Below are 288,358 nucleotides of genomic sequence, written 5' to 3' on the forward strand. Positions count from 1 at the left end.
CTCCTCCAAAAGTGCTCCATAAACCTAGGTGTGCTGTAATCTGTTAGGGCACATGAGCTTTAGATCAGCTCTAAACTGCAATCCCCATCCTAGTTGACCTGAGCATCTTGATTAAAACATGACTTGTCTGCAATATAATTTATATAAAAATAGAATTCAAATTAATGTAAGTTAGCACTAAACCTTAAAGCAGATAATATTTTAAGTTGCATTTAAAATCCACAAATGTCATTAAAATCAGAAATCTTTTGTCAGTCAGTCAGAATGTTTCTCTCAGGATCATCTACGTGGGTCCTGATGAGAATACTCCCCTCCATTCCTGGGCAACATGGTGACAAAACAACTTCAAAAATGTGAAACCTAGACCACTGTGGGAAAAGCTTGATATAAAACTTCCTGCAGCCTGTTCTCCAGGGCACATCTCACCTGGGGATTGAAGTACTTTAGTCGGTTCCTTTTGCATTCAGACCCTTGCTTCAAGCTACTTTAGTCAGCTGCATTCTTTTAAAGTCTTCTTTAGAAGTAATCAATTGTCTGACAGATTTTAGCATCACCCTTAATCCAGAACCCCAAATCCTAGGTGATAAGAGATCTTTCAACTAAACAATGGTTGGTTTTTCCAAGAGCAATGATTTCCTCCTTCTATGTGAGCAGATTAACTTGCTTACATGGTCTATAAAGTCAGAATAAAGACACATCAAGGTCTTGCTTGACTTGCCTAAATGCATAATGTAAAACAGACCTCATTATAAAAAGCAAATCTCCCCAAAATATGCTAGTTTTGCTGGAGGCCACAATTTTATCACAGATTCTCCCTGGTCCTTGTGGATGGGCTTAGTCTTACTTATTTTATTTTAAGTTATAAGTACCTTTATTTTATTTATTTATTATTATGTCATGCTGAGGCTCAAACTCAGTGCCTCACACATACTAGGCAAGTGCTTCTCCATGGAGCTACAATCCCAACACCTATTCTTACTTTTTTTTTCCATTTATTTATTTTTGCAGTACTGAGGATTGAACCTAGGGCCTTACACATGCTAGGAAAGCACTCTAACAGTGATTTATACCCCCAGCCCTCATTTGTTTTTATTTTCCTAGTCCTTGAATTGACTTGCTAAAATCAGGATTATCTCACAGGGCAGTAACCGCCTGATAAGCCATGTTCTGAAAGTAAATGAAGCTAATTTACAGGTCCCTGTGTTTTCCTTAGAGCTTTGGTATCTGACACTCATCTGGACAAAGCCCAGAATTGTTTTCTGAGGAAGATCTTGCCCAAGAATGTTCCCACCACTAATCTGCATGCAGAGAGGAGTAGCCTTTTGAATGAGCACACATGCTGGTCTGTTTCCTTCATGTTCATAAAAGGATGAAATCTTAGTCACATGTCAAATATTCAAGATTAGATTTATGAGGACATTATCTTGAACTTTCTGCTCTAAAATTCTTATAAGAAACTCATTGTAAGAAATTATATTCACAAAAAGTTGATTTAAAAAGTGTAAAGTCTAGTTACTCTGGAGGTTGAGATAGAAAGATCCCAAGTTTAAGGCCAGCCTGGGCAACATGGTGACAAAACAACTTCAAAAATGTGAAACCTAGACCTGACTGTGGGGAAAAGCCATATGTGGCCATTATTCTGTATGTAAGTCCTGGAATTGGTGCTATTAGAGTAAAGCCAATTGGTGCTATTGGAGATATCACAAAGATGGTAACACAATAATGTTACTTAATGTACATGTAAGAACGTATGAATGAATGTACTTCATACATCATGAAGACTAAGAGAAGAACATTTTTATCAGGACTCCTTACCAGGACATTGTTTGTGTTTGTCTTGTGGATATGTGGAATAGGCCTGTGTCTAGTAACTGTTGTTGGGATGTCAGAAACTAAGAGACAAGTTGGTGACCTGTATCTAGTGTCTGAGCACAAGTGAATGGCCTGAGTTCTGAGTATAAACTTCGCCTGTGGCTTTCTTATTTTTCCTGGCAGTCCTCCTTGGCATTTTTCATTTTGTTGAATATAATACTGGACTTTTCCATGCATCTTTTTAACAAATAAATAAAATCTGGTGAATTTAAATTTTCACTAAGTTTAAATAATTATGTCCCTTTAAATTTTATGGGCAATAGAATTTTTAAATTTTTAGGAAGATGGAAGTCTTTCTATTAATTTCTTGGTTCTTTTTAAATTAGTTGAACAAATTTGGATATACCTAAGGAGATAGAATCAGTTATTTGGTCTTTCTTGGAGCTTTATATAGATATTACCTAATGAATTCTTAGGTCAGCAGTTTGCAAGTTTCAGCTTTCATCAGCCTCAGCTGGGGAACATGTTAAAAATATGATGTTTGGGCTCTGCTCCATGGGTGGGTTATGATTAGTGGATTTGGATTGGAATCTAGACAATAGTAATTTAACATGTTCTGTGTTGTCATATTCCTCTTCCATTTTCCTTCTTCCTCACCCTAATCTCCTAGGGTGGGGAACAATGCTGTCCATACCTTGTCCCCACAGTTTTTTCTTCTATCTTTCTTCCTCTGTCCCTCTCTGGCTAAGCACCATGTATTATAGGTCAACTCAAATTCTTCCCTTCTTATTTCACTCCTTATCTCAGTTTTGTGTACGAGGCCTTTGGACTTATCTAGTGTATTACGGAAGATTCTTTAAGACTGTGACACGAACCTAACCCAAACCTTCCCTGTGCAAAGAGAGCCAAGTGTTGGAAGAGCCTAGGGTGGGCCTTGACCCAGGTACACTGGGTTGAGGCTGGAGGGATGCTCACAGCATCTCTCTGGTCTTCTGCCTGGCTGTTTCCCAAGGCCCTCATACCTCTGGGCGGCAGGGAATACTTTCCTCTTAGAAGAGAAGAGGAGTGCTAAAACTTATGAGTCCAACTCTCTTCTTAATCCCAGTCACCCATGCTTTATGACAGAAGGACTCGCCATTACAGAGGGTAGGTTCTGGTCTTATGCTGCAATCCTTTAAACGAAAACATGGATTAATGAGGTAATGGTTAAATGCATAGTTTTTGAAAACTTCTCCCTCATTACAAACAGTTAAATCTTGTTTGCAACTTAATGAGATTTTAATTTGTTTGGAATGACTATTAAGATCATGATATTTTTCTAATTTTAATAGTGCAGCTTTCTAAGCAAAAATAAATATTTAATTTCATTTATAAACTCAATGAATTTCTTCCTTTGAATACATTTTGATTTATTAATAATTAAAATGCAAGTTCTTATAGTACATTGAATTTGGGAGCAGGAATCCAATTTCTGTACATTTAATAATTTAAAATATAATTTAATTCATTGAAACAAATGGAATCTTTTCAGCCTCTTTAAAAAGAAATTACCAATTTTACTTATAGTCATATAGCTTTGTCTGAAATATAATCCAATTAAAATACTTTTATCATGACTCTGCAAGGATTTTCTATTCTATATTTATCATTCATTTGACTTCAAAACTTGCTTCATCCATGTGTTCTCATTTGTTCCACATTCAATGAACAGTTACAGATTTCTGCTGCTGCAGTAGGCACTGGACCAAACTGGTGGGAAGGGGGAGAGGTGGAGATTGACCACGTTGCTTTGTATAAGAACATATTACCTGTAGTTCTGTAGTCAGCTGGAGAACTATTAAGATACCTGAAGGTTAGTTGTGTGCATCAGAATAATTGGGGGAGGAGGAAGCTTTAGGCAGGAAGCACCAGTTTCCTGTTCTTCTTGGCCAAATCTTTAGGCTAAGGGGCCATCACTGTTTTCCTTTAACCCATACTGGAGTGCCACGGAAACCTACATGGAAGGCAGACCTTCACTTATCAGGTCACTGCAGGATTTATCTGCATGAAGTCGTAAAAGAAAACTTCTGAGATATCCTAAATTTAATGACAAGAGCTGGAGAAGGGGATAGGAAGAGATAAAGGAAGTTAATCAGTTAACAGCTGAGGGTGAAACCAAGAAAAATAGTTTTTTTTGTGTGTGTGTTTCTGAATGTATGTTGAATCCCTGACTGAATCCCATCATAGCCCCACTACCCCAGGGTCACTGAACCCTGGTTACATGTAAACTTTCTGAGCTGTCAACCCCAAACCCATTTAGAAGCAACCATTACTTTTCCTGTGGACCACCCTTCTATTCCAAAGCTCTTTCTGTTTTCCATAATTGCACCTCTCTTATCTACAACCAATGTGGATTCCATAGAAACAATCCGTTTTCCTTCCCCAAATTTTCATGGTAGAATAAATGCCCTAAACTCTGCTCCAGCAGATGTTTTCCAGCTCCTATCTAACCCTGATGCTGGTAGTTGCAGGAATTTGATCCAAGGATTAAGCATTGGGCTACATGTAGGCCAGCTCAATAAACCCATTTATTTCAGAAAATTTTTGGTCGCAAGAGTTTTGCTTTAACAAAGTGTTCAAGTATTTGGCATACTTGACTCAAAGAGTCATTATTCTTATTAAAAATGGGTAGATAAAAAGGAAAGGGCAGGGAGAAGATGATTTTTATGGAGTGCTTCTGGAAGGACTCCCATCTGCAAAGCCTGCTCTGGGTCCCTTTTTTATGCTTGCTCATCAATCAGTCGCCAGGTCTATCAAGATTGTCTTGAGGGTGGGAAATTGCTATTATGGGCTTATAAAGTTGATTTAAGATAAATCTATGACTCACAACAAGTAGATAAATATTTACTGTCTATGTCTGCAAAACTCCCAGTAGGTAGACCAACAATGGGAATGAGAAAGTGTGGAAATGCAACAGAGCAAATCAGGAGTTGAGGAACTTTATGTTGGCAGTGGGAAGCTCCTTGACTCCTATATTTAAGATACTGACTTTAAAAATCTCTAAATAGTCTATTATGCTTTATCCCCAAAGTTTGGGAAACTAGGTTAAACCAAGGTGACATGATATTATAATTTGCATATGTCCCCCAAAGTTCATGTATTGGAAACTTAATCCCAATTGTTGGTGGTATGGGGAGATATGAGGGCTTTGGGAGGTAATTAGGATTAAATGATATCATGAGGATGGGACACCAATGATGAAATTAGTGACTTTGTAATAAGAGGAAGAGAGATCTGAGCTAGCACGCTTGCTGTATCTCATCATGTGAGTCTCTCTGCCGTGTTATTATTATGTAGCAAGAAGGCCCTCTCTAGCAGCCAGGCACATGCTGGCGCCTTGCTTTTGGGTTTCCTAGTTTCTAGAACCATGAGTCAAATAAATGACTATTTTTAAAATTAATTTCCAAGTCTCAGGTATTTTGTTATAGCAACAGAAAACAGACTAAGACATATACGATGTAGCTTTGGTAACCTAGTCAAATCCTGGGACCTATGGAAACCACAAGAAGCCATGGCATCTGGGAAATGCAGTGAAATTTAATGACCTAAAAATTGGTCTCAGCTAAGGCCCACTAGCTTCATCTGGAAATCAAATCTTAGCTTAGTAGCACCATGTGGAGATAACACGGAGGTAGAAGATGGGAGACAGAGGATAGGTAGGAGATACCAGAAAAGCAGATCTCTCAAAGAGAATACATTGACATTGTGAAGCCAAATTTTATAAGTAAATAGGGGGGAAAGGGTTTGATTTTGACCAGCTAAAAATTCAAACGATTGTTCAATAAAATTTAGATTATAATCATAAATGACCTAATTATTAGAAGAAATAAACATCAAGCGAAGTGTAGAAATTTTTGGAGAGTTGAAGGAGTTAATTGTTTTCAAGGAAATTGTATGATAACACAATAGGATATTTGGCTTTCTCATCACAATCATAAAGAAAGTCACATTTCAAAAACAACTCCAGGGCTCTATTGACTTTCTCATTGCTTCATTTCAGTCCTATGGTATTTAAATTATTGTTATTTTCTTCCTCCTTTGGTTGTCAGTTATTCTGACTTTGCCAGGTCCTTGTTTCTTGGTGTTTTTGCCTGTGATTTAAATTCTTATTATTGATTTTTATAAATTTCTGAATCTTTTAGCAGCTGATGCAGTTTCTCTTTGCAATCAATTTATTGTTGGGACATTTGACAGAGATGTGACTGGCAAGAAAGGACTCTGTTATGGTGTGGGAGAAAGGTTAAACGGGAATTAATTTTAAATCTTCAGTTTGTTATTTCCTGATATTCTTTGGTTTTGTCTTTAGCCCCCAGTGTAGTGGAACTGGCAATGAATACTTAGGTAAAAAGGGCTTTTTAAATAAATAAATAAATAAAACTATACTATTATGTTGGTAGTCAATAAGCAGGATCATAATACTGAAAAGAACCATTTTTTCCATCCAATTGATGATTCATGTTTGTTTGTTTGTTTATTTATTTATTTTTAGTTCTTCCAGATGTCCTCTTTGTCATTGGGAGTCTCATGAACTGGGAATTTATTTATCATTAATTAACAGCATTCATTCTTTTTCTAGTCTAGTAACTTCCTTGAGAATGGGCTCTGGTTGTTGTATTCCTGGAGTAGGACAGTGCATCACATGTGTTCGGCATTGGGTAACTATTATTTATATTAACAGTTAGGCAGGTATGGCTCTCAGATTTTGTGACATACATGTGACTTCCTTCCCTCATGTGATCATTCCTTATTGTTTGATTCCAGTGCTGTCCCTCCCTGCCCTGCTTAATAAACCTTTTGTTAACCTCTGTCCTAATGGTGAGCATAGGTTGGGAATCTCAGACTTTTGAATTTTAACCTCTATGTTTCTAACCTGTACTCAAAATCACTCCACTCCACTAGTGAAATCAATAATGAATCTTACTATTGTGTCAAATCATTTGTAAAGTTAAAAAAAATTTATGACTTAATTGAATGGAACAGTGTTCTAGTTATTCTAATGAGGAAACCACGTAGGTAGTAGCTGTCTTAGAGGTGATGTCTGTCTGTCATTTCCACTTCTTCATGAAGCATACATTCCAGTGGGGAGAGACAGTAAACAAACTAATATGTTATGCTATACATTAGAATATGAAAAGTTCTATGGAGGAAAGCTAAAACGGACAAAGGGGGTTGGCAGGGTTGAAGCAATTAGATTTTCCATAGGGTGGTCAGAGAAGGTCCCACTGAGAGGGTGCCATATAGTGAAATCCTGAAGTAACACAGCGAACCATGTGGATTCTGAAGAGGTGAGCAGAGGGAATGGCACATGTAAAAACCCTGAGGTAGAGTGTGGCTAGAGCAATCTGGGAACAGCAAAGGAGATCAGAGAAGACTTGGGGCCAGATCATGTGGGGCTTTGAAGACCATTGAGAGGATGTGAGGATTTTGACTTTTTTTTTTTTTTTTTTTTGAGTGAGTGAGATGGGAGGGCACTGGAGGATTTTGGATAGAGAACAACAGTTCTGACTTACATTTGAACAAGATCACTGTCCATGCTTTGTTGAGACTAGAGAGCAAGAAATACAATATGGAAGTAGGAAGGAGGCAATTGTTAATTCAGAGGAAATGATAGTGGCTTGGACCAGACTGAAGGCAGAGAAAGCTAATTTCTGCCTTTTGACACTTTTTAGTTGAATTCCTTCTTTGGCATGCCATATGTTCCTGGCTTCTTCATATTTCTCTAGGACCAGCTTAAGTTTTCTCAGTAGGCTTTTCTTAGCTACTCCAGCCCCTGCTGATCATTTTCTGTAATTAACTTTTGCTGACTTTTGCACTTTGACCTTGTAGTATCAAGGGCAGTTTCTTTCCATGTAACTTGATTTTTATTTCTTTCTCTGGTGCAGTAGGGGCCTTTTCAAAACACAGTAGGTATTTAATTTAAAAAAATATTTTTCAGATGTCAAATGTGACTAATGCTAAGAAAAAGTGAGCATTTATTTAAACTCTTGAATTGGTTCTTTTGCACTATTTTCTAGTAGAAATTAGCCCCATCCACTCACTGATTTGAAAAAAAAAAAAACTATTTGCAGAGGATATAATATGTAAGAGAAATATGTAACAGTAATTTGTCCTCAAAGAGCTTATCATCTGGCAAGAGAAGACATGATGATTCATGATGAGACTATAAGACATAGAGTATGGCTAGAGCAATCTGGGAGCAGCAAAGATCAGAGAAGATTTGGGGCCAGATCATGTGGGGCTTGGTAGACCATTGTGAGGATGTTTGTAGACCATTGTGGATCATTGTGTCATTGGGAGTCTCATGAACTGGGAATTTACTAATCATTAATTAACAGCATTCATTCTTTTTCTAGTCTAGTAACTAGACTAATTGGAAATTGCAGATGAGTTGAATGAAAGGGCTATTGGTGACTTATAAGTAAGAATGTTAAATTCTGACTGAATGTTCTTCAGAGCATAGTTCCTTAGGTCTTAGAGTTGGAGTAGGAGGAAAGAATGGCCTGGCTACTGCTCAGTGTGCTAAGTATTTTCAAGGGCAGCAGAAGAGAGAAGGTTGCATGGAGACAATTTGTATGGTACCACTGGAAAATCTCCACCCTGCTCTCTCTTCCAGCCCCAGAGCCACCACTCGAATGTGTGTCATCTTCGCCCTTACCTGGACTATTCAACAGCTTGTTAACTCCAGGGAGCAGCTGAGTCAGGTCATGCCTGTGAGAATCCTACCCTGCTTACCCTACCTGAATTTGGTCCCCGCCTCACTCCTTTGTTTACATACATCATGGTCCTTTAATTGTGTTATTTCCTAGATTGGGTAGGTTGTCATTGAAAAAGTGCTGTCAGGAGGGAGTAGATGGATTGATTGGCGTAAATATTAGGGTCAGAACAACCTGTTGAGATAATCTAGAAGTGATGCAAATTTAATTAGTCTATTGTGGCCATGGGAATGGAAATAGAGAATTATATTTTTAAAAATGTGTTCTCTGCACTTTAGAGTACATGATAGAATTGCTAGTGTTTAAAGCTATGACCTCTAGTATTTTATGGAATAAACAATTGCATTTAAATACAGTTGTTTTTTTGTAGTAGTTTTTAACAAGCAGTACTAGGAGCTTATGTTTTGTGTGAAGAATAAGCATTTAATATCTTTCAAAAGGACTGAGTTTAAGATGAATTGATTTTGCTTCTCCCACACAAACCACCAGTAATTTTTAATAAACAAGCAGACCACGAGAAGTTGTAGATATTAAGCAAAATCTCTTCTGTCCTTCTTTCCTCCCTCCCTCCCTCTCTTCCTCCCTTTTATATAGCACAAAACTCCATGTGTATTTACTGAAAAGTAGGTTTGAATTTTTAAAAGATAATGAAAGTATGTGACATTTTGGTTTTCATTTTCCTAATCTAGCATGACATTTAAAAATATTTCTTGAAGTCTTCTTAATTTAATGCCATATTAATGGTATAGATTAATGCTAAAAATGACACCTATGTTATTTGATATCATTTCAGGATGGGTCATAACAGTCTGTCCTTAACCATTGAGGTTAAGGAGATAGAGATGCTGCCTTTCTTCTTCCCATCCTGATGTTCTCTCTTCTCCTGTTACGTATTTAAGGACATGTAATTTTGGAGTTGGCGTTTTGTAGGTTCTTTTTATTTTTTTTTTTTAATTTTTGTTCTGTATTAATTTTCTATTCATCTAAACAACTGACTTCCTCCATTTTTACTAGCTTACTTCACTTTGAGGAATCTCTTTTCTCCAGCTACCTTCAATTTGGCCATTGTCCATCTGGATCCCTTCTCCTTTTCCCCACAGGTCCTTGGATTCAGTCTCCCAGGAGTCTGTACTAAGTAACATGAGGGAGAGGGTAAATGTGTAGGTGGATTGATGCTGGGGACTCCTGTGACCCAAGAGCTGCTTTGGCTCATTTTTTCCCTAGCTATTTTGATTCTGTAAGTGACCCAATATCCTTCTAGTAAATTCCCTTTCTTTAGTTTATCAGGGTGGGGGGTTTCTTTTTTCTTTTTTCTTTTTTTACATAAACTAATAATTCCTGAAGGATAACTGTTTGTTGCGATGAATAATTTGAATCATCCTTTCCTATTAAAGGTGTGTTTTAATAACTTTTCTGGTTTTTAACAAGCAGTACTAGGAGCTTATGTTTTCTGGTTATATACATATAATTTGTTGAAAATTTCAAAAAAGGAGTATCAGGAGAAAAACATATTTTCAGTTTCCTCATCTAAGACTACTGAAAAAGTGTCCTCTTAAGACAATTTAATTCTATTGTGCATATAACAGTATTTGTTGATACTTAACATTATGTCCTGGTGAACAAGTTCCCATGTCACATGTTAAGAAATATAATATACTTCACATGGCTTCATGATAGCAATAGTGTAGATATGCCATAATCTAGCTGTTCTTCCATTGTTTGAAAGTTGTTTTCTTTTGACGTATTGTCTGTTTGAAATAATGTTGTGATGAACATTGCTGCTTTTTGCCCTGGAAGCAAATCACTGGCTCCGAGGGCATGAGCATATCCAAGACTCCAGAGAGTTTTGTAAAATTGTCCTCTCAACACTATATGAGTTCCTATTTCCTGCATTTTCACTTGCATTCAATTATTTTTTGATTTTTATTTATTTATTTATTTTTGCATTCCATTATTATTTAAAGTTCTAAGGCACAAAAATTATGTCTCATTTTTGTTTTGGTTTTGGTATACAATTATTGATGTACATTTTTTCTTTTGTGAATGATTTATTGCTGTTCACAAAAATGTTGAATTGAATTAAAAACCTTATTGAATTTAAAAAGCTGAAGAGTTCAATTAAATACTAATTATTTTCCTTGTTACTGTAATTTGTATATTCAGTGATTTCATGCTAAATCAACATCCTAAAAGTACTGTGAAACTTAGTCTTTAAAATTAACAATTTTTGGAATTTAAGATTATGTGTCTATATCCCTTTTCCAAGTGTTTTTAAAAAAATTTTTTTAGTTGTAGATGGACACAATATCTTTATTTTTATCTATTTATTTATTTTTAATGTTTTGCTGAGGATCGAACTGAGAGCCTCATGTGTGCGAGGCAAGAACTCTACCACTGAGCTAAAACCCCAGCCCCACAATATCTTTATTTTATTTTTATGTGGTGCTGAGGATCAAACCCAGTACCTTCTATATGTGAGGCAAGCACTCTACCACTGAGCTAAAACCCCAGCCCACGTGGTTTATTTTTATGTTTCGGATCAAAATATATTATTTGGTAAAACTATGAGGAGAAAGGGCTTTTCCTTACTGGTGGCAGCTTGGAGGACCTCTCTATTTATAGATCTTTTTCTATGTAAGAAGAGGAAGTGAGGGGCTGACAGCTACCCGGATCTCTTGTCAATTCTCATTCTGGTGGCAGATTGTATAGAAGGAATTTTTCTGGTCTTCTCAGTCATTTTACTAGCATACTTTTGCCAGTTAATCCAAGCAGTTGGATGGGATTATCTATGATAAACACTGTAGTGTAAATGCTTTCTCTTAATAGACACCAGGGAACTCCCTTGGGGAGGGTCTTTCATGGAGAATTTGGTGATGACTTTCCTTATCTCAGATGCCAACTGGCCTTGCTGGAGACAGGTCTCTGTATATGTGTGTGTGTGTGTGTGTGTGTGTGTGTGTGCGCGCGCGCGTGTGTGTGTGTTTTAGAGTAATTAAGCATTTTTCTTTAATTTATTTTTTTTAGTTCTTTTTAATTATATGTAACAGTAGAGTCAATTGTGACATGTTTATATCATGGAGTATATCGTATTCTAACTAGGGTCCCAGTCTTGTGGATGTACATGATGTAGGATTTATTGTGGTATATTCATGTAAGTACATGGGAAAGTTATGTCTGATTCATTCCACTGTTTTTCCTATTCCTAGCCTCTCTCCCAAGATTCTCACATCTTTGCTATGGCAAGTAAATTATGTTTTCTTTAGTGTCTCTGACTGTAAATATAGTTTCTCCCACTTCGTTCATCTCATTTATATTGAAAGAAGCACTTTGAGTTTGAGCAGGGGTGTGTGTGTGTGTGTGTGTGTGTGTGTGTGTGTGTGTCTGTATGTGTGTGTGTGTGTCTGTATGTGTGTATTCTATATTATATTTGAGGGGAATTCAAAGGGATAAAAGATATGCTAATTACTATTATTAGTATTATTTATGTATCTGGTCTGGCATGCATTTCTTGGTATACAAAAATGCTCTGACATTGTTTTTTAGTCTTGTCCTTCAGGTGAGGTTTAGTAAATTGACATTCACCTCCAGATTCTTTAGCAAACATATTTTAAATAAAAACATACTGCTTAGAGTATTTGTCATCTGCTCCTGCCTGTATCTTCTGAACAAAACCCGCTGGTTTTAGATATGAAGTTGTCCACTGTGGCATTTTACAATTTGCTTAGTAATTAAATCTCTCTTGACCTCGGGAAGAAAAGTGATTTTGTTTTTGGTTTTGTATAAGCAGACGTCTGTTATCAGAGAGAGCACATAGTGCAAACCTAATCATAATTAGAAGAACAAGGTTTTGGGGGGCTATTTTGTTTAAAAGCAGTGCGACATCACGTTAAATAGCATCTATTGAGAATGGGAGAGAGAACCACAGCGAAGATTTACTGTGGAAGGGCTGGAGTTTCTAAGGAACTTTGAAGGACCAGTTTTAGTTTATTTAATAGAGTATACACTAGTCAGTTTCTGTTACCATCATCTTTACTTCTAAAGCAGTTCAGAGGACACGGGTAATTTTCTGAAGAAAAACTGCCTTTAGTATTGCAGAAGGCATAGGTATGAAACCAAAGAGCAAATCAAGCATTCATAGGTTTCATTAGGAGAAAATGTACAGCTGCTCTTTTCCTGTTTGAGTAGCATTGATTTTCACACAGGAGAGCACTGCATTCAATTAAGGTCCCTATAAACTACAATGTTAACTATAAAATTTAGAGTGCTTTGATTTTTCCCCCCTTACTTTTGCATAACTTTGCAGATTACTTTTTGCATGGAGTTTGATCTTATTTACTGTGGAAACGTGAACTCTAAAAAATTACATTTTCTATAAGGGAAAAATTAAAGTTTCCAAAGCAGTTTTGATAGAAGTCCCTCCTGGTCATCTATTCATTCTAGTGGTATATTTCTTTTCAGGTTGACACAACTTACGTAAAAGTAAAACATCTGAAAGAAGTTTTTAATCCATGAACTGCACCTTTTAGGGACACATTGGCATATTTTAATCAACTTTAAGGTTTCTATTGAATAGAAACTTGCATTTGAATATTTGTTTATCCCTGGTCCCATATGAATCAGCTGTGCTCTGATGATTCTTCAAGACATATTTACTTGGATCAATTACATTAACTTAAAACTCCCCCCAAATTGTTTTTCAGTTCTGTTGATGTTGCTGGGATTCTCTTATCACCTAGATTGAAAATCCAAAAGTTAATCCTAATTTCTCTCTCACTTTCATCCTTTATATCCAATCTGTCACCAAGTCTTTGGGTTCTTTCTTTGAATGATTCCTGATGGATATGGTCTCTTCCTATCACTAAAATCCATTCTTCTCGATCTACAACTGAAGGGGCTGTGAAACATAACATAGTTGATTTCTGGACTTTGGAGGCAGGGGCCTTGGAGAGTAGGAGCAGCAAGGAAAGAATATACTGTATTCCCTCTCAAGTACAGGGTCATCTGGCCCTAGGGAGGACTTGTAGTGATTTTAATATATAACATTGGTCTTTGGCATTTGTTTTCTTTACCTATCTTCCACATCCAAGGGTCCCTCTCTCCAGCCTTTTAGAGCTACCCTAAATGAAATAATGTATTAATTTAACAATTACATCATTCCGCCTACTAAAATGACAATAGTTATTTTTTACTGGATACCTTTACCCATGATACTTCTAGTCCTTAAAACAATTTGACATGATACGTTCAGGTCACCTCCATTTAGTAGATGAATATATTGAGTCAGGGTGGAGTTTAAGTGTGTACCACTATTGATTTGTGGACACAGGACTTGCAAATAACCTGGGTTCTCTCTATATTTTGTATATAAAGATGGTCTAACTGGGTTATTTATACATCTAAGTAATATATTTGTAAATCATTTAGAGTAAGTGCCATGTGAGTGTTAAAGAAGCATTCAGGTAGCCCCTGTCTTTTCATCCCTTTATCTCATTGGCCCTGACACACACACACAACACCAAGCCCCACAACACCACAGTTTTTGCTTTTGAAGACTACACAGATTGAAAGTAGAAGGAAAGAAGCTGTAAGAGACCATGAGAGTTTCTGGGACATTTCAATCCTCCTGCCCTCTGGTGTTTATCTAGAAAACCCTTCCCCTCAGATGAGTGCTTTTTTTCTAACAGGATTATACAGTTCCTTCAGTGAGAGATTTGGCTAAAGAAGCATCTTTATGCTGAAATGGAAAAACAGAATCCTCTGAAGGATTCAGGGCTTCTCGGTTATTCACACATCATTGACGGCTAGTTCAGTGATTATTTTCTTCTTAGTCACACTGAGGGGCTTCCTGATGGCAGTGAGTTCAAAGGGAATCAGCCATTTTGAAAGCCGGGGGCATGTCCATCATTTGGATCTGTCTGCATAGTGTAGAAGCCGCCAGCCGCATGTGGTTAAAATAAGCTATCAACCATCAGAGTGAATTACTAACAGAGACCTGACCAAAATCTAGAAATTGAGCTTTGAACTTATTCTCTTATCCACTATGCTAAGGTCATTCTAAAAGAACACTTTTGCTGTACATATATGTGTTTTTCACTTTTTTCTAGAGCAGAATAATTGTCTATAGTTCATTTATCGTGGTTTTGAGGTATCAAGGTGCTGGCCTATTTCTTTCTCTCAGGAAAGTAGTCTAGTTATGTACAGCCTGCATTTTTTATTAGACTGCAATGTGTGAGCAGTTAATTATTTATAGTTCTTGCTGAAGCTGATGTGGTACTTGACTCACTGAGTTTATAAAGAAATAATGGCTTGCTGGAATACTCTAAAATGAAAGTAGATTAGAAGTTGACCTGTATTTTAAGGCTTCACAGGTTGGAGACTGTCTAACAGTTATGGAGTATGTTGTCATAAGACAACAGTTACAGGGTAGGTTGTCATAAAAAAAGAGAAGCGTAACTTCATGAAGAGGGATACTGGATTTAGTACCATTAAACTGGGTAAATTGGCCTGTCCATTCATTTTTATTTCCTTTTTACATAGGACAGCTTGCCTATCAATCCAAGTTATTTTTAATTCATGAGAGAGTAATAAAAGTATGAAATCAACTTGATGGCAGAATTGTTCAAATAAATAGATTTGCAAGTATAGTAACCCTATCGATGGAAATAGGTCCTCTTCACCGACAGTGTTTGTAAAATGGGTGGGGAAATGGGTCACATAGGGAAACCTGCTGTCCCTTTTCCTCTTCTTAGACTCAGCATCCAAGATTGTTAGTTGTAATGTAAATATTGCACCCAAAGGCTAACTGTTAAATGGGAGCTCCTGCTAATTCCCAAGACTCAATTAAGTTTGGCTTTAAATGAAGTAAATATACATCAAAGATGTCAACACATACTAAGGATACTGAATAAATGTTAGTCCACAAATGCATTAGTGGATTACATGGTTCTAAAAGGGATAGAGAAAAGAGAACCATATGCCTTCTATGTAAAGCCAGTAGGCTTTGGGTGACATGGTGTGAGTTTATTGACATATAGGGAAAGCACCGGGAGCCAGAATTTTGAATGTGCTGGATGAAAGTACATGTCTTGGACAGTGACAACAAGAGTATCTAAGTCCCAACAAGAATGCCTAACAGGGAGGTCTCTGTTCCTTTAGAGGCAGGCCAAATGGAAACAAATGGAAACAGTTTATCATATTTAGGTGGTGGAAATGTATAACCCAGTCAAAGAATCAAGATAGCAAGAGGCAGCCTCAAAAAGGAGACTCGAGATATAAGTTAAGGCCATGGAATGTCTAGGAGAAAGATGCTCACCATTCCATCATTTGTTCATTTAACAGATGTTTTTCAGCACCTACTGTGTGCCAAGCATCATAGTGTACACATACATACACAAATAAATTGCTCCTTTCCTGAAGTTTACATTCTTGTTGGGGGAAGGAGATAATAGTCAACTAAGTCAGTTATGTGATGCATTGGGTCATAATAATTTGCTACTGAGAAAAATCGAGAGGGTTAAGTCTGGGATGTTATAGGTTTAAATATCATGCTTCTGGTTTTAAGTGAAGAGGTGGCATCTGAGCAAGCTCCTAAAAACAATTTCAGTGGGTTACACTCATGCTAAGGAAACTGAGCAAGTGCACTTGTACTCAGTGGTATGTCAACTGTATTTAGCATGTGTCAGAAATTTCTGCCTTGCTGTTTTAAAATTTAATTGCAGCAGAAAATAAATATCGTGCGTGTGGGAGCTGGAAAATGAGAAAAGGATGCCATTCTGCAGGTGGAGTGTTCGAGAAAGGATAGAACTAAAAGAAGTGGTAGAGAAATCCCTTCCTCCTTAACTGCTGGGAGGAAGCTGTGCTAAGTGAAATCCAGGGCCACAGGTGTGTGGTAGCCTTTGCTGCCATGTGACCTCAGTCTATGAAAGTTATTTCTGACATCATCAGTCGACAGTAGAATAATAGGTTTTATTTTGACAGCAGAAGATTATTCCATGCTCAGATTTTAGTAAATATTCTTCAAGGCTTTTATGTCTGGGAAGCTTAAACCTAATTCCTTACATTGTAGCACTAATGTTCTATGCTTGTCTATTGCAGCTTTATAGGGAGCCAACCTCAGAGAGACAGACGGGATGGCTAGCTCAGCCCGGGAGCATCTGCTTTTTGTGCGGCGTCGAAATCCCCAGATGCGGTACACACTGAGCCCAGAGAACCTGCAGAGCCTTGCTGCGCAGAGCTCCATGCCCGAGAACATGACCCTACAACGAGCCAATAGCGACACGGACCTGGTGACTTCTGAGAGCCGCTCCAGCTTGACTGCCAGCATGTACGAGTACACACTGGGGCAAGCCCAGAACCTCATTATCTTCTGGGACATTAAAGAGGAGGTGGACCCCAGCGATTGGATTGGCCTTTATCATATAGGTGAGTACAAGGAAATGGACATGTGTGTGGTTCTGAGCATGGGTTTTTTTTTTTCTCTGTCATTATACCATTCTGTATTTTCTCCTGGAAGAAAATTCACACACACAAATAGACACAGCACATTCTGGGAACATTCCTTCTTCAGGAGGAGAGTCAATAGTACTTTTGCTTCTATAAATTTTGTGGTTACATTTCTACCAAATTAAATGCCAGAACCTGCAGATGTTATAGAATTTTCCTTTTAAAACTTCCCATTGCCCTTGATCAGTAGTCCTAGTAAAGAGGTGATTATTAATATTTATTAACACTTTTAAACTGACAGATGCCTACATTTAGATAACTGATATGAAAAATGTCTTGCATTTTCTAAAGGTTGGATTTCATTAAGAACAATCTGTGGTCTAAGGTGTCTATGTATTTCAAAATTCCTTGAATGTATCTCAGATCAATTAGATGAAAAAAATATCCTAATGAATGACTGAGAAATAAATAGTTGCTATTTGTTTTAATAATAGCAGTCACAGCTCTGTGTAGCTAATTTGTACCTGTTATTCATAGATGAATGACTGATGAATGAAGCATCCCAGTAAGCAAAAAGTCTGCTTTGTTCGGAAGCAAAAATCAAAACCTCCCAACTAACCAGAAAGAAAATCTAAATTCAACCCAATAATAAAATCTATATTCCTCAAAGTTGGAGAACTTGTTCTATAAATGAAGGAAATTCATTTCAAAGTTAACATCAGATCATTTATTAGAAAGAGATTGTTGCTTTTAATGTAAATTATAAGCCAGTCATCTTTCCTTTATTTTCTTAAAAAATTCTTTTTTAGCTGTAGATAGACACAATACCCTCATTTTATCTATTTTTATGTGGTGCTGAGGATCCAACCCAGTGCCTAACACATGCTGGGTGAGCACTCCATCACTGAGCCACAACCCCAGCCCCTCCTTTTTCTTTTAATGAATATATTAGGGGGAAAAACTGTTTCTTACACATCGAAGTTCTTCTCAGACAGGGCCAATTTTGCCCCCTAGAGGACATTGGCAGTATCCAGAGACATTTTTGGTTGCCACAGCTGGGTAGGGGGATGCAAGACCCCAGGTGCTGCTAAACATCCTTTAATGTACAGGAGAGTCCCTTACAACAAAGATTTATCTGGCCTCAAATAGCAGAAACTCTGGTGTGATGAAAAATAACCTTGCTAAAAAGTTTTTAAAATGTTATATGCACTAAAATTTGTTTTTCTGAATTGAGAATTTTTATGTTGGTTAAAATAAAAAAAGGGTTATATTTACTTATATAACTCTTAATGATTAACCATGCTGAATAATATGAATTCTAAATGGTAAAAAATTGGTGAATTATCATTGTTTTTTTCTCTTTTGACAATAAGAAAGGGGAAAAAAAATCTTCACTGTTCAGTATTTTCCACAGTTGCATTTAACAATATATCCAAAGTGTGGAAGATACATGACTTAAAAATTATATTTGTATTATTATGATCACAAAAAGTTTACAGTTCTTCTGGGATTTTGAAGTAATTCCTTTAGTTTTGATGTCATTGTACTCTTTGGGCTTCATAAAACTTATTTTTTTCACGTAGTTTTTTGTTTGCTTTTTAAAAATTTTTCCCATTTTATATTTTATGAATAAAAGTTTTAATATAAGACTACAAATAGTGTTGTATTTTTAAAAATACATTATATATATTTCTTTGGGAAATAATCAATTTTAACTTTTCTTTCATAATTTCTTTTCTGTGTTAATAACTTTATCTGTAAATGCTAGAATCAATTAAGATATTGGCTCACATTACTTCATATTTTTTCCTGTGTCTTCTTTTTAATTCCCTACCCAACTTGTTGTATTTTCCAGTCTGAATTAATCAGGGAAGAGCTAAGGCATCCAAAGTACAATTTGTCTTATCTCTAAGTAACCATGGCCACAAAATCTTAGAGTTCATGTATTTTACTTCGTAGAGGAAGACGTATAGGTCAGAGTTGTAAGTCTCAAATTAACCCAAAGATATAGACAAGAAAACAGAATTAAGAAATAAATCTCTGGGTTGGGATGTAGCTCAGTGGCAAAGCATCTGCCTTGCATTCGCAAAGCCCTGGGTTCAACCCCCAGTTCCAAAAAAAGGCAAAAAAAAAAAAAAAAAAAAAAGAAATCTCCAAGTACTAACTCTTCCTCAGTTTATTTCAAGAGACTTCTGCATTTCACATAAATCATCACTATATGTGCCCCTGTATGTAACATGTCCTTGCCCTTGGCTACATTCAAGATTTTCTCTTTATCTCCATTTTCAGTATTTTGAAGATATACTTAGGCATGGTTTTCTTTTTATTTACCTTGGTTGGATTTCTCTGAGCTTATTATAAGTTAATGCTTTTGTTGAGTTTTGGGAACATTTGGTCATTATTTCTTCAATTTTTTTCCTATCCATTTTCACATTTCTGAGACTACAATTATAACTATATTCCATCATTTTATATTTTTCTACAAGGACCTGAGGCTCTACTTCATTATCCTTCAATTAATTTTTGCTTTGATATTCAAATTTCATATTTTCTGATAATCTCTCTTCAAGTTTGTTTTTCCTTTTTCATCTTCATTCTGTTATCAGTCTCATGGGTTTTTAAATTTTAGTTATTTAGCTTTTCATTTGTAGAATTTACATTTTTGTATAGTTTTTAATTCTTTTACATGCTAAATCATCCAGTTCATATTTTTGTTCAGTTCTTTGAATTCAATTGGATATAGCTGCTTTAAAGTCTCTGTTTTCTAAATTTCAAAATCTGGGCCATCTCAGGGTCAGATTCTGTTGATATTTCCCCCATTTCTGTCTTTGTTTGCACATCTAACTGTCTCTAATTTTACACTGGACATCTATCTTTAATTTTTCACTGTGTTGTAAAAATTCTGAGTCCTGTGGAATTATTAGTAGGCAGGTTTATTTCCTTGTGCTTGAGTAGGTGTGTGTTTACACCTTGTTGGGATGCATCTGTGGAAAGTCTAGTGTAGTTTCCCAGCATTTCCAGCTTGGTGGAAGGCAGCCTCCAAATTTGTTGTACTCTATGGATTTTGTTAGGTCTTGATTTGGTGCTTTGTTAAGACAGGTTTAGAATAAGCCTTACCAAGACTTTCTACAAAGCCTCAGTAGTTTCTTTTTGAGTGTGTGCAGTCCACACCATAGCCAAAGATCTATAGGGGATCCCCATGTAGATTTTTTGAAATTTACCACTTCATAACTCTTTCCTTTCTAGTATTGAGGCCTGGAGATTCTAGTCTCTTTAGTTGACTCAAACTCTGATCTCTGCCTCCACACTTTGAAGAATTGCCGTGGACCCTAGCTACCTGAAATGCACTCAGGAAATTGTCTGCTGGCTGAGATATGGGTGATCAGGAAGTCACCTCATCCGTTTCTCTTTCTTGTGGATTGCAGTCTTACGCCACCAGATATCCAGTTCCTGGTATTTGGGGGACTACATTGGGAAGGCTGATTTGTTGCTGATCACTTCCTTATGACTTGAAGCAAAAGTTCTTTCCATAGTTTTGATTTAGATGGAAAGAGTTAAGAGATCCCACTTCATTTTCCTATCTAGCTATTTCTGGAGAACTGTTTGAGTTCTCTATTTTTGTCAGTTCTTCTCACCGTATTTTCTTAAATACTTAGATCCCTAGCCAGGAGAGTGAGGAGCTGGCATCCCAGATGTCTCAAGGTTCTAGGACTGACATAAGAGACCAGCATTTGCAGATAAAAGTAGTATGTTGGTAGTCTCAGGCGCATGAATTCTTGAGTAAGCCATTGGTCTTAATAGATCTTTTACAATGAATGGCTTTAAAAGGTGCAGGTCCTTGTATAACATTAAATATAACTTGTTTCTGTAATTATAGGGTCAGAGTAGTGTATAAAAGAAAGACTTATTAATCTGGGTCTTCAACTGAGTGAATGCCTATCTGTTCTTAATAGAGACATCCATGTTCTTTCTGGAGCTAGAATGAATGGATGGGCTCTTTTAACAACTGGATTGGAGAGAGAGAGCCTTATTTCAATTGGAACTTCATCATCCCTTGTGGAGAGGAATGTGGCAGAACTGTGGTCTCTAACTGACAGCCATTTCCTGTTCTTATCTCCCTGCAGTCAGAACTTTGATTTCAGGGTAGCCCCTACCCCAGGCTCAGGAAAGGTCTAAATCTGAATGTTAATCCTGCTAGCAGTGGACATGTGACTCAGTCCTGGCCAGTGAGATATAAGGGGAAGACACTGGCCCAACTTCTCTTCCCAATGGAAATCCAGAGCTTTGGGAAGGGTTTTTTAAAGTTTTGCTTATCTTGAACTTGGGACTCTAATGAAAAGATATGATATCCTGTGTTGCTGCATCCATAGGGCAACAACGAGGTATCAGTATGGAAGATAATAAGCTAAGGATGGTATGTTAATCAGCTTTTCATTGCTGTGACCAAAATACTTGACAAGGACAACTTAGAGGAGGAAAAGTTTATTTTGGCTTATGGTTTCAGAGGTTTAGTCCATGGTGGGCTGACTCCATTGCTCTGGGCCTAAGATAAGGCAGAACATCATGTCGGAAGGGTATGGCAGAGGAGTGCTGCTCTGGTCATATCAGTTTGGAAACAGTGAGAGAAGGGGCCTTAGAGAAGATGAACCCTTCCAGGGCACGTCCCCAATGACCACCTCCTCTAGCCATGCTCACTTGCTTAGAGTTACTTCCCAGTTAGTCCATTCAAACTGGGGTGGTCTGATTAGGTTATTACCCAGTTAGTCCATTCAAACTGAGATGGTCTGATTTGGTTACAGCTTTCATAATGTAATCACTTCATGTCCCACATTAACACAGGAGCTTTTGGGGAACACCTCACTTCAAACCATAACAGAGGGTAGAGCAGAAAGATAGAGCTTGGCCTGGAACTCTGAAGTTCATGTTATATATGGAAGAAATATTCCTCTCATTGTTTCAATCACTGTTAGTAAGACTTTATGTGCCATTATTTATTCCCAACTGAGTCTCTAGCACAGCCAGACAAAGGAAAAAGGATGACAACTGCTTCGAAAGGCAGAATGTGTGGGCTGCCACTTCTGTAGTTCCTCGTTCATGGAGAGCGCTTAGGGCTGTCTTAATACAGGTCAAACCCACTAGATTGTTTTGTTAAAAGAAGTAGCAGGGGGAAAAAAAAAGGAAAACGATAACCCCAAGCCATGTGGAAATTTTCAGAGGTTTAACAGGACCAACAATGTGATGGGAAGGCTCTTTGAGTGAGTGATTCATAACTTAAAAAATATTCAAAACATTTGTTTGGGCGCTGTTAGATAGAGTCTAGTGAGGTGGCTCATTTGGAGAGGGGGTGAAAGAAAAGAAGAGACCCAAGGTGAGGATGGAAAAAGATTTTGGGGGTCCAGATTCAATCATACGATTTAGGGTTTATATGGCTAAATAGGTATATGTATGATAAATCCCCCCTTTTTTTCTTTTTGTGAAATGGGGTCTCACTGTTGCTCAGGCTGTCCTTGAACTCCTGTGCTCAGTGATCCACCCACCTCAGCCTCCTGAACAGTACCAGCAAGCCTCACTCCGTAATAGATTCCTTCTAGAGCTCTGTGACATACACGTGCTGAGAATCTAGGTTTCATAACAATAGCATGTATGTCAGAAATAGCTTCAGATTTCTATACCTCTTGGTAGGAAGCAGCCGCTCCCCTTGAGTTGTGTCCTGAGAAGCTAGACTGTCTCCTAGCAACTTCTGGGTTTATTTATGGAACAGGGATATGGTCTCTATAGAAATAAATCCCAAAGGAAAAGCAATTTAGTGGGACACTGAGCTGGTGAGGCATGGCTCATTGGCACAGTGTACATTTTGATTGTTTCTCTTGGCTTACGTTCTCTTCTAAAGTGTGACTTTTGTTTTTGTGGGTCTAATTGTTAATAATGTTTTGCATTGTATAACTAAATCCAGATGACCTTCAGCCCTACAGATCTAGAGGGCAAACATATCCACCTGAATCAGAACAATAAGCATTTTAGTCATTAAGTAAGTATTTATAATATGGAAATACAAAGAAAAAACAGTGAAAATATGAAAGTACCATTTGCGGAAACTTTGAGTGTGAATGCAGCTCTCAAAACATATGCTGATTATGTTCTCCCTCTGGTAAGATACAAATCCCGAGATTTCTAGAGATGATCATGTTGTAGGTGTTTTTCAGAAATCACTAGGTTTATAATTTATTGCTGGTCTCTGAAATTAGAATTGACCCTTTACAAATTTAACAGAGCTACTCATTACCTCCTCCTACACTGACTAAATAAAAAGACCTAAATACATACCTCATGCAAAACATGCAGGGTACCTAACACAAATAGCTTTTCATGAAAAATCAAATGGAACAGTTTAAAGAGGAAACAGAACATATTCATTTCATTTCAGGTTCACTAGCTGGTTCCCCTTAACCTTTGGTCTTGTGCTCATTTTATCTGTCTATTCAAAAAGAAAAATAAACACTTCAGAAGGCTTAATTTGCCCCTCTTCATTTTCAGGCAACTTCAGGTACCCAACAGAACTAGGAAAATGGGTACTATAAACATTCCAGAGTATCTCCTGTGTTGTAGTGCTACCCATAGTGCTGGTCTGCAAATTGTTATTGATCTGAACTAGAAAAGATGCTTTCTCCCACTTGTAAATCAATGTACCACTTCCTTCATTGAGAAACTTGTTGTGGGGGGAAAAACATCTGATCTAAGTAATGAAGTGATTGATATTGGTATTTCATATTCTGGCTCAAGCTTCTTATATTGTCATGGACCCAAAACAAGTCATTACCAGCATTTGTCTGGACTGCACTTAATGTATATCTCTTTGTGTCTGTGCATTGATTATATATTCAGAGATGAATGGTACATGGCTCTATTTTGAATGTTGGCCTTTTAAAATACCATGGCTAATATATTAGGACACTCTTCATATTTCTTTGCATTTGGATGACAAAAATGAAATAGGATTGCTATAGTGAGCCAAGGTATTAAAGATTGTTTATTTTATAGCTTTAAGACCCTAAAGTGTAAGCTGATGTTCTATAAATAGAAATGTTCAGAGTGGTGAGATTTTAAAGTTTCTTGAGGGCAATTAACTGAAATTTAAGTGTTCTGTGTCCCAATTTTCATTTTTTCCCTGTGCTTATAAATGTAGTACAGCGTTTCTCAATACTTAGTTATTTGCTTACAACCTTCTTGAGTTTTGCAAATTTGGATTATCAGTTGCATTGATAATATTTTTTTAAATCATCTGATCAACAAAGTACCTGTATATGGCCAGGTGAGGTGGTGCATGCCTATAATTCCAGCAATTTAGGAGGCTGAGGCAGGAGGATCACAAGTTCGAGGCCAGTGTTAGCAACTTAGTGATAAAGCAGCCCAGGGTTCAATCCCTAGTATGCTATTGATACTATTACTAGTGTCAATACGCAGTATCAAAAAGAGAATCAGACGTAACTTTCGTATGTTCATATGTGGATACATAAGCAGTGAAAGTCTTTGTCATGTATAACCACAAGAATGGGATCCTAATTAGAATAAGTTGTACTCCGTGTATGCATAATATGTCAAAATACAAAATACACTCCACTGTCATGTTTATACACTGTCATGCATATTGTCACTCCATGACAATAAAATAACAAATAAAAATAATTTTAAAAGCACCTGTATATAGACACTTCTTAAAAAGAGACATATAAGCAGCCAACATTTATATGAATAAATGCTTAACATCACTAATTATTAGGAAGTACAAATCAAAACGACAGTGAGATATTATCTCACACTTGTTAGGATGGCTTTTATCAAAAAGATAAAAAATGTTAATGAGGTCAGGGAGCAATGGGAACACTGTTTTGATTGGAATGTAAATTCATACAGTCATTATGGAAAACAGTATGTAGAGTCCTCAACAAATTAAAAAATATAGCTAACATATGATCTAGAAATTCTACTTCTGGGCATATATCCACAGGAAGTGAAATCCATATGTTGAAAAAAGTATGCATTTCCATATTCATTGCAGCATTATTCACAATAGCAAAGCAATGGAAACAACCTAAGTGCCCATCAACTGATGGATAAAGAAAATAAGATATGTATACATAATGGAATACTATTGAGCCATAAAAAGGCATTAAATTTTGTCATCCATAGCAACATCAATGAATTGGAGGGCATTATATTAAACAATATGAACTATTTTTACATACCCTGACCTTGTTCTAAGCAGGAGTGTTAGGGAAAGGTTTGCCTCATTATGTTTTTTTCTTTCTGATGTGCATTGACTGTGAAGAAATTACTTTTGTCAATGAACTGCACAGAACCATCAGAAGCAGCATACTTGAAGAAGATGTGGAGTTGTCAGTGGTTGATAGCACCAGCTCTACAATCAGATAGATTTGTAAACTCAGTGAGTGAAGGCTAAATGACTTTGAGCAAATTATGTAACCTTTTAATTCCTCATATTCTTCTCCAATTAAAAAAATGACTAGAAAAGGAGCAATATCATGTATTTGTATGAGATACTGTGTATAAAACTCTCAGAAAGGTGCCTAGATTCATTCTCAGCTCCTGTTGATTGTAAACTATCATTATTTTGGCTACTATTACTATTAGTAATATAAAAGCATTTTACTGGTGTCTGAAGCTGCAGTACAGACTTACCCACTGAATGAATACACAAGAGGGGATTTTCAGATTAAAGTAACACACTGGACCATTTCTGCTTACAGAAAACAAAATCTGCTTTTTTGAAATAGAGCTCTGGAAATTATATAAGCACTTAAAATATGAATGCTAAACAATAAGGTATATTGATTTAAGTATTATATAGGCTTTAAATCAACATGCTTTCCAGGGTGATGGGAAAGCTTCTATTAATCTGAAATTCAATTAAATGGAACACAGAATTAATCTCCTAGGTATTCATTTCCAGAATAACTATCAAATGCAGTTTAATGCCCATTTTAATCTCTTTTGATACTTTCACATGAATATTTGTAGAGAAAAATTATGTCATTTCACAACTTTAAAATATGCTCTTAGAAAATAAGAGCTTTGAATATGAGATTGCTTTTTGGAAGAACTTAACTCTAAATTTCTTTGCTACCTTGTTGTATTAGTCAAGATAGATAAGATTATATTACACTAATAATATAACCCTGCATCCTCAGTTACTCAATATAAAAGATAATTTATTAGTGTTGCTATATGCCTAATGTGGGTTGGCAGGGACCTTGAATCCTGTTGTCACTTGGGAACGCAGGCTTACAACCTTCTGTATTTTTGTCATATTGGCTTATAAAGCCTTAACCATCTTGTCATTATGCTACCTGGAACACATGGTCTCCTTTAGCAGGTGTCAAGAGAAGAGCGAGCTGGAGACTCCTATACCAACTCTTCGATGCCTTGGCACTTAGGTGATATGTTTTGGTTCTGCTCAGAGCCCACCATTCAGCATTGTTATCATGTTCTGCCTAACTGCAAGGAGACAGGGAAATGTGGAGGAGTCCTTGGTTATTCAGCCAAGTACTCAGTGTTTTTACCATATATATATATACCTTGCTAATAATGTATTTGATCCTTTGGTCAGTTTCAAAGTCTAAGACATCCTTACATGGTCACTGCAAGAAAAGACAATCCTGGGGTTGGAAATTACCATACTTTGGTACATACTTTGCAAAGGTGTTCAGAGACTGAGTGGACCTGCCTTGGCCAGTACCAAGGACAGTACCAGTGTAGAGGCAAAATAATAATTAGTGGAATCTGAATTCACAGCATCATATTGGTGTCATGAGTCTTCTTTGTAATATACATGTTGTTTCAAAAAAGTATCCGTGTTCAGAATGATTATGAGAGACTTCCATAGACATCTGATAGGTCTTTAAAAATGGCATAGGTCAATGTTCTCGCATCCAAAGAAGCTTTAATCTATTATTTTCCTTTAACACATCGAATGCAAGCCTTACTGAAACAAGCATTCTTCTATTAAGATAATTTTTTACTTTCTACCCAGTTATTTTAGAAACATTACCTGAGTTTTTTTTCTCCCATGCTGATTTGTACCATTTCTCCTGAAAGAAGGCTTTTATAGTCATAATTAGTAAATGTTAAATAATATTTGTAAATATTTTATGATAGAGTTAAAATAGCATTGGCATGAGGTTTAGAAATTCTTTGTTCTGATAAGATTCATTACTAATCCACAAAATAATTGTTTACTAATTTTATAGTATGTCATATTTTCCTAAGGACCAAATATGTTATATACTCTGTGTGAAAAACCTCCATGAAACAATGACTTAAGAAGTAAAGTAAATTAAAAAATTTAAAGATTACAAAGACCTCAAAACAAAAGTAAATTTATCTGAATCAGCATCAGTAACGTACACTGAATTGGGTTTTCTTACAAAACAGTACGCACAGCAGAAGTTGCAAGACATGAATTGGCGTGAACATACTTTATATACAAAGACATGAAAAAGTGTGCTCTATATGTGTAATAAAAATTGTAATGCATCTGTTGTCATGTATTTAAAAAAATAAAATCAATTAAAAAATAAAATAAAATAAATGGAAGCACATAGGAAGAATCTAAAATTTAACTCCAAATCCTTGTTGATTTACTGAACCAAAGAATATCTCTTTTTTCTCTAGTTAAGGTGGGTTATGAGAAAAGGTAAGTAATATGTCCAGAATCATCTCTTCATTTTCTCCGGTGGGTTTTCCCAACTTAATGGACCCTCGTGGGTTCTCCATTTAATTTTGTACCACCTATTTTTATTATTGTTTTTAAAGTCAAGACTTTAAACCTGCTTTATGTTAGCAATCCTTCAGTTATAGTAGAACTGTGATAACTATCAAAGACATTATATTTATTTCCGTCCATTGTTTCCACAATCTGGCTGACATTATTGTTGAATTGTTGAATAAATATGGTCTCACTTCACAATAGTGTGCCCTTCTTATGGACTTCAGAGGGACTATAGAGAGCAGCTCAGAGTTTTCAGTCTTTTTTTAAGTTGTGGAGATCAGAGTGTTTAACTCAGATGTAATAGTGACATTAAGGGATTCTTCAAGACTTTGTAATTATATCTTTTGTGATTATTTAAAAATTGTGAATTATAAAACTCCCAATGTTTACACATTGAGAGAGCCTGATTTTTCTCTTCCTACATCAAAATTTATAAAACAACGAATACTACAAGTGGTCACCTTTTCTCATTTTACTGTAGCTCATAAACTCATCACCAGAACAACATAAATGCCTTGAACTGAGTGTACAAAGAGCTTGAACTGGGTAGAGCCCACTAGATCCACCAACCTTAGCACTGAGTGGCTAAGAGACTGGTTTGGTTGCAGCAGAGTGCAGACCTGGATTCAACTCCCGGCTCTGTCACATTCTGGGCCTCATTTCTTCATGTACAAAATGAGAATAATACCATCTTCTTAAAATTGCAAGGAAGATAAGACAAGATCACATCTATAATTGTGTGTTCACAGAAACTGCTACAGAGGAGGTAGCACCACCTGCACCCCAGAAAATACTTGTTGAGATCCACTGGGCAGTAGGATAGAAACATGAATTAGCCCAGTTTAATAGGGTGAGACACAGGCAGGAATGAATTGTGGTAATCACAATGCAGTGTGTGCAGAACAATATTGAAAACCACAGGAGCATAAAGAAGGAGCGTTTAATGCCTGAGATGAGTTCAGAGATGGGAAGGGTAGAGAATGGACTTCTTCACTGAGAATATTATATTTGGATTTAGCATGAAATATGGAGTGTGTGTGTGTGTGTGTGTGTGTGTGTGTGTGTTTTCACGTAAAAACAGTTTATTCTGGGAGGTGGGAATTTCATCTGCGTATGCTAGTTCTTTCTCCTAATGGAGATGCATAAAAATTTTCCTGAGGACCGTAATTCCTGTCCTGCCCCCTTCTTCATGGCCAGAGTCTGTTTTTTGATAGAATATCTTTAGGTTCTGTATGTTCTTTTAGATAGGACTCAGAAGTCACTTTGATGCACTCCCTAACCCTCCCAGCAATCTCTGAATTTTCTTGCTCCCCAGGAATTCTTTCCTCTTGGCTTCAGTGCTGATGGTGCTGTGTTGTGATTTGTCTTTTTCCGTGTTGGTTTCTTCCATTGAGCTCTTAACTATGTCCTGTCTACATGCTGAGCACCTTCCCCTGCTCTCTGGGCTGTGTTATCCATGCAGACTAATTAATTTTGCTAAAGAGTGGGTTTTAGGCTAAGGAAATTATGATGTAAAAATACTTTTGATTGAAGTATCATTCCAAAATTTATTCCCCATTATGCAGTTTTTCTGCTAGTCATCTTTTTTTTTTTTTTGCACAGGATATTTTTGGTATTTATTTATTTATTCACTTGTTCAACTATTTTAGGAGTTTACTATATACTAGGTATCTGAAAAAAAATTAAAATATTCTCTATATTTAAGATCATAGCAATGAACTGTCATTCTAGTTTTTTTTTCTAGTTATATCATTTAACTAATTATTATGTGATAGACTGACTTTTTACCTCCTGTTTCCATACATATGGAATCTGTCTTTAATATTGAAAACAGTGGGTGTTTATTTATTTATTTAAAAATAGTTTTAGTTGCAGATGGACACAATACCTTTATTGTATTTATTTATTTTTAAGTGATGCTGAGGAACCCAGTGCTTCACATGTGTGAGGCAAGCATTCTACCACTGAGCCATAACCCCAGACCAACAGCGGATATTTAAATAGTAATAAAGTTTTTCCTGAATTTAGTTTGAATACTACCTTATAGTCTATTTTTTTTTTGGTTCTTTATCATTCTCTTTTAAGCAGTTGTTGATGTTTTTCTGAAAGTTGTGTCTTGTTTGGCATGAAGAATATTTGTGGTGTTTTGACTGTTCTGAAGTATATACCTGAATTACACAATATAGCTATTATACTTCTAGTACAAGAAAGTGTTATTATGAAATTACTGATGGATCAAGAAATGATCATCCTTTCACTCTGCAAAAATAACTACTTCTTTTTTGGGGATTGTAATTATGGCACTGAGCTACAATATTAGAAGCTAATATATTATGGAATGACTCATCTGGGGGGAAAAAACCTTCCAAATTTCCAACTGGGAATTTACATTGACTAGTGGAATTCTAAATATTTATTATGTGTCTTTGCAAGGCACTCAAATATATTTTTTTTCTATTTAAGTGTAAGTCTGTGGCATAGTTTGGATATGATAAAACATTCCATGTGAAAAGGAAAGCCTTAAGAATCCAGTGAACATCTGGAGAAGGTTAAATTGTCAGTTTGGGGCTCTGTGACAGCCTTTTTTTCTCTCTGCACTTTACTGCCAAAACCTGTCACTTCTGAGACATTTCAAGGAGGTAAACAAGGTGAATGGCGCTGTGCACATGACCTACTGCAACTGCTGATTTGAGCAAGGTTACAGGTCAGTGTATGCATTTTTTTGGCTCATCATGTGATTCATTTGCCTGAGTAGGGTGTTATAAAACTAACAACATTGGCTCAGTGGTTGAGCACTTGCCTCACATGCCTGAGTCACTGAGTTCCATCCTCAGCACCACATAAAAATAAATAAAACAAAGATTAAAAAAAACCTAACAACATTTCTTATTAAAAAATAGTATTATTACTTTTAAGATGCTTTCTGACTGCATCAGTACTCAAGCTGTAATATTATCTTAGTATTTATTATGTGATGGCATTTTTTGGAGTCTTCAGACTCCAGGATTCGTCATTCTAAATAAATTTCATTCAACAGCTGGCCATGGTGGTGCATACCTATGATCCCGGAGATTCGGGAGGCTGAGGCAGGAGGAAGAGCACAAATTTGAGGCCAGGCTCAGCAATTTAACAAGAACCTGTCTAAATAAGAGAGGGGGAGATGGGAGGGAGGGAGAGAGAGGAAAAAAGAAAGAAATCACACTATTAATACAAAGTATATAAGTATAAAATAACAAGACTATAGAAGTTTCATTCAAATGCAAGTAAGCTGTACTATTTAAGAAATTTGAATGCTGATAATTCTTTCTTATCATATGGAATCATTAAAATTCTTTATAGTACTCATCTGTTGAAGTTTATTTTAAAACTTAATAGTTACAGAGATTTTAGGTTAAGAAAGAAAATTAACAGTTGTTTACTAGTCTTATTTTGCAAATGAGAAGCTGAGGGCCTAGATGGGTTAAGTAATAATGCTTGTGATTGTTCACTAAAATAGTGGCAAAATATGCTGACCTGTAACTAGCAATTTCCTTCACAATGAAATTGCTCCTTAAAGGGAGATAGTTTGCTCAAGTCACTTCTTGGAGGTGATTTTTTGTCAAAGTAAAACTTTGCCTTGAACACCCCTTGGGAAGACAGCAAGACTTACACCAAATCCACCAGTCAGACTTTCTTCCCACATTGCAACAGACGCTGCCTTAGCTGGAGTGCCAGAGAAGAAGTTGGGTTGGGTTCAGGATCTGTTTTTTATAAAAAGCAACAACAACAAGAGAACCTAAACCCTATCTTTAAAAAGCTAAACCGAAACTAGTGGGGTGCTTGGGAGAACTGCATATTTCATGTTCCCTCTCAGAGTGTGCACTCCAGATTTGGAATGGTTCCCATGCAGCCTCGGTTCTTCTTTCCCAATCTCTCTTCTCATATCCTGTGAGTTTGCATGGTTACGCTGAAATATGTTAAATGGGCATTTGCTGGACTTCTCCTGACCATCATTTCATACTGAAAATTTCAGTAGAGCAAGAGGATTCAGATATTTTAATTGATACTCATAGAGAATTAATTTATAATTTTTTTAAGAGAGAGAGAAATAATTTTTTAATATTTTATTTTTTAGTTTTCTATGGACACAACATCTTTATTTTATTTTTATGTGGTGTTGAGGATGGAACCCTGTGCCCCGCGCATGCCAGGCAAGCACGCTACCACTTGAGCCACATCCCCATCCCAATTCATAAGTTTTTAAAATTAGTTTTTAGAGCACCATCTAAAATCCCCCCCCCCCAATACTTATTGTCAGTGAAAGAGGATTATTTTTTTTAAGTACTATTTTTTTTTTCAGGTACCTTTTGTTACCAAATACATAGAAATACTTTTTGTTCTCTCTCTCTCCCTTTGTTTCTTTGCTCTGCATTTCTTTTTCTTTATTATTTTTATTAGTTCTAATCAGTTATATACGACAGTAGAAAGCTATTCAATTCATCATACACAAATGGAGCAGAAATTTTTGCTTATCTAGTTGTGCATGAAGTCGAGTCACACCATTTGTGCAATCATACATGTACTTAGGGTGATGATGTCCATCTCATTCCACCATCTTTCCTACTGGCTTGCCCCCATCCCCGCTCCACCCCGTCCAAAGTTCCTCCACTCATCCCATGCCCCCCCCATTATGGATTAGCATCTGCTTATCAGAGAAAACATTTGGCCCTGTTTTTTTTTGGGGGTGGGGGATTGGCTTATTTCACTTAGCATGATATTCTCCAACTTCATCTATTTACCTGCAAATGCCACAATTTTATTGTTTTTTAATGCTGAGTAATATTCCATTGTATGTGTGTGTGTGTATGTATATATGTGTGTGTGTGTATGTATATATGTGTCTCTCTCTCTCTCTCTCTCTCTCTCTCTCTATATATATATATATATATATATATATATATATATATATATATATCAAGTTTCTTTATCCATTCATCTATTGAAGGGCATCTAGGTTGGTTCTACATTTTAGCAATTGTGAATTGTGCTGCTATAAACATTAAAGTGGCTACGTCACTGTAGTATGCTGTTTTTAAGTCCTTTGGGTATAGACTGAGGAGTGGGATAACTGGGTCAAATGGTGGTTCCATTCCCAATTTTTCAAGGAATCTCTATACTGCTTTGTATATTGGTTGCATCAATTTGCAGTCCCACCAGCAATGTATGAGTGTACTGTTCCCCCCACCCCTCACATCCTTGCTGATACTTCTCACTGCTTATATTCTTGATAATTGCCATTCTGACTGTTGTGAGATGAAATCTTAGAGTAGTTTTAATTTACGTTCCTCTAATTACTAGAGATGTTGAACTGTCTCTAATGTTCCTTTTTTTATGCAGTGCCCTTTCCTTGGGCTTTTAAATGCACAGGGCTGAGTTCCTGTTTATATAAGCTCTAGGCAGAGGGAAGACTGAGATGATCTAATAGATTATATATAGTGCACAAACTTCTTTTCATAAAAATTTAAACCTACTCATCTTTTTCTCAACTATAACTAATGTGATTTATTGTTTTCTAAAGGTGGAGCTCTTATTTATTATAGGTAATAAGTGGAACCCCCCTGTCCATGCTGTTTACCAAAACCGAGAATAACTCTGGAAATTCAGATACTAGGTCTTTTGCACCTTTTCACCCTCTTCTGCATCCCTGGTCTTTGATGCTATTCACTTCCCTCTCCTTTTAAGGCTGGTTTCTTTGCTGGCTGTGATGCGACTTGGCTCCCCAGTTTTTTGGTCATTATTTTTCTCTTTGATGAAACTTTTTCTTTTTCCTTCTTCATTAAATATTTAGACTTTAGTGTGCTTTTCTTCTTTTTTATACCACTCTCCTTGTGTGATTTCATTCACTCCCTGTCTTCAGCCAGTGTAAGCAGGTGGTCTCATTCTCACCAGGACTGGCTGGGACCATCTCTTTCTAGTTCACAAATGCGAATTCTGCACTTAGTGCACCTGGAGCACAGCCCTGAATTCCATACCTCCAAGTTGGTAGCAGGAAGTCAGCTGTGATGGGAGTGACAAACACTTCAAATCAGGGCTTTCACCTGCCCCCTGGAGAGCCAGGCATCAGTGTCTAGTCCCAGACTCTGCCTAAAGCTCCTAAGACATTTCCCTCTCAATGTCTGACTCGCTTCTTAGACTCATTTGGTTCCAAACAAACTGAATAACATGCCAACCAAGTTCTTTCTGATTTCCTTTTATTTTTAAAATTGGAAATGGTATCTTTTGGTCTCTTAGTCTTGAAAATCTTGTAAAAAGTTTGATTCTGAGTCCACTTTTAACCTGCACGACCAATCTACTACTAAGTGATGTAGATTTTAAGTAAATAGTATTTTCCAACACTGTTAACTCTTTGAATTAACAAATTTCTTTGTTTACATGCTTACTGTTAGCTTCCTATGTAATCTCCTCAGGCTAACATCCTCCTGTCCAATCATGATCCCTTCACATCTTACTTACATAATCCTTAAAATAACCTTATGGGGTAGTATATCATCAGGTAGGATTTGTCAGTGTGAAATTATCCACTAAGCCAACTAGGGCTCACCTGGAGATAGGGATGGCGTTAAAGCTATAGAAGCTGTATTGCTGAGACTGGGGCAGGAGATGAATGCTATCTACTGTGACAGATGTCTACTTAAGGTAGTTATTGGTCTCCCCATTTTATTGCTGAATAAATAGACCCAGAATTCAATTAACTTCTCCAAGCTTTCCAGTTAGGACAATGGAGTGGAACATTTCCCTGTCAATCATCCTTTGTCATAAACTTCCAAACTTATATTGTAGAGGATGTGGTCAAGTGCTCATACTCTGAAGTGGAATAGACCTGTGTTTAAGTCTGTGTTTTGCCACTTGCTTCCTGTGTTGATGCTGGATAACAATATCAAACTTGTAGGGGGGAAAATATCTTTAGTAGGATTTTTCTGCATATGTATAATGTGTTTGGAATAGGACTTGGTTTAATAAGAGTACAGATGCTACTTGATTTACAGTTGGATTATGTCCTGATACATCTATGATGAGTTGAAATTGTAAGTAAAAAATGTGTTGACTATACCTAACCTATTGAAAACATCATAATTTAGCCTAGCCTCCCTTAAATGTGCTCATAACACTTAGATTAGTTGAGCATCTTCTAATAGATGATTTTTATAATAAAGAACTGAACATTTTATGAAATTTACTGAATACTATGCTAAATGTGAAAAGGTCAATAGTTATATGTGTATATATATACAGAAGAAACTGTATATTGTTCAAGACTAGAGAAATTTCTCTGTTTCTATGTACTGTACAGTGGCTCATTTACTTTTGGAGAAATTGTTTGTTGAGTTAAAAAGAAGTGAACAGTTTATGTAGGAAAGTATGATGGTGGAAATTGTATTTTGAGGACTAATAGCATCAATAATGTGCAAGAACATCAAAATGGAATTGTCCTGGGTCAATTTCAGCTGAGGTCCCAAGGTGTAGGATAACAACCACTTGTATATTCCAAAATGAGAGGTTTGATGGCCCAGGCAAGACTTAGGATGAAGATGGACCACATCATTCCCATGGTTCTGACCTGGCCACCAGGTGAGAGAGTAGTTGTTGATTTGATGGAGGATCTCCTTGAGGTCAGTGTCAGTGTTCTGGAGAATCTGTTTTCTTTGTCAAGTATATGCATACTGGAGAGAAGGAAGGGATGTCAAGTGAGGGGCCATCAAGGGAATTGCTCCAAGAGCTTCATAAACATCCTCTTCATCTGCAAGACACAGTAGACTAGTGTCTGACCCATACCTGTGGACTCCAAATGTGAGAGATTGTGGTTGGAATCTGGAGTAAGGAAGGCTGCACCGACAGTGATCTATAGTGCTTGTGTTGCAGCAAGAACGCATGTTAGTGGGAGACCATTCATGTGGGGTCCACCCACAATAGGGTTATGTGGGGTCATCACTCCAGCAACCAGAGGGCACCTGGAAGAGCTGATGTCACTGAAGAGCAGGATGGGAGACTTAGGACAAATGAGACGGAGTGTCTCCCAGAGGCTAGTGTCCGGCACAGAGGAGTGTCTGGGCTAAGGAGACTGCAGGTGTGAATCTTCAGAAATGGGGTTTCTCTCCACTACTCAGAGAATGCCTGGCTGCAGACTGTGGCCGAACCTCAACCGGAGCTTCTTTGTCTCTCACCTCTCTTCCTTCCACCTTGCTACTACCCTGAGGATCAGAAACTGACAGGAGGTAGAGAACCAGCCATTCTCCCTTTTTCTCCAAAAGCTTTCTGCCTGAAGCTAGCATGAGCTAAGAGAGAGATGATTTTAGCTGAAGCTCAAGGTTTTTGACCATTGCACCAAACTAGACATTTTCTTTATAGACACGAATATTTTTGTGTGAGCAGAGCTCTTTCATTATCTCAGGATGATCAGAAAAGTCAAGGGGTCTGGTGTTTTATCCAATGATAAGTAAAGAACCTGTTCCATAGAGCACTTTAGAATAAGCGGCAGGGCAAGGGAAGAAAATAGTTTTTTAAGTGGTATTTTAAAACTCCTGATCATTCAGTATAATAGATCACTAAATATCCAGGTATAAAATTCATGTTGGAAAACATGAGGTTGGTTGTTGTCTTTGGCGTTTGAAGTAGAGAAGATCCTAATATGTGTTGAGATTTGTTTGACTTACTTTTTCAAACTGGAAATTGAGATATTACAGGGCATGGATTCAGAAGTGAAAAGTTGAGCTGAATGTTGGTGGGTAAATTTGGATGTGAATGGTACTGTTGGGGAAAATGTGGACTTTCTCTGGTCTGTTGCTTCTAAGTCAAGCTGGCCGACAGCTGTGCTCAAGTCCCCCGGAGAGAACCACTTTTGAAAAAAAAAAAATTCATGTGGCATCAGGCTCTGAACTATTTGTGGAAAACCAAAGCATTTTACTCAAGTGCAGCAACGAAAAGAAAATCAGGGACTATCTTCTCGGTGCTTTTTGATGACTTTTCATTAGTGGAAGATAGCTGAGCATGGAGGGGACCTGCAGAGAAGTGATCATCAATAACAAACAGCAAGGGTAGGACCTGCCTTAGTCCTTGAGGCTTGAAGTGCTGGTTGATGGAAATCAGGTCACCTGTCCCTAAGAATGACGTCAAGCATTCCTATAGAGACCAAACACTAAGACAGGCCAAGAGAAGGGAGGACAGGCTGAGCGGCCTGGGTCACTGTGGTAAACCTCAAAGAATGAAGGGAACGAATGCTTCAAATTAGAGAGTGGGAAAAAAGGCAGGGTAAAAGGTTACGGGTTTTAGTCTTCCTTTCAATTTATCCATGATAATATTTTTATAATGCTTTTATTTTTGGAGAAAGCTTTCAATAATATTATTTCATGTCATTTTTATGGCATCCATCCACTGTGCCACCTGATGGTGGAAACAAGAGGAGGAAATTAAATAGGTGAAGTTGCTTATCCAAGGTCAGACAGATGGGGACAGAATTTAGACCAAACTGGTTTTAGAGTTTTTGAATTTGGAGGGCTGTCTCTAGCGTACCAACATTTAGCATTACCAAGTGCTTTATTAAAGCAGATGAAAGGGTTTTAGATGATTTACAAACAATATTTTAAAATTTGTTAGTAAAGTGTTCATTTTTAAAGATTTTTAAATGCTTTATTTTTAAGATTGCCTTCTATTTTTGGCAAGGATACTGGTTTCAATTAATGAACTAAAAAAACCTTGTCTAAGTGAAAAGAGTAAAAATTAAAAGTGTCAAATAAATAATGGTCTTGAAGTGTGGCAATCATCCGAGACTTACTGGTCAAAGCATGGCACTTAGAATATGATTATATCCTCTAAATGTTGTTCTTCATATGTCATGTGACTGTCTTGACCTCAGCTGGATTATAAACTGTGGACAAGGACCATGTCTTAGATACTCCAAATGTAATGGGTTGAACTGTCTCTCCCCCAAAATTCATGAATTTGAAGTCCTAACTCCAGTCCAGTACCTCCACATGGGGCTTTAATTGGAGATAGGGTCTTTACAGAGATAATCAAAAGGAAGTCATTAGGATGGTCTTAATCCAATATGGTGGGTGTCTGTATGAAAAGAGAAACCCCATGTACACATGAAGAGAGTCCATTGTAAGCCTCAAAGAGAGGCCCCAAACAGATTCTCTCTCAAGTTCTTAGAAGAAAGTAACCCCACCAACCCCTTGATGTTGGATTTCCAGGCTATAGAACTATAAAACCATAGATACCCAGAGTATGGGACTTTGTTACCGAAGCAACCCATCAACCAACTCATCAGGTTTTTGCTTAAATACCTTTAATCATTCTCAGACTGAATACTGTGATCTTCTTCCAGTGTAATTTTGATCAAATTACACTCCAAGATTCAAATTAAAGATGCCTCCTCGTGGGCTGTAAGACTCTCACTGGCTGCCCCTTCCTTGCTCTCTACTTCAGCTATGTTTCCTTCACCCCTGCACCATCGGCTCAGCTGAGGTACCTTCTAGTGTCTCTTTTTAGGAACTCTGCCCCAGATGTCTCAACTTTTGTCACCTGAATCATGTGGAGAGTCATTCCCCTTTTCCACAAGCCTTTTTTTTTTTTTTTTTTTTAATTGAACCATGATGGCTTTTTAAAACTTCTGCTTTGTGGGATTTATTTTTCTTCTTCTGACACACACACAAAAATACATATATTGTTACCTTTGGAAGTAGCAGCACCCATTGAAAAGGAAGGGCACTGTTTGAACTCCCCACAGAGCCTGGCCCTTTTAATTTTTTTTTTTTTTAAGAGAGAGAGAGAGAGAGAGAGAGAGAGAGAGAGAGAGAGAGAGAGAGAGAATTTCCAATATTTATTTTTTAGTTTTCGGCGGACACAACATCTTTGTATGTGGTGCTGAGGATCAAACCCGGGCCGCACGCATGCCAGGCGAGCGCGCTACTGCTTGAGCCACATCCCCAGCCCTGGCCCTTTTAATTTGATTTAATTAAAAGATCCTCCTGCTGAGCTGTTGCCTGGTGTGACATTTGGAGGTCAGAATCTGTGTCTGGGTGGGCCATGTTCTCTCCGCACACGGTGTTGGCAACATTTGTGGGTGTATTAGCTGCCCACCGTACACCGTGGACTCCTTGCCTGCTGACTGGCCATATCTTGATCACGTTTAGATCGCCAGTATCTGATGTCCAGTACAGACCCAATAAACATTTGTAGAATGCATGAGTATTTTAAAAGGAGAGCCGAGATTCCCAGTCTTCTGGGTTTAAGTTCCTTTTGATATACGATTGAATTCTGTGCTATTATGCACCTAGAACATTCTCCTAGCCTTTAGGTTCAGAGTCTTGTTAATTTGGAGAATGCTTTTCCAAGACTTTGTGGATTCTGTTTTAAATGGTTTTCGGTACCAATCTGATCAGACACAACAGGCTGACCTCAATAATTCCCTCTTTTTGCCATAATCTCTTACGGATCTATTTTGTGAGCTAAATTAGATACATATAATCATTTTCTAGAATTCATTCTGTTTAAATCATTTTGCCTATTTTTCCATTCTGCTCTCCACGACTGCCTTTTTTCTTTTTAAATCTGGCTGCCAACACCTTGACAAATAGATCCTGCTGGGTGATGATTTTCACTTCTCCTGATTACTATGTTCACATGTACTGTTGCCATTTACTAATGAAATACTTCAGCCCCAAATGTGTTACCTTCCTTTTTCCTCTGAAGAGCAACAGGATGGAGCAAGGGTAGCCATACACCTGAGTCCAGCAGTGAGAAGACATGGAGGAGCCAGAGCTGCTTTTTTCCCATGGTCAGACCTTGGCTATCCATGCTGCCTTGCTACATGTGGGATAGAACCTGGCTTGTTGGAGCAGCTATTCAGAAGAGTTCTTTGCTGCTCTGCGAGAAACTTTAACTAAAAGTTATTGGTTGCCCCTACAGCAATCTCAGGTTGATGAACCCCAAACCACCAAACCAGGGAACTGACTTTAGCAAATCTCTTATAATTACTGTGCCAGGTTTTATAGGTGATACACAAATCCCTTCCTTCCAATCTTACTGGGTATTGTGCTCACAATGATGGCTCAGGATGAAGGCGGGAACTTCTTTTTAAATCTTCTTCTTGCAGCATGGCCTTTTTCATTCTTTCCTTCATACCCAGAGGGCTCCTGTGGGACCTACCACTGCAATAGTCAGAAAGAGAGCAGTGCAGAGATTTGCTCCCAGATTTCATGGCCAATTAGTGGAAATATCAGTACTCAGGTCTCTGCGTTTATGAATCTTCTCTTTGTTCTCTGTTGGTGCTGCACTATCTGTTTCCCCCAGTCTTTCTAGCCAAGTACTTTGTTTGATAGTGTTTTGATTAACTTACTATTTTTAAAACCAAACAAAACAAAAACCTTGGTTTGTATGTTCATATATTTCCATGGTATAAATACTTCTAAGATGGCCAATTGTAAGTTAGCAACTTCTAATAATCAGTTGGAAAATTCTCGAGTTAACAATAGGCCCCAGCATACCACTGACTATGCTATTTTTTTCTCCCTACCTATTCTTTTTTGGAAATATTGGTAGCATATCAGTGACCAATGCCTTGTGAAATAGGTCCCTGGTGTGGATAAGAGATAAAATGGTATGAATCAGAGAAGGCTTATTTTATTGATTAATTCAGTTCAGATGAGTCTAGCATCCCTGAATTCTGATCTCTCTATAAGACTTTTAGTTTCCTTGAGTTAACATGTGGTAGTAAATGATGGATTCTAAGGGAAGGTATTTTGTTTGATTCTAAAACATTTTGTAATTGCTGTGTTGTGGTATTTATTCCTATTTATGAATAGGCCTCCTATGCATAAATATTTTGCCTGTATTCTGAATCTTGAGAGAAAAGCCAGTGGAGGGTGTAAGACATTTCCCATGCATCCAATTGTCTGTCTGTCTGCCCGTCCATCCATCCATCCATTTGCTTATTCATTTATTTATATTTGATATTATTCTGGTCCAAAATCTATTTATGGCACTCTTCTATCTAGCTATTCTGGTTTTAGAGACTGGAGGAGATAAGATACTGGGAGAATAGAGAACAACAGATTGAAAAGTTGGGAAGCACCCTTAGGATGGTCATTGCTCTTCTACTATAGATGATGACACAGAGAAACGGATGGATCTGCACATGATCACACAGCTGTTGGAGTCATTGCTGGGATTGTCACCTGTTATTCTTGACACTCCATTTAGTGTACTTTCCATGACACCATTATGACTAATTGTTTTTCTCCTCACATTCACATTCAGAGCATGGGAAAAAAATACAGCATGTTACTAGACTGTGACTTCAGATTGAATAAACCTTAGAGTCTCTATGTGCTCTTTAAAGGTAAAAAGGAATTGGAGCATTGATGTAGGGGACTGCATAGTACTCTCATAGCCTCCTGCATCATGAGGCGTGCAGGTTGACTCAAGGTGCTAGGTGATGTGAAATGTGGGGCTTTTCAAAAAGAATCATTAAGACAGGGTACAGTGGTGCATGCCTGTCATCCCAGCTGCTCAGGAGGCTAAGATAGGAGGATCTCAAGTTCAAAGCAAGCCTCAGCCAAAGCGAGGCACTAAGCAACTCAGTGAGACCCTGTCTCTGAATAAAATACAAAATAGGGCTGGGGATGTGGTTCAGTGTTTGAGTGCCCCTGAGTTCAATCTCTGGCAACCACCTCCCACCAAAAAAAAAAAAAAAAAATCATTAGGGATTTTTTATATTCAGAGTGAAGTCTTTGGTTTTAAGATAGAACAGCTCATTTGTTTTGCATTGTGAGGAAGACTTGGCTCTGATGTGAGTATTTGGTTAAATTCAATAAGAATTTAAGCACCTCCAGTGCACCAGGCAGTGAGCTAGGCATTGGGAACATGCAGATAACTAAATCAGCAACTTGATTTTATAGGAACATATGATCTATGGGAGAAGAGACATGCAAACAAGTAACTTCAGCAGACAGTAGCACACTCAGAGCACAGGATGGAAGGAAGGGCCTAGTTGATACATAATTTTCATTTGTTAGGGTAAGGTGGCTAGGAAGGACATTGGGTAAAGAATCCAGCCATTTAGGTTTTAGTTTCAGTATTGCTCCTGCCTGATGATGCAACCTGGTGTGAATCATCCAGCATCTCTTTCTCTATTTTGAGGAAAGTCAGTATCATGAAAATCATTAAAAAGTTTATTGGGAGAATTAAACAGATGTCTGTAAAAATGTTTTCAAAGTATTACCTGTCATAAATGAAAATGTTATTTTTAATTTGCAAACATATTTTTTGTATGTCTGAAAGCTCATATTTTTTGACTAAGCTTTACCTAAATTTATTATCAAATATTTATTGAGCACCTACTTGGCTCTAGACATACTTCTGGATGCTGGGATACAGCAGTGAATAGATCAAAGAGGCTCCCTACTCTTGGGGCTTACATTTTAAAGGGGACAGACAGGAAATAAACAATTAAACAACAACAAAAGATCAGATAGTGTTCTGGGTAGAATGCGTATAACAATAACAGGGTCATGTGATAGCAATGATTGGGTAGTCTTTGGATTTGGGGTTCAGAAAAATCTCTCTGAAATGTGATGTTTAGGCTGAGTGGACCGGAAGGCATAAGCTTTGCAAACATCAGTGATAGGAGTGTCTTAGACAGAGGGAATGGTTCTAGCATAGGCCTACACTGGAGCAACCTTGGCAGGTTTTAGGAACAGAAAGAGGGTCAGAGTGGCTGAAGCCTACTGGGCATAAAGGTGAAATAGGACAACATGACATCAGAGAAATAGGCAGGGTTCTGGTTACAGAGAACTTTGTGAGCCAGCATAAAGAATTTGGGTGTTATTCCAAGTACAGTGGAGACCAGTGAAAAGTTTCAAACGAGAGTAATAAGGTTTGTCCTTTCAGAAGATTATTCTAGTTGCTTTTGGAGAAGAGATTATAGGTCAGACTGTCAACAGTGCAAATCAGAGGGAAGATGGGTTTATACTGGGCTAACAGCAGAAGAGTTGATTGAAGTAGCATGTGTGTAGGATATTATGGAAGATGGTATCAGCAGAGATTCCTCATGGCTCAGTTATGAGTTTCTATGGGAAATGGAAGAATCAGGAATGGTTCCTTGATTTTTAGCCAGAGTAATTCAGTACTCTGAAACGAAAGTAATTATGGGGAATGAGAAGGAAGAGGAGAGTCAGTCAAGAATTATTTTGGCCATGCCAAATTTGACATGCCTATTGACCTGGTAGATATGCCAAGTGGGAGGAAGTTGTGTCCATGAATCTAGAGTCTGGGAATTATTGGCAAATAGATGGTGCTGGAGGAGTTTTCCCTGAGAGAGTGTGTCCAAAGAGGAAAGAGTCTAGCATGGAGGCTGAATGGAGGGAGGAGTCGCAGAAGTCTAAGAAAGAGTAGTTAGGGAAGAAAACTATGAGAATGAGAAGTTATGTAGTTATGAGGAGAAAGAAGAAGATAATCAAGTAGGATAGAGGTTCAGTCATATGAGAATAGAGAAGTTACCAAGGGAATCCAGCCATTTAGGTTTTAGTTTCAGTATTGCTCCTGCCTGATGATGCAACCTGGTGTGAATCATCCAGCATCTCCACAGGTTTGGTGGAGACAGGAGTTGGAATGAAATGGGTTGGGGAGAAAACGGGAGAGGAGGAAGTAGCTACTTTGGCTGTAGATAATTCTCTCAAGTTTGCTGTGCAGGGAGATTAAAGCAAGGAGTAGTGGCTGGAGGAGCATTTGGAATAAAGTGACAGTATCTTTACAAGTGAGTACTGGATATGATCTAGTAGACATCATCTAAGCGACACTGATGATGCAGGAAAGGGGATCATCATTGCAGGGTATAAATCCTTGAGAAGGTGATAACTGATGGAATTTAGAGAACAAGTCAGGGACTTGAACCTCCACTGGAACAGAGACATTTCATCCAGAATATCAAAAGGGAATATAGAGAAGATATACCTAGAGGCAGATGAGTGATAGATTAATCTGTTTCCTTCTGTTTTTAATGCACTTGGAGGCGATGAGGAGGTCATGGAGACAGGCAAATGTTTAACCTAGCTGTCTAGAGAAAACCAGTATATATATTAGAACAATGTAGCAAGGTTGCCTGACAAAGTTGAGATTGGTCATCATGAGTCTGAAATAAGACCCCTGAGCGTTTTGTGCTTGGTTTTGTTTTTATTTTTCTACAAGCTGGATTTCAAATATAGTCTAAATAGTAGCTAGTTTAATCACTGTTAGGTTTTGCTGTGGGAATACAGAGGGAGCAGAAAATGGAGTTAAAGGAATTGCCAAGAAGATGATTACAAGGATGAATCAAGGAATCCAGCAAGATTAGGAGAAAATTAATGACTTGGGGTGATTGATAAGAGAAAAAGTAGATTGGAGGACTTGGGATGCACTGGTTTCTAGAGTAGTATTACTAGAGCTAGATGACCAGGTGTTTGAATATAGAAATGTGCTGAAAGAAAGAAAATAAGTTCTAACATGATAGAATGAAAATCACAGGAGTGAAAAATCCCTTCAGGGTTAATGTGAATATTTTGGGGGTTTTGACATAGTTAAAAGAAATAAAAAAGTGTCATCAATTCTCAACTTATAGACCTTTGGCTAGGATTGGCATTAGAAGACTGAGCCTGGACGTTGAGGATAGTATTATTGGGTATTGGGAAATAAGAACATCATTTTCTTTTACCAAAAGATCTAGAAAGAGACTTGTAGAATCTCTTTATTCTTACATAATCTTAGCAGATATGGCGCAAAGAAGCATAACTAATGCTTTGGACAAGTAAGTAAATGTCCATGGGGAGGGCCATAGAGAGAACTGTGCTTTTTAGCTACTAAGTTCACAGAATGGGACTCCAGTCCTGGCTCCACTTCCTTGTTTCTCCTCACCTACCTGCAGGGATGAAGAAGATTCAGAGTATCTGATGTGAATCCAAGTTGCTACAGACACTCCGATTACAAGAAAGCTCTTTACTGATGGATTCAAAAGGATGACTTTCCCTTGGAACTTAATTGCATGTAGGAAAAACCCAATATAATATGGCTAGCCAACTGTGTTAGTCAATTTTTTTTTCTGCTGTGACCAAAGGGCCTGACAAGAATAATTAGAGGAGGAAAAGTTTATTTTGGGGCTCATGGTTTCAGAGATTTCAGTCCATAGATGGCCTAACTCCATTCTTTGGGACTCTGGGTGAGGCTAAATATCATGGTAGAAGAGTGTGGTGGAGGGAAGTGGCTCAAGATGTCACACCAGAAAGGAGAAGGAGAGAAGGAGAGAGAGAGAGAAAGAGAAAGAAGGAAGGAAAGGAGGGAGGGAGGAAGGGGAAGAGAGAGAGAGAGAAAGAGAAAGAGAGAGAGAAAGAGGGGCAGGCACTCCATTCACCAAAGACAAAATATATATCCCCAAAGGCCCACCCCCAATGATCTATGTCTTCTAGCCACACCCTACCTGCTTTCATTTACCACTCAGTTAATCCCTATGGGGGTATTAATTCACTGATTAGGTTAAGGCTCTCATAACCCAATCATTTAATCTCTAAACCTTCTTGCATTGTCTCACACATGAGCTTTTGGGGGTTACCTAATCAAACTACAACACCAACCACAGCCAATAAGTGGTTCCACTGTATATTACTAAAGTTGGTCTTAGATGGATATGAGGCCTTAAACACATTGTGGATGCTCTAGAGGTCAGCAGTGTGATGTTGAAGTAGGACAACATGCCTAGTATATAATCTGTGTAAAAGTCTGAAGAGTGTCTTGTTTACAATCAGTTACATAATTAAGCTGGGAGACAAACATGTTATTTTTTTTTCCTTCAAAAGATCTGAGGCCCTATTACATTCTGTCATTCATCTTCCCTGTGTACTTCCTCAAGCTGACAGGTCTTAGAGCTGTGGTTATCTTATCTGCCCTGAAGAGAATGAATTTTCCAGAATGTTTTGGTTCATTTCCTTGAGAGCTTTTAAGTTTTAGACTTTTTTTTTTTCTGACAAGAGATAGCCATAAAACTTAAAGGAAGTGACTCAATGTCCTAAAATAAATCATGGAAGTTGCTGAGAGCTTTGTAATCAAGTCACATTTTGCAGAAATGAGCTGCATAGTATAAATGTCTTTTTATAAAGATATTTTAAAATTATGGCATCTTGAAGAGCTGAAGGTTTGAACTTAACGAATCTCTTTCATATTAGGAGATGAATTTTTAATGACAGTCTACCTTTCCCTGGAAGTCTTTTTTTTTTTTTTTTTTTTTGTTCCCAGATGCTGGGACCCAGGGCCTCATGTATGCTGGGCAAGCTGTCTACCACTGAGCTACAACCCCAGCTCCCTAGAAGTCTTTTTAATAGTCTTTATGCATATCCAGAAATAGAGACATTTTATGTGAAATACAGAGAAATTTAATGATCTGTTCCTGTATTAATATTATTAGGGTTCTTTACACATATCTAGTCAACACTTTCTTATACTTCATGAACATTGAAGTATCAAAACACAGCATTTAATTGTCATTGTGGCCTGTGGGTATTCAGTACTTCCTAGCACTTTCTTTGCTTGAAATTCTGTTTAGTCCAGCACAGTTAAAATTGGTCATAAATGGTGAGAGCCATAGAAGAATTAAAAACCCCAAAGTAAGGAAGTTCACTTGTTCATTAATTCTAACTTCATTTGGTTTGAAAATATTTAACTTTACTTCCACGTATGTATTTGACCTCCTGAATTAAATTGTTGGCTGTAGAAATTTTGTTTGTTCTCATGCAGTTTGTTTTTGGGGAGTTTCAGGATTATTGTCAAAGGTATACTGTTGTAATTTATATTAGGTGCCACAAAATATATCATTAAAGATGCTGCTTTATTTGCTCTGAAAAAAAAAGCGATTAAGTGAATAAAAGAGAAACATAATGGAGCATAGTATCTCTCAGTAAACTGAATATGTGATGAAAAAGTAGTGAGAATAACCTGTGGGGTGGAGATCACCATGCACAATGTTTCCAGCTGAAAGTCTTTCACTTTGATTCCCATATTGGACAAATAGTTCCAAAGTTTCTTTGACTATGAATAAAAAAATATACCATCTTTCAAATAATCCTCCCAAAATGCTAAACTTCAGGTCTGTTAAGAGGATAGCAACTATATTAGCTGCATGGGTATTGAATTTCCGAGCAACAGTTGCCATCTTTTTCCTTTAGTAACCCGTGTTTATTATAAGCTTTTCTTCTTTTGATGCCTGGTTATTGCTGTTACTCTCTCCATTTGATGGTCCTATAAACAGTAGCCATCCCTTGAATCTGTGTTTAAATTTTCTGGGGAATTTTGTTTTCCTTTGAGAGCATATTGGTAAAGAGAGTATTCTCATTAATAAAGCCTTTTCTCTAGGATTCCAGATGGAAGCTCTTTAAATGTTCATAGTTCATTTCAAAACATCTGTGAATATATTTTCACATCTGAGTGTGTAAAACATCTATGAAGGGTGTATATTTCAAAATACCCAGCCTGGTATTTTGAAATATTTGATAAGAGGAGTGCCTGATCTATGAATTTAGGGATAGTTTTAAAAGAAGTATTTTATTCATAATTTGGTGCCAGAGTATTTTTTGTAAAATGCCTAATAATACAAGTTGTTTTCCTTTCTCTATTAAAGGAAAAAAGTATGACAGATTATATATAATATACTTCCGCACGCACATACTTTTAAACAAAAATGTATCACGCTGTACATACTCTTTAAATTGCTTTTTTTTTCACTTTGTAATATGTCTTGGCCATCTCTCAATATTCATTGTTTTTAATTTCTTTAAAGTACTCCCTAATATGATTATACCATAATTTATTTAACCATTACCCTATTAATAGTTTTTTGAGTTGGTTCCAAAAGTTGGTATTACAAATATAGTAGTCCCAGCCCTACTATCCACAGTTTTGATTTCAGAGTCTGAAAATATTAAATGGGGAATTCCCCAAATTGACAATTCTTAAGTTTTAAATTGCTCACTTTTCTGAGTGACATGATAAAATCTCATGCCGTACTGTCCTGTTCTGCCTGGTCCGGCAGTGACTCATTCGTTTGTTTAGTTTGTACACAGTGTATGTGTATTACGCATCTGTTACTCATGCAGCAGCCCTTTGGGTTATCACCTTGACAGCTGCAAATCACAGCGCTGTGTTCAGGTGGCCCTCATTTTTTTTCCTTTAACAGTCAAAATTTTTTTTCTTTTGTTGTTGTTGTTCTTTTTAGTTACACATGACAGTATAACGTATTTTGACATATCACACTGCATGGAGTATGACTTCCCATTTTTGTGGTTGTACATGATGTGGAGTTACACTGGTTGTGTATTTATACATGAACCTAAGAAAATTATGTCTGAGTCATTCTACTGTCGTTCCCATTCCCATCCCTTCTCCCTCTCTCCTACTAACTGTCCCATAAGGTGAACTTCCATTCACTCCCACCACATTGTGAGTCAGCATTCACATATCAGAGATAACAGAGTGGGCATTATTTTACTTAATAGTGGCTGCAAAGTAAAAGAGTAGCGAGGCTGGCCATTCATGTGGGCAGTGATGCTAAAGAGAAGCTGTAAAACTTCCTTTAAGTCAAAATGTACAAGTACAATAAGGTATTGAGGGAGAGAGAGCGAGGCTGGCCATTCATGTGGGCAGTGATGCTAAAGAGAAGCTGTAAAACTTCCTTTAAGTCAAAATACAAGTACAATAAGGTATTGAGGGAGAGAGAGCAAGAGCACACACTCACACAACTTTTATTATAGCATATTGTTAAGATTGTTCTATTTTATTATGAGTTAATGTTGTCAAGCTTTTACTGTGCTTAATTTATAAACTTAATTTTTAAACTTCATCATTTTGTATTTATATGTAGGAAAAAACAGTATATACAAGATTCAGTACAGTTGGTCGTCTCTAATATGCACTGGGGGTCTTGGAACATAGCCCCCACCAATAAGAGGGGTTCCCACTATTGTGTTGCAATTATATTCCTACACTTATATTTTTGAGCATTTGTATCAGTGTTCCCCGACCCCCCAAAAAAAGTTATTTCTAAACTTGGAACGGCTAAGGGAAAGAGTGTGAACATTTAATTTGAGGGTTATTACTAAATATCCCTCCAGAAACATCAATTCACTAAAGCCCATTGTTAGGCATGAAATGAAATAATTTAGAAATTTCTCAAATGATAGGAATTACAAGTCTGCTGAAAGATGAAGACAAGTATCACAAATGAATTTGTATAACTAGGTTTTATGGCAAAGGCAATTCAAAATTCATATTTTAAAGTAAATACTATATATAAGAAATGGGAATTACTTTAGACTTTGTATTTTGCATTTGGTGAGAATGTAGGTTAGTGGCTCAGAGAGAGGACGAAAGAGTCACCACCAGATCTTGAAAACAAAGGAGTGGAGTTGAGTGAAAGATATCTTTAAAGGAAGATGCTGTTTGGAACAAGATGATATTTAGTAAAGTTTTCATGATTTTTAAGTAAACCAACTGACTGGGATTCAGTCCAAGAAGGTCTTTGTGTTAGGACAATGCAGATCTTTAGGCTCTGGAATAACAAAATTTCCTGTGCATATTTGGTTTTTTAAAAATAACCTCTTTGAAAGCACATTTTCAAGTTTCAAGTATCCCGTGCTTCTGAACTATTTCTAGGCTATCCTGTTTCAGTCACAGGGCTTGATTTTAATACAATGCACAGCCTTATCTTTTCACTCAGGAGTAAAAATGCTATATCTTTTCCAAGGTATGCAGGCATTAGTCATATACTCTACTCTCCTTCCCCCAACACGAAAATCCTTCCTCTGTCTGTCCCATTTCCTTGCTGATGTATATAACAGGAGTGATGCAATTGCTCTGCAATGTGGGCAGTTATAATTAGGCTATCTCTTTGGAAAGGTCTCAAAACTCATAGAGTGAAGTTTACAGAGGTACCAAATACTATTCACTGTGTGATTAGAAAAATTTTTGAAATTTAAGAGATTTGTTTCTTAGATCTATGAAGATGCTCTTGCAAAACTGGCCTGAGGAAAGGAGCAGGTTCATTTCTAATAAGACATATTCTCCATGCTTCCAGATTCTAGCATATTTTATTTTAGGGGTACCCAGTTATTAATTAATTGAGCATATGATTCAATTATATATCATATAATTATTGACTACCTACCATTTAGGACTTTCTCCTAGAATTTGTTGGAATCCAGATGACAATGGCTGATGCTGAAAACTGATCTTGGCAGCATCTAGTGCAATATTCTCCTGCCTAGAAAATGTCAGTAGGCATGGCAGTAAAAAGCTAATGAACAGTTCATTAAAATGTATGAATATTTGCTAGTAATTTGACGTTTTTCTCTTGAAAACTAGTAAAGCGTGTAAGTCCAAACACTTATCATTCCTACTTTGAAGACTTGGTTAGAAAGAAAAAAACATTGATGTTTAATTAGGCTTGAATTTGAATCCCATCATTGCCACTACTAGCTGCTTGAACTTGGGCAAGTTATGTATATTTACAATTTTGTCTTTTGTTACAAGGACACTATAACACCCATGGAACTGGAGAAAGAAATGAACAGTGTTTGTAAAATGTCTTGAACCATATTTAACTTGGAGGAAGATCTTGATTGATAGTCATTATTCTCATAGGTGCAATTCATTTCCATTTTGGGGGAATCCTTCAAATAGTGCTTCTCAGAGTTTTCCATCAGAGTATTCCTACTGCAGAAGATAGTGGATAAATAATAATGGTCTAAGAAAGTTTTCTCCAAATTAGTCTGTTACCAGGGTGAAATTATTTGGTGTCTTGTGTTAATTTAACCTCTTCATAATATATGTATGTTTTTAAAATTTTTTTTATTTTTTAGTTGTGGTTGGACACAATACCTTTATTCCACTTATTTATTTTTATGTGGTGCTGAGGATCGAACCTAGGGCCTCACACATGAGAGGCAAGCGCTCTACCGCAACCCCAGCCTCAGTATGTTTTTTTAATGTAGGAAGGATGTTTTGAAATTACCAAATACTTAATTTTACTTGGTGTCTCCCCTCCTTCAAACCTTTGGAAAAAAATATATAATCCCAAAATACATACCACTTTTCTAATGGAGTTAAGTCTGGAGGACACCATACCAGTGTGTGCTTCTGGATTATACATACCCCCACTTCAGATAACCATAGCCTGAAGAAACTCTAGAACTATTAAGGCTTGCATGTAGTTGGCATTTCCAGATTAAGAATGGATTTGGGGGGTCAAAATCATGCAATGACATTGGATTGTAAATACATGTTGGTTTGCAAACCATAGTTTCATCTCTCTTTTTAGATTTTTGCTCATCCTTAAGAATTATTGGGCCCCTCTATCTATATAATAGTGTGAACCTTTTACTTTTTGGCGGGGGTTACAAGATTTGGGGATACATGGTATCCAGAGATTCATAGCTGCATAGTGGTGTATGACTGGGTGAGAAATGAGCTGCTATAGATAGTAAAGGATATGTTTAAGAGGGAAAGATGCCACCTTAGACTGAAAGTAGAATTACTTTTGTAGGGATTTCACAAACATTAACTATAGAGGACTTGATTAGAGCTTGAGTCACATTTTATTGGTTGAAAAAGAAGGCATAATAGGATATGTCTTTTTTTCCCTTCTTCACAGTTGTTATTAAGTCATGCCATTCCCAGAAACACCCAATTTATTCAAACCCATGGCAATATCTCTTGGTTTTACAAAGACCTACAGTGATTAGGAAAAGTGATAGAAAGTTTTCCCTGGTTGAAGTTGTTAAACTGTCACTTCATCATTACCTTTCCTTAGTGGCTGCACCGTTTTATATTCCTATGGGAAATGCACAAGTATTTCAGTATCTCTACATCCTCACCATTACTGTTTTTTTTTCTCCTTCCTTACCCCTCCCCCCTCCTCTTTCCTCCCTCTCTACCTCCTTCTCTTTCCTACCATTCTAGTAAGTGTGAAGTGATATCTCATTGTGATTTTTTAAAATATTTTTTTAGTTGTAGATAAACATACAGCATGGTTATTTATTTTTATATGGTGCTGAGGATTGAACCCAGGGCCTTACACATACGAGACAGGCACTTTACCACTGAGCTACAGCCCCAGCCCTGTCGTTGTGATTTTGATTTGCACATTTCTAACGATTAGCAATGTTGAACATCTTTTTTTTTAAATATATATTTTTAGTTGTAGTTGGCCACAATACCTTGATTTTATTTATTTATTTTTTTATGCCATGCTAGGCAAGCGCTCTACTGCTGAGCCACAACCCCAGTCCTATTGAACATCTTTTCATGTATTTATTGGTTACTTATATATCTTTTTTGAAGAAATATCTATTCAAATCCTTTGCTCATTTTTTCAACCAGGTTATTTGTTTTGTTGTTGAGTTGTGGGAGTTCTTTACATATTCTGTGAATCCCTTATTACATATGTTTTACCTTTAAATCTGATATGATAGGTGGGAATATTTGTGTCCCCTAAAATTCATGTATTGAAATTCTAACTCCCAAAGTAGATGGGGCCTTTGGAAAGTGAGTAGGTCATGAGAGCAGAACCTTCTTGAGTGGGATTAGGGACATTATAAAAGAGCACCCGGAGAGCTGCTGGGCTCCTTCCACCACATGAGGACACAATGAGAAGCCACTGTCCTTGAGAAAGCAGGCTCTCACTAGATGCTGAATCTGCTACCACCATGGTCTTGGACTTCCCAGCTTCCAGAGCTATGAGAAGTACATGTTTGTGATTTATAAGCCACCATTTATGATATGTTATAGCAGCTTGAGTAGACTGAGATAAGGTCTAGCTTCATTTTTTTTTTGCAGGTAGACATCCAGAGTTCCCAGCAGTACTTGTTCAAAAGTTTTTCTTTCCCATCGAATGGCACACATTTTCAAAAATACTATTTTCAAGCCCATTTTTATTTATCTCTATGGCATTGTGGTATATTGGGCTTTGGAATCATACAAACCTGGGTTTACATCCAGCTCTTCTGCTAACTAACTGTATGGCCTGGAATAAGTTAATTACCTTTCTCATGCATACATGATACATCTTTCCAGCTCCAGTATCTACCTCTAGATGGTCTAAATACGGTGGTAGTGTTTACTGTCTTTGCTGAAATATGACATGGGCCCCCAAGTTCAGAAAAGGAGATGAAGTATTTTATTCTAAAATTGAGCACTCAGCAGGTTTTAGTTTCCCTTTATCTAATTGATTCATCTTATACCTTAGGTAATGAAAGAAATCCAAAACAATTTCTGCTTTATCTTCACTTGTTATCTGTAATATTTTATGGGGTCATTTTCTAGGTGTGTAAGAGGTTTTGTAGGCAGAGAGTGAAGTTTTCATGTTTTTTCTTTTCTCCATTTATTTATTAACTTGTTTTAGTGTTGATTTGCATTGTTTTCGTATTTCTTTAATGTGAGTCAGTAATGTTTCTGAAGCATAGTGGTGGTGTTTGGCATTTTTTTATTTTATATTTTTTAAGGGAAATGACTCAGGCTTTTCCATTAACTTCTCCTACTTCTAATGTTTATGGAGTATTATTTTGATGTTTTAGACAATGAAATACACATTGCTGACTAAACACTAACAAATACATCTTCTTTTCCTAAGTCTTTGCCTTAGACATTTACTATTACAAAAATGAGGGTTTTTTTTCCCTTACACTTCTGTGCATAGCATTTTAATTCATGAGCATAAAACTTTAAATCAAAGAATTGGAGGGATCCTTAGAGATCACACTGTCCTGACACAGAAAATAAGTTTCATCTTAACATGCATATCTGAAACACCTAGAGTGCTGTGTTTAGAATATCAGAAGGTTCATTCTGGAAAGAGTTGTATAATCAATTAGAAATGTTTGGAATAGGCAAGAGGTAGAGAAAAGTATACTCAGTTTTGTTCACAAATAAAAACATTACTGCCTGGTGAAATCTTAAACTACTGTTCTCCAAGTATCTTGTTCTTTATGATGACAGGCTTTGTAGAGAAGTGTGTTTGTTTCCAGGTCCATGAATGTATGGGCCCCAGCAGACATTGAGGATGCCTTAGCAAAAAAACAAGCAGGTTGTAGATAGTGTTACCTCCCTCAGGAAGCTATAAGCATAGTTCTTTCTCTGCCACATAAGGAATTAGTGATGTGTAATTTCTGTTTTCTAGATGAAAAGAGTAAGACACAGAATAGGCCAGTAACCTACCCAAGGTCATGTGGTGTGTTCAGTCCTCCCTTTGTGACTTTGCTTTTTAGTTTCAGAGGCAATCAAGTAGGTGGCTGCTGTTGAGTCATGATATGCGGTAATTTGGGCAAATACATGAAATGCTGGCAAGAATGTAAAAGTAATTCCACTCCTAGATCTGTATTCGAAGGACTTAAAAGCAGCACAGTACAGCGATACAGCCACCTCAATGTTTAGAGCAGCTCAATTCATAATAGCTAAACTGTGGAAGCAGTCTAGATGCCCTTCAACAGATGAATGGATGAAGAAACTGTGATATAATATATACACAGTGGAATATTACTCATCTTTAAAGAAGAATGAAATTATGGCATTTACAGGTAAATGGACAGAGTTGGAGAATATTATGCTAAGCTATATAAGCCAATCCCCCCAAAACAAAGGCTAAATGTTTTCTTTAATAAATGGCTACTGATCCATAATGGGTGGGGGTGAGGGAAGAATGGAGGAACTTTGGATGGAGCAGAAGGGTGTGGGAGGGGAGGGAGGAGGGAGAGTATATGGTGGGGGGGAAGATGGTAGAATGAGATGGACATTATTACCCCTGTGTAAGGGTATGATTGCAGGAATGGTGTGACTCTACATCACGTATAACCAGAGAAATGAAAAGTTGTGCTCCATTTGTGTAAAAAAAAAATTAAATTAATAATAAAAAACAAAGATAATAATTCCCTTTGAGAATTAAGATGACATATTGATCTTTCCAAGTAGCCTTGGGGAACTCAAAAGATTCTTGGGTCTTTAAATCAGAAGGGAGCTGGTAAGAGGTGTGAACTCCACAGACCAGTGGCCTGGATCCAAATTTAAAGTTGGCCCTTTTATTTTCTTCTGACTTTGGCCTTGCTACTTTTTCAAGCCCTGAGGTTCAAAGTACTTGAGGAGTTCATATGTAGATATTGTAATAGGATCTACTTCATGGAGTCATAGGAAAAATTATAAGAGATAATGAATATAATATCTGAGTATAATTTTAGCACTTCATGTAACATGTGACAACAAGAAAATATTTAATAAATGTTATTTATTATTGTTCCAAGCCCTGACTATAAGAGACCTAAAGTTTTGAAACATCTAAAAAGATCATGAAAGAACAGAAAGGATCCCAGAGAGCTATAGAAGCATGGCATGAACCATGTAGTCCTTGGAAGAGTCTAGCCTAGTCACTGTCCAGAAGCAAGATGTGATGATCCAAGTGTGAGGTCTGTTTGATTCATGTAAGAAGTGCATGAATCAGATGGTATTAACAAGAAACCTTTAAGCATCTGAACTTATTCCCTTACTTCTGATTTCTTGCTGCCCAGAAAACTTGTGAGGATAAATTGTTTTGTCTGTAGTTTTCCAAGAAGGCCAGTAGATGCAAGATTAGGCACTTTTAAAATTACCTTTCCAGTAAACATATTCTACATGTATGATTCTGATCAGGGCTGGGAGCCTGATAAAATCAAGATTCTTAGGGAAACAGGAGGCAGATGCAAAACAGTGGGGAATTCATCAAGTCACAGTCTCTCCAGTTACATTCCCCAGGCTGTTTGTTGGTGTTCTGCTATAGAGAGTTCCCTGGCCAAATCATGCACAAATTTTCATGAATGAAATATTCTTCACTTAGTGATGTGCGATGGCTGTGCCTTATGGAGTCAGAAGGCTTCTGGAACTTTTATATTTGCTAATGCATGGTGTGGGCCTCTAAGAAGGCATGGAATATTCACCATGTCCTACTCTTATTTGACCAGGACTCTCTTCTTAATAACTTCTCAGAGCATGACTGATTCTCAAAATGTACTTTAAAAAATGCTGCATAAGGAAATGTCTCTCTGTAGGACTTCTTGGTAGCACATTCTTTTGCTGGCAAAAGACAGTTTTGCAATATAACAGTTACTTTTGTGCATGAAATTTTTTTCACTTAGTGTGTGTGGTGGGTGTGCCTAATGGACAGAGAAACTAGATGTGGGTGAAAATTTTGTCCTGCATGTTCCATAAAATGACTAAACCACAACAGATTGTACTTCAACCACAATTTATTATTTACAGTATATTTATGCATCAAATTCTGGGAATTTAATAGCTTTCCTCTTGCTTGTAAAGGTTATCCTGTAGAGAGGCTTATATTTTTTTTTTCAGGTTTTCAAAGAATTTTTCTCATAGTGGCAGTTGCATACTCCTAATGGCTGGTTTTCTGCCAACAAAATAACTTACACAATAATGAAAAGGCAGCTCTGTGGGCCAGTGATTCCTGTATCTGAGAAGTAAATACATCTAGAAATCCTAATATTTTGATTTCTGTAAAATTGCAAAACTTGTACCTAACTGCCCCAATATTTTGCTACCAAAAATCACCTGCTTCTTTATTTTTCTAGATTTCCATTCTTATATGTTGCAAAAATATACATATGATTAGATACTATATAAATGACATGGAAAAAAATAGTTGTATGTTGAAGGCCCACAGGTAACTCCAGGGTAGCATAATGTAACAGTGTGTAAAACACACATACTCCCTGAATTCTGGCTCTGCTATTAACTAGCTGGGAAGCCATGGGCATATTATATAATCATCCCATGCCATGGGAATACTAATAACATTTAACTTGTGGATTATTGTTAATGTTAAATGAATTGATACCTATAAAGTACTTTAAACAACACATGGCAGAGTAAGCACTGTATGAAATATCAAATCTATGTACTTAAAAATGAGAAAAAACAAATTAGTGTTCAAAAATGAAATTTTTTGTATAATTATGAGAAAATTATATTTTAAGAATTGTTTGTTAATAACTCAGGTCTTATAAAACTTATTTAGCTTATTTGAATGAATGACAGCTTTGAATTTGATAAAACTTACTTATTGCTGCTACTTTATTCAATGAAATAAGATCTTTGCTAAATGATCGTCTCAAAATAATAGTAAGGAAGAAGAATGCTCTAAATTGGTATGTTATCACACTGCCCAGACCCCAGGGGTCTCTTCCCTACTATTGATTTCATGCTGATAATAGGGCATTAAGATTCTAATCACTGGAGATATCTATATCTACATCTATATCTGTATCTATATCTATACATATATATTATAAATGTAAATATATTTTCTTATAGATGTGATTCTGTGTTTTAGTTCACAAAAACCAGATTTTTTTTTCACAAAAATCTAGATATCCATTCTTATATGTTGCAAAAATATACATATGATTAGATACTATATAAATATCAAGAAAAAAATCGTTGTAAATTGTGGGCCTCTAAGGCATGGAATATTCACCATGTCCTTGGGTTTTTGGTTTTTTTGGCTATTATAATACAATAATTTAGACTGGGTAATGTATAAACAACACACATTGATTGTTCACAGTTCTGGGGGCTGGGAAGTCCAAGGCTCCAGCAGATTTAGTACCTGGTGAAGGCCCATTCCTCATAAATAGCACTTTCTATGTGTCCTCATGTGGCAGAAGAATGGAAGGGCAACAAGGGATGAGCAGGCTTCCTCTTTTATAAGGATCCTAATCCTGTGAGTGTGAGCTCCACCCTCATGGCCAATTCACCTCCTACAGACTCATCTCTCGTTTTCTGGCAGATTGGTGGCGGGGTGGTGGGGGCACAAACATTCAAACCATAGCATTCCACAAAGTATTTAATCATATTTTTATAAATTGAGATTATCAGTTTTACCATGTGTTCTGATAATATTTCTGTCTATTTTAATTATCAGAGCTCATGAAAAAAGATGAGGTAGGTTTAGTACATAAAAGATGTGTTTGTATCAAGAAAGAGTCCCAAAGATCTGACAGTAGATTTCACAGAGAAAAAGGAGAGTAATTGAGTCATCGGCCAGCACCATTCATTAATATGATGATGAACTCAAAATAACCTTTGCTGCTAGCAGTGTTAGTCTCTTTACAAGCATGATTTATTTTCAGCAAGTCAACATCGTCAATCACAGTAAATGAGTGTTGTTAGTCAGAATTTTCTTTTCTTTTTTGTTTACATTTAATGCATACATTTTCTTGTTTTATAAATTTGTTTAGTACTATTGATATTTTATTATATAATTTCATACATTTGATATATTAAAAAGAACTTATCAACATTGGGGATCATGACAGAGAATTTTCCCCCTTTATATAAGAAATTTATTTATTGTTCATATTCAAAAATTGCTGCTGAAGAAGGAGATGTTCTCTGTCCTGAGGACTTCATTTTGCTTGAAAAGAGACCCAGAGTACAGAAAGCCAAGATTTTCCCCATCTTGTCCTGATTTGTAGTGCTGGGGTGCCCAGCTTATTGACTCAGACAACTCAAAAACATACATAGTCGTTACCTGTACAAGGATAGTTCAGACGGGTGGTCTGTTCTTGTCCTGTTCTTAATGTCTCTGTTCCTTTGAGCCTCCTTGCTGCTTCTCAAATATGTCTCGAGAGCTCTGGGACTTTGCTTCAGTTGTTTCCTCTGCCTAGAATGTAAGATCACTCCCAGACCTCCCTCAAATCATGGCTCAAATATCCACTTCTGAGTGAGGCCCTGCTTTCCGGTTCTGGAGACCCTGTCCAGTTCTACAAACCCTCATCACCTTCACGTCCACTACATGATTCACTTTATTGTGTTTGGTGTTTGTGGTCTGTTTTTCCCTTCCATCTCCTGCTAGAGTGTAAGTGTCAGGAGAACAGGCGGTTCATGTAACCCAAGGATGTAGAATTGTTTCTGGCACAAAATAGTACTCAATAAATAAATGCTGAATAATTTTGTCATTCTACTTTCTCCTTAGTTCAATTATTCATGAAGTTTTATAACCTAAGTTTCTCCTTTCCAAACAGTTTTGGGAGAAGGAACAGAGGTGGCACCTTTGTATATATACTAGTGAGAACTTCAGGAACACTTAGCTCAGCACTGTTCAGACACATTTCACATTAAATGAAACATATTTAATAGATACTTATAGATAGGTTTCCAATCAGTTTAGTTTCCTTTGGACTAACTTAAAATAAGTAATTAATAAAACATAACAAAATTCATCTACTATCACAGTTATTTTAATGCAGGTGAGTTATTTCAAGATAGTGTTTTGGATTGCATGAACTAGCCTAAATCAGAGCAAGGTAGGTGAAAATTTCCTTGGGTGGTCTCTTCAACAACCTTGTTTTAAATACTTTGTTATTTATTTTAATTTTTTTTTTAGTTGTAGTTGGTATAATGTCTTTATTTATTTATTTATTTTTATGTGGTGCTGAGGATCGAACCCAGTACCTCACACATGTAAGGCAAGTGCTCTACTACTGAACTATAGTCCCAGCCCCTCAAATGCTTTAATAAGTATCTTCAGTCCCCATGCACACAAGAGAATTTTAATTTCCAGAGAAGTTAAAGGACAGGCTCCAGATCACAAAAGGACTCTCTAAGACCTATAACCAAGGTCTTTAGAGCCCTACTGAGGTAAGTGGAGCTCTCTTTTTTAGAGGGTTATGGTATTAGATTATGGGGCTCTAAAAGCAGAGGATAGGCTAGTAATCCATGATCCCAGGAAGAAGTTTGGCAGGGTACAAGGTATTTCTTTACTCAGATGACATTGAAAATTTTGCTTTAATATTCCCATTTTCGGTGATTTATTGAATATTTTTCATTAGGTAACTAGGGCTTTTATATTCTGATTAAATAAATGAGCTGGTGTTTGTAAGGCAGAGACGGCTTCTACAGTCTTAATTAGATTACATTGTGATTTATTGCATATGGGATACAGAAGAGAAATCATCAGACAGGTGACTCAGGAGATTTACTGTTAATGTCAGTGAAGTTACTGAGAAATGCAGAGAAGAGTAAAATAGATTGTAAAATAGTAAGTAATTAGAACAAGTGATGAATATGTTATAAAATGTGCAAAATAAATTAACTCACGAACAAGTCTTTACAGTTCTGTTTATTTTATTTGCTTCCTTGTGATGCCTCGCTCTCCCCTGGTGTAGCTGTTGCTTATTGTAGTTCTCTTGGGCTGTGAGAACTGGGACCAAACCTAATCATTGTGTTTCCACAAGATCCAGCACACATTTGGCCCATGCAGAGGGCTCAATGTATGTACATTAAGCGAAGGAACAGGCTTAACCAGCAGTCCTGAACGATATCATTTTAAACATTCAGACCTTTACTTAGGAGATCCAGATTTAACTTCTCTTTGGTTTTGCACAGATAGAAATATTAAGAACTACAACATCTGAATCCTGAACAAGTAGATAAGACGCCAGTTGCTTTGAATGAATTACTTCATCCAGCTCAATGACCTGTTGAGGTTGTACAATTCCCAGCCCCATTTTCTACAAAAAGAATACAAAAAACAGAAATGTTAAACTTTTGGCCCAAAGTCATACAAGAAATAGAAACAGGATTTAAATAAAGGGAATACATTTAACCACTAAACTGCTTAATCTTTTTTTTTTTTTCTTTTGATACCAGGGATTGAAGCCAGGGGCATTTAACCACTGAGGTACAGCCACAGCCCTTTTTTTCTTTTTAATTTTGAGACAGAGTCACTGTCACTAAGTTGCTTAGGGTCTTGCTAAATTGCTGAGGTTTCTTTAAACTTGGTATGTTCCTGCCTCAGCCTCTTGAGTGTCTAGGATTACAGGCATGTATCACCATGCCTGGTTTGTTTAGCCTTTTTTCCATGAAATAAATGAGAATATAATTTCCATGTTCATTTATTGGAGATTTGAAATGCACAATATCTATATACAGTGTGTAAGTTCACAATTGAATGATTTTATTTTCTTGATTGAAATATTCACCTTCCATTTTAACCCCTTGACCCATGTCAACTTAGTTTCCAGTGCCAACTTTTTGACTGTCACCATCCCCACTAAGGTCACTGAGGACCTTATCTTTGATAAATGCAGTAGGGCTTTATTTTCTTTAATCATAGCAGTATTTCATACAGTTGATCTAACTTATTCCTTCTTGAGAAGGTATATTCTTTGGCTTTCAAAAGACTACTCTCTCCTAGCTGCTGCCTGCAATCATTTCTACCTTGTCTTTACTTCTTCTACTGTAAGTATTGGTGTTCTCTATGCTCTCCTCCTGGACTGTTTTGTTCTCATTTTGCCCTTGGCCCTCTCTGCAAGGTCATTCCATTCCCACAGGTTTAAAGCTTTAACCCTCCTTCTTTTCCTGAGTGCCATTATTAGCTGTTGACTGGACATCTTTACCTTTAGGGCCTTAGCATCCTCCAACTCACTGTAGCTGAACTGAACTTGATCACATCCTCTGTGACCAGCCCATCTTTTCTTTTTTTTCTAACGATGCTGGTTGTAATTGCCCAAATCAGAAATTTAAGGCTTATTCTGAATTTTTTTCTTCATCACTCCCATCTAATCGGTCAGCTGACCTCTTCAGCTTATCTATTTCTAGCCCCTCTGCTACTGCTTTCATTTAGATCCTCATCATCTTTTGGCCGACTCCAGGCCTCTCTTCTGACTGATGTTCCTGCTGCCAACTTCTTCCTACTGCAGTTCATCCTCTATACTGCCATTGGAGTCATGGGACTTATAAAAATATAGTTTTATCCCTGATCATGAAAATTAAGCTCAATGAAAAGCATGGAATATGCAGAAAATTAAAAGGATGAAATAAAAATTACTTATAATCTTGCTACCATCTGTAACATAATACTTACTAATATTGAAGTCAATTACTTTCTAAAGTACAGTTGTGATTATGTCAGTAACCTTGGTTTTCTCCCCACCCCCGTGTGTGTGTGTGTGTGTGTGTACACAAATACACATAGAGTCAGTCTGCCTGCAGTTTCATAGAATTCAGGGTTCTCAAAAGGATCTAAGATTCTGAGGTAAAGGCCTTATTCAAAGTTATAAAGCAAGTTTGCTCCCAGAAAGAAAAAGAGAATATTGTGATTTATCTTTTTTGGTACTAACTTCTAAAGACTTTTGTTTTGTTTAATAGTATGTCTAATTTTATTTTAATTTAATTAATGAACCAATGTCAGCTATACTCTGCATTAGATGGTCCACTCCTAACAGTTTAGGGAAATTCATGCCTTTGTATCGCACCGAACCTCCAAATCCCAGTCCAAGAGAGCTTTACATGGGGATGTTGCTTCTTCAGTGACCTTTCCAACCTCAGCTGCTCTGGCTTCTGGGAAACTCTTGCCCTCCTGGTAGGAGGTAAGTGTCTGCTTCCTGACTTCCCAGAACTTCTTTTCTGCTTTTATTTATTATGATATCAGGAACATTTTTTGGCTATTAATAGACTAGAACCTGCTTCTTTATAATCTCTGACACTGTGAGAGACCAGTGTCAATCTTGAGGGAGTCATTGTTGACTTTTATGTTTTGTGAGAATTTTATATGGACAGTGATTTTGCTTTATTTTGCTATACCAATTTACAACTTTACTAATAATGAAGGCACTGAAGCATTATGAAATGAAGATGAGACCTTTATGAAAACTGCTGTCATAGGTCACTCATGGTCAGTAGGGCATGCTGTACTTAATTGTTCTTCCAGTAGGAGGGATAACCTTGTGCTGAAATGACCCTTAAAAGTGACATGGTAGCAGTATGGGATTATCAGTGAAGTGTGTGTCTAAACAAAGTGTCTCCATACAGGAGTTTTGACTTTCTGAGTCAAATAGCAACTGTGCTTATTGTAAATGGCAGCTGGTAGAACTGAAAAGTCCAGTAGAAAAATCTCTTGATCTTCAAGGAATGACTTGAAGGAGATGCACTTATGGAATGATCAGGGTACAGAGCTCCAAAAGTCTCTAGAAAGCAATGAGAATACTGATGAAAATTGTCAAAATCACCTTTTCTGGAACTCTGGAAATCAACTGAAGGTCTTCAAGTACATAAGGTAACAATATCTGGATCAAGAAACATTTGGGGGGTGGGGTACTCAATGGTAAAATACTTGCCTATCATGCACAAGGCCCTGGCTTCAACCCCCAGTATTACAAAAACAAAACAAAAAGAAATAACATTTCCAGTGTTCCAGGGGTTCATCTTGTCTCCTTCCTTACCTAGTCACACTGCTTCTGAAAGGCAACTGTTATCCCAACAAACACACCATAGATGAGCTATGCCTCTTTTATTGTTTCCAATGAGGAATAGCACATATTTAGGGAAGTGCTTAAGGTGCCTTACCTTTAAGTGATAAAAAATTTTACATATGCGTGCATCGCTCTAACTACCACTCAGATCAAGGTTTAGACATTCTCAGCATCCTGAAAATCCTTCCGTTTCTGTCTTCCACTTAGAGTTTTCCTAAGAGTTGGCTTCCTAAAGCCACAGACTAGTTTTGCCTGTTTGGGAACTCTAAAAATGGAAAAAGTAATTGTGTGGAGTGAATCACTTTTGTCTATCTGATTTCACTATCTTTGCTCTTTTTTATTTTTTCTGGATGACACTGACAACCATATCAGGTATCCTATAGATTGTTCTGCATTTTGGATTTGTCTTTTAGTGGTAGTTTCTTTTAACCTGCTTCACTGTCCTCCATTTTTCTTGTAAATTGGAGGTGAACACAAAGGTCTTGAATAGGATAGGGTCATCCCCCCCACTCCCCGAGCGCTCCAAAGGTGCTGTGTATTTCACATTTGTATTCCATTAAAAAATAGGAGGGCTGAGATGTGACTAAGTGGTAGAGCACTTGCTTAGCTATGCATGAGACTCTGGGTTTGATCCACAGTGTTGGGGAAAACAAAACAAAAATAAGATCAAACAAATCCTTATGAGATAGATACTTAATGTCCTCATTATAAAGTCATCAATTTTTTATCCAATAATTTTAAATGTCACTTATTAGGTGTTAAAATTGTGAATTTTCTAATTCTTGAATTTTTTCTATGTGTATTTCCTAGAATTCTTGCATAGAAAGCACTTTTCATTATCTGTGTCTTCCTAGTTCCTCTGAAGTACAATTCATACCAAAAAGGAAAGGCAAATGCTTAATTGTTTAATTCTTTTTTAAAAAAATATTTATTTTTTTAGTTGGACACAATATCTTTATTTATTTATTTTTATGTGGTGCTGAGGATCGAATCCAGGGCCTCGCATGTGCTAGGTGAGCACTCTACCGCTGAGCCACAACCCCAGCCCAATTCTTTAATTCTTATTGACACAGTTCAGAGAACACAGGCCTTGGTTTCCTGCTTATTGCCAATTTTGAGTAGAGAAGTCTGCCTTTTTTTTTTTTTTTTTGGTTAGTGGCTATATTTATTTTGATATCATTATGAATTTATGTTTTTTAAAAAATATTTCACGTGTTTTGATGAGTTGAAGGGTTTTTTGGGACCAATGGAAAAAACTATAAAAAATATTTTAAGAATAGTTTCATGTTTTATCTTCAATATCTCCACTTTGATCACTCATTCTTTCTGTATGTAAACATTTATGGTGGTGGATTTTTTGTCATTTCCATGTTCTTTCAGAAATAAAAGCAAATTGTGTGTGTGTGGGTGGGGGGCATAGTATCTGTGCTATTTTAGCTTCAGGCAAAGGGTGTAAGTGACTTGGCCAGTGATGACAGGAAGATGACCTGGCAGGGTTGGGAGTTAAACTCAGCAGTTTGACTTTTGAACTTGGATTCTTAATCAACCCTGCTGTAATTTTGGCTATCCCATTGACCCACAGCCTAAAGAAAAGAGAAAGAGGAGGCAGTTGTAACTTTGCTACTCAGAGTAGTAAGTGCAGGGAAGTGATCTGAACAGAGAATGAGCAAAAGAAGTTACTTTTAAAAGAATTGCAAAATTGCTTCGTGAGAATGCATCAAACTTGTGCCAAGAAAAAATATACTTCTTGGTTTTCTTTCCTTTTTTCTTTTTTGCATTTTGCTTTTTGTTTGAGCCAAATTTTCTACTTTTAATTTTAGTGTGTTTGTTTTCAATAGCCATTAGAGAGTCCCTTGAGATAGCCTGAATTCTTTGGGTGCTTGTGTTTGATTTAAATTGATGTCATAATTTCATTTCAGATGGGTCTCTTTGGGTTGATGACTATTGAGTACCTGGAAGTTTTGAATACAATTTTAAACAATTACAGACTGAAAACAGTTCTCATGTGATGTCTGTGATACATATAAACTTTTTGCTGTTCCTTTACTAGATGTGACTTCAGTCTGTTTTGTCCCCTAGAGATGTCTTGATGATGGATGATACTTGTGTTTTTCAGAATCTTAAAACAGGGTTGTTGATAATATGTAGTTAGCTACCAGGTCATTTTTAAAAAAACTATTTGATGAATGAAAACTCCTTTTGAAGGAGCACTTCATAAATCTATAGTATAAGGATGATTTTCAAAAGTCAAAATAGTTGATGATTAAAGATAAATTTACAAAGGAAACACAAAGACAGGAGAAAGACACAAACCCTCATTTTTTTTTTCTGTTTTACTGTTCTGAATTTCTCTGTTGTGATGCTAAGCCATGTTGAATAAGTAATGTAAGTTCACTGGAGGCCACTTGGAAAATATGGAAGACGGCAAGGAATTTAAATTTTCTTGCCAAGCTGTAATTATTGTAAACGTTTTGGCATATCCGTTTTGCAACGTGTGTGTGTGTGTGTGTGTGTGTGTGTGTGTGTATAATGTGTTTTCAAACCCAGTCTGTTCATATTGTGCATATAGTTCTGCAGTATGTTTTCCCACTTGGTGTACCAGGAACATTTTCCATGTTGGTCAAAAATTATTTTGGAGCATCATGTGATAGCTACATAATATCCTCTGGCTTTCTATAATTGATCTTTTCTCTGATTTCTGGACACTTACTTAGTGTTTCTGATCATTATGAATCATGATACAATCACCACTGACTCTAAGTAATCTTTGGCACTTATTTCTTGAGCATGTATCTTATTTTGCTTATTAAGCCATGGAAAGTAATATATTTTTTTTCATGTGTAAAGGAATCATTAGTTTTCTTGGCACTCCATTTTCCCCCTTGTACTCTTATCCTTTACTGAAGGAAGTTTTTAAATTTCAAAACAATGGGTGTTTTTTTTTTTTAACATTTGATTGAGATGTTTATATATAAACTCTGAAACAGGTTAGAATATAAAATTACAAATCCTGATGATAGCAGTTTATAATGGAAATGCTTACAGACCCTTAAATATAGCTTGGTAGGGAAGGGCGGGAGTGAATCCAGTTGTTACAGTTTGTTCCAGGAAAGGCATCTTGGATGAACGCCATCTACTTTTACAAAGATTCCTGTGATTTTAGTTTTATCTGCTGCACTTAACCTTTTGCAAAGCGATTGCTGAAACAATCGTATGTAATACCCTAATAGAAATTAGCATAATTCTTTTAGTTAATTGAAAACTGGCAGTTCTGTTTTCCCTAAATATGTTACTTGAATTTTAATGGAAGTACTCAGCATGGTTTAATCATGTCAGATAACCTAGATAGGGTGACTCCAGAGGTCAATTCATCTAACCAATTGCCTTTCTGGTGGACTAATCTACTTAGTGTATTTGTCACAATGAGAAAATTCTAGAAGCTTCTCCAGATTTTATTTATATGATTTATAAGCTTCTCCAGATTTTATTTATATGGTTTATAATCTTTTCTTCCTGAGACTTTACTGAAAAGGAATATATGCTCGGCAACAGATACTGTTCCTTGCCTTATGTAGTTTTATAGTCCTCTCCAAACTCTACTGGCTGTACACTGTTATTATCCCCATTTTACTGATGAGGAAACTGAAGTTTAGGAAGGTCAGTCATTTGCCTAAAGTCACACAATAAGTGTCCATTTTGGTGGCAGAACTAGTGCTCTCCAGACAACCTCTCAGAGCATTCTTAGTCATATAATTACTGGTTATAGGAGAACATATCTTAAAGTGGATTTTAAACAAATGTTAAGAAAATGTAATGAACAAATTTAGTGTGTGATTTAACTTTCAACTTATAAGCATCACAGAACAGATTTGGATACTTAAAAGATACTTTAAAAAAACTCTTATTCTTTTTTTTTTGAAAGGAGACCAAAAAATGGGGGAAATCCCTCATTTTCCTTCTTCCTGGTTAGAGCTCTTGGCATCCACTAGCATGTGGTTGCTATTATTGCGACTTCACTTATTGTAAGTTCAGATTTAAACTCCCAGGTTCTCCATCCACACCTTTTATAAACACCATGTTTAACTTGGAAGGAAGAAAAGTTATTCTTGGCAACACTCACATAGCAAAAGTGGAAACTGCAGAGGACTCCAAGGGATATATTGACCGGAAGCAGGAACTGTAAAGAATATGTCTAGCTTTTAATGTTAATACTGTTTAGAATGCAGATGTTCAGCAATGGAAGCAGTTACCATTCAAAGTTTGTTAAGAGAGAGAAAACCTGCAAAATGAGGTCTGTGTCCTATATATTGTTAACTGAAATAATGTAGTGATACTTTGTGCTTCTATTACTATTGTCATTTCCAAATGTCAAGAAAACCAATAGATAGCTAATGAGGATTTGACACTAAGATGACCAAATCACCTAAAAGATCTGCTTTGTTAAAAAAAAAAAAATTTTTTTAACAAGGGATTGACCAGTGGTACTTAACCACTGAACATCATCAGCCCTTTTTATTTTTTAGTTTGAGATAGGGTCTTGCTAAGTTGCTTAGCATCTTGCTAAGTTGCTGAGGCTGGCCTCTAACTTGTGATCATTCTCCCTCAAGTGTCCTGAGTTGCTGGGATTACAGATGTATACTACCACATACAGTTATGAAAATATTTGCTTTTGAGAACAGCCTGAAATTATAATTTGATGTCAGCAAAGATATAGATAGGATGTAGATAAGATTCTATCAGGACTCTTTGAAAATTGAAGGAAATACATTTATAAAAAGTGGGATTATTGCTTTTCGCTATTGAAAACAGACTTTTTGGAAATGTTACTAAAACATTATTCTTAAAGGTGGTAGGTTAACAAAAACAGAGTTCAGTTCATGGCTGACAGATTCAGTGAATTATATAAGTTAAGAATATTTCTTTAGATGTTGATTCCATAAATCCCTTCTGCCCATAACCTTTTGAGATGATATCACAAAAAGCAACTTTAGTATCAAAATCCTGATCTAGGAGACAGACTGGGCTGACCCAGGATGGCCATATTCTTCTACCTGGGTTCACTGATGCTCCTCAGACTTTGTATGATCATTCAAATCCATCATGGACATTAATCTTTTCCAAAATAGGATAAATATAAACTAGTAGAAAAGTGAAATAAAAATAGGATCTACAAAATGTGAGCTTTCAATTTTATTATTAGATGAAAGAGACATAAAGTCACTGACAAATTTCCATAAATATTTCTAAAGACTTACATTCAATTTCTGTACCTACCTCATTAACAGACAATTTATGAGGCAGTGTTCACCCATGGTTCATATCTTAGGAGGACTGTAGACTTAAATATAGACTAAAACTTTTGTTCTCATGTTGGTGTGCCCCTCTGCCTTCATTTTTCCTGTACATGTCTTCCTACTATGCTCTTTTTTTTCCTTCTTCTTTTAAAAGTGGGTTGAACATAATCATCATGAGAATTGTTAGGTAGGGGTCACTGTGTGGGAAGAAAGATACATGTCTCCTTTTAGTTTTCAAATAAAATGAATGTATAAAATCAAATATGACATTCATATACACATGTCCATGAATATATGGTCTATTAGATTTTGAGGCTTTAGACTATTGTCTCCTAAAGTGTGGTTCAAGAACCACTTGTTTTTTTTTTTTTTTTTAACTTTTTTTTTTTTTTTTTTTTTTTTTTTAGTTATACACGACAGTGTTAGGGACCACTTGTAACAGAATGGGCTGGGATAATTATTGGATTTAGATTCTGAGGCCTATCCTGTACCTATTGAGTTAGAATTTCTGTGGTCTACTCTATGGAGTGTGAATTTTGAACATGAAATTCAAGTGATTTAATACACAATAAAATTTGAGAATTATTCTTTCAGGGGTTATATTATAAAAGAGCATATCTGATCCCTCCAGGCTTCTTATTGCTTCTTATGATCCCTCCTTCTCAATGTAATCCTGTCATGATGCCATCTGCCATGAGGGAGCCCTAAACAAAGCCAGCACAATGCTCTTGAACCTCCAAACTGTGAGCTAAATAAACCTCTATAAAGAACCCAGACTCAGCTTTATTGTTATACCACAGGAAACACACTAATGCATTTGTCTTCAGATTAATATGGAGTTAGTACAAAGTTCATCATTGAGGAAAAATATTACACTCTTGGATGTTAGTTAATGCAAAATTCACCAATAAGAAAAAATATTATATTCTAAGAACGTCAAGAAATATGGCAATCCAATAAATCAGACACATTATAGCTGGATCTTTCTTTAATTCTGTAGTAGAAATAATGGAAAGAAAACCAACAAGGTGTATTATTATTTGTGTATACCTTTCAGTTTTGGGCATATTACATCTGCTTGTATTTATTAATCTATAAAACAGAAAAATGAGGCTCATTGATTTTTGTTTATGAAATCATGGATCACAATCCTGACATTTTAGCCTGAGTGGACACTGGCAAAGGGAATTCCTCATCTACCTAAGATGAGAAAATCAGTCCTTTGGGGACTTTCCTCTCTTCCAAAGCATATTGGTAATTTCCCAGATAAAACTGCAAATTCCTAAAAAAATGATATGCCCATAATTACTTTTACTGAACTGAGCACCACATCGTATTGCTGTTGTGGAATTGTGCAAGCTCCTATAAAACTCCCCTCTGCACCTTTCAGCCTTGCCTGTGTGCAAACTACTGGAACTCTCTGGAGCTGAGTCTCTTTATCTTGGGAATAATAATCCCTCTCAGAACTGCTGGGAGGTTTCAGCAACTGAGTGATTCTGAAATATCAAGTGCAGCATTTTGCCAATTGGTGAATGGCAGTTAGTCATTGTTGGAGGAAGTCATTGTTGGAAGCTGTATAACAGTGGCCAACGTGTGGGTAAGCTTGTTGTTGTAGATTTAAAATACAGCTAGTTTCTAGTTATGTGGTCTTATGTGAGGAAGCCATTCAATCTCACTGTCTCCAAATTTTCTGAATTTGTGAGATGGGAACTGTAATGACTATTCCAGAAGGTTGTGTCGAAGATCAAATGAGGGAGTGTGTATAAACACTTACAGTGCCTGGCATTTGCCAAGTTCTTAATAGATCACATACAGTATCCATTATTAGTTTTATTGACTTTGATTGCCTACTACTTTCTAAGCTAAATTTTTAAAAAGCACATATTTCAAATATGTTTATCTACTTGGGTTTAGGGTTATGTCCTTGATTTTTTTTTTAGTAACTATCTCACTTTTGCATATATTTTCTCAAAAGCTCTCTGATTTATACACCAACTGCTATGTATTTCCATTGGAAGATTTTGGGAATCTGAAAACAGAATGATGATGAGAAGAGCATTAATCTGGCTGCTTTTTTAGCACAAGGTCAGAAGAAGAAGCTTCTAATGAAAATTGCAACAGATAGGCAGACACATGCTGTGAGGCTTCAATAATGTATGCAGTGATGTCAGACTCAGAGGCATGCAAGATGCATAAACACAGAAGAGATTTATAATGGCTTTTAAGGAAAAGGGTTGTTCCTTCCTGATGCTGTAATCCTGATTCTGGTTTGTGTTTTTGGTGCCAGCATAAAGGTAGATGGAGGAGACACTGTTGACTATTTCCCATTATTAAGTCCTTTTGTAATCTAGAGTCTTTGCTCATTCCTACTTAATTTCAGTAGCTATTCTCTGCGCTTTGGGGAATAAGCTACTTTGGTTAAGTGATGTCTTTAAGTTTCTATGATTAATCCATTCAGCAGCCCCAAATCACAGTTCCCCCCACAGCCATCCTTGTTAGATCAATGATTTTGAATGATAAGAACTGTGATAATCAGATGGATTTTCAGAAGGTGCTATGAAGGAGCCAGGGAAAAGGAAATACTTACTTGCATTCCATTATAGCTAAGGGTTTCTTTACCTCCATGTACATTAATGCTTAAAATTTCTGGAGTGGGTTCTCCTCCAGCAGCCTCTTCTCTGCTCCCTTTCTGTCCTCTGACCTCATTGATCTTCCTTCAGTCTCTGAAAGTGCTGTGCTACTTCTCACTGCAGAGCCTCTGCTGAGCACTTCCACCTGGAATTACCTCGGGCTCCTCTCCTCTCCCTTCCAGAACAATTCCTTCAGATGGCATCCTTCAGATGGCAGTTGTTCATGCACTGATTCCTCGAGTTGGCTTTTTCTTATTCTCTGGACCATGTCATTCTGTAGCAGATCATCAGATCCCTTAGGATTCTCTTTTTTCCTTTGTAGCATGTATCATAATTGTAATTCAATGGTTTTTTTTTTTTTTTTTTTAGGTATAGGGAGATAATTAGGTATGGGGAGGGATTGAACCCAGGGCTGCTTAACCACTGAGTCACACCCCCAGCCCTTTTTATATTTTATTTAGAGATAGGGTCTCATTGAATGCTCAGTGCCTCAGCGTTGCTGAGGCTGGCTTTGAACTTGCAATCCTCCTGCCTCAGATTCCCAAGCTGCTGGGATTACAGTTGTGCACCATGGTGCCCAGCTCAATCCCATTTTATGTTTGTTTTTCATTGCTTTTTTTTCCCCCTGTCTCTCTCAAATGTAAGCTTTATAAGGGTAGGGGCTATGTTTGTTTTGTACATAATTATCTCCCCATACCTAACACCATATGATGTCATAGTAAGTGAAAACAATTGTGTTATATGCATGCAAAATTGTTATGTTAATCTTTTCCCCATTTTATTTGTTGTTAGTGATTTTGCTGGCTTTTCTTCACAGAGGAGTATGGTTTGGAGAAAGAATTAGCTTGTATGCATTCTAAGGTCTGACACTATGATCCTCTGGATGTAAAGTTCTTAATACAGTTGTTTACTATGACTGCAGAGATGCTGGATAAACTACCTGTGTTTAAAAATATACCACATATACGAAGGAGCACATGTATGCGGGGATATTTTTTTTTAAATGTCTGACTTCATAAAGTATTTTTTTATTCTTTATTTTTATGTAGTTGTAGATGGACAGAATGCCTTGGATTTTTTTATTTTTATGTGGTACTAAAGATTGAACCCATTGCCTCACACACGCTAGGCAGACGCTCTTCCACTGAGCTACAGCCCCAGCCCATATTGGGGGGTCTTAAATCTAAGTTCTAAACTCTATCTAATCTCCCATCCTCTGCACTTTAAGATTCTTTCTTGTTTATTGGGAAATCTAGTTTAATTATAACAGTGGCTTGTGCTGGGAGAAAGTAGGTTGCCTTTATATGGGAATAGCCTGTTTGTCACATGTGGACATTGATAACACCAGATTCTAGGGTGCAGCTGAAGTGATATATCTGACAATGTCACCACATTTGGAAAGCAAAGGATCATGGCCTGGAGGATGAGTGGAGCATCAGGCTGGTCTAGAGACCTGGAAGCCAGTGGCAGTAAGAGTTGTACCATGAGCAGAGAGGGTAAGCCTCTTTATAGCCCAAGGAGACTTTGTTGGTCCATAACTGGAGAATAGTGAAATATCCAAGATTATCACTACTTTTGATTAGGCATGAAAGCAGAGATGCTCATATTTTAAGTCCATTTATTTTCCATAGGCTATGGTCACCTTTGATGCTAGTAAGAGGAAATGAATTTGTCCTTTCTAGACTTACATTTTGAATCTCCTAATGGTAACTGAGGCCACAGTGGACCCATTGGCCTCCTGCAAGTGAGTGAGGTTGCTGGCATTTTCAGGAATGTTATTTGAGGGGTTTGGGTATCATTCAGATCTGACTTCAAATCCTGGCTATTGTCATTCTTCTCCATGAGCCTCAGTTTCCTCATCTGTAATACGGATCCAATCACAGTGTTGACCTCATTCTTAGAGCATAATGGTGCTCATTAGAGACTATTTTTAAAGGTCTACTCTGTGTCCCTAGCACATAGAAGGCATTCTGTACATACTTGTTATTATTGTTATTTGATAAGACACACCGTAAAGTCATGATGATTTGTCCTAAGAGAGAGCCAAGTTTATAGTTAAGAAGAGGTTTGTACAGGCCTCTTCCAATTTCAGACTCAGCCCAGAGCTCTGTGGCCCTCTCAGTTTCAGGGCAAATTCTGGGTTAAGGGAACAGGACAGAGAAAAATGCAGCCACCAGATGCATTGTGAAGCTTAAAACCAGCCTGCCTCACTTTACAACAAATGCACCGGGCAATTGAGGACATTTGGTCTTGTTTTCCTGGAGGTTTGCTGGAAAAAGATGGTCTTGTAGGCTTTGATTGCATTCAGCTAGCCCTTAATGGCAGTGGCTCACACAGGTGAGCTAACGGCATCAAGAGGCTGCCTTGCCATTAAAGACCAGTGGATCTGAACTGGGGAGTCCCACACCCCAACTCTTTCCAGTGAAAGACAAGAGCACTAGCTAGATTGATGATTGTGTCCTTTTTTTGCACTTTTGAAAATGAGGTCTGCAAATAACTTCTGGATCAATAACCACATTTTAGGGTTTTCATTAAAGCCATGTAATGTTTGAAAAGGTTTTAATCTCTTTTACAATTTGAAATCATAAATTCACAAAGTCCACTCTGGATTGATGAGGTGACTCCAAGCCTGTTTTAATAACCTAAAGGAAGGCAAGAGCTGATTAATGGAAATGATACATTGAAGCTCCCACATACATAGTGACTGCTCTGTTCTGAGTAAATCAGACAGCAGCTCCCCTCTGTGAGAGCAATCAGCTTGTTTGACATCAGCCTACTGTGTGTGAGTGTGTGTGTGTACACATAACTCATTCTTTGGAATTCTCCCATGGAAAAGCAAAGGAAGGAAGCTGAGGGAGGATGGGGCGATTGCATCCTGTACCCTTTATAGGGGTGTGGCCACTGCTGCCTTTGCCGAAGGGACACAATACGATGTGTTTTTTCACTTAGGATGTCTGAACAGTGATAAGTCTTGATGAGAGGCAGCAGGGGCTCTTGGTGTTGTTCTTAGCTGGACAGGAGTCTCCTGGTGGAGGTCTGCTCCAGTCCGCCTAGTATTCCATTTCTAGAACATTGGGAAGAGAAGGAGACACAGGAGCATCAGTGAGGTGGACCCACTGGACTCAGAGCCACCTTAGACTCCAGGCTGGTTGTGACTTCAGCTCCGGCTGCTGTTATGAATGAAACTGCCGAGGTGCAAGGCCAGGCACAGGGTTTTAAGGAGAGTGCAACATGTGTCTTCCTGCTGTTCTCCAAACCTGGTTCGAGGTGATGGATTCTTCCCTGGCAAAGGCAGAGGGGAATTTTGGGGGATTGTATGAGGTAAGATACTGGAAAGTTCTATGGAATGAATTTGACCCTCATCTGATTTCCTTATCTAAACTTTTGGATTTGTAGTCATCTCTGCCTTTTACTTTGAAAAGTTCCTAAATGTGGTCCTCTTCTTGCTTGGTTAGGGACAGTTATTAACAAACTGTATGGTATGTTTAATCACATTTAGTCACTTGAAAACTCAATATAAAGTTTATGAAGCTTTACAAGTAAATATGCAGTCCCCCTACTGTGAATTTCTAGTCCCACTGGCTTTAAAGGAATTACTTCACTGGGATGTTCAGTACAGTTTCTATCTACAAGAATGCTTTTGAAAATGGCATTAGATTGAGTCTAAATAGATTTCATGGCAGGTTATCTACCCCTGCAAAAATTGTTTTCATATGATGAAATTTAAAACTGTGCTTTTAGGGAATGAGTTGTTAAAACATTTATTTTTAAGGTAAAATATCTATGGGCGAGTATTCGTAGACTTTCATGTTCTAGAAACTGTTGTTGTAAACTATAGACTTACAATAAAACTTAAACTTGAGCCTAAGACCGTAGTCTTTAGATATATTCTGTGGTAACTGTAGGAAACTGACCAAGTTTTCTGTAAACCTTCTAAAATTTAGAAGCAGAATTTCAGTTCTATCCTAATCTCTTATACAATAGTTTAATGCCATGAAGAATTTTATTTTGGCAATAAAATGCCAATCAGTAGCTCTCATGGAGGAGGTGGGTGTTATTTTTGTTCCCATATAGGAACAGTTGGCATTTAGTGTCTGGGAACAAGGAATGCTGATGTTCCTGCAGTACACTGGATAGGCCCTCACTGAGAATTATGGGCTAGATCTCCAGCAGTGCCCTTGTTAAACTCAGGTTAGTGAAAAGTAAGTTAATGATTTAACAGAAATTCAGATGGGCCGTTTAATTTCTGGAAAGTTTATTTTCTGATCAAGTAGTTTTGGGAAGGGGCCTACAAGAAACAGCTACTTCTGAAAAATTATTCTTTAGAATCAGTAGCAATGAATGTTTCAGAAATATTGCCCCCATGTACTTCTAATTAATATTTTCGGACTGAATTTAGATTAGCTCCAACAAGTATTTGGTTCAGTTCAATGAAAGTAACTTCCTTCTTTGAATATAGTTATTACAGTTTCTGATCCATACTGTAAAGCTTATTAAGATTAAAGGAATAATTTACTCCTAACTAATGGATGCTTTTGTGATGAACATTGTGTTTTATGTTGATTGTTTAATTCTCAGATCTTTCAGCACTAGGTGCCATGTAAAAGTAACATCTTGAAGGATCTAAAATTTGCTTGTAAATGTCAGTTGGTACTAAAAAGGATTATCTAGAGGAAAGGGATGGGTGTTGCGGGGGGGGGGGGGGAAGAGAGGGACAGGGGAAGTAAATGGGAACAATATGGATCAAATTATATTGTTATAGCATGTGCATGTATGAATGTGTAATAATGAATCTCACCAGTATGTATAATTTTAGTGTACCAATAAAAATATGGAAAAAATAAAAGGGATATCCTTTGAGTGACAGCTTAGTGCATATTTTATTTTTTTAATAATTAGAGGAAAAAAGTAGAATACATAATTAAAATGCTATTATCATTCCTTGCAACTTTTTATATACATGGTTCTGAGACAGATTCTCAAGGTGAATGCTGTACTGAAAATCTTGGTTTCATCATGTAAGGAAATGAGGGTGCCCTCATTTGGGTCTCTCTCAAGACAGATTTTTAAGCTTCGAGTGACTTCCTTTTAGGAACCGGGCAGTATTGAGCTACTGTGTGTCAGCTACTGTGCTGTGTATTTAGTGGCACAGTTTGTAATTACTGTATAGTAGGGAATTTCACCTTGGCCCTGGTCTTTTGGCAGCCGTTGATTAAGAAAGCAGCATTTCAAGAGACATAAATGAACATACTTTTGTTTTAATTTATATATATTTATGAGAACTTAGAATAAAGAAAATTTTAAAAGTAAAAACTAATGAAATGAGGTTGAAGAATTGTGCTTTGAAGCATGAAAATAAAAACATATCTCCCTTCCAAAGAAGGAAGACACGGGTTTAAAAATTATAAGAACTTGAACATTTAGCTCCTATTATGTCCGGTTCACATGTGATGCTCATGTACTTCTCACAGCATTCTGAGCCAGGTGCTTTCATCTGTTTATAGATTAAAGAAATGGGATCTATGGGGCTGGGGTTGTGGCTCAGTGGTAGAGTACTTGCCTGGAATGTGTGAGGTACTGGGTTCGATTCTCAGCACCACATATAAATAAATAAAATAAAGGTCCATCAACAACTCATAAAAATATTTAAAAAAAGAAATGGGATCTATATATAGCTTTAAGACTTGCCCAAGGTTATAAATTAAGTGAATGGGATTTAAACTTATAATTGTTGTCATCCCACAGCTAACACCTGGCAATAGCAGTATTAAGTAGCATGTTACTCTCATTGTATGTCTGTTGTATGATATGTACCTAAAAGCAGAAAACCTACTTCTCTTGGCAAATAGAGACTATGTGGAGTCAGTGCCATTGATACAGTAAAAATGTTGCATTAAGAGTTTTACTGAGCTACTAAAGTATGGGTAATTGGAGCTTTATATTTTGGCTAATTAAAGATGAGTGTGGAGAAAGTGGGATTTGAGGAGTTGTTTGCATGAGAAGAGGGAGGGGAAGAACATGGTGGATGTAGAGAGTGAAATTACAGGAAGGTGGTTTGATGTGGAGGGGGTGAGAGGTGGATGAGTCACCTAGGGTTGCTGAACCAAAGAGTCAGAGATTGGTTCATGGCCTTTTTCTCTAAGAGTGGAAATTTATGTCTGCTATAGCTTTAACTACACAGGAAGGATGGTGATGGGAGGAGGGTCATGTTCAGGTTATGACTCTGGTGCTTGCCTGGGCATGAAGCATCAGGAACTGTATTCTTGCTGCTCTAAAGTCTACTTTGCACACAGCAGAAGATTTTTTTTTTAAATGCAAATTGTGTCACTTCCTTGCTTTAAGTCCTCCAGTAATTCAGTGATCCTTAAAGTGGAATCTAAACCTTCACTGTGGTCTGGGTAGATGGCATCATGTAGTTTTGCGGAATATGGTATCTGGAGCGAGAGCCTGGGTTCACTCTGCACAGACTAGCTTCGTAATCTTGGACACATTTCTTAACGTGTCTGTGCTCTAGTATCCTCATCATTAAAAATCAGATATTATGAATTCTTATTTTTCCCACGTTTACAGATTGCAGGATCACATTGGTTATACAGTCACGTTTATACATACTGCCATACTAGTGTTGAATTAATACCCCATTTGAATCAAATGTATACTATATGATATGTCAAGATCATTGTAATGTTTTGAGCAGCTAATAAAAAAAATCAGATATTAGTTTCTACTTCAAAGAGTTGTTAAAGGTTTAAAAGAGTTAATGTAGGTAAAATGCTAGAGTAGTGTCTAGCACATAGGTTGTTCTTGAGAGAGTTTATTATTATTATTTTTACTACTGTTATAGTTATTACTACTACAGTTGCCTGCAAACTGGCTCCTGCTAACTCTGATCTCCTCCCACTCTCTGCCTTCTTCTTGCTACTCTAACTGCATCATTTGATGTTCTTTAGAACAGGGTTGGCTGGCTCCTGCTTCAGGGTTTTTGCATTTTTTGTTTGTTTGTTTCATTTTTTGCAGTGCTGGGGATTGAGCCCAGATTTTGTGCAAGCTAGAAAAGCACTCTACCTGAGTTACTTACGCCTTCAGCCTGCATCTTATATGTATGTGTTTTCCTTCAAATCTCTTTTCAATAATTGCTATTTTACTTCTGCCTTTGGGGTTTGAAATTTTCTTTCTAACTATCTTTAGCCTATTATCACTTTGGTCCAAATTATAACCTTTAGGAAAAAAATCATTTACTCCACTGTTTATCATGGAATTTCTTCAGCAAAAAGAAGCCTTGTTCTGCCCCATCAGTTCTGCTACACAGACTAGGAATGAGGCATTTTATTGTCATCATCAGAGAATATTCTAGTAGAGCCTAATATTGAATGATGTGCTAAGATGTTTACCAAGCTACTGAATGCCAGTCACACTTGACCCTTTAGTTGAGCTTGAGTGTACACTCTTGTTATATAAGTGTGACTGCTGGAAGGAAATAGCTCTGTACAGTATGATGGGAAAATGATGTACTGATAGCAACATGTGCTCGAGAAAGAACTGGAAATTTTTAAGTCTCAAATTTTTACAAAGAACACCTAGTTCCTTCTGATATTTTATCATAAAATTGGATACAGCCAAATGCAAATAACTTGTTTTCACTATGATATTTATTATAAATGTCTGCAATAAGCAAATTAAACATAGTTTTCTTGATTGATAGGAGAAAGGTATTAGTCATTTTCCATCTGAAGTATTATCAAAGAGTGAGTTCTCATAAATCCTCTATAAGAAATTGTTCAGTTGTGAAAAACAAATAAAACTTAAGTTATAAATGCTGTGTAAGTTCTTGTCAAGAAGGAGCTTATTTAAAATGTGTCAAAGGCCTTTACCTGAAACTAGGCCTGTGATCTTAGGTAAGGCTCTACATCTTTTAGTGCACTGATGTGTGCAATTGTATAAGTTTATTAAGGAAAGTTGAATGTCAGCTCAGAAGTACACTTGAATTAAGTGTGAATGTTAATTAGAAATTCTTGCTCTAAAGTTTGAGTTTAAACTTATCTTATTGAGAAATCTAATAAGGCTTCCATGGAATTTTGAATATTGTTCTTGTCTTCTCTCTGAACAAGACAGAGATCTTTTTAAAAAGCCTTTATGTATTCGTTGGTGAGGATTTTATTTCTCTTTTGTATTTTTAACAATAGAACACTAATATTTGGTTTTTATCATATAATCAAAAGAATATATCAAGACACCTTGCATTCAACCAGATCTGAGGACTATGTGCCAGATACCTTGCAGAATACTTGAGATCCGTCAGTGGATGGAATAGACAAGAATTCTTGAGTTCTTGGATTTACATTCTAGACAGATAATATGTGTATAAGTAGATTAAGTATGTAAGTATGTGTAAGTAGATGTAAGTATGTTAGAAGGTGATAGGGTTATATAAATAGAGTAAGAGAGTCCAGGAGTGCTAGAGGATGAGTTGCAGTTTTAAATGGGACAATCCAAACCTCATTGCAGTTTTAAATGCCATCCAAGTGGACCTCGTTGAAAAGGCGATTTGTGAGGGGGAAAAAAAAATGAAGGGAGGAATTGAGCCATCAGTGTGTCTAGTGGAAAGTTCTAGACAAATGAATCAGCCAGAGCAAAAGCCCTAAGGCAGAATCCTGACCACACTCTTGAGGACGTCTAAGAGGCCAGTGTGGTTAAAGTGGAATGAGGTGGGAGGAAAGATGAAGTCAGGGCCATAATTGGAAGGAGGGGGGCAGCCATGTTCTGTAGCATACTAGACAGTTTACTGTGAAAGAAATAGGGAGCCACTGAGCAGAGTAGGGACATGTTTCAACATTACCTGTGTTTGAAAGTGATTTTTAAATTTTTTTTTTTTAATTTGTAAGTAATTTCTGAACTGTCTATTATCTGCTATTCTGGGTCCTACTAAAACTCTTGGGAGGTATTTGCTGAAGTTAGTCCAAGTGTTTTTTCTCACTGGTGTGCCAGCAATTTCTGCCTTCGTTAAAATGAGTGTTTAATCCAATAATTTTTGATCAGTTTTCCACATATGACAGAAAACATGATACTTATTTTTCTGAGTCAGGCTTATTTCACTTAACATGATGATCTCTGGTTCCATCCATTTTCCAGTAAATGCATGATTATGATTTTTTTAAATTCTTTATAACTGAATAATACTCCCATTGCGTATATATACCACACTTTCTTTGTCCACTTATCTATTGACAGGCTGCTTCCATAACTTAGCTCTTATGAATAGTTTCTTGGGTTTGCAGGTATCTCTATAATATGCTGACTTTGATCCTTTTGAATATACGTCCAGGAGTGATAGAGCTAGGTCCTATGGTAGTTCTATTTTTAGTGTTTTTAGGAACCTTGGTACTGTTTTCTTTAGTGGCTGTACTAATTTACATTCCTACCAATTGTATGAGAATAGGATCAGGTATTTGTATAGGAAGTTGCTGAGCAGAGCCTACTTCCCCTGCTCAGTGTGTCTGAAGGGGTCAGTGTCTGGCCCCTCAGGAGAATGGTTAGTAACTGGCTATACATCACCTATCACTCACATTCTCTGAGTACTCCCCCTCCCTTGTGAATCACCTCCTATAGAGATAGCATTAAAACATCTCTTCCAAACCTGTAGATGCACAGTGTTGAATTCAGCAGGTGAATTCTGCTCCTTACTATCCTGTTGTCAGTGTTCTCTTCTGTGAGAAGCATGATCCTCCTTAGGTAGCATTGGACAGTCCTTTGAATGTACAATTTTCCCCAAAGCCAAAGCTTGAAGATTGTTATTAGCTCTTCTTAGCCTCTGTTGCTTTTTTTTTTCTTCTTCTAATGTTCTGGTGTCCTTTTCTTCCATCTTTGGGACATTTTTTTTTCTCAGAAAATCTTCCTTCTGGTGACTATAAGAAAACAGCCATGCAAACAGCTCCAAAGCCACACTTGCCAGTGAGAGTGCTTTTAGTGGTGTCCTGGTACGACTGTAATCTCTGAGCTGTCTTATGTGCTCTTCTTTCCATCCAGAGGGCTTCAATGTAAGGAACCTGGAATCTAGGAAGGCTGGCATAAAAAGGAGTGATAAGTTTGCAAATTCACGATGGAGTTTGTTAGTAAATTCTCATAACACTTAATAAAACTGATGCTCAGTTTGTCATATTCAGTGGTGAAGCATCCTCCCCTCTAGTGTAGTCAGATCTCAAAGTCACTGTGGGAGTTTTCCTCTCAACATGAAGGGGTGTTCCAGAAGCCTGCCTAGCACATGCTGGTCAGTTTGCTCTGTTACAGTCATACAGTCCCTGTGAATGTGCCATCTTTGCCCAGTTCTAGAATAATTATTTTTATTTAAATTGTAGCTTAATATTACTTTCCAAATCTCCAATCTCAGAGAGGTTGTCTAATTCCCCAGTGAAGCCAGAATTGAGTCGGGCCCCTTTATGATCAATGTCAAGGCATTGTTATGTTCAGTTCAAAAGGCAATTCAGTATTCAAAAAGTGACTGAAAGTCAACTGAGATGAAAATTGAAAATCAACTGAGCCTTTTTTTCTTATTGAAAAATCATACAACAGATATAGAATTATTTTAAAGCAAAAAGAAAAAGAAAAGAAAAATTGTAGTTATTGTTTTTCATTTATCTGGCATAATCTGTCACATAATATCTTACAAAATTTCTCACGTCTGTTTTTGACCCCTCTGGGTTGACTGGTAGGAAAGTAAGGGCTTTGAAATGGGTTTTTGTTTGTTTGTTTCTGTTTTATCTCCAGTATTATATAGAGGTCTTGTGGATATTCATTTGGCAGAGAAACAATTCCAAACCCAAAATGTTTGGATATGTTTGATATGTCTGGTCATGTTTCCTGTATATGCCCTTATTGGCATAAAAACCTAGTTACAGGATATTTTCTGGAAACCCAACAATTATGCACAGGAAAAATTAGTTATTTAAAAATAATTCTGATACTCATTTCTGTGTTTGAAATATTATGGGGAGAGAAGAGTTTGAAAACTGTTAAAAGTATGTTTACATTATTTTAGCATTTTGCAGCATTTTTAAAAAGAATTAATTTAGTTGAAAAAGAATTACTCTCTACGGTCACACTGTAGGTTAATATAATTAATCCAACTTTTCCAAGAAAGAAAAGGATGCTGTCCTGGGACCTGGGCAATAATAGTAACTTTTGCCACAAAATTCAGCTTAAAATACAGCCACTTATTTGTTGCTTCTGATGACTAGTCATAGAACCAAAAATATGAATCCTGGTGCAGATATACGGTGTGTGTGTGTGTGTGTGTGTGTCTATAGGGAATGAATGGGATAACTGAATGACTGGCTTAGACTTGTGGATCTCCCAAAGGATATCTCCAGACACATCTCCCAAAGATACTGTACACTTAACAGACCCAGAGCCATATTAATCAACATAGTCACAGGAAGCATCAATCATTCCTCTCCATCTTCCTTTAACAAAGTATGCACACCTCTATCATGGCATTTTGTTATATCTATATCTATGTGTCAGTCTTCTCCCACTATTCTGTCAACTCCCATGGCAGGAAATAGGTGTTCTTAGTCTTCACAGTAGGAAATTCACATCTCTTTCACTATCATTTCTCTCATTTGTTAGCTTGTTTATTCATTCATTTGTTCATTCATTCATTCTTTCAATAGGCAGTTATTGACTTACACTGTGATTGCTTGATTTCCTTAGATATAACCATGGAGTAGAGGTTTTCAATACATGGTCCTTATAGTACTTGTATCAAAATTAACAAGTCAGAGTCCTTGCTAAACTCAGATTTCTGGGCCTAGACTGAAACTTGCTGAATGGGGATCTCTAGAGGAGTAGCATAGGAATTAACATTTAAAAGAAATGCCCAGGAATCCATTGTGTATCATGGAGTGGGCAGTCATTGACCAGGAAGATAAATTAGCTAAAGGGAAGGTAGCCGATGATGATTTGTGTTAGTGAAAGTGAAGATGTTGATAAGTCTGCTTAGATAGAATTTTTTTCCCCAATGGACCTTTATTTTATTTATTTATATGTGGTGCTGAGAATCGAACCCAGTGCCTTATACATGCTAGGGAGGCACTCTACCACTGAGCCACCACTCCAGCACCCTTAGAAATTTTATTTAAGACCCCTGGGTGTTTCTACTAAAAAATATATATGATTTAAGGCATAGGAGCCTATTTCTCATCTAATTAACAAGTTCTGGGAAAATTCCCTAAGCCCCTAAATAGTTAACCAAAAAGTTGTATAAGGGTAATCTTATATCTTACACCTTTTTCTCCTGGGTGCACACTTTGTTTCTTTCTTAGAAATGCAGACTTAACATAAATATTTTTAGTATCAGTTACAGGATTAATTGGAGTAGCGCCACAGAGTAGTTAAAACAAAAAACCTAAATGAAATTGCTTTGGAAAAGTATCATGGTTTGCTAAAATAAGGCAAGTGTGAAGATTATCAGAAATTTTCTTGATCATGTTCCCACAGTATTCACAAACATATAGGTATGAAAATTTTTTTAGAAGGATTTTAGAGCTCTCTGGGTGTGTTTTTAGAGAAAGAGTGCAACCAATCAGACTTAGAGGTGAATACCGACTTTACCTACATTGACAGATGCCCAAGTCCCTATATAAAATGTGCAGTGTTTGCATGTCACCTATGCACAATATTTTTAAAACTCTTACTCACCTCTAGATTACTTACAATGCCTAATACATTGTGAATATTATGTACCTAGTTATCAAACTGTATTGCTTAGTCAATAATGAGAAGGAAAATAAAAGTCTATACACGTTCAGATGCCTAAATATTTTCCATCTGCAGTTGGTAGGACCCATGGATGTGTTACCCGTGTTTAAGGAGGGCCAACTCTAAGGAAGACATATGAGACATTAAGGGACATGCTTTGTATAAATCCTACCAAATATAATAAGACTTCAAGAAGGCATTTGTGTATGTCTTAAACATCTTCAACATCCCTTTTATTGTAATTTTGTTCCAGCTAGGAAATTACTCAGGTATTTTGAATATATGCCCTTGTATTATAGACTCTATTGTAACTGAAAAACAGATACTTTAATCCTAGTGGGAAGGGAACTAGGAGTGAGAAGGGAAAGGGGCAAAGAAGGTAATGCTCAAAGAAGACAAAACCATGAAGCTGATGTGTTTCTAGTGAAGCGGAGGTCCCTTATACAGGGACAGGTTAAAGATTAAGGTGAGTGAAGGTGACTGATGGAGCGAATTGTGTCAAAGGCAATTTGGGGAATAGAAAAAACCCTGGGCAAGAAGGTAAGAAGTACAGATGAGTAAGGAACAAATAGTAGTAGGGAGACCAAAAGCCATGAGAGGTCAGGCCAAATGTCCTCCATCAAGTGGGTACTTTAGGATGTACACAGCCTGCTGCAAGTTTGAGGGTAATTAGGAAGGAGTCTGCTTAGATAGAATAGTTATTAATAATTATTAAGAGAAATGAGGAAGAAAAGTGGCCAGATATAGATGGAATGATGGGTAATTGGGTTTAGAGGCCAATGATATTTCTTTAATGTTTCAGAACCTTTACCCAAGTGATTGGAAGAAATAGATTGATAATTACTTCTACATTACACTTGTAGGGGTCTTAGAATTCTTTCCTCGGTGTAACATTTTATACTCAGTTATTCTTTAGGTAGAGACATTTTTTAAAAATACAATCACCTAATATGGGTGTTAAGTGAGGTAAAAGAAGAACACTTCATACACAATCTAGAAAACATACTTTGTCCTCAAAAATCTCTGAAAAAAAGATCTGAGCAGAGAAATGTTATCACTGTAAATATATTCTCAGGCTAGACTAACTGACTGCAACTTAAATAACGGAGTTAACCTACCAAGAGGAAGAAGTTGTAACCTGAAGTAGCAATTCAGATTGATCTTCTTGAAACAAAGCAAAGGAAGGAGTCATACTAGGCACACTTTTGCATGGCATGCCCACGGTGGCCACGGTTCTGCTAGCTAGCAGTCCTACGAGTGATAGTAATAGCTGAGGTTGTTCTACTCATATGCAAAGAATTAAAACTCATTGTTCTTAACTGGTTTATTTCTAGTGACTTTATATTTGCAATTAAGATTAGCAGCCACTTGATGGAAAAAATGTTTATATTTGTCAAGAATAATGAATTTTTGGAAACATAACTCATCAAAGTGAAATGTATATAGATTAACCAGAATATTAATCTTCATGGTTGTTTTCTACTTGATAAGCATTGTGCTTGGCAGGGAATAACCCTGAAGCTTCCTTCTGCATGAAGGCTGAAGGATGATCTCTTGCTGTGGCACTTGGACTTGTTTTTTTAATCATACCCATAAGCTGTGCTCCATGTCAGCTCATCCTAATTCTAACCTGTGTCTCATCATATATGGAACTTTTGTGTTCTGGATGAACCTGAATACTCATGCTACATCATAGACATTTGATTTTAAGGGTTCAGCCTCTCTTTCCTTAACTCATTAATTTAATCAAATGGGCTATAAACCAAGTAGGGCGATTGAAGTCCGAGCTTTATGGTTTATCCTAATATTCTTGAGCTGGTAGATAAATTGAACACTGAACTCTAGACTTGTTTCTTGGGGAAGTGTCTGGGAAGGAAGGAAGCATCACATCATTCATTCTCCCTAATTTCCTCCGTGAGACTAAGCAGGGATATCCAGGTAATGCAGCATTTCTACCTTGGAGTGAGGATGACTAGCAAAGAAAATGTTAGTGTCCCTCTGGGACAACAGGTGCCAATGGTGGTTTTCTGTCTCAGCTCCCTTTCTGGAATCTTAAAGGATCTGTTAACCTTGGGGGATCTCCTCTGTCCTAGCCTCTCCTCTGTCCTGGCCTCAGACCTCCTAGAATAATTCTTCTCATCAATTACTACTGCCCTTACATTTTGTCCTCAGTGACCCAAATTTATTATATCAGAAGTGAGTACTTAGTTTGGCTTAATTGACTGGGGAGAAAACACTTCTACAGAAGGACTCTTCAACAAGTGTCATATTCTTATGGGTGCTTTTAGTCATAGTGATCCTCATGCTTGGTACTCAAAACAGATTGAAGCTGCCTCATCTTTCTTGAGGTCTCAAGAGGAAACTGGCAAAACAATATTTTTAGAAAATTTTTGCCCATATGCATCACTGCTTTATTTTTTAAAAGAAGGCTTTTGAACAGGTAGATACTTTGTACTTGCTGCCTCTGTGTTCTGTTCCCTTCAGGGTCTAACATCTTGTGCTTTTCCAAATGACTTTGTGAACATATGAGAGGCCCTCTCCTTATCAGACCATTAAAGTATCCTTCAGAAGGAGAAGCAATCATTTTGTTTCTGGCCTGGAGCTGTATGACAGCTATACTACTGGATCCAGATGATCCAGCTATACTACTCCTCAGTATTTATCCAAAAGAATTAAAGTTAGCATACTGCAGGGACAGTTTAAGCCATGTGTACCATAGCACAATTCACAGTAGCCAAGTCATGAAACCAACACTGATGTATGTCAGCAGACAAGTGGAGAAAGAATATGTGGTATCTGCACACAGTAGAGTTTTACTCAGTCATAAAGAAGAACAAAATTATGTTATTTGCAGGAAAACAGATGGAACTGGAGAATATTGTGCTAAGTGAGATAGGCCAAACTCAGAAAGTCAAGGATTGTATGTTTTCTCTCATATGTGGAAACTAGAGAGGAAAAAAAGGAAAAAAGAGGACCTCCTAAAAGAGAAGGGAGACCAGTAGAGTAGAGGTTGGAGATGTGGAGGCAGGAAGGTAGGTTACAGGGGAATAAAAGAGACTAAATTATTGTACATATACAAATATATCACAGTGAATCCCACTATCATATATAATTGTATCAATGAAAAGGGAATAAAATCATTATTTTTTATTATCCCTCACCAAAAACAAAATTCTCAGGAATTCCAGGTCAGGCCAAGAATGATGAGCCTAAATTGTTAAGCAGTTTTTAGGATGGTGGGTTTATCTGTTAGGAGTTTTGTTCATCTGCACATAACAGAAACACAGCTGCAGTGGCTTAGCCAGATAGGAATTTCTTTGTTCCTAGGTTGCAGGAAGTGTAAAGGCAGGTAGTTTCAGGCATCAGCTAATTATCACTGCTCCCAGTTTCTTCCCTGACATCCCCAATGTATGGCTGTCATTCCACAAGGGCAGGGGAGGAGCAAAAGGATGCTGGGACTGTCCTTTATTTTCTTGGAAAGTAATATTTTCCTTAATATTTTCCAACTGGTGGACTTCCACTGACATCTCACTGGTCAGAACCAGGTGACATGCACCCTAACTGCTAGGGATTCTGAAGAGGTGATTATTTTTAACTGCGCTCATTGTTGCCTTGAACAGAATTGGAGTTTTTGTCATGGAAGATGTTGAATGATTGTGCTGTGAGCAGTCTGCCCATAAGAGCTACCTGCCATCTTTTAAAGCCAGCATTAAACATTTGCCTGAGTGCTATCTAAATAGCGGCATCTCGGTTATACATCTGTTTGGGATGGAGTGTTTGCTTACCTAGGAGAGGAGATGATACTGTAAGTGGGCTGTGCCTTTCCTTTCTTAAGAATAGTGGCTGTGTCTTGGCCTTTCACAGTAAAGACTCTTTGACTTATAACAGGCTAAATGCAAATGGCATGAAAAGACCATTCCTCCCAAAGTTCTCGAGCTTATCAATATGGTGAAACCCAAAGGCCCAAGGACAACCACAGACAGAAATCCCTCTGACCCCCTTAATTTGGCCCACTTTCCATTTCTTTCATGCTCAGAAGGGCAAAGATTTTCTTCTTATGACCATCCCTTTGGGCTCGGGATCTGTTTTCCCTTTCCTATTTTAGTGTAGCTCTTAATTTATCCTGCTTTATTCCAACCCTGGCTTAAAGTATATTTCTAATCTTTTTTCCTAGGAAAACAAATGAAGTACATGCAATTTGAAGAACTAGTGTCACTATACACTTTTGATGTACCTATAAAATTTCAAATGCTCTCCTTTTCACACTTTCTAGTTTTATTTCTTCCTCTAGGTCCTTGATACAGAGCTGTAACCCAATATGTTGTGAATAAGTTATAGAATATGAACCCCTTCAGCCTTCAGGGTGCTAGGGCAGAGCCCAAGGCAGGCATATCTTTGGCAGGCATCTTAAGTGAAAATATATCTCCCACTGACTACCTCAGTGTGTTGAATATATTACCATTTCCTGTATGCCACAAGGACAGAAAGCTTGGGAAATCCTGTCTCCAGACCTATTCTTTGGGTCCCTGTCCTTTCTATCATTCTTCCACATAGAAGCATACACAATTTCTGTTGTGTCTTAGAAGATAACTTCATAACTTCACATCCTTTTGGTTCATTCCTCCTCCTCCTCCTCCTCCTCCTCCTCCTCCTCCTCCTCCTCCTCCTCCTCCTCCTCCTTCTTCTTCTTCTTCGGATTGAATCCAGGACCTTGCACATATTGGGCAAGCACTTTACCACTGAGCTATGTACCCAGCCCCCTCATTTCATTCTGAATTCTGTTCTATTATCCCAGTTTGCTCTTCTTTTCCTTTTGATAAGGGATTTCATAGAAGGAAGCTCACCCTAACCTCTTTCTTATAAATTAGCTCCTGCTGAAGCTGCAGCAAGTATACCCATTGTTCTTTGCAGTATTGTCTTTTGGTAACATTGAACTTGGCCAAGCCCCCAAATGCCATCTTCTTTCCAACCTCTCACCCTGACCCCTTGTCCCAATAAATGCAACTATAGAAATTCAGAATAATAATATGCTGGAAGGTAGTCATTAAGAATAGTGTTCATTAATATTCCCTTTTATTTTTTTTTCTATTTATTTCAGAGCATGAATTAGTCTTGGAGCTAAGAAAAGACAGGTTATAATTAAATTAAAAGTGTTTTTTAAAATTTTTTCCAGATGAGAATTCTCCAGCCAACTTCTGGGATTCTAAAAACAGGGGTGTGACTGGAACACAAAAAGGACAAATTGTGTGGAGAATTGAGCCTGGGCCGTACTTCATGGAACGTAAGTAACTGAGTGTGAAGCACAAGTTTAGTATTGAGTATTGCACAAATATATGCATAGGTCTATAGAATCTTTACTGAATTTTTAAAAATATTTTTGGTTCTTATGTATATATTTCTGTCATAAAGCTCCACAGCGAAAAATACATGGTTTTTCAGAACATGCTCATTAGAGAATGTTCACATATTTTGAAATAAAAAAGGGTTAGACATTTGTACATATACAAACACACACAAATATGGGAATATAAATATATACAATACATGTATATTTGTGTACCTTATGGAATATATGGTATATAAATTATGTGTTATTTTAATACTTTACAAATTTATATATATCCTTGTATCTACATTTGTAATTAATGTTTAAGTATATTAATTCTGGATGCAGAAAGGATAATTAAGATTTTTGTCAATTTAAGAATTTTATTTATTTTTAGAATACTTCATTATTATTTTTGCTAGCAGCAGAATAATCTGGATTCTGGTCTTTTCAAAGTGTTGATAAGATAGTCTGGGGGCACTGCGATTGAGGAAATCACTAATGCAGCTAACATGGAATCAGAAAGAGGCTGCAGATAATGTAACCATTGCCCAATTAATATCTCTCCCCTTTTTATTTTGGGTAAAATGGAGGTAGTTTATATTTGCCACTAGTGTTACTAAGAACATCCTAAATATTCTATAAAAATTTATAAAATAGAAAGAATGAATAATAGATGATTTACTAGTTGGCCCAGATTTAACATCTATGTCTAGAGAATTTACTTTTCTTTAATGTACGAAAAATGGGCTTTTTAAAATTTTTTCTGAGTTATAGAGCCCTGTGTAAGAATTAAGATTTCTCTATGCAAGATATTTAATATACAACAGAGTAATTAAGGATAGAACTTATTAAGACTTAATATAAGGTATAATTTGATTAAATGGAAATTTGTTGCAAGTATGTCTTTATTGATGCATCTAAATGTAATATAAAAGTTATTTTAAAAGTTTGATGTCTACGGGCTAGGATTGTGGCTCAGTAGCAAAGTGCTTGCCGTGCATGTGTCAGGCACTGGGTTCAATCCTCAGTACCACATGGAGGTGAATAAATAAAAAATGAAGGTATTTTTTCATCTACAACTGAAAAAATATTTTTTAAAAAGTTTAATATCTATTACTTTGAATTGGTATTAAAGGTATAAGATAATATCTTCAATCATCCTTGCTGGTTGATTAGCATTTCAGAACTTTCTCTAATCCTGCTTCTGCCCCTTAAGGAATGTCTTCATAGTCCAGTGTTCTGGCTAGCTTTCTCTTAAAATGGAGTGTATTTTTTAAGGGAGACTGTTCATGATATAAGAAGAAGAGGAGGTGGGGAGTAGGTGGGTGGGGGAGCAGATATGCACACCATAATCCCAGCTAGTAGAAGAGTGTCTAGGAAAGTATGGGAACATTGGATAAGGTTGTTTCTGGGAGGTGGAGTTATGGATGATTTGTTATTCTTGTCTATTTCTACTTTACTTTCCAACATTGGCTTAATTGGTGCCACTAAGTGGTAAGGAAAATAAGTCAGAATGTGGGAAAAATGGAACAGGAAATAGCTGGTTTTACTTGTAATGTGATTCCTTTTTTGAAAGGATCCCCAGGGTTTAAGAGGCTGATTAAGTGAGAAATATTACCAGCTGAATGCCAGGAGAAAGGCAAAACCACCTTTCTGTTTGCTTCGAAATGTTGAAGACTGCATGCCAAGATTGCCTGTCCACAGAGGGGGCAGATTTATATTGCAGAGTCCAGGAACACCTTGGACAAGGCCAGTGTCACACACTGCTGTAATCTGGAACATTATGTGAAGGAAAAAAATCTATTTACAGAGTATTCCACTTACTGTGATTGATTTTTTTTCTCTCTCCCAAAATGTTAGAGATTCATAATGTCCTGGCTGATTAAGCTATACCAAACAGTAAACAAAACAAATATAAGTTTACTATATAGTAAATACTATAAACAGTAAATATAGTAAATATTTGTCTTGGCAAATGTTTTTTGTACATCTCATTCTGTTATTTAATAGAAATGGGCTTGATGTTGAAGCTAGGAATTAGGAATGAAAAGAAGAGTAGGGTTCCCCTGCCTATTTTGTTTTCTCTTCTGATTTAGCATTCCATACCTCCATTCTTCACACATAAAATTAGAAGCATTGAATAACAGATTATAAGCCTGGAAATATTCAGTAATATTTTGAAGGACTGAGAAAGATAGTTTAAGTCTAAGACAGTGAGTAGGAATTTCAGAAAGATTCTGCATTCAAATAACCCTATCTTCATAGGATCAAAATGAATTCTCCCCTGACATACCCCTTTATCTTTACAGTGGAAAAAAATCATGTAGTGTTTCTACCCATGCTTAGCAGTGAAGTCTGTGTCTTTTAGATGTCAGTTTTTAAACTCAAATTCTGGAAAGAGGAATCCTAAGGGAGCTTCATAGCATAATGAAATTTTGGAGCTGATGGTGTGGAACTTAAAAAAAAAAAGAGGGGGGAGGAGAGATGTTCACACAGCTTCTAGAATTATAGATATTGTCAGCCTCTGACCTTCAAAACTTATGGTATTTTAAAACTTTTACTTTCATCTTCAGAAATGAAATTAGTTATCTTTAGCTCATTGGAAGTCCAAGAAAAGTAAAGCCCTCTGAAAACTGATCTGTCCAGATTCCTGAACAAGCTTGGATTTGAGCTGTTTAGAGTACTTCTTAATGTCAGATGGCTTGGTTTGTTTAATCAACCCCCACAGGAGGTAGGTGGCCCAGGCTATATTATTAGGTTATTATTAGGCTCTACTTAAGTGAATTAAGGAAAAAGTCCAGTTTAATTTTGGGAAGACGACCATCCTAAGCATTAGAGAGGGGAGTTGGCTTCCTCCAAAGAGTGTCAAATAATCCTCCAGTGAGTTTATGCTCACAGCAAGAATGGATCATCTGTGCAGTATGCTTTCTTGAGTTCAGAAGTTTAAGAAGTTTCAAAAGTTGTCTTGGCAAGTCAAATTGTCTCTATTATCTCATGTATTCTTTCATAAACTGTGGCCATTCATTCAATCATACCTGCTTTTTCTCTTGCCCTCTTTCTTCTATTCCTCCATCCATTATCTCTTCATCCATCATGAAATATTTATTGAGTGCCAACTTTATGCCAGGCACTATTTTAGCTCTTCAGCAATCCTGGATCGATGAGCAAGTTTAGAAGTAATAAACTTGATTTACATTACTTGGTGATTATTAAGGATAAAAACACAACCGTGGTATTTGTAGAAGCTATATAGTGTTTTCCCACATTTATTTGCATCAGCCTTGAGAAATGAATATAGGGTTAGGAAGCAGCAGTAGAAATCCAAACAACTTATGTGAGGGTCTCTTCTCCAAGTGGCAGTGCTCATGTTGGCATCGTCTCAAAATAGACTGTCACAGGATGGCTCTTTTTGGGAGAGAGGGTATGACCTCAGCCTCTTGTTTTTACTTTCAGAGCCCCAACTCTAAATGCCACCATCTCTAAATACTTTCCCACTGATGTCAGAGGGCCTTCTTGCCCCTTGGATTGAGATTTGGTGCTTTTCATTCTCCATCCTCAAATTTAATATTTTGGAATAGTTAGTTCTCAATCCTATGGATTTCTGCCACATCTACAATGATTTTCCTGAGCTTTAGCTGAGGAAATCCTCTCCATTTCAGGCTGGGCTGCAGGTGTGTTTATTAAAGAGAGGACAACTTACAGAAATGCAATAATGACAAGTGCACATACCACCAGGAATGTGGGCAAATTTCCTCAAAAGTGTGAATTAAGATGTGTTTACTTTCTCTCAGATTGTGGCTCCTGAATAAAAGGGTTTTGAATAGGAACTAAAATCTTAAGCATTTCATAAAATCATCCAGGACAGAGATTAAAACCATGTTTTAGAATAAATCGCAATTAGCCTGATTTTTTTTAGATTATTTTAGTAAAACAGAGAGGATTGAAGGAATAAGGGTGTTTTCATCCCATCTGTCTTTATGGTTCAACTTTACAGTCAGCTTCTAGAAACTTAGGGCAAATCCAGACTTTCTAAATAAGGATGAGCTACCTAAGCAAATCTTGTAGCTAAGGCTATGGACCTAATTCCAGTCTTTGAGGCAAAATGATTTTGTGAAGGGAGTGAATGACCTGTAGACCATGTTTTTGGAGAGGGCTTGAGATGTAATCATGAATAAATGCCACTGGTTAACGTAACTGAGTTGGATTGTTTTTTTAAAAAAAAATTTTTGAAGAGGTAATATATAAGAAGAGTATACTATTAAAAAGATATAATAAGTGAAAGTAAATCTCTTCCCAGTTTGTGTCCCAGTAACTAGTTTCCCCACCCTAAAGGCAACTAGTTACTAGTTTCATGTTGTCTATCTGGAAATACATTATTTATATATAAGACCAGAAATACAGCCTTCATTTAAACAGGATGGTGGCTTTAAAATGCAATATCAGAATCACAGTTACAGAAACCCTTTACTTCAGAACACATTTAACACTGTCCACAGTCCTTTCTTCCTCCCTATCCTCCCCTTCACTCCCCATACCTGCTCTGCCTGCTCTGGTGGGGATAGGGTTGTTGTGCTTTTGCCCTGGGGATGTTTTATTTGTATTTATGAAAAGGGACATTTAAATTGAGAGAACTGAATATTTATTTTAGTGACACTATTGCTAAAATATCCTGAAGTTTACTGAAAGAAGCCAGACTATATTTCCATGATTCATGATTGTGTGCAGCATTCAGAAGGTACCTAAGAGGAGAAGATGTCTCTTGGACCACAATCTCTTAGATTACCATCTCCCCTGCTTGGGGACATGCTGGCTCTTTGGGCACTGGGTTCCTCCCTAACTGGATGCTCAGTCACTGTGCCTGAATTCACTTCTATTTGCCCTGGAATGTATTTCTCTGGAATAGCTTTTTATTTTATTTTTTTAAATATTCCTCTTGCAGTTAAAGGTTACGTATTGTTGCTGGAAGCCTGGAATCCAACTTCTCTTTTTCACCCTTTTACATATTACCTTTTCTCCTCACTAACATGTTCAAATACATTAATCAAAATGTCACTCTCTCCCTTACTCAGAGGGGAAGTAGTTTAGGAAACCATTTAAAAAGTTTTTGAGTGATCTCTTAAAATGCTAAGTAACATTTGAAGATAAAAAGTCTCACTCAATATGGAACATTCCTATGCACCAAAGGGCAGAGAGCCTCACCCATGTCCTGCTGAGGGAGACTGCTGACTTCTATCCAGGAGCAGACAACTCGTTCTGTTCAGAACTGTGGTGATCAACCTGTGTGTGTGGCTTTGACTGATGATCTGTGGAAATTCCTCAGCTTTGCACTTCTGTAACACCACTCTGCAGAGTTTTGGTGATCATATTCATAAAAATCTACTTTTGTGCAATTCATAAGAAGTTTTATCTTGTAGTTCCATGTATTCTGAATTGTTGTGTATGATGGAGATTTTTTGTTACTCTAAGAAATAAAATAATGCCTCACATGGATTGGTTAGCAAAACTGTCCTGGTCATTAATATCCTCCAAGAGAAGTAAGCAATTGATTTTCCTTGGTCTCAGAGTCTGTTGCCTAGCTGACTATTAAAACCTTAGAAAAAGAGCAGATAGCATCCTCTAACCTGAGAGAGAGTTAGGAGAAGATATACTATAAAAATGCACTTCTCTCTATTAAAAAATGTCATGTTCATGCACTAACCATCTATTTGATTTATGAGGTGCTGCTGTAGGCAGATTCACAGACTGCAGGTTCTCTGGCATTTAGAGTGCGATACTAATGAGCAGAATCCAATTGCGGATATCACACACTCTATGGAGCTCTGTGCTGCTTTGACAGTCTTTGTGCATGTGGCTTCACTTTGTTCTCATAGAACATGTGCTGTTGGGTCATGGAAGAAAGCCAGTGGAGAGTGAGGTTTGCTCAGCTTCAAGCAGTTATGAACTGTCCCCATACTCAAGATCTTGTGTTAGTGTTCAGGAAAGTCATTTGAAGGAATGTTCTCTGGAAGCAAAATCACAGTGAAGCTAGAATTCTTGCTGTTCCTTACCCTCAGCCTGATCACGCTGCCTCCCTGCTCTCTCCTGCCTCTCTGAGCTTACTTTTCTCATTTGTGGGACCTCTTTGTTCCATGACACCTTCTGACTCCACCGTGGCCTCCTAATCTCCCAGGTCTCTGTTTTCTTCCTCCTGCTGCTCTTTGTCTGCTGTGTTTTGTCATGCCCAGGACTGTCATCTCAGCAGCTGCGCTGTAAACACCTGCTGGACCAGAGTCCTTTCCTGGATTAGTCTGGCACAGTGCTGGGCATGTATTTTGGTGGGAAAATAGTAAAATATCTTTTGGTTGATGATACTAACTGAAATATGAATTAATTATTGGATTGTGGTTAATGTACTTAATAGACTGAATATTTTACCTCTTGATGGAACTTTTCTTATTATTTTATCTATTTCTTAAACAAGCTAACCAAGTCCTGTGTAAGAAGCTTTTGGATACTGTCTGGAAAGTCAGTGAAAATTAACTTCCTAGGGAAAATATAGAGAGTAGCTCCACTTTCATGATCCTGGTAATTCATTTGAAAAAGGGATTCCCTGTTGTAGCTCAGGACTCTCTCTGGGGTCTGGCCACTGGCATCATTGCCAATATAGAATGACACCTTGGAAAAAATGCATCTGGCCGTGGCACTTCCGAGACTCAGATGCTCTGTATATTGAAAAATTCTAGTGATTGTAGATTTTATATTATCATATTTTGTCTTCTTGCTCACTGATATTGTAATTACTTTCCAAAGACCATAATTGGTATTTGTAGTGCTTTTTGTCAAGCTTAAATTAACAGAACAATGCCATGAAGTATATGTGTGTATATGTACATACATACACACACACACACACACACACACATATACATATGTACATATGCCTACGTGTACGTATGTATGTATGTATGCAGTTCTCAAATTTGATCTCTAATGTCAGCACTAAAATCATTTGGAAAATTAAAATAATACAGATTCCCATAGAGTCTACTGTGGTATACTTTTGTAACTTTTTTTTTTTTTTTACTTTTTTCTTTATTTCTATTGACAGTAACAGTCTGTCTGTATTGTAGAGGTTAGGACCTTGGACAGATTGGGTTTTAGTCCCCACTGTCATTTCTTGTTTGACCTACAGCAAACCTCAATGCCTCATCTCTAACACATTGACAGGAATTTCTGCCTCCCAAGCATAATGGGATGGTTAAATAATAGCATGAACATGAGACATAACACTGTTTGGCAAATTGTGGAGTCTCTTAATAAATGTAGCTAGTTTTATTCTTATCTCCACCCTGTTTGGGTATATGATTTTTATGCATCATTTTTTTCTGATATGCTTGAGCTATTCTTCAGATGTTTCAGAAGAGCATACAAAATCAAACAGGGATTGGAATAACCTGGTATAATCTGTTGTCTCTGATTGGAAAAGAAGGGATTGTTCACAGAGTCAAGAGTGACATTGCCTGAGAGGAGAATGATGGGTTTCCTCAGTGGATTCCTACATGACTTCTTTCATTGTTTAAATTACTGTCCCTTCCCCTTTACTTTCCAGCGGAGATAAAGATCTGTTTTAAATACTACCATGGCATTAGTGGAGCCCTGCGAGCCACGACCCCCTGCATCACCGTGAAGAACCCAGCTGTGATGGTGAGTGCCCCCTCTACCAGCTTCCTCATGAGGTGCATGCAGGGATACGATTTCTATTTTTGCCTCTGCATCCCTGACAGGGTTACTATGAACAATGAAAAAGGAAATGCATAACAGCGTGGGCACTGTTTTAGAAAAGGAAATAGCTTACAAGGTTGGCATACCTGAATCTGTAATAGAAATCAGTGGGAAAACCTGCTGTGTATTGGCAGCTCCTCAGGGAACCCTCTCTTGAGGCACAGTGGCCAGTGTCCCATCACAAAAAGGTTTTAAACTTGGTTTGGGTGGCTGATTGGTAGGAAATGTTGGTATTGCATCTTAGGTGAATTTAATTTACATGAATTCAGGGAGTAAAAGAGAAAATGTAACCATTTAAATAGTGGGTGATTTTACTTGCCAACCCAAAGATCAAAGTGCTGGATTCCATTCAATGCTGAGTTGGGGTGTAGTGCCTAAAGATACTGTTTGTACTTTTTTTAGGAAAATGTGGCCACTTCTTCTTTATCAGACCCTCAACTGAAGAAACAGATAATCTAATTTACTTTTGGAGGAAACTGATTGTGTTGGACATTTAAAAGAAACATGTCTGTTCTTGGAATGAAACTTTCCTAAAGATTACTTTTCACAACTTCGTGATTTTTTCGTTCAGTACACCAACTTTAAAACTCTAGCATTCTTGTAATGAATGGGTCCATTGTATATGGATGATTGGATTATGGTTTGGGGGTGATTCTTAGGGCCCAAGATATGTAAAACCTTGCAGTTTTTGTTAGTCATTAATAAAAACTAGGTCATGAATATAACAAAAAATGTTGACTTTTGCACGGTAGGATCTTACAAAATTGTGTGTGTGGGTGTCCATGAGTACATACATTTATAGATGGTTGCACTTTTGGAAATAGACAAGTGACCAGGTGGAGTTCCTATAATTCAGAAAGCAATCCCTGAAGATGGCATTCTGAAATCTTCCAGACCTGCCATGCACTGTCTCAGGTAGTGTCTGTGCCTCTGAATTGAGTAGTCTTTTCTTTTTATTTATATCCACTGGGTGCCTGCTAAGTGCCAGATTCTAGGGATGAAATGATAAGAACAACACAGCTGTGACTCTTATTGGTCTGGTGAAGGACAGCAATATCAATCAAATTACATTGTATTTATTTGAGTGATACTTCTTTAAGGAGAATCATATTAGTAGGAAGGCTTCTCTGAAGAAGATGTGATGAGAGACAATCTGAAGGGTGAATAGAAGTTATTTAGGATGAAGAGCATTTCAGGCTGAGGGGACAGTGTGTGAAAATACTTCAACACTCAGAGGATGGGGGATAGGAAAAGGAAAGAAAGTGGTGAAATGAATCCAAAATAATTTTTCTATGTACTTATATTAATACACCATAGTGAATCCCACCATCATGTATATCTATAAGAATGGGGTGCTAACTAGAATAAGATATATTCCATGCTTATATAATTATATCAAAATGAGTTTTATTATCATTATAACTGAAAAGATCCAAGAAAAAATAACACAATAGAAAATGAACAAATAAATAAATAAGACCATCTTTGAGTCCCCATTGTAGAAAACCTAGTGCAGAATATAAAAGAATAACCCACATTACTATTTAAGACTGCAGAGGTCACAAAAGAATAGCAATTGTTGACTAACAGAATCTGCCATGTCACAGAGTAAGCTCTGGAATGGACTTTGCTCCAGTTAATATTCTAAAAAGAAAAGGTTCAAAACTAGAAGAGTGGGCAGGTTATAATAAAACCTTTGACCATTTATTGCTTATGAAATTAGACAATGACTAGTAATGCTAATAAACATTTTCTGGAGTCAGAGTTTTTAGACTTGAGCAATTTTAATGCCCAGATATCACTGGAGGCAGTGGGAGTTTATAGCTGACTGAACATTGATTTCATTCCATCGATTTTGCATTTAGATCACTTTGTTAAAGCCTATAGATAGTTTGGAGATAATTAATTTGCTGCAAACAGATTTTAGAGCACTTTAAGAGCATCGTAGATGCAGCACTGTCAATCATAAGACAGACTAAGAATTGTTGGTCAATAGATTTCTGATTAAGCTTGAAACACTTGGGTCTGTATCCAAAATTTAAGTGTTGTCTCATAGAGAAACATTTGGGGAATCAATGGCGTGCTTCTATAGCAGCATGATGGTCCCCTAAGTATATGATGTGTATTTATTATTATGACTGATTAACAACATTGATATTCAAAAAATTTACCTTGTATGATTACACCATGTCCAGATGCAAAGGCTAGACCTGGAAGAAATAACTCTCTAGGGATGGAAATGTGTTACCATCCTAATCATATGGTCTCTTTTTTCAAATGTCCTTTTGCAATGAATCAGGATTTAAAAAAAAATTGTCTTCACTGTCATTTGTATTTTGATGCTATTGTTTTTGAGAATACTCATTGGTATGTGTTTCAGTCACTTGGAACAGGAAATCCTTTGGCTGAAGGGGCAGATTAAAGCCACCATCACTCACTACCACATATTGTCTCAACACTTGATTGACAGTGTGGCTTCTGGTTTTCCTGGAATGAATCTGTGTAATGAGTTTATTTTAAAACCTCTCTAAACGCCGAGTACAAATGTGTTTATTACCACTAATGTCCCTGTATTAATGGCAATGTTTGGTCTTTCCTGGCTTTCTTAGAATGAATAATAAAATTGAATTCTTTGAGTATTATTTCAGATGAGCATTTTAAAATCCAAGAAAGGTCAGGTGGGACACTATTTTTCTATGAATTCTTTAAGAATTGTTTCAGAGTAGTGTATTGCCAGCTGGTGAATAACTTTTTTAAATGAGAATTAAAGGACATTTTTATTTTGTTCCTGTTAGCTTTTTATAATATTTAATTGGTTTTAAATGAAGATAGGCTATGAATCTTTTCAAGTAACTCACTTAGCATGAGTACCTATAGCAGATAGAGGTGTCATGTTCCTGGAGTTGACACATTTGACTGAACAGTGTGGTCCATTTGAAGTGAGGCCCTGGTTTTTCAGGTCTGCCTGCACCCAGGCATAGAACAAGGGGAAGGTTGCTGCATATCTTGTCTTTCGGGTGGTCTGCACTACTTCCCAGCAGTCTAGAATCATGATAGCAGGATGCAATAGTCACAGTGGTCAGTTGTCTGGCTAGCTTACTCTGCCTCTGCCCCAGTTAACCTGGGAATGATGACTGAAATGGACACAAACAATATAAGAAACCACACATATTTGCTGAGCACCAAATCTATGATCATCAAGGATTTGGTTCTATAGACGGAATGAAATAAAGATACCTGGATGGTACCCTGGTATGTTGCAGATGACATGTGAAACAACCAGGAAACAATTAAGAATCACACAACATAGTCCTAACTAATCTATAGGAATTACAGAGAAGACAGTAGAAATTTGTATTTTGAAATTTGAAATATATTTGGAATTTCTTTTGGAATTTCTCAACTTTGCTTGGATTAGTGCAGGTTTTTAATCTCCTGATGATGTCTGATTTCTTTAAAGAAATATGGGAAATTCAGCAAAAATAAGACAAAATGTTAAAACCAGCCCTAGACAGTAGTTAAAATGGTAAAAGCAGATTTTAATCAGGAACTAGTACAATAGGGAAAAGAGACCTTAATATAGAATTGGCACAATTACAAATATAACAAAAGAAAGTGAGGGGAGCAGAGTGGGGGATGTGAGGTCAGTGGATGAAAAGTTACTAAACTGGTAAATAAAAGATAAATAAAGGATAAGGTGATTCTTGCTAAACCGAATAACAAAATTCTTACTGAAGGCAGACCAGGGTGGTCAGATATCCACCTGGGAAGGGGAGGATGAAGAATTTGGTCTGATATTAAAAGTGATCAGATATGGAGAATGGGGATTCTCTGTATACTGAAAGCATCATTTTTGTTAAAAATCAGCTCTACAAAGATGGAAATGGGAGCCTAAGATCAGCACCAGTTTAAGCAGAGGGCTCAAGGGAGCTTGATTAAAGTTTGGTCAAGAAAAGAATCATGGTCAGAGGGTTTAATCCAAACTTCAGAATTGAAGTGTAATTTCCACTCTCCAATGATTCAGAATATATTCTGCCTTCAATTCTGTCTCTTCCAGTGTTATGAACTTCTTTATCAGAGTATCATGAAGGTCTTCCAGTGTACCAGAATTGCGCATAAATTGAGAAAGGCCTAAATTTTCAATGTGATCTATAAATGATTGGTTTCATGTGAAATATAATTTACTTGGAAGATTTTAGGAAAAATATATCAGTACAATAGCACCACAAGTTCCTATTATTGTTCATTATAACAGCATGTGCCATGTACTTACAGCACAATAGAATAGAAGCTTAGAAAGGAGGTAGGACACCCCTGTGGAAACTCAGATATTTTTCAAGAGAGGATGACTGTATGTGTGGATGAGTCTGATATAAATCAACTATTTAGTTTCTTCTAGGTTTTCATAATAAGTCTGAAGGAATTTGATGTTTAGTGTTTAACTTAAGGAAGTGTTAAATAATAAGGTTGTTAGTAATTTAAGTGCATTTACTACATGTCAACTATATTCTCATTAAAGGAGAAAAGGATATAAGATAGGCTGATTCATATTCATTAAGGATTTCAAAACTCGTTATTTGAATTTGGGAGTAAGATCAAATTTGAATATGAACCTTTGTTTGGCTTCAAGAATCTAAATTTCTTTGTTCCAAGGTTTGGAAATTTACAGACAAGCTACAATGTGTTTTGATACAAAAATCATTGTATTTGCAAACATATGCAGTTCCTGGGGAAGATAAGGTAGCATAATACCTGTGTGACACTTCAAATACTTTTTTTTTCCTCCTCAGATGGGGGCAGAGGGCATGGAAGGAGGTGCTTCAGGAAATCTGCATTCTAGGAAGCTGGTCAGCTTTACCTTGTCAGGTAAGAATGTCTTTAATTGTGGCATCTAGTTTGAAAGTCTCTGACTTCAAGGTAGGGATAGTTCAAAGGTAGGGATAGTTCCTTCTTTCTGTATAATCCCATAAATAACATGTGAATTTATTGTTTTGGAATTTTTTGGTCATACTTTTAGGAATTCAAGTATACCTTTTTCCCTGATGAAATTACATCATTAATATAAATTCAGAAATGATTTCTTCTACAAAGTTTTCTTATGATTAAAGGACTATGTGTGTAGTTACTAAAACTGAACACAACGTGCTAATTCCACTGAGGAGTTTTGATTATTTTGAACAATTATGCTTACTTCAGTTAGAGAAAGGAAAATTTTAAAGACTTGGTATACTTTTTTGTTTTTAAAAAGTCAAGGTATACTTCTTTCTATGCAGGAATATACATAAAAATTGGAAAGTGAATAAAACAAGCTTTTGTTTGTTTTCTTGTTAGTTAAATATTCTGGCTGCTTGTGTGTTTCTCATACAGTTGATGTACTGCTCTTCTCTCTGAGTCATGAATTTGGACCCTTTTTCAGTCTGTGCCTTTGATTTGGCTGAAGCCAGTGATTAAAAAAAAAAAGAATAATATAAGTTTACTACCAAAAGGATTGTTTTTTGCCAAAACATCATTTTATATAAACTGAAAATTTTTGCATGAAAAATGTACATATCTATCTATGTATGTACTGCAATGTAGAAAAGGTGAGATGTATTTCATGTATAGGTCATTGTCAGAGAAGTTTGAAAGCCACTGATTTAAAAAAAAAAAAAATGAACTGGTAGCTTTAAAGTCAAGGATACGCCAAGATCAGTATTTGAATTGGACTTCTAAAACAGACGACTGTATGACAACAAAGTCTAACTGATGTCTGTCACAGTAAGATGTTTTGTTTCATTGCTCTGTGGTCTAGTGCTTCTGAAATTTAAATTAGACCCACTTTTCCTGACTGCAGAAAAAATGTTGTGAGTGAAAACAGACGTTCTCAAAAGTGAGATCTTAAAATCAGACTCTTCCACAAGGCATAATTGTCACAAATGACTGAAGCATGCACATCTGTTCATTGCTGGTTCACGTCCCTCCCAGCAGCTACATTTGCTTTTTCATAGTCCTTCTCCCTTCCTTTGAGGCTGTTGCATGTGAAAACCTTTTTTGCTTTGCTTCTCTGGTGAATATCATAAGTTTATACTTCAAATATAATGTAATACAACATGCTAATTGTACTGGCAGGTTATAGTCCAAATTTGGCCACTAATTATAGTTTTCTTTTTTTTAACTGAAAATTAAACCCAGGGGCTATTTATTACTGCATTATATACCCAGTCCTTTTTGGTTTTAATTTTTCCATTTTGTGACAGAGCCTTGCTAAGTTGCTGAGGCTGGACTTGAACTTGTAATCCTCCTGCCTCAGCCTATTAAATAATTTTGTTTGGAATCCTTAGGATTTAAACAACATCTAGGTTTTTAGAAGGACAGCTAAAATCCTGTTGTACTACTCTCCTACCCCTATCTCTCTGTTTTCTGAAAACATCTTGGTTGTTTAGACCTTTGAAGTCCTGAGAAGCTGCAGGTACTAAAATTCCTTGTTATAGTAGTGAACAATTATCTAACCCCAATAGCTCAGAAAATTTAAAGTTCAAACATACCATAGTTTCTTTTGTACAACATGAAATTTGCTCTATACCCATGGGTTTCTTAGTTTACAGTTATTGCCTCATGCTTTCAATTGATACCATTCTAAATATAACACTCACATAGTGATTTTAACTCCAGAGGGGATGCTATTAACTCACCATGGGAGAATGACCATCTGGAAGGTTAAAATTCCTAGAGCATTTCCTGAAAAGTAGAAAAATAGATTTCAGGGCACAGCCAAATGCTTCTTTTAATACTTCTTCTATCATCCCACCTCTCTTCACATGGAGGCTGGTTACCTAACATATGTTTTTATTTCCTACCATATAGTCAGACATTTGCAGATACAAAGAAGTGGCTAAAAATCATAGGAGATGAAAGCAATTCCATAAGGTTAATTCTAGAAGCTTAATCTAGTTGTAACATATTGACTGTGGATGCTAATTTTTATCTGAGAGCATTGAAAGCACTGTACAATGGTTGCCTACAAATATTCTACTCGTAATTATCTAAGGATAAGTAAGAATACAAATAATTGAACTCTACAACTAAAATAAAAATTGTGCTTGAATTAATATTTTAAATCTCTTCCAAATAAGGCTGTAACTAGGGTATTTAACATGTCATACCTTTGTGACTTTAAGTCCTTCTTTGGCCCATCATGTGGTGTGGATATGAACAACAAAACATACAAGAAAAAAGCAAGAAGCAAGAGTACAAGTGAAATGGATAAAGGGAACTAAATTATCAGATTAAAAATGATTGGTATTGTATTTATTAATGAAGATGTGTTTGTACTATGTCTTGTTTCTCATTGTGGAAGATTTTAATATCAGGGTTATCTAACAGTGACATCTTTCATCCCAGTGACTTAATCTTCTGGTGAAATGCTTCTCGTTTGAAGGAACACTTTTTGCAAATGGCTTAGCTCTGCCAGACTTTGCAGCAGCCACTTCTGTCCACATTCCTCTTCATTTATTGCAAAGAAATTCCTTGTCTGGAAGTAGATTTGAATGTCTAAAGTATATCATTCTGCCTCTGAGTCCAAGGCAAGCCTACTCAAAGGCAAGAAAATGAATGTGTAAATTGCATTTCCCTCTCAAAGCGACTTTATGCTAAGTAAAATCCAGTGAAAACGCGTGGCACTATTAAACTGACAGTACAGTGCAAACGCTGCATTTAATAGTGACTGCTTAGTTTATGAAACATCAGCAATAGGGACTATGAGGACAATGAGATTACAGCAGCTTTTCTGAGTGTCTGTCTAGTCCTTTCTTTGTCTCTTCCCTTTCTTGCTGGTTGTCAGGATAAAGGTTGTATTATATTTCATGCAGTGTCATTAACACAAGGTCCTTTGGTTGAATACTTCAGTATTTGCTGATGTATTAAGCTTCCTCCTTCTCCTGCCAGTTATGTGTCACTGGGCAGTCCTCACCTGCTTTCTTCACATATGTCCGGGTCATGAGTTCCTGTGAGTCATTAGAAGCCCTCTCCAGTTTGACCTGGAGGATTCTATGGTCAGCCAGCTCCAGGCCAATTTTCTTCTCCTAAGAAAGACCTTCTATTTCAGAAATGGGTTTGCATGAGATGACCCTGGAGATCCTTTGAAAAGCCAAAGGTTTTGATGCTGTCTGAACCAGAGTGTTTAGGACCTCCCCAGACTGATTCACATAAAGTTACTTACATTCTTTTCTTCCAGATGTTTTCATGATTGCTTAGCTCCCAGATCTACATTAATCCACTGATAATCTCAGAACTGGAGAACCAGGAGGGCCATCTTTTGTTCCTATCATTTTTGTATCTCTTAGCCTGACTATTTTTTTTTTTTTTTTTTAAGTATCAGTTTCCTCACTGAACAGACTTCAGCTAGGACTTTTATGCACATGACAATTTGTGAAACTAAGGTGAGTTCTAGGACATTCATCAAATATTTAAATTACAGACTATAGGAAAAGTGTCTGTAGAACTATTTAAAATAGCAGGCAAGACCCACATCTATGAATCATTTCTGGTCCACTCTTTCCACCTAATATTCTTCACATTTAGGAAACATATATAGCATTTTAAACATGGCACCCATGAATGTGTACTCTGTAGCTTCCTCTCTAATTAAACTTAATTCAAACTCATTTCCATATGTATATAAAAGATTCATTTTTTTTTCATGAAGGAAGTTGCTGTCCAAAAAACTATTTACTAAGGATTTTTCTCAAGACACTGTCTAAAACTCTGGTTGTCAAATTACTACTCTGGGAAAGGTGGTAAAGATGCACCTGCTGACGTCTAAAGGTTCTCAGGATAGGGAGCACAGGGGTGAGAAGTGGTGGTAAAGGTTTGGCTTCAGTTTTACAACCTGTGAGGAAAACCATCTTTGAAATTGCAGCCATAACCCACTTGTTCTCATTTGTCCAAGCAATTATAGCGTGAATAACTTTTGTTGTTGTTTTACCGAATTGTTGTGTTTAGAACCTCTTGTGTGATTAAGAGTGAATTATCTTTGAGCTATTGTTCTAATCAGGATATGTGGATCCTTCCTTCTGCCTTTTTCCATCCCTCCCTCCTCCCTCCTCCGCCTTCTTTGTCTCTCCCTCCTTCTCTCTCTTTCTTTAAAGATCTTAGGGCAGTTGGGCTAAAGAAAGGGATGTTCTTCAATCCTGACCCTTATCTTAAGATGTCCATTCAGCCAGGGAAGAAGAGCAGTTTCCCCACCTGTGCTCACCATGGGCAGGAGAGAAGGTCTACTATCATCAGTAACACCACTAATCCTATTTGGCACCGAGAGGTAAGACGACCCTTAGGGGTCTTCTACTTGACAGAATGTCAACCAGGCTCATTGTTTTCCCTCTGAGCTCTATGCACTTTGAACTATTCATGCCTGTGGGCAATATGGCTAAGCTGTCTAGGGTTCTGCTGGAAAGAGGGTACAATTAGACTGAATTTTTCTATCTCATCAAAGTTGGGTCCAAGACAGCTGAGGTATTTACTTCAGGGACACAATTTAAGGGTCTGCCAAAAGATTCAGTAATCAAAATAAATATCTTAATGAAATAAATATGTATATATTTATTTTATTTTATTTTTATGCAGTATTTAGGATTCAACCAAGAGGGGCTCTACCACTGAGCTACATTCCTACCCCTTTGTTAATTTTTTATTTTGCAACAGTGTCTTGCTAAGTTACTGAGGCTGGCCTTGAACTGGCAATATTCCTGCCTCAGCCTCCTGAGTCATTGGGATTACAGGCACATGACACCATGCCTGACTTAATAAATTATTTTTTTTTTTACAAAATTAAAATCAATGCCAGAAATTTGCTATGAACAAAATTCCAAAATTTTAAATAAGAACAGGATCAGTAATTATTACTTTGAAGAACCTGAGTTAAAGTTTTATTTAAAATTTTGATATTTTTGTCCTAACATGAATTCTTTTCAAATTGAAGGAACTTCTCTGTAGGCTTTGGCAAATCTTTTGTAGATTTCTAGATTTTTGTTGCATGAGCCATTCTAAGAGTTGTCACCCTGAGTGATGGCAGATTGTGTTGATGGTATTTTAGACTTCCTCACAGCTACAGTATGCTATCCGTCATCCTAGTGCCCATATCAAGCAAAGGATTTTCTCATTAGAAATACGGAGAGTCAGAGAATGAACAAAAAGACACCATGTGGTTACTTACAGCTTGAACAAGGCATAAACTCTTCCACCATTTCTCAGGGATCCAAGGCTTTAGAATTTTCTGAATAAACCTTTACTAGCATAGAAGTTACACAGTTTAATTAGATTGTACTCTAAATGGTTAATAATAGCAATATGTTCTAACAATATTGTAGAGGTATTTAACTGGAGAGAGATAATGCAGTAGATCTAAAACCAATTTGAGAAGAGGTGTGGCAAAATGTGTCTCCTGGGCAGTTGCTCTGGTTATCTGAACAGGCAAACATCACTTGCATTCTTATACATGGTTTAAAAAACTACACATAGGATCTCTTAATAAGAAATAATACTTAGAGGCATACCCCTTAATCTAACATATTCCAAAGCCTAGAAGACAGAATTAATCTCAATATAATCTCTAGAAGGCACATAGTGAATATGGTATTGTAATAAGCAATAACTTTATTTCTAACATTTTGTATTTGCACGTTCTTGAGCAGTCATCAGTGCAAGCCTGATAGGGAAGGCTATGGGATGAGATAATCATCTCTCTGTTTTGGATTAAGTAACCAAAGCTTGCTGGGTGTGGTGGTGCATACCTGAAATCACAGCAGTTTGGGAAGCTGAGGCAGGGGGATTCAGAGTTCAAAGCCAGCCTCAGCAAAAATGAATAGCTACTCAGTGAGACCCTGTCTCTAAATAAAATACAAAATAGAGCTGGGGAGGTGGCTCAGTGGTTGAGTGCCCCTGAGTTCAATCCCTGGTACTAAAAATAAATAATCAAGCAAGCAATCAAATAAACCAAAGGTTAAAGTGTTTATGTGACTAACTACTCAAGAGGCAGAAATGGGGCTTGCGTTCAGCTTTCTCATTCTAAGTAAGTGCTTTTTTCCATAAAGCAGACGCCAAATTGCCTGGCCCTTGGAGAACTTTCATTGTTATGACTAAATAAACATTGTGGTGCCTAAGCACCAAGCTGGTTGGCACTATTCACATCACTGCAGTTGTGTGGATTCCGTCAGGGAAAGAGTGACATTATTTTGGTTAGTTTTCTGGCCCTATCTTTTATTTATTCTGATATCAGCTTTAAAAAGGAAATTTTATCTTTTTTATTAATTTATTTATATTAATTAGGTATATGTGACAGCAGAATGCATTTTGATTCATTGTACACAATTGCAGCACAACTTTTCATTTCTCTGATTGTACACAATATAGCATCACACCATATGTGTAGTCATACGTGTACCAAGGGTAATGATGTCCATCGCATTCCACCATCTTTCCTAACCCCCAACCCTCCCTCTCCTTTGCCCGATCAAAGTTTCTCCATTTTTCCCATGCCTCCTCCCTCCCATCTTAGTGATAAAATGAGTAAAGCTTTTTATATTTATTTTATATACTTATCAACTCTAATTTAGATTTCCCCAATGACATTCTTAAATAAAAACGAAGCCTATCTTAACTTCTTGCTTTTGTTTTCTGTCCCAGAAAAAATGACCCCATGAATAATGACAAGAAACAAATGTTTGTTCATATTTGTTGCAGTTGCAACCGTTGTAGACCTACTTATGTTTTCAAACTGAGGTAGGCGGAATCCTTATATGAGGAATCTAAAGATGGGAAAGGCCAACTGTATGAAGGCATAAATTATGTAAATAAAATGCATCTGTTAAAAGAAAAAAATGACCCCATGTGTCTTTTAAACTTGGGTAATAATTCCATTTAAAAACTGTTTTATTTTAATACTTTTTAGGGATACCACAGTACTCTATAGATGTTCCTACTTTAACCACTGAATGAAGGAATATTATAAACGATGTTTTGCAACTTCAAAAATCCCATGAGATTAGGAGTTTAAATGGCTTTTAATAAAATATTTCAATTCATTCTAATCCAGCACATATCAAAATACAGGATTCACAATACCCATAGATTTTTCTAGTAATATGGACCCTGTATATCATTACAATTTAAGAGAGATCATTTCCTATACTGTAAAGTGTTATATTTGTCCTTGTTTTGAACCAACATGTTCCCTGCTTTTGCTTTCAGAAATATTCCTTTTTTGCACTTCTAACTGATGTCCTGGAAATTGAAATTAAAGACAAGTTTGCCAAGAGCCGTCCTATTATCAAACGTTTCCTGGGGAAACTAACCATTCCAGTCCAGAGGCTGCTGGAGCGACAAGCCATTGGGTAATCAGCTCTGACTTCAAGGGATCTTGTTGAGATAAGTTTGTACAGAAATGACTTGGTAGCCCTAGGACTTTTCTTACTGACAAGAAGTAATAACATAATTCTTTTAAAAATAAAAGTGGCCTTACATTTATTAAAAGTATATGGGGTCAATAGCACTTCATTATAATTATGTATCTTTTTTCTAGGCATCTATATCTTTTTCAAGATGTACGTACCATTTGTATTTCAGAATTATATTTCAGTGTTCGATTGTGTTTTTAATGTATTGAAATCTGTCTATAAATCTCTCCCTAGAGAAGAATTTAGTATCAGAGGATACTTACTTTATCCTAATTAAGCCCATCTGGAGAAGCTATTATTTCTGAAAAATAAAAGCAACCTTGTTTGTGGCCTTTCAAAACAAGACCTAGATAAGAAGGTATAATAGTAAGCTCCTAGACATATGCATTCATTCAGGCATCAACAGAATCTTAACATGTGATCCATGCTTTTCTTTGTATGAGTTTTTAGTAAGTTGTGAGTAAAGAAATCATAGCATGTTTCTATTCTATATTATATTGAACATGATTTTACTTGGTAAGTACCAGCAGACTCTAACACATGTGCTCTGAGATGGCACTAAGAGGCATCTGGTTGTGTACTTCTTTTACTGTAGGAGAACATTTTGAACATGTGGTGGTGGTGGTTATGGTAGCAGCAGAAGTAACAGTAGTAATTAGGAGTAACAATAATCACCTAAGATGCTGGGAGTCCACTGTATGTCAGGGGTTAAGTATATCACACTCATTTGCTCATGTAATCTCAACAGCAATGAGAGGTAGATAATGTAATAATACCAATTTTAGGGAAGACTCCTAGGCTAATAAGCAGATGGTGGAGCTGAGATTTGAGTTCGGATCCATCTGCTATCGAAAGAACCTGGTGTCTCTGAAATGTCTCAAGGACTGGCTGTAATGTAATATTACTGTTACCTGTGGAGAGTTGATATTTCATATTCACTCTGCTACTAATCAACTCTTTGATTTTGGTAAATCACAATTTTCTTGGTCTTTAATTTTCTCATCTGAAAATTAAAACATTTGGACCACATAATCTCTAAGGCCCCTTCAAAGCCCAAAACTCAGAGATTCTAATGGAATCTAATCCTCTTGATCGTCAGAGGCAGTGGATTTTGTGGTTGAGCCGTCCGTAGCAAGTCGGAAGATTATATGAAATTCTAACAACCTGATTTGCCTGATGAAAGCTGAGAAATCTCAATTGTTTTTAAGAATAACATTTAGAGCTTCTAGTAGATAATTTTGGAAAACTTTTAAAATTATTTTTAGCATTTATAAAAAGTGAAAGATTATAGAGAGTGAGAATTGACTACAGTGAATATATTTATCATTTAATTTATATAATTATAATCATGTAATTTACATAATATATATGACACTTGGTGGTGTCAATTTTATGTATTCCAGCAATAACAGGCAAGGAAAAATAAAATTTCATGATTGAAAATGTTATTCACTTTCTGGCTTTTGATTTACTCTTTTAAAGAATTGAACATCCAGAGAATTACCAGTCTTGGATTCTATGTGTACTAGAAGCAAGTCCAACATGGATTCATAAAATATCAGAATCATGGATTATTTCTAAGTAGTTTAAAATCACTGAAACGATATATTTCTAAGTAGTTTAAAATCACTGCAACGATACTACTTATTAGCATATTAGCTGTTACATATAAATCTATATTCTGATATGATTATTGTTTTCCATCAAATAATTGATACCTCTTGAAAAATGCTGTATTTGATTGCTTAGGCATTTGGTAGCGTGCTGCTCTTTGAAATTGTTGAACTTTTACAGGGTGCAATTGTAGAGGATGAGCTAGAACTCCTTACTAATAACCTATTTCAAGAATATTTGTTTGAACATGACATTTACCAGAGCATGACTTCTGTTCCTTCCAAAAGGCACGTCACGCTCCTATGCTTTGTCAGTTCCTCTGATTATGTTAGTAAGAAACTGTCTTAGTGAGAATGTTTTTGCACTCATTTTTTCATAATAATATATAACACATTCTTTTTAATTATATATGACAGTGAGAAACAGAATGGGTCAGGGTGAGCAAGACCAGCTCAGCTGCTGAATCCCTGGACAGGCACTCAGTGAATGGGGAAACTCTGGACTCAGAATCTACAGCGAATAGGGAGGGTTCCCTGTACTTACAAGTTGAATAGTTGAGTATCTTGTCAGTTAAAATTCATTTTCCAAGTAAAAAGTCTCACTTGTTAATTAGTTTAATTCATATATGTATATGTATATATATATACACATACACATATGTTATTATATGTACACAATTATATATTATGTGCTTACTAAATGTCAAGCACTGTGTTGGGCATTGGAGAGGAGATAGTGAGCAAAACAGATAGATATAGCCTTTCCTTACAGTTCTTACAAATATTTATTTCCTAAATAAAACTCATCAGTTTTATAAATCTTCATCATTAACACTAACACTTTGCTTTTATTGATTGAGGAGGAGGAGGAGAGGAGGATTGATTTATTTTTAACCCAGAAATGATGATTTTATTATTAAAGGACTGAGTCTCCAAAGAGATGGGTGAACAACTAAGTTGAGAGCAGGTCCAGCTCATGCATTAGTGGACAAATATCAAGCATTTCTGTGTGTTGGGCACTGTCTAAATATTGGAACAAGAGTGGTGAAGAAAAGAAAAAGACATCCTTGTCATTATGCAGATAATAGTCATCATATAATGTTATTTGGATACTCTAAATGGCTTTGAACATACCTATAGTGTCTAATAGTTGCAGATGCCTTTGCATTACTTTACAGAAGAATTTTTGTAAAGTACCAGTTTAAATAGAAAAAGCATTGATATTATTCAAATCAAGGTGGCCCACAAGGCAATATGTCATTATGATGTGTGCTACTGAAACCGGTCTGGAATCACTGAGATGTATGTAAAATGAGGTGCAGTGACTGCCAAGGAGGGGCTTCTGTGTCAGATGAGTCTGTCTATTCCCAGGTCTGGCACTTAATAGTTGACTGGCTGCATCTTAGTTCCCTCCTCTAGAAAACAGGGCTACCATTACCTCTGGTTTGCTAGGAGAATGAAAGGAAATAATGCACACAAAGCCCTCAGCAGAGTAATACAGGGCACACAGTAAGACATAAGTATGGGAAATGAAATATCAAAGCATCAATCAAGAAAGTGAAATTATCACAATGTCATCTCTAGGCAAGAAAAAGAACTCTCTAAGAAAGTCTTGCTTTGAGACCAGAATAATTCATAAGAACTGAACTGGGATTTTAACTTAATATGTGTTCTTTTAAACAGACAATGCCTATTAGGAGTGTACTGAGAAAATAGAGAAGAACAGAGAAATTATGCAGAGTTATGCCAAATAGCTGACTGAATACTCTAAACTGTCCAGGAATGCAGATGTTAGGCAGAGGCATTATGTTCTCCTTCTTAAATAGCCATTAGAGGGCAGTGTGAGAACAGAGATGGTATGATTTGATACTATCCCATTGATTATTTTTTAATGAAGAAAAAAAATCTAATTCAGAATAAGAGTTACTTGCACTCAAGCAAATTAAGTAATTGCATTTGACTTCAATAAATAGACATGGTATTGAAACAGACGGAGAATTTCATCCTTGAGGAAAGTGGCTAACCAAGCCTGGCAGCAAGGCTGAGCAAAAACTGGGCAGACCCAGTTGTGAATCCCTCCAGCACCATGTTGGGGACATGACCCCTCTGGCCCCATAGTGACACATTCTCCAACCATCCCATCAGCATGGCTCACAAGGTGCCTTGAGAATCAGTGATCTGCCAGGCTCCCTCGCAGTGAGGGGCAACAGGTCCACCCCTATCTTTGCAGGTGAGGAAGGAGAGGTGGGTAGTCCATCTGCTCATACCAGCTGGGTTTGCTAACTGCGTATGGCCCTTTCCTGTGTTTCCATGTTGCTCTCTCCTAATAATTTTCTTTTCAACAAGGTTTCCTTTTATCCCTGGCTTTATAAGTAGTCACATGGGCTATAATGTGCCTTATATTTTCTTTACTTATGAGTCTGAAATTTTCAAGGAAAATATGTGGGATTTGGGGGTGCCTGTGGGAATAATGTGAAGGCTGACACCTGTGTAGTAAGGATGTGAGAACCATTTCTCCTCCTGCAGGGATCAGATGCTCAGCTACAACCTTGGCAGAAGACTCCCAGCTGATCATGTGAGCGGGTACCTGCAGTTTAAAGTGGAAGTCACATCTTCTGTCCATGAAGGTGAGATGCCTGTACACATCCATAAACACTTGCTAAATCTTGCTCTGTGGGCAGTTGGCATTTGAACAGAATTGAGTTTGTGTCCTGTTCTGAAAATAAAATAGCTTTCAAATAATCATTTGAAATATGATAATCACCTGCTGAAGTTTTCAAAGCAGAGAGGAAAGCTTGTTTATCACAAAATGTCTCTTAGAATTTCACCTGCATTTTGAAACTAAGCAGCAGAATTCCTGCAGGAGTTAGCATATACATAACTCACATGTCAAACTCACTACGTGCTGTGTAGTCGGGAGTGTTGAAACTCAGCAAGTTGGTAATACCACCAAATGGCGTCAGTGGGATGACCAAATTCTTTGAACCAATTGGTCACAAGACAAAAGATCATTAAAAGTTCATTTGTTATTTCTAGTTCATCCTTACAAATTCTGCTTTCTCATCCAGATGCGTCGCCAGAAGCTGTTGGCACGATCCTTGGAGTCAGTACTGTGAACGGAGATCTAGGAAGCCCGTCTGATGACGAGGACATGCCAGGGAGCCATCATGACAGCCCTGTTTGTGCTAATGGACCAGTGTCTGAGGAAAGTACTGCTGAGGGGACACCCAAGCATTCTTTCAGGACTAGTTCTACTCTGGAAATAGACACAGAGGATTTAACCTCTACTTCTTCAAGGACCTCACCTCCCAGAGGCCGTCAGGATTCACTCAATGATTATTTAGATGCTATCGAACACAATGGCCCTTCCAGGCCAGGAGCAGCAACCTCCTCTGAGAGGGCCATGGGAGCCTCTCCAAAACTAAGGAGTAGTTTTCCCACTGACACAAGACTCAATGCAATGCTTCATATTGATTCTGATGAAGAAGACCATGAGTTCCAGCAAGACCTGGGTTATCCATCTTCCTTGGAGGAAGAAGGTGGTTTGATCATGTTTAGCAGGGCATCAAGAACTGATGATGGCAGCCTGACATCTCAGACAAAGCCAGAGGATGACCACCCAGTTGAAAATGAGGAAACCTCCCTGCACGAAGCAGCTTCCTTTGAGGATAAGCCAGAGAACCTTCCCGAGCTTGCAGATGGCTCCTTGCCCTCAGGCCCAGCCCCAGAGGAAAGCGAAACTGGCCCAGAGTCTCAACCCAGTGCTGACCAGGGCAGCACTGAGTTGTGTGGCTCTCAGGAGGTTGATCAGCCTACAAGTGGGGCGGACACGGGGACTTCTGACACATCAGGAGGGAGCCGAAGAGCCATCAGTGAGACCGAGTCCCTGGATCAGGGGTCTGAGCCGTCCCAGGTGTCCTCCGAAACAGAACCCAGCGACCCTGCCAGGACAGAGAGCGTGAGTGAAGCCAGCACCAGGCCTGAGGGAGAGAGTGACCTGGAAGGTGCTGACAGCTCTTGCAACGAGAGTGTGACCACACAGCTGTCCTCAGTGGACACTCGGTGCTCCTCCATGGAGAGTGCACGGTTTCCCGAAACCCCAGCCTTTTCTTCTCAGGAAGAGGAAGATGGGGCCTGTGCAGCAGAGCCCCCCAGCAGTGGCCCTGCTGAAGGGTCTCAGGATCCCATATGCACTCCGGGTTCTTTACCTGTGGTACAGGTGCCCAGTGGGGAGGAGGAAGGGCCAGCGACAGATTCAGCCACATTACCTGACCAGGAGGAGCTTGGGGAGGTCTGGCAGCGGAGAGGGAGCCTAGAGGGAGCTGCTGCTGCTGCCCCTGAGACCCAGCCCCAGGAAGAAGGTGATGCTGGGGATGCCCAAGGCGCTTGTGAAGGGGCCACTGCCCAGGAGGAGGGCGCTACTGGAGGTAGGATGCAGGAGACTCAGTGCTTGGAGAGAAGTTGTGTTGTTTTCCCCTCAATGCAAATTACATTGCAGTTGCATATGACCTGAATTCCTTGCTGTGGGGTTCTGGAGTTAGCAAAAGGAATGAGAAGGGAAAGAGGGGGAAGATGAAAAATGGAACCAGAAAGAGCTGGAAACAGGGAACAAATGTATGGGCATTTGTTAGGCCTCAGTTCTAAATCAGTATTTATCATTATTATTATTATTATTATTATTTAATACATCTTCTGTGGCTAAAATAAGAGACCTGGTAAACAAGAGGTTTCAAACTTAAATAATGAATTTCTAATGGGTCCTGATACAAAACCAAATAGACTGGCAGCTTCGACCTAGTATAATCTACAGAGGTTATTAGGAAAACCTAAGTCACACCCCCTTCATAAAACCTCAGAGCAGCAGGTTAGTATGTGCTTTGCATCAGTTTTTGTTTTTTTGTCCTGTATAGCATAAGAGATGTCAATCAAGTTAGGTGATACATTCTGACACTTGAAGCACAAGCCAGTGTCTGAAGATGCAAATTTAGACATAAATTTTGCATTGAATCTCAGTGACTGTGGCTCTCTAGAATGATTCTTTTATAATGTTTTAATAGAGATGCATTAAAAAGTTAAAGGGTAATTATTTCATATGCCAAAATAAGATAGACTCAAATTGGCATGGTTTTCTTATTCTATAATTTTTCTACCTAAATTACTTCCTCTTTCTCCCATTTTATTTTTGCTTCTTTCATTATCTTGTGGCCTTTTTGTACCCCAAAGCATTAGTGCATGAGCAGAGCAGAGGCCAGGTGAGTGAGGGAGGAGGAGGGGGACAAAGGGGGAGGGAATGTAAGCAGAGGACATTGCTTTAGAGGCCTGTTCTGAGCACTACCTCCTATTTATTCTCTTTTTTCATTTCTTGATTCTCATATGGGAAATGAAACTACAGAAAACAGATACCAGCCTCAGGATTGATGTTAGATCTTTCGTTTTTTAAATTAAGACTGTTTAACACGGAGAGTGAAAGCAATACCTAGGTAACTTTGTACCTTTAATCCTAGGTTCTCAAGCCAATGGCCACCAGCCCTTGCGGTCACTACCTTCAGTGCGCCAGGATGTCAGCCGGTACCAGAGGGTGGATGAGGCTCTCCCACCAAGTGAGCAGCTGTTGACTAAAGGGCCCACCTTAATCACAGGGTACAAGGGACACAAGCAGATCCAATCCATGGGTCCTAGGGAGGCAGGAGTCTTGGGGTTGCTCCTTGACAGGGTGATGTAGTCTGGAAAATGCCATGCCCTGAGTCTCTTGGGCCTCATTCTGTTGAATGAAAAGACGGCTGGGGGAGAAGTAAACACTGCACTGCCTGTGGAGTAAATCCTGTAATCATGGAAGTAAGGTCCAGAAATATTGAGCAATTGGGTGCATAATAGAATCTTTAAAAATTATGCCTAATAACAGCATGAATTTTCATTCAGTTAGCAGACAAATTGGTTCAGTTTCTTAGAAAAGCCTCATTCTGAGTAATACATTGCCTTTTTGTTTACTTCCATCTTTTTAAAATAATTAAGCACAAGATTCTGATGTCTTCCCTTGGGGATATGAAGAGAAATGTTATTAATCTCAGAAATTAGCCTCCTATTTTGGGGCCCATGACAGTTATCTGGGGATTTAAAAGACGTTTCATTTCTTTTACTTTCAGGAGACACTTTAGCACTTAGAGGAGAGATGGTTGAGGATTAGTGGTGCTAGGAAATAGTTACACAGTCTGCATTCAAAGTGCCAGGCATAATCTGGACAAAATTTAAACTCAATTTAAATTTCTAGAGTCCCTTAAAGTAGTGTTGTTCTGTGAAACCAATGCATTTTTGAGGAATAATTATACAGATCAATAAATACTGTGTGTAAGAAAACATTAGAAAATATACCCTTAGCTTTGTTGCTTTTCTCTTCTTTTCACCCTCTTCTCTGTTCACCCATCTTATGTGGGATCATGGCAAGAGCTTTGACTGTGTATTTTGAAAATGAGGGATGTAAGAAGAGGAGGGCATGAATTTAAAGGGCCAAAATACTGAATTCATTCTTAGTTTTGGAGAAGCTAACAAAAGAGATAAATAGTACTATCGTTTTTTTCAAAAATTGGCTTAATCCTTTTGAGATTCTGTTGTACCAGATCCTCCCCTTGTTTGTACATTTGGATCACTAAAACCCATTATTCATAGAAAACCTATTTTTAAAATACATTTTTTAAAAACATATTTAAAAAATAGAACAAGGGGCTGGGATTGTGGCTCAGTGGTAGAGCGCTTGCCTGATATGTATGAGGCACTGGGTTTGATTCTCAGCACCACATATAAGTAAATGAATAAAGACTTATCAACAACTAAAAAATATTTTAAAAAATAGAACAAGAGTTTAATTAATCATTTGTCATCGGAAGCAGGTGGAGGGACAAGGAATGAAAACTTCCTATAGTTTACTCTGGGAGAAAAGATCAGAGTCAGGAAAGAGGAATATTCCTGGGAGATATTCAGGTATAATTGGAGCAAAGTGAATTGAGAACATGATGAATTATTCTGGGAGACCTTTGTTTGTATGTGTATGTAGATTAATAGTAACCAGAGCTTCTGGGGGCAGGATAAGGAGACAGCATTGCACAAGTTCATCCATTAGTAGCATCCCCCTAGTCACATCAATTGCTCTAATTTTTGTTGGACATAATTTTGTTCTTTAGTTTATTATATTCAGTGAGGATGAGGAGCTTCTTGCTGAAGTGGTGATCACCATTTATGATACCTCAATTTTTTTTTAAACACTGATAATTGCCTTACATAGATAAAATTCCTCTTGGTATTTCTTATTTGCAAACAATTGACAATTCATTTCAATAAGTTCATATGTTCACAAGTGAGAGCAATTTAATGGTCCATTCTATTTCATGAGTGACAGATGAATAGGCAGACAAATCCCGAGACGTGTCCCCCTTGTTCAGTGGTTTTCAGTGGTGCCCCCTTGTAGGGGCCTCTTGGGGTCTGTGGACTGTCTTTCATCATAATAGTGTTTGCAAAGAGTTGCTGGATGTAGTGGCTGAGCCCTGAGATGCCAAACCTCCTGCAATGATGGGACAGTCTGACCCAATGAAGAACTGTCTTGCCCAGAATTCTAACAGTATGCTCACTGAGAAATATGCCTCAGCCCTGATTTATTTAGTCCTCAATAAATGATGCTTTTTTAATAAAATATAACCAGAATTTTTATATTTTAAAAACTCAGAACTGAAAATGCCTTCCTCTAAAAATGAGATTAAGTACACACACACACACACACACACACACACACACATTGGAGGAGCAAGCAGTTTGCAAATTTGAGGATTTATGGACTTATACAATTGAGGTAGGTAGGTTACAGAGTAGGGTCTGAGTGTACCTGATGACTGTTGAGCTCCGTCCCCCATTCCCATGTGTGTCGCATCCTTCCTACAGTCTGTTTAATCCCTCGACTGCCCTGGCTAGTTGTCTGTCCCTACCCCAGCCACTCTGCCTTCCTTTTCTGACCAGGCACTCCATTGCCACCTCTGACCTGCCTTGTCCTACAGCTGTGACATCTGCATTCCTCTGTGTCTTTTGCCTTCTGCAGCTCAGCTGAGGGGCATCTGGTTGGAGTGTGCAGATTGGTCCATCTCTTAAATGACCTCACTGAATTATTTTAAGGCCAACGGCTCTACTTTTTAAAAGAAGTATTTCTTATAGTAACTCAAATTGTGTAGTACTGTTTTACACTTCAATAAAGCACTTTCACATGCTTTCTTTTTTCTTGTTTGGATAATTTTGTGAAGTAGATCAGACTTATATATAGTTTATGGATTGATGAGTGGAAGTCAGCTAATCGGATTGCTGGATTTTATATACAAAGCTCAGATGAATTAAGGAATTTATTTAAGATCCCATGCTAGTCAAAGTTTAGGCAGTTTCAAACATTGCTTTTCCTGCAACAGGTAGTCTGATCTGAGATTAGAAGGAAGGGGCTGTTGTGTGGGTAGGTGAATGTAGATTCTGAAAGTCTGCCTAGAAGCAAAGGAGTGGTATGTGATTTATTTGATACCAGTGACATCTCAAATCAGACAGTTTGGGGATGTCACTGAAACTTCACTATGGTGTTCTACTTTGAGGTCACACCAAGAAAGCCTCTGCACATGCTCAGCTTTCTTCTCTTACAGGATGGGTTTAGGCAGCAGGAATCTCCCTGGGGAAGCCCCTCACCCGAAAGAGCAGTTGCAGTGACTTTATGAGCCAACATTGGGTCCTGACAGATTTCCCTGTCGGTGTCAGTGTCAGGATGTGTGACCTTTTTCTCTCTGTGCCAGTCACTGTCCATACCCTCAGGACAAACTACAGAAGCATGTGCTTTGGGCTTGGGTAGCCCCCAAACTTGATTTTTATAAATTATTCCTCACTATTCTTGTTGTCGTTATTGTTATTTTAATATATTTTCACTTTAAAAATATTTGCTACAACATATAGTGAGGAAACTGTCCAGCAAACTTATGCTTCTCTCTGATGATTCAACGCCCCAATTAAGAGGATTCGGTGGTGGTCCTGGCTTTGCCACTTCAGTCCTATAGCTGGTCACGTCAGAGTAACAGTTCCTGAGCTTCTGTTTGAATTCTTTTTATCTAAAGCAGGATTTTCTTGCTTGTTTGCTGCTTCTTCCAGTCTCATTCCTCCTATCTCAGGATTGGGGACAGATCTTAGACTTGGTATCAACTACTCAGCTGTGGGAGTGATTTACCAGTTGATCCTCCAACTCTCACTCCCACTTTAGGCCATGAGCATACACTGTGACCTTGTGGGCCATGTACCTATAACCACTGGTCAAGAGATGTTCTCATGATTCATAGACAATAAGAAAGGCCAGGCCTTGGAGGAGGGCTGGCTCTGTCCATAGCCTTCCAAGGAGATAGTGTGGACCTGAATGTGAACTGAGCACAAATTCCAAGACGTGCAGCCCTTGTTCAGTGGTTTTCAGTGGTGCCACCCAGTAGGGGACATCTGGGGTCTGTACCTTTCATCATAACAGTGTTTGTTATTATCAAACAACATTATCAGCATGACAATTTTGGGCTTTTTAGCATTAAGGGGGGAAAAAAAAAGAGCCATCCCAGCCCCTCTGAAAAACTGTTTTCTTTTCCTCTTATTGACTCCAGTGTACTTATAACCGAACCCCCTGCTATACTAGAGACAATGTGGATTATTGTGTAAGTGTTTTTTTCCCTAGAAGGATAGTTTTTCTAGGAATAGGAATGGATTCAGGATGAATGCTCTGCTTTGGTGAGCTCTGATAGGATCCCAGCATGGTTGCTGGATTATGTATAGGATGGGTGCAAATGTGTAGGCCTGGAGAAATACAGGGAGACATTTACCACCTCTTTGTGATTGCATACTTTTGTGATTAAAGCATCCTTCAAAATGAAAGCCTGAAAGTAGACAGCAAATCCGAAAAGTGTAATTAATCCTCGAGTTTCAACTGTGTTTAGGGCCAGGGGTTCTTAATCTCTAAAGATTAAAATTGAGTTTGGAGGAAAACAAATTGATGCTCTTAAACTAAAAAGCTACTTGCTTAAAAATTAAAGAATAAGGGACAAAATATTGAGCTACTTGAACTTTTAAAACTTTTTTCTTCAAATAAAATATAGCAGAAAACAGCACATTCAGCCTCCTGAATATTTCCCAACTGAACATACCTCTACAACCAAACAGCACATCATCAACACCCTAGAAATGCTCTTTGGGCCCTCTGCCAGTCACTAACTCCCCGTGATGGGGAAAAGACCCACCATCCTGACTCCCCAATCATGTTTTGTTTTTTGCACTTTATACAAATGGAATCAGACTTACTTGAGTGTTAAAATAACAACAGCAAATAAATCTTTTAAACACAACCATCTATCATCTATCACAAAGTTTATATTTTTTCCTTCAGACTAATTTATTATGGCTGTACCATCTTGCCATTTTGGTGATGATACCATAGTTTTATAATTTTCTCATGGTGGACTTATAAATGTAACCATTCAGGATTAGGGTTTATTAAGTCCACTGTAACCAATTTAAGCCCCCACCCATAGTCCTCCCTCCCCCTTGATTGATACAGTTCATTGGCTTTCCCTGATATATATGGAGCTCATTCCCTTTGGCCATTGACCTTCTTTCCCCATCTCCCCATTTGCTGAGATAAATTTACATCTCATCTGATCACTAACCAGGTGGTCCAATGGAGACCAAAGTCCAGTTTGAGGGAGTGGGAAAGAGGATGATGACAAGAACAGAAGGATCAATAGTACAACCCTGCCCCCTTCCCACACATGTTGATTCTAAAAACTCTGAAGACCTTACCTGCCCCACCTGCCTCTGTGCCCTGCCTAGGGAATCAGTGCTATGGTGGTGGCCATGGAGAGAGTTTTACCAGCTTTCTAAATCTCGGATTTCCTCTTACTGTCTTAACTGTTTAGAGTGGAGTATTTATATTTAAGTTTCAGGATGTCAAAGAGGCCACTTGTTCCTAGATTTTAATGTGGGGTACTTAGGCTGAAGTTTAGCTTCTTCTGAACCCACATCTCATGACCTCTGAGAAATCTAGCATTAGCAGCTCCATGGGTTTGTTCAGTAAATTAGCTACAGTAATAAGTTCTTATTAACGTATGCCAGTGTTTCTCAAATTTTAGTGTTCTAGTTTTTAGTTTTAGTTTAAAATTTTAGTTTTCTCAAAATTTAGTTTAGGAATCACTTGGAAAGGTTAAAAAGAAAAGTGAGTCCTCTATTCAGAGTCTGAATCTGAAGATTGTAGTGTGTCCTAGGAATCTCCACTTTTATTGATCCTCAAAGAGATTCTCATATGTTTTCCAAGTCCCCCTGTACCTTGAGAATAATTTCTCTAGATAATAAATTTCAAATTCTATTATTGCCATGAATCTCTTTATGTAAATAAAATCTTATGTGGAATGCCAGTGTACACCACAGATCATATTGGGGCTTCTGTGGCTAAAGTAGAGTTGGCGAGTGGTTCCAGAGTCCCTCCACTCAACGTTCCAAAGATGCTGGCCCTGTAAGGCTTAGTTAATTAGAGTTCAGTTTGGAAATTCTAACCTCTACAAAAGACATATGAGGTGATAGTAAGATATTGCTGGGCCCTTATTGAACCTAATGTAAAATAGTGTGCATCATTTGCTAGATTATAGCATTTTAGAACTGGAAGGGGCCTTAGATAATGTTTAAATCTGGACTCTAATTTTCAAAAACTGTGCTCTGTAGGGGCTGAGGTTGTGGCTTAGTGGTAGAGTGCTTGCCTAGCATGTGTGAGGCACTGGGTTCGATCCTCAGCACCACATAAAAAATAAGTAAATAAATAAATAAAGATATTGTGCCAAATATAACACAAACTGTGGTCTGTAGAGTTGTAGTAACTTTTTGAAGTTCATGTAGTATTATGTGTGACAAGACATGGTCAGAAACCAGGTTTTTTAATCTCTCAATTTGGTGCATCATCCTAATCCACCCACATACACCAATAAAATGCTCTTGGTCTCACAGCACCCTGATTGTGTATTTTTATAGTGTACAATCAGGATAAGAAAGTGTTAAGATCCCTGTTGTCTTTCTTTACCTATCTGAGTTTAGCATGGTTTCTTTCAAAAAGCTTTGATTCTATAAAATGACTTCTCGTGTGAAGAACAACCAGGCCCAGTAGAGCAGAGGGACTTTAACCCAGAGACCCGGGAGGGGAGGCTGGGAGCCCTGCCAGGGGCCTGCCAGTCCCTGGCCTGGTGTGAGGAAGTGGAGAGGACCAGCTGAGAGGGAGATACCTGGGAGGCACATCGTGGCTTAGAGCTCGGCTAGCCACACTCCATGCCCATCCCTGGCCCCTACCAGCTTCTTCCTCTGTGAAGTAGAGGCCAGAACATGAATTCCCTGAGGTTATTTGAGAATTAAAGAAAGTTCTATGATTATTATCCTCCTTATTATCTCCAAGGGACAAGTTGGAAAACACAGCATCTTTTCCTACTTAATAAAAAGAAAATAACATTTAAAAATACGTTGCTAGTTTTGAGAAGATGAGAAAGTTCTAGAGCTAAGTGGTGGGAACAGTTGTCTGGCAACAGAAATGCCCTCAATTATATGCTTAAAAATGGCTAAAATGTTAAATTACATATTATGTATATCTAACCACAATAAAACCATGCAAATATAAAAAAAGAAAGAAAGATGTATAAGATATTAGAGCAATTATACCCTTCAAAATAAGTGATAGGTACAACAGAGGCCTAATCCTCTCACAGGCACCTCTCTTGATTTGCCTGGATGGATGGGTATTGATCACTTGGGTAGGAACGAATATGCAGTTCATCAGTAAGCCAACAGCACAATAGTCTTTATACATCCAATGCCAAACACCCGCTTGGAGTCAGCAATATAGAATTTGTTTTTATGGAGACTTAAGTAGCAGCATCAATTTGAAGATATGATATTTGATAGGGACAGTCTTAACATATATTCAACATCCCATGTTCTTAGAAAGCAAACTTTTGGTTCTATTATCTTATTCATCCTATTGCACATAGAAATATCTTTACTGAAAAACAAGTTAAAAGTTATCTCTGGCTTTTGTAGAAGGGGAATACAAGAAACATTTTTATAGCATTACACCATTTTAAATCATTTGTTCCTTTATTATATGCTACGTGCAAGGCAACAGTGGTGAATATATTTAGAGAACCTGTCCCCAAATCCCCTATTTTGCTACCCTTAAAGCGCTAACCAGGCTACATCCACATCTTGTTTGGTAAGTCCTGTTTAGTTACTTCCAAGAAAAAGTTCCATCTGTGAAATTTTTTTTTAACTTTCTTTTGTCAGGAAATGGAAAGTATGTAGCAATGTGTTTTCTTTTCTGCCTTAACTGCCAAAAAATTTAGAGCCAGAATTTAGTAATAACCTTATCTAAGACACTTGGCAGCATTTCTTTCTATTTTCTTTAGTTTGCTTCTGTTCTTTTTTTTTCTCTTTAATTTCGAATTGACCTATTTTATGTTTTTAAAATTAGGAGCTACTCTAAACATTCTTGTTGAAGGAATGATCATTTGTTTTCATGTGAACTTGATTTGACATAGTGTGTGCTTGTATTATCCTGGCTCTAATGAGACAAAAATGAGATGAAAGTAATTCACTCTTGAAATCTCTGAGATGGGAAGCATGCAAAGGGCTTTGGAATGTGGTTCCTGAAGATGCTTTCATGTCCTTACATTTGTCAGGGAAGCACAGGCTATATATATATATATGGTCTTTTGGAAATGTCCTATTGATGGGATGGTAGCTATGCTCTAGATTTTCAGGGCAGGTTTGTTGGGAGTGTGTTACCTTGGAGCGTCAGTGGCTTTGAGTTATTGTCATCTGTGTGGTGCTATTCATTGTTCCAATTTTTCTTTCTCTTGCCACTTGTCATAAATCACAGTGTGCTGAGACCAACAAAGATATCTTTCAACTCCCAGGTGAGGCAGTGATCCTCAGGGGCAGTCCTGTGCCGGCTGGTATCTCTCTTGCAGGTTTCCTCGGCCTTAAGAACATTGTCAAAATACTTGTTTTATGTACTTCTAGAGCAAATGATAAATGAGGTGATCATGTGGAGAGTTTTGAGATGATTCGAGTTCTTAGGAGAAAGTGTATATTAATTAAAAAATATATAAAAATATAGAGAGCTTCCCTCGTTAAAGACTAGATTTCTGCTCTTTTCATGTTTCCTGTTTGAATTTCCCTTTCCAAATGCAATAAGTTGCAAACATTTGCCTTCTGAGAAGACAGCTCATGCTCTGTGCATTTAAATGGGGGAACGGCCTCCTAGAGAGTCACAGAGGTGGGATGTCTAGCTCTGAAGACTGGTCTGCTCTGTTTTTACTGAACGTGTACTTATGTATTTTTGTTGGCAGAGACTAACACACTTAATGTGCTTGCTTAACATACAATTAAATAATCTTTAAAAACTTGTATTTATTTGAGGTTGGAGGGAAGAAATTGTCCTTGCTCTAAAAATGTGTTCATCTTTGGGAAAGTGCAAATTGAAGTGTGTAGATAATGATACTGTTTGATCACTGGGCTAGCAGTAATTAGCTACTTTTCTTCTGAAGACTAAATTGATTATAGTTGTGTGTAAATTTATACATGGAAGTTTCTAGTTTAAAGGGTTTTTGTTGTTGTGTTTTTTAAATCTAACCTAGAAAACACATAGAGAAAAATCAGATTTGGGTGAAAATAAACACCAATACCAATTTTGATGTGAAAGTTGAGAATATTAGGATGCAAACGTGTACTTTTAAATTACTGATGTTCATATATGAAGGACAAGAGCTATGGGTAACTTTGAAAAGATTCTCCACATTTAGAGGTTCTTTAGGAGACTTGTATTATACACACAGGGTAGACTTAATAACCAGTAACAACAGTTTCTTAAGTGGACTGGGGAGAAATGCTGGATTACACAGTGAGGTATATGTCATTAGCCCCAAATTATACCATGTCAGAGAGACAGAACTTGAACTTAATGAACCACATTAATGAACCACATTAGTGGCCCCAGCTCCTCCTCCTAATGCCTCTTGGTGTCTTGCTGCTGTTTAGACTGGGAGGCGCGCATTGACAGCCATGGCAGGATCTTCTACGTGGATCACGTAAACAGAACCACAACGTGGCAGCGGCCGACAGCTCCCCCAGCCCCACAGGTGCTGCAGAGATCTAACTCCATACAACAAATGGAGCAGCTCAACCGGCGGTGAGGATGCATGCTTTTGCTATTAACGTTCTGTCTTGTGATTGGGTTTTGCCTGGTGCAAAGTATGAGACACAGCTGTCTCTTTCATCTCAGGGCGTTCTGGCATTAAAGTATAGCTAAGACCTCTTTTAATTCATAGAGTCCACTGGACTTCTTTTGGTGGTGGAAAACAAAAAAACCCACATATATACACACATTGGAAATAAATAGTAGTAACCCTTTTAGACAACCCACGGCTATTGTTTTTTTTTTTTTTTTATTAAACAGAACATATGTGTTTAGAATTTGAAGCCAAATACCTTTTCTAATCTCGAGAATCTTCCTTTGTGGTACATCTTTGTTATCAACCTCTGTTTTTTCAATCAGCCTTTTTTTTTTTTTTTTTGCAAGAACTAATTACAGTGAAACATAAAGCTGTTCTTTCCTTTAGCAATATAGGAATTTAGTTTTCTTTGGTGAAGGGCCACAATTTTCTTTTAAGTTTTATTAATTTGTTAGGGAAATGTTTCACAAACAATAGACAGAAAAAATCCAATGCAGTGAAATTTACTTAAACAATGGATGGTCTGCAGGGTCAGGGAACGGGAACCTGGGGAGGACATAAGTGAATATGAGAAAGAAGGTAGTGAAAACTTTGAGGCTCGGGAGGAGCAGTTGGGTTCTACCTTTTAGAGGCTGCTGGAATGTAACTATAGACTCATTATCTTAGTTATCAGAGCATCCGCAGAACCATGACTAATGAGAGGCCTGAGGAAAATACCAGTGCTATTGATGGGGCCGGGGAGGAAGCCGACTTTCACCAAGCCAGTGCAGGTAAGAACCTTGGGTTTGTTGGTTTTTATAGTCTCATAAAAGTAGGAAAGAAATGAGTAAGAATTTCCCAGGATATGAGCTTTTCTTTAGGAGAACTCTTGATCTTCAATAAAATCTGATAACCCAACTAAAAAAAAAAAAAATACCACAAACCCCTTCAAATCCTTTACCTTTTATTAGTACTATGAAAAGAATCACAAATAGAATATAAATTACCATCGTCTCTGAATCTGTGGGATAGTGGGAGAGGAATCTGATCATTTTGAAAGAGTCTAAGAATGCGTTAAAGTGGATTCAATTTAGTTTTAGTGTAATTGAGAACAGTTGGGTCTTATGTATGAATTTATATTAAGGAGAAAAGAAGTGTTTGGGGGTTGAAGTAACAGCAGATGATATAGGTATTGTTTGGTTCTTACGAAACATAGACCGAAGTGGACAGAACAATTTCCTTGAAAGCCTTTGTGGTCTGTCCTGTCCAGATTTCCGCCGGGAGAATGTCCTGCCCCACTCTACCTCCAGATCCAGGCTCACGTTGCTGTTACAGTCTCCCCCTGTGAAGTTCCTCATCAGCCCAGAGTTCTTCACCGTGCTGCATTCTAACCCTGTGAGTAGCAAATCTTGAGGAAGGTGACGGGAAAACAACTGGTCAAAGAAACCTGTGCTCACTTCTGTAATGAGAATGAGAATAACAGCCAGTGATCTGAGCACTTCACTGCATGTTTCAACCCACTTGGTCCAAAGTATCCTTGTCTTGCTGCTTTCACGACAAGACAAAACAGAAAGCCCTGAAATCGAGTGGCTTAGGAACAAGGAAAATTTATCTTTCACAGTTCTGGGTGGTGGTAAGTATAGGCTCTGTGTGCTGGCCAATTTGGTGTCAAGTGAGGGCTCATTTCCTGGTTCACAGACAGGACCTTCATGCTGCTTCCTCACCGTGTGGAAGGGTTGAAGGCCTCTTTTTGGGTTTCTCCACTAATTTCACTCATGAGGATTCTACCCTTATGCCCTTCACTCTTAGGCCATCTCCCATTCCCTCTCCTAAACCATTATGTTGGTGATTAAGTTTCAACATCTGGATTTTGGGGGCCACAGACATTTAGACCATACCAGAAAGATCATTCCATAAGTCTCTCATGGCTAAGGGAATAGCTTGCTGAAGACATTAGGAAGAGGAAGTATGTTGTAGTGGCATGTAGTGACCTACGATGAGGGAGACGTTGCCCTTAGAAGCCCAGCTGGACATAACCCATTTGTGATGGCATGAATTAGAAAGAGCCTGGGCAAGGAGGCAAGGAAATAGAGAGGAAGGGAATGAATGGCCCGGCACCAGAGGAATCACAAGCAAACTTGGCAAGACTTGGTGGGGATTGTATAGATAGAATAGAACCTGAAGGTGACCCTGAATATTAATAATACACATAAGTAATAAATAATACATAGTTAATAATAATAGAGAAAGTTAGAATGAGGGATTGCTTAGAGGAATGGAAGGAGAACATATCAGATTTAACAAATTATATATCCTCGGAAAAACAGATGAGACAATGGGAAACATAGAAGTTAGCATAGTCATAACATCAAGAGTTCTGAGTGAGGTCGTTAGGATGTCCATATTTTTTGATATTAATATATTTCTGTCTTACTTCATTGGATTTGCTTTATAAGTATAAGCATCTGTCTGGTTTTACTCATCATTATCTCTGGGTTTATAGGTTTAGCTTGGAACAAAGACGTTTTGGGTTGAGGGTGACAATGGCTAGCACACTGGCTGTCCTTATATCATGTGAGAGGAGTTAGACTGGCCATACATGCCAACAATGGATTCCCTTTTATGTATGGGCGCTGAGTTGAGTCCTAACGGCACAAAGATCAGAGCAGGCATGGGCCCTGGGATCTCAGACTTGAGAAAACATCACAATGCCATGACCAGAGTTATGAGTGCAGTGATGGAAAGCTGAAGAAGACATGCTGGAGTGAGTGATTAACTCCGAGGGGAAAGCACACACAAGGAGCCATAGACAGGTTTGCATCTGAAATAGGTTTTAATGGCTGGACTGGAGCTTGTCCTAGAGTAAGATGGGCAAGAGCACTCTAGGTAGGAGGGAAAAGCACTTTACGGAACAAGACATTCAGGACACTGCAGGACTGTCTTGATAATTATTAATTACAGAAGCACAGAAATTGGATTAGCAGTTTAAAGCCAGTTTGGTGTTGTTGATATGTTGAAAGCATAGGACATTGGAAAAGTCAGCCTGGAGGCTGGAAAGGTGAGCAGAAGTCAGAGCACACCAACCTAAACTCGTGCACTCGTGTCTAGGAGGTAACAGACTTTTTACCAAGAAGAAAGGGCTAACATTTAGGGTTGTCACTCAACACAAAGTATCATGGTGTAGTGGGAAGAGTTTTGGACTTGGCGTCAGAGAGTAAGGCTTCCCTTTGTTCATTTGTTTTATCATTTCAGTCAACCTATATTTATTAAAAGTCTGTGATTTGGTATATTCTAGATTGTGGAGTTATAGTTGTAAATAAAATAGAGTGATAGATAACAGATGAGTGAATAAAAAAGGATAATTAATATAATGCATCATAGCCTGAGGCAACTGGAGTGGTACACTGGAAGAGAGCACTTGGGCAGAAACTGTTTCAGATGTGAGGAGGGCGGTGGGGTATAGGAAGGGGACAGGCAGGCCTCCCCAGGGATTCCTGGAACATTCAAGCTGTCATAAAATGTCAAGAAGCCAGTATGGTAAAGGCCTGTGAGCAGAACCTTCTTTGCTAAAAAAGAGCTGTAGTTTGCAGGCAGGAAGGAGTTTGAGGGGCATATAATAATCTCAGATAATTGAGTGGGGATACAGAATATAAAGCTGACATGATCTGGCAAGGAATTTGGACTTTAATATAAATGGACTTCATTCTAAAATTGATTCCTCTATGTAGGTGATTTAGATTTCTAGAAAGTTCTAGCTACTTTGGGAGAATGGGTAATAAAGTGCAAACCTGGCTTTGGAAAGACAGGGGAAAAGGCTTTGTGAGGAGATGTAGAAGTGGCTTGGACCAGTGAAGTGTCAGTAAACATTGAGACAAGTAAATGAAAATGTGATGTGTTTTGGATGGAGGGCTGACATTATGGTAAGAGGCTGGAGTGTAGGGATAAGAAAGCATCACATAAAAATAAATAAATAAAATAAAGATATTGTGTCCAACTACAACTAAAAAATAAATATTAAAAAAAAAGAAAGAAAAAGACTTTAGGAAGGAGCAACTGATTGTATGATAATATTCCAGGGTTTGTTGATAAATGTTTCTTGATAAATATGTGTATATGTATATATGTATATGCATTTCTCTTTAAAAAATATATACACATATATATCAACTATAAAATTTATCTATATTAAGGAAATATAGTGTATAGTTTATAAGTAAAAGTAAAATATGCATAGAATGCTTTTGTTGATTTTCCCCACTATTGTATCAGTAATCAACCTACAGTGGTAATGGTAATTGATTAACAGTTTAGTTCCAAGAGGGATGCTTTTGTTTTCATTAATGAGTAGGACAACAGTGAAACAAAGAAAACAGGGAAATAGGGAAGTCATACTCTTGTCAATGAGGTCAGCATCTTCTTTGTTGAGCCAGATAATAGTTTTTGAATACTGGACCTACCTGTGTTTCTTCATTTTGTGGGTGTGAGATATTCACAATGTAACAGCATGATTTGAAGTTTAGTTTGCATTATTAGCATTTTATTTTCTCCATCAATTTCTAAGTCAGAGGCAACCAGTTTTTTTCTCTAAAGGATCAGAGAGTAAATATTTTAGGTGTTTGGACCAAGGACAATATGTAAACACAGGGATCTGGCTGTGTTCCAATGATACTTTGTTTACAAACACAGTCAGGCTGATCTAAACAGCCTACAAAACAATACATCAAGCCCTGATTTGTATTTACCCACTTCTGCACTGTGCATAGGCCCACCAAGGCTAAAATCAAGATGCTAATGACCTCACCAAGCACAGGTTCTGACTTCTCTATGTGGGCTGCTTTCTTTGGTACAAGTTCCTCATCACTTCAGTATTTCAATTAGAGGCTGGAATAACAGTCGCCAGGCTGTGGTCTAAGACTGTGGTTATTAAACTTGGAAGGCTTAAAAAAAAAACAATAAACGCACATTCTTTGTTCCTTGGAGAATCTGGTTCAATAGGTCTGGAGTGGGTCCCAGGAGTCTGTATTCATTTACTTATGTAAGGTCCCTTAAGTAATTGTGATTCAATTAGGGGCTTATAATTTGGGATCTCCCAATGTTAAGACATTGCATCAAAGGACCCCATTGCCTATATCACAACTATACACCTTGTAGACTTTTGACAACTAAATCATCTTAAAAGTGTGAAAATTCTAAGCACCTAACTGGTTTTCTTGCTCACTTTGTTTTCTTTTTGTTGTTTTCTTTCATTTTTTTCTATATTTGAGCATGATTTTAAAATTTCTCTGGATAGCCCATCATGATTTTAAAGTACTCTTTCTAAAGCATTTCAATTTTTTTTCTTCTTTATACCCAAACTGCATTCATTATTGGCTAAAAAAATGATCCATGCTGTACATCTATGCAAATCTGTAAGATTTAAATTCTGTTGGTTTAGAAGGCATATTTCCCTGACTTACATGTGGCAGAAATTAAAGCAGTTGGGTTTTTCTTGCTAAATGTCTCAAGGTAGCACTAATGGGATAAGATTATGTAGAAGTCATTACTTGTTGGAGTTCTTCTCTTTCCTAGATTAGTAGAGAATGTTAGAAAACATCTCATTTGGTCTATCTTCACTTTTTTGTTTATGTTTTTAATTTTGCTTTGGCTTGAATTGCTTGTGCTATATAATTCTTTATGTATATTCCTTGTTTGTATTATTGAAATATTCAATATGCAAAAGAAGTGTTTTAATTTAAAGGGTTTGCCTAATTCTCTGTTTTTATGATTGGAAGATACCAGTTTGTGTTGCAAGATAATCATGAGAAATAGATATTGTGTGGCAATAATTTACCTGGTAATTCTCATCAAAAAGAATAAAAGTAAGTAGAGACATGGTGTCATAACGCTAAAGGAAAACTTGATAAACAAAATTTTGATATTTTTCTTTGGTATGGGGGTTTGATTTCAGATATATTCTACTGCCCTCTGCTGGTTGTGATCAGATTTCCTCTAAAATTGTCTCACTAAAGTATTTCTTCTTAACTCAAGATTTAGTTGTTAGGGCCATGTCTTTCATAGTTGATATGCCTGTGTTTATCTGACTATGCATAAATGTACTTAATTATATGCAACTGAGTAATGTTTCCAACATACATGCCAAATAATTACTACTTTGACTTTTAATAAGCACTAGAAATACATGAATTCTAACATATAAATTCCTTGGCACTTAATGAAGAAAAATATTATTCTATAATTCACAAATATACTTTTACAGGTCAAGAATTACTATCATAGCAAAATATATGAACCGATAATTTATAGTTGTTTCTGTTAATAGATTTAAATTTCCCTCCATTTTATTTTCTAACTAGATGAGAACAATGTAAAATTCTTTGTAATTTAAAATATTAGGAAGAAAGATTGTATAAGACAGGACTCTTCATTCCCGAACCAGTGTCCTCTAGAGATAATATTTCCTGATTTTGTTTGTAATAAATTTTGTTTATGGAATGTATACAAGTGAATATATGGTTATGAGAGGCATTTGCTATAGATTCAGTGATGCCATTTTCCAATCCTAAATTCAAAATGCCTATTCTTTTTTTTGTATTTTTATTTTTTGCAGTGCTGAGGGTTGAACCCAGGGTTTTACATATGGTAGGCAAACACACTACCATTGAGCTACATCCCCAGCCCCACAATGTCTATTATTAAGAGAAACCTGCAAAAAAAGGGGGGGGCTAGGGATTATCATTTGCATTTGCAGTGTGGTTGATGGGTAAGAATTATATATATATATATATATTTTTTTTAATTTTGCTGCCAAATGATAAGAACATTCTCCTCAGCTCCTTTCATTATTTTTCACTAAAACCTCAAACACTTAACCAAACAAGATTCATTGAAGCTCCAAGTTTAGTTTTAACCAAATTCCAGTAAAGAAATTCAATCAAAACATTACATAGTTCTTGATATACCATAATTCACACTTTGAACAACCTACAATAAAAATTAATTAAAAAAAAAAAAAAAAAAAGAAATTCAATCAGTCATTGGCTCAACCATTGAGTGTCTTGCTAGGCAGATATGAAACAAAGAAGAGAGAGGCTGGGAAAGGGAGTTTTGAAACAGAGAAGAAATAACTAAAAAGGATAAGTTCACTCACTTCAAAAGAAAACAAAACTTAATGTTTTCCAGAGATCTTTTAAAGGGGCTTTATCTGCTATTAAGGTTGGCCAACTCTCCTTCACTCCCTGTGACTCTTTAGCAACCCTCCCCAGGTCAAATCACTCTGTGCACTTTTGTCAGTTATGTTACAACAGAGGTGCCACTCGCTCCTTCCTGATCTGCTTTTGTTTCAGGTAAAAACTCAGATCCATTTACTTCATCTTTTTCTTTAAGATAAACAAATCAACAAACAAATGCAGAAAAAGATCCTTACCTACTTAGGACCATAAATCCCAGAGGGAGAATAAAGATGATTTCTTCTCTCTTGAACCACAGCTTTGCTGACATCAACCTCCATGAAGACCAAACCCTTTCCATCCAGTCTCACCTGTGTAGTGTCTCTTCACTCACATTCTTAGTTCTGTTGGTTCTCCAGGGTGTTTCAGTATCTGCACCACCATTGTCTTCACTTTTCCAGCTCTACTCTTTACCTCCTGTGAGCTCTTCCTCCCACATCCCCCTATAATTTCCCTCTCCGTCCTTTTGAGTGATCAGGTCTATATCCTCAGGGTTTAGCACAGGGCTTAGCACATAGTTAATGAAAGGAAAGAAGACCCGGCTTAGTTGACAGAGAGTGGCTTGCTAGCCCAAGATCTTCAAAGACTAAGAGAGAAAACAAGTTTATTACCATCATTTATCTGTTATAAAACAGGTATGATATGTATAATCCCCTATATATTCTTCTAATTACTTGAACTCTGTATTTTATAGTGATTTTTACCTCTTCAAAGCATTTTCACATCCTTTGTTCTATTAAATTTGAATCTCACATGCCTCTGAACAAAGCAAGGGAGTTATTATCCCATCTTATATTTGAGGCAATTGAGGCAGACAAAAATTAAGTGGTTTTCCTTGTCTCTGTCCATAAGTGATAGAGGTCTGACCAGAGTCCTCATTGTAGTGCTGTACGAAATGGAGTATAAATATCCAGTAATAAAAGGATATTTATACCTCATTTTGAATTTTATCTGTATTTCTCTATTCAATTACATCTATACAATATTCATATAAATACATACACACTACAGTATATACCATACACATATGTATATACATTTATGTGTGTGTATATATACACATGTGTGTATATGTGTGTGTGAGTACATATGCATACATACATGCATACATGTTAAAAAATGGTTTCTTTGTAAAAATGTAGCAGTGTAGAGAGATGTTCCTGTTTGCCTTAAGTGTTTTGAATAAACCCTGACAGTCATGTGCATTTTATTCAGATTTGAAAAGACTGATTCTAAAAGTTGTTTGCTAGTTAATAATGAAAAATATTTTTTTTGCACTTAATTTACCTTGGTAGATGCTTTTTGCAAAGATCAGTCAACTCTGGCACAATGTTGCATGTCTCATTGAATGGAGGGGGAAGATGAAAGGATATGATTAATTAGAAGAAGAATCTTAAGATTCCTATGCATAAAGAGATACCCTACTGCCAGAAATTATTTCAACCCTGAGGCTAGGATGAATACCTTAACCTAACTGCTTAGAATTCTGCTAGTTTTCTTTAGCAGGTTGAGAAGCATTTGTAGTGCTCTAGATTAGGAATTGTGGTGTGGCCTTTTATTATAATGGGAGGAGGGAAAAGCAAAAGGGACCAAGTGGTACACCCATTTATAACAACAGGATAATCCTACAATGATTTGTCCCCAAAGAGACTTATTAGGAGTAAGATTCAAGAGGGTTTTTTGTTGTTGTTGTTGTTGTTGTTGTTTGTTTGTTTGTTTGTTTTCCATTGCTGTTCAAACTCAGTCTCAGGCCTCTACATTTGCAATGGTTTATGTGAAAATGTATCAGGAACTCAGAGCCAAAAGTAGAAACCAGAGGCTGGCTGATTGTACTCAAAACTCTAAGCCAAGATCAGCCATAGAGTAAATTATTAGTTAGCTAAAGTTTGTCTCTGACAACCTCTAATTTGTATTAGTATCCTCTGTTTTCATGGTATCACTCTCCCATTCTCTCATGCTTCCTAATTGCTCAGAGGCTCTGCCTCTTTGTAGTACCCAGTGCTCTGAACCATGACTGCTCTCAGCCACCAAAACCTCCTCTTATTTAGACTCACAGGTTGAAATATGACCCCAAAGTAGCTTATACTCAAGTATACTACCAAACTAAGATCTGAGGATGATTCACTGCTGCCAGCTCTGTTTGCCCTTCCTTCCTTCTTTCCTTCTTGTCAGATGTTTTGATAAGAAAAAAAAAGTATTTCAATACAAAGCAAAAAGCATATAATAATGGTGAATTAATCAGAACACTTTAGATTATACTTCAGTAACAGCAACAATAAATGTCAATGGCTTAAGCTTACAAAGATTTGTTTCTTACTCCAAATCAGATTTTTTTTGGGTCCTCCAATTCACATAGTCACTCAGGGACCCAGGGACCCAGGCTGGGGAGCAGCCACCATTTCTAACACTGTTACTTGCTGTGCTTGCAGGGCCAAAGTGAAGAAAGCTCTGGAGGGACTCACATGGGCAATAATGCCTTGAGCTGGACCTGACACACCATTTTTTGTTTTTCTTATTTGTTTTTTAGTAGGGGGATTGAACCCAGGGGTGCTTTAGCACTGAGCCATTTCCCCAGTTCTTTTTTTTTTAAATTTTTTATTTTGAGACAGGGTCTCACTAAGTTGCTGAGCCTGTCTTCAAACATGTAATCTTCCTGCCTCAGCCTCCCTGCTATCTGGGATTACAGGCATGTGCTACCATGCCCAGCTAGACTGACACATCTTGAGAGACCCTGGGAAGACTGGAAAATGTTTACTGTCCTTATACTCATTTATTGTTTATCCCTAATAACTAATGCAGTATTGGGCCCAGTAGAAAGTAAGTGTTTATTAAATTGAACTGATTTCCAGGAACTCTGATTGGGGTTTGTTTTAAGCTATTTTAGACTGAAAGAAATGATAGAACCTATGAAGTAAAACTTGAAGGTCCCTAGACTGTCTAGCATCCTTGAATACTAAGGTATTAGAAATCCAAAGCCCTTTGAATCTACCTGAGAAGAATAGAATTTCAGGAAGGATCATTCATAACCTAGTCACTTTCATGGATATCATATTCTCGATGATTCAAGAAAAGAGCTCCCATGTAGTTATTCTTTTTCTGCTGCTTAGCACATGATATTATGCAGTGAATATTTGTTTGATACCTGATGTATACTGTCATGGACTTAGAATCAATTTCTGGAGTCTTAAGCATCTTAAGAAATTAAGGCTATAGAGTTTTTGACAAAACCATCATTTTTTTTTGCATGGTAGTATAGTGGAGTTTTATTAAATTTGCATTTCCATCATATAAATTCTACCATACGTGCATAGGGGAAAAGAGAGAGAAAAAAAAATAATAGATAAGCAGTCCAGGCAGTTCTAGTTACTACTCCTTTCACTGAGTTGATGCCTCCAAGAAAATGTAAGATGAAAACTTCAGTCTACCCTAGTTGCAATTGAAGGTGACTTTAGTAAAAGCAATTCATCTCATTGCATGTGCTTCTTCTAATGCTCAAATACATGGCAAAAATTTTTTCATACAACGTGGCCCCCAAATGTATGCCAACTGAATCATCTGGCACTCACCCAAAGAGCCAATGCTCTGGTTTAATGCTGGAGGAAAAACAGTGTATGTGACAGCTCACTGTGAGGTGGCATATTTATCTCCAACATGGCACAATTTTGATTATATATATGTTTTGCTAAAACCATCTTTAGGACCTAATGTCCTGTGTAGAATGAGATGCTACAGTGTTCTTTTTCTTTTGAAAACTATACACCAATAGTGGAGAGAAACTTCTACCCATAGTCGTCTTCTGTTATTTTGTTCAAGGTGCTTTTCTATTTGCTGTTTTCATATGTAGGTCTAAAGTCATGTTGAAGCCTGTGAACCTGTTTTATATACCTACTAGGAGATGTGGTATATACCCATGTGTAGTCATTGTGATGCTTTTACGTTCTACAAGCAGGTTAATGTTGGTTCTCCATCCTTTTCTCCAGAGTGCCTACCGCATGTTTACAAACAACACGTGTTTGAAGCACATGATCACCAAAGTCCGGAGGGACACCCACCACTTTGAACGCTACCAGCATAACCGGGACCTCGTGGGATTCCTCAACATGTTTGCGAACAAACAGCTGGAGTTGCCGAGGGGCTGGGAGATGAAACATGATCATCAGGGCAAGGTAACATGAGGGGGCTGCCCCTGGGAGCAGCCGAATGACTGTGGGTCACTTGTGACTTTGGCACTTGGCTCTAGCTTTTCGGTGAGGGCTGATGGCCCTTTGTGGGGACAGACATTCCATCTCCTCTTCAGGTGAAACCTGCTCTGGCGGGCCATTTGTTCCTATAAGCCCTCACAGCACTAGTCTGAAATCAAGTATGGTGCAGAGGTGTGAATTTGGTGGGGACAATTTTCCCTGGATATTCTTCTACCTGTCATTTCTGACCATTTCCTATTAATGAGATAAAGTGTTTCTTAGGCAACAACACTTTTCCTGCCTGTGTAGCTCCTGTTGTAGATATTTAAACAAAAAGTTGCGATATTGTTTGGAAGGGCTACTAGGAGTCACTCAGCAAGTCACTGCTAAAGATACCATCTGGGCCTCAGTTCTGGCTCAGAATAGATTTTATTTGCACTCTGAACAACTCACTGATGCATTTATGTTGAGAAATGCATGATTATCAAAGGCCAGAGTAACCACATCTGTACTTCCTTTGTAGACGGGTGAACCAGAAAGCCTGGTGATAATCAGGAAGTCGTTCTATGAGTAAGAGTGAGAAAGTTAGTGCTTGTTATAAGGCGATCTCAGCCAAGATTTTATTTTTATTTAACATTTGCTTAGCACTTATTATGAGCCATGAAATGTTTATACATTTTATACATAGAAGGTCCTATGTATAGCGAGTACTGCTTACTAAAGCAGTACTATTAGTATTGCCACTTACAAATAAGTAGTCCCAGGCCCAGAATGGCTCTGTGACTTTCCTGGTGTCACTGAGACATGCAGAGGCTGAGCTGTGCTCAGACCCAGGCCATCTGGTTCAAGGGGCTACACTCTTACCCATGATGTGCTCTCCAGAATTATGAAACCAACCTCAGCTTCCTTATATATTAAAAGTCTTGGAATTTGTGACTTAAAGGATAGTGAGGATTAAAATGACATGATATTAAGAGTTCTTTTATATTTTTAATTACCCCCTTTTATCCCCTCTTCTACTCTAGCACTTTCACACAGAAGTTTCTTAAAACAAGTTGATGAGTGATCCTTGCAAGCAGTAGTTCCCTGGTTATTCAGCAAGCTTTGCTTTAGTCAAAATAAAAAGCTTCCGGGTTCCCTCTCTACTCCTCTTCCTCCTTCCTTCTAAGCCCTTACTAGAAGCAACTCCTGGGTTTGCTCCATTTGATCTCTCTTAATGTATGCGTTGTCTTAGGTTTTTTTGTATTACATGCTTGAAAAAATAGAGATTGTGTTTGCACTTTACCTATCTTTTGGAAGAATATTTTTTTGGTAATTACTTAAGGCCAAGGATTTAAGTTGTTTGAACTGGATGAGATTTCATAGGATTGAAATACATACAATATGAAATACATACAGTATGTTATGTTTGGGAGATATACAGTGAAAAACATATTTGAATCATATAAAAAAAGAGAAAAAATAAGTAAAACATTAATTAAATTAACCACTAATCAGAATGAGAACAGAACATCAAGTCTTGTTAGGTAAGACAATGGTGAAGATGATGATGATGTGTATTTATTAAACTTATCCATGTGCCAGACTGTTTTAGTCAGCTTTTTTTGCTGCTGTGAAGAAAAGGTCTGACCAGCATAATTTTAGGGGAGGAAAAGATTATTTGGGGGTCTTAGTTTCAGAGGTCTTAGTCCATGGACAGCGGGCTCCATTCCTCGGGGCTCAAGTTGAGGTAGAACATTATGGCAGAGTGTGTGGCAGAGGGAAGCAGTTCACATGGTAGTCAGAAAGCAGAGACTCCACTTGCCAGATACAAATATATACCCCAAAGTCACACCTCTAATTCCCACCTCCTCCAGCCACACCCTAACACTTCAGTTTCCACTCAGTTAATCCCTATCAAGTCATTAATTCACTGATTTGGTTAAGACTTTCACAACCCAATCGTTTCTCCCCTGAACATTGCATTGTCTCACATGTGAGCTTTTGGGGGATACCTCACATCCAAACCATAACACAGGCACTCTACTAAGTACTTTCCCATGGATTATTTTATTTATAGCTCATGGCAGTGTATGAGGTGGGTATTAATATCTACATTTTTCTGAGCTTTAGAGGTGTTAAATAGTGTATATATTCACAAGGAAGTGAGAAACCCACTGTACTCTAATTCAAAGGAATTGTTTATGACATTTGCCAGTAAATGGATGGATCTGGAGAATATCATGCTAAGTGAATAAGCCAATCCTCCCAAACCAAAGGTTGAATGATTTTGCTGATATGTGGAAGCTAAACTATAATAAAGGTGTGGAAGGGGAAGAAGAGAAATTCAATAGATTAGACAAAGGGGAAAAAAGGAAGGAAGGGGGATAGGAATAGGAAAGAGTAGAATAAATCTAACATAATTTTCTTATGTACACATATGAAAATACCTACGTGAATCCCACCATTACGTGCACTCACAAGAATGGGGTCCTAATTAGAATAAGATACATCCTATGCTTATATAATTTAATCAAATGGTTCCTACTGTCATGTATAACAAAAAAATAACCAATAAAAGAAAATTTAAAAAACAAATAAATAACAGATATTTGAACATCTCAAGGAAGAGAAATTCCAGGACAAATTCTGGGATTACTAGTGTCCTTCAAAGTTGAGTCATACATATTGATCATGATTAGATCATGGGTAATTTCTAACAGAACATGTGGTCAGGAACCCATGGATGGCTTTGTGCCTAAATATCAGGAGGGCTCATGCTAGGGGCTCACAGTATCAATGTAAAGAATGGAGTTCACGTGTACTGACGGATTATTAAATGCCAAGATCTATGCTAAAGATATTATTTCATTTATTTTCACAACAATTCTGTAAAATAGTTTTTACTATAGATGAAAATCAGGCTCAGAAAGGTTGAGTTAATTGCGTGCAGTAAACTCTTGGATACAAACCCTGGTCTTTCTGTATTAATAGTTGCATAGGGTTGGCATGATATGGTGAGTGAATGCTCAAAGCTTTCCTGTACAAGGTCCATCTAGACCTCAGTGTCCACAAACTGTTTAATTTGGGAGGCATCATTTTAAATCCCAGGGTCTGACTTTCCTTATGTGTACAAATAAATAGGGTGGTCATCTTTTCCTCTGATAGTTGGCCATTGCACGTTTTCTTTGGAGAAAAAGGTCTACTCAAACACTTTGTTCATTGCTAAATTGGGTTATTTGGCTTTATTTTATTGAGTTCCAAAAGTTATTTAGATGCTAGACCCTTATCAGATACATGGCTTACAGATATTTTCTTATGTTTCCTGGGTCATATTTTCACTGTCTTGATGGTATTGTTGACAGCACAAAAGTTTTATCTTTGATGCAGTCTATCTGTATTTTCTTTTGTTATTTGTGCTTTTGGTGTTAGAGCTAAAAATACATGTAACTTAAAGCTACAAAGGTTTACTCTTCTATTTTATTCAAGAGTTTTAGTTTTAGCTTCTCAATCCATTTCAAACTATAACTAATTTCTAGCAAACGTTTTTAATGGTGTGAGGTAGGGATCCAACTTCATTTTGTGTGTGTGTGTGTGTGTGTGTGTGTGTGTATCTAATTATCCCAGCATCATTTGTTGAAAAGACTCTTCTTTCCCAATGGAATATCATTAGTCATTATTGAAATGCAAATGAAAGCCACAGTGAGTTAGTACCTGACACCCATACTTGAAAAAATGGAAAACAATAAATGTTGATGAGAATGTGGAGAAATTGAAGCCCTCATCTATTGCTTTGGAAACAGTTTGGGAGTTCCTCAAAGGGTTTAACAAATAATTGCCCCATGATCTTACAATTCTACTTCTCAGTATATACCCAAGGGAAATTAAACATACCTCTACATAAAAACTTGTATATGAAATACATAGCAGCATTTTTCATAATAGCCAATAGTTGGAAGTAACCCAAATGTGCATCAATGGGTAAATAAAATGTGGGAAATTGGTGCAGAGGAATACTACATAATAATACTACCAATGAATGATGTACTGATACATGCTATAACATAAATAAACTGAAAACATTTTCTAAGTGAAAGAAACTAGTCAAAAGATCACCTATTATTCAATTTCTGTGAAATATCCAGAATAAGGAAATATAGAGACAAAAAGTAGATTAATAGTTGCATAGGATTGGGATGATATGGTGAGTGAATACCCATGGGTATAGGTTTCATTGTGGGGTTCAAAGATGTCCTAAAATTAGGAGTTGGAAATAGTTGCACAACCCTGTCTCTGTACTTTAAACAACTGATATATGTAATTTAAATGGGTGAATTGTAGAGTATCTAAGTTAATGGTTAATAAAACTGTTTAAAAGTGAATAGTTTGAGAAGACCAAGGTTGTCTTTTTAGCTCCCAGATTTTATAGATTTCTGCTACTTTCATCTCAAAGATTAGATGATATTAATATCAAATTTGCACTTGTCTCAGTGTGTTTTGATTGCTCTATCTAACAAGATACTTTAGAATGTAGCTCATAAACAACAGAAGCATATTTCTCACAGTTCTGTAGATTGAGAAGACTTCTTAATGCTGTCACCTTGGGAGTTAGGTTTCAACATATGCATGGTGAGGGAGGGAGCACACAAATATTTATAATAGTAATGCTTTTCCTTCTGCTTTTAATTATGTTTGGAGAGGTCACTTGTTCAAAATTCCATAGTGGTATTCCTTTCAGCAGTATTTTCCCCATTATTTATTTCCTTAATTATTTTAATTTTGTAATGTTGAGAATGAGAACTGAGCCAAGTTTAATTTCATACAGGGTTGACTTTATGAGACTGTGTCATCAACATCTGTATGTATCTGTGGGATCTAAGGCCCAGGATTTTCACTCAACGTGCAGGACATACATTTTGACTTAGTTCATTTTGAAATGAAGAAAGTAGGCCAGTGTGAAAAGAAAGTTTCTGCTTGCTTCTCATTGTAATAATATTTAAACTTTTGAATATTCTCAGGAGTGTGAAAATCAAGGGTAATTTGGGATCTGAATAACTGTTGATATAGTTTTTTTTATTATTTATGCAAGAAATATGCATCAATAGTATTAAAATGTGACTGAATTAAATAATTTCTGATTCTTGGCTGAGTTTAATCATTAGTGTGTGCTCATGGGGATGACATATCTAGAAAAAATGTGCTTTAATAAGGAAAAACAAATGGTATTTAACCTAGGAATGGTTTTTTTGTGTGTGTTTTCTGTTTTGTTTTTTGTTAATTTGATGGATTTGAGAAAATGATGCTGAAGTAGGTCAGTATTCTTGAATCCAAAACTATTGGATATGACCTCCATGAACCCCCATTTTTTTTAGGAACCCTCTTTTTTGTGTGTGGGGTTGGGGGTTGAACTTAGGGCCTTCCACATCCTAAGCAATCACTGTCACTGAGCTACAGCCCCAGCCTTCCCATTTTCTTTCCTATGCGGTTTAGGATCAGTTCTTTCCAGCTCCTATAGATGTGATTGGCATCAAATTATAGAACAGTAGGTTTACAAATGGAAGAAAAACAATAATAATTAGTATGGTAATGATCATGATTCATTCATTAGTGAACTTATTAAATTTTAGAATATAAAAGCTATATGTTTGAAAGGCTTTAGAGGTTCATATTTAATTTGAGGTCAACAAGAATAAGGAATATAAAAACATCTTCAAAATGAAAAGGAATACACAGCCCTCTGAGCCTAAAGGGTAGGATGTGGGATGCTCAATGGGTTGCTGCTACCCTACTCAACAAAATGTTGATTTGAGTAGGGATAGATGTAGGGTGAATAAAGAGTTTTGTCAATTGAGATTTCTGAAAATGATAAAAATTTGACAATGGTTGAATCCTTACTTTAGTAGAAAATGCATGGATGATTTATAAAAGATACATGTTTACTTCTGCCTTAAACCTGAGTGCTCTTTTTTTTTTTTTTAACCATGAGTACTATCTTTGTGGGGTCTGATAGATTTGTTCCCTTGCTGAATCAGTGACCTTTTGCTCTGATGGTTGCTTGTCATATTTGCTCATGAAAGTAGGATTTTAAAAATAGGGCTGGGGCTGTAGTTTAGTGGTAGAGCACTTGCCTAGAACATGTGAGGCACTGGGTTCAATTCTCAGCACCACATGAAAAAAATAAAGATATTTTTGGGCTGGGGTTGTGGCTTAGTGGTAGAGCGCTCAACTTGCACGTGTGAGGCCCTGGGTTTAATCCTCAGCACCACATAAAAATAAATAAATAAATTAAAGGTATTGTGTCCAACTACAACTAAAAAATAAATTTTAAAAAAGATATTTTATCCATCTGCAACTAAAAATATTTTATTAAAAAAATTCTCAAATGATAAGGTATGTTAACTTAGAACTGAAACCAAAATCAGATCTACACATTTGCACAGAATCATGCACTTCTATTTAAGGCCATTGGGCACTCTTCCCCTAGACATTGCCAGTTAACCATGGATACCTCACCTTTGGATTATTAAAGATTATGTACCATAGCATCGGTGCAGGTTATGCAGGGGTCCAGTGTAGAATGACTTGTTTCTGGCATGAGATACCTGGAAATTTTTCATAGTAGAGGTAGTATTTGAGCTGAACTTTCCATGATGGGTAGGATGGTGATTAGAAGAGATTGTTGAAAAGAAAAGAAAAAAAAAATAGGAATAGGGAGGGAAATCCAGAAGTAAAGTCACAGAGACAGGAAAGCACCAGGTGGATATGTCTCATTCCTGTGAAGAAATAACTGGTAAATCTCAAGAGACTCATATCAATGAAATGAAATCAGAGGCAGCTACATTGCAGAGGGTTGAGGATAACAGAGAGTGTTGCAAAAAGACATGAATAACAACAACAAAAAAAGTGGGGTTTTATTTATTTATTTGATTTAAGTTTTAGGAAAAGAACTCTTTTTACTTTTCTGTTTCAGATGTTAATACGAAGTGCCCCCACCCCCACACTTTGCTTTGTACTCTCAAACAGTATTAACACAGAGTATTTTCCCCAGATTATTCTACTTTGGCTTAAATTCAAATTCTAGGAAACCTTGATCTTTATAAGCAATATGCCATAAACTTTATTTTTGAAACAAAGGTGTAAAATGGTAATTATATTTTTATTTAAAGTAAAATGTCTTTCCCATGGTTTCCTGTGTTTTTACCTTCAAAAATCACATGTTAAATCCAAGCTTTGTAATTCTGATTAGGAGTCTGAGGGTCCGCATGGTCCAAATAACCAACTTTGATGACCACAGCAAATAGCAATTTTGGTTCTGAGGATAGATTTTTGAACAGAATAGGTATTTGTGTTTTAGAAGTCACCATAGGCTGAGCCTACTTGGGGGCTCTTGTTCTACCAGACCTAAATGGCCTGTGTGGCCTCAAAAGTTATCCCAGGTATGACCTAGGCCCTGGTATGAATCCTACAGGAAACTGATGGCCTATAATTTACTGGGTCAAGTTCTATTTAGCTCAGTGAATAAAAGGCAACTTAATATTTAGAGGTCTCAAGTGAATTCCAAAAATCCTTTGGCAAGATAAATGTCACGGGGCTGGGGATGTGGCTCAAGCGGTAGCGTGCTCGTCTGGCATGCGTGCGGCCCGGGTTCGATCCTCAGCACCACATACAAACAAAGATGTTGTGTCCGCCAAAAGCTAAAAAATAAATATTAAAAAAATTTTAAAAAAAGATAAGTGTCACATTTTGAAAAATATGTTATTGTCTACTTAAGTAGATTTGTTACTTTTGTGATACATGTCATTAATTGTTTTGAAACCATGAATACCTCTTTGTGGTAGTGACCTGGTTTAAATACCTTGTGTTATATAGCAATCCAGATGAAGATGAGATTAAACTCTAAATTTATAGATAGGACATTTTTAAAAAATCTTTTACCTATTTTAAAAGGGATAAGTGATGTCAGATCAAAAAATAACCCACAAATAAATATACATGGAAGGCAAGTGGCAAAAAAAAGTATTTTGGGGGGCTGTATAATGTTTCAAATGAGACAATAGAACAGATTTTGGGCTTGTTGGTATCTTACTGAGGAGATTGCCAGATTTATACGATCTGGAAGGAATTGCCCAAATATGGAGATGGACTTTGGTATTTATTTATTTATTTTAAACAGTGTCCCTAAGACCTGCATTGGATTTCTAAAAATATATATTATTTTCAAATTTTGTGGTAATGCCTTTTTACTCCACCTTATACATACTAACTTGGATTTTCAGTCTTCCATAATGATGTGCTGGTAATTGAGAAAGACAATCTGACTGTCTTTCTGTAACATAGATACAAGTGTGTTTTGTTTTATTTTGTTTACATGGTCTTTTAATATGTATTTCTTGCTTGGCAAAATATTAACTGGAAACAATTTCAAACCACCTTAATTTAGATTGTTGAGCCTGAGGTTGGTATTTCTTCACAAATACTGATGGCTTTTTCTTTTCTTAAAATAATAGAAGTTTAAAAAAAAGAAGAAGAAGAAAGAATTGTGTAAAGAAAGAAATGTGTTTTGTTTGGCTTCACTAAAATACCACTTGGCTCCAAACACCCCATATTTCCTGATTCTGGCTATGCCCCGAAGCTGTGAAAGGGTAGAAGTTTTTAAAATGAGAGCTGAGTTTGTGTATTTGCATTCCTTTCAGTTTTTGAGTTCTTAGTCTTAGCTGGCCCAGCACTGTAAAGCTTGAGTGAATTTCTTTAATGAAACTTAACAGTAGGGAATCAATGTTATTCAAAATTTGCTTTGCTAGTGGCTAATATGAAAAGCATTCCCCCCCCCCACCCCAGGTAATTGCTTTTCTCATATAGTTTGCATTTCCAACATACTATACAAACAGTTAATACATGGCAGATACTTTCATAAGTAATCACAGGCTATTCAAAATTGTGACATAAAAGAGACCCAAATTGAAAAAAAAAAAAAAAGTACTAGGTCAACTTCATTGCTAGCTTGAACTAGTTAGCATTTCCTGTGGGAAAGAGGTCCACTTTTCTGACATAATTGATAATGTCTGTCACAAATAGAGATGGCAAGCCTGACATTTGCACAGGGACTTTTTCATGTTATCCTGTTCATTTTAAAGTAGAATACATTTTTCACAACTCAGTGGACCGTTGAGCAATGAATCCCTTTTAGGTGGATATAGCAATGCCTCCAACAAGTCTGTGGGAGAACCACATAGGGTATATGGGGTATGGTCTGCTGTCTTTGATGGGTAGCAGCCTATTCAGTGTTGAAGCAGAGTAGGCTAAACATCATGAGTGGCTGTTCTTGTCAGCCTGATTCAATACATACCTGAGTGCTTTTCTAAAGTCAAGTACCAGATGAAGGTATGAGGGGAGCAGGAAGAACACAATTAAATGAGAAAAATGCTAAGTAGAAAGCAGAACAGAAGAAAAAGAGAAGAGATAAGAAAAGAGGGGTGATGGGAATGAGGTATGCCTATTGGGCTTTGGAGTCAGACAGAAAGATAGCTTTGTATGTTTCCAGCTCCATATTTTGCTTAAATTGGGAACTGATACCCAGATAGATTAATGGTGAACCCCAATAAAATACCATTATTATCAAATAATGGAAATTCCTATTTATAATGGTGATTCCTGACTTTAACTTAGGAAGACTGTGTTTCCTCTCCTGTGGAGACTTCAGGGAAGGATTTGACTTGGCTGTAGTGTGACAGAAGATTTATGAAAAATTTAACACTGAAGATTGTATTTGTGCACATAGAGAAGCTTAGAGGTAGGTAGTCTAGGATTCACTAGGCAGTTCATCAAGTTGCAAGAGCCCCCTGGATCCTTCTAGCTTTTTTGCTTCACCAGGTCCGTGTTTTCAGTGTGGCTACTGAAGCTCCAGCTCTTACATCTTTGTTTCAGGGAGCAGGATAAGATGAAGGACAGAAGGAAGGCTCAAAGTGTGCCTTGCAAAGGGCTTCCCAGAAGTGCCCATGTTTCACATCTGCTTGGCCAGAGCTTATTTTGGCCACTCAACTCTAAGGGACCACCTGAGTAGCATAGTTTTCACTAGTGTTTCCATCCCCCACCTTCCTCTCTCTCTCTCTCTCTCTCTCTCTCTCTCTCTCTCTCTCTCTCTCTCTCTCTTTCTCTCTCTCTCTGGCCTACATAAGGCCTGTAGAGAGAAAACATCTTGATCCTTAGGAAAATGTCATAGAGATGAATAATAATATCAGTGATGGTAGTGGTCACTCACATTTGAGGTGCCAAGGCTCTGTGTTCAAAAATTTAGATAAACCCTATCCTTTAGCCTTCCTTTTATATAGATGTGATTATCTCCGTTTATCAGAAAAGAAACTGAGTCTTAATAAATTTAAGTAGTCTTTCCAAGGGTCCATCACCTGTGAGAGGTAGAGCTATAACAATGAACCAGATGGGTCTTTTTCTAGATCTCAAGCATTTAACCATGACTTTGCCTCCCACTTCTCAAGTTTTCACCTGGTGGTTTATTCATATCTATAGTGGGATTTTAAAAAACCTTATGTCCCATTTATATTCTTATGGTCTTTAGCTTCCTACTTTTTTCACCACACACACACACACACACACACACACACACACACTTTATTTATTTCCCAAATTTTTAACTTTTTTGTGTGTGTGTGTTTGTGTGTGTGTGTGTGTGTGTGCTTGTGTGGTTTATAAATGCTTGGTTAGTTAATTATGAGTTGTCTCTTCACATTTTGCTCAGAAATCTGTGTATTAAAGTTTTGGGCAATTTGTTATTTTGTTACTTACTGAGCAACCTTCTTCTCCTAGGCCCACTCCTAAAAGCTGTGGGGATCACAAGGTAAAAAAGAGTCCCTTCCCTCAAGGAATTTACAATATACTTCTTTAGAGAATGGATTTTAGACAAGCCTGTTAACATCCAATTAGGCTGACATACATGCAAATCACAATTGACCTAGATGTAGACACCCATGTGTCTATAATTACAAGAGCATCATTGTAGCTCTGGTGGCCACCCATCCCTTTAAAACATTCCTAAGAAATTACTAGAATAAATAGGCAATTCTGTTTAAACACTCTATATTTCCCCTTAAACAACATGGTTTATATTATTGTGTTAGTAAAAAAAGCTTGTTAATGTTAATTTACACAAGGAAGATGGGGACTGAATTGTAATGCCTGTTATTTAAAACTAGGCATTAACCATGTCCAATTGTTATAGTTTAATTCCAATTTTATGACATTTTAAATTGTGTCAAGAATAATGGACAAGTATAAAGTCTAAATCAGGTGAACATTGGAATGAAGTTTGGAGCCAGTGCCTATCAATACAAGTCTATTAGGATTTATGACTGGTATGCTTTTTACAAAATTTGAGAAAAAAAGATGTTCACCTGATAGGTTAGGGAAGAGAAAGAAGGAGCATTGGGAGGCTGGTGACAAACTCTCACACAAAACTTCCCTTTAATCCAGTCCTTGTACCTGCAAATCAAATATTAAGAGAAGGAATCAAGAAAAAGTCTTATTATACCCTTTTTCTTTTGCTTTTTTTCCTAGTGCATCTATCATTTTGCTTGATCTAAATGTTATTTTTTATAAAAACATGATTTTTTTTTATAACTTAGAACTACCAACAAATTATTTATCCCCATTTCCTGGTTATGTACAACCAGAAACATTTTGTCCCATTAATGGGGAAGTGATTTTTAAAATAGGCATAAATATACCACCTGTCTCTTGCATTTGCCTAGATAGATTTATTCTTAGTCTTTCAAGGACTTTGTTAACTGAGCTCCATCAGTTTGAAAAGTCAGTTCTTTTTGGCTTAGGTCACTCGTCATACATCATGTGCCCAGACCTTTGATTTATAGATACTGAGTCTCCTGGCTTTACTAATAGTCCCTTTTATCTTTGGTGGTTCCATTCACTTTATCTGATCAATGTCTAATTGAACTTAAGATATTGGGTTTCATTATTATCATGAGTGAACTTTACTTTGAAAACTTATAACATTTGGCCTAATGATATGAAGTTGCACTTGTACAGACTTTTATAAACAAAATGCATAAACAAACAAAAATGCATTTCTACATTGTATTTGATTCTTTCTGCAACACTGAGAAAATTGGCTTATGTTCATTCATGATTTCATGTTGTCAGTATGAAGTAAACAGGATAGGCAGACGTGGTTTTCACCCTCCCAACCTGTTAGTGGGGAGAGATGTTTATTATGAATGAGGGAGACATGTTTTTATAAGAAATCTATAGCTCAGAGAACTGAAGCAACTTGCCCAGAGTCATGGTAGATATGTGATGAAGGTTTGGGTGTGTGATGGATGACTAAACTAGAAAGGTAAGCAGGAGGGAGATTCTTAGTCTTGAAAAACTGACCAAAGTATTAGGATGAATAACCATTAGAGACTCTGGATTAGGGTGGTGTTTTAGTCAACTTTTTTGCTGCTGTAACTAAAATATCTGATGAGAACAATTGCAGAGGCATAAAAGTTTATTTGAGGGCTCACAGTTTCAGAGGTCTCAGTCTATGAACAGCAATCTCAATTCCTCAGAGATCAAGGTAAGGCAGACTATCATGGTGGAAGAGTGAGGCAGAGGAAAGTGGCTCACATGATGATCAGGAAGCAGAGAGACACTAAGTTCGGGTCACGAAATATACAACCCAAAGGCACGCCTCCAATGAGCTACCTCTTCCAGCCACACCGTACCCACCTTCAGTTACCACTCAGTTAATCCCCATTAGGGGATTAATTCACTGATTGGATTAAGACTGTCATGACCTAGTCATTTCTCCTCTAAACCTTCTTGCATTGTCTCACACATGAGCTTTTAGGGGACATCTCACATCTAAACCATAACAGGTGGTAATATAATCCATGGTTAGAAGGAATATTCTTAGAGTAAGAGACCAGCTAAATAGATAAAGGTGGTGGAGATATGGACAACTGACAAACTTTTAATACTTATATGTATAAAAGAAAGTCCTGAAATAATGGAGTGGTTCAGGATGGGGATGGGGCAGACAAATAGAGGCCACTGCACTGGGGAAATGGAAGGGTCTCAGTGGCTAACTGCTTAGGAAAAGGAAAAGACAAAGACAAGAAATCAGTGATGCTAAAGTTTCAGATCATAAGAATGACCACATATGGGAAGCACATAAAGAGCATCCATTAAAAGAATCCCAAATGTCCCTTCCTGTGGCATCCTTCTAAGACCACATCTTTGATGACACTCTCTTGGAGTGTTTTCTAAAACCAGTCACAATGTTCCCTCCTGCTCCCTTCTAGACCTAGTCTAAGTGTGTCTCTCTCTATTCTGCTCTATCCCAAGGGATGAGAAGCAGTTACCACAAAGATTAGAAACTATGAAAAACTGGACCCAAGATCCTTACTCAGAAGTGGACCTCTTCCTGAAGGTGTGATGGTCTAGGTCAGCTGAGACACGTATGTGGCATGTGTTCTCTATTGATTTGCTGGATTGTATCCTAGGCATTTTTTGTCGACCACAACTCCCGAACCACCACTTTCATTGATCCTCGGCTCCCGCTGCAGAGCAGTAGACCCACAAGTGCACTGGTTCACCGGCAACACTTGACCAGGCAACGCAGTCACAGTGCGGGTGAGGTGAGTCACATGCTGCAGGGACCGACCTGCTCGTTGATAGAAGCTACAGGGATGTGGTGGTTGGTGGAATTGGGATGGCTTTTTGTTATGTTTTTTGCTTTGCTTTGTTTTTCTAGTTTGATTTAAAAGGAGGATCATTTGGAAGATGAAAAGCTTTATAATGTTGACAGGCTTCTCTAGAAATATGCACAGCCTAAGTTACAAATTTTAAAGGTAGGACATATGAGGAAAGTCTGAAGATGAGATTTTTTTTTTATTAACTCAGAGAAAGGTGAGAGGGAATTAATGATGCACTAAAATGTTATTAGAAGATGATAATGAGCCTTTTTGCACACCCAAGGACATAAGAAGAAATGAATGCAACTTTTAGTGGACTAAAACTTTATTCAATATAGGAAAGAATTTCCCAAGTGAGGTTTGCTGGATTACATTAAAATATTCATCCAAGACTGTGGAGTTGAGGAATCCTCGCTAGTATTCTTTAAGATTAGGATATATCCAATGGGCTTGATTTATATACTAAATACCCAAACTAAAAATTACTAAAAGCTCTGTGGGCTACTTGCCAGTTTGTAGTGGCCCATGGTAACCACATGAGGGCCCTCCAATATCCTAACCCAAAACACAAATCCTTTCTTGATTTACCTTTTTCTTTAGCAGTTTAAACACAAGGAATGTTTCAGGTTTAGTTTGCTTCTCCTTAGAATAGGCTTATGCTTTGAGTGTTTATCATTCCTTAATGTACATTGTTTCTAACTATTCCCTCTACAAATAGAATTAAGATTCTTTTGCAGCATGCTTTTCATGTCTAAACACATATCACATTTTCAATATTATATTGTAAATCAAATATTGTTGTAGTCTTTCTTAAAAGAAAAAATTATGAATGCAATAAATAACTGGATTTGATTCATCAAAATTGAGCTCTTGGAATTTCCCCTCATGATTTAAATGCCTCCTGTAATGCATCCTGTGTTTGCTGGTTGTAAGTGCAGACACAGTAGAATTATACGTGAGAAGCTCATATAAAAATAATACATAAATCTATTGCAGGATGAGGTATGCACAAAAATATTTATGTTTTATGAGTAGCTTATAAATCTCTACCTCGCTGTCATATAAACCATTAGTGGTAAGCTGGAAGATACTGAGAGCATTCATTTTAAAAGGAAAACAGACCTCTCACCTTTGGACCTTGTGTAGCATAATTAGGACTCTGACTTATCACATGCCCCATGCACTTTAGCCATTACCTTATTGTGACTTCATAAGATGAAGCTGGAGGTTAGGTCAAATAAGACTCTTTTTATAAGGAAATATACTTGAGATTAATAGCCACATTTACATTTCCTTTCAACCCGTCTCCTCTGAACTTGAATTATTTTCATGGTCTAGTAGTAACCCATTGTGAGAGAGAGGCCCTGAGAGATATGTTAAAATTTGAATGAAGATGTCTCTTCCTATTGATAGAAACTGAGCAGTAGACTAGAGATAGCACCATAAGGACTCCGCATTCAGCCAAAGTGTTGCTGAACCTTTGCTAGGAACGTGCTTTCTGGTGCAGTGGTTGGAAGCCTACACCTCTTGAAGTGCTACCCATACTTAGCAGAGGAATTGCTTCCTGGCTTATAGTCTGATTTCAGGATGTGAGGTCTTGGAGAAGACCTTTGCTATCCAGGGAAATGAGACATGGGGCAATATGCTGACAGGAGGGAAACTATATATATTGGTATATTGAAATGGTACATTCTGACTGATAGACAATATGTAGTAAATGATGGAATCTTCACAGAGTGACTGATTCTATTCCTCAGGGCTGATAACTCAGGAGAAGCATCATAAGAAAACTAGTTATACACATGAGTCTTTGAAGACACTGTCCTGTACTGATTCAGCAAGTATCCCAATTCATAGAAATATTGGTATCTCTCCCATTCAACAGATTAATGCCAAACATGCTCTACAGTGCAGAAACATAATGGTTGGCATCATGAGAAATACAAATAATTAACATTTGTTGTTTGTGTTCTTAATTAGGAGAGAAAATATAAAATCATAATACCAATGAATAAAAAAATTCTTTATAAAGCTTCTTTTTTAGTAGTAGTAGTTGGGAAAGAGAACTATACTTTAATAACCTCTTTAGATAATTGTGGATATTTTTCATTTTGAAAATTTCTTTCCAGCTTTTTTGAGGTATAACTGATAAATAATATAATCTGTTAATAATGGTAACTGCTTTGGAAATCTACACTAAATCCTGTGGGAACTCAGAGTAGGCTGCATTTAACTTCAGCTTGAAGGGAAGGCTTCAACAAGGAGGGGCTGTTTGACCTATACTTTGAAGCATGAGTGAGAACATTCTTGAAGGATAAGCAAACAGTGGAGGGTGGAGAGGCTGTTTCTAGGGTGAGGACCTTCAGAAAAATCCTCAGCAAACATCAGGCCAATGCCATATGATAAATGGTTGTGAAGGTTCCAGTGGGTGGAAGTAGAAGCTCCATTTCAAATGTACTAGTTTATAAATCCGTTGTGTTGTTTTGCCTCTTGTTCTCTTATTCTTTTACACTACTGTTCTACTGACGTCTCAAAAGACTTCTGTAATATGGGGGAAACGCCAGAGTTTTCTGGCAATAATCTGAATGGGTATTTTGGAGCATCTACTTGTATGTATGACTTTCTAAATCGGTAGCAGGTACAATAAATAATTCAGGTTAAGGCAATCCTATTTAGCTTCTCCACACCTGCCACTGTTAGCTCCCTGGTGTGGGAGGCTCAAACTTGAAAGAGCTGTTATGCCAGGTGCTCTAATAGGCATGTGAAATTGCTGCTAAGGAGATAATACACTAACTTGGAACCCCATAGGAAAAGTGCTGCCCTTGGTTTCCTCCTCTGCTGAGACAGGGAATTCCCTGGCCTGCTTTAGCCACAAGAAGGAATATCCTGGCACTGCCCCAATACACTTTGTATCACCCAGTTCTTCCCTTTGATGGTACTGTTGCAGTTTTGTGTTATGTCAATGCATAAGTTTTTCCTGATCAACAAGTCTGCTATTTAGGTGCCATAGCCTCAGTGATTACAAGCATATTGAACTACTTCTGTTACACTTGGAAATATTCACTGCCTAAAAAATAAAAAATACAATACAATAAAATAAAAAAATACTGCCCCACCTCCTTTCAAGGATGTGGGTACCTTAACTTTTCTCCCCTTCAGACATGAGAACAGGGCTTTTGAGGACCCAGAGTCCCATGTCATCTCTACTGCTGGCAACTGATCTGATTGGCTGGTACTTTGCCTTGTTTGTTGTTAAATATTTTGAACAACTTGGTTTGGGATGCTGATACAAATTCCTCTAGCTCCTGATGCAGAACATAAATGATGCTTGCATTTGCAGGTAGGAGAAGATTCTCGGCACGCAGGACCACCAGTTCTCCCCAGACCGTCCAGTACATTCAATACAGTCAGTAGGCCACAGTACCAGGACATGGTTCCAGTGGGTATGTCACCCCGTCCAGAAATCCCTCTGTGCTTTTGTGTCATTGTAGACGATGCATATTATTCTCATACTTCCTTGTTAGTCTGCTATTCTCTGCCCTGTATTCAGAAACTATTGCATTAAGAAATTTCTAACAAAATCCCAGAGACTTCAGTCGCAAATGGCTTTTGTCTTATAAAACCCTATTGGATAAGATTTTTTAAATAGTACTCTACCTTTTCTAAGTCGAAGCCTTAGGTTGTTGAAGTTAAGAAAGAATAATTTATTAAGGTAATATGGTTTGCAATCATAAACTAAGCATGTGAACGAGCATACACTTAGGGAATATTTAAAGCTTGAGACAGAATTTACATAGTGTATGAATCTGTAGTCACCTCACAAAGTAATCAATCAAAGGTAGCACATTCTTAAGGTGTTTTTGTAGCATATAGAAGGCAGCAAGAACCTTCAAAATAGTAAACTAAAAATAAATGAATGTGGGCATATAGGCCTAAAAAACAACTTGAGTGTTAAAATGATGAAGTTGAAATAGATCTATGGTTTTCAAACCTGGTGCCCCTAAGGCAGGTAGAGTGGATAGACCAAGGGAAGGTCATATAGACTGTCTTTTCCAACATCTTAAATTAGAGCACTTCTCCATTGTCTGTTTCTATTTTTAAATTTTTGCTTAAAAAAAAAAAACAACTACCATGTGGTGAAATGCAGTGTAATGACAATGACCCAAATATATTTGATAACCACTGGATCACTGGATAAGAAGAAATCTAGAGTCAAGTCAGGCTACATTTAATTGTGTCATTACTACTGTGATACTACATATCACACGTACAATTTTAAAATACTGTGAAAAAGTTATCTAGTTTCTAATCTTGGATGAAATATAAAAACTAATAAATTTTAAAAATGGCTTTTAGTTCATATATAATGAAATATATATTTAGGGACAGTTTGAGTCAACACTGGGCTTCCATTTTAGCAGATAACATTTAAAAATTTTTATTCATACTCAACTAAAATATGTATGTATGGGCAGCATAATGTACCATAAAATTTCAGACAGCAGATGTCTACAGAATTATACTTCTTTTGTTTAATCATTTGTTAGTTTTTTTTAAGGCATATATCTTGATCATATGTATAAACACAAAAGTGTTGACTTAGCCAGGAACTCTCATGTTTAAGAATCTACTCCCTTCTATGAATTTAAATATATTTATGCCTTTCCAACATCTTAAATTAGAGCAGTTCTCGATTGTCTGTTTCTATTAACAGAGTTCTTAATCTATTTTAATTAAATATTTTTAAATTTCTTTAGCCAGCCTTGATTTGGAACATAAATTTTTTAATCATGTTTTGTTCATAGGTGATGATGATTATTATATTGCAGCTGTTTGCATAGTTGTTTTGGTAAAAAGCAATTTATAGCTTAATAGCATTTATTTCCATATAGAATTTGAGCATGATCTGTCCTCTGTATTTTGATTGTAGCTCTTTGCATCTTTTGTATTTGTGGAACTCTGGTTCTGCCCCTTTACCTCTCTGGCTGGCTAATATTTAACTAGAAAATGATTTTCCATTTATGACTGTTGTCATTTCTGTGAGGTTGATTTTGGTAAACTTAAAATGATCACTATCTAGAATCTTGGTGAACTAATCTTGCCATTTGATAATAAATATGGTTCATATTGAGTTTAATAAGAGTTGAAATGAGTTTAATAGGAATACTTAAGTAAGCCACACACATCAGATATAAGGCAGGGTCACATAACAGGTTGGACACACACTGGAATGTCAGCTTCTGCGATGGAAGAGACAGTGTAACTCCAAACTGTGCATCTGAATGCCAGGAATATTATTAACTGTAAAAACTGCTTGTTTTTATATAAAACCACTAATACACTTTTTTAAAAAAAAAAAACTGTTGTCTTTTCTGATTTTTTTTTCCAGCTTATAATGACAAGATTGTTGCATTTCTGCGTCAACCCAACATCTTTGAAATTCTACAGGAGCGTCAACCTGATCTTACCAGGAATCACTCACTCAGGTAACCATAATCTTGGTATTTTTTTCAAGTTGCATAAGCCCCAATCATTAAATTTTGGTAACACTCGGAAATTCACTCTGTCACTTATTACAAAGGCATCTTCTAGGTCATCAGCCCCAACTCACTGTAGTTCTGGCATCTATGAAGTACAAAAGTTGAATGAGATTAACTAAGCAATCTAGAGCTCTTTTTAAAGAAAAAACATGAAAAAGAAAGAAAAATTAAGAGCCAAGAATCATCCTAGATATGTATATTATAGAGAAAAAAAAATGTAGCTAGAGTAAACAAAATAATAGTTTAAAGTGTAGCTAAACAAAATAATAGTTTATTGAATTAAGATTTGTAGAGTCTTAGGCTTGGTATTCACATTTTTCCATAATAAAAACACAGTGGAACCCAAGAAAGGAGTCTGATTCTTTCTGCTGTCCAGCATTCTCCCTGCATGAACCCTCTCTTCTAAATAGCTCCATAGCGCTTTCAGCCTGGTTTGACTTTACTGAATACAAGCTGTTCCTCTTCACTGGCAAGCTTTTCTCTTCTCAGTCTGGCAGAAAAGATCTCCTTTTCAAAGCCCAGGACAAGTTCTCCTTCCTTGAAACATTTCAGCTCTGCTGTGGAGTCTCAGTCTCATGATCTAGCCTAGTATTTCTCAATCTCATTAGAGCTAGAAAAGGGGGAATTTAATATTACATAACCCAAGGCCCTACATGCCACCTTTGCAGACATTAATTTGGTGATTTATCATGTAAGGTACCTCTTTTTTTTTTCTTTGTACTGTTTTGGCTATTTGATTTCTGTGCTTTAGTTTGATTTTTGAAGTTTTTAAAACCTTATTTTCCAATTAGATTATAAGATCCTTGCAAAGAGGGATCTTATGAGACTCATTATTTCTCCCTCTGACTACTCAAACATCTAGAATAGTACTTTGCATAGTGTACTTGTTAATTCGAAAATAAATTATCAGCTATTCTCGGTTTCTCCTGTCTTTTAAAGCTGTCATTTCTTTTAAAGTTCTAAAGGCTACAACTACACAACCTTTCGAGTATGACATTACAAACGTTGCTTATGTGGAGAATCCAGTTTTACATGATTAACGTTAAACTGAAGATTTAGTCCTTTCCCCAACATGAGCACTCTGTTCTCAGTCACATAGAAGATATCAAAATTATACAAGTGTGGATTCGGTGTGTTTGTTTATTATGAGATCCACAAAGTCATCCATGGTCTAGAGAATCTCGCGTAAGACCTTTTAGTTAATGAAATTGCAGAAATGAGCTCCTTGATGGTCTAATTAAAGATCTTACTGATTTTGGACTTTAAATCAAAGCAAATAAACAAGCTAAATTCTTACTCTTTTGCTAGCCAAAAGATAAAGCAAACACTATTTTCTCTAATCTCTACCACCTCCAGCCGCTGTACATGTCCACAAAGGCTTGCTTATACACACACACACACACACTCAGACAGATTTAGTTTATATCTGTTCCTCTGGAAATACCCCAATCCCCACATAAGAGAAAGAAAAAGGAGGAAACTCAAGTTTTCCACTTTTTCTCTGAGCTTCACATTAGCATTTAAAATAATTAATGTATCTTTCAATCTCCCCATGGGAGAGGTTGGATGCTTTAATCTCTACCTGAACAGAGCATTGTCATTATTCTTTAATGACTTGACAGAACCTTAACAGACCCCAACAGAAGGGAGGCTCCAGGCTCCAGATGGCAACTTCCCAGTTTTATTTTTTATTTTCTTTTTTAATCTTAAGTCTCTAATCTTCTGAAGATTGCTGAAGATTTTATAATGGAGTAACACCCAGGGTCCTCAGTTAAGCATAATTTTCTTCTAACATAGATCTCACATGATAATCCCTTACTAAGAAATTGTCTGATAGGCCTTGGAATATGTTTCTATTTCTTTACATTTGATAAATGTGATTATGGAAAGCATATGTAATCAGGACAAGTAGAAGGAAACAGGAATTTAAATCAATGAGCTAATGCCAGAGTGTATGTCACAGTGTACTTTCATTTTCCAAAAAGTTTTTGGTAGTTAAGCACTTTGCTTTATCATAATGACCTAAAGGGGAAGTTTGTATATGTGAGAGAACATTCTGTTTCATGTAGTTAAAAACTGCATTGTAAGGACCATTCCCATAAGTAGCAGGAATGGAACACAGCTGGAGTTTAATCTCACATTTCAGTGATATTTTTAATAACAGATTGCCTTAACTTTCTGCACTACAACAAAATGCCTGAGATAATTAACTTATAAAGAGAAGAGGTTTATTATTGTTCATGGTCCAGTCCATGATCAGGAGGACCTGTTGACTTCAGGCCTTTGGTGGACAAGCCAGATGGCAGTGTTGGGGAGTATAAATTGGAGTAAAACTGCTTACCTTCTGGCCAGGAGGCAAAAGAGAGAGAAAGGGGCCAGAGTCCCACAATCCCCTTCTGGTGCACAATCCCAGTGACCTAAGGACCTCTCATAAGGTACCTTCTTCTATAGGACCACAGTACCTCTCAACAGCATCTTCCTGAAGACTAGCCCTTTAACACATAGTCCTTTGGTGGACATTCAAACTATAACACAGACTTATTTATGTGTGGAATAGAGCCACTGGGTAATGTGTATCTTGCAGGTGATTATAGATCATCTGCTCTTGCCTTAAGCAAGGATTACCAACACCAACAGAGTTTTCTACACATTCTTCTTCCTCTGTGGCATATCCACTTAAAAGAAATAACCCTTCATATTTCTGTCCACAAATTAATGAGGAAATAAAGGACAGCCTTGGAGACTGAAGTAGGTATGCCTCCTTATTTTGTATTTTTCTTCTTTTGTGTGTGATTCTCCCCAAACCAGAAAATAGCAAGCTGTTTGATAATTTGCATTCATATATAGCTTCCTCTTCCTTGAGACTCCACTTGGGTATCTTTTCCTGTAGAATGGCTGAGAGTTTCCATGCAATAGAATATGGCTTTTATTTCAACTCTGTATTGAAATCACTCCTCTATCTGTCATGCAAATGTGAATGGTACCAAGTTATTGTTCCTTTGTACCCCCTGGTTCTCATTTTTTAATTTTGAAAGAGATTTATTTCCTTAATTAGAAAAATCAGCATCCAAATTTGCTACCACCTCTGTCAAATGAGAAATGTCCCCTTGGACTGTTATATCCTACTCCTGGTTCTCACTGGAAGGCAGTAATCATACCAGCATATTTGAATGCTATGTCATAAAAAAACAAGAGATAAAGTAAAAAGTTCCAGTACTGTATCCAAATAAAATATATTCATTTAAAAACTTTTAATAGGAGCTGGGTTGTGGCTCTATAGTAGATGCTTACCTAGCATGTGTGAGGCACTGGGTTGGATCTTTAGCACCACATAAAAGTAAATAAAAAATAAAGGCATTGTGTCCATTTACAACTAAAAATATTTAAAATTTTTTAAATAATGTTTTATAGGTGAATTTTATGAAAACAAATTCAGTAAAATTTTTAATTTTGGTGTTTGTATAATATTCTGTTATGATAAAGTATCTAAATGTCATAACCCTGAGTTAAGAATTGAGACATTCCCCTCTTAATGTGATTATTAAGTCTAGCCACTAAATCTAATCCCTGCATGTCTTGCTCTCCTCAGGAGTCAGTGATAATTATTTTGGGCACCAGGCTGATTCCTCTTTGAGCACTTCCTATAGAAATTCCCTTGCCATAAGAATGTGGTCTGTGCCTGGGATGATGGAGTACACCTATAATCCCAGCAGCTCTGAGGCAAGAGGATCACAAGTCCAGAGCCAGCCTCAGGAACTTAGTGAGATCCTAAGCAACTTAGTGAGACCCTGTCTCAAAATAAAAATAAAATGAAAAGGGCTGGATATTGCTCAGTGGTTAAGTGCTGCTGAGTTCAGTCCCTGGTACAAAAAAAAAAAAAAAAAAAAGAATGTGATCTGTGACACTTTTGTTCATTCTGGGTAAATCAGCCCATTTAATATTTTAAGTTTTAGTAAATCAGAAAATTGGAAGTCCAAAACACCCTGAGCCAGAAAAGGCAAATGTACGTGTGTCTCTGGATTCCCTAGACTGCAACTAAACTCGGACTCTGACCTCTAAGTTCACATCGTCCTATTTTTAGAGCCCTGCATGTTTGAAAATTATTTTGAAATTATTAAACAATACAGAATCTTATGGAATTAAAAAGATAAGATTTTCAAAAGCTGATTTATACAAAACAAACCCCAGTTTTCAAAATATCTAACCCATTTCTCAAGTAGAGATTTTATAGCAAGTGAATTTTTCTATGTTTATGATCGAGCTAGAAATATTAATATCAGTTAAAATCTGAACTTTTTGTTCTAAGCAGCATGAATTTATCTCTGCTGGCCTGATGTGCTTTCTTGTTGGGACCTGTTTAGCTTTGAGTCCTCCTCTAATTTGTTTACTGCTCGCTCGGATGTCTGGCAATCTTCTGTTTTTATTGTAGTAAAGTTAAATCTAGAATAGAACTGTTGTTTTCCTAAGTTGTAGGCCATTTGCTTGGGCATAATTGTTAAATTTTTAAAATACCCAGTTAAAATAACCTATAGAGACCACATAGTGATGACCATCATGAAATCTTGCTAGAAGTCTCTCACTGAAGACCAGACATCCTGGCTCTTAGAAAGTGGCAAGGAATTCATCTTAAGAGTTCAGACAATCCTGGGTTGGAATTCTAGCTCTGTAGTTTGCTCATCATTGGAAGGTGACATTGAATGAGGCATTTAACAACCCCCTAAGTTGTTACCCTAAAATTGGGGCTGAGAATTTCTAACCTGCTATGTTCTTTTGAAGATTAAATGAGATAATTAATACTTGCTATTCAGTGGTATTCATAGCACTTGGTACTGTAAGCACAGTAAGCATATAATAAATTGAAACTAATATATTAGTAATCTGCATTTCATTTTTTGATTGTATCACAAGGGCTCGATTTAAAGTAATTTGCCACTGAACTTTCTGTAATTCTCAAAACCACCAGCCTTGAGACTAAGCATACCTATAAATGGCACTATGTGTTTCTGTACCTATAACTGAAGTGCAGTCAGGATCTCCTTAGTTCTGTGATTAACTTCCGTGTAGGTGACTTTCTAGTTCTATTTTCACAGTTTCATATAGGGAGTTTTTCTCTAGAATCTTTTACACATATACAATGAAACCAGTCTTGATTGCTCATGCGTAGAAGGCTAAGCAAGAATCAGAAGAAATTAAAATGAGGACCATGTAACATGTAATGAGGACCAAGTATCATGACAATATCATTAACATAACAGTTCAAAGCCAGCCAAAGTTCCAGTATTGTATCCAAATAATGAAATGTTTTCATAAGCAGCTCATTTTCTTGTAGATCTAGTGAGAGGTTTGGGAATTTATTTCCTAAGACAGTAAGAAAAAGATTCTTAGAACCAATTATCTATTCTGTGACTTCTGTAAAAAAGAATAACTCTACCCATGTTTTATTTAAATGGATATACTAATTTATAGATGGGTCTACGCTTTTGACATATGCATATTCTAATTTTTATATCTTCTATTCATAAAATCTCATGACTCTTAACTTTAACACAATTATCCAATCACCTAAGATTAAAAAAAAAAGACACAAAGCAAGAATTCTATTAGTCAAAATTAGTTTAGAGTATCACAACCAGGTATTTATTTAATTGTGTCCCTATAAATATGGTTTCTTCATTCAACCTTGAAAAATTCCACAAATTACAAAAATGTCCACCCACTAGATATTTCTCTAAAACATTGTGTTTTCTTGCTAACAAATGATTCAATTAAGGATTTTCAAAATTGTTTTCTTAAATTAGGAATGACTCTGTTTCAGATATATCTGTTTCACTGTGGATTTTTGTTATATCCTGCTGCATTTATCAAGAAAATAGTTTATTGTCTTCCTTAAGTAGCCCATCAGCCATGAACCATCTGTGAACAAAAGCAAAATATCAGTACTGAATTCAACCTCAAAGCTTTTCCCAAATCCAAAAGAATATTATATCTATTTCTAAAATCATAGAGAATAATTATCATTTTATAATAGCACAAATGGTTTCTAGTGAAATCTGTTGTTTACATAAATTAATCACCCAGCTATTAATGAATCAGGAGGTTTTTTTAAAAATAAAATAAGCATCCCGTCTCTGTAAAATGTATTTTTTTCTCTATCAGTGGATTTAAATAGTAAAGCAAATTATTTTCACAAAAAATTAACTTTGAATAACCAATGCTAAAATTAAAATTACCTTGTTTGATATTCAGTGTCCTGCATACAAATGGCTTTTTCTGATATATCCCATTGAATCATTTCCTTAGTGGGGAGAGCACATTTTACTGAAGACAATCTTGTGGACCCTCGAGGCATCCTATCTGTCTGCTTTTTATAATTTTTGATAGACATAGTTAATGGTACTATCTGCAGTTAAAATGTCTCAAAACATCTTGTGTTTTCTACCCTATCCATTGTTATATACTTACATTATAAATAGTATGCCATGAAATCAGGGTCTACATCTTATTCATCTTTTTAACCCTTACAGGACTTCTTGTCTTACATTGCATAGAATGGATGTTTGATAAACATTTATTAAATCTATCAATTTCATAGAACATATATTTGGAACTTAATGATAGTATCTGAAATTTTATCTTAAGAGATAAGCAGCTACATTTCCATTAGTCCAATTAACATAAAGATTCATCTTTTTATTACAATAATTTGCCTATTTTGTATATTCTAATGTGTCATTTAGATCTTAGAAAATAACAGCTTAGCAATTATTTTGATAATGGCTAGATTTTCTTAGCATATAGGATTATTCTTGAGGCTTGAGATGAAATTTTGAATTATGTTCTCAACTTTTAAAATTAGTTCGGATTTTGATTACAATTATATTTTATTTCTAAGTAATTTGTATACAATAAAATATGTACAGTTATCCCTTTTTAAATTTCATATTTATATTATTATTTTTTCATGTATTCAATTCTTTCATTTCTTGCAATAAACCTTTTTGTTCTTTTCACATAGGGAACTGTATTTTTCTTTTTAGGCTTTCCCAAAGTATTTTATATCTTTGTTTCTGTTGTGGTAGATTTTTTTTATCTTCTAAATTATAACTGCCAAAATATGGGAAACTACTAGTTTTTCTGAAATTGGTACTGCTCATTATTTTCCCTCTGCCATGGCATTTTATATCACTTTCGGAAAATACAGCTATCCTTACCTCTCCCTTTTCATTCTGTTTAACTTGCTTGTCCATTCTGAGTGCTTCATAGTAAGCATTTTTGTGGGATTTTTTTGTATATTTAAAAAAAATGCATGGAATTATAATATATCTTCAATTCCTGAATATATTTTTATTAAAATACTTGTTATCAAATACATAATAAAATATTATAATTCATAAGAAAATATAAACCATAGTTATATATCCTGTATATCTAGATGTTAATTCCTCAAAATAATGATAGGCTTAGGGTTTAAGTTGTTAGAATGCCTTAAGATAGATTCATTATAACTAGGTGTTTTTGTGCATAATAATGAATCTCTCTCTCTCTCTCTCTCTCTCTCTCTCTCTCTCTTTTTCCAGTACTAACGATTAAATACAGAGGTACTCTATCACTGAGCTACATCTCCAATCTTCAGGAAATTTTTTTTAAAAAAATTTTTGAGATAGGGTTTCCTTGTTTCCCAGGCTGGTCTAGGATTTGTGATCCTTCTGCCTCAGCTCCCAAGTAGCTGGGATTACAGGCATGTGCTGTTGTACCAGGCATAACAAAACTTCTTTTACAAAGTTCAAAATTGTTTTGCTTCACAGTAGTCCCCCACTTAAGAGTGGATGTGTGTAATCACACATATAACCGAACCTTAGTCACTTTTTTTTTCATATAAATATACATAGCTATGGAAAAGTTTAATTTATAAATTAGGCACAGTAAGAAGTTAACAATAGCATCATAAAATAGAAAAATTATAACAATATGCTATAATAAAAGTTATTTAAACCTTATGAATATTTTATTTCTAGAATTTTCCATTCAATATTTTTGGACTAAAGAAAACAGAGATAACTAAAACTGCAGAAGGTGAAACCATAGCTAAGGGGAACCACTGTATATGGATTGCTTTATTGGTAGTCATAGTTTCCATCATCTTTTGAATTATGAGGAATGTAAACCCTTCATATGGATTATCTCTGTGCTTCTCATCGAATTTTTTCTTGTTTTATGGAGAGGCCAGTGTCTTATCTACTATATATCATAGAAGTACTCAATAAATATTTGTGGAATGAACTCCATAATTAGAATGGCTTTCCCATAACAAACAGAAAAAAGAGTGGGTCATCAGAAATCTAGCCTGACTGTTTTCAATAGGTATTACTGTCAGTAGAGAAAAGAATAAACACTTAGGAAGCCTGCCTAATAATATATTCAATAATTAAAAATTTCTCAGAGCTTACAATATAATAGGCTCTATGCTAAATATTTTATTTGCATTCTATAATTATTCTTATTTTATAATAAAAAAGCAAGCAAAAAGAGTCAAGTAATTCTTAGTTCTTAGCCTGGAGATAATTTATATCAATTTATGATACATTTTGCTCATAAGCATGTTGAGAATTCATTTCACTTCTGTGTCTCCATAAGAATCACCTAGACCATATGCACCTAAACCTCCAAATCTATCCTTTGTAATGGGAGGTAGAAAGAAAAGTTGACCTTTCTACTGCTTTGCTCCATCCAGGAAGTCACACAACACCCTGTGACTCTAATAGGGAGTATGAACATCAGTGCTATCTTTCCTTTTGTGTCAGTATATCTTTGAGGAAGCCGAGGGTACTTCTCTAAAATTACCCTCAGGCAGTTTTAAAAGCATATGTACTGGAGACTGTGTCACTAAACTGTTTCTGCAGGAACCCAAGTGTGCAGAGTTTACAATCCAGAGAGTTTTGCGGTTTAGAGCTCTGCTGCGTCTAGTTGTTTTTAAACACGTGCTGTCCTTAACTTCACCAGAATGTTGGTTGGCTTCAGTGAGAATATTTTCTGTGGGAATTTTAGTCTTGAGTCTTTGCTGTCCTCAAATGATCTTCTGCCAGAGTTGATCTTCTGGGGGTGATCCTGTGCGCTAGAGGAAGTGGTTAGGAGGCCTAAACATTGTGATTCTGAGACAGCACTAACTAAGGAATTTTTCCTGAAGCTGTCACTACACAGCTTAGCATTTTGACCACCTAGTTGTGGGTTTTCCTACTAAGAGATTACCTTTTTTAAAATAAATAAATAAATCAATCGCCTCTTCACCTGTCTTTGCAATCTCCCCAGTGGATTCTGGTTTAGTAAATAATCTGACATCAGCTTTCTGATTCTTTTTTTGTTTCCCTGCCGAAGCAAAATATGATAGCAAGATTGTTTATTCCAAACGCAAGTGGACTGTCAGAAGCCAGATATGTTATTTTGGTGTTAACTGCTCATGTGCCTAGTTTGTATCGTATGAAGAACTCATTGTGTGCCTATCACAGTGCTAGGTATCTAGGGAGCACAAAGATAGAAGAGGAAGGGCTTTTGCTCTGAGAAATGCGAATTTCTAAAGGAACTTATAATCTTCACTATAAACCACTAAGAATGAATAGAATTTCTTCCTGCCACAGAGTCCCTAACTCTATATATTAACAAAATAAACTTGAATAAATAAATGTATTAAAGTAATATTCAGACATCCCCCTAATCACTATCAGACATATTTTTAGCAACATTTCTCAAACCAATTATGCAAATTTCAAACACTGAGTGGACTCAGAAATTCATAGCAGTCAATCTGTTATTTTTCCATCTAAAAGGAAAAGAAATGTTACCGAACTATCAAGTAGACTTTCCCTAGTTTATTTTAAAAGAAATTTAAATGTGTACAAATGTAAATTATGGGAAAACTTCTTATGCTTATGGTTTTTATAGATTATAAACCTAAAGATAAATTAAATAAAAACTAAGAAAATTAGTAACATTTGAACAAACGAGTAATATAAGAAGTTTTTTTTTCGCCTTCCAGAAACCAAATCACCAATGTTGAGACCATCGTCAGTGGAAAGACAATCTGTGCTTTTTGTGCAATTTGTGTTTGAATTGATTTTTCTGGTTTTACTTCTACTAGTCTTTCACATGTATCCTTAGCATTATCACAATAATCATTTTTCCTTCTTAACAAAAAACACGTTTATATCTACTGATTCATTGTTTTATTAAGCCAAATTATTTAATTATATATCCCCAGATAAAATATTGAAGAAGAAAGATATCACTGAATGCACCCTTGGATGAGTGGATTCTACCACCCACAAGTTTTCTATTTGCAAACTACTGTAAAGCTTTTGTTCTTAGAATAAGCCGTGACATCTTTGATGCATTATTTAGCATAAATGCATAATTTACTTTTAAAATCCATCTCTTCTATTTTCTCTCTAGCCCATGGCAACTTGCATGACTTAGCCTCACTTGATCATTTTCTTGACGCAAATTAATGCTGCAAGAGAAAAGTTTTGTCTTTGTAATTGGTAAGAAAATTGTGCATGAGCAACAAACTGTGGCTGTCATATTTAACAACAAGGCCCTGCTGACCTAAGAGCACAGCCAGTCCTGCTCACTAGTACTTTTAAAAGTTCATCTCAGATTGCTTGGCACCAAGTGCCTTGTAACTGCAGACCTGGGACTGCAGACATTCGTCATGAATGTCATCCTTATTATTTGAAATATGCTTCTATCATTTTAGCTCATTTGAGCACCAAAGTGAAAATACAAAATTTAAAAATGATGGAAAACTCCAGATCATGTCTACAGATTTCTAGTAGACGAGGACACCAGTTTGAGAAACACTAGTCTAGAATATTAGGCAAATATCTGATAACCAAGGAACAGTTCCTTTTTCTTTCTCAGAAAAGAGGTGACATTTCTGAGATGTCTGCTGACTTCTCTTTCTCCTTCAGCCTTGATATGCTCTTGACCAGAGTTAACCAATATCTTGCTTCTACATAAAAGGACTGTGTAGACTAGGCACAGGTGTAAGGCCAAAACAGAGTTCCCTTAAGTGAACAGAACCATTGACATAATTTCACACAGTACCAGAATTGACATTGACTTTCTCTCTTCTGCTGCACCATAAGCTCCTTGACAAGTGACTTTGTCCTACTCCCTTGGGATTCCCAGTGTGTGAGACCATGCCTGGCAAACAGGAGGTGCTCTGGAAAGGTTTGCTGTAAGAGCACATAAATATTCATGAAAGAAAGAACTCAGTACATCAGATGACATGTTCCCGTTTCTGCTCCTGGAAGCATATGACACATGGCTCATAATTATGGGTCAGATTAGTTGGCCTGGAGGAAACTAGTCTCTGCCTGTCTCTGGCATGTTCTTGCCTGAAGAATCACACTAGTTGCCCACTGCCTAGTGGTTAATATCTGGAAAGTGATGAAATATTTCCCATTTGGCATACTTCCTCTGAGGCCTTCCCCCTTTCCTTTCCTCATCTTATCATCCCTGTGACTCAGATGAGCTGTGCTGGTTTTCTTATTCACAGGAAACTTACAGGCCACAGTCCAGAACATAGGCTCTTTATCATTCATCACTCGACCCGTTCATACAGTTCCAGTTAAGTCAGAACGAATGCTCATGCTCTTTGGTTTTTGGTTTTGTTCTATTTGCCTGACTTCATTGTGATGATAGGTCAAGCAGATAAACTGTGTATTTGTTGGAGATAACTTTTGATTCTTCAAGATCAAAGCATATTGTTATTGACCCTTATACAAGTACTGCTTTGGTTAAGTAATTATTCATTTTTTTCCAAGATAATTATTTTTCTAACTTAGCCTTTTTGAGTCAGTGTTTAGATTTCTTATCAGAAAACCATTCACCACATAATGGACATAGGTTTCCATCACATGCTCCAGACCACTTGAGGGAAAATGTCTTTCCTGATTCAAGCCTTCATGCTAAAGTAGTCTCAGCTGGGAGGCTGCACTTCTGAGCAGTTTTTTCTTTTCTTTTCTTTTCTTTTTTTAACCAGAGATTAAACTCAGGGATGCTTAACCACTGAGCCATATCTGCCACGCTTTAAAAAACTTTCTCATTAAGTTGCTTAGGGTCTCACTAAATTGCTGAGGCTGGCTTTGAACTTGTGATCCTCCTGCCTCAGCCTCCTAAGGCATAGGGATTATAGGGGTGTGCCACTGTGCCTGGCATGAGCAGTTATTTTATGCACCTCTCCATCATTCATTTCTTCAGTTTTTTCTTTAAAAAATGGTAGTTACTGGTAATAAAGGACAGAAAAGAAAATTTGGTAATATTAAAGATTAGATGCTTTGTATATTAACATTATGTAAAATGGATCTAGCCACAAGAAATGAAGAAGTAAGCTCTAGGTCACATCTCTTAATCTGTGTAGCTAAGGGCAAACCAATTTTGATGTAATGGGAAATTCTTGTCTGAATAATTAAGCCTTGCTGTCCACTTATTGCCTTCAAGTCTCTAGGCAATCTTAAGAGAATTTGGAACTTGTAAACCTAAAATGCATTGGAACTTTATGAAAATATCAAGTATAAAAATAAGATGTTCTGTAGATAAAAACTAAATCTCAATAAATACTTATATCAGAGACTGACTTTTCATTTTGTAGTAATCAAAATAGATTGTCCTTAGTGCTCAGAGTAAAATTGCAGATTTTCTTGGCCTCTCTGTTCCAATCAAATGGTATAGTTTTAGTATCACGGTTTTTTGTTTTTATTTTTTCCCTTATCTTACAAAAATGAACATGGTATGCTTTGAAATAGCATTAGGTAAGCAAGGAAGAGCAACTAGGAGAATTTTTAAAATTAAAATTGTGTTCTATATGAATACAATTTGTTATATATATACTTGTTATATACAAGTTGAAAGCTGTAACATGAAGATAACTTATGAAACAAACAAACAAAAAAAACTGGTGCTGTCACGTGTTCATAATAAAATAGTGCCTGAAATAACTCACACCATTGGGTTGGATATGTATAGGTATGTTACATGTTTGCCCATATACAAAAAAAAAATCTGTTTCATCAACTTTAGTAACTAAGTGTTTCTGTTTTTCACGGGTTCAAAAAAGCTATATGCATTTATATTGAAATTATAATGCATAGATACTATCTGCTTCCAGGTAGCAATGAGCTCCTCACACTTAACTTTAGGTCTATCCTTAGAATAGATGAATGATCTTAACAATCCCTTTTTAGAATAGCAGGGGATGAATGTGAATACTTACTTATGGAAGAGCAGGGGACCAGCCTAAAACTATTGCTTAGATTTTTACTCACAATGGCCTTCACTCACAGAGGGGACTGGTTTTAACGACTCCATGGTACTACTGTCTTCAGCAGCCCTTAGTCAACAAAATGTTCAAAGCAACAACATAATACCCTCCACATCCATGTTAGAACTAGGAGATGTTGATGTTCCCAATGTCCTCCGTGGGATGTGTATTCCTAGGGGATTACAGAGTAACTGCCACACAATAGGAGTCAAAATGTGCTCTGGCAATTATTTTAAAAATGTGCTTTACATTGAGTTACATCCCTAAAGCCTACCACATGTATTCTGAGCTTTTTTAATTTTTTTTTTCAATCTGAACAGGGAGAAGATCCAATTTATTCGAACTGAAGGGACCCCAGGATTGGTACGCCTTTCTAGTGATGCAGACCTTGTTATGTTGCTGAGGTATGTAACACGGTGAAGTAGACAGTTTCCTGATAGATACTAGGAAGCATTTTAGAAAATAATATGCCAATATTGATAGCCTAAACACGTCTTCTTTATCTTAAAATAGACTTAAGGAAATACATTGAAGATTTATGTCAGAAATTACATTTGTTTCCACAGAGATCTGTTTAATTTTGTTTTTACCCTCCTGGAAAAAGGATGTGGTATTTGAGAAGGGAAAGACTATAGAGATGAATGAATACAATGTCCTGGTCAGAATGGAATAGAAGAGTAACCAAAGAAGCTACATACGGCTTACCTCCTCAGGGCAGGACAGAGGTCATCTTTATGTTTTCTTTTTTTTTCTCAAAATGTGTTTTGTTTCTTTCTGCTGATTCAAGATATTACTTATTTACTTTGTGGTTTTATGAGTTTAGGTTTGGGAAATTGGATCAGAAAGTTGAAATTTGGTCCCTGGCACTCACTGCCAACTTGAAAGCCCTTTATAAAGTCGACCAGTTGTATTTTCTTTTGTGATGGTTAGATTGGCTTTGGTTTTTAAATTTTAGAGTAGTTCAGAAGGGAAACTGTCAAGTTTTCAAAAGACTTTCTCAGTTTTAATATCATCTCTCAAATGTAGGCAAGCCAGAGTAAAATAAAGGTCTGTTCTACCTAGTGGTTGGGAAACCCACCACAGAGGCCTCTGAAGAATTTAAGGGAATGTCATGCTGAGCCACTGAGGCGTTGTTTTATTTGTCCCTGAGTGCTAACAACCATTCATGTTTTTTATGATGATCTTGACTCTGGCCATTTCTAATTCTCCACTTGATGGTTGCTGTCTATGTTGCCATATTTCACACTGACCACTTGATTGTTGCCAAAAGCTTATCCCTTGTATTGTTGCCCAAAAGTTTTTTGTGTGGTTGAAGCATAACTCTAAAGGATGTCATCACTTTCCACAGCTACTTTTCTCCACTTGACCTTGAACAAAATCTGCAAGGAGGTGTCACTTCTCAGTTTAGGGATGGCCTGGCTCCTCTTCTGTGGTAAACTAAGCTAATTCTGAAAGCAGCATATAGTGCTTACATGGTCAGGAAGACTACTGGCCTGTTAACATCAGAGTGTGATCTTTCTTTCTTTCAGAGTTTGGTGACCAAATAGTTTTGTTACAAAATTCTGGCTAGAAAATAACTCTTTTGCTTCATTCTAGAAATCTATTTTTTTCATTTAAACCAAGAATTCTGCTTTTGGAATTAGTAAGAACTATTATAAAGCAAAAGTCATGAATATTTTTCAACTAACCTTAATTAAATAATCTCTAGATGGTTTAAGTTTACATATTTTACTACCCTAAAGTTTCAAATATTTGTACTTTGTTCTTTGATAAATACTGTAATTTGCATGAATTTCTATGTATTATGTGGTTGAATTCAACAGTATTTGAAAACTCTTGTATAAAGGGCAAGGTCACAATGTCCCCTGTTTTAGGAAAATACACAGGTTCTCTGAAGGTAATGATTATTTAGAGTGGTATGAAAAATCTACCTCTATTTAGTAGTTCCATTTTTGTTACATAAAAATGTTTTACTTCATTTGAGTGACCAAATGTATTTATTATTTTAATAATAGCACACAATGATACATGTGTTATACGTACCTGCTTGTAGTTTAATGATTATTAAAAATGTGGGTATTTTGTTTTTATCCTCAGTTCTTTATTTTTTACACCACTTTGGTATTGGATTTGCTTCAATCAGTGACTATGGACTCAAGCAGAGTATTTATTGTGTACATAGTGGAAGATTTTATGTTGGTTTTTGTATTTTGTCTGTTTCTTAAGAAGGGAAATCACCTCAGTACAAATGTACTTGATTTTCAGTGAGCCGAAATATAGAAATAATACAGCTTTATGACACTTTCAACTCAAAGTCAACCTGTGTAAAGTTACCATCTAACATGGCTATTATAAAACACAAGAATTTTTAAATGACCCATGGCATTTATTGTTGATTATTCAATTCTCTGTATCCTTTTAATAACTCAAGTCATGTAAAACTTATGCTTCTATCAGAACTCATACAGGAAATGATTAATCAATTTAGCTACATAAAATTGCAAAATTTATATAATAAAAGATACCACATATCAAGGGATAAAGAAAGGTAACAAACTGAAAGGATAAATTCACAGCACTAGAACAAAGAGATCGAGATCCTTACTACCTACACTGCTAGGTAGATGTCAGCACCATGATAGATGACGAATGCCCTTAGAATATTTTAAAAGAAGAAACCCAAAAGAAAAATGGAAAAAAGATAAAAAAAGGCATTTCATAGAAATTGGAGCACGAATAAATTCATGGAAAAATTCTTATAATCCTAAAAATGCAATTTCAAATAATGAGATACCATATCACAATAGAAGATCGTAAAACTCAAAAACTCTGATAATACCAAATGAGACATAGGAACTCTCATTTTACCTGGGTTTGGTGGGATTGTGGTTTCTTCAATCTCTTTGGAGTGCACATGGGTAATATTTTGTACAGTTGAAAAGCCATATGTGTGTTTACTGAGAAACTACTTTTAGGTATATGCTACATTTACACTTAAGAAACTCTTTTATACATATTCAAGGTGACACATAGAGGATAAAAGCATGTGCTTTGAAAAAAGTAAATATTTGTCCAAAGAGGTATAGAGAAATAAACTGATATGTTTATAGAATGGCCTGCTATATTTTAAACAAAAGGAATACACGAGATCCTTATGCATAGACATCAGAATTAGAACAATATTGTTGAATGAGAAAAAACAAATCAAGAATGCTATATACTTAGTTTATATAATTTTTAACAATGTAGGAGGCATTGTTCATCTATACATTCCTCTATATAGATATGTTTCAGAATACAAAACTATGGAAGAATACCTGTAAGTCATGGTGGTGGAGAACAAGGGACCTCTGAGGGATGGGCTGTTGTGAAGGACAGACTCTCCTACTTTCCTACTCATTGTGCAAAGGAGGCTTCCCCCACCTCTTTGACTAAAGTATGCATTTTGTTTCTTGTGGTTCTTCAGCTTATTTGAAGAAGAGATAATGTCATATGTGCCTCCACATGCCTTACTCCACCCCAGCTACTGTCAGTCCCCACGTGGCTCCCCCGTGTCATCTCCCCAGAACTCACCAGGTGAGTCCACTTACTGCTCATGTGAATTCTCTGAGGAGTATGCCCCAAAGTCAGATATTCTCTCCTTCCTAAAGGACTAGTGTAGGCATAAGGTACATGTTGTGTAGCATTTGTTGTCTCTTAAAAATAGCTTATTTCTGTGGGGATTCATTTTAGCAGAAAGATGATGAACAGGGGGATAAATGTTAGTAGTACGACATGCTTCCATAGAATTTATTCATTGTTATGTTATGTGGTGCCCTATACACCTTGGAAAATACTAGGTACAAAATACTATGTTAGTTTTGGGGATCTATAAAGTGCCAGTGGAAAATTGGAAAATAAAGTCTCCATTCTCAAGAAATATTATTGAATTTAAATTATTCAGTGTCATGGACTTAGATATTCTCCCCTTCAGTATTCACTAACTGTATTAGATAGGAAAAACAAAAAGAAAGCTGAATGGGCAGAAAGAGCATATTGATAGATAAATTCAGATTTGTAAACCCAAACTCTTTTGAAAATGAATGTGAATGAAGGAGGGAAGGAGTAAATGGATGGATGAATGAACGGTAGAAAATGAAACTTAACAAATGAGTCTTTTTTAAAAAAAGGAAGGTAGACATAATTCTGACAGAACATTGACTATATTTATCCTTATTATAGGCAATGAATTTTTCACACTTTAACAGCTATAAAATTTAAAACTGTTTCAATAGAAATTCAAACATCCAGGGTATCACTAAAAGCACTGTATGTTCTTTGATATATCACATGTGTTTTCACATATTGCTATGATAATGAAGCTGTAGCATAACTGAATACTGCAAACAGGAAGAGGTCTATTAATTTGCTCTCATAACACAGATTTATTGAGCATCCAACTATGATCCAAGCACTGAATTAAACCCTGGTGGTATACAGATGAATAATGCAGTCTGCCTTTGAAGGGTTCATGGAGGTGTAGTGAGTCAATAATGACTCTGAACTCTGTTGTTAGTCCTGTAATGAAGAGCTTGTATGGGAACGCAGATGTGGGAACAATTATTCCTTCAGTGTTGGGGGTGGGGTGTTTGGGGAAGGTGAGGATAACAGACATGAAGTCACCCTTAGATGCTGATGAATAGGAATCTGCCAAGTAGACCAAAGAAAGAACTTTCTAGTTAATGGGGAAGCATAACCTAAGGTGCAGGAGCAGGAAAAGCATTGTTAGGGGCAAATTAATAGTTACAAGTGAAGAGGAGGTCTGAAAGCTCAGGTTGGTAAGGTAGAGTAGGCCCAGTTGGTCAGTGAAGCCTTATCTCAATGAGAAATCCATGAGAAACCTCTGAAAACTTATAAACAGAAGAATAACAATAATATAGATTTGTTTGGTGACAGTATGGAGAATAGATGAGAGACTGGAGCCCAAGATACCATTTGGGAAGCTGTTACGTTAGCCTTGTGACACGATGAATAAAAGGGGCACGGGGTGAAGACATGGGAATAAATGCAGGGGTTATGTTGGATGCAGAGACAAGGACTTTGAGTCCAAACAGGGAAGAGTCAAGGTAGAATCGAAGGTCCTTACTACCTACATTGCTAGGTAGATGTCAGCACCATTTACCAAGAAGGGGAAATAGGTTGGACTGGAAGTGAGACGTGAAATGAATTTGGTTTGGGATGTATTCTGTTGAGCAATCTTTGGACCAGCAGCTGGAAATACACAAAGACATCTGGAAAAAATAGTCATGGAGGGAAGTAGAGGTTGATAGCCAGGAATTGAGTGTACTGGTGGTAACTGAAGCCCAGAGTGTAGTTTAGAGGAAGTAGGGAGGAATGCCAGTGAAAAGAAGAGAAAATAGTTGATGGTGACATGAGGGCTTAAGTGATGGGCTGAGGAGAGTAAAAGAAGGTGAGCCGATGGATTTGGGCATAGAATTAGGAAAGTCTTTTGAGGGGAGTCAGTTCACAGAGAAAAATGCTCAAAGGTTTCAAGAAGGATGAAGTCTGAGGAGAGACCATTAGATCTTAAAATTGTGAAGTTAAAAACGATCTCTGCTAAAGCGTCTATGAACTAATAAACTGGATTATGTCCAGTTATAGAATGATGCAGGATGTAAAGTAGAAGCCAGGAGTGTGGCACGCTGTTTTCACAAAGCATGAAGTTGATGAGAAAGGAAAGGCAGAGGAGAAAGTGAAGAAAGGGTCTTTGGGGTAGGGTAGTTGAGCATGTACATGGAGCAGTCACAGGGTGGGTGGAAGGAGAATGGTTTATTGAATGAGGCAAAAAGCAGCCATCACAACACAGGCCTTTGGGAAGGCAGGACACAGAAAGGAAGAGCAAGGGCCAACTCTGGAAGAGTTGGAGACAACTGTTCAGATGACACCAGGTGAGAGGAAATATTCTTGACACTACAGGTAAGTTCAAAGATATAGGGGGAAAAACAGATGGAATACACAGCTGACCTTAGTCATTTACCAGCTGTGTGACTTGAAGTAAATTCACCTCCTTCCCTGATCTCGAATATTTCTTTTTCTATAAAATGGACATAAGAATAGTCACTTTACCTCTGATGGTTATTTTTGGAAAAAGGCCTTTTGTGGTGCTGGAACTTAGCAGACCTCCAAGAAATGTTAATTTATCCTTTTTTGTTTTTCTTTCTGGAAATTTTCTTCCAAGAAGCATAGTTTGGCCATATATGAGTCATTCATAACTGGACCCATGTCTTACTGATTTGCAGAGCTGGCTGCTTAGGCATTTAGTCATTCAGGGAGGTCTTTTTTTAGTAAGAACCTATGCTAGGCTGGGCACAGTAGTACATACTCAGAATTCTAGCTACTAGGAAGGCTGAAGCAGTGGGATCACAAGTTCAAGGCTAGCCTCAGCCATTTATCAAGACCCTGTCTAAAAATAAAATTTAAATGTGAAAAAAAAAGTTGGGGGTGTGCTAGACCCTGGGAGGTTCAATCCTCAGTAACATACACACACACACATACACAAAAAAAAAAAAAAAAAAAAAAGAGAGAGAGATAGAGAAGAAAAGAAAAAACAAGCAAACAAACCTTTGCTAAAGTTTCATCTGATGTTTCATGGTTAAAGAAATGAAGCCATGTAGATTATCACTCATGCCATCAGGGTTTTCCATTAGGCTCTTTCTGAGGCCCATCCTTCCTCAGAAAAAGGTAGATCACCAGATTCTCTTAGGAGCCCTACAAAGTATGCTCTTAAAGACTGGCTGAACAGTCTTTGGTATTGTGCAAATATTTAAAATGGTGACCTTGTTTACTTCTTTATTTAGCATCCAAATGCACATGAGTAATCCATGGTGGTCCTAAAATGCATTCTAGAAGCTTAGAGTTAAACATTTTCCAAAGACATGTGTAATCCAAATATGTCTAAATTACTAGCAGCATTTGTGGTGGTTTTAATTTTCAGGAAGAATCATCTCCACATTTTTTGGCCTACTCTATTTCAATGGGCCCTGTTTGATCTTGAGATTGGGATGTACTGCCTGATATCAGTGGAAGTAGCTGTAACTAATTCCACATGATAGAAGAGCAGGACTTGCTAGCCTCGTTTCCTTTGTGGAGGAATCTTCTGTTTCTTTAAGTCAAATATCTTCTTCTACCAGTATTCCTGAAGGTTTTGTAAAATTAATATTTTAAAGTGGCCTGATCCTTTTTATCATAAGTGGAATTTTACCCCTTTAAGTGGTGTGAGAATAACATTGTGAAAATTACGACAACAATAAATTTTAATGAGCTTCATTCAGAATGCCCAGGAACCTGGTAGTATTTCCACATTTTTCCTCATTCCAAGCACATTTATGGGTCTTTTCACATACAAAAGAGAGAGGGGCTTTGGAAACTTTGACTCACTGCTTTCTGCAGCTGTTAGAGTGCTCACCTAAAATTTGTCAAAATTTTGGAATGTGAAGGTTCATTTTTCTAGGACCTTTATAATGCCAATCCCAACCTCTGCTCTGCCTGAAGGAAAAGATCTTTGCAAATACCATATGGTTTATTATGCCAAATAGGGGACCCAGAAGTTTATTTAAGTGAACATTTCTAGGAATTTAAATGCAGTAACACCTAATTTATCTAATATTGTTGGAGATGTGCTCCCTTATGTGAATTTTCCAGGTAATCAAAGCTATGACTTTACACGAGAATTTGTTTAACCCACTATTTGCTGAAACTCTTCATAAGTACATTATATTTTCTCCTTGCTTTCATATACACAGCTCATTGAGGAGATTTCATGGTTTGGGAGATCATTGTGCCTATTATGGTGCAGAGCTGTGGTCACTTGACTAGGACTCAACGGGAAGCTAGGACCTGCAGAAGGTCACACTAAGAGGAAGTAAACAGACTCAGAGAGCCCTGGAGAGCAACTTGAGGGTCTTTACTGAAGGTTGTCTTGAGGGAATGGGCTGTAAAAGCTATTATTTCATCCAACACATGGTGGGACTCTCATAAAATCTTCTTTTCCTCTTTCTCTCCCTGCAGAGTCTTAGCATCTTACCAACTGCTTGTTCTATACCCTTCCCCCTTGCTCCCCCAGATCTCTCTCCTCTCAGATATTGTCTTTAGCAATAGAGAGCTTTTGCTTTTCGGTAGTCCTCCATGTTCTCACCCCTATTAGGATGCCCGTCATTGTCATGCCTGTCAGCATTCCCTTTATAAGTTGCTTCTTTGCCAAAGTCTGAGAAATCAGAGCATCAAATTGTTTTCAATGCATGGTATGTACATGCGCATCCACAAACTCAAAAAAATGACCCAAGGGCCTTTTACTACTCTTAGAGAATAAAGCAAAAATGTGAGAGATTCAGCACTTGTTTTGTGCCAGCTAGTTTTGAGGTTTTGATTTTTATTTATTTATCTTATTATTTCCGTCAGTTTCAGTGTTGAACTATGGTTCAGAAGGTGGAGGCTTCCCGAAATTATTGTAATGCTCAATAGTTTGTTTATACACAAAGGGAGTTGTTGTTGTTGTTGTTGTTTAAATCATATGAAGAGCTTCTTTCTTTCTTTTTTTTTTTTTTTTTTGGTGGAAAATAAACCAAGAAAGAAGGGGATTTCCAAGTCATCCCAAAACAGAGGCCTAGAGCTGTTGTGGATTAGGCCAAGCTCCAAACCCTATCCAGTGCAGGGCAAGTGCTAGTCATCAAAGTCATCTGAGTTCCAAGTTGCACACCAGAATCAAAAAAAGACTGAGATTTCTTGGGAGTTGAACGCCAACATTTTTCTAGTGTCGTTTAAAATGTTTTGTCAGGTAGAATTCTTTAATTTGCAATTTTCTAATAATAGTAATAATTTCTATAATAGTATAGAAATTTTCTAATAGTAATAGAAATGCTGTACCATTCTATGAAAGTTCTTTAGGTGTGCCTAGCAATGACAAAGAAGAAAAAAAAAAAACCACTAATATCTATTACTGAAATATTTTCCTCCAAATGATTAGTATAATGCTGACCATACATGAAGTCAGTTCCTCATTTGATCACTTACTAGATGCAACATTGACCTTTGGTATCTGATTTCCTTTTGTAAGACTGTGAAGACCATACAGGCACCTCTCTGTGAGAACATCCTATCCTAGAACTTTACCGGAAGTTATGGTTCCCATACAATACTGTTAGCAGAAGCTTCCAGGAACATTTTTGGTTTTCAAAACAGAAGTAGCATTATTCCTCCCCTGGAATCTCTTGGCAGTTGCACCTGACTTGTAATTAAGAATTTGACAAAGACCAGAAGCATAGTTTACTGTAATTTTTAAATGCTGAAGCATATATAAGTGATTTTTCATAATAGACGTATTAGGAAAAGAATTTTTGTGTTGAATAATTTGTCTCCAGAGCCTCCATAATGAAATCGCTTTACCTAGCGTGTGAATGAAGTCAGAGCTAATTTTTATTATGTCTGTGCTGATAGTGCTGGAATGCATTGTGGTATTTCCCACATCCTTTTAAGCATCTCAAATTATACAGCCCTAGTGTATGTGCTGTTTCTTAAAGTAATCAACTCTTAAAGAATCATGTTTCTTTTGAGTCTTGAAAGATTTTCATTCAGTCCTTTGTTCTTCATTTTCCTCTTCTCTATTAATGATTGTACTCTTAAAAGCTGATTCATTGTGGCTGTCTTCTGAGCTGTCTGGGTTGCTCGTCTGCAGTTTCTTAGACTGGAGCATCAAGGATTTGTGCTTCATTGCCCTCTTCCCCCATCCACCCAGGAGGGCAGCAGCATGCTCAAGGAGTTCATGTTCCTTTGTGGAGCAAATGGTGTCTTTCACGCATGCAGCAAGCATTCCCCCTGGGTTAACCCCTGGATGCTGCCCACATGTTTTGCTGGTTACATTTGATCTTCCTGTAAAGAGAATCTTAGTTCTCTACCATGGTTGCACAGAGAAACCATCTGGAGAGCTGTGTACAACACTTATGCCTGGGTCCTACCCTCACAGATTCTGATGTAATGCACTTTGGGTGTGGCTTGAACTTCGGAATTTTTAAAAGCTTCCTAAGTGCTTCTAATATGCAGTCAAGACTGAGATCTTGCTAGGAGTCTCTTCTGCTTCTTAGATCTTTTAAGGTCAAGTTTACTTTTTTTTTCTTTTTGACATAACTCTTAGCTTTTGGAGTAAAAGATTCCTAATTGTACAAACAGATCTCCAGACAGATCACTGATCAGTCGTCAATTTTTTCAAGATCCATTCCTAAAACCCCAACACATTTCCCCATGTGTTTACTGTTTACCTCTATGCAGATAACAATGATAGCTTCTTATGCAGCAGACACTGCACAAAGTGTCACCTATACACTAACTCATGCAGTCCACTGGTGTAGCCCTGGTCTCTCACTCACACTCCAGTACTATATTGTCAAGTACCTGTAGAGCACATCCACCTGACCAGCTGTCATCTCCAGCTCAGTATGTATAAGGCTTCACATGCTTCTCTCCACCAGCATCATTTCCCAAAGTGCTTTTAGCATCAAGCTGACCTGGCTCCAGTCCCAAACCTACTACTATCAGTGGCATATGACCTGGACAAGAAACTGTATCTTTGTTTTCCTTAGTTGCCAAGTGATAATGATGATAGTAATAATAATAACAGCCACTTCATAGACTTGGGAGGATTTCTCAAGATCCCTATGTAAAGTGCATCATCCCTAATATAGCAGGCACTTAACAAATGATAGCTATTGTTATTGTTGAAAAGCAATGTTATTGGGGGTTTCCCATTCCTCTTCCTTACTTTTCTACTGTTACCAATTCATATTTCACATTGTAAATGTTCCTCTGAGTCACCACCCTCCTGACTAGTCCTTATCCCCTCAGGCCTTGGTTGCTGCAACAATTTCTAACTGGGTATCCACCCTCTAGTTTCCTTTCCTCTTTCCCACCCTTAATCGGTCCAACACACTCTGAAAATAATTTTGTTAATGAAACACCATTTGTATGTTATTCCCTTGCCGAAGAACCTATAAAGGCTCTCCAGTGTTCACTGCACCATGCCAAACTCCTCTGCTAGGTTTTTAAAATTCCTCTCCTAATTTGACTCCAGCACTTCTGACTGATTTAATTTCCCATTTACTCCCCAGCACGCCCCCTCCACTCCAGGCTAGTGGGTCTCTTCAGCATCTTCTGAATATGAAGCAATCATTTTTCCAGCTCTTCCTGACCTGTCCCAGTATAGAATAGAGATTCTCCTCCATTTTCAAGGTTTGGTTTCAATTAAGCCTCCCTCCTTAGGTCTTTTTCATTTTAATCTCCACCTGTGCTCATTACTTTTCTGTGACATCACTGTAACTTTTCTATACCACTAATATCAAAAACAAATACTAGGAGGTCAGGCAGCCAGTGTCATTGAGTAGCTGTGGCAGAGGGAAGAACACAGGCCTGGTTTAATAGAACAGCTGCTCCTGTCTCCCCGGGGAAATGCGAGCCGGTTGTTGTAATACTTCCCAAATAATTTTCAAGAGAAAAACATAGTTTTTTTAAAAAAAAACTTGAAATCTCCTAAATTTTTAAATGTCGTTAATCAATTTTAAATCTTAAAAAAGAAAAACAAGTGGGGCAAACAAAATAGATTTATAGGACTGGGGATAGTCCAAGGGCTATAGGTTTGTCACCTCTGCTTTATAATCTGTGTACCACCTAGCTTAGGATTTATGCTCTAATTATTTTCTATGTTTTAATTCTGTCTCCCCAACCAAGATAGTCATGCCAGAACCCTACCTTATTCATTTTTAGCATCCATGATTGAATCTAACACAGTATTAGCAATAAATAATAAACTAATAATAAATAACAGCTGATTCATTTGTTAAGGAAATTTTTCATGAACTTACATGGTGTGTGATGAACAAGACTTCACAATTTGTGTTTTCTGGTTTCTTTTATTGAGTTGGAAGTATTTGGTGGAAATATCCAGTGTTGTTTTCATGTCTCTGTGTCTGACTCCCCTGTTCATCATCAGTTTAATATCCCAAGTTGTTGCTCAGTCACCTTGTGACACAAAGCCAGATTTTTCTGTGGAAAGAGGAAGAAACTGTGATGCTCTTATACTGAGCTACTGAATGATATCAGTATCTTTAAATATTCTGTAGCTATTCACTGCACTCGGCGCATTCGGAATGCAATAAATATCACTATTATTTACTCTTTGTGCAGCCAGAAGACAAGTACCTTCTGCAATTAGGTTTGAATGGTTTTTATACCAAGACTACCTTACCCTGCAATAACAAATATACATAATTATATATCTGAAATCTTTCTTATTTTTATAGTGCATATGTGAATAAACCTTTTGTGGATTTGGGGGGTGAGGAATGTCCAATGAATGATAAAAACTGACGATTCTTGCCTTAAATGCCACATACTTTCACACAGTAGCTTCCTGTTGAATTGCCATGATATCATTTCAGCAGCAAGAAAAGATACTTCATCCTGAACAGTTAACCACTGGACATGAGTAACTCCGTTTGACTCATATTAGTTTGGAGTAAAAAGGGGAACATATTTGAGAAAAACATGGGCATCCTGTAACTATTCAAAGAGGATCTTCATTCTTAACCAAAAAGCCACAAAGATGTCACTTAAGACCCTGGTTAAGCTTTGCTATATCCTTCAACTTGGAGAGGAGGGGAAGCAGAAGCTGAAAGTATTACTGGTTTTATTTGTTAATGGGGGTGGTTTCTTCATGGCAATGTGATGAAGGTAAGGACAGTGCTCAACCCCAGCTTGTCCTCCTCTATGGTATCCTCTAGGTACTCAACGTGCCAATGCCCGCGCTCCAGCCCCTTACAAGAGAGATTTTGAAGCCAAACTAAGGAACTTTTACAGGAAGTTAGAGACTAAAGGATATGGACAAGGCCCAGGGAAATTAAAGTAAGTCAAAGTAATACAAACCACATGATTTATAGATGGTTTAAGGATGGGATATAGTTGGGAATTTAGGAAATTGTGATTCGAGACAATGAGCCTATGTTTTAGTGGGCATGATTATTTTGGCATCTGTAAATTACAGTATCATGTAAGATGTAGTTGTAGAGTTAACATACGATTAAGCTTAAGGTTTGAAATCCAGCAGTGAATGCACTACTGCTTTCCTTGTAAAAATAGAGACAAAATAAAAAGCTGATTAATTTTTTTTTTCTCCCAAAGAGTACCTCTCTGTTGGCTTCCTGGATAGTCATTAGATATTAAATTATTGCAGTGTCTTTCACAGCATGTTACTTTTTCCTGAGCTGACTTGAATGTATGGTTAGCTCTATTTCATTCTCTGTGACAACTTTCATCTACAAGAGAATGGGTCATGGATGTTGTTTCTGCCTTTCTCACCCTCCTTTCAGTGGGACACTGAAACATCCTCATCATGTGGTCTGGCCTAGATTTGCTTTCACTCCTTACTTACCACTCTTCCCCTCCTCCCCATGTCCCCACTGCAGCTCACTATGCCACCTAGAGAGGGCAGGGGAGGGGGTTCTCCCTTGAAGCATCACTATGACCTGGGTGCCTGACCCCTCTGCATAGGAGGGCTCATTGTCAATTTCACCTTCATCTCCCCATCCCCAACACCATCATTCTCTGAGCTGTAATGGTGTCGTACTTGACTTACAAAATCTGGACCATCCGGTTTCATGCACCCAGCCTCCCTGTCCTCTCTTGGTCCATTATCATTTACATGAAGGGCAAATGGATATCTGTGGCAGGATCACTTTAATGTCATCATCACAAGTAAATTAATTGGCCATGAGCATCATCTGCTTTTATCTACCCCTTAGGGAATCTCAAGGTTGGCTTAATTTAAAAATTAAATTAAGCACAATTGTAAACTCCTCCGCTTTGGAGGACACAGACTTTTTTCCCTTCTCCTGGTTCTCCAGAGAGAGTCTTCTCTCGGAGCATTTGGTAACTGAATTCCTTGTCTAGGGGCATTCAGGCTTAAAGCATTACCTCATAGGGTTGTTCTTCATTTAGTCAACAAAAGTTTGTGTGTGTTTGTGTAGTGTGTGGGTGCACACGTGTGTGCATGTGTATTGTTGTATGATCATTTTTCTTCTGGATAAGTGATTGGCCACTCAGAAAAGACTCTCAGGATGTTTTTCAGACCAAAGGTGGGGCACTTTATTTACCCTCAAGTCTCTTATGTAATGTTTGTTAATGCTGCTAAGAAATAAGAACAAGTATGTACTTTTAATGCAGACAGTGATGGTATTAAGTAACTTTACCTCTAGCCTAGTTAATTGTGGTAAATAGAAATTAAATAGCAGGTGCCAGGCTCTAGAAAGATAAGGAAGAGGAAATAATCTGTGTTTTCCCAATTGTCTCTTTGCGGACAGGTTAATTATCCGAAGAGATCACTTGCTAGAAGATGCTTTTAATCAGATTATGGGCTACTCCAGAAAAGATCTACAGAGGAATAAGCTGTATGTCACCTTCGTCGGGGAGGAAGGGTGAGAGAACAGAGAAGTGGCTGGGGAACACAGGCTGTGGGTGCAGGGCGGATGTTTCTCCATGTCGCTGTGGTTGCCTGAAACAGGAAATCCTTCTGGCAGGAAGTGCTGTTCTCATACACTTAAACAGTTCAGCTTTTTTTTTTTTTTTAAGGCTTCCTCTGGTTTTTAAATCATTTGACATAGAAATTTTTGGTTAAAGTCTTGCAGCTATGATCATTTTTGAGAGCAGGAGACTAGTTTGGTTTCTTCTCTCTTTCTCTCCATCTCTCTTTCTCTCAAAGGGAAGAAAGTGAGACTTTGAGGGGAAAAACAACAGTGAATTGCATTTTAACATCTAAGATCTTGTGTTCTGCCCTCGAGTGCTGGGTTCAATTTGCTTCACCTGTTAAATAAGCTCAGTTTCAGCATCACAAGTTAGAATTCTGCTTTTCTACCAGGTGGCTTCCACCGCAATCACTCTGGGGCCTTGGCTCTTCTTTCTCCACCCCCAGGTTTTCTCTTCCCTTGGGAGGGCAGCACACCTACCATAGACCAAGGTGTCCAGCTTCATGACTCTTCTATGAGTGTGCTCACCTGGATGAGAGTTAGGAAACTAAAGGGTGATGACTCCCACAGTGTCTGTTGCACCCAAATAGACACAACAGTTGTTCAGTTGTTGCAAGTCACCTTGGATTGACAGCACTCATCCCTCTTTTCGCCCTTCTCCCCCACTCAGGGGGCCCCTCTGTCTTTCCTCACTTGAGGTCTCAGCACCATCTTTAGTTCCCTGTAGACACTAGAGGGAATTTTAAAAATTCCACATAGTTGTCTGAACTCTGATGTTGTTCTCTTTGTTTCTGTTTGATTTGGATCATTTTAAGGCTATCACTCTCAGTCATGTCTGGGAATAAAGAAGATTTCCAAAAAAACTTAACCTTGCAGTATGTGGTTATAAAATGGAGACTTCAAAGTACAAAATAACTTGCCTGTGCTCATAGAATAGAGGGAAGAGCAAAATCATGACTCAAACCCAGGCCTTTTGTCTTTTATCCAATATTCTTGGAATTGCACTGGAATGTTAACAAAACCCCTGAACTCAGACCTGATTTTTTTTCCTACTGCTGAAACTTTAACCATTCCAACTCGTGACTGATAACTGTCTCCCAGCTTTGACTAGAAGAAAGTAAAATGTGACAAAAGTTTCGGTAGAAGCTTGCCTGACAGTTGACTGAGTCTTTCAATGCTGACCTGCATAAATGACTTCAGGCTTGTGTTGGCTTAAAGATGCAGGTGCACCATTGAAAAGGAAGGCAAACGTTAGCCTCATCACAGGTATGCATGGGATTTCAAGTATTTCCTTACAGGACCAGTCTGGTTTGGATGAGAATATTTTCCTCCCCCAGAACTCCAACTGCCTTCTTTCATTGTGGGACCACATTTTTGTTTTGTTTTTGTTTGTTTATTGATTGATTGATTGATTTATTGAGATGCCCAGGCTGCCCTTGAACTCCCAGACTCAAGCTATCCTTCTACCTCAGCCTCTCAAGGAGCTGGGCCTACCAGCATGCACCACTGTGCCTGGCTTGGACCACAGTTTGTTGAGATCTCAGAGGTACAGGGAAGAGTCTTTGGAAGCACTGATATTTAAATTTAAATAGAATAGATGCTGATCTTGCTTGGTCATCCTCCAGCAGTCTCTCATGATCTAGACTGATGACGTTGGTTCCTAGGAGGAGGCCCAGGCTGAGTGGAGCTGGATTCCTCTGTGCTTGATTACCCTTGGTGTCCACATGTTTCCTGCCTCCATCACCTGTCTCCTTCCTATGACTCCAGAGGGAAAACAAGGGAGAGGATGTTTTGAGGTGTGACCTCAGTTATCAGGAATGATCTCTAAATCTGCTTCCTATGCTAGTAGGGCCGATTGAACCTGGATTTCTGGACTCCTGTCTTTATCATGCCAATGTCACATATTTAGAATATTAGACATAAAACTTTATTTGCTATTGAAGCACAGAGACTTCTGTTTTGAAAGACTAAAACAGTACTCTTGCTTAAAAAATAGAGATCTCAAAAACTACATAAAATTGAATTATTTGAACCTTTGCCACCTTTCAAACACATTGATCCTATCACATTGAGGTATTATAACTTTTGGGGGATTATACTTCATACCCAGATTGAAAAGCTACCCAAATCTTTCCATTGAACGATAAAAATAGAAGTTTCCTATTATTTCCCCCTCATCAATTTCAGTGCCCTTAACACATATCATTTTGTAAATTCTTCATGTCTAGGTCTAGAAACGAGTATTTTAAAATATACACATCTGGTGCCTAGATCTTTGTTTCTGATATCATTCTTCAATATAAAGACTAGGGTTCCTTAGAGAAATGGTTAATTCTAGGACTGAGGCAGGAAGTATACAAGATGGACCCTGAAGATTCCTGTAGAGACTGCCCGAAAGTAGAGGGGTTTTCAAAAAGATGATGGGGATATGCCAAAGGGACACAAGAGCCCACTGACATAGATCCCAAAGGCCAAACCTGGAATAATATAAGCAACAAAATAAATAAAGCCTAAGGTATAAAATAAATATTCATACTGATTAAATATGTGATGAAATGTTTAAATAAATGGAGGAGAATAGAAAAATCTGTGTGAAATATTTCTTCAGAATTCAGCATAACTCCCTACCCCTTAAATATGAGTTGTACACAGAATTTTCTTCCAAATAGTACAGTTGTGGAAAATGTGGGAAAGAAGTAAGTTTAAAGTAGAGAAACCTGGCAGACACTCTTTCAAGTGAGGTAATCAAGGTTAACATCAACAGTTCCAAGTCATGTTGATGGGTGACACCCTTCATGTGATGTGATAAGAGGGGCAGTTCTGTGATCTCTCTCCTCCAAACCCATAATCTCACACAAATCTTGGAAAAACTCAGACAAAACCCATTGGAGGAACACTGTGGGAGATACCTCACCAGGAATCTTGAAAATTGTCAACATTATCGATAATCAAAGGAATCTAAGAAAATGCTACAGTCAAAATGATACTTAATTAATTCATGTAATGTTTTTGCTGGATGGGATCATGGAATAGAAAAGGCATATTAGCTAAAAGCTAAGGAAATCTGGATAAAGTATGGATTTTAGTTAATAATAATGTGTCGATATTGGCTCATTAACTATGGTATAATAGTTTACTTGAAGCATAAAGAAAAAGAGGTTTACTTTTTAGAATAATGTATTTACCTGACCTCCAAAATGGTTTGAATTAGCAGGTTCACAGAGAGACTTCATCTCTGCTTTAAGCGTTTTCTTTGCATAAGTCTGAAACATGATATACGGATCATTCCTAAAATAAGAGAGTCAGAGCAATGATGAAAAAATTTAGTTAAAAATTTGTAGTATGGCTACAAATTCCACATTAGGTAAAATTAACTCCAGAACATTGGAGATGTCTGTCTTCAATTACAAAAATACAAAAATAGCCTAGAGCCTATTAATACAAAGACATTGGCTTACAACTGTTATTTCTCACTAAAATAATTCTTCGTGTTATGCTTGGCTTTTTACAAACAATGTTTCTAAGCACAATCTTGTGATTAGTGATTTAATTTGGTAGAGCTACAAGTTTTGTTCTAGTCATTAAAATTTTACCCACTTCATTTGATTATCTTGCATTGCAAGGTGGGGAGTGGGGAGATCAGCAGTGGCAGAGTGGCTGGAAACTGAGTCATCTTGGTCGAATGTGGCAGGAAATAGCATGCAGTGGTTGCCTGTTTCTATTAGGCTTTGGTCTCTCCAGAAGTTTCTTGTCTAGGGAGAGGAGCAACAAAATACTATATATTCTCAAGGTTTTTTTTTATTCCTATCAATTAAAAGTCTTAGCAACTAAAGCTCTTGTGATATCCAAAGTTAGCTAGGTAGGCTATTGGGTACTGATAAGGCATCTAAGGCCACAAACTTCTGAGTACCCAAAACAGTAAAGAAATAATGGCCTGAATAAAGAGGATGTTTACACTGGGATTGTTCCACCTCTTTTTTTCTCCATGGCCAACTCTGTAAAAGGCACCTTTATTTAATAAAGAATGAGTTTCATTATGCATGAGGCACCATCTATATGAGATCCATCGTCTGTTTTGCAAAGTCACACTTAGTCTAGGGAGAGGTGTGCACATAGTTTTAGTTTAGGGGCTTGGGAACTTGTATTATCTTTCTGTTGAGCTCTTTCTGTAACCTCTCCTGAGACAGGCAAATGAAAACAACCAGGGAGGGCGAGACCTGACAGCTTTCCTCTCTCCCTGCTTATGAAATAACAAACAGTTCTCACACGTGACTGCTCAGGTCCTCTTCTAGAAGTCAATCGAGGTCCATTAATTCCTTGGGGTTCATTAATTCCCCAGAAATCTGAAGGGCTTCAAGCTAAACTTAGGATGCTGCTTATTTTCTTCTGAAAGGAGGCCTTCCCAGGATCACCTATGTAACTCAAACCTCATAAAAGAAGGCTGCTCCTGTTTCTTGGTCTTGGCTTGGCATCACCAAGTGTACCTTTATTATATCAAAATTCCCCTAGCACCAGGCCTACATAATTCGCTAAGGGTTAATGCCTTGTTGCTATAAATATCTGTGGTGAATCAGAAGGTACGTAGGCCTTGTGTGCCTGAACCAACTTGTAGGAAATGATGTTGTCATTCCTGAGGCCATCATCCTCTTCCATTTTAGTCTACTTCTACTGGAACGTAACTGAATGTTCTCAGTCATTCTTAGTTGAAAATAAAGAATGGGGGAATAAAATTCAGTATTTTAACAAACACAGAGTGCTGCTAACAACTGGGGTGGTGTGCCAGCCCAGTAACGTGACGATGTTTAAAATGCTTTATCAGCACTCGGGGCTTAAAACTACATGGCCACCCTAGAGACATCTGTGCTTATTCAGAAATGCCCTCAGATGCAGCTGTTGTGTGGCTACACACCCGCTGTGCAGTTTCTATATTTCTGTGCCAAGCCTTTAACTGTGGAACCAACCTAACTGGCAAAACAGGAATGTAACAAACGATCTCTGTGATATGAGTCATATTAACTATTTATATGGAAGAGGTTGCTAAGACATTACAGGAAGCGCATGTACTATGTACCCTGCTGTGACATGTTTTATTGGATTTTTAGACTTATGCGTAAATTGTAATCTACAACTTGCGCTCAGATATGCAGTTCTAAATTTCAGACTGGAATCAAATCAAAGTTTAAAGCCTGTCTTAGCTTTAGAATGACCCCATCCATGCTTTTGGAGATTAAAAAAACAAAAACAAAAACAAAAACAAAACACACACAACAGAAAAAATCCTGACCAGTTAAAGATACATTTCCTCCTAGATGAGCTATTAGCTTTTTTCTCTCTTGAGGGGAAAAAATACATATAGATAGATAGATAGATAGATAGACAGACAGACAGACAGTAGTTTTACTTTTCAGTTTTACTCCTCAGGATCCCAGTCATTTGTCTTCAGCCAGATTCAGCTATTGTCATAAAAAAGGAACCAATCAGCAGGGTCTTTATTGTTTTAATAAACTTACCATGTTAGAAGCTATTGCACCGAGGACTTCCTAAGCGCAATTCACTTATGTGATTTGGGGCAATGTTTTATGACTGAGTGGTCTTTAAGGGATTGGCATTACTTATGCCTGTCACAATCCATGAACCACTAAATAGCAAACTAGTGCAAATTCATTCACTCTGCTAGATGTTAAATGACAATGGAAATAACAGATTTTCTTTAGAAAATTAGAGAGTTCCACGTTTCCAGTAACAATGTGTGTCAGGCAAGGGACTTGGGATACAAATATGAGTAAGATACAGTGCCTCCTCTCAGTATGGTTAAGGTATGGTAGTGTGTATAGGGGAGGAAGACACGTAAATGGATTATTATAATGCACTCTGGTTAAGTGCAGTATTATTTAACAATCAGAGATATAGCTCAGAAACAACCTGCATTTTTAAGCTGAAAGTTACAAACGTACTTTACTGTACCACTTGTCTCTGTAAGAACACTGACCTGTTTAGAATTTGCCTTATTTTTCAGTTGTCTGTGATCCTCATGTATGGTGGGCCTTGGTAGTGTCTGAAACCCCAAGAGAGCAGTGACCAATTAGACTGATGCTCTTTAAGCATCTCCTATCTAGTAGTTGAGGCCACTCCCTGAGATTAGATATATTCCCGGGATTAGATATATTCCCGAGCCATTTTATATTTTCTTGAAAGATTATAACTCTAAAGAAGAGGATTTATAGTAAACTAGATATTTTAATAAAGTGACCTTTTCCCTCCTCCTTTCTTCTTTTTGTAACAGTGGTTGGCAACTTTCTTTTTTTTCTTTGTAAAAAGCCAGATAGGAAATACTAGGCTTTGCCCACCAAACATTTTCTGTGGCACCTACCCAACTCCACCATTGTGGCGCCGTAGACTACACATAAACTGCACAGTTGTGTTCCAATAAAACCTTATTTACAAAACCAGGGGGTGGGGCAGATTTGGCCTGCAGACCACAGTTTGCTAACCCCTGCTCTATACACAATATTGTTTTCAGTCTTGACAAACATTTAAATTTTCCAGAAGGCCAAGCTCTCAGAGTAACAGATATTAAATTTGGGGTCAGGACACCTGTTTTAAGGTCTGTGGCTTCTGTTTGATGCAAGTCCATGATTTCTTCCAGTCTCCATCCTCTCTGTGAAATGAGGGGTTTGGACAAAATAAATTCTACAGTGTCTTTAGCCATTGGCATTCTCTTTATGGAAAGATGTAGGAAACAGAGTCTCACAAAGTAAAATTTAACACTGTTCTTTACTGGTCTGTGTCTAGTGCAGATAGAACTATACACAGACAGGACGGGAAGCCCCAGATTAAAACAGCACAGACAAAAGATTTGGAGCCTTAAACTGATTGACTGGCTCATTGTGGCTCAAAAAGTAAAGTGGCTGTCCCAAAAGGCAAGCTAATTTTGATCTGCATTAGTGGAGAAAAGCATCCAAGACTTTCCAAACCCTTTTCTGAGCTCTGTGATGACAAAACCTCACCTCAAGTGTTGTGCTCAGTCTCAGATGGCCATGGCCCCTGCGTTGACAGAAGGGTGAAGGACGTGGACATGCTCAGGGGTAGGGAAGGAGCAGGAGAGAGCAGAAGTGTGAGATAGAGACATAAGTAAGAGCAGAAAGTGACTTTTTGAAAGAGTTTCTCTTTGAGATCTAGATTAGTACCTAGAATGTAATTGGAAAATGTATTTGTTGAAAGAAAGATGGAGTAATGAAGAACATTCAAATGGAAGAAGTGCTCTACTTGTTCTTGGTGGCATCAGAAGTCAGAAGTAGGACAGAGAGAGGAAGCCACAAGCAGGTTGCATAAGATTGGCTATATATCCCTGCACCCAGGGGACAGCCAGAGTGCTTCTTTGGGAGTCCCCAGGGCAACCCACATTAGTCCCCCCATCCTGGGGCCACTGTTAACAGCATTATATTCAGTTACTCCCAGGGGCAGGCCCACCGTGTCCCCATTGGCCCCGAGAGTCTACTCTATTGGCACTTTTCTGCACGCACAGGATTTTAGTCAGTGCGGTGTGGGTGTGAGCACATTGACGTCACTGGTGGTATGTGAACAGATTTTAACTGCTGCAAAGATCAACAGTTTTTATTTAATATTTCTGTATTTCTTTTAATGTATATTAGGAATAGAGCTAGCATAGTGAAACCTCATAAATCGTATGTAAGTGAAGCCTACATTGAAAATCAAAATGGAATTAAAGAAAAATGTGAAATAATATATTCAAATAAGGCAAAAATTGAGAAAGTAGTAGGCAAATAGTTGGAGTCTGTACTGTGTAAATTCTGTTAGATTCTCTACTAAGACAGGTAAGAGCCATTTTTATTCTGTTTACTAGTCTCCCAACTCCCTCTTCTGCCAAAAATATGATCCTTTTCTATATCACATAATCTCATGAGTAGATTAGACTCAGATGATTTCTTTTTTATAAAAAAAAAGGAAAGAAGAAAAAAGCAATATGTCCACAGAATAGAGAAAATCAAGTTAAGGGGAAAAAAATCACCCATAATCCTACCACCCCAACTTCTCAGTTGCTTTTACTCCCTCTCTGCCTTCCTTCCTGTCTTTGAATCTATGTGTGTGCTTTTTATCATAGGTAGATGCAGTTATATCATTCAGCTCAAATTTACCAGATCAAATTGCTTTCTTGCAAACTCCCCTCTACTGCATTTTTTGCTCTCAGCATTATTGACCACTTGTCATTCCTCAAACTCAACATAATCTTTTCTTCTACTTCACATTGACCCCAATGTCTCTGTCAGTACAGTGGAATTTACAGTGTAGTTCAGGTGCTAAAGTTAGAGCCTCTTCAAATGCCTTCTTAGGGAGGTTTATGCAGCCTCATGTTTTCTTTAATTTTCTGTGATGTTTTATAATTCAAAGTTTTCCTTTGCATCCTATTCCTTCTTTTTTTTTCTTTTGCTGTGATATCCCAAGGGAGCCTTGTATTTGTAACATTCCCTGATTCACAAAAGCCTTTTTCTTCCCTCATTCAAAAATGTTTCAGAAATTCCATGAGGACTCAGTGTCCCATGAATGGATGCCATGTCCCATAAATGGATTCCCTCTGGCTTTACCCTGTGTAAATAGTTTCCATACTGCACTCCCTTTCCCCATAGCCTTTCCTCAGACATTTTTAAATGCCTATACATATTTATTAAAATCATTATTGTACATTTTATGCATCATCTGAAAGGTTGATGCCTTCATTTTAGATATATTCCACGTAAGTGTCCATTTACTATTTTGGGTCAAGACATGGTGAGATTAGGAATTTGTTCAATTTACTTTGGACAGCCCTGGTATGTAAACAATTCATCTTATAATGAACATTCTGTAGAAAGTTGAGATCAGGAGAAGATATGCCTACTATCTAGAAAAAAATAAAAGCTGATTATTCTTTTTGTGGATTCTTTTACAGGCTGGATTACAGTGGGCCTTCCAGAGAGTTTTTCTTCCTGGTATCCAGAGAACTCTTTAACCCCTATTATGGCTTATTTGAATATTCAGCCAATGATACATACACAGTACAAATAAGTCCCATGTCTGCTTTTGTAGACAATCATCATGAATGGTAAGTAGCTGTTGTTGTTGTTTTTGTTGTTGTTGTTTTTCTGTAAGTTTTCTTCAGTTGATTTTCTGTGATGTTATTTTTAAAAATATAAGTCCACATTCTTTTAACATTTTTCCCCTTAAACAAAAATTATATCAGTCAAATACTTCATTTGACTCTTATTTTTGTTGTCAAATTTAAATATACAAGCCATCTCCAAGCTCGGAATAGATTGTGTTACGTAAGATGAATTTTAAGTGAGTTGGACAGAATTCAAAAGCTTTACCCTATCAGAAAAAAGTTACAGATGTTTTTAGGTTCCCAGAAAAAAAAAAAAAAAACCCTAGATACTTCTCTGCACCTTTGGGTGTCTTTGAACTCTGAACTGGGTCGGGGTGAAAAGGAGGTCCTGAGCAGGAAGGCAGGCTGTGTCTCTGGTAGCTCTTGGGGAAGTGGCTGACACTGGTAGGCTGGGTGCTGGGACAGCTGGAGCTCCATTCACCCTATGAACCACTTGGAGTTTATGACAGGGATTGCCACTTTCTTAATTTCTCACACAAAATCATCAAGGAAAACCGATTTAGTATTCCCATCTGGAGGCATTTATTCTGAAAATCTCTAATTGCACTTTCCAAATGTCCTTGCATCTTTTTTAAATCCCTGCATTTGTAGACTTTAAATATTTGCATAACTCCTACTAACTTGTTCCTTTTCATTTTTACTGATAGTAACAAAAAAAAATTACCAAAAAAACGAAGAACATGAGTAGGACTCATGGGGAAAACTTCTTTGAGTCATGAGATTAATATCAGTGGGTGGAGGGCTTTTTAAATAGAAGTCCTCCTAACTGGCTCTTGGAGTTGTGTTAACATAAGTGGAATACAGAGAAGCAAAGCTGCTGGGCACTCACCTCAAATGGTGGCCTGAAACTAAAATTACAAATTGATATAATTAATCCCAGTCTGGATTTATACTTTTAGAAGGCAACAGACTTTCAAGGAGCTAAAAACTTGATACTCTTGATAAACAAAACAAGTGTACATCTGGATCAGCCAACGAGTCATACCATATATATGTCATAAAGTTTCCAAGTTGATTCAGAATAGAAGTGAGCTTTGAAATTTTTGGAGAACAGAATGTCCCAAGAGGAAACTCCCCCAAATGTCCATATGCATAATTCTTGAAGAGTGGTCGTTATCTTTGGGAATAGGGTTTGAGAAAAAAACAGTGATGGGAACTTTCTCAGTCTGAAATTGGGCTTTTCCTCAAAGGAGAATTGCAACTGACTTTGTATTAGACAATCCGACTAATAGTCACACGTGTGAACTAGAAGGGGACATTTTCTCTACTTTCCCTTGTCCAATCCACATCTCTTAGAAATGGTTTGGAGAAATTTCACTAAAATGCTAATGGGGGATTCATGTTGTCAGATGTGGAATGCTACAATGTGACATTACTGACACAGGGTAAAGGTGGAGCCTCATCTCTCAATATCAGTGAGACACATTTCTTCAACACGTAGATATGAATTATTGGCTAATGGAGACAATCCAAGGTGCACACAAATTCTCATGAACTTAGTAGGCAATTAATCTTGGACAAACTTAAATGGTTGGAATGAGAACACATTCTATAAAGCAAACAGAACCATTTTAAAGCTGTTCCATGTTGTGTAAGCTATCTCATGTTTTTCCTTGGTAGGTTCCGGTTCAGCGGTAGGATCCTCGGTCTTGCACTAATACACCAGTATTTGTTGGATGCCTTCTTCACACGGCCCTTTTATAAGGCTCTTCTCAGAATGTAAGTGTATTTTTTTATTGCTTTTGTAATTAGCATGTAAAAATGCAGTGTTTATTGAAGAGTCTTCTGTCAGACTCCTTAAATATCTGTTCAGTATTGCATATCTGCTGTTATTAAATTGAACAGTGGCTTTGATTTTGGAAACTAATACAATTTCAATACAGTTACTGTGTTTTCCCTGCTTCTGACCTTTTATTCCTGTCTAGCGACCAAAGTCTTAGTTTTGTTCTACTCTTAATTTATTCTCATTTGTTGCAACCCCACATGTTTCTTCAAAATGATTGTACTTCAAACACAGCCCTGGAATTCTTGTGGTATAATGCTGATTATTAATAAAATAGTTGTGGGTTCTTCTTGGTGAGTCACAGCCCCCTGTCCTTTATGAGATGCGTTTTATGTTTTTCTTCATGCAGACTTTCAACTGCTTATTCTCAAATTTTCATTCTCCTTTGTTTTGATTTGGTTTTATTTTGGGTGTGGTTGTTAGGGGGAGACAGCGCCATGTTTTCCTTGAGGTCTCTCTATGTACAAAACAGCAATTTATGATGGCAGATGAAAATTAAGCATTCATAGAACTTTTCTTCATTGTTATCATGATGATAGATTGCAATTGTTATAAAATGTAGGGCAAACCCCATTCCTGTCTTATAGTCAGTATGTAGTCATTTCCAGGGCTGAACAGAGGGCAACTGCTTATGGGGTGGTAGCTCAGATTTGCCATGGGAAGGCACCAAATTTGGTGGTTCTATCCATCTCATTCCCTTACTGAAACTATGGACCTGATTTCTGTAAAACAGAAGCCTAAAACTCAAATGAATGCAAATAAAATGTTTCTCATGCATCCTTGGTCAGTAGGGAGGTCAGTAGGAGGGCTTTTCCTGCCTCCCAAGTCACTGCGATACCTGGCTTTCTGCCTCCCTTTCAGCATCTTCACAGCTGTTACTGAGCCAGGGGACTATTTCCTCCTCCCTAGTCCCAGCAGATGCATGTCACATCTTCCCCTTTCACTGCCTTACCTCTCCTCTTCTCATTTCAGTTTCCTGTAAAGTTATACCACTGTTCACACATGCCCCAGTTTCACACCCTCAACACACTTTAGTTTAGGTTCTTTCCCACCAGTAACATGTGGAGATTTTTAAAGAAAATCTTCAAGGACTTTTTAGCTCTACTTGATTGCACCATTCTGATGCTTCAAATGCCATTGAGCACCTGCCCCAACCACATTTATGCTTGGGTCTCTACGCCCCTGGCATCTGTGACACTGTGGTCTCCCAGTTCTTGTCCTACCTTTCTGTCTCCTTTGTCGGCCTCTCCTCTCACTTGCCCTGAGATCTCCATGTTCCTGAAGCTCTCATCCTTGGCCAGTGCTTTGTTGGCTTGAAGGCCAGCATACGGAAGTTTCAAGACTTGTCTCAGGTCCTGGGGATTCCCTCAGACTTGATCTCTCTTGAGTTGCAAGCTCACGTGGTCAACTTGTGAATGTCTCTGCTTGGATGTCTCACAAGGGACCTCACAATCAACATGGTCAGAGCCAAACTCACCATTTCCCTAATCTAAAAATATACCTTCCCCCATGTGTCCAGTTGCAGTTAATTATGTTCCTATTCTTGGCAACTAGTCAGAAATCAAGACTGATCCTTAAACAAGGATGGCAAACGCAGAGTACATGTTCTACTCTTTCCCATATCTGATCTTATTCCCAAGGAACAGTTTACAAATCATTTGTGATACTTTTCCCCACTGAGCTCATGTGGCCTCAGAAATCTTTTCAAGTTTATAGCACTCAAGACTATTTTAATTAATCAGAGTTGGCTTGTGACACAAGTTCATTTGCCACCCCATTTTAGACCTCTTCCATACAAATCCATGTATGAATTTCTGCATGTTTACTTCTTAAGTAATTCTCAAATTTATCAAATTACTCTCTGATGGCCTGCCCTAATTAGAACCTTTATCTTATTTGGGCCAGATGACTGAAGTGGTCTCCATCCCATTTTAAATAATCATCTACATTGTGGCTCCCAGAGGAGATTTATAACTCACCACTCCCACATGATCATGTCATTCCTGTCTTAAACCCTTTTGGTAGTTCTGAATGACCAGACTCCTTCAAGTGACACTCAGGACCTAATCCGAGCCACCTTTGCAGCCTCATACTCTGGATATGATGTACTGTGGTTAGTGTGCTGGTGCTGCCCATGTGCTGGGAGTGTTCTACACTTCATGCCTGTGTGTTTTGTTCATGTTTTATTCTTTTTCCTCTTTATTTCCTTTTTAGTCATTCCATTTTGTCTCTCTGGCTTTTAAACATCCCCAAAGATTGAATGTAGGCATCATCTGCTTTAAAAATATTTACCTGAGTCTTCAAGTCAAGGCAAATGCTGTGCCACTCCTGTTTGCTCTGACAGCTCCCCATACCTACCTCATCCATTTAAAAAAGTGCTTGAATCTACCCTATATTGCCAGTAATCACCTTATGTTAACTTAACTACTGTGTACCTGTCTCCCTAGTGAGGCTAATCACTCCTGAGACCAGCAACATCAAGTTCATCCAGTAGCTAGTAATTTTTTAGAATGAACCAAACAAAATGACCCTTGAACTTGATCTGAAGGAGGGAAATTTCAAAATAACTATAGTAAACTAGTTACTACCACCTTACAACAAGGTATATAATAGTAACTCCACCTCACATAGATCCTGTCCCTGCAATAGAAAAGAAAAAAAATAAAGAAAAAAGAAATATAGAAAGTCATTATAATTGTAGAGAGGTTCTTTGGCTATTTTCAGAGTCACAGAAGAAGAATCATGAAGAAAAGAGAGATGTATGTGAACATGAGTCACAGAATCTATTCTTTAAAAAAATAATGAATGAAAATGGAAAATATTATGCTAAGTGAAATTAGCTAAACTCAGAAATCAAAGGTCTCTCTTATGGAAGCTAAAGTAAATAAAGGAAAGAGGAAGTAACAGATAGGATAATATAAAAAACAGTCAAATATAAGTTAATAGATGAGCAAAAGGAAGTCTAGTAGAGGAAGGAGAATGAGAGGGGAGGGAGAAAAGGAGGAAAAAGGAGGTAGGGGGAATCGTGAACTGAAATCAATTTCCATGCTGTATGAGTGTATCAGGATGAACTCAACTACTATGTGTAACTGTAAAGCTCTAATAAAAAAAAATAATGAAAAGCAAAGATACTCTGTGTGTGTGTGTGAGTGTGTATATGTGTGTGTATAATAAGTTCAAAGTAGAAGAACAATATTTTAAGATAGTACAATACAATGAAAAGAATACTGAATCCAGCTGAACACAGTGGTACACCTCTGTAATCCCAGTCACTTGGGAGGCTGAAGCAGGAGGATAGCAAGTTGAAGATGAGCCTCAGCCTCAGCAACTTAGCAAGACCTTATCTCAAAATAAAAAGGACTTGGGGATATAGTTCAGTGGTAAAGTGCCTTTGGGTTCAATTCCCAGTACAATAACAACAAAAAGAATACTGGATCCAAGTTGTCAACCCAAGTTCCAGTTCCAGATCTGGCACTGATTTTGGATGACTGTGTAAATGATAACCACTCTTTGTACCTTCAGTTCTATATATAAAAGCAGAGACAGGCTAAGTGATTCCTATGGCCATTTATATATCCAGAATTTTTAAACTTATACCAAATTTCTGAGTTATTTCACCAATGTGGTTATTGAAATTGACTAAGAATTTGCTTATTACGTGTATCTTATTCTTATTATTAATTCTTAGTTTCTTTTCTCATGACTCGGGATTTTTGCTAATAACCATGCCTACATATTTGTTTCTGTTTGTCACCTTAGTCTGTGTGACCTGAGTGATCTAGAATATCTCGATGAAGAATTCCACCAGAGCTTACAGTGGATGAAAGACAATGATATTCACGACATCCTAGACCTCACGTTCACTGTGAATGAAGAAGTTTTTGGGCAGGTGTGTATGGGCACATCTCTGTGCGGGAACTGAAAGCTATTGGTGAAAAAATTTGATCAAACATGGCTATGATCAAATGCTTATTTATTTGTGACTTACTGGGTGATTTAAACCGAATATTATACTCAGGACCATAATCTCAATTACAAAATTATTTTAATGCCAGTTGCAGATTAAGATGTTCTCATTTATAGATTATAATAAGCCTTTATGTTATAAACCATCTTCATTTTATTTCCAACTACACTATTAGAATATGTCTTAAATGGAATATAGTTTTTAATAGTTTATGCTGTCCTAGAATTGAATATTCAATTATAGAGCTGGAATATGTATTTAGTTCTCTTTCATATTTAAGAACTAAAATTGATTGTTTTGAAGCTGAGGGAATGTAAGCAATATCTTGTAAAAGTCTTGAAAACAGAAAACACATTGGTTTTATTTCAAAGTTGGTGGAAGGATAGGTTAAAAATTTTTTCTCAAAGATTATGTATTAATTCTTATTAGACACTAATATTTGACTGTTTTTCTGAATTTCATGTGTTTTGAAAACTGAGTTCTCAACATTTACTTGAGTGCAAATCTGTTTCCCTAAATAAATCTATAGTTTAATACTGGTTCTCTAGATACAGTTGATTCTAAATCTTAGAGGAATTTGTGGAAATGGTTTCTGTCAAACATTCAAATAGCAAAGGATGAGAATCTGGAATCCATCTGGATTAAAAACTCACACTATTAGTCAGGATTTAAAACTTAACCATTCACCCTGTATTTTTTTTTTAAACCACTGAAGCTTTCAAACATCAGCTCAATGTCTAGGGGTTACTGAGTGCCTCTATATTCATGTGCTCCATTTATAGGATGCACCGAAGTGCAAGGACAGGTAGCCAGCTGTCTTTGTTAGGTGTTATAACATCAAGCATATTACTTTATGGTCAGTTCTTTTGTTTTTTAATCTCAGATTACTGAACGAGAATTAAAGCCAGGGGGTGCCAATATCCCGGTCACAGAGAAGAACAAGAAGGAGTACATCGAGAGGATGGTGAAGTGGAGGATTGAGAGGGGTGTGGTACAACAAACAGAGAGCTTAGTGCGTGGCTTCTATGAGGTAAAGACAACCAGCAGTCATGGGGTTTTCCGGTCTGAGAGTAATGATGTTCTGGTCTGTCCTACTGTGCTTTAATTGGGTGAAACATTTCTATCTTCTCTTTTGCTGTATTTGCTGTTGCTCTTTTAATTTTAAAAGTTAAATATTTTTCCTTTATATTTCAATAACACACACACAAACGGTTAAGCACTTGTTACAAGAGATCATTAAACTGAATATTATGACCTGATTTCAAGTAGCGTTTGATGCTTTAATGACCACTAATAACATATAAGTCATGACTCTTACTCATGTTTAGATGCAGGTAATCAAATCTCATGTGAAAAGACTGTAAGTGAGGGTCAGAATGAGTTGTCACCTGTATTCCATGTGATTTTTTTTTCATTAGGAGCACTAGATCTTTTCAAAAAGAGGAAAATAAATTGGATCAATCAGTGATCAATTGTAAAACAAAAATTCTCCCATCCAAGGGCTAACTAGGCACAACCTGCTTAGCTTTTGAGATCAGGCATGTTCAGGATGGTATAGTCATGGACAAAATAAAAATTTTAGTGGGGCCAATCTTAACCAGTTTCCTATTAAAAAATACCTTATACTTGTAGAGAACCTTATAATATTTCAAATGCTCATACAGGGTACACCCATAAAATCTCCCAAATTCCTTGTGCTCTCTTTTTCTGGGGAGGCTTAATGATAGCTGATATTTCTGCATGCTCCTAAGCCATGCCCTGTACTCTTTTTATTCCACAGGTGGTGGATGCCAGGCTAGTATCTGTTTTTGATGCAAGAGAACTGGAACTGGTCATCGCAGGCACAGCTGAAATAGACCTAAGTGATTGGAGAAACAACACAGAATATAGAGGAGGTAAAATTTGATTTATAGATGGATGGACTTTAAGTTTCAAAAGAGAAGCATGGTCCAACTTGCTATTCTAAACACAAGACAGACAAAGCACTTGTACTCTAATCATAGGTTTGATGCAGTCTTGAGACCTTGGGCAAGGTACATTCCCTTCTTTCCCTAGTTACCTCATCAGTCTAAAGGGGGAAGGCTTGTTTATGCACCATCAGAGGATGTCATAACTCTTTAATTGTTGGTGACTAAATGTGACCATAAGAACACTAATTAATTATTTTATGGTGTTAATGAAGCATCAGACAGGTAACATCCAGCTGGTCAAACTACACCTATTCCATTTTCATTCTAAAACTTCTGGGGACACACCCTTTGAGCTTCCCAATCAGCACAGTTTTTTTCCAGTTCATCCATTCCACACTTACCAATTGAAACACCTGATTGAAACACGACAGTTTCTCAAAATCCAACAAGCTTATTGGCAAAACCATTCTAAATTCAAGCACTATGTTCAATGGAAAAGATATTATTAAAAAATTCGTTTAGATTGGAAGCTTCAGAAGTAGATTTCTGCAGATCAGTACAAATTTTTAATTAGTTACTGGGACCAAAGCTATTGAAATTTGATTGTTAAATCTGGGACTCAAATGGTAATTCAGAGTTGTGTTCAATATGTTCAGAGTTTTGTTCAATAATTTTAAGCAAAGAAAGAATACATTTTCTGGAATATATTGTTGTGTTAGAAAGTTTTCAGAAACTCATCACAAATACCAGTGTTTTCTGGTTCAGAGTTATTTTTTGTTTGGTGGTAGTTTTTGTTGTTGTTGCTTTTAGCTCAAAATCTAAGAGGTTAGCAGTTGTTCTAAGCCCAGATAGTAAAAAGTACAAGCTTTGCATCACGGTTAACTATTTAGCAGAGTAAGTTGAGAATTGAACAGATCTCTAGTTATCTGTAAGTTGAAACAGACATTTAAAACAACAGTTTTATGGTTGCTGTAAAAAAAAAATGCCTTAGTATTGCTAAATTGCTTTTGGTTTTGCCCACTCCTGGCTCTTCCAGCTCTTGCCTCTTCTGTGGCTGGCTTTGCTTGACTGTTTTCTCTGAAAAGCTGTATTAAATTGCATTTTCCATTGCTGCTGTTTCTGAATCTAATTGCTGGAATAAGTTTTTCAGTTGGCCCTACGTATGATCCGTATATGGATTTGGCTGTTGTAACTTGCACTGTACCATAAATATTATTTACTCATTCCTTCATCCCAGGAGAATCTAATAGCAATGCAGTTAATCAAATCAACCATATTTTTATTCACACAGTATAAAGTTTTACTCACTATATCCAACTAATTAAGGAACTTTTTATATGGCTATTATAAATCTTATCAAATGAGAACCTTAGGAGGGAGCAGGAAAAGGGCCCTCTACTCAGCTGCCACGCTTGCTAACCCAACTGGTTGGCACTGAATGAAAAAGCAGCTAAGCTGCCACTGGCCATATGTTCATATGGCAGCTGTTTGGAGAGAATATGAGACACATTCACTCCTTCTCCTACCAAAAAAGGGTTAGTACAAATAGCAAAAGTGGAAGCAAAAAGGGCTGATTCATGAGATCAAAAAACTTTAATGCTATAAGGCACTTATTTTATAGATAGAACTACTGTTTTCTCAGTACCAAATAGTCCTTACCAAAGTAGACTGGACATGCAACCTATGTGTCACCATGCCAAATCCATTTTAATTGACTCTTTCTCTTGGATCTCTTTCTTCTCCAAATGGGACTATACATCACAAATCAAATGGCAAACCTTAAAATGAGATGTCCCCCAAATCCTACAACTATGGAACATGTGAGAAAACATTCTGGTTAAAAGAGTATCTACTCACTTTCTTTTTGGGGACTGCTGACTCAGAATTTAAAGTAGATTTTGTGCACATAATATATAACTATCAATTAGTTTGAATCATTAATCATGCCTATCCTTGCCAGTGTTGTCTCTAAACTGAATTAATTTTCACTGAATGATTTTGGAACCCATAACCACTGCCTTAACCTACCTGTGAGATGATAATTTTGATGTTTCATTAAATTCTACTAAAGTATGGAATAAAAGTAAAATTTAGTTGATGATTAGTTAGGATTTATTTGTTGGAGGAATTAAAGGTTTCTTGTCTCTTTTGATTAATAAATTAAAATGAAAGTAATTTGGTTTTAAAATATATATATAGCTTTAAGAAGAGCTCATAGTTATGTATTTCTTTATACAGATGATTTAATTAACATGTTTTATTCTCTGCCAGAAGCCCTATGAGGGTCTGTTTTCTTTGCCACTGTACCCTCCAAGCTTTGTACAGAGCATACCAAGTGTTACTTGAAAATTATTTCTTATCTGAATGACCCAAAGAGTTAAGCAGTTCCAGTAACAGCAAGTATATTTTTCAGAAATGATACGCTAAAATAACTCATTTGTTGTTCTTCTTGCCACTCGTTTTTATTTAGTGACCACTAAATAAAAACAGAGACCTCTTGGTTTCATTTATGTTGTTTTTATTTAACTTTTGACACTCATATGATCACATTTACAGTGCTATTCCTTAGTCTTAAATTACAAACAACATTTAAAGAATCCAAGATGATGACCTATGTCTGGGGTTTTGTTGTTGTCGTCATGTATCTTAGTGGGTTAAGGCAGAAGAGTCAAAGTAACATGGTGTTTGTTATTGGTTTGATAGGTTACCATGACAATCATATTGTAATTCGGTGGTTCTGGGCTGCAGTGGAAAGATTTAACAATGAACAACGACTAAGGTTGTTACAGGTAAGATGCCATTAGGTAACATTTTTAGTGCAATGATATAATTATTGTTGGAAATACATATCTTTAGCAATTTCTAAGTATTTTTTATGAATACACACTTTTATATAGAAACGTGGGATATACCATTTCCACACCCCTCAGATTGTGTGGTTATGACTTCATCACCATCAGAACATCCCCAGCCTCGTAAAGGCATTACATGAGAGTTGTAAGGAAGTGTCAACTCTAGTCCCAAAATCCTAGGGACAACCTTTACCTTAAAGACAGTTGGGTCCCTCCAGCAGGGTCCTCTTCAGCCAGTATACCTAGGAGTGGAAAGAGATTGTTCAGTCCTGTAAGAAGGGATCCAGTTTGTCGATGAAGAGTCATTTCTTTTCCTTCATCTAACTTTTTACAAATTTGGAAAACAATAATATTCAGGAGCTCTGAGAAAATTGTTTTTGTAGTATTTATAGTTATCTAGGGCAATTGTTATTTGGTTGCAGCTTAAGAGTTATCAGACATGGGAAAGCCTCTTGGATGCTCAGGCAGAGCCTTACAAGTAGACTGGATCTTGGCTCCTTTGGTCCGAGAATCTGAGCCTCAAGTCTATAGACCCAGAAATCTATTTTTTAATTCACCTCAAATTTAAGGACCAATACTAAGTAGATTAAGTTAGTTGATATACCTACCATATTCATCTATAATGGAAATATGCCTGGTTTTAGCATCTCAGCTGGTTAGCTGCACAGAGTGCTTTATTTTCTATAAACCCTCCACATCCCACTTTCCTTGATAATGTACAGTCCCTTCTTAGTGTTCTTCTCTGTCATGTTTATGTGTTCTGTTACTCTATGCCTATGAAGTTTGGTACTCCCACCTGCTCCTCCTTAGGAGCTCTGCCCATGAATGATGCAGTGTTTCTGGACCACTTCTCACTGGCTTTACCTTTCCCTTCTATTTTCTTGGGTTGATAGTTTGTTACAGGCACATCCAGCATTCCCTATGAAGGATTCGCTTCTCTCCGAGGGAGTAACGGCCCAAGAAGATTCTGTGTGGAGAAATGGGGAAAAATCACGGCTCTTCCCAGGTAAAATAGCAAACAACATTTATTTTCTGCCACTACCAGGCTTTTGGAGAGACTTTGGATTATATAGGTCGGTAGGTAGATAGGTAGATGGATAGAGGAAAAGATAAAGATAGGTAAATCTATAAAGATATATTCCTTTCCTATCAATGTTGAGGGAGGAAAGAAAAAAATCCCCCTGGTCATCCTTAAAATATACACATATATATCTGTATTTTAAAATACAATACACAACAAAAGCAGAGCTTTTGCTAGCATTACCAAAGCAACATTGATCATCATATCTGTGACCCTTGTCTACAAGTTTTTAGAAGCTGTAGCTTTAAGTTCATGTTTAAAAGTACTTAGAATCCCTTTACTAAACATTATCATTGTAGATGTTAAAGAATCTAAATCATGTGAATGTACTTCATACCTCTGTTTACATTGTATGTATCTTAATTCCATGTGAATTCTCATTGCACTAGATTCTCATTCATAACAAGATCATACATTCCCTTGAACTAGAAAAATTTTGCTTTCCTAATGCTCCTAATAAAGGCAAGAGACTGATGAAGCAATATTTGGAAATAAAGAAGCATTTGAGTTTATAGGGAGATAGCTGGAGCAAAAGAAAAGGAGGGAGCAAATGAACACAAGAGGAGTGGAATTCCTTTTCCCAATCAACAGTAATACTATGGAGTTTTTTAAGTAAAAAGAATCTCAAATTGCTTTTCTCTCTCTCTCTCTCTCTCTCTCTCTCTCTCTCTCTGCGCCCTCCCCCCTCTCCTAATTTTACTAATAAGAAAACTTAAATCTGGAGAGATTTAATGAAACTAGGTTCCCCAAAATATCATCTTAAATTTAAATAGAGGTAACTTTAAGAAACCTGTTATATTAGTAATATAAGGTGATAATAGATACTCAAAGATAGCATTGTAAGTTTAAATACAACCAACTTTAAGAGATCTAGCAAGTTTTCTTCTTAGCAATTACAAGACATTTCAGAGTGCATACTTAGCATCAACAGACAAAAAAAAAGCAGGGAGAGGACACTGAAAATACAAACCCAGAGAGAGGTGAATGGTGCAAACTCAGGGAGCTTCCTTAGCCACCTTCTATGTATCACAATCTGGAAAAATGGTGCTGAATCAGATACCTAATTATTATTGGGCACTTAATGCACCAAATTTGGGAGACTATAATTTCATTGTTTTTTTTTTTTTAGCCAAGCACTCATCAAAAATAATTTAATGAGTTAACATCGTATTATTTATTTTTCTTACACAAAATAAGGACAAGGGAACTTCACTGTTTCACCAGTTGAGAATGGCTGTTCTCCCCCCAATCCAGATTTCTCTTGGAGGACCAGATGTGTCAGCTTGGTTTGATTAACTCCCATGTTGTTGTCCCTCCCCCTCCCCCGGAATATTGTCTCTGTTGAAAAACTGACTTCACAAAGAAGGTGGCAGCAGGAAAATTTCAGAATCCAAAGCTTAAAAATAAGTCTTGGGCAGTGTGGGGTTATTTTCTGTCTCTAAAGGGGATCATCTGGTGTCCGAGGCCTGGGGACAGAGGCAAAGTCCCCAGCCACCCATCTAGGAGATGTCACTCTCAATAGCGTCTGGTGTCCTGACCTGTGCTCGTCCAGGATGATGGTGGGTAAGAGCAGCAGGTCACAGGGGCCCCTGACCCTCTGGGAGACAGAGCTCTCCCTGTGCAGACCCCAGGGCTGAGGGTCAGCGGCCAGGGGAGAATCAACGACTGTCCCCGCCTGTGGTCCCTGAGGTCCTGGGGCAGGGATGCAGGAGGCAGCCAGTGTCACAAGACGTCCTTGTCCCCAGCCAGGTCAGGCACCTGGCTAAGCGAGGAGAAAGAGAGAGTCCCTCCTCAGGGCCTGGCCCCTGTGCCTGATCTCACTTCCTCCCTGGCACCGCCTGGAAGGGGAGGAAATGACACCCAAGGGAAGGCCGGGAAGTGAGGCCACCATCATCAAGTTCAGGGTGCAACAGCTCAGTCTACCGCCCAACAGGCCCCATGCTCTGCTCCTCTTCATGGACCACATCCCTTCTGAGAGTCACGCCCTGTCCTTTATAGGCACACGGACCCAGAAGTTCCAGAGACACGTCCATGTTTAGGCCCCCGGATCCGGAAGTGCCTCAGACCCATGTTTAGGCCCCCAGATCCAGAAGTGCCTCAGGTGCACATCCATGTTTAGGCTCTAGGACCGGAAGTTCCTCAAGTGTCCATGTTTAAGCCCCCGGATCCAGAAGTTCCTCAGACATCCATGTTTAGGTCCCCGGATCTGGAAGTTCCAAAAGTGCACGTTCATGTTTAGGCACCCGGATCCGGAAGTTCCTCAGGCACACATCCATGTTTAGGCCCCTGGATCCGGAAGTGCCACAGACATCCATGTTTAGGCCCCCGGATCTGGAAGTGCCTCAGGTGCACATTCATGTTTAGGCTCTAGGACCGGAAGTTCCACAAGCGTCCATATTTAGGCCCACGGATCCAGAGGTTGCTCAGGTGCACGTCCATGTTTAGGCCCCTGGATCCGGAAGTTCCTTGGTGCATGTCCATGTTTAAGCCCCTGGATCTGGAAGTTCCTCAGGTGCACATCCACCTTTGGGCTCTCGGATCCGGAAGTTCCTCAGTCCTCCATGTTTAGGCCGTAACATCCGGAAGTTCCTCAGGCACACGTCCATGTTTAGGCCCCCGGATCCGTAAGTTCCAAAGGTACAGGTCCATGTTTAGGTACCCGGATCTGGAAGTTCCTCAGGTGCACATCCATGTTTAGGCTCTAGGACCAGAAGTTCCTCAGGTGTCCATGTTTAGGCCCCCGGATCCGGAAGTTCCTCGGGCGTCCATATTTAGGCCCACAGATCCAGAGGTTCCTCAGGTGCATATCCATGTTTAGGTCCCTGGATCCCTGTAATTTCATTGTTTAAAGAAATTTATTTTATTTATGCTTGGGTATAAATAAAATATGTTTTCCCTTTCAACACAAATTTGTGTCTCAAAGCAGATGACATAGACTGAGTAAAGCTTTTCATTCTTCTGAGAAACTTAAGAACTAGCATTGAAGAAATAGGAGAGGGCAGATTACTTGTGTCACTTTTCTGATAAAATCTATTTATGTAAAGCCACTCAAGTATATGGAATAAACTTTAACAATAATCAGATGTATCAGCCATTCATATTTAATGACTGGAATTTTCATTAAACCTGATGAACAGACAAAGGTAATTTGGTATAGCCTCCTTTTCCTCATCTACCTTGGAGATCTGTAATTCTGAGGTTTAACTGAAATTATTCCTATAAAACACTTAATTATTCTCTCTGGTCCTGTATAAGCATCCAGTTGGTAACGGCTGCCATTGTGATTTGTGTCACTGCCATCTGTAATACATATTAGATGGTGGCATATTAGACAGAGCATTGAGATGGGAGTTAGAAGACGTGGGTTCTGGTCTCACCTCTACCAACAGCTAGCTCTGGAACCTTCAAGATCACTTGATCACTGGGCTTCGGTTGCTTATTTATAAAAGTCAGGAGTGGGTAAATTTAGGTTTGGTTGAGTAAGAGGTAACAGCAAAGAGCTGCTAGAGGATCTTGGGTCATGTTGTATTCACTCCTCTACTTCCTCCTGGTACCTCCAGGAAGTTCACGTGCTGACTCATTTTAAATGGTGGTGTTCCTCAGCATCATTGCATACACACAGTTGGGCAATAGGTGCTTTCATTTCTTCCTCTCTTCATATAAACCTAAGGCAGCTCTACATTCTTAGTTCTATCTAGGTTATAAAATAACACAAATGAAGATGGATTTATTCATCTCTATAAAGTAGGAATAACAATTCCATGTTTAAAGAGTGTTTGGGATGATGGATATAAAAGTCCATATGGATAGTATATTTTCTTTGTTCTTTTTGAACATTTATCATGAATCTCTGAAAGTTGCCACTACTCTGTTATGAAGTGCTCCACCAAAAAAAAAAAAAATACATTTGGGGAAAAAATATAAAAAGAAGAACTTTAATATGTGACAGTATTGTTTCATCAGAAGCAGTTTCTTTACTTACATTGTCATCACCCTCTATGAAATGTAAAGTATTAAAGAGGTTGTTTTAGGTTACCAGGTCCATTTCTCCCACCCTCAGAACAGATACACTCAAACCATTTTCCTGCTTTTTCCTGATACATATAAATTGTAGAACTGAAGAATCAGTCTGAATCAACCTTGTCAACCCCAGTGTACTTCTTTCTATTAATGATTCTGTATTTAGCATTAAGATGTGACATTGTATATACACACTAATAGAAAATGCACAGGTGTCCTTCTTACTTAAAGATAGAAAGAAAGAAAGAAAAAGTTTCCTCTAAGGAGTCTGGCAGAGTCTTGATCAGGAGTGGGAGGTTATAACCTGGAGAGTGAGAAGCTGCTCAAACCAGCATGATGAGGGAGAATATCTTGGTCTTTCCAGACATGAATGATTCAGAGCCTTTCATCCCTTCATGCCAGCAAATACCCATCTCATTCTTCTCTCCAATTCCAACACCCTCTTGGTGGTAGCAGTGGGTAGCACTGCTCATGGAATGAGCCAAGGAGTATACTAAAGCATTTATGGCTATATGGCTGTCTCTAAGACCTGTGCGAGTTGGATCCCTGGCTCTTTTTAATCCCTTCACCTGTAATAAAGTAACTAGAGACTTTGCTGCTAAATAGTGGTAGAGACACAGGTTTTCCATGAAGATTTACAACCTGAACACATGACTGCATTTCTGCTTTGGAGTTGGCTGTTAGTTTAGCTCTGTGTTTCCATTTCTGTAGAAGACTTCCTGCCCCATGGTGCTCTGGTGGATTTTCTGAGGAAAGAGTAAATTCACATTGTGGGAATTTCTTTTAAATAGTTTTTAAAAATGGATTGCTCACCTGCCTGTCTGAAAAATGCAGGGCAGCCCTCTCTCCCATCATGGTATAGACTTCCTGTGTTAATCCCTGAGATTTTTTTGCCAAGTGGGATGATGGGACAGAGGAGCTGGGGAGTCATAATCACTATGAAGGACTGATAGTTCTTGCTGAAGGGGAAATGCTAGTTTTGGGAAAATGGTGGTGCCTGGAGATAAATGAAATGCTGATCCAAATCAAGAAATTGAATGTAATATTTAACTATCAAATAGGTGTCTCAGAGAAACAGTTTTTGCAGTGTAATTAAACTATAAAAGACAAAATTATTTTCAAAGACTGAGAACGTTTTTACCTTAAAAATCCCATTTTTATTATCATAAAAACTTATTGCAAAAGTGATAGGAAATACATGTATATGTTAAAAAATATATTAAATATAAATGTCTAAAAATGTTTAAATGTATACTTGTTTATATCAACCAAATGTCTACTACTCTGTTAACATTTTGAAGTATATGTCTCCATTCAGATACCCATGCATGTGCACACATGTACACAAACATTTTAAAACAAAAGTACAAGGTACAGCATGATCTGTTAGTAATCTGGCTTTTGTCTGCTACAAGCCACTAATCATGTACATCTTTCCATGTCATTAAATATTGCACTACAATATCATCTGTAATTGGGCTTTTCCTTCTCTGATACAGAAAAACATTTTCTGCTGTCAAAGTAAACTGTCAGCTAACAAATAAGAAAATAACTGAAATAGAGTGCTACTTTTCTCAATTAAAAAAAAAATGGTAAGCCCTGGAAGAACCCCGTGGTGTCACCTCTTTGCTATATTTGCTCTGAAGCTTTGCTCCTTGTTCTCCCCAGTTCCTGCCACCAGCTGATTAATGAGGTGGCTTTTGATTTTTGGAGGAAACTTTCAGAAGATTCTCATAAAACAGTTTGTTCCTTAGTTTAGTTTCTGGGCTCTCTTCAACTCCTTTCTCCTTTGCCTTCCCAATAATACTTACAATATTTGTTACCATTGAATCAGCATGTGCTAACTAAAATATGCCAGAGATAACTCATAATAGCATCATATCAAACATCACTTAAATGTGCTTTATCTTTTGGGTTAGTCTTTACTTTGGAAGGTGGGTAAAGTTATAAAAACTGATCATGTCTAAAAAATGAAGTGAAAAATTGAAGCTATTGGAATAATTTATGAATTTTAATGAACTGAAAGGAAGTCACTTGCTGCTTGCAACAGAGAATAGCACAATCCAAGCCCAACTGACTAATGGACCTTGAAAGCTGCTTCAAACATCATATTTTAAAGTGTGTATTTGTGGGTGACAGGTATTACAACTGTTAAAGAATAATTATTCCTCTTCCCTTGGACTAAAGAACAAAAACTAGTTTGGGTTCATCTGTCCACCATCCTAGTCTGCACCACAGTCACCTCTCTGGGGACCAAAGAAGCCTGCTGGCTGAATGCCCTGCTTCATCCTGTGTGCCTTTCATCAACGAACCTGCACTCAGCAAGCACTGTAATCTGCTGTCTTTAGGTCACCTTCTCCCCTGCTTGTACCGTCCAGGGGCCTAGATTAAATCCAGATTCCTTCCAAGCACTCGCTGGTAGGGGACCTGGTCAAGCTGCCACTCTAACCTCAGCACATATAGTCTCCTACCCACAGCAGCCACCAACCTCCTGGCTAGTCCTCAAACAGTCTAGACCCAATTCTGTTTCAAGACTCTGGAACTTACTGCCCAGACTCTTTCCTGCTAGTTCTATCTCATCCCTAGGAAGACAGCATAGATGTAATTTCTGCAAAAGGCCCACCTTACTTTTTTACCCAGTGTGCCTGTGACTCTGTCACACTTTATTTCCTTCATAAAACTTAATCTAATTTGACTATCATGTTTAGTTATTAGTTTACTTGTTGATTATCCCTCTCCTACTCTAGAATATAACCCTGGGAGAACAAGGGCCTTATTTGAGTTGAACATGGCTTTGTCCTTACCACTGAACCTGACACCTAACACTCAATGAATATTGTTTTCAGTGAATTGTTAAACTTGAGGGATGACTTTGGACTACTCCAGACAAGATATTTCAAAATCACTTTTATATTTATATAATCATCTGAATAGTTGAGGGCAGATACTAGTAATTACATTACAAAGTTTTAAAGACTAAATGAGATAATATATGCAAAGTGCTTAAAATGAGGCCTAACACATCATTCAGTAAATTTAGCCTTTATTACTGTTGCTCCTAATATCTATCATCCAGGGTTGGCATTGTATTTTACAATCTTTAGTTGTGTGAAAAATGTGCTATATCCACCCAAGACATTTACATTTTGTTTGGAATTCCAGGAATTCCCGACTCTGGAAATGTTCTTCCTGTAAAAAATTATATGTAACATTCTTCCTCAGAGCCATCAGAAGAAGTTATCTGCTCACTATAAATTTTTTGTTTTGGGGGGATTTTTTGGTACTAGGAATTGAATCCAGGGGCACTTAACCACTGAGCCACATCCCTAGCCCTGTTTTAAATTTTATTTAGAGACAGGGTCTCGCTGAGTTGCTTGGGGTCTGGCTGAGTTGCTGAGGCTGGCCTTGAACTCACAATCCTCCACTTTAGCCTCACAAGTTGCTGGGATTACAAACTTGCGCCACCACGTCCAGCAAGAGGTTATCTGCTCAGAATGAATAGTTTGAAGAGTTTCTTCAGCAGGTTATCCACCTGTACAGGAATTTTCCTATAGGAGCATTCCACACTGCATTTACAAATTCAGGTGCATATTTACTAAGGTGGCCTAATGAGACATTGAAATAAGCAATTATATGAAATCAATCTAATTTCTCTAGCCAGCCAATAGAAATTTATACGTGCTTATTATATGCAAAACTTTGTGGCCAATAGAAGTTGATCTCTGTTTATGTGGAGGACCTTAAAACACAGGGAGGGGAGTATTAGACATTTGCATGAACAGATAGTCAGCATCATTATCCATAAAAATGATATGAAAAATGAGTAGCTTGAGTACTAAGTTCTGTTGAATTCCTTTCCAATAGTTCACACTTAATGAATACCTTGTGAGGGTCAAGGGTTGTGCTGTGCTGCCAATAGGTGACACAGGTATTTGTGATTGAGTCTGAACAAGAATTCCTCCTCTAAACCTCATGGTCTCTTAAGAAGATACTAATGAGGGTATTAGAGAAATTATGACTATTTTAAAAATTTTAACAAGTTTTACCTTTATTTGTGTTAATAAAGCTACATAAAGTTGCTACAGGGCAACTTTAATTGAATCTGATTGCTCTGTGTGATTAGTAACTTTGGATTATTCATGCTGATTACAAGCTCTTGATTAATGATTTATCCTCTACCCATTTCCTGTATTCCTCCTCATGCTTAATGGCCCCTCTGCTGTCTCCCCTCAGCACACCCAGTCATTGGCTCCCGTTCGCCCATGAATTAAATTGGAAAGGTCCTTGCATGAACACACCTGACTTGCAGATGTGGCCTTGCCTCCCCATCTGGCCACAGGTCTAACCTTGGCTCCTGTCACTTTCATTTCTCAGATTTCCTGGTGCTGCTTTCTCACACCCCAGGCAGTCTGCTAAGAACATCCTTTTCCTTGTTGATCCAGAAAAGCTCTGTACACCTACAAATCCTTCAAGCCTTGGCATGGAGAGTCTTCTATAAAGCTTTCCCCAACTCTGTGGAGCAGACTTATAACTCATTGTATTATTGTTTGTATGCCGAGCCCTAATTGCCCACAGGAATCTTTTGGATTAAACAAAGGTGTCTCAGTCTTCTGAGGAATTCCAGCCCTAAACTAGGGCTCACAGTTTATCAGGCAGAGGCAAAGGAAGGCTAGATTTCAGTGCCACTTGCCTCAGGTAGATCCCCTAGTACAGAGTACAGGCTGCACAGCCTGCAGGGCTCCCATTTGCTGTGTATTTACAGGCAGAGTATAAACTTCTTGAGGACAGAGATCAGACTTCTCATTCTCATCTACCAGGAGACAGCTGAATGTTCAGCATATAGTATACACACAGTTAAGTGCTTGTTCAGTAAGTGAAGGAATAAATAAATGTAATGCTAATTGAAAAATTAAATTTTATTCATAAAATCATTTTGCATGGGGATGACAAGCTTTCCCAATATGGGATCTTCAAGGAGAAAAATAATGAGAGATTCTGAAATTGAAAGAACTTAGATTCTGCCTGACAACCTATTGGTTCCAAATTAGGGCACCCCAAAAGGCCAGAAAAGGAAGAGAAGGAGAAGAAACACCAGGACCTTTGCAGATACTCAGAAGAAGCCCAGCTTTTCCTGCTGTAGTGTGTGACCATGACAAAAACTTCAGGCTCACCTGATCTCCTTAAGGAAGCCTGTGAACATACTTTCACATCAGTAAAATTTGTACTTGCCAGATCATTAGATTGGGAATATGCCTATTTTCAAAGAAATGTTGGCGCTGGAAATTGATATATTTCAAGATTCCTTAGGATCCTCTAGAATGGTCTTAAGTATTTTTGATTGATCAATTGCTTGATGAAGGAGTGCAAATAGGAGTAAGAAAAATGAAATCTGAAGGGTTGCACAATATTGTCAATTAAGAAAATAAGGGAGTTAACACTTTCTAAGTTGTAATGCAGATAAAAAGAATTTATTTGATGCAAAGGCATTTTATTTCTAAGACTATCTACTAGATAACATAAGGTACATGATTTTCTCTTTCTTTCCTCTCATTTTAAAATTCTTCTGGAAGAATGAGAAATAAATGAATAAATACATTCACACAGAGGAAGCAGCACATTCATCAATTAGCTGACCTATGGAAATATAATTGTGATATTTTTGGCTTACTGGATTTGGATAACTGACTTTTCAATCTACAGGGAAAAAAGGGGGTATAAATATATGAGCTCCCTGTTAACATTTGAAGGATTCAGAAAGCACTATGAGATCTATTAAGTCAGACCAGATATATGGAGGGTTTTTACATCTTGATATTTATGCCAGAAGATTTCCTGAAGATGTGTTTAGACCTGTTCTGCTTGAGTGGTCATGGCTGGATAGATTAAAAAAAAACTAAATTCATTATAAACTTTAGTGTGACTGGCTTTGAAAGATTTGGAAAATGTTCTTTTACTGAGACTGAATAGCTGGACAGGCTTTTGCTGCCAATATCAACACAGTCCAAGGGCCCTCCTGTTATTTTCTACTAGAGTTTTCTTAGGACATGGAATGGGGTGGGGGTGGAGGGTGTGAAAAGCCTCAGAGGATTTTGTTTTGTTTTGCCTTTTTATTCCTTTCTTGGCTCATATAGCAAGTTGATGGTAAATATTGGGCAATTCATTTAACCACACTCTTCCTCAATTTCCTCATTAGTAATACTGTCTTGTTTATAAGCAGTTTTGAAATTTTTGCAAGCACACAAAATGTTGGTGTGAATGTCCAATGTAGATATCTTGTTTCTAATTTACTTGATGTCTCTCCAATAGTGGGGACAACTATATCAGACTTGCTGAAAATAACTGTTAGAATGCAGATCCCCAGGCCCACCCCAAATCTTCTCAAGGGGTGTAACCAAAAGTCCCTGTTGTAAACAACTCATTGGCTGATTCCAAAGCACTCCAAAGTAGCTCTGTTTTCTGGTTGAACTAGATAGTTTGATCACTTAAAAATCCCCTGGTATCTCCCAAGATTTTTCTGGACTGACCCTATCTTGACCATTTTCCTCAGAGCTGCTGCATATTAAGATTGAACCACTCATTTAAAAAATACCTGAAGCTTATTTTGTGAATCCCTCTCCATATGTAACCAGGTAGGATGTTGAGGACTAGCAGCTCCTAGTCAGGCCTGGGATGAAATTATCACTCAAGCTTTCAAAAGTAAAAGAATGGAGCCAGTGTGCCGAAAATCACCTGCTTTCACTTTAATGTTGGACTTTCCCTAGAAGACCCAAAGTTGAGGTCTTATTCTTGATTTGGCCACTGATTCAGCTTTGACCTCGGGAAAACCATTTAGTCTTTCACACAGTTTCCCTCTTCACAGTATATGCTGTCTCCGTCCATCCTCATGAAGCCTTTTCCAGAGGAGCTGTTTAGTTTTTTCAGGAGGAAAGTTGTGTTGTGGTAACTATACGTTATTCGAGCAGATGTAATTTAAGAAGGAGTGATAACCTTAGATTATATAGCAATAATGGTGATTATATCTTATGACTAAAGAAGAGTGAAAAGGATTGATCAGTACTTCCCTTTGTATTAAGAATTGAAAAGAGTGCCCTAGCTCATGAATTTACTGGACAATGCACTATGGTACCTATAAAGAGATAGCAGGAACTGCAAAGAAAATATGCAGAATTTCTGTTTCTTTGCTCAGATACCTAGAAGCATGTAAGGGCAGCACTACCAGCTTAGCCTCACCACCTGCCCTTTATAGACAATTCTACTGTTTCACATTATCATCACAGTTGCCACCTTTCTTAGATGTTTCATGACCTTGAAACTTGTTACTTGTTTTCCATTGCTGCAAAACAAATTATATCAACTTAGTGGCTTAAAACAACACACATCTTTCTATGGGGCAGGAATCCAGGCACTGCTTAGCTGAGTTTTCTGTTCAGTGACACACGTGGCTGAAGTCAAGGTGTTAGCTGGGCTATGTTCTCATCTGAAGGCTCAACTATGGAAAGATCTACTTCCAAGCTCCCTTAGGTTGTTGGCGACATTCATTCCTTAAAGCTGTGAATTTCATGGCAACTCGCTTCTTCAAATCCAGTAATAGAGTCTCTCTTTATTTTCTAGCATGTGTACAAATCAGAAACAAATCCTAAGGCTTTAGAAGATGAATGCATTTCACACCCATTAGGATGGCTATTATAAAAGTAAAATTTTTGTAAAAACCGAAATAAGTGTTGGCAAGGATGTGGAGAAATTGCAACCCATGTGCACTATTGGTGAGAATGTAAAATAGTATGGTCATTAAGGAAAATAGTGTGGTGATTCCTGAAAATATTAAAAATAGAATTACCATATGATCCAGTAATTCTAATTATGCATATATACCCCCCAAAACAAATTGAAAGCAGGAACTGAACTTAAACATATTTTTATATCCATGTTCATAGCAGCATTGTTCACAATAGCCAAAAGGTAGAAGCAATTCATGTTCATCAATGGATTTATGGATAATGGTGTGTGTGTGTGTGTGTGTGTGTGTGTGTGTATGTATGTATAATGAAATATTATTCAGCCTTAAAGAGGAAGGAAATTCTGACCCAAACTCTGAGATTAACCTTGAAAACATTATATTAAGTGAAATTAACCAGACACAATGGACAAATGTTTTAAGTACATAGAATAATAAAAATCATAGAGACAAAAAGTAGAATGGTACGTTCCAGGGACCAGAGAAAGGGAGAAACAGGACTTATTGTTTAAAGGGTTTAGGGCTTCAGTTTTACAAGATGAAAAAGTTCTGTGATGCTTGATGATAGTGGTTGCCAAACAATGTAAATGCACTTAATGCCACAAAACTGCATTTAAAAATGCTTGCAATTATAAATTTTATGTTTTTTAATATTTTGCCATAGTAAAAACATTAAAAAAAAGATGAAATGAACATAAAGATCACAAAACAGGCAGTTTAACAAGTAAGCAGACTTGGGGAAAGATACTCAATCTTTTGATAACTAAAGAGATAAAAATGAAAAAATAACAATGATGCACCATCTTTTAGCCTAATGGGATAATGAATGTGTACCTGTCACACATAGTCTGGCATATAATTCTGTTCCAAACATTTCACTTTTCTACTTCTTCTTCAGCTCCCTCTAGAACAGAGATTAAAGTCTTCACTTAATATTTTTATTCCAGTGTTTCACTGGAATAAAATAAGATTTTAAACTCCTGAGACTCTCTTTTAATATGTTCATTGAATTTTTTAAAATTAGGTTCTAATATAAGGAGGTATAATAAGAATTATATTAATTGCAATTCTGAAATATTTATTGTATCAAAAAAAAAGGTGCTTGACTGCAACTATTAGATGATTTCCTCCAGTATATCTCAGAGTCTGTAGTGTCAGGAGTAATAAATTAGGTCAGACTATTTCAATGTTCTAAAATTGATATTCTTTAAAATATAACAGAGAGGGCCCCTTCACATTTCTATTTCTAGTAAGTTATGTGATCATACACCTGCTTTATTACCTCTTTATTGTCTCACGGTTTCTATGGGTCTTGTTATCTTTTGGCAATTTATTGGAGGCAGATTAAATCTTTTTGATAACAAAAAATGTAACTAAAAATATGTGTTATTAACTAGTCAAGAACTATGAACCAGGCACCTTGTAAAGCATTTCTCTATTATTTGACTTTAATACATCCTTTAGAGAGAAGTTATATTATTCCCTTTTGACCAGTGAGACAATTGAGGCTCAGAATGCTAATAACTCACTGCAAATCACACAGTTGTGTACAAAGTTTAAATTAAATCCAAGTCTCTCCAACTCCCAAAGTTCTGATCTTCCCACTGTGCTACCCCACATCTAAGAATATCAATTACATTTGTTTTATAAGTAAAAAGTTAGAAGTAAAAATTTAAGCATAGTACCTTTTAGAAATAGCCTGTTAATAATCATAGATTCTCAAATTTTGTGTTGATTCAGGAGCATTTCTTAAGTCAAAATTGTTTTAGCTTCAGCTGAAAAGCTGTTGCACATTCAGAATCAAATGCTTCCTATTCCATGTCAAAAGTACAGATTTGCTTCCTGATAAGATGTACTATTTGGAGACTGTCTATTTTTTATTGTGATTCAGGTGCAAATAACAGGAAAACATTTTTTTTTCCTATCTTGGCAAAGGGGAGTATTTCTAAAAAAGAATACTTAATGTAATGGTGATTTAAATGGCCATTTTTCTGCATTGTGAACTGGGAGGAGACAGATTATGGTGCAAGATTCAAAGAAGTAACAATGGTGTACTGACTTTAATAGAAAACTCCAGCCAAGGACTTTCCTAAAACTCTGAGGTGTGAGGCTGATCTTCAGAGACATCTGGTTCTCTTCCCTGCCCAAGAAAGTGGGAAAAAATGCCAAGCCTCAGATTCAGAGAAACATCCAGGCCAATGCCAGTGCTGAAAATGAATGACTTACATTCATGTCTTTGAAAAAGTCTAATACCAAAAGAGAACAACAAAAACCTAAACTAACCTTTGTAATTCTTACACACTCAACAAACAATAATAATATATATATGTAATATAGCTTTTAAACAGTTGTGAAAATGGAAAAAAAATAATATACTACTTCCTTTAGGAAAACCAAATCTGATTTTTTTTTTTTTTTCTCTTTTGGCAGCGAGATTGAACCCAAGGGTACTTAACCACTGAACGACATTCCCATCCTCTTTATATATATATATTTTTTTTTTCACTTTGAGACAGGATCTCACTAAGTTGCTTAGGGGCTCACTAAGTTTCTGAGACTGGCTTTGAACCTGGGATCCTTAGGCTTCAGCTTTCCCAGCCACTTGGATTACAGATGTTTGCCATAATGCCCAGCTTAATTCTGACTTTTTAAAGTCAAACTATTTTCAAAGTTTTTCCCAAAAAAGTCTGAGAATTGCCAACAAACAAATCTGAATATGAAAAACATGCATGTGTACATGCACACACACTGATACACACCTTCATTTCCTTGGACTTGTTTTTAACCGTGGACTGTTTCTTCTGTTTGCAGAGCTCATACTTGTTTTAACCGCCTGGATCTGCCCCCGTACCCATCCTTTTCCATGCTTTATGAGAAGCTCCTGACAGCAGTTGAAGAGACCAGTACCTTTGGACTTGAGTGATCTGGAAGCATCTCTTTATGGACAGGCAATTTCACAAGCTGGCTTCCAGCATGACTGAGCATTGGAAGTCTCCAGCTCAGGCTTCCATTAGAGTAAAGCTGAGTGCTGTTAGTTTCCAGGAACATGTGCTCTCTCACGTTTGGGGACTGGTGATGAGTCCTCTTGGAAGGATTTGGGTGAGCTTGATGCCCAGGGAACAACCCAACAGTCTTTCAATCAACAGTTCTTGACTGCCAAACCTTTTCCATTTGTTATGTTCCAAGACAAAGATGAACCTGTACATGATCAGCTCCATGGCAATTTCTAGGGACTCAGGAGAATCTTGAAACTTACCCTTGAACGTGGTTCAAGCCAAACTGGCAGCACTTGGCCCAATCTCCAAATTAATGCAAGTTAAATAATATAATAAAACAAATATATTTCCTGAAAATACATTCATTTAAGCCCTAAGTTATAACAATATTCATTTCTTGCTTATGAGTGCCTGCATGGTGTGCACTATAGGTTTCAGCTTTCATGGGACACAAGTAAAAATGAAACCAAGTCAATATGAGGTAACTTTAAAGATTCACAATAAGGTGGTTTGTGACAATGTATATGCAAGTGGTATGTGTGTAATTACGGCTGAAGACAAACTGTTACTCAATGAATTACTAATGGACAGATTTTATGCTTTATAATGCATGAAAACAATTTAAAAATAACTAGCAATTAATCACAGCATATCAGGAAAAATGTACACAGTGAGTTCTGTTTCTTTTTTATAGGTTCATTATATTTATGTTCTTTAAGATGTATATAAGAACCTACCTATCATACTATATGTATTACCTTTCCATTTTCATGTTCCATGCTTACTCGGGCATCATGCTAGTATGTATCCTTTTAAGCACTCTCAAGGGAACAAAAGGGCCTTTTATTTTTATAAAGGTTAAAAAAAATCCCCAAAATAATTTGCACTGAATGTACCAAAGTTGAAGGGACATTACAATACGACTAACAGCAACTCCATCACTTGACAAGTATAATAGAAAGTAGCTTCTAAATCAAACTTCCTTCACAGTGCCATGTCAACCACTACAAGGACTGTGCATCTAAGTAATAATTTTTTAAGACTCACTATATGTGATAGTATGATATGCATTTATTTAAAATGCATTAGACTCTCTTCCATCCATCAAATACTTTCCAGGATGGCATTTAATACAGATATTTCGTATTTCCCCCACTGCTTGTTATTTGTACAGCATCATTAAACACTAAGCTCAGTTAGGGAGCCATCAGCAACATTGAAGACATCAGCTCTCTTTAGTAATAAGAATTTCATTTTTCCTCATCAGTGAAGATGCCACAAATTGAAACTCTCAGTACTATATTTCTAAGCTTGCATTTTCACGGATGCATAATTTTCTTATTAATATCAAGAAACAATTTTCTATGATATCTCAAAAACTGCATGACATCACTAATCTTACTTCTGCTTAATTTAAAAAAAAAGGGTATCCTTCATTTTGATTGCTTTTGGAATTATTCCACACCATTGTTTGTTCCTTGATTTATGGCCATAACTAATCAGACGCACAATAGAGTAAGCTAAATTGAGGATGGTAACGGCATTGGATTAACATATAGTTTGCCAGCCTATGAGCTTACAGGCACTATTGGAACATTTCTTTGAGATTCATATTTATAAGTAGCCATGGAATTCCTATTATGGGATGTTGGCAATCTTACATCTTATAGAGGTGATATGCCCAGTTTTCAAAGGTGTTTTGTAAGAACTGATCGCTCTCCTGCCGTTTGAACTGAGTATTCTATTGAGACCCGCAAGAACAGTGCCACTCATGTTGCATTTCTTCACTAAAGGCAGGTATTGCAGTGTGGGTAATGTTCTAGGAAAAAGGTTACAGAAATCTGGAAATAAGAAAGAAGATTTATATATATACTATAATTGGGTGAGATAAAAAGGAAGGAGAAAAAAATTTTAACTGGAAATATTAGTTTGTACTGATTGACCATGAATACAAGTATATATTTAATTTTGAAAACTGTTTTTACTCGTTTGTATTTTTTCATTATAAGGAAAAGTATATAACACACTAACACACTCTTTTTAATCACATTTTTGATGTCTCAGAGCTGGCATTCACTAAGCAGCTGATAGAGAAGGTTATATTTTTTAAATACATTCATAGACCATATTAATTTTCATTTTAGTTTGAGCCACTGTTATCATATGCCATATTACTAGGTAAAAGAGATTTGAAATAAAAATGTATCTCTTTCTAACAAATATATTTCTTTGCTGAGGCATCCAACTTCTCAAATAACAGTTCTTTCCAATATATGCAGACATTCGTAATTAGCAGAATTGTCTAGTTGACACCATTCTCAGAATTGGAATTTATCGAAGATGTACTTAGCATATCAGAAAACCAGGACCAGGGAGGTAGCTCAGTGGTAGAGTGCTTGCTTGGCATGTATAAGCCCCTGAGCTTAATCCCAGTGTCACAAAAAAAAGAAAAATGCATATCAGAAAACCATGATAACTTACTTATTCTTCTTCATTAGTAAAAAAAAAAAAAACAGCCAATAATAACTCTATAATATATTAAAATATGCTCCACATAATAAATTAGCCTTTAGTATACTCTACAATTAGAAATATCCATAAACATTTTCTTCTGGACTGTGAGCCCAGATATCTTGGCTTTTTGGTCTAGTTTTCTTTAAGAAATTCACAAGTGATGCTCGTTATACTCTAAGAGACAGTTATGATACATCATATGAATAGGCAGAACATCTTTTAGGTAGGAGAACAGGCACACTCTTGCCTTTCTCTCTGTGTCAGTGCCTGTGTTTGATGATGGAGATCCAAAATTCTAAATCTGCCCTTCAAAAGCTCACAGTCTAGCAGAGGAGATGCCATGGTTCCCAAAAATATGTTCAATAAAAATTGTTATGTTCTACAATCAAGGAATGAAGAGAGAATAGCTTATTCATCCAGGAAGATTCCATCACAGCTTCATATATGGGAGACTCAAATAAATCACAAAATACTGTTTATGCTGATAACTAATGAGAAAAAATACTGTGTCAATATTAGTGAAGTATTGAGGCCCAGAATGCATTTGCACAATGACTTTTTAAAGTGTATAATAAAGTGTGTAGGTGGGGAGCAGAACTGTGAAGGAGCAACTCCAGGATCTTCTAATTATCAAAGAAATGCCAAAATCAAGTCTGATAATTTCCCTTCATCTGTACTACAACATACCTTTGGTTTTCAGTGTAAGGAATTCCAATCCCTGAACCCAAACTACTTATGGGATCAAAACATTTTTCTTGTGCACAAGATGAATGGATTGGGGTCAAAGAAGTACAGTCACAATTTTTTTAGCATATGTTGTATATATACTTTAGTAGAAATTCTGTAATCTGGAAAAAACAATTAAACTAGAAATGAAATAAATCTTGCAAATTTAGGATATAGCTGCAAGTGACATTCTGTTCATTTAAATTCAAGTCTCAAGGAAGTAAGATGGCTAAAATCTAGCCATCACCAGCACAACAATCAAAAACGGTAAAAATGCATTCAAATGATGATAAAGATAGTGCTTTAGAGTTTCAAAGTGCCTTTAGGCACATGTCTCTTGATTCTCAGGTACTTTGTTGGAAAGAAGTATCAAGTCCTACTGGGTTGAGGTTGATTTTCATGGGTGACTTTTGAGATCAGTTCAGTACTTTATAGTCACAATTCTGTGTTTCATCTCAAGTGATGTAGAGACTAATGTTTGTATTGGACATTCCACTTTCAGCCAGTTTTGTAAGATGTTTCATCCACCCAAACTCTCACTTTCTTAAACACACTTTAAAATGTGATACCTTCTGGAAAGTCCATGAAGAAATTAATATATTAATGGACAAAACTCCTCATAAATGCAATGTTTATTTTTCACTTCTTGTCATGAGAAAGTTAAAACAGGCAAAATTTGATTGCTTTTGGTGTATTTCTACAGTATAGTGATTTCATTCTATCAACTATCATTTGAAAGAAAGATCATGGGAAAAGGACTAATCAGAGTCCCTTAGTTTAAAATTTTTAATAAGAATGGATTGAGAAAGCCCTGGTAGCTGAATTGCAGTGGTGATGGAAGAAGGGACCACTCTCATCTCTCTTTTTCTCCCCATCTTCCTCACATTTGTCCAATTTTTTTTTCTATGCTTTTGCACAAATTTTATGAGTCAGCCACTTCTAAGACAAACATCTTATAATGAAGAATCTAGAAGTCTGTCCAATTTAATCTTATTCAGGAAACTCCAGAGGCAGGGAAAATGATGCCATACCATCATTAAAAGGCATCAGGAACCCTGCATAAATTTTTTTTTTTAAAAAAAGCCCATGCATATGAAGAATGTGACCTAATCCCTAGGCTGAGTCTGAGTTTCAGGCCCTCTTCTTTCATCTGCTTTCATATTTATTTTATGAGTGACAACACTCTAGATCTTAGCCATCTTACTTCCATGAGACTTGAGTTTAAATTAATGAGAAAGTCACTTGTTACTATATTCTAACTTGGCAAAACTTACTTTCTTTCTAGTTCAATTGTATTTTCCAGATAAAGTTGTCTAGCGTGGAAGCAAAGGAATGCCAGTGACATTGAAGCTTTCTGAATTGTGGCCTAAGGCCAACTGCTGCCCACTAAAAGGGAGATAAAAATAAAAGTGGAAAAGAGAAGCCCAGCAGTTTGCCAACCCCAAGAATGTAAGGCTAATTGTTGACCAACTCTTAAGATTCAGGGCCCTTAACTGCATTCCAAGGGAGGCATAAAGGACAGAATGAATTCGTGAGCTGCCCATTATAGTAGCTGAGGAAACTAACAAGGGTGGAAAAATCATCTTAGGGCATGCTGGTGGGGGCAGGATCATACTACAGTTAGGTTTCTTTGAGAAGGAGAATGGTTTGCTGCCTAATTAAGGCACTGCTTAGGAATCTACCTGGTAGGAAATAACCTCATTTTATAACTTCAATAAATTAACATTTTCTGTATTGAAAAAAGGAATTTAGCCCCAAACATTAACATTAATCATAGCTTAATCAGGAGATTCAACTATTTTGCATTCAATTATGTTGTAGATTTTTTAAATTTAGGAGTTATTGTTACTACTATCAAATACTATATGAAATAAAAGAAAGATGCTTTTATTTCATTATGGTTAATTTGTGGGGTTTTTTTTCAGACATTCTTTGACAATAGACTAGGTTTTAGAAAATTTTCATGGTACCCAGTGACAACTTAAATGTTCCCTGTTAATCTATCTAGAAAGCAAAATCATAAGTGAGGTTACTGAGTTGCAAATAAAGACCTAATCAGTGTCTCTAATTCAATAAGCTAATCAAGACTAGACATACATTTGCTTAGGTTTTTATCTGCAAGGTACTTTATTGGGCTTTCATGATTCAATAGCCCAGCAGAATAGGATGGTCGCAGTTATATGGTTTCTTTGGAAAACAGGAGAATCACACTTGTATTTGTGATTTTTATGTCTAGAGGCCTTGGGCAGGTGATATATTTCTATCCAACTTTCTTTTGAGATATTACACCCTGAGGAGTGTTGTTAGGCATGTTGTATGATTCAAACTGAATCAGCTATTACTGATGCAGGTAAGGAACCATCAGTAAACTTCTGGTTACTATCACCTTCTGTAAAAAAGGATGAATGATGTTCAAGAAATACCTTGGAAGGATTAACCAGGAAACACACAGGACTGAATGTTCTTTTAGGACCTTGATGCTCTAAAAGATGTAATTACAACCTATTTTTCTTTATATGATATTATAAGTAAAATTTGGGGCTGTTTAAATGTTGGAAAGTGCATAAGATTACATGTTTTTATAATAGGGATGCAGGCATTCCAAAATAAATGAATAAAATACATGCATCTCTCTTGCCTCTTACTGAAAGTATTAATCTAATTTTATAATAATGCTTACTTTTTAATATTAAGGCTCTGTAAAAAAACAAAAACAAAAACATTTATTTCTAAAATTTCAGTAGAGCACAGGTGGTGTATTTTTTTAAGCCTTTTCATTTCCTTCACTAATCCCACCCATTATGTCCACTACACCATGTAACACAGTTCATAGCAATGTTTTTATTTTTGTTGAGTTGATTTAAGCTTCATATTTATTCATGTGACTTTAATAGAGAATAATAATGGGAGATATTTGCTATTAGAATTAAGATTATACACCTCTCATTTCATCTTACATTTAAATTTCTTTTCTTTTTTTCAAAGCAAATAATACAGATTATTGACATCCTAGAAATGGTATGTGGGTGATATTATATGGAGCCTAAGACTCCAAATCCTGGACTAGTTGCTCATTTTCTGGGAAGTCTGTATTCTTATCCTCACCAGGACCCCTGACTCTTGTGTTGTATTTTTTATGATTATGAAATGCTTTAAGGTAAAGATATTTTAATGTGTACAATTTGTTTTATTTTCATACTGATCTCTATTTTTGTTTAAAACCATGTTACATCATGAAATCACTTAATCCAAAATAAATCTTCTTTTAAAAAATAGGTTATGACTTTTCTGTCATACTTTTGGGGAAGAAAAACTCAGGAGGGAGGAGAACAAAAGTAGGGAGAAAGGTCTCAGGGTTTAATGTGAGGGTCACATATTCACAAACCTATGGGTAGGTAACCAGGTAGGTATTTAATGAGTGGAATTGGCTGGGTATAAGCAACAGACTAATGGGGCTTACCTCAAGGGGCATTGAAATATTTTTCTCTAACAGATCTTAGTCACATGAAATTCAGGTGGTATTGAAAGGTGATCTGCTTTATCAAGAGAAACCTAGAATATAATTTTTATATGATATTTCCAGTATTTTTTAAAATATTGGGTGGATCAAACCAACCATGTCTCCTGGTTGAGTTTCCTTGCAGGTGACGCATTTGGAACCCTTGATTTAATAACACTGTCTTTTATCCTTGATTATTGATAGTGTAAATAAATTGACCAAATAAGTAAAGTGTTACTAAGATGTGGCAGTCAACAGGAAAATATGGGGAAAGAAAAAGGTGAATAAATACTACAAGGGCAGTCAATCACTAAAAAATATATTCGAAAATGATCTATTTACCAGTATCTTTCTGAAAACCAACTCATGATAATTCATATGATTTAAGAGGATAACTGTTAAGATTTTATGGAACAGATATACCATTAAACTCTTCATTTGACATTATATATTAGAAATCAACTTCATGGTGCATGAGAGCAGTTAAAGTGGAAGATCCAGTTTCTATAAATGACTAAAATTTGACATTAGCATTGAAGCAAGATATCGCATTCATGACACTGACTTTCTGAGTTTTGTGTCATAATATTCCCCTCATGCTCTTTGACCTTAGTGTGCTTTTATTATGGCCAATTTATCTGCTTTATTATTTTCTTTTAATGTAAAACCCACTTAATTAGTGAATAGGTAATAATGCCTAATTCCCACCATCCCAGGAAGTCTTGCATGCCGAATTGTTTTATCCTTAAACTCTTCATCATGGAATAAAGATTTCCTCTTCATGCTTTCCTCTTTGTCGAGAAAATGAGTATTAGAATCATAATAATAAATTGAAATAAGAGCATCTGATAAAGATTTAATGTTTGATACACACATGCTCCGTATATTTTCTTAGTCTGGTTATTTAAAAATCCTTGATTTGGTGGAACTTCCTGAGATGTTTAGTCACTAGTTTTTCATATAGTAAGAAAAAGAAAAAGTAAGTTTCAAAAAAATCATCAGAAAAAATGTATATTTCTTTCACAGATCTTAGTCACATTACTAACATTTACTATAATGTTATAAAATACACACCTCTGATTACACAAAATACTTGAGTTGTATAATAATTCATATCTAGCTTGGTAGTCAGGTGACATTGGATAATGGACTCCAAGTCCAAATTCTTGAACTCTGTCATGACATTGTCCACATATTTCTCTACCTGCCCCACCCTCTACACCAAATTAAATTCCTAGCCTCAAAGCCAAATTAAGACCTGCTTTTTATTGCTATGATGCTTTTGTCCCCAGTGTCTGATATAATCTTTTGGAATGGATTAAACCATGTAAAGGACATCTTTTGCAGTATGTAGAATCAAGTCTAAAAAAAACAAATGCTTTAAAACAGAATGTGTGTCCCAAAAATTCATATGCTGAAACCTAATTTCCAAACGTGATAATGTTTAGAGGTAGGGCCTTTAAGAGGTGATTAGATCATGAAGATGGAATCCACATAAAAGGGGTTAGTCTACTTTTTAAAAGAGAACCCAGGGAGCTTCTTTACCCCTTCTGTCATGTGAGGACACAGTAAAAAAAATGGCCATCTATGAACAAGGAAGCCAGCCCTCACTGAATCTGCCAAGCCTTGATCTTGGCTTTCCAGCCTATAGAACTATGAGAAATAACTTTCTCTCCTGTATAGGTTGCCCTGTTTCTGATATTCAGATGGACTGAGACACCAGAGGCCAAGAGGTTTCCTATGTCTGTTTCTTCCTAAGCGCACACTCACAGTTTCACCCTCTAAGTCTTACTTCAAAGGAAATTCAAGTTACAGGAAGAGAAAAGCAGCCATTAAAGAGAAAAATATATTTTTTCCTAATACATAAGGAAGAGTTGATTCAGATTGTTCACTGCAGGTCTTCATAGGGTAGACCTGAATGAATAAAGTACTGGTCCTTCTGATGGGTCCGGAAAATAGAGAGCCCAAAACTAAGATGGTCAAACCTAACTATGCCTGGGAAGTGCCTCCTATCTTCCAGTCTGATGGCCTAAAATCCAAGAAAAATCTCAAGTGACAAAATCTCAAAAAGAGAACAAATATGGGTATAGTTTTCTGAAACTGGCTAATCCAGAACTTTATTTCTTCTTTGGGATGGAGTGAGAAGTAATGGCGAGTAGCTGAGCTTTTCCCTTAAGAGCCAGCTCCTGATTCAATGGCTTCTCAGAACAGAACCAAACAAACAGACAAAAAAAAAAAAAAAAAAAAAAAATTAAGCCATTTTAAACCATTGGTTAAGGAACTACCCATTAGTGCTAATTTACTATTACTGCAGTTTTAATTAGCAAACCATACCATCATTTCACATTATATTACCAGTAATGAAAGAGGACCCTTCACCTTCAGATATTGAGCTGTAGCTTGAAATGAGCTCTTCCTATACAACATTACTTATGTGTTTCATTTATTTTAAGTAAAGTCTTCACGTATCAAACATGGTTTCTCTTTGAAAATAAGATCTTTTCCTGTTGAGCTGTAATGAAAACTGATTCTTTCTGTAAACCACCCTGCCCTAACCAGAATTAAAGACATTTGATGATCCAGCAAGATACCATTTTGATTTTACCTGTTTCTTGGGGTGTACACACAAAAAGCAAGGTCCATAAAATCAGTCTTTTCCTCACACAATACTACTGATGATTTGGAGCTAAAATGTTTGGGTTTGTTTTCTCTCATCTGCAATTAGCCTGTCTGTCATATCACTCATAACAATGTTTAAGAAGGAATGAAGATAACAGGCTGTCTGAATCTCTGGACCAAGCAGGAACGCCAACGTGTTGTGGCTGCTGCGCGTGTGTGCATATCTTTTCTAACCTGCCACACAGTTTAGGTGTGGTGGTGGTTGTCCGAGAACCATTAGTAAATATTTCCCAGCTGACTTTGACGTGGCCTTAGCTAAGGCCCTTAATTAACACATGACATCATATTTCAAAAATTAGCCCTACTCCTTGGAGAAATGGCTGATTCTAGAAAGAAAAAAAAAAAGAAAAAATAGCAGATGAACCTGGAGCATCTTCTAATGCTGCAAAGTAAGGAAGTGATAAGAAACAAAAAACACCATAGAAGTCTGACAAAGGGATGTGGAAGCTAACTAAAAGAGCTCCAGGGACCAAAGCTGGAACAATTTGAGCAACAAAATAGAGTAGTATCAGATTATAACAGAAACTATAAAATAAATACCTATTAGTCCATGGGAATGAATAAGTAATTAAATAATTAAAGAGAGAAATCTCTTGTACAGAAAAATTCCAAATAATTTATGTAGATAATTGCTGTTGAACTTTCTAAATGGGAATAAAGGGAGAAAAGGAACTTCACTAACAGGTAATCAAGGTAATCAATAAATTCTATGGATAGTGTATACTATTGATGATTTGATAAAAATGCCACTTTAACACCTCTAAACCCCAAATCCCAGTGTAACCATAGAAAAACATCAAATTTCAATAGTGATGCATTCTTCAAAATGCTTAATCTATTAATTATCAAAATTGTCAAGATTATCAGAGCTAAGTCTGAAAACGTTCTCAAACAAGAGAAGCCTAATGAGATATATCTATAACATCATCATCATCATCATAATGTGTCAAGATCAATTTATTAATTATAACTAATGTACCATACTGAAGTAAGATGTAAGTAGGGGAAAGTAGGTGCAAGGTAGATGAAACTATATACTATTATCAAATTTTCTATAAATGTAAAACTACTTTTAACAATAAAGTATATTAAAAATAAATGGATGGGTTTAAGGATAAAAATTAGCACTAAATTAGAGTATGTAACAAAGCCCCTAAATCAATTCATTGGCAATTATTCACAGTGTAGCCAGAGGCTAGTCTTCAACTATAATCAAATAGCAACTATAAAAATGAATTATAATTTGCCAAGCATGTGCAATTCCTTGGGGTCAATCCCTAGCACTGAAAAAAAAATTGAGTATAAACAACTGCACAGACACTGAACAATGGGAAGAATGTTTGCTTTATAGGAAAGCAATGATTTCATTCTAAGTGATATACTGTGTTACAGATAAATAAGTTTGATATTGTGTATTAGAAGCAAATAGAAGTTGGAGCAATGGTTTCATTCTAAGTGATATACTGTGTTACAGATAAATAAGTTTGATATTGTGTATTAGAAGCAAATAGAAGTTGGTTTTTTAAAAAAAAGAAAATAGAATTAGAGATTATCAAAAACTACCACAGTGACAGGGTTCACCTAAAGCAATTAGGAAAGGTCAGAGACTTGGAAACCAGATACAATGCCTACAAATTTTGGATGTTCAAAAAAATAAAGAAACAATCTCACACAAAAATTCTCAACTCATCATGCAAAATGATGCTTTTAATTCTTAGAGTAATACCTCCATTTATCTGCTATTCCCAAGAACTAAATTATTCAACCTAAAAGACCTTTACAATTTATTACAACTTCCTGGTTTTAAGTAAAACTTAAAATCTTTAACTGTACCTTTGAGAATCTTTTAAAAGATTTAGAATTTCTTAAGACACTAATAGGATATATTGGACAAAGTGAGTTTGTTGATGACTTATAGGCATATAGATATCAAGTAAATGCTGTAATTGTTACCTTGATGGATTCCAGTGATTTATCTGTTTCAATTAAACTGTCTAGACTATTATGTACCATTAATACCTTTCTAATCTTCCTCCTTTGTTGGCTAAAACTTATGTTACTATACCCTTGCTGGAAGTAGCTCCTCTATTTTGCTGTGGCTGATTAGCAACATGCTAGGGAAATAGGCACACAAGCTTACCTAACATTCTTGATTTGTGCATCCGAGGGCTGTCCTTGGGTTAAAAGATGAACATGATCATGTCTTAGAGAATGATGGGAAATAGTCACTTTCCCGTCCAAATGTCAGGTTACAATAAAATTTAGCCCATATGATAATCTTAAAACACAAAATTTGGTAAATGACTCTAGGAAAATGGCCTAATGCTGTGAGTCTTAACCATACGTGTGGTTAAAAGGAACATTTAACAATAATGATTAGCAATTGCCATCTACTCTAATGATTATCGTCTAAAAAGGTGTAAATTCAACACACAAAGAGAAGGGCAAACTCAGAATAAAGAGCTGTCCTTTAAGTAAATTAATCTTTACTCATAATTGGTTTGGAGTCTATGATTTACAACCCAATGACCCTAGCTACTGAATTCCATAAAGCATGAAGTACTATGTCGGACACATTGAAAGTGCTCCAAATATGAGGAAGTGGTAGCAATTGTCTGATATTTGGCTTCCCAAAGAGTCCTGACCTGGTGTCCACATTATGTATTGATTTTGAAAAGGCCTTGCTCACCCCTCTGTTGGAGATCTCTGTGGCTCTGACCAAAAGGACAAAGAACTTAGCCATTGCTATCTGATCTGTTTCTCTCTCATTGGGTCCATTTGGCTGAGTCACCCTGGTGAGCCAATTTAAGAGTCTGCTTTGTCTTCTGGGGAGCCTTCACTTATTCACCTACCAGATGGCCAGATAGGTGAGTCTCATTTTGTTGACATTAGAGACTGAGGAGCAGCAGCATATCAGCCTCTTCCAAGAACCAGAAGTAAACTCTTGGTGTTTCCCTTCCGGAGGTTTCACGACCCATGCAGAGGTTCCAAGGTTTGTTTAGGAAAAGGTGGCCTATCTCCACCAGAGTGACTAAAACTAAAAGGACTGATGATGTCAATGATTGGCAAGGATCCGGAGCATTCTCTGCACAGTTGATTAGAGTGGTAATTGATGTAACCATTTAAAAAAACTGTTTGGCAGGGCTGGGGTTGTAGCTCAGTGGTAGAGTATTTGCCTAGCATGTGTGAGGCACTGGGTTGAATACTCAACACCACATATAAATAAATAAATGTACCTCAACAATTAAAAATAAATAAATAAAAACTGTTTGGCATCATTAACTAAAACCCAGACATATGCATAGCTATGACCAGAAAGTTCACTTTTGAGTGTCTGCCCAACAGAAATGAGTGCTTATGCACCAAAACACCCACTGGAGAAGTTTCATAGCACTTTATTAAAAACTCTAGAAATAATGAAATGTCCATCAATGGTAGAATAAATAAATAGATTGTGATTATGTTTGTTTATTGAGTTATAACTCAGAAATGAAATAATTAATTATTGCAACATCATGAATGAATCTCGCAGACAAAAGTACACTACAAAAAAGAGAATATACTGTAAATTTCATCTATATAAAGTTTTTAGACAGACAACAGGGGTGTGTGATGACAGAAATCAAAATAGCAGTGTCTTTAGGGTTACTGACTGGGAAAAAGAGCAGGGGAACCTCTGGGGGACTCAAAATATCTCATTTCTTAATCTGGGTAATGGTTACAAGGGTATATACATATTTCAATTTTATCAACTGTACTTTTAAAATATGAGCGCTTCATTATAGGTCAATAAAAGGGAAGTATTTTTAGGTAAAGCAAATTTACTTAAAATGAACAAAAAGCATGGTCTTTGATACCTGACAAATCTAGCCTATATCCAGGCTCTGCACTAAATAGTTATGAAAACTTGGGCAACCTCACCAGTCCAGGTCTCACTTTTTTCATTTGCAAGATAGAGATAATTCCTTTATCATGCATTGCTTTCTATGTTATGTAAGATAAAGATAATGTATATTTAGCACATGGCTTTGTACCTGGTAAGTGCTTAATAGGTATTTCTTTCCCAGCCCACTGTGTCCTAGGGAACTGGCCTCATTGTTTCTATCTATTGCCATTGGAAGGCCACCAGATCTCAGTTCTATTTTTAGCGAAGAGTGATTGCCCTTACTCTGGCCCAAAAAGTAATGTAGCTTTCCCTTGATTGGATGGCCACATCCCTTATTTCCTCAGATCCCTCCAATCAACATTTATTGAATTGCTAATTTTTCCAGGCACCATAGTAGGTGCTGGGAAGCACTGCTGGATAAAGCAGCCATGGCAGGCGCCTTTGGAACTCCCTTTGGGGAGTTTACAACCTGACAGGAATGACAGGCAATAAACAAGTAAATCCATGATTACTAATTGTAATTTTTTAAAAGTGCTCTAAAGAACAAGGAACATCAGTGGACTGTAACAACCTCTTGCGATGTAACATGTAAGATGAGAACTGAAGGTGGAAGAGGAGCCAGTCATTGGAAGATCAGAAGAAAAGCTCCTGCAGTATCCTGTCATTGCAGTCCTATAAATATCCCAAATAATTACAGACTATACATAAAAGACAGAGTCATTGCCAAGGACAATCTTCTCATATTTAAATGTTGTAACATCTACTCTGCTTCTAAGAAATGGTTTTGCCTATTTCCTGTTCTCTTAGACATTACACAGACAGATAAGGCACTTTCCCCTGTAGTAATGCAAACTTGTTTGTATAATGTGTTATGGAGATAGGACACAGTGGGGAATGCAGAACGAGAACAGGTAATCTATACTTAGTTTGTAGTGCAGTGTACTCAAAAAAAAAAAAAAAAAAAACATGAAATTGGTAGTCTGAGTTCAAATTCTGTCTCCACTTCTTCTCTATATGACCCTCAACAGGTCACTTTGAGCCTGAGTTTCATCTGAGAAATGGTAATAATGAAGGCTGCCTCAAAGCAATGGTTTGAGAATAAAATGAAATGACCATAGCATCTTGCATGAAAAATTTTGGACCACTTTTATTTACAACATTCTCATTTCATTTAAAAGCATTATTGCTTTGTACTCTTTTCTTCTTTTTTTGTAGTCTCACCATGGAAATTCCAGCTTTTAAAAATGGATACATTCCTTTGTCTTAACTACCTTCCTCTAATCTTACCTATTGGTTTACAGTGCTTAGTTCCATGCTAGGTATCATTATTTCAGGTGCTAAATCATTCTTGTGTTTTAAAAATTCCCACCCCCAAACTCCTCAGGCTATCCGGGCTGGCAGAAGGGAGTCAGTATGACTGAGATGGTTGAGAAGAAGTGAACGGTCTGATTTCCAGTGGTATCAGGGCTTCCAATGCTTCATACAGCTGCAGGTAAGACAGCCATAGGGCTTGGCCTGGCTTGCCATCTGAACTTTAGATCCTACTAACAAATTGTTTTCCTTTCTTTCCCATTGCTCATGGGTCATTGGGCCTCCTATTTTGGTTCAGAAAAAGTGGGACCAGAGAGAAAACAGGTCAGATAATTTTGATGCCTGTACAGTTCTCTCTGTTAGGGGTAACCCAAAAAAGGATCCACGATCTTCAGCTCTGGACTGAGCACTGAGCTCCTATGGACAAGTTACTTTTATAGTTCCTTTTCTCACCAGTAAAATGGGATAATACTAGCCTTGCTGGCGGTAACCTCAAGATTGTTCAGGCTCCGATAAAACACTGCATGTGAAAATTCTATATTAACTCTAAAATGCTATACAGACTTCAGGTGTTGTTAATACTAATATATCCTGCACCACATTCAGCATGCATGGCTGGCCTAGAAGCTTTTAGACCCGCTCAGGACTGAGCTACTTGAAGGGGATTTTTCTAGGTCAATGTGTAATGGAAAGTGTCTCAAAGGTATTGCCTATTTTTACTTTGAAAGAGCAACCTTCTCAGAGACAGGCTTAATAGTTACAAGAACTCAAGAGCTGGAAGATTCGGAGCTATATTTAAATACTAAGCAAAACTAGCCTATTCTCATAATTTGTATAATTTTTTGATAACTACAAATGTGCTGCTGTTGGTCTAGATTAAACTGAACAAGGCTCACTGAAGTCATGGGAACGATCAAATCTTTATTTTTGCAATTTCCTGTTCTTAGCAGGAAGAGAAGAAAGACAAACACCCTGGGTGAAAGACAGGAAGAAATGAAATCAAATGATTTTATGTCTCTGCAGCATCACTCAAGTACACCAAGATGATTATCTCTAGAGTGCTCAAAAACCTCCTATTTAGAAAGATGTACTCCTAATTTAGGTTTGCAAGGCACAGGCTCTCATTGATCATTACTTGTGCCTGTTTTTCAGTTTCTCAACCTGTTCTCAAAGTGAGGTATGCTGATTTATGTTTTTCTGTTGACTTCTACAGTACACAAGCCTTTCTTCTGAGAAGTTAATGGTGAAAAATGGCAGACCAGATCCAGGGGCCCCTAACCGCAACAATTGAACAGCATGAGAGGAAAACAGCAAGGGGTTGCTTCCCTTGTCTGTTTTCTCTAAATTATTTCAAGACACCTACTTCAAAGAATCTTTAATCTGCAGAAGTATTTCAATTGTAAAAGAAGATGCTTTTTCTCGTCAAGATTAATTTAAATCCCCAATAATTTCAGTTAGCATGAAATGGAAAGATCTGAAGGACCTAACTAGCCTGCACACTTTTAACCTTTGATGTCTAGCAGGAAGGTAACTAGATTAAAAATTACTTTAAAACTTGCCTGCAAAACTGTAGACAGCAGAACCATTCCAGGCCATAGCAGCTCAAATAGAAAAGCTTTAAATAATAATGCAAAGAAACGTAATAGGAACCAGTTCCCAAATCCTTTCTGGATAATTTGGTACATGAAATCTAGTATGCTTTTCATGCTTCTCTTAAGCACTCCATAAAATGAGATACTCTTAACTGCATTAGAACATTTCTGTTTTGATTGGCTTAGAATGGCTGGAGGTACTTGAAATGATTTTTAATGAACCAAGCACATGGTGTGGCGTCACCAGTCATTCTCTTCAGAGCCTCTTGGTCATTTTATAGAAATTGCATAATTGGGAAATAACACAATGAAAATCTTACATTCGGCTGATTGAAAATTGGATCATAATTCCAAAGTCTAGGTAAAAGTTTATAGCTGGAGCAGAATGCCAACATTTTTTTTCATTCAAAATGCTCAACGTTTTAATTTATCTAAGTAGTTGTTTGTTTTCTGTGATGGATAACACAAAGGGTACATGTCTTTTGCTTTTTCTTTCCTTTAATTAAATTAATTAATAATGGTTTACTAATGGATTTCAGACAGATCGACTGATAAAAAATAAATCAATATTCATAACCTCAGAAATGAATTAAGAAAGCATTTTTTCACAGATTCAGAGTTCTTCATTGCAAGCAATGAAGCATCTCTGGATGATTAAAACTGAAAAGGAATGCATTTTTTTGGATATTGTAAGGCTGTTTGAAAGTAGATCCAGACTGGAGAGCCAAGGTCAGGACATAATAACTAAGAATATCCAAAGTTGTGTTTATGGATGGTTCTGGGGAAGATACCACTACTCACAAACGTGGGGTTCCACACTGCAGCATGTACCACGGACACTGCTGACAGTGAACACAGGAGGAGCCCCCAAAACTGCTTCTTCTGGGGCCTGATCTCCCTGCAACTCTTCCTACTGTCACAGAGTTATTCATGGCCCAGCCTCAGGAGCTCCAAGTTCAAAGTGAACCTGACTAAAAGAGGCTAAGGTAAAATGGCTGCTGCCAAGCTGTGTGTGTGTTGGGGGGGGGGGAGGCTGGAGCTGCATTAGCACTTTCACTAGCATAAACTCAAAGAGTGAGGAATTCACTAAACACTGGAGGGGTTAAGATACAAGGTGATTATAGGGTGACAAACGTCCCAGTCCTATGATAATTTTTGGTTCTACAATTTTCTATACCTCAAAATTACTAAGAAACTCCAAGAATTTTGGTTTATGTAGGTTTTATCTATCAATATTTATTAGAAATTAAAATAGAAATTTAAAAATATTTATTAATTCTTTTAAATGACAATTACACATTAACATAAATAACATATTTTATGACAAATAGCTATATTTTCCAGAGCAAACAAAACAGTGATAAAGGTGACATTATTTATATTTTTGCAGTTTCTAATTTCTGGCTTAATAGAAAGTAGTGGACTTTCCTATGCTTTTCTGTTATATATCACATATCCTATAGTCACTAAAAACTCCATCATATGCCCAGAGAATAAGAGTAAAAAGATAAAAACCATCTTAGTATGATTATGAAAATAATTTTGACCTTGGGAAATCCCTGAAAGGGTCTTCTTGGGTTTTCCTTCTCTTCTACCTAGTTTGAGAATTGCTTGATGGAAGATTCACTTTGTGATTGAAATTAGATGAGATATATCAAAGTACACAATTCATTGTATCTTTTTTCGCATTCCTATCTCATATTATTTTGCTCAGAGTTCAACAGGATTGAGCCTGCATCAAATTACTAAAACAACTGTGTTTTGAATAGATAACAAAAACAAGGGCAGGACTGTATTTTGGTTATTTTATTGAGCTTTGTTTTCTCCTTGGATCTCAAATGTTACTTCCAGATCTAATTTCTGATTCCATACTTCTTTATACTTGGATGAAGCAGTAGTAGACACACTTAGTTTTTAAAACAAACCTTTTAGATTTACAGAGTTGTAGCAAAGATAGTATAGAGTGTCTGTATACCCCATGACCTATTTCCCCTATTATTATATTAGTAGAGTACATTTATCGCATCTAATGAACTGATATTAACACATTATTATTAACTAAGCCTATGCTTTAATCAGACTTCCTTAGTTTTCACCTAATGTCATTTTCTGTTCTAGAATACCATCCAGAATAATTACATTCAGTCATCATAACTCTTTACACTTCTTTTGGTTGTGATCATTTCTCAGATTTCCCTTGGTTTTGATGACCTTGATAGTTTTGAGGAGTATAGGTCAGGTAGTTTATAGAATTATCTTCAACTGGGACTTGTCTGGTATTTTTCTCATGACTACACTGGGGCTATGAGTTCTGGGGAGGAACACCACAGAGGTAAAGTGGCATTCTTGTCACATTTTACAAGGGTGCATGCTACCAACATGACTTATGGCTGTGGAAATTATCCTTGATCACCCAGCTTGAGGTTCTGCTCCTCAGATTTCTCCACCATGAACCTCCTCTTTTTCTTCTTTCCCTTCCTTTTCATACTACACTTTTTGGAAGAAAGTCATTACAGGTAACCCATACTTGAACAGTGACAAGTTATGCTCCAACAACTTGAGGGGGGAATATCAACATAAATTATTCATAACTCTTCTTGATTGGAAGATATGCATACCCCTTCCCATTTTGTAATTCAATTATTCATTTATAACATAAATTCATGGATATTGATCTTACACTTGGGTTATAATCCAACACTGATTAGTTCTTGTGCTGTTCCAATAGTCCGAGGCTTGGCTTTTGGGAGCTCTTTCAATTGGTTCTTGGGTGTCTTTCATACACCTCATTATTATATGGTGATGTCTGTTGGCACTTCCTTCTAAGGCTACAAAAAGGTTGTGGCCCATCTGTATAGTTCTATTCCCAGTTCTACAATCAGCCACTTCCCCAAGAACTTTGGTTCCTTTTATAGCAGAATGCTATTAGAAACCAAGACTTGGGAGCTAAGTTCACTTGTTGGTTCTTGGGCATCATTGCTTTTAGGTAGTCTCAGCTGACAGAGTAAGAAGAGGTGGGGCTGGGGTTGTAGCTAAGTGGTAGAACACTTGCCTGGAACGAGTGAGGCCCTGGGTTGGATCCTCAGCACCACATAAAAATAAAAACAAATAAAAATAAAGATACTGTGTCCACCTACAACTATTTTTTTTTAAAAAAAAAAGAAGAGTTATGTGTGTACACTAAGCCATGTATGTATTTACATCTACAAAAATGTCTAAATGTAAACATTGTATTTATATTGAGCTAAACATGAGTTTATATTGATGTTTGTAACTCGAATCCATTGCCACATGCAACATTCTAACCCCCACCCCTTGCATTTAATATGTTTGTAAAGTTATTTTAATAATGAAGCAATTTGGGAGTGGTAGGTATGAGAGGAAACAAAAGGATGGAAAAAGCAAAGGTGAAGGCAAATTTTTCTTTATTTCTTTGTTTGCAGTGCTGGGGACTGAACCCCGAGCCTTAGCATATGCTAGGCAAGGGCTGTACCACTGAGCCACTCAGCTGCATCCCAGCACTATGGTCAGTTAACACCCAAGAACTTGTCTTCCTTTATTAGTAGCTACAGTATCACATACCCAGTACATCATGGAGGATGGACTTGAGTCCTGGCTCCAGGAGTTACTGCTTGGGTTACTCTGGGCAAGTATAGAAACATTGTGCCCCCTATCTTTAAAGGGGGAAAACATAGCACATTAGTTTCTAAGAATATGTGAAGATTTAGATGAGTTAACACAAGCATCACACTTAGAGCAGTGCCAGGCTGGTTACCTGTGAGCTGTTGTCACTGTGTACTCTATGGGGAAAGTATATTATTATCTTCATTTCATAGATAAAAAACAGAGGCACAGAGACTTTTTTAAAACCTTTTCCAGGTCTTGCAGCTTGTAAATTACAGAACTACTCCCTCATAAACTGTGAAAAAGGTTAAACCCTTAAAGGGTTTTCAAACATCTCTGAATTTACTTCTCTTTCTGTAAAAATCAAGCTATAAAATGCAGTTCTTAAGGTAAAGCTAAATACTAAAAAGACTCAAGGATTTTTTGAGTACTCTCAACGTCAGAGGTACTGTGATAATCAGTAATATCACCATTTCCCATACTACCAAATTTTTATGCCATGAAAGGACTCAATTAGTAGACTAGATTAGCCTTAATGTATGGAGGCAAAGATCACTCTTAAGCAATTGGTAGGGGTCAAAGTCAGCTCTACCTTATCTGTACTGTGACCTGCTGTAAGAAGACTTAACTCAGTGAAGGGTTCCTGGAAGCTTAACTATTTCTTGCCTGCCGTGTGCTCTAGGGTATGTGACACTAAGTTGTGATTCATGGTGTATGCAGTCGGAAGAGGAAATTTCTTAGGAAAGTGAAAGGAGAGGAGACTTGTGGGGAGAGCTAGTAGGTATTATCTACTCAAATGATATCAGTGACAATTTTACTACCTGTATTTATTGCTCCATTCATTATCTGTTTTCCTTTAAGTCCTAGTGACTAATTTCTTTATCTCACAGAGGTCCTAGGCTTTACCATTTGTTGACCTTAGAGATTCATTTTGTTCCTGGTGCCTGTATCAGGCAGATTCTGAAAGGGAAAGCAATTATTTTCCTCTCCCCTTTCCTGACTAGTGACTTTATATTTTTCCCCAATGACTTGTATGAGTACCTTATAACATTATTAGACAAATATTTAAATAGGATCTACTATGTCTCTAACAGTTTGCTAGAAGAAGGTACAGTAGTGAGCTAGGCATTTGCAGCCCTTCTCCCTAGGACCACTGTAAACAACAGCAGTTTAAGTAAACCAAGTGTTTAATCTTGCCAGTCACTGTGCTTTGGTGTATGCAGTTGGAAGAGGAAATTTCTTAGGAAAGTGAAAGGAGAGGAGACTTATGGGGAGAGCTAATATCACATCTAACTCTCACAGAGGTAGCTATTACTATTATTTCCATTTACAGATAAGCAAAATGAGGAGTGCCCAAAGTCTCATAACTAGGAGTGGGCAGAACTTGGGCTTAAATGTAGGTCTGTCTGATGGCACCCACTTAACCACACATACATCCTCTCTTTCTCTCTCTCACTTCTCATGAGGTAGGACTCAGGGCTTGGCATGTTTGTGGCTAAAGGACAGCAGCTCTCCTATAACTATGCTTCAGTTTCTACTGAATACTTTGGCTTGCAAATGTGAAGGATTCTCTGAACCAAAAACTTAAACAAATTGTGTAGACAGCTGAGAAGGAACAGCTGCAGGTAGAAAAATGTGGCCGGATGCTCTGTGGGTGGGTGGGATCCATGTGCAGTCAGGTGGTGCTCAGGAGAGGAAGCAGTGACAGGCTTAGTAAGAGGCACTGACAGATTCAACCACCCAGACCCAAAACCACAGTGGAAGGAGGCACCTTAAATGTTGTAGGATGCACTTTCATCAGGTTATGCAAATGTAGCTAGGATAAAGGTCTGCTTTTCTTTGACCATTATTTGAGTAATTATTCAAATAAATTTTTTTTTTTAATTTTCCCCGTGAAGTTTGTCTGCTGTAAGGAGGTAAAAAATATTTGGGGATTAAGAATCAGGATTATTGTTCAGATATGCACCAACAACTAGGTCAGGTGTGTGAAAATGTTTTGCAAGTTCCTAACTTCTTCCATTCTATGATTCTTCCTTTCTAGAACAATGAAATTAGCCTACTTGACCTTAAAGATTTTGAAATTCTAAATGTCTCTGATGCCAAGATTTATTGAAAACCTATATTGTATCTTGTACTATATCACAATTTGAATCCATTAAGACTACGCTATCCAATGCAGTAGTCACCAACCTCATGTGGCTATGGAACGTTTGAAATGTGGCTAGTATGACTTTTAATTGTATTTTTTAAATTAACTAAGAAATTGACACTATATGTGGTTATTGAAAACTTTTAGTATGTTTGAAACAATTTAAGGATGTGGGCCTCCCTTTTCCAATGGTAAATTTTATGAACTCTATGTATAGAGCAGGTGTTTTCTATAAAAATTTAGCATCTGAATTGGGAAATGCTGCATGTCTAAATTATCTAGGTTTAAGATGGTATAAAAAAGAAGTAAAATGTTAGAGTCTGTAAACAAGTCAGGATGGCGCCTGGCATTTTGCCAGGGGGAGTGGTTTGTGAGGTGGCACCAGCGAGCCATTAAGTGTGAAGATTTCCTATTGGTTGACTGCTGTATCTAGTTTATGTTAATTAAGATAAGCTGTGTGGAATATATAAATACCTCTGTTTTCCTACAGTAAACAGCTCCCACTCCTGCTGTATCAATGTACACAAGTTGCTCGTCACCCCCTGGTTATTTTGCTGCAGCCGGACTACGGCAGTAAAATATCTCCATAATTATTGCTGTATGTTGAAATGATAATATTTTGTATATATTGAGTTCAATAAGATCTATTTTTACTTTTTAAAATATGGCTACTAGAACATTTAAAATTACAAACTTTCGGGCTGGGGATGTGGCTTAAGCGGTAGCGCGCTCGCCTGGCATGCGTGCGGCCCGGGTTCGATTCTCAGCACCGCATGCAAGTGAAGATGTTGTGTCCGCCGATAACTGAATAAAATATTAAAATTCTCTCACTCTCTCTTTAAAAAAATAAATAAAATTACAAACTTTCATGGCATTTATTTTTAAAAATATTTTTTATTTGTTAATTATACTTGACAGTAGAATGTATTTTGACATATCATACATACATGGAGTATAACTTCCCATATTTGTGATTGTACATGATGTAGAATTACACTGGTCATGTATTCATATATAAACATAGGAAAGTTGTGACTGATTCATTCTGTTTTTCTCATTCACTTCTCCCCTCCCTTCCCGCCACTCTGCCCTGTTCAATTTGGTGGACTGCCCACCCTCCCTCCCCACCTATTATGAATCAGCATTTCATTCTTCTTTATGGCTGAGTAACATTCCATTGTGTGTATGTATTTCATTTCTTTTTTACCCATTCATCTGTTGAAGGTACTAGGTTGGTTCCATAGTTTAGCTATTGTGAATTGAGCTACTATAAACATTGATGTGGTCACATCACTATTGCATGCTGATTTTAAGTCCTTTGGTTTGCTAAGTAGTGGGATAACTGGGTCAAATGGTGGTTCCATTCCAGGTTTTCTTAAGGAATCTCCTGTACTGCTTTCCAGAGTGGTTGCATCAATTTGCAGTCCTACCAGCAATGTATGAGTGTACCTTTTCCCCACATCCTCGCTAACATTTATTGTTACTTGTGTTCTTGAAAATTGCCATTCTGACTGGAGTGAGACAGAAAATTAGTGTAGTTTTAATTTGCATTTCTCAAATTGCTAGAGATGTTGAACATTTTTTCATATATTTGTTAACTGACCATATTTCTTTTTCTGTGAAGTGTCTGTTCAGTTCTTTATCCCATTTATTGATTGGTTTGTTTGTTTGGTGTTGTTTTTTGAGTTCTTTATACATCCTGGAGATTAATGCCCTATCTGAGGTGCAGGTGGTAAACACTGTCTCCCATTTTGTAGGTTCTCTCTTCACATTTTTTTATTGTTTCCTTTGCTGTGGAGAAGCTTTTTAGTTTAATACCATCTCATTTATTGATCATTGATTCTACTTCTTGTACTTTAGGAGTCTTATTGAGGAATTCAGTTACTAAGCTGATATGATGGAGAGTTGGGCCTTCTTTTTCTTCTAGCAGGCACAGGGCTTCTGGTCTAATGTGTTCATGGCATTTCTTTTGAAAAGATTTGGAGGTTACAGACTCTAGAGGGTGTCTGAATTGGTATAGTGGCCCTAGTCAATCATGGGTGTTTCAGAGAAAAGAATTGTGTCACCCTTTGAGAAAGAGTCCTGTACCAGTCTGAGTCACTGCTCTCTTCAGGGAATACTTGCCCCAATTACTTTTACTAGCAGTGTTTAAGAGAACTAGGGGATGTGAGGTCTTCTAAAGTCTATTTAGTTCTCAGTGCTTCCAAAATTGGGGTGTGCTGTAGGCACTATGGATAATTACACTGTGATGTCTCCATTGGAGTACACCCTGCACTCCTATCTCTGCACTCCTATATCTGTTTGGAGGAGCTGTCTCCATCCAATATGCATCTGTTGGGTGAAGATTTGAATCATGTCTCTTTAGAAGATGTTGGCTATCCTTGCATCTGGCTACCTTCAGCTTTGCCACAAATTTCTGGGTTATTCAGTTGTAGCAGTAGGGCTTGTTTTAGTCTTTCGACATGGATTGAAATATAAGATCTTGGCAGAATAAAAAATTACTGGTAGACTTTCTAAGAAGGATGTATCAACGGCAGGAGTTTTGAGGTTTTCTTCTCTGTGCAAAATTCAACCCTCCTTTGCATTTGTAAGTGGTAAACATAGCATAAGGGAGAATTACCTTCCCTGTTCACTATGTGGTGACTGGCCTGATGCTGGGGTAAGGTCACCTTTCCTGAATAGAACATGGTGGATATAGTGGTATGAACAGAGAGGATCACTGTCCCTGGACACAGGTGATGACTCATTTGAGTGACCAAGAAGGACCACCATCCCTAGTCAGCTTATGATGACTAACCTGTAGCATTTGAGGAGGATCACCATATTAGCTTGCTAGCAACAAATACAGAGTGAGTGGCTTAACCAGCAGAAATTTATTTTCCTCGTAGTTCTGGAGAGTAAAGTCCTATGTCAAGTTGTCAGATTTAGTTTTTTTCTGAAGCTGCTTTCTTTGGCTTGAAAATAGCTGCCTTCTTGCTGTGTTCTTACATGGTTGTCTCTCTGTGCTGTGTCCTAATCTCTTCTTATAATGACACCACTCATATTGGGTTAGGATCTTCCCATATGACCTCATCTTATTTAATTACCTCTTTATAGGCTATATCTCCAAATACAGTCAAATGCTGAAGTATAAGGTATTATCACTGCAACAAATGAAGTTGAATGGGAGAATTCAACCACTGTCCTGGGTCAGTATATTGCATTCCGGGATGACTATCTTAATGAACCGTGTGGTCAGAGGCAGTGACCATAGAATGGTCATCAGGCCACATCAGGCTTCATTTCCTATTGAAGGGAATGAGAACAAGAACATTCATCTCTGACACACTTACGAATACATTTAAGTAAATGAGGTGGAATGGAGGAATGTGTTGAGTCCTGGATTTTTTTTTTTTTTTAATTTGGCAAGGTGACAGATGGTACATTTTCCTCCTTAGAACCAGGAATTTTTGTGACTTGAATCACAGTGCCAAACATCAAGCAAATGTGCTAATGTATTTTGGGGGAGCATGATATGTCTGTCATCAGGCACAAGGGTTAAGAATCTATTTAGGTACATGAACAGATAGAATGAATATAAGCCCTGTACCAAAGAACATAGGGTAAGGAAGTGATCAGGCTGAGTAGAAAGCAATGCTGATGAGGATATAGGTGAAAAGCTGGAGTCAAGGCAAAAGCAGGAAGTGTAAGACATGAAGAGATCCCTAGAAGCTGAGTTGGTTAGAGCAGATGAATTAGGACCCAGGACATTGGTTTAAAATGGTGATGGGCGAAAGGTCTGCGTCTAGATGTGATATGGGACTGGGTTGATGATAGCAGGAAAAAAGGCAGATGGAGAATAAGAAGATTGTTTAAAACTGGCAGTTGATTAAACGTTAAAATTAAGAAGATTCAGAGTTATAAACACACACACACACCTCCCCCACACACACACACACACCCTACAAGGATGCAATTCTGAAATCTCAAGAAATTACTGGTTCTAGTACTGGTGCTGAGACTTTAAGGATGTAGTATCTGTGTTCATGAAAGAAAAGATGGGAATAGTTTCATTGGTTGGTAGATTATAAAGGCACCTAGAAAGTTAATTTCAGTGTGTAGTTTTATTTCCATCCTAGTTTTAGGTTTCTCCAGTCAGCCCAATTGTAATCAACAAGAAATTAGATGGAAATGATATTCTCCATCTGACAAAATTCACAGGATACACACATTAAACCGAGAAGAGGACTCAGTGTAAAAACAAATAGGCTTCATTAAATGGTTATGATGCCCTCAATGCACTTATCTTGGGGAAAAATACAGTGTAGAAGAATAGATTGCTTGATGGAAATTTGCTTGGGTTAGTGTGAAAGAACAAGAAAACCTCTCCTTTAAAATTTTGGCAGAGTGTTAAAATTTTTTAAAAGCAAGAGGATGATTCTCCCAATAGTTTTCTACAACTATTGAAAATGTAACCAGGAACAGCTCAGGAGGCTGATGCAGGAGGATGGCAAGTTCAAAGCCAGCCTCAACAATTTAGCGAGACCTTGTCTCACCAAAAAAAAAAAAAAGGTTGGGGGGAACCAGAACAGGATGTGGCTCAGTGATTAAGCACCCCTGTGTTCAGTCTCTGGTACCCAAAACAAACAAAACAAATTATATATACGTATATATAGATGAAACGATATTCTCCATCTGACAAAATTAACAGGATACACACACACACATATATATATATTGCAACCAATTGCAGATCATATTTATGTTTATGTTTAGTACGTATAACTTAGGATCTTTTACATATGTAAAACCAACTATGTCTTGCACAGAACTTCAACTTTTTCACTGTCTTCAAGAGGTAACAGAACCTGAGTGGGTTGCTATGGGCTTTCATTTTTTTCCATCAGCATCATACATAAAATCAGCAATACATCCTATTATATGGACCCTCTCTACACTGCCTTCAGCCAATGTGTCAGGACACCATTTGGTGGAGCGAACTTAAGCAGGGGGGCCCAGTTTCCACAAATCCCCAACCGATGTTGATGGTCCAAGAACTTCTGCCAAGATGCAGCAAACTGGACTCTCCACTTAAAGGGTAGGTTCAGGTCACAAGGAAGATAATCCGAAAGAGTCAGAAACAGGTCTTTGGTAGGCACAGAAGTTTGGTAACAACTTGCACGCACCTGGGACAAAATTTGCTTCTCCCACTGTCCGGTTATTCACACCTCGTGGAATGACCAGACTGAATGTGGGAAGAGGTGCATTCAGAGTTACAGGACTGCGCGTGGCCTCAGCGAACCGCCTCACCCTTCCGGGGCTGCAGACACACAAGCTCAACACCTGCTTGTAAGGCCGCCCAGCCACAGGGCTGTCGGGTGCGGGCCACGCCCTCTCACCGCTGGGTCCCGCCCCTCAGCACGCGCCGCTGGCTGGCTGGCGCCCCGCCCGTCACATGGCAGCCCCACCCTCCGCGCACGCTCCGGTTGGCTCTCCCGACCCAGGGGGTGGGATCTAGCAAACTGCTCTGTCCCAGACGCTGCTGCAGTTTTCAAACCTCAACTGTAAACTTGGGTCCTCTTCTTCACCACCGTCGCCGCGAGTCACTTCGAAGGGGACCAGTTCACAAGTGTTGACCTCTGTCTGGAATAGTAAGCGTGGACTCTGCCAAGTTCCGAGTTACCCGGCGCCTCACCTGGCTAGAGCTGGAGAACGCGTCCAGTTGCGGCCACCCGCGTGGAGCGGGACGGGAGCCCAGGGACCGGAGCCCCCTCCAAGGGGGCAGCCTGGAGAGAACCTGCTGCGTCCGGAGCGGTCAGTGTACTGCGCCTCGCGGGTCCGAGGTCCAGCCGGGATTGGGGGGTGAGCTAAGATTGCGACTCCGAACCCCTGAATCGGTTCAGAGACCCCGGAGCGGGTCGGGACTCTGGAGGGGTCCCAGCGTTGTGGCCGGGGGTCTTGGGTCTTCCTGGAATCCGGCCTTGCGGAGATGGGCTCTGAACTGCCGCCCCTCGCCCCGCGCTGGCCCCGCCGCTACGGGCCCCTCTCCGCAGTCGGGCTGGTGTCCTGTGGCAGTTTGCAGCGAGTGCTCCCCGGGGGGCGGCCGGGTCCTCTGACCCGCTTCCCAATCCCGGGGGCACTTGTGCGTGTGGTCAGCCTGCCCCCCCCCTCCCACCGCCACCACGGCCCCTCGGGGGTCTCCACGCGGCGGGCCCACCCGCGCCCCTTCCGCGTCCCGTTGACGTGGTCCTCCGAATTCTCCTCGAGTTCCCTTCGTGGTGTCAGCACAGGACGTGTTCATGTCTGCGCTGGGGGACACGTCATGTCCACAGCTGTCTGTCGTGAGGAGAAAGTTTGTGCTCATCTGTGGGGCATTTTCAGTCATCGCTTGTGAACAATTTTTTAAAATCAGTGAATAGAGGACAAGAAGAACTGCAGCTGTTTCAGTTACTTTTCAGTAATCAGCTCTTACTTGAATGCCCTGGAAACCACTTTGTGTACAAGACCAATCCTTAAACTGTACATCTACTGGACGGCCACGATTTTGACATTTACCCAGGCTCTTTGTTTTATTGTAGGTAAAAGCGCTTCATTTGCATTCCCTCAGAGGACTAGATAAATGGAGACAAAGTTGAAAGAAACTTTATTGCCAGCTGGTAGCTGGTATTAGATTTTCCTGTCTATCTGTATTGGGACTAGAGACACTCAGGCATGACTTTGCATTTTGAAATTAAGAAGAAAAATGCTTTTAAAGAGTCCAACCATAATACTGATCAGATTTCAATAATATTTGAATACATCAGGTCTTTGTATCACATTCACCAATTGTTTAGCAGAGGTGATGTTTACATCCATGGTAATAATGAATGATTAGGTGAATCTTGCAGGGATGTATGATATGGTGTGGTCTGTCAAGTCTATACGAATGTATGTGCTGAAACGCAGAGTCTGTAGAACTGACTGGGCAAGTCGTGTATGTAACCTGGCATTTTGAACCCAGGAGCACAGTTTTATTACAGGAAAAGATAATTTCTCATAGGTCCAGCATTCTGCAGTTTTATGGTAAACTGTCTAGAAGTAGTTTTCAGCAACTTCTCAATGTGTGTTTTATAAATATTAAACCACACATATATAAAGTTGTATATTTTTAAAAAGGCATCTGAGCAGATGCGGAATTTTTAAGGAAATTTCTAATACTTAATAATTGGAGTTTTTAATAGCTGCTTTATTTTTAAGATGCACATTGTGCATGTTAGGTTATTTTTCTAAAATATTACAGTAAAATATGTTTACTTGCATGGTGATATGTTTGAGTTATAATAAAAGCAAAGTTTCTGTAATTGTTTGGAAATCATTTTAGTGTGTGGATAGAATAATTTCAGTTTCTCTTGAGATTATTGTATAGTGAATTACAAGTTGGTTAAGATAGAATCAGTTTTTAGGAAAGTGGAGACTTAACTGATCACTGTCTGCATATTAATAACAAATTTGAAGAGACAAATTTGACAGATATTTGTAGCAGATATTTCTAATCAAACAATTTTATTTTTAAGCTTACACTGACAGTATTTTACTAGTAAACATTTAAACATAATTTTGGAAACTTTGTTTTGAAGCTGTTTACAATTAAAAGGGAGAATTTCCTTATCAAAATTTCTGTTTTAATCCTGAAGACTCAATTTAAAACCCAAAATCAATTAAATCAAATACTGATTCATTCACTTAGTCTTGAAATTATTTCAAAAATTCACGTGTGGTATATTGTAGTGCACATTTCCTGTATGTAAAATTGGCAGATGAGAACAGTGCTCTTGACCTAACTACTATTTTTGTGGTGCCCAGAATCAAACCCAGGACCTTGTTCATGTTCAGCAAATAGCTCTGCCACTGAGCTGCATCCCTATCCCTTGACCCTGACCTACTACTTTTAAAAGTTTTTTGATTGATTCTTGGTTGTTTTTGTTTGCTTTTGTTTTTAGAATTCTTTTGAATTTATTGTATCACAAACATCAATAGTCATTTAAGTATTACCTTTCTATTTGGAAGAACTTATTCTGTTGCTTTCATTTTTCATAATATGGAGGACAAAATTCAGTGGTTTTATTTTTAAGTAGTTTATTTTTATCTACATATGTTGTAATGTTGAAATTTTCAAGGCATACTTTGTTAAATTTTTTCTTTATTTATCCTTTTCCCAAAAATATTTAACTCAAACTTCACTGCTTTTTAAAGCATGAAGTCAATTTCTTTTAATATTTATGTGCAACATGTCTTGGTTCATCCCTTACCCTTTTCAACTGCTCCAAAAGGGGGCGTTAGTTATGCATTAAGCATTGAAGAATTTAAGCAGTGAGATAGTAATTGCCTCTTTAATCCTTAAAGGATCAGATTCCATTTTGCATTCTGATGGTTACTGAATAAACAGTACTTCAGTGATGCCGTTGAGTAAACAGTAATTTATTTTACAACAGAAACCTAATTTTCCATTTGATGAATGACAAGCACTATGTTTGTTGGCCCACTCTATTTCCGTTTTTTTTTTTTTTTTCAATGTCTTATCCTAGTTTACAATTATAGGATTTAATTCTTTTTCTGAAGGTGGGAAGAGACAGCATCAGGCCTTACTGTCTTGGCATGGTGTCAGGCCTGCCTCCGGTTGTTCCCTGGGATTTCAGCCCTTGGATAGTATATACTAGATTGGTTGGACTAGAGTCAGTCTAGTTGGTTTTCCATTGTGATTTTCAGGAGATTAAATTCTTGAATTCTACTTTGTGTTCAATAGTTAAAAGCAAAAACAACAACCTGTTACTAGAATACATATAAGGCTTCCTTGAAATTGAAAACCATTATCATTTCATCCTTCAAACAATGCATTTACTGCCAATCTAAGGCTAATTAAAAATGGATCCTCTGCCATACAGCAGAAAGTTCTGCCTTTACTTTTGATGGATGCTATGTAATTAAATTGCCAGGTTCCTCTTTTTCCTAGGAACAACTGGGTTTCAGTAAACTCCCATGTAGACAGGAGGAGTTGGTTCCCTGAAATCTTGTGGTTTGCCTTGCTTTCCATTGCCTTTCAGATTTACTTCACAAAAATTAAGATTTATCACTCTTTGATAGCACAAGTGTCTGAATTTACTGATTGAAGTATTTCTTAAACTATTGATGTTCTTAGCTGAAGTAGTTATTTACATAAAAACAGGGAGTCACATAGTTGGGAAAGACTGATAGATAGGAAATAAATGCTCTGTTGGCATCATATTGCAGTATATGATATAAATAATTTTATGGATATCCTGTTTTGGCCTGAAATTCTCTAATAGCAATTTTAATGTTTCTTATTTTATTTGGTTAAACACTAAATTAAGCAAAGATGAGCTGTGTTTGCATCTCCAGTACTAATTTCAGGATAGATCGCAACCCCTGAAAATATGAGATGTACTTAAAATTTCATTCTGCTATATTTTATATTTATAATTCATATAATTCTATTGATCAAACATTTTTAAAAATTCCCACCAGGTACCAGACACCACCTGGTAATGTCTATTTGCTTAGGCACAGAAATAAAAGGTTGTTGTCCCTTTAGACACTAAACATAATTGCAGTCTAAGGTGTTAAGAGGTTAAGGAGTATGCCAAGGTCTTCTTATTTGAGGCATAAAGAAAAGACATTTAAATCAACCTGTGGATTTTTAGGCAAAGTGTCCTGGGAGGAGTATGGTTAAAAAGAATTAGTCATTTAAGGAAATGTAGAAAGGGAGTTTCAGGCAGAGAAGTATAATCCAATTGGAGAGGGGAAAAAAAACGAGATTGGAGTGCAGCAGGAAACAATGGCAGTATATACTTGGCTTCAAGAGCCTTGAGTGTTATTGTATAAGGGTTTTAGCTTATAGATACTGAGCAGCTAATGAAGGAATCAAAGCAGACAATTTAATTCTCTAGATGTTTTTATTGTATATTGCAAATTTTATTTTCATAAAACTTTGTTATTCGATAACTTTGAAGTGATTTTCATGATGAGAATTTTTTAAATAGAGCTGTTTAGAGGTTTATGATGGATTGTTTGTCTTGCCTTTGATCACATCATATTTGCTTTCTCCATTCAAATAAGACTTAGATCAAACTTAACATGTCTTCATGTTTCTTTCTTTACCAATCCATATCTTCATTCTTATTGTAACTATTGTGGTGGGAATTAATGAAAAAAATCTTTTGAAAATAAGTGTGAAGCACCATTATTAATAGTAGAGCTGTATAATTAAAATCTTAATTGTATCTTACCTTCTTTTACCCTTTTATGGTAAAAAAAAAAGCACTCGTTATGTCTATAATTGTGTACAGACACAAAATTTATTAAATGTCCCTTCAGATTTAAATTAGTAGAGCCTGATAAAATGTTATGAAATGGATTTCAAATGGAGTAAAACATATTGCTAATTAAAATCAGTTATAGAATCTATGAACTGTGGTAAAAGACAAGAAAATGTGGATTATTTGTTGAAATTGAGAGAATTTGATGGGGGAATTTAGAAGATGTAAAAGCTGATAGTTTTGGGGTGTCTTATATGAAGGGCAGCCAGATATTTTTGAAAGGTTTGGAAGACAGAGATGACATTCATGCTTCACTATATGCAAAACTGGCCAAAGGAGGAGAAATGGAAAAATATCTAGGCTGTGACAACTGGTTCAAGACAAGTAAATAGAAGGAAGATGAACTTAAGAAATGGAATTCAGATACTTAAAGCAATTTGTGTATCTTAGCAATAAGTAGATGAGTTGAGCATTCAGTTTTCAGAAATGTGCTTTCTTTTTCTGAGACATAGCTTGTGTTCCAGCATATTCAGAGGCAGAGTGAAGTGTATCACAATACCCCAAATGCTTTTTGTATTGACACTTATTTAAAAAACTGCTCTTGCCCAACACTGTTTTCAGCTACATCTGTAGTCATACAAATGCCTGTAACATATTCATCTATTATAATAACCAGTAGTACATATAAGTGCTAAGAATCTGTTAGGGTAAAAAATTAAACACACACACATCTAGTTTTAGGAAATTTGGTTAAGTAGATTGATTAATAATTACTATTTAAATTATCATTACTAGTTTTAATCACAAAAATTTATCTAAGCTCATTTTTCTCCTAATATAACTAAAAATAATAGGATTTGTCAAACTTAATTTCATCAGTATATTTGGATATCACATTTTGAGTTTGTTTTTTGGGGGTCTCAGGATAAGTCTGAATTTTCATAAGTAATATTCTTAATAAATTCAAGGGTCTCAAGATTACCAGTTGTGATTCATATTCATTTTATAGAATAATAGCTATCAGTTCATTCAAAATTTACTCAGTGTTTTTTTCTGGGCAGTCTTGCTTAGAGCATAGACACTAAATTCTCGTATGGACTCTGCATGAGTCCCTATCTAAGATTTAGATAACAAATACCATTAGCTACTTGTCAATGCAGGAAAAAGTAGAGGTCTTTAAGAACCCAATATATGATGGCTCTGTAGGCTATGTAAACCTTTACTATGGAAGTAGACACCTTTTGGTGTTACAAATGGGTAAGATGCTGCATTTGTCTGTTGATATATTCACAGCAATCTTTTTTTTTTCATAAGGAAGAATTTATCACTTAAATTATTGAGTTAAGTATTAATGTTTTAGTTTTAAAACATATTCACTCTTATATAATGTGAAGAGAGTCATAGCCATCTTTTTTTACCCAAAAGTATCTTTTTATTGATTATTAAGGTAGTATAAGTGTAGATAATTTAAACATAGGAAATTATAAATACTGCTCATAATCTCACCAAAGATAACCACTATAATATTGTGCCTTAGTTTTCCAATGTTCTTCTGTTTGCATTTATATTTTACGTATAGATTTATATTATATATAAAATTTTCTATCTTTATTTTTTCACTTAATGGGTTAATAGTCTTTGAAAGCACACTTTTTGTTGAACGTATAATATTCTATTTTGGTTTACTTAACTATTTTCTTATTAACTGGACTTTGTTGTTCATGAGTTTAAACTTCTGAAGCATTTTTTTGCTATTATAAGTCATGCTTAATTGAACACAAATATTTGACTACATCTAAAACCATATTGTCAACATAAGGTAAACCTCCTAGAAGCTAGAATCTAGATGAGACAAAAATCTAGAATCAAGAACCAGTGCTACTCTTGTTTCTGTGATTGAATTTGTCATGTTCTTCTTTGATGAATAGTATTGGGAATGTAGCCCAAATATATCCATAACACAGTCATTTCCTTTTTTTTTCTATATATGTTTGTATGATGTAAGTGTGGCTATAAGGATATGTAGGACTTTTCATTTAGGTGTAAAATTCTAAGAGCCCAAAGACAATCTGGAGAAAGAAAAGAAAAGCCTAAACTGATTGAGCACAGAAATTGATACTCATTTTAACTTTTCAGAGAATGATATGTGACCAATAAAACTGAGTGTCACAACTATGATGATACAAAATAGTTAGTCAAAGCATCAGATAAGCTGGGCACAGTGGCACACACCTGTAATCCCAACAGCTGAGAAGGCTGAGAAGGAGGATCGTGAGTTCAAAGCCAGCCTCAGCAACATAGTGAGGCCTTAAGTAACTCAGAGAGACCCAGTGTCTAAATAAAATACAAAAAAAGGATCTGGGATGTAGCTCAGTGATTAAACAACCCTGGGTTCAATCCTTAGTACAAAAACCAAAATCAAATAAAGAAACAGAAAATAAAAGGAGTTTTAAGTCGAGTTTAGACTAACTTGAGGTGAGAGTTTTGTGTATGGAATCTGTACAGCTGCTCAACAATGGCAAGGAACTATGTAGAGAATATCTTTATGTAGAATGTTATTTTTTTCTAATGGAACAGTCAAAATATGCTATCATTGCTATCACAAAGCAATGTCATTCCATAGGATTTCATCATATTTTGATTTTCATTTTTAGAGCTTTTTAATGCAAGCTTTTTAATGCAAGATATTATCATCCATTGTTTTGAAGGGGTATAGGAATTGAACTCAGGGGTGCTTTAATACTAGGTTATGTCTCCAGCTCCCCGCTCTTTTTAAAAATTTTGATACACTAAGTTGCCCAGGCCAAACTTGAACTTGTGACCCTCCTGTCTCAGCCTCCTACGTCACTGGGTATCATCCATACATTAGAGGCAGCAGAATTGAAGTTTTCCTTACTAGTAATCAGGGAAATGCAAAACAGATCACAGTAAAATTCCATTTCACCTTCATCATACTAGAATAGCCCAAAGTCTGGTGGGATAAGTAATGTCAAGGTAATGATAAATCCTCCCATCCAGTGCCAGTGGAAGAATGAACTTGGGAATGAAAAAAAGAGATTTTTGTCTTATGATATTTTATTTAATTTAAATGAAATATGGCCACATAATTAGATTGAAAAGAACAGCATTTATTGTGGTATTTGTTTCCCTGCCTCCATATTTGAAGTACTTCTTTCTATCTTTTTTAATAGCTACGTTGCTATATGTTGGGTGACTTAAACAAGTGGAAATTTGTTTTCTCTTAATTCTTGGGACTAGAATTTTGAGATCAAGGTGTTGCTTTCCTTGGCTCATAGGTGGCTGTCTTCTCCTGTGTATTCACATAGTCTTCACATGTGTTTATATTTTAATCTCTTTTTCTCATAAGGACACTGGTCATATTGGAGTAGGTCCCATCTTAATGACATAATTAGTACCTGAAAAGGCTCTATCTCCAAAGTGACAGTGTGATGTACTAGAGCTGAGTATTTCAGCCTATGAATTTGAGAAGGACATACATAGTTCATCCTGTAGTAGTAGCTGCTCTGACGTTAACATGGTTAATCCTCCTGAAATCATATTGAAATTTAATTCCCATTGTGGACTATTAAGAAGGTGAGAACTTTCTCAGCTATGGGGTTTAGAGGTAGAGTTGTTGGGAAGTGATTAAGTTTACATAAACTCATTAGGGTGAGCCCCCCCCCCCAGGATTAAATCCTGTGGCTTTTTAAGAATAGATCAGGCACACATGCACACTCATTATTCCCTGTCTCTCAACATGTGATATTCTGTGCGTTTCAGGACTCTGCTAGCAAGAAAACTATCACCAAATGAAGCCTTGCAACTCCAGAACCATGAACCAAAATAACCTGTTTTCTTTATAAAGGAGACTGCAACAGGAATTTCATTATAATAATGAAAAATGAATTAAAGGAGCAAAGTTACAAAAAATTAATTAAGGTCTTATAGCTGTTATGATGGATAATTCAGACCCTGATGTTATTAAACCCAAAAGTTATTTTCAGAAAGCTGCATTAGTGTCCTTAGATTTCTAGAGATATACCCTCAAACTAGTTACTTTTTCCCCCTCAAAGACTAAGGAATTTATAGAGAATAATTTACCGACTTGAAAATAAAATCAAGAAGAGAAAATACAGAACTGAAAGATTGAACTCTAAGCACACTGCCTGTTTTCTAAGTATTTGAATATAGGAAAATAAAGGACAGTAGATGTAAAGCAGGAAATAAGGGGTAGTGGGATATGATAGAGAATGAACAAAAAAGTCTCAGGGTTTGTTATAGGAAAGAGCGAGAAGAATAATACTTTTTCTTTTATTAAGCATGCATAGCAGAAAGTCAGAAGTATCTTGAAATATATAGTCTGCTCTTATTATATGAATTTCATCATTACAAAATGGTAGTTTTGATGTTAAAACTGGATACACGTAAATGTCAAAAAAGTTCCAAATAATCATGAACTTCAGATATGATTAAGACTCCAGAATAAGGCTTTATTTGTGATCATTCACTCATTGCTGTTACACATGGCAATCTCTGTGCCAGGTTCTGACAAAGGAGAGACTCTAAAATGGAGAGTTTCTGGATTCGGTTTTGGAATGTAGTCAATCCACAAAACAAGTTCCATTTCTTGTAGTCATTCATAGATCAGTAATATAAGTCACAATATCTGTACATTAGATCAAACTTATTTGGCCAGGTGAAATTAAAATGAATAATCGTTACCTTGTGTTAAATTACCTAGTTGTATGAAAGGTATAACTTCAAAGAATTAGAGTTTAAAATGAAACAAAATGATTGCTTTTATTACAGTTTTATGATAAATTTTTTTTAAAAAAAGAAGTTGGAAAGATTTTCATAGTAGTTTTGTTCTGGAATGAAGTCAGTAACTTTATTCAGATGCCATTGAGGTGACACCAATTTATGTGTGTGCTTCTGGTGTTTCCTCCTGTGGGTAGAATGTGCTCTTTAAATTATTTTTTTTTACTTTGACCTATTGCTATATTTGGAGCTGTATAATATAACACACATCCTGTCTGAGATAACATCTTTTTTTTCTTAATTACACTTATATCCTCTCTCTTCTCTTTTTTTTAAAATAGATAATATTAAGTGATTAGAGAAGCATCTCTGGGAGTCAGCTAAGATGTCTCGGAGAAGATTTGATTGTAGAAGTATTTCAGGCTTGTTAACTACAACTCCTCAAACTCCAATGAAAATGGAAAACTTTAATAATTTCTATACACTTACATCTAAAGAGCTTGGAAGGTAAGAATACTATGATGTATATGCTGTTTAAAGTCAAATTTTGCATTTCTGTTTCTGTAGTTCTGTGAAATCATCATCTCTATTACGGTTATTCAGGGTCTCAACTGACTGGAAAATCAAATCTGTAGATGGTTTAGTGACCTTCTATCAAGTGTCACACCTAACTTCAGAGTTCCTATGGGAGTTTTCCCTTTCTTATCTAAGGTCATGAATAGAAAGAGGCTGCATAGTACAGTGGATTGCTGAGTCCAGATCTAGGCTCTGTCATTTCCTAGCTGTGTGAGCTCAATTAAATTACTGGACCTCTTGGTGCCATAGTTTCCTCATCTGAAGAAGGGAGAAAGATACTTGTGTCTATTTTATATTGTTGTTGTAAGGGTTAAATAACTTAATATTTGTAAAGTGCCTCATATAGGGTGGTATAAGTTTTTATTTAATAATTTTTAAAAATTCCTAGGATATTTTAGTTTGTACTTGCCTAAAAAAAGAAATAGGGAGATTCTCCTCCATCACTTTTTTCCTAATTAAATAAAAATAGTTAACATATACCTGAAATATAGTTCTGTATCACAAAGAATGAGTCTTCTATAAGTAAGAGCTTGTATAAATTTTGCCTTGACTTAACCAAGGTGTAAGTTTCTAAATGCCAAGGAGCGACTTGATATTATGAGATCATTTAGTACTACTCTTTTAATATACATGAAATTATAAAAGCTATGCCAAGATATCTATTAAGTATCTTCTGAGCTTTAAATTAAAGGTAATTAATGAAGAGTTGCAAAGTAGTGATTAATTTATATATTCAGTGTGATTTAGTTATGGAGGTAAATGTTTTGGTTTTATTAAAATGGCCTGGTTAGTCAATGTTTGTGTAGATAGATGTATACTAAAATAGTAGGGTCAAATTTTTTCTTTGAAAATCTCAATGTGAAAACAAAAAATTGAACGATTAGAGATGATTCTTTCCATAGTAGTCTTTTTGTAAATTTTTTTTAGTTATAACTGGACACAATACCTTTATTGTATTTATTTTTATATGGTGTTGAGGATCAAATCCAGTGCCTCACACATGCCAAGTGAGCACTCTACCACTGAGCAACAACCCCAGCCCCCATAGTAGTCTTTTAAGATGGAGACACATCTTTGCTTTTTCACTTTTACAGATATTGAATGAAACCTTTTTCAAAATGAAGATGATGAGAATATATTTTTCAAAATAAAGATAAGATCTACCTTGTTAAAGAAAAGAACTCAGTGCAAAAGCACAGTTTATAATTGTATTATACTAATTAATTTTGTATGCAAACTATTTGCGTTTTTTTCTTTTTTAACTGGGCATTGAATCCAGGGATACTCAACCACCAAGTTACATCCCCAGCACTTTTTTTTTTTTTTTTTAATGACAGGTCTTGGTAAGTTGCTTAGCGTCTAACTAAGTTGCTAAGACTGGCTTTTAACTTTCCATTCTTCTTCCTCAGCCTTCCAAGCCACTGGGATTATCAGCATGCACCACCACTGGCTTGGATGTTTTAATGGTATATTAAAAGAGAATTTTAAAGACATTTTAAAATGACTTTGGTAAATCATTTTGTCCTGTCTTTATTTGTCATTGTATCATAGCAAGGAGTGTTTTGTTTTGTTTTCTTCTTCTTTTTTTTTCTTTTATCTTATGTCATAGAATCATTTCATTGAAAAATTTCAGTGGTCTTCTGATAAAAATTTTCTTTTAAATGCCGTAAGCAGTCTTTCCTCTAATTTCCCCCAACAAGCCATTAACCAGCCTCAATTTGAATGCTTCAATTGTCTGTTTCATTTTTGGATACCTTATAGGCATAAAATGTTCTGTTTTCTACTCTGCTAATGTCTACCTAATAGACACTGTTTTCTTTTATAGCTATACATAATGTCCATCCATGTAAAAGTCCTTCAGATATTTGAATATTTCTAACCTTGACAGTTTCCTTAAATGCTTGTCATATGATCTGACTTCCAGACAGCTTTCCTTGATACAGATACCCTCTTCTGAATCACTTTGTAGTGTTCATTTGTCTCTCTTAAAATGAGAGGCTTATGATTGGAAATGGCATCGTAATATCTCACCCTTTAAAGTTTAAGGAGATTGTGTTGAGGAAGCCTAGAAGTTCCCTTAGGAACCTGCTTTCTTCCCTCCATACCTCCTTCCTTTCTTCCTTCCTACTCTGTCCCTCTATTCTGTCTTCCAGCCACCCTTCTTCCAAAAGCTGCATCAAATCTGCCACATGACATTATATAATACATTAGTAGAAGCAGATGAGCTACATGACTTGCCTGCCTTTGTTCTGTATCTAAAGTTGTATGATCTACTTGTTGTATGATTTCCTTTTTCTTATGTGAGAAGATGGACTGTATGTCTCATAGTTTCCTTTTATTATGTTTGGAAACTGCTCTGAACAGGCAATTAGATATTAAATCCTTTAACAGTATGTACAATAAAAGGCATTTAAAAAATTTTTTTTTAAGTTACTGTTTTGATGGGTAAATTTATTTACCTTTATTAAATTAACTTTGCAAAACAAGCTCTTATGGGAACTAGAAAAGTACCTTTTTTTCTGTAAAGGTTTTGGAGAACTTAAACTTTGATGAGGGCAATATCAATAATTCTAAATTGTTTTATAAAAATGAGGTGCCATCATGAGTAAGAATTGTAAACTTGTGTCAGTATGCTTTCTGACATTTTAGAGCAAAAACTCTTGGTAGATTCTGATTAAAGCAAATTCAGATTGCTAATATCTTCTGAAAGAGGCATAATATCATCTTTGTTTAAATTGTTTTGGACTAATGAGTCACATTGATGTATTTAATAAGCAGACCTTGACAAACTAGAAATCATGACTGCTGAGAACTTGCTTAAATTTCTTTTAATATTATAACCAATCTTAATGTATTATACTTTTGTGAAGTGGAAATAAGGATCATAGTCTTGTTTCTACTGAAACTTGCATATTTTATAGTATATAGACATAATTCTAGCATGTGGTGAACTATAATGTTATCTTTCTAAATCCACTGTTTTTTTAAAAATTAATTTTAAGATGTCAGTGAGCAGTCTAAAGGAACATACATAAAAGTTAGTCAAGTATTTGTTACTACTCTCAAAAACCTTGCATTGTTCCTGTTTTTTAAACATGTTGGGTCAGTTTTTTCCACCCTTCCCCCAACCGAGGCAAAGTTTCATAGGGCTTGTGGTTAGAAGGGTGAGGCAGATTCAGAAATAAACGTCAGCTTCCTTTGTGGCTTACCCTCCCCATCCCTTCACATTTTATTGTGTATTCTAGAATGTAGAAGGGTAACTACTAGACCTTTTCGTTGCTGGGAAATCTGGTCAGCCTTGCCTTTTAGGGTATGAATTAAGTATTATTGTTAAGGGTTTTTAAAGTTTTCTTGAGTGTTTCTATTAAATTTGGTACAGTAACATTATATATTGAAAATTATTTTGGAGATTTCTAATAACTAGCATTTTAGAATAAAACACTTGTTTCTCCCCTAAGGATTGAGTTAATTGTAAAAATATTTACCTTATTTCACAGGGTACACACATACACACACTCTTACATATATTCATGTACATATATAAAAATTTTTGGAATCTCCAACTTTAAAAGTGCCTGAGTACAGCATACAGAATAGCACAGTATGTGGCATTCTAGTAGGTATTCATTCAACAATTAAATAAAAGTACTTTGTTCTTTGTTTCTGAGGGAATTTTTCCTCGTGGATATAATCATAAAATTACAGCAAAACTTAATTGCCACTGTTAGTGCTGTAAACTCTTTTTTTCTGATGTATAATTTTCTTGACTAACTTTCTGTTGTCTAAATTTTACAAGATGCATTTCTTTATAAAAAATTTCCTTTCTGTTTTAGACAAGTTTTTGCTTCCAAATCCAAGAATTGGCAGAAGTAAGTTAAACTTCCTAGAAAAAAAAACAAACACACAGCAAAAAACAGAACTATTTTAAAAGGAAGGAATTGTAGTGGTTAGAACAGAAAGTTAGAAATTCACATTCCAGTTTACTTCTTGGCACTCCATTTCCATATGTGACCTTTCGTGAGTCATGTAGTCTTATTCTGACTTAGTTTTGTTCACTGTAAAATTTATAAAACATCAATGTTTCAAATATAAAATTGAAGAATTGATTTATATTTTTGTGTACTTATTGAAATGCTTCATTCAATTTGTGTACCTTTTTCATAAAGTGAGAAAATATTTTGTAGTGAAAATTAAACATCCTCAAATCTTAAAACTGCTTTAAAAAATCAGTTTTGTTACATGGAAACTTGAGGTATATTTTAATAAATGTAAGAGTCAAATAAATTACAGCTTTTTTTTCTTTAATAGCTAGTTTGTTTTCCAGTGCTTTTCATTGGCACCCATTTAGGGGAAATTTTGAGAAGAGTAAAATACAATCAGGCAATTAATTCTACCACCCCATACACACTCTAAAGACCAAGTGTATTAAAAATTGTTTACCTTGCTAAGGTCTTGGGAAGTTTGTTTTGGGGAATTGGCCAAGGGATGTGGAACAAAAATTGTCTCCTGAAAATTTTATTTATACCTAATTTTTTTAGAAACTTTTTTTAGTTGTAGATGGACACAATATTTTTATTATTTATTTATTTTTATGTGGTGCCGAGGATAGAACCCAGGGCCTCACACATGTGAGGCAAACTCTCTACCACTGAGCTACAACCCCAGCCCTACACCTGATTTCTTAGTACCAGAAACTGGAGAGAAATTTGAGGCTCGGAATAATTTTGGATCCTCTAGACTCACAAGACTTATGGAGGGGCTGCAAAGTCTGAAAATTCTCTGGAACTGAGTGTAAACTACCTGTTTAAGAGCATATGTACATTTTTTCTGTGTAGGCAAATGAATCGCTTTTATTTCTCTAAATTGTCTTTCATTCAGGCCTTTGTGAAGCTAAATATTGGATGACTGTATACTTGTAATACATACATATACCAGTAGACATGTTTAAATTTTGGTGTCTTTTAAAATTTTGACTAAGATGCTGAGTACTGATACAGGAGAAAGCCAAAAACACACTCATTTCTAAAATAAGAAATATGTGTTTGTATCTACCTGTTGATTACTGTAAATTTTCATAGTTGAACATGAAATGTCTTTAAATATTCTCCATAGGGTATGTATCTCTGCTATCTGTTAAAGGCATCACAGACCACTGAGCATTAGTAAGAAATATACTGGTAAAACAGCTGACGAATTGCAATTGAAAGTTTCCAACCTTGTTAAAAATCATTTTAAAATGCTAAATTATTACAGTAACAAAATTAAAAGGGCCAAATACCCACTTTTGCATTCATTTTAATTTTTTAGATTTTAAGAAAGGCTATTTTGATTAAGGAGATAATGTGATGCACTATGAAGGGTACAGTTTTTGGAAAAAGACTTAAGTTTAATCTTTATCTTGACCAAGTTAAGTATCTTCTCTGGGGTCTGCAAAACAGAATAACATTGTTATGATTCTTAAACATCATGATTTATGTCAAGTATATGGCATGGAGATGGTATACAAATGAGATTGTCTTTTTGTAGTGATAAAAAATCATATTAATAATGAAGAGTAAATACAATTCTGCCATATCCTGTTATTAAAATTAAAATTTGTCATTTTTTTATGTGATAACACTGTAAATTTCATAAAAATATGTGTGATGTTTGATATAGTTTAGAGAATAGAGACACATTCCTAATGACATGAATATTTGAAACATTTGACTTTAATTTAGAGGTGTAAGAGTGTCTGTAATATATTAACATAGTTCTCTGTGGTAAAATTAAAATTAATTTTCCCTTTTTTTTCCTCCAGAGGAAAATTTGCTGTGGTTAGACAGTGTATATCAAAATCTACTGGCCAAGAATATGCTGCAAAATTTCTGAAAAAGAGAAGACGAGGACAAGACTGTCGAGCAGAGATTTTGCATGAGATTGCTGTTCTTGAATTGGCAAAGTCCTGTCCCCGTGTGATTAATCTTCATGAGGTCTATGAAAATTCAAGTGAGATCATATTGATATTAGAATAGTAAGTATGTACTTCAGGAAATTTAAGTTACCTATTCTAGGATAGGTGACTTGAAATATAAAAAAATAAGAATAATAAAAATATGACAGGAACTTGTAAGGATTCCTTTGATAAAATGTTAGAGAAACATAGTTCATATTCAGATATTTTTCATAAGGGTAAATATATAGCCTTACACAAAAGCACAAAACAGACAGCAAGAAATAAACAAATGTCAATACAATATTTGGGGGATGTGGTAAAATTATACTTTTATTTTTGCTAATGATGTGGAAATTGAGATTTGTTTTTTGTTTTGGAAAACAATGTAATGGGCAAATAGAATTGAAATCATTTATCTGCTTCGTGCATCTACTTGAAAAACACTTCCAAGGAAATCCAAGAAGAACAGAATGGTAAACTGCAGAAGGTAATGACTAGAACATTGTTTTTTAAGAAACCCATTTAGTATGTGTGGAATGCATAACATTATGGTAAGAATTGTAGCCATAAGAAATTATGTTCTTTGTCAGTGAACGCTGAAACAACCAAATATTCAATAATTGATGAGGTAGTGGGAGTGGAAGATGGTTAAAATAGCAGGTTTTACCAATATATCCACATGTGACTCTTAGTGTCTTTATTACATGAAGATCTGACACATTTATTATAAGGATGTAACAAGTATGAATATCTATAACAATTATTAGAAAAGATAACTTTAATGTGTGTTTATTATGCTTTAGATTCTAATAGTTTTAATAAAGTAAATCTACTTTTAGAAGAAAATGTATTGATGACTGTATTAATTCTTTTTAGTAGCTAACTTGCCTCATTGCCTTTTTTGAATTTAAAAGCATATTAGCCTTATTTTAGCTTCTAGTTATCTTAAGGATAAAGAGGTTTATTTGCATATTAATAAAAAATGTGTTTGTACCAGGAAATAGATTTGCCTGGAATCAACTTATAAATGAAATTGCTAATTTTGCAAAATGTTAAGTAGATAAGTATTTCATTTCATAATGAATATCATGTAGATTTTTTTAAAAAAATGATTATTTTTTGGTTTTAGGTGGACACAATATCTTTGTTTTTATGTGGTGCTAAGGATTGAACCCAGTGCCTCGCACATGCTGGGAAAGCACTCTACCTCTGGGCAACAACCCCAGCCCCAAATATCATGTACATTTCCCAGAACACTAACATATCATATTAAGGCATGTTATAGCACCTTCAAAATAAATTTGAATTTTAGTAAATGCCAGAATAGGGGCTGGGGAAATAGCTCAGTTGGTAGAGTGCTTGCCTAGCATGCACAAAGCCCTGGGTTCAATCCCCAGCACCAAAAAAAAAAAGAATGTAAATGCCAGAATACTCCCAATAAGATTTGAGATTTCATACATTTTGTAATTATTTTGTCAGCTGTTTTTAAAATAATTATCACATGCATGACATCTGTATGTTTGAAGTATGTAAAAAGTAGCCAACATTTTTCAAAAATTGTGAAAGGGTGAATATACATGATAATATTGATTATCTTCATAAAGTTTGTCTTCTGGGTGTTCATTTAAACAGCAACAACAAAATACATTAGAAAGTTTTAATACATTTTATGGATAGACGTTGTTTATAATCTGAAAATCATTCAAGTACCCTGTCTAGTAAACTAGCAGAACTGTTACTGATCTCTGTACCTCTGGCTGAAATGTAGCAAGCACTCAGCAAATGGTAAAAAAACTTAATTTTTTACCAAAGTTTAAAAAAAGTTACTTAATTTATTACTAGGGTTTTGGGTTAATTATTTTGCCCACCACTTTTGGAGTGGCAATGTCACATCATGTAATTTGAGTTGATGGTAAAATATGGTCAGACAGTTTTAGTTGTTTTAAAAGATGGCATTATTTTTTATATGGTAAAAATAAAATGGTGGAATCTTTTACTCTAATTATTATTACCAATTCAATTCTGTACTCAAACCATCCTACATACTCATTTTTTTTATTTTACAAAAGTTCAAATCTATAGAAAGATGGAAAACTAGCACAATTGACATTCTTACATGCTTTACTTTGATTCACCAATTTTTGACATCTTGACATGGCAACATTTTGAAAATTGTACATAGCATGATATTTATCCTTTGCATGCTAAAGTACTTATTACAAAGAATAAGGGTAATTGTCTATATGACCAGCACCATTATTAAACACAATAAAGCTAACATTTATTCAGTAGTATCATCTAATAGGCCATACTGAAATTTCTTTGTTTCTAAAATGTCTTATAGACTAACTTTTGTCAGTATAAGATTCATTGAGATTCACCATATATTTCATTGTTGAGCCTCTTCAATAATTTTGTTTATTTTTCATGATATTGACTATTCTGAGGGAAATTTGTCACATGAAATGTCATACATTATGGATTTGTCTATGGCCCCATGATTAGATTATAACATTTTCCTTGGCAAGAAAACCATATAGGTAATGATCTTATTTTTTATTGCTTCACATCAAGTGATATTAATGACAGGTTGTTTTATTATTGGTTTTATTAAATTTGAACTTGGTTATGGTGGAGTCTACTAGCTCTCCATTCATTAACTTTTAATAAAGATGAACTTATTTGGTTTTTAGATTTAAAAAAATATGAATTGCCAATATTGTTTTTATTTTTATTTTATTTTTATTTTTTATTTGTTTTACTTAGTTACACATGACAGTACAATGATCTTGCCTGTACCTTAACTCTGAGTTCTCTATTATAAACAGTAGCATCAATATTCAGATTTTCTTTACCATGTTATCATGAGACATATTAAAGTTAATTTCTGGTGAATTTTCAGGGAGTTTTGGTGGGTGGAATGGGATTAAAGTCAAGAATGTGTGATTGGAACTTTTGTATATGTCTACAGAGCTTTTTTTACAGTGCCGTTAAGAATAATGTGGCAAATATTTGTTGCTTTTCATGTCTCAGACATTGTGATTAATGCTTACAGAGGTGATCTCTTTTAATCCTGTTAATTCATCTGTAAAATGGGAATAATAACATCTTTGTCACATGGTTATCATGACTATCAAAATAGATGCTGTTCATATATACCCAGATCTGTCTTTCTATATGTATGGAGCAGAGCTTATTGTATTAACTACTGTTTTTATTATTTCTATCACAGTAAAGACAGACTATAACATTATTCACTTATAGAGAAATTCAGTTTTATTCATTCAACATTGAAGTATTAGTACCCAGAATTATTTTTGTCATTTATTTTCTTCTTAAAAATTCTCCCTTCCCTGCACTATTCTTAAGAGTGTACACATTTATACACACATACACGCACTAAAGTTTAGATGGCTGTGTCTTTTATTTAACATGTGTACAGTATTTAAAAGTTATTTTTAGGCAAATGATTTTAAAGGCTGTATTATTTGAATTTTTTTCAGTGCTGCGGGTGGAGAAATTTTTAACCTGTGTTTACCTGAGTTGGCTGAAATGGTCTCTGAAAATGATGTTATCAGACTCATTAAACAAATACTTGAAGGAGTTTATTATCTACATCAGAATAATATTGTACACCTTGATTTAAAGGTAAGGTAAAGTGATTTAAAGGAATGCAAAGCCTGTGTTCCTTTGTTGCTTTTGATGTGCAGAATTTTAAGTTAGTTTTGATCAGAAACAAGTCACATTTAGCCTGTGCTGTGTGCATTCTTTGCCTACCTACATGCTACATGGACCTCATTTTGTATTGGCAGGCAGGAGAAGACTGTACATGTGAGCAGCTAATCACTGAGCTCTTAAAATGCATCATTCTTATGTTATAATCCTACAATCATTCTATTCTATCCCTCTCTTAGAGCCACACCCTGGACCGTTTCTTAATTTATGAAACTGTCCACCTCTGAAATACTCAATTCTGTTCTCTGTCTCTGAAAATATATTCTTAATAATCCTCATTTCTTTGTTCCCATTATGCTCATTCATTTTTCTCTTGAGGTTTTCAATCTTTTGACTCTTTCCAGATCATTTAGGCTCCTCTTGTAAGCCCTGAAACTTAAGTCTTTCATGTTGTCCTTTTTCTTCCTTTCCTCCATAGTCATCCAAGGACCTGAAAGTCTATCAATCTCTTACTTTCCAAACATTGGACTCTTCTCTACAATCTCCCTGCATGATTCTTTGACTTCTACTACCACTTTATAATAATAATAACGATCCCCAGATCTTGGCCTATAGTACAGGTCTATCTCCTATTTTCCAAATCCCCCCTTTAAAACTGCAATTTGGATACACATGTGAATGTCCCATAGAAACTTTAAAATGTCCATATCTCACACTGGACTTGTCATCTTCCCCTTCTCTTACCCTTTTTAAAAAATAAATATAAAAATAAAAAAGGTCTTCTCTATTGGGTACCCCTGTGGAGGGGGAACAGTTTTAACCATCTAATACCCCCACCATTTCCACTACTGATGAGATATAGGAAAAGAGGAAACATAATAAATACCAGGATACTCAGGCTCCCATGAGCTTCCTATTATTAGATTTATTTTTTCCCCTGCTAAAGACAAACCAAGTATATTACATAGCATCACACAGCACTTGAAGTCATGGATGCCATGTAAGCTTGACTTTATATACCATAAAGCCCAAGATTGACAACAACAGAACTAATTACCCTTACTTTTTCTCCTATGTTGGTATCTTTGATTTAATAATAAACATGAGGTTTTCCCAGAGTTAAAACACTATGATGATTGTACAGACTTTAGGAAAAGTACCTCTACGTCTATATAGATTTTGCTGGTAGCAGAAAATTTTGTCATAAGTCATAATTCTACAATAGTAAAGTTGAGTCACGTGGTCCCAGGAGGCAATAGATGAAGTAAGTGTACCATGAATCTTATTCTCTAAGCTTCAAACCTGGGAACAATCAGACCCAGCTCATCCAGAACCATCAGACTACCTTGAACTACCTTCTCCTAGAAATGTGTGCATGTTCATTCTTTCATGCCTCTTTTTGTGCTATTCTCCAAGCACCTTCTTGCCTGGCACACTCATGCTTATACTTTTAAAACTCAACTTAAGCTTCATCTCTCTTGCATAGCCTTCTTGGACTTTTTTATGGGCAGTATTAGGTATCTTGCCTTATTATTGAGTACTCTGTCTCATAATCAATGTATCAATCTAACTTTCCTTCATACTGAAAAACCTTTTTGAGTACAGTTTTTTACTTTATTCATCATTGAATGTATAGTTCTTCTTAAATAGTAATTCAGTATGTTTTGATGAATGACTCAATGAAATACCTAATAGCTAAGCAATACATTTCACTTGATATATCTTCAATCTGAGATTAATATTCTTTTATTATACATTATTTATCATTTTTTGCTGTGCTTTACTTAGCCACAGAATATATTATTGAGCAGCATATACCCTCTTGGGGACATCAAAATTGTAGATTTTGGAATGTCTAGAAAAATTGGGAATGCATGTGAACTTCGGGAGATCATGGGAACACCAGAATACTTAGGTAAGAATTTTCTTTTTCCTACACCTTTCAAATTTATTAAGTAAATGATACCTCTCTAAAGTTGTATTTTAGAGCATCTAATCCCAGGATTCATTAGGTTCAAGTCTTTTTTTTTTCCTATTATTTATATATGGCAGCGGAATGCATTGCAATTCTTATTACACATCTAGAACACAATTTTTCATACCTCTGGTTGTATACAAAGTATATCCACACCAATTTGTGTCTTCATACATGTACTTTGGATAATAATGATCATCACATTCCACCATCATTAATAAATACACTGAAACTTGGTTGTGACACATTTAAATGAACTGTACTAAATGTAGGGTTATTAAAACATTCACAGGATATTGACTAAGTGTAAAAATTTAATGTTTATGTATAAAGACTTTGTTTGCAAGGAAAAAAGAAATGAGTAAGAGGGGAGTTAGGGAAAAGGAGAAGGGCTTTATTAGCAAGAATGTTAGGCTTTAGAAAACAGTTTTGTTTTGGAGAAGTATAGAGAATTTATTTTGCTCCTTTTTTCTTTTCTTTGAGGGGAAGAGAGCTGGAAATTAAATGCAAATTAGGTTTTTGATAGGTTAAAAGGGATATTTAATCTACTTAAAAATCTGTCATGTCCAAGAAGCATAATTTGCTCATAATGTCATTATAAATGCATATGATCATATTTATCCTGAAAAGATAAATTTAAATTAGTCTAATAAAATGATGAAATTAATTTCTAACAGTAATAAAACTAAAACTTTATTAAAGATTCTCGTTTCTCATATTTTATTTCTTCATAATTGCTTTTTCTGAAATTAATCTTAATGAAACCTTGGTTTTTTTAACTACTAGCTTCCAGTTATTCCCAAGAATATTGTTAACACTTTGAACCATCTGAACCATCTGGTCTTGGGCTGGGAATATAGCTCAGCTGACAGAGTGCTTGCCTTGAATGCACAAGGCCCTGGGTTCAATCCCCAGCACCAAAAAAAACTCCCTCAAATGAACCATCTGGTCTTATAATTTGCTCAACTTTAGCTATGTTTAAATGTGTAATCACAGAATAGCTAAATTCCTGATGATCTTATATCACTCAGATTTTCAAAATTAAATACAGTTCTAATTTAGTATAATATAAAGTAATTTTTGTACCTCTTACTTAATTTTTTAAAATTTTCATTAGTTCTTTTTATTTGTACATGACAGTAGAATCCATCTTGATAAAATTATACAAGCATGGAATATATTTTATTTTTATGTTGTAAAATTTGTTGATCTTAAATTTGACTTTTCTTTTCTCTTAGCACCAGAAATCCTGAACTACGATCCCATTACCACAGCAACAGATATGTGGTAAGATTCTGCTCATTACCTAAATGCCCTCATTGAAAGTTGGGTAATGTATATTCCTGGGTTCTCTGATCCTAAGGATAAATAATAAGGGTTTTTGTCTAGAAGATTTTATTCAAGTATCATTATTACGCCACAGGAGAATATTTACTTGTCTGTCCTTTTAAGATAACACTTAAACTCTGAGCCAAAGGTACAGAAATAAATAGGAAAATTCCTTTAGGGGATGAAGACTCTGGATAATCCACAGTGCAGAGCTACATGTTCTGTAATAGAGGTAAAATGCTCAGAAAGCCTGGATGAAGCAACAGACAAAGTAGTCTTAGGTTCCACCTAACAATGGGAAACACTTCATCTTGGTCTAGAAGAATTAGGTAGAGGTGTTTACCAAGAAAAAGATGAGGTCAGATGCACACACAAGTTTGGTTTTATGAGTGTACATTGATAGGGAATTGGGAGTTTTTGTGGCAAGCACAGAGAGAACATGATGGGGATTAGAACCAGGGGACTTCAGCAAGAGACTGATCTCATAGGCCAAGTGGAAGAGTTTAGACTTATTCCCTGTGTTCTCTGAACTGCTTATGAGTTTGCCAAGGAAAAAAGATTCTGTTGTTGAATAAGTTTGTGAAACCCGTACCATATTGTCTATTTCTGGCTCTTGAGCACCAGCCTTTTCATTAATATATTTATAACTTTGAAAAGTTTTGTGGTGAAGATATTTACCTGTCCAACCCTGTGCTTTGACAAACTTACAGGCCATATATACACAGAACCCCTGCAAAGATCATTACTGTGTCATTGCACCCCATTTAGAACTGCTGCAGCAGCTTTGTGTCTCTGAAACAGATGTCTGTGTTGAAGGGAATATTGTGGACTTCATGATATATTTTAAGTACATTGTGTTATTGTAACACATGTGCATGAACTCTCTTTGTGTGAGGCAAACTTTGAGGTAACTAGTTATTTTAGTTTTAATAATATAGGAATTTCTAAAAGCTATTTGAGTCTCTAGTTTATATTTAAGGACAGGAATTTATAGAACATTGATAGTACTCTATGTAAATATTTAAAAATTAACATACATTTTTAATTTCCTCCTCTCATTTTTTAGGAATATTGGTATAATAGCATACATGTTGTTAACTCATACATCACCATTTGTGGGAGAAGATAATCAGGAAACATATCTTAATATTTCTCAAGTTAATGTAGATTATTCAGAAGAAATTTTTTCATCAGTTTCACAGCTGGCCACAGACTTTATCCAAGGCCTTCTAGTAAAAAATCCAGAGTAAGTAATAATATTAATTTGTTTAATTACTATTACAAAGTAAATAATACGTGTTCATTAAGAAAGATACATTTTAAAGTTATATAAAATTAGAAGTATGCTGAAGTTTCAGGTAAAATGGGGAGAGAGATGATATGAAAGATCATTAAATAATAAATATATAACTTTAGATAAGAAAGTACGATAGGAAATTTAGAATGAAAAGATTTGGGTTATTTCTCAGCCAGCTATTAATCCTTGAAAATAATAGAAAGTTTACAGTACATATGGCTGATTATTATAAGACTTTATTGTGAATGATTTGTAGTTAAATAATTACAGTTATGTAACAAGAACAAATTACTGATTGTCAAATCTTGAAGGATCAGATGTTTGAACAGCCTTGTAACTGTGGATCAGGACTCCTATTCATTGGCAACTACAAGGCACGAAAAGGAAAAGTGGACCTTTTCTTTATCCAGAATCAGCCTATTTACTTAAAATGGCCTGACTACATGGTATAAAAATTGTGACATAGTGCTTTATGCTGGCATCCTGATTTCTTTCTGTTAGTCTTTTATCTCTGTCAGTTATGCATCTTCTGGAGGACTCCATTTCCTTATCTGTTAAAAGAGAGAAAAACAAAAATTGATTTCTTAATTATTTTATTAGGTTAATTCAAATCCAAATAATTCTTACTGGCTATATTATAGACTTGAATGATTATTTAATAGGAATTGTAATAATACTGTGCAGTTATAAATAATTTTTGTTTCTCAAACTTTTTAATATTCTAAAGTTTCTATGATGAGCACATTAACTTTACAATAATCAGACAAAAATTAAACAGAAAAACAAAAGACTATATAGCATATACCAACTGGTATTTGTGTTAAGCTTAGAGTTATGTTTATATAAAGATGGGTGTTTTCCCTTCTTTTACAACTGTAGTATTTGACCATATTACTTTCATATAGAAACAAAATTTGAAAATTTAAAGTGTTAAATAAATATGATTGAAGACTAGACCTTGTTTTCAAGTTTTAGTGTTATTTTTTAAGAATGCAAAATAATGGAGAATATGTTATTTATGTTTTCCTCCAAAGGGCTTGTAAACCTAGAAATTTTATAATTTTTACTAAATTTTATTTGTTAGACTAACATATTATTTCAAGCCTTTTGACTAGATTTTTTTCTATAAGTTCCATGATAAGTCGAATTTTCAGTACATGTCAAGTTTAAAAAATGCAGTTTTCCTTCTTTCAGCAATCACAACTAGGGGAACACTTTTATATATAAACTGAATCTGCACATGAGCAGATATCAGGCTTGGAGGAGATGAGGAAATACAAAGGCTAAATAGTTCCTTGATTATTTTTGTTTTTGTTGTTCACTTCTCATTCTCATTTTTTGTCTTTTATCATTTACCTAGATAATGAGGCAAGTATTTTCTTCAGTAAAGGAAATTTCAAATTAAGTGTAATTTTCATTATGTTTTTGTCAATGCAGACCAGAATCAAGATTTTCAATTTGAGAAAGTAATGGGTTAGCCATTAATTTTTTTTTCATGTGAATTGTGGTTCCAAGAAGACATTTACTAGAAAAAAAGTAGTTCATGGCTCAGGATATCTTTCTGGTAGAATACTTAAACAGATACAAATCCCAAGCACAGGAAAAAAAAAAGATATACGTGTGTATGATCTATATATGTATATGATCAATATATATATATATACATTTATGATCAAATAAAGAATAAAAATAGTTCTAAAAGTAAACCATGAAAGTGATATTTTTAAAAAATTTGGATTTTTTGCATAATCTTGGAGAAGATATAGGTAGGATTGCATATTAAGGTCATTTAGAGGGCAGTTAAATCCATCTTTTAAAATATAAAGACCCAATAACTTGGGGCTGGGGTTGTAGCTCCGTGGTAGAGTGCTTACCTAGCATGTGTGAAGCCCTAGGTTTGATTCTCAGAACCATATATAAGTAAATAAAATAAAGGTCCATTGACAACTAAAAAATAATTAACTAAATAAATAAAAAGACCCAATAACTTTATCAGTAATTTATTCACAGGAAGTAATCAGAGAAATTCCCCCAATTTTTTTTTCAGTGTTCATTGCTGCATTATTATAGTTAAGTCTGGAAGTATTGATGGAGATCTGATTAAATAAATTATGGCATATCCATATGAAAGAGTGATAAATAATATGGCTGTTAATATGTTAACTCTGTATTGATATAGAAAAATGTGCTTGAATCACATTACTGAGTGGGTGAACGAGGAAATTGCAAAAATATATAGTGTAGGAACATGTGTTTGTGTGTATGTGTATGGATGTATGATGTGAACTCCAAAGGGCTTGCACATCCCTGTCTTGATAACTGCAGCCCTCATGGCCTTTCACTGCTCACTGCCTGCGGCTTCCTTCAGCAGGTGCTCTGCATTCCTGGCATCTCTAATTTCTTGAGTTTTCCATTGTGGCTCTGGCTTCACTCTCAGAGCTTTACTATGAAATCATCTTGTCAGGAACTGCTTGCATGTATTGTGACCCTGCCACAAACAACCTGGCCTCTCAGGCTTTCCTTTGAAATTTTGATAGATGCGTCCACTATTCCACAACTCTGGAATTCTGCATGCCTGCAAAACCACATGGATGACGCCAGGGTTTGCCTCCAGCAAGAAATGTACTGGGACCTGCTTAGACCATGCCTGTAGTGGTCTCCAGGGTCTAGATATCTGAACATGGGGAAAGCAATCCCAGATAAACAATTCTTGAGGAGTCCCCATGCAAATTGAATACCTTGAGGAGCTCTTATCAAGGAAAGTCTTTGAAACATGTTTACACTTATCCATCTTTGAGCCTGTAAGGGAGGAGGGGTCTTAACTGATTCCTGAGATGCTCTCAAGGCATATTTCCTGTTGTCCCAGTTCAAGGTAGTTGGCTTATTTTTAAGGGTTCTAATCTCTTTAACAACTACACCCTCCTTGTCTGGAACTTTTCTTATACTTTCTTTTTGGCTAAACTGCAAGTTTTCCAAATTTTTATACTCTGCTCTTCTTGCCCTTTTTTATTTTCTCACTGTAAATCTGACTAAAAGCAGTCTATACTACCTGTGCCACTCCCTGAGTGCTGTGCAACCATGAAAATTTCTATATCAGATTAATTAGTCTTCTAACACTAAACTCAGACTGACACAGTTTCAGGCCATAGACAAAATGTAGACAAGTTCTTTGCCAGAATATAATATGAGTTGCCTCTAGTTCACTTTGCAGTAGAGTCTTCATGTCCATCTGAAACCTTATTAGCACAGTCTTAACTATTTACATTCATGTTAGTAATTTTGATTTTGATCCCTTCATCAGAATTTGTCCTTTAGGTTCTTCTTAGAGCATCCTAAGGAGAATTTCTCTAGCCTATTTCTCCAAACTTCTAAATTCCTCCAATTTTATGAGCCAGTATCAAAGGTTCTAGACCACATCATCATGGATAGTCACAAGCAATAGCCCAACTTCTCAGTACCAATTTTTTGTTTAGTTCTCATTCTGCTTTTTTTTTTTTTTGGTGGGGGAGGGGGGCGTGCTGGGGATTGAACTCTACCAACTGAGCTATACCCCTAGCCCCTCATTCTGCTGTTTTGACAAAATATTCAAGATAATCAACTATTGAGAGGAAAGGTATATTTTGGCTCATCATTTCAGAGGTTTCAGCCCATGAACAGTTGGATCCACAGTTTTTGGTCTGTGACAAAACAGAGTCATGGCAGAAGAACATGTGGTTGGAGCAATCTGTTCACCTCATGGTGGCCAGGAAACCAAGAGAGAGGGAGGAAGGGCCAGGGTCCCTTTATGTTACTCAAGGCACACTCCCAATGACCTAACTTCCTTTCACTCACCTCCCAAAGCTTTCACTACCTTCTGATAGCACTGCAGGCTGATGGCCAAGCTTTTAACACATAGGCCTCTTGGGCAGACATTTAAGATCTAAACTACAGCATGTATCATTTTTAAGTTAGGAGAATTTAGGCAAAATCCAAGCCTCTTGGCATACTTATTCCCTAATCTATTAAATAGTGTAAATAATACCTATTTCTTAGTTTCTTGTGATTATTAGATAATATATTGAAAACATTAATATAACACCTGGCATATAACTAGACATTCAATAAATGTTAGCTACTATTATTATTATTCTCTACTATTTGGATTTTATAGTATTATATGTTATCTTCATAATCATTTATAACTGTCTATAATCTGTCAAACTAAAGATCTTTTCAACTTGATTTTAGTGCTCAATTTCCCCTTGATGCTTTCTTTCAAAGGAAAAGACCAACAGCAGAATCCTGCCTTTCTCATTCTTGGCTACAGCAGTGGGACTTTGGAAGCTTGTTTCACCCTGAAGAAACTTCTAGCTCCTCTCAAATTCAGGATCATCCAGTAAGGTCCTCTGAAGATAAGACTTCTAAATCCTCTTGTAATGGAACCTGTGGTAATCGGGAAGACAAAGAGAATATTCCAGAGGATAGCAGCATGGTTTCCAAAAGATTTCGCTTTGATGACTCTTTGCCCAATCCCCATGAACTTGTTCCAGATTTACTCTGTTAGCACTTTTCTCTTTGACTCATTTGGATTGACTTTGAAATTTGAAATCAACTCCATTGTGAGATGTGCTTTGTAGCTTCATATATGACTGTTTATATTGTAAATTATCTTTGGCATAGTAGAATTTAGGGAAGTGTTTTAAAGGTCTAATTGCTTGCGTAATATCATTTGTTCCACTGAGATAACTCTACAGAGAAGGAAATATTTAAATACATGACAAAAATAAAATTTTACATGTGAGTTCATATGTTAATGAAAAGTTCAAGTTCAAGTGAACTTAAAAATATTTTACATATCAGGAAAAAAAAGTCTGTGCTATATTATGATTGCTGTAAATTGAGCAAAAAAATGAAAGCTTTGGAATTTAATAGGTTCTCTCTTAAGATGAGTTCTATACCATGATTCTATTGACATAATTTCTTTAGGAAAACAGTGTAAAGTTTAAGCCAAAGTATATTCTTTATAGATGCTTCAGAGATGTTTTACAAGAAAATGTTTTTCAATTATGAATATTTTGAAACTACATACAATTTCCATTATATATGATCTGCTGTGTGAAAGAGGTTCTTTAACCAGAGCAAAAAGGAAATTAAAAGAATGATATCCTCTGCAAGTCAGAGCAAAGAGTAATAACATGGCTTATTTTTTAACTCAAACATCTTTTGCCCACTCTCAGCATATTTCAGATCTAATAAGGTCTGGAAGATGAAAGATGCGTAGTATGCAAGTATAGTGGTTCTTCATCCTCTAGAATTTCTAGAATACAAGAGACTTAGGAAAAATTGAACATACTCTATTTTTGGTCAAATGTATTCATCAATTAAGTGTAGAAGAAAATGTTGGCAGATCCAGGCAGCTTACTGAAATTTTGATGTCTCCTAATACAAGTCCATCATTCAGTGCTTTAGAAGTATATGTAAAAAATACCATGGCATCAGCAGAAATATTAGCACAATGGCCAAGGTCAGCATGAGAACATCAAACTCTCCTAAAGTTCTTGTGTGAAATTCCTAGTAATTAAGGAGACTCTTGGGGGAGGCCTAAGGCCACCAAGAGAATGGCCTATAACTGTGGTATTTTGCTGGGAGCACTGTGGGCAAGTCTAGGGAAAGCAGAACGTTTGGTCAATGGCCAGAAACTGTTTAGTCCTAATAGTGGGAGGTGATTTATTCATTTTAGGGTAATCTTTGATCAGAGTTTTTCTATCTGATGACCATTAAAATATCTGTTATAGCATCATGTTAAAATAACTGGTCTCATGGCCATATTACTTTATCAAACTGTATATTGACAAAACAAACAACCTCATATTTCCCCATGCAGTCAGATATTACTATAATGATTTAAATTCCTGAAATTTTGATAGATTCCAAATTCCTTAGATGCCTTTAAATTATTTTTTAATGGCCATCAACTTATTTTATTTGACTAACTGGTGAATTACTTTAACATCCACAGCATTTTTTTTTCAATACTGAGGATTGAACTTGGGTGCTCAACCACTGAGCCACATCCCCAGACCTCTTTTTAAATTTATATTTTATTTAGAGATAGGGTATCTCTGAGTTGCTAAGTGCCTAAGCCTCTTAAGCCACTGGGATTACGGGTGTGGGTCATTGCACCTGGCTCATCCACAGCATTTTAAAAGGAAAATTTCTCTCTACTTTGTTGTGTGTATGTATGTATATGCATATGTGTATATGTATAGGTGTGTGTATATATGTATAGATAGATAAAATATAGTCTCTAAGCAACTTCTCTTAACCATTCTTTGCTCTGGTATATTGTGCTGAACTCAGGTGCTACAAGAGCTCCCTTTTTATGAATAATCAATATAGATATAAAGTCTTTAAGAAGTAGTTTGTTGGTTCAATAAACCAGACGCCACAGATGCTTAAATTGAGCTTTCATATATCTGAAACTTATGAGTTGTTTTTAAACGTTGAGTGCCACCTCCCCCCCTTTTTTTTTGCCTTCAGTATTAAGGCAGTGTGAGTAAAGCTTAGTAAAGTCATTGAGAATGAGGGAATGATTACTTTTCCAAAACACCAAATTATATTTTTAAAATTTTAGAATAATTATGCTATACCAAAAAAATAAAAACAAAGAAATGTTGAGTTTTGAATTATAAGCTACTTCTTTAAAAATCATTTTATACAGGCTTTCTTTTTCTCTGAGGAATATTAAAATAGTTTACGTTTCCTTTTAGTTAATAAAATATTAAGAGTTGTAAATTTCCATAATGTTTTTGTAACATTGTTTTATTGTAAAAAAGCAACTACTCGTTGCACAAAGAATATAAAAAGAATCTTTTGATGAAGATAATTTAAATATTTTCACTGATTAAATGGTGAAAATCAATCTTTCAAGAGAATTTATTAGCAAATGACTCGGTTTTTATTCTTTTTCTCCCAAGATAATAAAAAAAGTCTATAAAAAGCAGATGATTTATTTTCCTAAAGTAGGAATCTAGAGAGCACCTCTGAGTAATTAGGTGTCAGTAACACTTAAAACACATCTGAAAAAAAAAACTGTTAAATTGTGATGGTCTTATAAAATTATTTGCTTTTTGAGGAGGATCCCTGGATAGGTGGGATTTTGAAATAAATGGTGTATAGATGACAATTACAATTATCCTTTTACTATAAGTTGACCTAACTGAACAGTGAAATTATAATGACACTTTTAATAAAGGAAGGTAGTACCTGTTCTCCAGTCTGTAATGAGATAAGGTGATTGTGCCAGAATATAAGTCAACTTTTGTTTCTATTATTATGAAAAAAAAAACCTCAACCAGTGTGACTAGTGATGCAGTTGATTTTCATTCTGGCACAAGCTCTTTTTTTCATTTTGGATGGGTGACAAACAGTTCAAGGCCATACTTCAAATAGCCTTGCTCTTAATAGCATTTGTAAGTTGATATTTTATAACTGTTTACATTTTTTCTGTTCATTTTTGTTTTTGTGGTACTGGGGATTGAGCCCAGAGCCTTGCATATGCTAGGTAAGCGCTTTACCACTTATTTTTAAATTTTCAGTTTGATAACTGATTTGGAATTGTGTTCTTAATTGTTGTGTAAACAATTATACTTTAATTTCGAGTTACATTAAAATTATCTGACTTCTAATTGGGAGAATTATTATTAGCTTATAATTTTATAAAAGTATCTTAAAGAACAGTAATTGTAAATTTCATACAAATTGTTATGCCCTGCCATCTTCACTTTCATTAAATAATTATATTGCTTAAAGCATATAAACAGACATCATGAATATTGTAAGAAAAGTCACAGAACTGTTTATTGTCAACTTAATGATTCTTCTGGTTAAAAATTAAAAAGCACTTTTTTTAACATTTGTGGTTGTCCTTTGTTTAAAAGCATTTTTAAATTTTCTATTCCTAAAGTCTTGCCTGAATGTTCCAGCCTTTGACCCAGGCTGTTTATTATTAAGTTCTGTCCTTTGGAAAGACCTCATAAATTTGAAAATAAGCAGGTATCTATTCTCTGGTAATAATGGATACTTTTTTTAAAATGTCAAGGAATGGCAATGTGGTATATGTTGCACAAGATTTTTTATCTGGTTGTGGACTAAGTTAGAGTTAATTCCCATTATTCATGGTAGTTATGTTCTATAAAGTTTCACTTGGTGAATACTGAAGCATCACTCTGGGAAATGTAGAGGTTCCTGCAAATCTCTGTTCATAACATTTTTAAGAGCTGATCAACACATAAACTTATTTTCTGTTTCAGTCTAAAGACACTGTGTAATATATAATGTCAGTGTATTAACACTGAACTCAGGGCCAATGGCACTACAGCTCATGAAGCTTACCTAACATTTTTTTCTCTATAAGGCACATCACAGCCTTCTTCTATAAGGCACATCACAGTACTAAAAAGACTGAAAGGACATTTATTGTATGCCAGCTAAAGCAAGGCAGAATGTCACCTTGCTAACTCTGCTAAGAATGTTTTGTTGGATGAACTTTACCACTATAGTGTGTCTGCAAGTGATGGTGACTACACCATGAGTGTTTCTTTTGAAGTAATAAATTTCAGTGAGTGGGTGAATAATGAGGATCAACTGTATGTAATAAATTCACCATGTAAGGGGTATGAAGTGTGATGAGATTAATGGTATACAGACTTTGACAATGGAATCTTCAGGAGGAAGAAATTTATATATGTTGGAACTTAAATGCACTTTGTTTTTTCAAGTTCTGTAGTTTATTTTCTTATTCTGGTACACAAGTATTCTAAAGTTTTCTTCCTGGGCACTGAACATATCTGAATTATAATTATCCTGAAATGTGAAACACCTCTTAGGTAAACTGATCATGTTCTCTCTTATATCACCACCACACTTCTTGGCTCTGTTTCCTCCCTTAGTTAATACAGTGATACCACATTTCACAAGTGGGAATCTCTAGTTGTCATTCTAAAATTTTTATTTCCTTACTGTACCCCTTCCATTGATGTTTATCACTCATACCCACTTACTATAGTTTGTAGTCATGTCTTGATTCCTATTGGTACATAATCTTTGATCTAGAGCTAGATTTTCTAGATCATCTACAAAGAGACCAGAAAATGTCTTTTGTAGAGGGCCAGTTAATAAATGTTTTAGGCTTTGCAAGCTAGACAGTTTTTTTTACAACTACTCTGTTCTGCTTTGGGAGCACAAAAGCAACCATCCACAACATGGAAACGAATGGGTATGGGTATGTCAATAGAACTTAACTTACAAAAAGACAGTGAGATGTTGAATTTGTGAACCCAATCTAGATTATTATTTAACTGGTTCTTCTTGCTTTAATATGCTTAAGATGGAGAGAACAGACAGTGACAGGGTAGTGCAACATCATAAGCTAAGGAAAAAATGAGTCTTGTCTGAGTCAACTGTCTGACTTCCAATATACTAAGACTGGTGATTGTACATAAAAGTTTCACTATGGAGAGTTTGCAAGTTGTTGAGAAAAAAGTGAGAAAGTAGAAGCCACAGATACACATGATTCTTTTGAGAAATCTTGGAGAGGAGAGGGGAAAAAATTGTTTGAAGAGTAAGCAATGTCAATAGGATGGGAGGACTTGGACATGTTTGTGGGCAAGGAGGGAGAAGGAGTCTATCTGGAAACAGCAATTAGGCACGTAAAAGTGCAAGGTAAATTGATGAAGGAAAATGCCCCAGAATGTGGTGAGATCCCAAGCACAAATGGAGCCTTGGAAAGGCTCATTTTCTCTGAGACAGAAGTGAAGAAAAAGAATGTGGGGATAATAGAAATGTGAAGTAAGGGGCTGATCTGTTTCTCCTTTTCTAAGAAGATTGAAGCTTAATCTTCTGCTGAGAATGAAGGAAGTGGAGATAGTTGTTGGTTTGAAGAGAGAGAAATTGTTGAAAGGGAAGAACACAAGAGTCCTTAGCATTTATCAAATTGCTAGAAGTTAAGACTTACCAGAAGAGACAAACATTCAATAGGGAACATCTTAATTTGTGATGAGTTCATTGTGTAAAGTGTCAAGTGGTCTTTTGTAATACTAATTTATGATCTCTGCCTCTATTTTTCCCTTTTTTAATTGAAAGACTGTTTCTTTCCTTCAGGGGAGTACATGGGAACATTCAGAACTGGGAACCCCAAAATCCTTCCGTTGGTGCTTTTATAGAGTTAAGTCTATTGGGAGAAAATTTGGAAAGAGTGGAAAAGGCTTAGAAAGAAATGAGGAAAAAGATCTCTGGATCTAGAGAAGCTGGATCTTGTCTAGTTCTATAATTGAGAATATCACAAGACCTTATAGACAATGGTCTAATGCCAGGCATGTAGCTTATAGGGCCAAGGTAGAACCAAAGAGTTATATATGGGTAAACTTTCCCTTTGGAATGAGTATCGGAAGGAAGAGGAAGAAAGCACTGAACCTGAAATTGCTCATATGGGTCTTATTAATGGCATATTTTTTACTCTGTACAACTCGTGTACAGAATATAGAAACAACAGATTTTATGTGACTTGTTCTAACAGTATCTCTTGGTAGAAGCTAAAAGCATAAAGCCACAATGCAAGTCCCTACACGTAATTCTACTGTTGAAAACCCTGTTGGTTGGCTAACTCACTGGTCATGGCCAAACCCTTTTGCCTTCACCTGCCTCCACCTCAGCTCATGTGGAGTTAGGGATGGTCTGGAAGTCTTGGATGGCTTTTGGTTTCTTAATGAAAACCAGAAATGTTTCTGACTGTTCCCAACATCTTGGATGGAGGCTGCTTCCATCATCTTGTAACTATGAGGGAAGGGACAAGGGAATTCTGGAGATGCTGGCCCAGACATCAATGGTCAAGCTAGTCATGTTGACTTCTCAGTGTATGATAATAACAAAGTCCCATTTAGTTAAGCTACTTTTCTTTGGGATTTCTGTTATTCAAAACAGAAAGCATCTTTTTTTTTTAAATGGTGGTGCTTGGAATTGAACCTAGAAGCTCAAGCACTCTGCTACTAAGATATATCCTCTGCCCTGAAAGCATCTTAATTGTCACATTTGTTCATGTTTTCCAAACTCACATTCCTCTAAATGTGGAAAGGTGTGTGGCAAATAAAGCATTCTGTGCCCAATTATGTTTTGGAAACACTATGTTCTAAAGAATTAAGCATGCGTTTTTACTGTAGTATCTCTTGTCAGCTTTAATATGCACTGGAAATCCCCAGTTGAGGGACACAGCATTTACTGTGTATCATACTTACTTTCATTGTACTAACTTCTCCTGGAATATTTTCCATGGACACTTACTTGAAAAATAGTAGTAGATGCCAAAGCAATGTAGTACAATGATCTCCTAAGATCTGCTTTGTCTGGCATAGAATTCAGGTTATTATGGGAGAACCAATTAGTTCCTGCATTGGAGAAGGAACTGGGAAGAATAGGCTCTGATTTTTTTTGATCCAAATAAAACTACTTTTAGTAGCCCTCTTTGCAGCACTGTAAACTTTATACCCTGATTAGAAAACATCAGTAGGTTTTGACAACACTCTCCCTGGTTCTCATTGGCCCCCAATGTCTTATAGAAGTTTCCTTGATAGAAAGTCATTGTCATGGGCTTCTAAGGGTGCTGAGCCATGCCCTGTCTTCTAGAACCTTCATTTCATCTCTAGCTATTTACCTCTTTTTTTTTACATCTTCCATGCCTGAAAGTAAAACTCTTTCCTTGACTTCTGACATCTTTAATCTTCAAAGCTTTCTTGTGAGAATGAAGAAGTTCCAAGGTTTTCCTTTATTATTTTCTCTCTCCTCTATCTTCCCCACCTCTCTTTCTTTTACACACACACACACACACACACACACACACACATACACACACACACTTTTCTATCTCCTTAAATGGGAAACTTTTTTTATATAGAAAACAAAATGTTCTTCCAGTTTATTGAAAATCATTAAGTACTTCTTCTTAAAATATATTACTAAAGAAACTTTAAGAATGTCTCCAGTGGAGAGGGTGGGTGCAAGTGTGGTCAGAATCAAACGAATAATCTCTCACATTTAAGTTCTATGCCAACCCTATGCTGTGGTCAAATCTCAGAATAAGCAAAAAAGGGATTATTTTATAATTAGTCGGGAGGATTCCACCCTCTGTGGTTCACCACTGGAATTTAAATTTAGTCATTATAATACCCCTTTGAAAGGCCAAAGGAAAAATATATGCTAATTATCCTGATATTTCTAGCCAGATTATAAAATGCAACTGGGTCACCAATGACAGACACACAACAAGTGTATGATCACTCTACCAATATTGAATAGCAAACAAATGAGTGCAAATGCATGTGTGGAAAATTATAAGAATTATTGAATAAATGAAACATAATAGATTCTCCATATCCCATATTGTACATCCCAGCCCTTTCTTACCTTTATAAATCAATAATCATGATCAATCAATGAAGCTTCATGGTCTTACCTAGTTTCAGCCTGGGTCATTTTATAAACAATTTCTATAATTTTTACTTTTGGATTAGCTGCCCATATAGCCTTCAGTTAATTTTATAGATGAAATATTGTAGTTTGTTTCTTACTTTGAAAGCAGTTGTTAGACCAATTTATTAAGAACGTGATTGGATTTTAAACTGAGATTTGCACAAAAAGGCCTCTGAAATAAATGAATATTTAAATAATCACAGACTAAAGACCATTGAGAACAAGTTTAAAGGGAGAAAAAGAACTTGGCCATTTATTGAGGGGCCTTTTTGGCTGCTTTCACTTGTGTGAACATCAAGTACTTCTTTTCTTTTACAAAGCAGCAGTCATCAGCTGTTTGCTTCTTTGATTAGTTCTGGTCCTGATTCATTTAATACTAATGATTAAGCATGGGATACTACAAATAAACCTGTCTCTTTTCTTCCCAGAAATAGAATAATTATGCTGGCCAATGACTGGGTCCTTTTATATTACTAAATTTGTTAGGGATTTAATTACTTTGGCTCTGTTCCAATACCCCTGAGCAAATATGACAAACAATACCACCAATCCCACAATATTGTATCTGAAATAGTCAGTTTAATTTGCAATCTCTTTATAGTATGTGTCTTGATTAAATGGGGCTTGTGTGTCTCTACTGTATTCTGATATATAGAATATATAAGTTGATTTGCAGGACTGTTGTACTGATTAAATGAAATAACATGAATGAAAAGGCCAAATATAACTCCTGATTCATGGTGGGCCCTCAGCAAACTGTATTCTTTCTCCTTTAGTCTATGTAATATGCTGGGAAAAAAGGAAGCTCAGAGAGTTATGCAACTTTTCAAAGTTATCTAAATATCATAAAGCTATCTAATTATCATAAACTGGGATTTCAGCCCAAGTTCATCTGACTTCAAATGCCCTTGCTCTTTCTATCATACCAAATTAGAACTAGATTTGATAGGATTAATGAAAAAACTAGAGAAAGTGATTGGAATCTGTATCATTTTTTAAAAATGGTGATTAAAATTTTAATTTACTTATGTTTAATTAAGCACTGAAAATGTATCATAAAGCCAGTAAAGTTTAGAATAGAATATTCTATAAAGTGCAATAGTTTTTGTGTTACAGGATACAGTTTACTAAAGAGAGAAAAGTGAGCAGTTCACCACAGAATGTCTTGGTGAGCCCTTTAATGCTATGCAAATAGGTACCATACAGATTACTCGTATTTACACACAATTGACTGCATGAAACAGGAATTGGTATTAGTCTTTCGTAACTCTTTTATTATAATGTCTGTTTTAGTCAGCTTTCTCGCTGCTGTGACTAAAGGAGCTGACCAGCACAAATATAGAGAAGGAAGAGTTTATTTGAGGGCTCAAGTTTTCAGAAGTCTTAGTCCATAGAATGCTGGCTCCATTCCACCGGGCTTGAGGTGAGGCTACACATCATGGCAGAAAAGTGTGGCTGAGGGAAGCAGCTCACAACATGGTGATTGAGGAGCAGAGAGAGAAACTCCACTCTCCAGATACAAATATATACCCAAAGCCAAATCCTAATTCCCACCACCTCCAGCCACATCCTACTATTTCAATTACCTCACGGTTAATCCCTATCAGGGGATTAATTCACTGATTGGGTTAACACTCCTATAACACATTGTCTCACACGTGAGCTTTAGGGGGACAACTTATATCCAAACCATAACAATGTCTGAAAAAAATGTCTTGTAACTATAGACCTCCTTAGAAGACCTTCTCCAGGCAGAAAGAATAGCATTAACTCTTTGGCAGGAAAGGCATATATGTTTTGAGAACACAAAGGTATAGCTAGCTATGAAAATAAAAATTGGGATGCCATCATTCCATAGCTAATTGAATGAGGTGACTGTATAAGTCACAGCAGGGAAGATGGCTACCACAATTCAGATTTATTTATTAGATAGTCTTACTGACTTGCTTGGAAGACAGTCTTCATTAGGATATTGTTTGGGATGAGGAGAAAAGTAAGACAGGGTGGAGATAAGAGATTGGATGAACAGTGGAAGGAATTTAGAATCTTTCTTTTATAGAGCACTCACCATTCCCATCCACAGAGATGAGTTCCTTCACTGGTTGTGGTGGGTGGGTGCTGCAGGAGTAGTGGGAAGTAATTATCTCTTGAAACTACAAGATCATCTCAAACAAATATAAAAGTATTGTTAAGAAATTGTGCTTTTCAGCCAGGAAAACTACATTGCCAGAAAATGGGATGTCCATTATTAGTGCCTTTGAAACTATAAAAAAATGAGCCAATGTCTGACCATTTTCCATAATGTGCTAAGAGATCTCTTAACTTTTCAAACAACAATTTTGAGATATAATTAATATACTATACAATTCAACCATGTAAAGATTTAAAGTGCATAAGTCAATATTTTTTAGCATATTCACAGACTTGTACAACTGTCACCACTGTCTAATTCCAGAACAATTCCATCTCCCCAAAAGGAAACCCTGTACCAGTTTGTAGTCACTTTCATTTCCTTTCAAACTTCTCAACTCTAGGAAACTACTAAACTACTTTCTGGTTGTATGAAATTGCCTATTCCATAAAATCAGAATCATAAAATAAATAATCTTTTGTTATTGACCTCTTTCACCTAGTATGGCATTTTCAAGGTGCATGCATATTGTAGCTATCACTTTTTATTTTCCTGAACAAATAATATAATTTATTATATTATTTGGATATAATATATTTTGCTTATCCATTCATTAATTAATGGACATTTGGGTTGTTTGTACTTTTTCGTTAAGAATAATACTGCTGTGTTGGGGTTGTAGCTCAGTGGTAGAGGGCTTGCCTAGCACATGTGAGACATTGCATTTGAACCTCAGAACCACATATAAATAAATAAAATAAAGGTATTGTGTCCATTTACAACTAAAAATATTTTAAAAAGAATAATACTGCTATGAATATCCATGTACAAGTTTTGTTTGGATGCATTTTTCATTTTTCTTGGGTTTATATATATATATAATTACTGGGTTATCTGATAACTCAATATTTCTAAGTTTTTGAGGAATTATCACATTGATTTCTAAAGTGGCTGCATCATTTTACAGTGTGTGAGTGTTCCAATTTCTTCTTTACCCTTGTTATTGACTTTTTTTATTACTGCCATCTTGATAAGTATCCCTTTGTGTTTTTATTTGCATTTCTCTGATGACTAGTGATGTTGAACTTTTTTTTCATTTGATTATTGGCATTTGTAACTATTTTTAAAGAGAAATATCTATTCAAATATTTTGCCAACTTTAAAATTAGGTTATTTTTCTTTTTATCGAGTTGAAGAGGTTCCTTATACATTCTAGAGACAGAGGAGTGTTTTTAATTTTTTAGGAGCTATCAAAGAAAATAAATATTAGATAAATCAGTCTATCTTATTTTGGCATCCCAAATTGAGATGTACACATGCACACACTAATAAATATTAGGTATAATTCTTTTATATTTTAAGAAAACTCATTATAATAATAAAACATTCAAAGACAAGAAACAGTTAAACAAATTATGGCATATTGTTGTGATTAAACATTATTGTGCCTTCAAAATGATAACCATGAAGTGTTGTTCATGACCTGGGAAAACTTCTATAATACATTAAGGGAACAAACAAACAAACAAACATACACACAGTATCTTTTGAACAGAGTCTAAAAACATGTGTAGGAAAATGTCAAGAACGTGACAGTGCTATGAACACTAAAGGCCCATGTCTTAAAGACCTGGTCCCCAGCCTATGCTGCTATCAGGAGGTGGTGGAACCTTCAAGAGGTGGGGCCTAATAGAAGGAAGTTAG

General features: G+C 36.7%; 2 protein-coding genes across 6 annotated transcripts; both read left to right on the forward strand.

The window, feature by feature from the left end:
* Nucleotides 1-16,693: 16,693 nt before the first annotated feature.
* On the forward strand, nucleotides 16,694-226,720 carry Hecw2 (HECT, C2 and WW domain containing E3 ubiquitin protein ligase 2). Of its 4 annotated transcripts, none has more exons than XM_076866774.2 (28): nucleotides 16,694-16,985; nucleotides 88,979-89,086; nucleotides 96,723-96,817; nucleotides 101,686-101,761; nucleotides 106,021-106,190; nucleotides 109,118-109,260; nucleotides 113,463-113,563; nucleotides 114,005-115,363; nucleotides 116,441-116,536; nucleotides 126,042-126,192; nucleotides 126,902-127,005; nucleotides 127,485-127,609; nucleotides 137,421-137,606; nucleotides 151,115-151,249; nucleotides 154,647-154,749; nucleotides 156,696-156,792; nucleotides 170,482-170,565; nucleotides 173,628-173,737; nucleotides 182,965-183,085; nucleotides 184,540-184,653; nucleotides 193,649-193,801; nucleotides 195,482-195,580; nucleotides 199,404-199,533; nucleotides 200,495-200,641; nucleotides 201,392-201,506; nucleotides 204,225-204,310; nucleotides 205,267-205,379; nucleotides 220,021-226,720. In XM_076866774.2, exons 1-28 carry the CDS (start codon nucleotides 16,694-16,696, stop codon nucleotides 220,130-220,132), a joined length of 4,725 nt encoding a protein of 1,574 aa, XP_076722889.2. In that variant the 3' UTR covers nucleotides 220,133-226,720. The 4 variants fall into 4 exon arrangements, with proteins under 4 accessions (XP_076722889.2, XP_076722890.2, XP_076722891.2 ...); XM_076866775.2 differs by lacking the exon at nucleotides 16,694-16,985 and adding an exon at nucleotides 74,016-74,373; XM_076866776.2 differs by lacking the exons at nucleotides 16,694-16,985; nucleotides 88,979-89,086; nucleotides 96,723-96,817 and having other exon boundaries at nucleotides 101,691-101,761; nucleotides 106,092-106,190.
* A 20,993-nt stretch (nucleotides 226,721-247,713) lies between these two features.
* Nucleotides 247,714-279,912, forward strand: Stk17b (serine/threonine kinase 17b). Of its 2 annotated transcripts, none has more exons than XM_076865794.2 (8): nucleotides 247,714-248,026; nucleotides 257,577-257,742; nucleotides 263,612-263,824; nucleotides 267,250-267,394; nucleotides 269,210-269,336; nucleotides 270,635-270,683; nucleotides 271,792-271,971; nucleotides 276,283-279,912. In XM_076865794.2, the coding sequence occupies exons 2-8, from the start codon at nucleotides 257,621-257,623 to the stop codon at nucleotides 276,563-276,565; spliced, it is 1,119 nt and encodes a 372-aa protein (XP_076721909.1). In that variant the 5' UTR covers nucleotides 247,714-248,026; nucleotides 257,577-257,620; the 3' UTR covers nucleotides 276,566-279,912. The 2 variants fall into 2 exon arrangements, with proteins under 2 accessions (XP_076721909.1, XP_076721908.1); XM_076865793.2 differs by having other exon boundaries at nucleotides 247,714-247,978.
* The last annotated feature ends 8,446 nt before the right edge of the window (nucleotides 279,913-288,358 follow it).

The sequence above is a fragment of the Callospermophilus lateralis genome, chromosome 9 (assembly GCF_048772815.1).
Source record: "Callospermophilus lateralis isolate mCalLat2 chromosome 9, mCalLat2.hap1, whole genome shotgun sequence".
Taxonomy (NCBI): domain Eukaryota; kingdom Metazoa; phylum Chordata; class Mammalia; order Rodentia; family Sciuridae; genus Callospermophilus; species Callospermophilus lateralis.

What these genes read in the sequence shown, in the direction of transcription:
- Stk17b (XM_076865794.2), top strand. Translation starts at nt 257,621, where the DNA reads ATGTCTCGGAGAAGATTTGATTGTAGAAGTATTTCAGGCTTGTTAACT. An exon ending in TTGTACACCTTGATTTAAAG is followed by an intron (nt 267,395 to 269,209) that starts GTAAGGTAAAGT and finishes TGCTTTACTTAG; the next exon opens with CCACAGAATATATTATTGAG. An exon ending in GGGAACACCAGAATACTTAG is followed by an intron (nt 269,337 to 270,634) that starts GTAAGAATTTTC and finishes CTTTTCTCTTAG; the next exon opens with CACCAGAAATCCTGAACTAC.
- Hecw2 (XM_076866774.2), top strand. Translation starts at nt 16,694, where the DNA reads ATGGCTAGCTCAGCCCGGGAGCATCTGCTTTTTGTGCGGCGTCGAAAT. An exon ending in CCAGGACATGGTTCCAGTGG is followed by an intron (nt 154,750 to 156,695) that starts GTATGTCACCCC and finishes TTTTTTTTCCAG; the next exon opens with CTTATAATGACAAGATTGTT. An exon ending in ATGAAGAAGTTTTTGGGCAG is followed by an intron (nt 199,534 to 200,494) that starts GTGTGTATGGGC and finishes TTTTAATCTCAG; the next exon opens with ATTACTGAACGAGAATTAAA.